Raw genomic sequence first — 231,880 nt, forward strand, 5'->3', positions numbered from 1 at the left:
ACTTTTTAAAACATTTTGACCATCATTCATAATCCTTATGTGAAACATGAACACATTTATTTCCCTTTTCTGTGCATTCTAGTGCAATAAAACAAGTTAATATGAGCTAGCTAACAACGGACGTCATGGGAAATACCTATTTTGATGCTAAAGCCCTCACAAAAAAACAAACAAAAAATGTCTTCATTTTCTACCTGCGGACTGGAGCACACGTCTTGTGCAACCATCCCAATGAAAGCGGGCATTGTAAGTGTTGTCGCTGTCTATCTATGCTGCTGTTGCTGACGGAACTAATATAAGTATGTAAGAATCTTTGGTAGTGTTTTGAATCATCAAAATAGTATTACAAGTATTATAACAAGTTTTACATGTCATCATCAGTGTACATATTAATGCACGTATATCAAATGATGGAACATTGTTAGAGGTTCTTTTTAAAAGCGGGATTAATAGGGATTCATGTCCCAATGATGTGCATTGTGACCTAGCTCATATTATCTTTATTACACCTCTATATTATCTGTTTTTCTCGTGTTATAATGCACAGAAAAGGGAAATAAATATGTGTGCATGTTTCACATGATTTTCAAAATCTTTCCAAAAAAAAAAAATCCGAAAAAAGTGCAGTTCCCCTTTTTATATGCATTTTATGGACAAATAATAAGGTGTAGTCAACCACGATACAATATATTTAATTGTAATTTTACTTACATTTTTATATGTGACTCATTGAAGGAGTGATGTTGTTTGCGGGTATGTTTCACGGTCGAACGCGGCCTATTGGTAAAAAATGTATGCATATTTAAGCAGGTATTAGATATGTTTTGCCTTTTGTTGACCAAAAATTAGCAGGTTTGCGAATGTGCCCTCATACTGTACTGTAAAACATACAAGATCAGTGGTTTTATCCAGATCTGCACAATAATCTAGTGGGTTAGTTCTTGGACTATGCTAAATTTTGTTGATCTGTTATGACCTTTTCTTGTCTCAGGTGTGTTTTGCAAGAAGAAATATTGCCCTCAGACCTGCTTTCCCCCCACTCCTCCTTGAAACGCTTCAAATTCATAAGAGGCTGCCCGCTGCGACGACCGCTGACAGACAGCCGAATTCTTTTGTGCTTTGAATAAATTTCACATCTGGTCATGTTCAAATCCACTCATATGAGCGGGTCCTCTCATTAAGACTCAGCAGGTTATATGATGGTATTGCTGGAATCCCTGGAGCAAAATGAACAGGGACAGCTACACTGCTTAATGCAAGGTAGCCTAGCAACAGATAGCAGGACGACGGTGGAAACATACCCTCATATTTATGTTTACATGAGAGAATGATTTGTCTGTCAGGCTGATGGATCCTAATGTTCCCCTCTCCCTGGTGCTTTTCTTGTGCCGCACGCGGGCCTGACACTTACCCTGAAGGACAGGCACCACCTTCCCTGACGCGCATGAATACTTAATACTGTTAGACTGCATTTATGCAAAGAATGAAAATGGCACCAGACAAGATGAAGGAGGGTTGGGGGGGGCTAAAATGCATCAAAAGCGCGACACACTTTGCACACACCAAACAACTCAGTAAATTGTCAGTTGACAACACGGAAAGGCCCAGTGAGCGTCCTGTTCCTTTTTTCACCCGTTGATGCTTCCGTGCTGCAAGTGAACCTGTCAAAGCCCTACTCACTTCTCATCTCTTTATCTCATTCTTTTACTTTATTGTTAATGAACAATTAGAGATGGGGAGTGTTTTTGAGTCACTTTTACAGTCACCGTTATTCAATGTGCAAATGATGATCAAAAATTGGAGAACAGTGGGCTGTATGCCCTCTGAATAAAATAGAGCAGACCAGTCACAGCATTTCCAGCAGGGGTCTCAAACACGCGGCCCGCGGGCCAAATGTGGCCCGCAGGACACTAGTTTGAGGCCCCCGCCTTGATATGAAAGTTTAATGTTAGCGCGGCCCGCGCTAGTTTGATATGGTATCATGTAGTCAGAAAAAATTACTACGTTTTGATTAACGTTCATGTTAAAGGTTAAATAACTGTTAATAGTTATCCTGTGGTGGTAAGTTTTTGGCTATTTAAGTTTAAAGGAAATAACTTGAAGGCTACCGTTTAGGTCGCTAGCTCTCTAGTTTGCGAGTTAGCATGTGTCTCAAGACCCTGCAGTTGCGCAATATATTTTAAATAAAAAGAGTATAAATGTGACTATAGTCGTGTTTTGTCATGTCTACAGGGCTCTATAAATGCTTTATTAATTTTAATCTGGAAAAAATAATTTGTCTTCCCACCAACTATATGTGGTTTCTTAAGTTTTTATTATTTGCCCTTTTATTATTATTATATTTATTTATTTATTACTGATTGATTGATTTTCTTTATTCTTGATTTGTTTTTAATTTTTCATCTTACTTTGTGTAGAAAAATAAAAAGTAAGATATATTTGAGAACAGTGGAATGTTTTATCAGAACTTTTCTTGTAGAAAATTGGAACCAAAGCAAAGTTTTCAAAAAAATTTTTGTTTTTAATAAATGCGTTTTTTTTTTTTTGAAAACCTGATGTTTTTCAATCCAGTCTCACCCAGACCTGAGCGCCAGTGGCCCCCAAGTAAATTGAGTTTGAGACCCCTGATTTACAGTCTGCATCGCCAAGCTTTAAGGTTCGGATTTTTTGGAGGTGATCATCACACTAAACTGGAGGGATTGGTTAGGAAGGAGAGACCAGTCATTTTGACGCTGGAGCTTAGACCAGCCCTTTGCCAGGGGTGTTTTTAATGGAAAATGAAAATGATTCATTAAAAGGTTATTATTACTTATTAGACAAATAGACAGCAGCACATCGGAAGGCAGTGGGACGACTTCCCACTTCCGATGTGCTGCACCATTGCTCAGGTTGCCGAGCTAGTACGTCACAACCAAGGAAGTTAGAAATCAACACTGCATTTTAGCATGGATACCATCACCACTGTCACCTGCAGTACTGGAGAGGATTTATTTTATTTTTTGAAAGCTAAATTATGAGAAAGTCATGAGAAACTATTCACCCCGGGGAAAACAGGAGGGCTCCCAGGTACAGTATGCCCCAGCTTTAGGCCATAATCGCGTTGCATTGCATTGCAGATGAAACCACCACTTCATCTGCATGGGCGTGCAAAATAAACACAAGTCACTTCCAGTAAGTACAGTACATGAGCTATATGACTTGATTGAGTCTGTTTTTACAGTATGTCCAGCTCCTCCGGGGACATCAACTCAATTAGCCTGGCAGAGCCTGAGAATCAGCACCATAGATTCAATTTCTCCCTGCCTTGTTTACCAGAGACCGAGCCGCAGAATAATATATATACAATTTGTCCTTTCAGACAAATGATGATGGTATCACAGTGGGAAGCTGCAGATAGAAAACCTCTGTCATGTTGTGCTATAGGCTAACCCAGCTGGACAAGATATAAAAAGGCCTTTTGTCAGGAGATGGGCATATCTCCGTTCATCTTGGGAACTTGTTTCCATAGTTACATCAATGTTGTTGAAGTGAGAAGATCAGGTATTCCAGTGAGTGATCCTATACATGCGCTTTGCTCTGCTCCTATTGATTTTCATCCCACGTTAGGGGGAACCCGCTCGCTGCTGACTGTCTTTTAGAGATTGTGGAAATAATGAAAGGGCAAAACGTGTTGGACTATGAAAGAGAAAAGCAGCAATATTGGGCAACAACAATCATACAATACAAAGGAATACTGGACAAGATGATTGGGAATTAGTGTCTTTTTCCCCACACAGGTCTGGACACTCATTTCTTTTCCTTGTTTTTACTCAATGGCGGGTGGTGCCAAGCCCCTCAGCGGGGTTTTCACAAGGCAGAATATTCCCTATTATAATATATATTGCCATATGTTGCCATTTACCCTGGATTCAAACCACAAGCTCATCTGCCACATGCCTACACTGTTGGCCAAGGGAGGAGTGTGTCCAAGTTCTGTCTTCTTGTCTCTGTAGTGCACACGTCAAAATCCAATCTGGGGGCCAAACCCAGCTTGGAGATGAATACAATACCTACAGTATCTATTACACTCTGTCTGTACAAAACAAACAGCTGTCGTGTGAAAAGCACAGCGTACATTATGATGCAAGTTATGTATGTATTGAGAGGGGTGTAATATTCTGCCATGCTTATGTATATAATGTAGTATGATAGTCATACAGGCAGAATATTTGATGCAGCTTTGTATCTACTACTGTGCAGGTGTACCTAATGTTGTGGCCAGTCAAAGCGGCAGTCAATTCAGGTTACTGTTACCACTGTCTGTGTTCTGCCAACGGCGATGCCGGTTGCAGTTTGGTAATGTAGTTAAGTAGTCCTTGACTTAAGTAGGCTTTGAGTTTTGTCATGCTGGCCGATTGAGTTTGGGTCGAGTTTTTACAGCTTTTACCGCCATTGCATGGCGCCATCAGCAGATACCTTTATCGATGGCTTGTATTTCATTACTGAATAAATGCATGATGCAAGTCTTTTACTTTGACTGTGCAACCCTCTTCTCTAAACATAGTGACTAATTGTCAACGCGGATCTCCTCTCTGTATGAGGTATGTTATGAAGCAGGGTTATGGTTGCTGCAATACCATTAATAATGAAGCAAGACCTATATTTTCCTAGACCTATATTTTTTAACCTATATTTTCCAATACATTGCCACCGATACCGGAGATATTCATACCAGCAACTTCAAGCTTGTCCCTCCAATGTCATCCTATGATCCAAGTCCACACAATAGCCCACAATAGAAAATAGTAAATAAAAATGCGTTCAAAACTGCAGTACATTTGCATCACAAAACCAAAAATACAAAAAACTCAGAGCTCACAGTTATTTCCTCTTCCACTATACACAACTGTGTTTTACAGTGTTTACGTGCCCGGATGAGGACCGCTGTGACGCTAGAGAGCTAAAGTGAGAGCACCGTGAAACACATACACAACACTGCTGATGGGGATGTGATACAATTTCATATAAAATAATTTTAATAACATATTTTCACTGGTAATTGTTGATGTTTTTAGAGTTGGTGCTCAACTAGTGGAAATAGAAACCGCTTGGTGATAAATTTAAGACAATGCCAGTCCTCTAAACTACATTGCAGTTTTTATTATTACTGTATCTACTAAATATTACTGTATCTAATAATATGACAAAAATCCAAAACTTTAAACTAAAATACATCTACTCATCATATATGAATTTCACCTCATCAGTGGCCCAAACCTACAGTATCTTCTTGAAGAGTTTTAATCTGATCAGCCAATTAGGACTTGGGTCCTGCCATTTGCTTCAATAAGACGATGTAGCCTGCTAACTGGCCCTGAGAGGCAAATCAGAAGTTCAATTGGCTAAAATAAACAACCACATTGCTCATAGTGTGTCTGTGACAGGGACCAGCACTCCTGATTCTGAATACCCGACTGGAAGCAGTGCAGCCAAGAAACACACGACGAAACCATTACAATGGGCTGTTAGGCATAAATAATAATTATACAATAAATAATTAAATATAATATAAAATGTAATATATATGTATATATATACGTATATATATAATATAATAAGATATAATTAAATAATAATAATTTAATTGAGCCAGTTTTAGAAGTTCTAAATTTTAGTTGTAAATAGCTAGTGGTGAGGCCAGCAGAGAAGGCTTTGCTGGCCCAGAATGCACACTACTGCTTTTACTACGTGGAGGAAAGTATGCCGTTTTTGCCAATATCAAGCAATACATTTAATTTGTTACAAATATTATAGTCTTAAATCAGTATCCTGTATTTATTTATTTATTTTAAAAACATAATTTTATTATTCATATCTTATATAAAATATTTTTGTATTTTTTCTATTTTAAAAAAATATTTAACTAATGACAACTTAGCATTGAGAAGGTGCAGGATTAAATAAGCTCTGCTTCATCCTACTCCTTTTCTGACATGCTTAGCTGTGCAAGTGTAGACTTCATGTGACTTTGTTAAGCATGTCTGAAACAAATAAAACCAATACCATGACCAAAAGCTTTTTGAAAAGAAAAGAGGCCATCTTAAGCGTAAACCACAAAGACTGACAGCAACCGGGTCTAAAATGAATCACTGTCGCTAACAGTCAATCATCGGCATGTTGTTAGTCACATGGTTTAGGCGTTCATGAGAAATCTCCTCCATGGTGCGCCGCTTGCAGTATGCTAATGGATTTGAAACAGGAGCTAATCACTGCTGCGCGGTTAGCCACATGATCGTATTTTGCAGCCTAGCTGGTGTGTTGTGTGTTGCAGGGTTGGGGTGGTGGTTGTGGGGGGGGGTTACGAAAACACTGGCGCAACACATGATGGCTCTTTATGAGGCTGGGGCCTGCACAGAGAGAGGGGGGCCCGCAGACGATGCTAAAAAGACGGTAATGACAGCCATTCACCGCAATCCAATTATGCAAAAGGGAGTCTAAACAATTCCATCATCCCCTAAATTAGATTGTCCTAACGAGATAAAGGCACCAATTAATCCTGAATTAATTTCTACAGCTCATTTTCCCCCAGAAAACACTCTAATATGCAAATGCAAATGAGCCGCAGACAGGCATCCTTCTGCAAGCATTTACACCTACACATGTACACTTTTTTTTATATAGAATCACTGATATGAAGATATTAGGATGAGTGCACATTTATTTGTGTTCCAATGAATTCACCTCAGTTTAAGTTGCTGATGTAGCTGCAAGGTGCCGTGGGCGGACTTCCTTGGCTTGCTCGGGAAAACAAAGCATTTTAAAAGTGTCATCATCATTATCATTTTCACACTCTTAATTGTCTCGCTGCCAGCTGTCTTCCATCGCTATAATCGAGAAATCGGATACATTTTTTCCACTTCTGGAGCAAATAAATGCATGTTGCGTGTGCACAAATGTCTGTTCAAAGTTCATGTAAAACAACACTGCCGCCGATTGATACTGCAATATCGATAATTGAGATAACAACTCTTAAAATAGATTGTCAAATCACAATATTGATACTTGTGATACTTCAGTCATTTGAGGTAACAGAGGTGTGAATCTACAGTAGTTTTCATTCATTTCATCAATATATTCTTGCAAGGGTCGCAGAGGTATGCTGGAGCCAATCCCAGCTGACTTTAAATTATAATTTAATAAATTAGCATACATATTTTTGGAACGGGGCGGCACGGCGGTCGAGTGGTTAGCGCGCATATCTCACAGCTAGGAGACCAGGGTTCAATTCCACCCTCGGCCATCTCCGTGTGGAGTTTGCATGTTCTCCCCGTGCATGCGTGGGTTTTCTCCGGGTACTCCGGTTTCCTCCCACATTCCAAAAACATGCTAGGTTAATTGGCGACTCCAAATTGTCCATAGGTATGAATGTGAGTGTGAATGGTTGTTTGTCTATATGTGCCCTGTGATTGGCTGGCGATCAGTCCAGGGTGTACCCCGCCTCTTGCCCAAAGACAGCTGGGATAGGCTCCAGCACCCCCGCAACTCTTGTGAGGAAAAAGCGGTAGAAAATGAATGAATGAATGATTTTTGGAACGTGGTGGAAACCGGAGTACCCGGAGAAAACCCAGTTGAAAACCACTTAAAAAATTGTTCAACTGGTCTTAAAATGTTCATAAAATCAGGAGTGTAAATAAATATACCAATAAACATTATCCTGTATGAAAAAGTATTGGTTCTACAATTTATGCAGATCTGCACCATTATATATATTATATATTATTATATAATGGCTTATTGGCCCATGCTAAATTTCAAGGACGCAATCTAATCCCAACATCTTAAAAGACTTGTTCAGTATCTAATAATAGACGATGTCTTTATAAACGTGGTTTGGGCCTTGAAGCATTGTATTTCATTGATCGGCACTCAGTCAGCCGCTACCACCTGGGTACCCCCCACTCCCACCCCACCAACACCATACTGTTGACAGACACAAGCAGGCTGTCAGTTGCCAGGCAATATTCACAACCACTGGCCCACATCAGCTAATTACCAGCAGAAATCACGTATTGACAGATGGGCCCATGCATATTGATCGGCCACAACTGCCACGTTCTAAATCACCTAACTCTAATGAATCATTTCCCATTTGGGAGAGAGGAGCGAGGGATTAAAAGAAAAGGAAAACAAATGTGCTTGTGCTTGATATCATCACCTGTATTGCACATAGCATCAGATGAGCACATGTACAAATCACAGCCACTTTTTACTCTTTTTTTTTTTTCCTCTCGTCGTGGTGTTATTTTTCATCACAGTGAGCCGGCCCCGGGTAGTAAATACCCTACTCCTCAGACTGCGGACTCAGAGTGACCCCTGCAACCTCCCGTGTCTCTGATGCCTCTCTCAAGGTCCCTCATTCCAAGGCCCCCATGATGCAGCATGCCGGTCGCAGCGCACACCCTGTAATTCACCGGCCTGCTAGATCGCCTGCCAGCAGCTATTGATTTTTGTTTCCCCAATCTCCAGGAGAGAGGGAAAGAAAAGATTAAAAACACTTTGTCAGTTTGGTAGGGAATAAGAATTCTGCGCAGGGGGATACCTAGGAGGGCGCAGGGTCATGGTCTGCGCTACTGTATGTCTTTATGGCTTTAACTATTTCCACACCGTCAACATCTCTGTCCGTGCTTCTTTTTTTCTACTTTTTCTACACACTGAAGTCAACATTGAAGCAGAAGAAGCATAGGTGTTGCCTCAGGAAGGAAAGATCATTTCTGGGACACATCACTTTGCTCATTTCAGCGTGAGTCATATAGCACATTCAATAGGCTAGGTAAGTTTATTTCTATAGCACAGTTCGTACCCAAGGTCATTCAAAGTGCAGAAAGGACAGTTGACTTTCTTGATGTTGTAGGCTGTTTTGTTTTACAATGGAGAGGTTGTTGATGGATCACCTCCTCGTCATCCTCACAACATCTAGGTAGACCAGTGTTTTTCAACCTTTTTTGAGCCTGTTGGATAACAGACCAAACAATCCATCCAAATGTAGGCCCGCCCAGGGATCACACATAATTGTGGGTCCAGCCAAAATGGCTTCTTATTGGAGGGCAGCGGGGTGTGCGGGGACTGCTGGGGTGCTGGGTACCCGGTGGATGCACTCAGGGGCTAGGGGGGTCGGGGCCAGGTGGGTTGACTGGCGGGGTTGGTGGTGTGCTTCAGCAATGTCCTGGGGTTTTGCTGGGGTGTCCGATGTTCCCACTCTTCTTTTGTTGTTTTGTATTATGTAAGATTCTGTGATTATATGTGTGGAAAAAATCACTTATTGAATTGGTAACTGCTATGGCGTGGAGAAGGGGTAGGATTTAATAAGCTTTGCTTCTTCCTGCTCCTTTTCAGACATGTGTAGTAATGAGGTGTTGTGTGTATGTATGTGTATATATATATGTAGATACGTATGTGTGTATGTATATGTGTATATATATATTTATATATATACGTATATAAATAGATATTGTAAGTCTATTGTATTGTAAGTGTATATGTGAGAAAGAATAATGTAACATAGTATGCATGTCTGAAATAAATTAATTAAGAAGAAGAATTCATTAAGAAGAAGCCACGGCACATTTTTTACGTTGGAAAAATTTTGCGATACACCAATAACCAACATTATTTGCTTCTTTCAGTTTTTTCCTGATTACGGACTCGCCACAGCAGATCCTTTCGATCCGCATACTAATTTAACCAACAATGTTACAACATTATCACCACTATTGTTATCACCACTACTTCTCACGTGCATCACTAAGTCTATTAGAGGAACGAGGCAATCAGCTAGTGTTCCCACACGGACGAATATTACATTGCTCTGCCAGTTTTTACACCAATGACACGCGACAATGACATAATATTTGCAGAAAATTATTAATACATGTTAATTAAAAAAAGTGATATTGAATAATTCTCATGGCACATTTGTGTGCCGCGGCACAATTGTTGAAAATCACTGAGGTAGACGATACAATCCAGTCTTTATCCTTAATAGTGGTTGTGACAGTCAGCGGATTGTGTGTTCTTCCACTCTAACTAGTCTAATGAGTCTTGTGTTTCTTCTTCTTTCTCTTTGGGCTTTTCCCTTCAGGGGTCGCCACGGCAAATCAATTTCCTCCATCCAACCCTGTCTTCTGCATCTGTCTCTCTAACACCAACTACCCTCATGTCCTCCTTCACTACATCCATAAACCTCCTCTTTGGTCTTCCTCTACGCCTCCTACCTGGCAGCATCCTTCTACCAATATATTCACGATCTCTACTCTGGACATGTCCCAACCATCTCATTCTGGCCTCTTTCACTCTTTAAATTCATGCGAGCAAAAAGAGTGCCGTAAACCGAGGACCATGTGCTTGTTAATTATGTTAATATTGTTGTTTTTGTCAGCTCAGTAGCAAGGTAATGCTGCATTTCCATAAACTGACAAACTTAAAAAACATTGCATTGTTGATTTTTACATGGAAATCAGGATTTACGCTCATGTCTAATTCATCCACCTTGATATTGATGTGTGCATTAGTCTGTACCGATTCAGCAAAAATGATCTTTTATTGTCATTTATCAGTTTAAAACATCAGATTCATAGTATTGGTTGTAGAAGGAGAACATGTTATGTAAAAAAATGGTGATGAATTGAAAACCTATGTGCTCCAAATCCCTTGATTCTCCAGTTTGTCCTTTGGGGAAGGAAAAAAAAACCCCAACACATTTACGCCTCCATCCAGTCCGATCTAGTAATGCTAATGTGATGCCAATACATTACCCCATTAGACTGTGTTCCGCATGGGCAGCTCTTACATGGTCTCACCCCAACTTTCAGCTAAATATGGAGAATGTTTCCCCCCACCAGACATTAGGCTTTGGTAATGGTGCCTTTCAGGGCCACTCCATGTTCTGAAATGAAATATTCATACATTGGCGAGGACAGTCTTAGAGGGAGTCTGTTTGAAATGTGAATTCATGGTTCCAGCAGACATTTCTTCAATATTTGATGGACCATCAGAGCTCCGTGTCTAATACTCCCTCCAAATATTCTTTCTCTCACTGCTCCGCTTCTATATCTACGTTTTGATGTCAGCCATGAAAACATGCACCAAAGCACCCTCCAGGATGTTTGTTGCTTTGAAAAATGTTTACCTTTTTGAAGACGGAAGGCAATGTTAAATGGAGTGTCAGCAATTGGAGTTGACTATTTTTGTCGTAGTCGGAGCTGCCCATCCACCACTATTGTCTGTTTGTAACAATTAATGTCATTCTGCTTGAACCTCGAAGTAGTCTGTTTACTAACAAATACAGGACAGTGGAATCGCAAAAATAGTGTTCCATTTTAGAACTGGAGTGTCCAAACTTTTTCCATTGAGGGCTTGCATCCTGCAAATCAAAGGATGCGGGGGGGCCACTTTGATGTTTTCATGTACGCATACTTTTGTTAAACCCAATATACACATATAAAGATAAAGATTTGTTGTATTCTTAGTTACTAGTAGGAACATTTAAGCTTCTCCTCTTCTTATTATTTTGCCTTATTGCTCTATTTATTAAATGTTTACATTTTTATGCTTCAATTTTATTTGTACTTTGGACACCCCTGTGTTAGAAAGTGACACAAATATTTGGCAAAATAAGCAATATTTGGCAAAATAAGACTAGAGGCAGAGTACACACTGGACTGGTCGCCAGCCAATCACAGGGCACATATAGACAAACAACCATTCACACTCACATTCATACCTATGGACAATTTGGAGTGGCCAATTAACCTAGCATGTTTTTGAAATGTGGGAGGAAACCGGAGTACCTGGACAAAACCCACACATGCACAGGGAAAAACATGCAATTTTAAATACACATGAGAAAATATAACATTTCTAACATTAATATACGTAAGTGCCACACGTCACAATGTTCAACTTGTTTTCTGTCCGTTTTTTACATTTTGTGTGTCTTCTCTTTCATTGCCTTGCTGCAAACATTTGCTTCCTTCTTCATCCTCTGTATTGGTGACGTAAGCATGTTGGTGATATAAACGATTCCTTGAGGCAGAAAAAAAGGCGCAAATTATTAATAACAAAATAACACAGTGAAACCAGCAGCAATACAGGACATGGGAATGTATTAATTGAACAAAATTAAGTTATTTACAAGATGTTACTTGCACAATATCACCTTCAAGCACTTGTTGGACCTTTTGAAGTGAAGTACAGCTAATCTTTGACTTTGACTCTTAAAAATAGACAACCCCCTTCAGCCCACCACCACAAATAGATACCAGCACTGCGGTAAACACTGTAAGACAACCTGCAACTGCATGTTGTGTGTGTGTGTGTGAGTGACAGGAAAAAAAGCTTTGCTGTGACTCACTTGGTGAGAAGTTGTTTGTCACCACCTGTTGGTCATGGCTTGCATGTATATCCTTGCGTTTGGTTCAGTGCCATAGTGATGTGATGAGTCATGTGAGACGACAGCTCAGTGGGCAAAGGGATTGACACGACGACACTGTTTTGTTTTTTTCATTAGCTTATACCGCCAGTAAGTCACCAGTCATGGCAAGGAGGAAAAGTGATGATGACCATAGAACTAGAAATTAAAAGTAACTTGAACATTGTCATCTCCCTCTGTTGGGCCTTGGCAGCGGTCTTTGCTCTTCTATCGTTTTTTACTTTACCATTGAAGTCAATAATGTTAACGTTTTGGCATGTTTGGCATAAGAATGTATTTGACTGGTGAACAAAAGGGAGGAGACGTATTTTGTTTGTCTTTCCGAGGACTGCTAACGACACCTTTAATGTCTCTTATGTCCAACCTCTTGTGCGTGAAAGCCGGAGCACTGCGTACTAAATCAGCTTGATTGCATGCCAGCGTTAAGATGAAAGGCTCGGAGGTGGGTACAGTAATCCAGAGAGAGCGGGTGGTCTGCTCGGAGGCATATCGTTTTATTCTCTCATGCATATTCACTTCTAAGCCTTCGAGTATGCAGATTAGTCATGTCTGAACAGTGGACCCTCCAATCACATCCTCTTTTTGCCTCCCCTACTTCTCTTCGAACGGAATCCTGCTGGGCATATTGCACGTGTGTGTGTGTGGGGGGGGGGGGGGGGGGGTTGTTTTGTAAGTTTGGAGGCACGCAGGTTTGAATGTGCATGCATGAATAAATGTTTAGCGGCATGTTTGTGTGTCTGTTCGATAAGTGTGTAGGTATGTGTATGCCAGACACATGGCTTTGTCTTGTCCTGGCAGCACGCTCCACTCACCAGATGTTCTCCTTTTTATCATCCTCCACTTGCTCTGCCGTTCTTTGAGGTTTAGGGAATTTGTGTCACTCACATTCTTACTTGCTCTATTGTCTTCCCGCTGTTTTGTGGGGAGAAAAAAAAATGGCACGCTTTCTGCAGCCTTGTGTATCTTGGAAATGATGGTTTTGTGACCTCCATAATCACTAGGAGGAAAACAAATGAAACGTATTTCATTTATTCAGAGAATTAGTTATTATAGTATAGGTGCTGTAAGTGGTTGAAAGCAGTGACTTGTTTGTTTAGTTGTTAGTATACTCCCATAAGTTTGTGTCTCTTGTTTGAAACTTGTATGTAATGCATCAGACAGTGAAACCAGGTATAAGAGCCTTAGTAAATTTCTACAAAATGGAACTTGTATGATTTTAGCACAACATTCATTCATTCATTCATTCATTTTCTACCGCTTTTTCCTCACGAGGGTCGTGGCGATGCTGGAGCCTATCCCAGCTGTCTTCGGGCGTGAGGCGGGGTACACCCTGGACTGGTCGCCAGCCAATCACAGGGCACATATAGACAAACAACCATTCACACTCACATTCATACCTATGGACAATTTGGAGTCACCAATTAACCTAGCATGTTTTTGGAATGTGGGAGGAAACCGGAGTACCCGGAGAAAACCCACGCATGCACGGGGAGAACATGCACTTATCACAACAATATATGATAAACAATTATCTTGTATGAAAAAAATGCAAAATTAGCCACTTATTCTGAACTGAAAGTTTACATTTTTTAAATAGTTTTTTCATCCATCCATCCAATTTCTCCTCACTAGGGTTGCAGGTATGCTGGAGCCAATCCCAGCTGTATTTGGGCGATACGCGGGGTACACCCTGGAACGGTATCGTTTTCTTCCGTTGGACTGAAAGTGCACTCATTCAAAATATCAAAGATATACTTCTCACAAAAAGTTAGGGATATGCACAACTGCTATGTTAGAAAGCAGCAATTTGTGCTTTAGTATTGAACATGCTGGACATCCATCCATTTTCTATGCTGCTTATCCTTATGAGGGTCACGGGATATGCTGGAGCCGATCCCAGCTGACAGCCAGAGTACACCCTGGACTGGTCGCCAGCCAATCACAGGGCACATAAAGACACACACATTCATACCTTTTCGAATTTGGAGTCGCCAATTAACCTAGCATGTTTTTGGAATGTGCGAGGAACACTTGCACAACATAATCCACATCAGATCCCTAGGGGGAAGTAAACAAAGAAAAAGTACCCAGCTTATATAAGAATATTGTAAATATGTACATACATATAAAGTAATTATCTATTTGGATTGTATACACAATGACCTACATAATTTTTTTATATTGTATTTAGGGTATGGGTAAGCTGGAGCCTACCCCAGCAGACGGAGGTCGAACTCCCAAATCACCTTGTGATGTTAGGGATTCTGCCCAAGGACACCTCAGCAGACTAGCTGAGTGAAGGGGCGGTATAGGTGGCACATAAATAATTGCATTTAACGACAACTTACCATCATGGCCTGCAGTTTGTTGTGCACATCAGTCTGTGATCAGCAGGCTGGATGCAACGGCTGCAGCATTCTGCAGTCACGCCCCTGGGAGATTAAATCAAGCTGTCACCTGGTCAGCGCCTCAGCGCTGTCAAATAAAGGAACATTTATAATTACGAGAGGGGATGAAATTCAGATTTATTCCTTCTAAAATGAAGGCTGCCGATCGACAGGAGGGACAGCTCTCCTCCATCTGTCGTCGTTGAAGCCACACACGCCTGACACAGGGATTCATTTGTCTTGTCGTCTTTGACAGTCGGATTTTCCCGGCGCACTCCCACAAGGAGCCGCGCGGGATTTTCGGAGGCAGACTAAAAAAGAAAAACACTCTGTGACAAGGAGTAGGCTCCTTATGAATGCAAATGAGTCTGGGAAAATTCACAGAGCAGCTAGCGGGCTCCGAGGCTCCGGCATCCGTCACATCTCCCCCCACCAGGCGCAACCCACGCCTTGCCAAGAGGGCTGAGGGCTTACAGGGGCCCTGCAGCAAGAAGAGACACACTCATGGAAATTTGGTGGCTGGCACGCACTGCCAGTGCCACCGGTGACTTTCATTTTCTGAAAAAAAGATAAGCGTACCACGTTTACATGCCATCCACAGAATAGCTGGTGGGTTTTAAGTTTTATTATAAAACATTCATCTCCTCAACCTTCCGTGTGTGTGTGTGTATGTGTGTCTGAGAGAGGATGCGTCACTTGTATCACTTGACATTTGGCTCCCCTTTTATCCGGTTTCAAGGATAGTAAGTCAAATGCAATGTGACAGGTCAACCCCTTCATATCAGTCATCCTTCACCCTGACCCAGCCTCAGCTGCACAAAGACACATGCAGCTCCTCCGCACTAAAAATAATCATTAGCCACAAGATACGGGACCATGCGGCCCGCTTGTACACACACGGGGATCCGGTTTCCCAAACAAACAAGGCAACGCTGCATAAAATTTCCATGCTAACCAGTCTTTTCCTACTTGCGCACTAGCTTGTTTTTCAACTGTTTGTTTATGGAATTGAGTTGATGGGCCAGTCCGCACACGAGTCCATACATAAATTCATCATCCACGGCAGTAGTTGTTCGCAGGTGCAGGATGAAAAGTAGACAACATTAATAAGTATCACGTGATTGGAATATGGAATATAAGGGACCTTGGAATTGTCCAGACTTTTCCCCTTTTATATGACACTCCTGGCCAATAGTGCTGATATACTGGTACAGCTAAATTATAAAATGTATAATTAATCCATGTGATTGGTATCGACCAATTTCCCTCCTGGATGATCGGTTTCAAAAGTCACAGAACAAAACTCTGACCGGAGCATCCCTAGAATAGCATCATGTTGTTGCCATGGTGCCACATTACTTTGACGATTTGTAATGTTGGTAGACCAACTCAATTGTTGCATAAGCATTGATGCTAATGTAACATAATGTCATCTTAAATACAGGAATGCAGACATTTTGGAATAATCTTTAACATTATAAATAGTTTGTTTTCATCTTTTTTTATTCTCTGCAGAACATAAACATGGAAGAACACACTGTTGTGGAACAACCACGTCATAAGCTGCTAGACTGCCGCAAAAGTTCCCATGCATCCGGTGATGCTCTGTAATTGATATCAGAGATGTTTAAAGTATACATCTACCGTATAGGTTTTGCTGTTTTGATTAACAACACGGTTCACAAATGGAAAGGGTTAAATCTTTAATTTAACATGCTCGCTAGCACCCAGGTCATCAAATCTTACCTTTATGAAGTCCCACTAAGTATCAGCATTTTGGAGCAAAGTATAGTAGTCCATCTGTACAACTTGGGACAATGGTAGAAGGTGTGTTCAATGACCGTTAAAAAAGTGACACAAAACACAGCTCGCTTTAAAATTGCAAAAACTGTGTGATTTTTAAATGTATATTATTTTTTAAACAAAATAATGACCCATGTGTCCAAAATCTATATCCCTTTACATAATATTTGATGTAGTTATCATAGTTGCATGTCAAATTAAAGTTAAAAAAAGTTATGTCTGTCTGCGATTAAGTGCGATTAACTTACCTAGAGACAAAATTATGCAAATTATGATATATGTTTTGCTTATAGACGACAGTCTGTGCACACATGCGTCATTGCATGAGTTTTCTTTGAATACTTTATCAAGAAAGCCAGGGCAGTGTTTTCGGTGTCCATGTCTCTTGTCTGTTGCCGTTTTTGGCCCAGTTATGCAATCAGCTGTGGAGAGCTACATAGATGCTCTTCTATTAATCCAGTTATGCTAATATAAGGCTAAAAGCACCTTGATAAAAAGTGTTCTACCGTATTAGTTAGCTCTTTGCCGGCACACTGAGGTGGAAAGATAAGGTATTTCACTGAGCAGAAGCTCAAAAGAGAATGGTCAACCAAGGCAGAGCAAGGCCTTGGAAGTGCTGACTGTGCTTCTGCCGCTTAATCTATTTGAGGCGTGATTAAAGTTTAATTCGTAGCCATCTCTAATGCTGGCCTCTGTGTGTGTGTGTGTGTGTGTGTGTGTGTGTGTGTGTCTGCTTGCGTGCGTGTATGCTTGTGTGCGTGTGTCTTCTGCAGTGGGCCGGTGAGTACTTCCAAGCCGAGACCAAGCCTTTCCTTTCCTCTTGAAGCGGGTCTCCTCTCTGCTTTTCATGCCTGAGGGATGCCGAGAGCTGCAAACAACTGAATTTTTCATCAAGGTTACTTCCTGGAGAGATGCGTGGCATGGTTGCTGCATTCCCCTTCTGTGTGCTTGTGGCTCAGACCTAACTTACCTCGCTGTGACCCACACAGCTCTCAGTGAGTAGTAGTTTGACCCTACTCCGGAAAGGAGGATGTGTACTGTGCAGTCAGCAAGCAGGGTTTATTACTGAATGTGCTGGCAAAACCCACTCAAAGATCCTCTATGTGACAAGAGCACTGTGCTGTTTTTAGGACATACTGCAAAATATGTTAATCACAGATCCTCTATACTGTCTATGACAGGAGCACTCTGCTCGTTTTAGGATTATACTGCAGAATTGCTATTTTATTGCTTTTTATTTTTTTGCTACAATAGCTTTCTGATTTTTCTAAGAATGCATTTCAAAAACGTTAGTCAAAGTTCCTCTTTATGTCAAGAGTGCTCTACTGACAAAAACCCACTCTTTATTTTAAAGGGGTCCTATTATGCAAATTTTTCAACCCCTTATATTGAGTTGTGGACTCCTATAGTGCAGCTACACACAGTAACACACACACACACACAAGAAAACTTTCTAGATCTTCCAGAATCTGCACATATTCATCTGTATTTCCTTTGATTTGTGCTTCCCGCCAAAATGGTCTGTTTTAATTTATCCCACCCACGGCTTGCCTCTGGGCACGCCCACTCCCCTGTGATTAGTCACACGCCCAATGGGCTTCCTAACTAGGAACAAACCCCACTTTCTTAAATAGTTTGTATAGGAGCTGATAATAAATGAATAAGGTCTGAGGGCGCCTCTGTGACATCACAAAGGAACACCCATCTGAAACCGAGCGTTTTGAACCATCCCATACTTATTTCAGGACTCGCTTCCAAATGCGCAAACCTCATTATTTGAAACATTACGCTAATTCTGTCGACAACAGCAGCACAGATTCAATGACACTTACGATGCCCGCTTTCTTTGGGATGGCTGTGTCTTCCAGCACAAGACGTGTGCTCCAGTCCTCGGGTAGAAGATGCTGACAGCAATTGAGCGAGTATCCACAATGAGTGATGCTGAGACAGGTGACTAGCGAGGCGTCGTGTTAGTTAGTTATATTAACTGCTATAATAACAACATTATTGTAACTGGGTTAATATAGAAGTCTGTTATGTAAATGGTAAACTGTTTTTTTGTGATGTTCCTCATGACGTTAATTGTTAGCTAGCTCATATTAACTTATTTTCTCTCGCTAGAATGCACAGAAAAGGGAAAGAAATATGAGTTCATGTTTCACGTAACGATTGTGAATGATGGGCAATATTCTAAAAAAGGTGCAGTTCCCCTTTAAGGCAAAGTTAGTCATTTCCAAGTCTTGCATGCATTATAATCTAAAGTGCCTCACTATTTTATAAACAAACTCAGCAGATTCAACTAGTCTCATTTGGGAATACCGACATGGGAATACCAGCATACTTAGCATTACTCTTTTCCATCTGACAAAAACAACAGCATCTCTGGGAGAAAAACATCTGTGAATATTTTTACATCAACATTCATTTGCAATTCTAATAAAAACCTATTTCTTCTTCTTTTTTTTGAGTGGTATTATTAATGCTGCAACAACACATTTGGTTTTAATGGAGGGGGAATATTCAGTGTCAGAATTTATTCCTTTTTCATTAAAGCTACACTGGTGCTTCAGTGAATACACAAGCAATCAGAGCCACAAACAAGGTTATTTTTTTCTCTTCAAAGTTGACTTTAACCCAAAGCCTCCCTGCAATCCTGCGTGTTCTGTGCAGCACATTTGACTTCAGCGCCATTGAAGCACCATTCCCCTTGTAAGACTTAGATAAGCCTCCATCACTTTATGACCCTATTAAATAGGCAATGGAATAAAGCCCCGATGGCTTCTGGACTGCACACGTTCATTTCAGGGCTGCGCTGTGCAGTCTTGCAGCACCCGAGTGTCAGACATTATCACCGCCACTACCCTCAACCTCCCCCTGCCCCTTGTGACAATTACTGCCCTACCTCCCTATTCAGCACGTAATGAGAAAACGGACTGATCGATTTCTGTCCAGCCAGTAAAAGAACGATAGCCGGCATTTGGATATAGCACAGACACCACTAAGGAGCAGAGCCACAGTGCTGCAGCATGATGGGATTTAGAACTTGAATATGACTTTACTGGGGGGGGGGGGATGATTAAAGAATTGTAATGTCAAGTAATTAGAATTAGGGTGTAAGCTGCATATTAATATTATTGTGGTTTTGTTTCCAAAAAGGTGGGGTGGGGGGAATCTCAAATGTGAAGATATATATTCACGCTTACTTGACATTTGGTGGATGGGTGTGCTAGTTGTTTTGTGTAAGCTAACTCTGTTCTCCTAAAGCTACACACAAAAGCCAGAAAAATATTACAAAAATGATTATATTTCTGACAAATACACCACAAAGTGGAGGCATGACTAAACCTCAAAATTTGGACTGACTTGTAATTACTCAAACATTCCACTGTTTTTAGTTGTCACGACCGAATTTGGTACATACCATAAGGCGACTGACAACCACATTCCTGTAAAATTTGAGAAAGACTGAATGAACGCCATAAGGCTAAACAACAACTATTTGTCCAGAAGTCACTCCACATTATTAAACAGCAAATGTATTATTAGATATTACACAAATTTAGGTTGTCACCTGTTCAGATTGCTTAGTACAGTAAATATTGAACTATAATGTTCCCTTGTCGGGGGACAGGTCCCCAAATGACCCGCAATAAGTGAAATCTGCAACTTTTTTTTACATTATTAAATATGTTTTCAGGCTACAAAACCACTCGCCATACACTTTTCTCAGACAGGCATGACATGTCCTCCTCACATATCTTTGTTGTTTAAACACTCCCAAAAAAAAGTTAATACCTTTGATTGAATTTTAATGATCAACCTATGAGGTTGGACACAAGAAATGAAGTGACTCACATGTATTTTACTCATCTGACTGTGCCTTTTCATCCTGGTGACGTTCCACTGTACTGTAGTGTTTTTGTATCCTTGGTAAAACATATTGCTGCAGCACTCCTCTTGTTGCAGTTCTGCTCGAACCAAAGACTCATTTATTCTGGAATGACGTCCAACAGTTGCGAAAATTCTCCATTCCTTCAGCACATCCAGAAGTCCAACCTTTTGTGTAATGGTTAACTTTTTGAACATTTCGCCGACCTGGTGGGTTTTGTCTGGGAGAAATTTGGAAACATACAAAGACTGCAAGCCAGTAATGACACGGGAGGGAAAGAGATTGATTGACAATGGTCTACAGCCAATCGGGACGTACAAGACAATGGAAACGGACGGAGGAGAGAGAGAGAGAGAGAACCACTAAAAGGCTTGACCTGTTACAGCGTTCATACCCGCCCAAAAAAACCCATAAAAATTGTCTTGAAAAAGTGAAATGCGATAGGGAACACTGTACATGGGATTAGGTTTAGCATCTTTAATGTCCCAAAGTGGCCCATATATCCTTCAGTTTTTGTGTATGCAGACTTTGCTGGAAAAAGTTTGGACACCCCTGCCTTACCAACTACTGACCTGGCCTGCTTATTACAGCATCGTTTCTGCACTTGCATGTCAGCTAAGAGTGTTTGATAGCATTATGAAAATTGAGACTTTCCTTGGTCGTAAAGTGACCTTAATAAGACATGGAGCAATTAAAAACACAGCAGAGTGTCATGGAGGGCCGTTCATCATGGTTACCTTTGTGTGTGTGGCCACACTTGTAAAGCTCCCTCAACCTGCTACACTGAATTCTTTTTGATTTATCCTGCCTTTGACTGATTACACGGATGTAAATATTCAAGGGGGGGGGGTTAAAATATGGTGCAGGGTGACAGAGTGTCTTTTTCCAAAGCACCTCCGTGCTGTCCTGTTGGGTCACTGCCACTCAGCGTTATTTATTAGGCTCCATATTCACTCTCTATCCATCACGGCATGGTCACATCTCTTTATGTTTATTACAGTGTCCCACCTTCCCCGGGATGGGTGATTGACGTCTCCAGAGAGGAGCGAGGTGGGACTTGAGCGCTCCTTATCCAATGAATGCTCTCCATGTACTCTCATTAGGAGCTAGTTAACACAAGAGGTAAATGATACTACCGTTTTTGGTATTAATCCAGTTAATACGGGATTGGTTTTGCCAATACCGATACTGATAACAATACGTTTTAGTTGAAAATTTTCAAGATCATTGAATAATTTCGACCCCATGGTGCCCGCGTAGGTAGCATGTAAGCCACACAGTCAGGAAATCGGGAAGACATGGGTTTGAATCTCGATTTGGGCATCTCTGTGTGGAGTTTGCACGTTCTCCCCGTGCATGCGTGGGTTTTCTCCGGGGACTCCGATTTCCTCCCACATTCCAAAAACATGCTAAGTTAATCGGTGACTCTAAATTGGCCATCGGCGTTAATGTGAGGGTGAAGGGTTGTATGTGCCCTGTGATTGGCTGGTGACCAGTCCAATGGTGTACCCCACCTCTCACCCTAAGACACTTGGGATAGGCTCCATCATACCCACGACCCTATTAAGGACACGTCGTATAGAAAATAAATACATAGATATAAATATCAGTATCAACAATGTGACAATTTGAAGAGCACAACAAAAAATACAGATATTTCCGAAAATATACGTAGAACACAACGTAAAAATATCGATCCCATGTTTGTATTGATAAGATACTAATACTCCTTGTTATCTGTACTATCAATATTTGAATCAATCCGCCCAGCTCTACAGTTAGAGGTGCTGTGTGCATTGTCAGCAAGCATTGTGAAATCACCCATGTAACCCACACGTATGTTTGCTAATGATAGCGATTTGGCAAAGTTTAGCGACTAACTTTTGCTCACATTGAATGCATGGTCCATCATAACCACACACTGACTCCAAATTGACAGTGGCTTCTCTGAGACTGCTTTTCTTCATGTGCACTATGCACGCGTTCGTGCCATGATGTAAGGGAAGTCTGCATCAACAGTAAGTTCCACCCATTCGTCTTTTACCTCTAATTGTTTTGCATTGTTAGCTGTAATTAATCTCTACAAATTGCATTTTTTGTTCATATTTTTGGGTGTCTGGAACAGATTAACTGGGTTATTTCCTATGGGAAAATTACCTCAGTTTGTGTACGTTGTGCTTTTCATCAAAACTTTTAATTAATGTCAAATACCAAGGTACCACTGTCAGATGAAGTAAGAAGAAAAGCAAAAACTACTATTGTATCGGGTTCAAGTCTTTTGGATTTTTGCCCCCAAAGCCTGCTTGTCTCCAAGGGCGTACTCCTTGAGTTTGTAAATAATATAACAATATATAGTATATTTGAACAACACAACAAAATATTTGAAAATATCCATAAAAATCACTGACATAGTTCATCACACTAATATCGATACCGATACAATCGATATTTGTACCGATCCACCGATACAGTTAACCCACATGAAGAAACAATAACACACTTTATGCTCAAAATCCTTCCCAGGAAAAACACGTGTTGTGTGTTTTGGGATGCGCGACACTTTTAATGCCTTTAGGATCATCTAATGTTGTCTCTCAGTAGCTCTGCAGCAGTGGCCAAATCCAAAAGCAGAGATTCAGATCGGATTTCAGCTAAAGCAGCGAGAGGAAGAGAAAGAAAGAGAAAACGAAAGAGAGAGACAGAGAGAGAGACAGAGAGAGAGAAAGAGAGAGCGAGAGAGAGAGAGAGAGGGTGAGAGAGAGAGGCTTAGTCAGTCTTAGTCAGTCTCCCTCCTCCCAAATCTAGAAAAGCTCACCGAGGAGGCGCGGCGAAAGGAATCCAGAGGAATTTCTGCAAGGAATATTTCCTTTCTTTTCCACCACCATCTCCCATCTCTCTTGCATTGCCTTTTTATTCCACACACACAAAAAAGAAAAAAGTTGGAGGTGAGGCAGAAAGATAGCCGGATCGATGATGGACGAGCAGCCTCGCTTGATGCACTCTCACGGGGTAGGCATGGCCGGACACCCCGGCCTGGCGCAGCATTTGCCGGATGGCACGGCGGGGACGGACGGCGAGGGAAGGAAGCAGGACATCGGAGACATATTACAGCAAATCATGACCATCACCGACCAAAGCTTGGACGAAGCACAGGCGAGGTGAGGATGCACTCACAGCACGTGTTTTTTTTTTTTTTTTAACGTAACAACAATAATAAAACATCCCAACACACCGCATTCATGATGGACGCTTGCACTGAAGAATATGCTCCTCGGATAAAGACAATTACGCCCACTCCATATTGCTGGAACGTTTCACAATTAATCGTTTAATTAATTAAAACTCCCCCCCCCTCCAATATGCCTAATTTGATATTTTTCCAGCTCCGTTCTACTTTCACTCAAACAGGCTTATCGTCATAATGACATGTTGCAGATCATCTCCTGCATAGTTTCCAGTAATGTCATTTCAGATTTCAAACAATATAAATGCAAAACGCATTAGAGATATTGTGTTGTGTGCTGACTGTGGTGGGGGAAAAACTTGCAAAAACAGTAAATAGAAATTGGAATTGCTATTTAATGTGTTTTTGATAGCTGGACATGTTGCATATCCTCATGCTTAGGTTGTCTTGCATTGTGTCTTAACTATATAGAATACTTTATACTAGTCTTTTTAACCAAGGTTTTTGTTTTTTAAGGTTTTGTTACAAATCAGTCCCCCTTGACGATAAATTGACATGTTGCACATCACTTGTATTAAAAAAATATATGCCACCGAGGAGTGTTGTAGTGATGCATTTTGTATTTACCGTATACGGCAAAACACCCAATAATTTGATTACGCGGATGTAAATATACTGTAGTTCTTTTTATTTTCAAAAATTGAAGATGTTGCACATCCTTGCATACTTTCCGGCCAGTATTGGTACTTAAAAAAATGTATTTTAAGTAGTGTTGTGTTACATAGTGTATTTAGTGTATGGTAACTATGGATATAAATATATTGTTATGCTTCATTGTTTTCCACATTTAGCATTGCTGTATGTGTTGCACATCATCCTGGATAGTTCCCAGGCGTGGTACATGCAAAAATGTACACGCAAAGTGCATGTCTGAGGCATTGTGCAACTGTCTGTGTACTAGGAAATACGTCACTATGGATTAAATAGAAAAATAGCACATAGTTGCTCTTTAATGTTTACCACATTGATGATGTTGCACATGCTCCTGCATAGTTTCCAGTAGTGGTTTGAGTCATATTTATTTGAAATTTGAAGTGGTGTGCATTTACTGTATGATGTATATGGATTAAATGTAATAAATATTACATTGTCGTCCTTTAATGTGTTCCAGTTTTAGGCGTTATGTGCTATTTTTTTTCTTCTTTAATGTTATGATCTAGTCTTGTCTTAATATTTCATGGAGATAAGGGGCTTGTATTTTATTCCAAAGTAATATTTACTTTACTTTACTATGTGTGCGTATTAATCAGAAAAGTGTCTCTCTTTTTAGGAAACATGCATTGAACTGCCACAGAATGAAACCTGCTCTCTTCAATGTCTTGTGTGAAATAAAGGAGAAGACAGGTCAGTTTTGTTTGCTTTCTATCTATCTATATATCTATCTATCTGTCTATCTATCCATCTGTCTGTCTAGCCTGATCAGATGTGTCAGTTGATCTGTTGATCATGTTGTATCTATCATATTGCATAATGATAAGTCACGCAACCTGTAGAATGAAGTGCATTGTGTCTGTACGTGCTGTGTCTTGGCGTCCCCTGACAAACATCACACGCCATGCATGTGAGTCGTAGTGCGTCTCCAGCGGAGTGGCACACAATACACAGGAGTGTTTTCATGGCGACCGCTTGCCTCTTTCTGGGCTGGGCTTTCTCACCCTCTGTCAGCTCCCCTCGGCCGAGTTTGACTGTGTTTGCTAAGTGAGCTGTTTTACATGCAGAGGCTAGTCGGGGAGAGGAGGGTGGGGTGGGGGGACTGGGGGATTTTCTGTTTATGTTTGCAACAAGGGTCAAAGTCATGAAAAGGAATGTGTGAATTATTACTCACTTAGCAGCAAATTAAACCGGAGCGACTCACATGATGAAAGCCTGTGATTAATCTCGGGAGGGATATGGCCGAGCAGCGGCTCGTTTGAGAAATGGCTTTCCGAGGCTGGAAAATAAAACAAAGTCTGCAGTTTGACCTCGTCTTTGAGCTCGCGCCGCGAAAAAGCTGTCAGAGGTTTTTAAGACACCCTCGTCTTTGTGCGCGCCTTCTGTTGTTGAGTTCGCCGCCGCGCAGACAGCTGAAAATAAACACTTAATTCAACATGGACGTTTTATTCCTATGAGTCAGAGTTTGGCAGCAAGGGGAGAAGGGAACCAAAAGACACTGGAGGATTTTCTTCAGATTTATAAAGGTTAAAGAGTGCTCTCTCTCTCTCTCTCTTGCAAGGAGGAATCCATAGTAGGTTGGGGCCCTCTTTCTAATTTGAAAGGCTCGGAAAAGTGAGACAGTAATGCCTGGCTCTTTGTAAACTGTCTGGCGTCTCCCTGGGTTCAACTGGAGTTCGCTTTCCAAAAAGAAGAACAAAGTGACTTGGACCTTTTCCTGGCTGCTCCCTGTGCCTCCCCTTCTCTTCCCTTCTCTTCCCTTCCCTTCCCTTCCCTTCCCACCACTCTGGGCAACAAAGGAGAGGTTCCCCATTTTCTGCACATTACACCACCAAGTATGGAAATGAACCACTTGGCTGTTTTTTTTTTCCTCCAAAGTTACAAAATTCTTTCGTAGGACTTAATGGTGACCCTCCTCTTCAAAATCCGATCCAGCATGGCATTTGCAGCCAAATGTGCTGAGTGCAGTATATGGCAGTAGCTTGTAATTTGTCAGGTCTGTATCCTTTTTATGTTGGCATCCGCCATGCTGTTTCTCTATGGGAGGAACTCTATTGACAGAACTGTCCAGCAAAATTGGCATTATCTTTATATGGAATGTGTTTTATATCATATAGACGATTTAGTCAGGATGGGGAGTTTCCAAAACTAAAATTTCAGATTGGGGCAACAAAGTTTTGTCTCATTTCCATGTTTGATGTCATACGAATTAAGAACTGCAATTACCACATTTAATTTCAAGGGAAAGTACAGGAAATTATTGTCTGCTGATCGTCCTGTTAAAAGTATGAAGATAAACAGCCAATGAAAAAATATTGTATAATGTCATGTTTAAAACATTTGATACGTATATCAGGACATCACAATATGCCCATCATGTATGCCCATCATCCAGTCTACTCTTCCTCATTTTTTAGTTCCATGTTTGTTTGTGGGGCTGCACAGTGTACGAGTGGTTAGCATGTTGGCCACATAATCAGGAGATCGGGAAGATCTGTGTTCGAATCTCTGCTTGGGTATCGCTGTGTGGAGTTTGCGTGTTCTCCCGGTGCATGCGTGGGTTTTCTCCGGATACTCCGGCTTCCTCCCACATTCCAAAAACATGTTCCGTTAATAGGTGACTCCAAATTGTCCATAGGTATGAATGTGAGTATGAGAATGTGTCTCTATGTGCCCTGCAACCAGTCCAAGGTGTACCTCGCCTCTTGCCTGGAGTCGGTTGGGACGGGCTGCAGCATACCCGCGATCCTAATGAGGATAAGCGGCATAGAAAATCTAATTTGGGGAATTTATTTACACCAAGCTACCCTCAGTAATCACATTACTGCCATATGATAATTATATGGGTAGTCTTATGGGATGATGTTTGTAGGTTCATTAGTTAGCAGGATTCAAAAATATTTTGACAGAGGGGGGGGCACATGGGCAAAGGAAGACGTTTTGATGCTGCTCTTGTTAAACGTGCTGATGCAGGAGTTTTTCTACTTTCTAGCTCCAGTCAAAAATAATTCATGTAGCTTTAAAAAGATGCAACACAAACAAATGATTTGATTTGACTGTATGATAGATAACCTTAGCGTAAATATCACAGTTTCATGGGTCGGTATTTTAATATAAGCTGAAAAATGCATTGTTTTGAAATGTGAATTTGAAAAGAAGAAAAAAAAAACATTTGTTGAACATAAAATTAACCAGGATGGAAGTGGAACATCTGTACTTAAAATCCATCCCATCCATTTTCTATGCCGCTTATCCTCACTAGGCTGTACTCGGAATACATTTAAGAATAACTGAATTAAACAATAATCAATAGGGATGGCCCAATCCACATTTTTAGGCTTTTGATCTGATCCGATTTTGGGGGACTCGCCTCCTTCAGCCTTCATACAGCCTGCAAAACTGGGAGGGGTCGCGATACTGCACACGACCTGACCTCAACGTTCTCTCATACAGTAGGAATGGCATGATGGAACATTTTAGTTTTTTTCAAACCCATGACTTTTATCATACGCCGGTGTACCTTGAAACCGGTCACCAGCCCATGGCTAGTGGCGGGGTAACCATGACTGCGGTTTAAGCCCTATAATATTCCTCACACACTTATTAAATATATTTACAATTTATAATGATATAGGTACTCACCACTATCTAATGATAATGAAAGTCAATAGAACAGATGGAATCTGAGCCATGGTCCAGCCTTTAGCCTGGTCATCAGGCGAGAACTACATCCGCACTTCCTGTCTACTGTGGCTTCTGGTGGTATGTGACTTCACTGCACCACAGTTCCAAGCTGTGACTACATAATCCACTCCACTTGCTTGTTGTAATTCCACTAATGACTTACGATCATGTATTAACTTGTGTTAACCTCGCTGCACGTTTTGAGGCCAGATTGTATGAAATCTTGTAGAGGCTCATGGTTCTGTTGTACAATATGATGTACATTTCATGCTTAATATGTTTGTAAATTCTCATCCACTACCAATTACGAATCCGCAAATCACAAATATGTGGGGGTCCACAATATATCCTTTTTATAAAATCGTTGCCTGTCGTGTTGCACATTTCCAAATGCGTCTTCTTTCAGACTGTGTGAGTGTTGACAGCAGCAATATGAGACATTGCATCGTTGAGGTGTCCACTGGCGAGCAGCTGACAAACAAGGCGGGAGCACATGCCTATGGTGGGGCAAAGCAGGCCTTAACTGATGACCCCGCCCCTCCCCATCCGGTGTATGTTTGTGCCAGGGTCGGGGCTGGTGTCATGTCGGGAGTATTTAGCAAGCTGTAACAAGCTCTGCTTCATGCAAAAAAAAAAGGGAGGAAAACAGCCACGTGAGCCTTGTGTCACCACTTGAAGGCTACCCCCCGCCCCCCCCGCAACCTCCTCTCTTTTTCAAAAGATCATCATTGTTTTAACAGTTTCTGAGAGCACTGAAGTCTTTGCTTTCCTGTTCTTGCCTCACATCCTGTGAAGCGGCTTGCTGGTGTAGATCCAAGCAGGGGAAGCTGCCACGTACAGGTTAAAGGAAGACAAGCTAGACACCAAGTTGGTGTTTCTGGGTGTCAGATTTCAAACCGACTGTCTCCCTCTCGCTTTGTTTCTTTGTCTTTCTATCGAAGGACTGTTTCATCGGGCCGCTTTGGTGTCAGCAGCCTCACATTACCCCCATGCAGGTCAGAAGGGGAGCTCCTGCACGACTAATGTGATCAGACGGATAATGCATTACGCTGCTTGAACCTATCAAATCCGGGAGACCTGCTGAATCAGTCCATCTCGCTAACTGCGCCCCCTCGCCGCTAATTAGACACGAACACGCCTTTCAGTTGATATGGTCACTTTCACGCTTGGTGCTGGACGAAGCAGTTTTTAAAATTTGGGTGCAAAGCAAAGGCAAGCAAAATGTGCTGAGTTGTGCCCTCAGTGTAGTTTGATGATGTCCTTCTCCATTAAAATGCAGCAGAAATTGCCCTGGTGATGTCGTCCAATAGGCTTATTGGGTGTTGTTGTGATGACCTAGACACAATAACAAGAATGAGAAAGGCAAGATTTATGGGTACAGATTAATTGAGAATCAAGACCATAGCTGATTCCCAGCTGTAGTTGGCATAGAGCCATGACTACACTGTGGTGACTGAGAAGTACACAGAAAACCCATTTAAAAACTATATTTGGAGAAATAAAATGTATAACCTGTATCTCAGTTGGTCAAAACAAGTATTTTTCATATTGAATTTTGTCTTTTAAACCACTGTTATCATTTAGTAACGCCACCTCTGCATATCCATTTTCCCTTTTTACGCAGTGTAAATTACTGTTTGTGGGTTGATTAGTTTGTATAAGTAGAGTTAGACAGAAATACATTTCAAGGGTTTGTAGAGGTGTGGAACGTGAGTAAAGGAAAAAGCTACTACATCTTGATGCAGATTTGGTTTTGGAAAAATGTTTCCACTTTTAGCTGGAATTTTTCAATCAGTTGTGCCTTTTCTGGAAACAGCTTTCTTCAGATGTCTCATTGTTTAGAATGGTTATATATCAGGGGTCTCAAACACGCTGCCCGCGGGCCAAATGTGGCCCGCAGGACACTAGTTTGAGGCCCCCGCCTTGATATGAAAGTTCAATGTTAGTGCGGCCCGCGCAAGTTTGATATGGATGCTGTATGGTATCATGTACCCAGAAAAAATTATTACGTTCGATTAATGTTCATGTTAAAGGTTAAATAACTGTTAATAGTTATCCTCCCTATCCGTGTGGAAGTGGTAAGTTTTTGGCTATTTAAGTTTAAAGGAAATAACTTGGAGGCTACCGTTTAGGTCGCTAGCTCTCTAGTTTGCGAGTTAGCATGTGTCTCAAGACCCTGCAGTTGCGCAATATGTTGTAAATAAAAAAGTATAAATGTGACTATAGTCGTGTTTTGTCATGTCTACAGGGCTCTAATAATGCTTTGTTAATTTTAATATGAAAAAAATTATTTGTCTACCCACCAACTATATGTGGTTTCTCAGGTTTTTATTATTTGCCATTTCATTATTATTATTATATTTATTTTTTACTGATTGATTGATTTTCTTTATTCTTGATTTGTTTATTTATTTTTCATCTTATTTTGTGCCGAAAAATAAAAATTAAGATATTTGAGAACAGTGGAATGTTTTATCAGAGCTTTTATTGTAGAAAATCGGAACCAAAGCACTGAAAAAGTTTGTATATTTTTCTGTTTTTAATAAATGCGTTTTTTTTTTTTTGGAAAACCTGATGCGGCCCAGCCTTGCCCAGACCCTAGCTCCAGTGGCCCCCAGGTAAATTGAGTTTGAGACCCATGTTATATATGGTTATATATCTACCTGTTGCTTTGGCATGCACATAACACCCTGCCAATGCATTCCATTGGACTGAAATGTTCTTAAAACACTGATAATTTGGAAGAATGGAGAAAAACGTTCATCTGCTCCCAAAAAAAACACCATCATTTGTAACGGTGATGGAGTTACTAGGTTACTAGTTGAGGCGGGGGACCGAGCGGTCACTATGGGTGCCTCCGCTACTGTTTTTCAGTATTTAATTGACACGGCTGTCCATGATGAGTTCAGAGGTTAGTGTTGCCTCTCTTTGTTACCCTCTGCTCATCTCCACTGACAGATGGAGGCATTAGTCTCCAATGTGGCGCTTTCCTGAAACTAATGGCTATGTCCTTGGTGTCCCCGTGCGATCTGCTGTATATCTGTCCCCGGCTTGGAAGTGCAGAAGCAGCAGTTTATTCCCTCCCCCCCCCATCTCCTTCCCAACTCCTCATCCGTCCATGTTTTAGTTTCCACGGAAATAAGGCCGAACAGGACCCTGTCTGTTCTCTCATAAATAACTTCATATAAATAACTTCAAACGTGGCAGTGAAGTTTTCCTGAGAAAATGCTGCTGTGCTTTGATTTGCGAGTTTATAGGGAGCGTTCACCAGAAATATGAATCTAAGTGAATAAGAATAAACCTGTGACGGTCCCAAGCGGGGACGCGCTGACTGTCAGTTTGCTTTTCAAGTGACTTATATCATATGGGTTCCCGTTTACCCTTTCTTGTTTATGTTCTTGTACATGCAGCACCGCTTAGCACACGTGTCTTTTCTCCCCTCTGACATGTATCCACTCTCAATTAGGCCGGCTAATATATTATGCAAATGTTGACTGGCTTAATTGAGACATGTTAATCATGTTTTAAGAGGCTAATTATGGCCATGTATATGTGAGGTGGGAGTAGTAATTAGCCATGATAACAGATCTGGCTGAGGGATGGTCATCTTCTGGCTGTCAACATATGGCAAGGTGTTTGTTTGTCGCTCTGTTTTTTTTGTTTTTGTTTGAGGATGTAATTTTTTTCAGTGCATCACTTCTCCATCTATCGTTTCCTGTACTTCTTCTCTCCGTTGTTATCTGATGCAGCAGTCCTGGCCGCTCTGCATGCTGGTGCTGTGTTCTTCGTTGCAGTCGTCTGACAGAGATCATATTCTGATCCATTACGCTAAGAATGCCTCTCCACTTATCGAATATAAAATTGCTTTAGAGAGGAAATTTGCTGGATGGCGGAGTGGAGTTTCTCTATTTTTATCAGATGCTTGTCTCTGGAGCTGCTTTTAGTGTCTTCCAGAAAGCATGGCTGACATTACTGTATTTGCAGTCGTTTTTTTTGTTATTGGCGTCGTTTGGATTTGATTGGATTTTCAAGGGCTCCTGTGGAATTTGCACATAGCATTGGACCGTTGGGCCATCAAACGTTGAGACACTTATCACTGATGTGCTCCTCGGAATTATACTGTTTAGTCAAATTAGCCCTTTTTTGCGAATTTGAAAGAGAATACTGCATGTATAACTCCAGTCTTGTAGGAGGCTCCAATGCATGTTACAAAGTGGTCGCTAAACCAGATAAATGGTAACTAAAAATACACCTCAATATGCTACATGAATATGAATTGTTGTTTGTCTATATTTGCCCTGTGATTGGCTGGCGACCAGTCCAGGGTGGGGACAGCTGGGATAGGCTCCAGCATGAGGATAAGCAGTACATTTTTTTTTTCCTTGTAATTGTGGTAATTGTTTTAATTCTGTAAAGCACTTTGTGTTGCATGTCTTTGCAGGAAAAGTGCTATACAAATAAAGTTGATTTGATTTAAGTTGATTTGAAAATGAATGAATGAAAATGAATGAATGAATGAATGAATTTTGTGACCGAGACCATACAATATTATATTGTGTTGAAATGCACTGCACGTGGTTGCACAACTCTTATTATATGTCCATTATGTGGCGTGCAGCCTGATATGATAGCAAGACTTTGGGGGTATACGGCAAAAGTGACTCCACAGGGCCACGCTTTTTGCTCAAGATGTAACTCAAAAAAACCTAACATCCACAGTCTGTCGACGGTGGTTATCAGCTAACTTTGCAAAGTCCGGTTTTGGGTTTCATGCTACGTGCACGTTCAAAAAATTAGTACGTAATTATTATGTAATTATGTTAATGTTATGGGGATTTCCCAAAAGTGTAGTGGTTAGCACGCAGGCCACACAGCTAGGATGTAGCAATGTAATAAGTTTTCCAAAACTTGCTGACAGTTCAAGCAAAAGCATAAACTTCTTGCTGTAGGTAACGATCCAAGTACAATTATTCAAACAATATTCAGTGATTCATTCTGTGACCTGTTTACATCCAGATAGCTGTGTTCATGTTACAGTAGACAGCAACCAGTGTGACTCCTGTCAGCATACCTCTCATGGTATAATTTTACCACAGTACTGCACATACACACCAGGTCTGTCAATGCTGTAAATCACAACATGTCCAACGATTTGCTTCCATTTCCCCTCTCCCATGATGCCTTGCAGGTACCTCATTTACTGTATGGCTTTATAGATATAAGGCGTTTTTAAATGACTTGACTTATAACGGCATATTAAAACGACACTTCATAGCATGCAGGTATACCTAATGTTGTGTCATACATTTTTATTCAATTGTTTTTGATGGAGGTGATTGCCCTGCCATTTATTAACCTTTAATTCAAGGTGTGGGGTCTCATTCCTCTGGCACCCTGCCACAGAGATGTAAGTGGCGTGTGGACAACATGCTGGGTTTGTGCAAAGCACCCCCCCACCCCCTCAAAACATACACACACACACATACACACATACACAACAACACTACTTCTCTGGCTTTAGATGAGGAGTCAAACATAAGATGGCAAGCACTCTTCTCCTGGCTGGTTTAGTAAAAATGACATAAATTAATACATGCTGCTTAAACAGGACTAAGATTAATGGTTGCCTTCCGCATGGGCTCACATCCACTGTCAGTCGCCGCTTGCCGCCCAGATGGAATCAACACCAATCAATGAGGCTGCGCCACTCTGCCTCCATATCCACCTCACACACACACACATTTAAACACAGTGTATATACATTGCACATGCCATCAGACACTTGCACATGAAGACAAATATACTGCATGTCTCTCCCGTATCCATATCCCATATTACTTCCCATGCAAACGCTCGCTCAGGTGCCACAAAGTGAGATGGGGGGGGGGGGTGCTGGGTAGGAAAGCAGTGGGGGCTGATGGCTCCGTCGTGATTGGATGTTTCAATTACTGCTAGTAATGCCACAGTGTAGTGAGTCACGCAGTGCAGATAGCGCCATTTATTTTAATCAGGGGAAGGGAGAGATGGGTGTGGATGTGTTTCCATCGTTTCAGAGTACTTGCACATTTAGATGCAGGGGGAGTGTGCTCCCTCACTTGCTCGCTCGCTCGCTCTCTCTTTTCCACACACACACATTTACACACACACACACACACACACACATTCAGGTGGATTGAGAGTAGAGAGGTTGCCGTGGGTAACGCATAGCGACAAGCTACTCTCTCTGCGAGCTATTCTAATTTATGTTAATAAACCTTTCCGTTGCCGTGAGAGACAAAGGAGGCCACAGATGAGACCGGGTAACCTCGGTGCCGTTGCTCAAAGAATGAGAGAGAAAAAAAAGGAGGGAAGAATTGGTGAACTGTAGAGAAAGACACAAATACTTTAGCACAGAGGGATGTTAAATTTAGACACACTTGTTTTGTGGCTGCAAAATCAAACAGCCTCATGCTGGCAATCTGCAGCATGGCACCTGCTGTTTCCGCCTGTAAGGGAGGCTGGCGCTCTCTTGGGATTGGAACCTGCGTTTTTGGATGGCTTCCCACAGAGGCAGGTGTGACACCACAGGTAGCATTTAGCACCGCGGGGGCAGGAGCATGAGGTGCAGAGGTCAGAGCTCAGGCCACAAAGGTCATTTCAGGCAGGCATGGAAGGGGCTTTAAGGGTGCATTCACACTTGTTATGTTTGCTTCGGTTCTAAGGAACACTGGTGCATATGCTCTGCTTGTACAGTTTGTTTTTGTCAGGTCAACTCTTGTATGCTCCATATAAGTGAACCCAGACCACTTGAAAGATGGATCTCGGTCCATTTAGAAGCTCAAATGCGAACACTGCATGGAATGTTAGAATGACAGCAAATGCATACAGAAATTACAGTGATATACTAAGGGATAATACCTTTGAAGGACTGTTTCTCTGCTTTTTGTGAAATCTAAGATGGTAAATATCACAGAATATAAAAATAACCAATGTATTCAACCCACTCAACGGCATTTTAGTGGGGAATATTTGAATAATGCCATGTAATATGTCACAAAAGCCCAATCAAGCTAAATCTAGTCTCTACTTTTATGCATATGCTCTTTACAGCGCAGCTTTTGGTCCCATACCAGTGTGAAACGCTTTATTTATATTATAAGGAAACTCAAGTGTAAGCCTAAGTCATTTTATGAACACTAACACTTAAGGCATACATGATAAGGTTTGACGGGCTTTGAACAAAGAAATTGTGACTAAGGATAGTTTTCACTGATCAATTCACTTACTGTTCCTTCAAAAAGTCCAATTTGGGAACTTTCTTTGTATTAGTGTTTCTTAGGGATTGTCAGTCTTCATAATGTTTTGTTTGCCGTTCAGAAATAAAAGGACAAGATGTTTATTTTGTTGACAATTGCAGTTGTTCTTTGAGGGTAGGTTTGCTTGCAGCTGTTTCTGCTCCAGTTAATTTACAGTGGAACCTTCCGACCCAAATCTCTGATATGTTTGGTTTTACAACCATTTGGACAATCCATTTTTTTCATAGAAAATAATGGAAATAGTCTCTACCAGAGTTGAACTGTACTACTGTATCATTAATACATCGAGCAATATATATAGGTATACATTTTGCAATAATTGCCACACATGTGTTAGAGTTAGAGTTCAAATACCTCTTTACCTCATAGCAACTAACAATATGAGCAAGCCAGTTAATGGCTAGTGCTTATGACTAAATTTAGCTGAATGAACGTATTATTGACATGTGCAACAATTTTGTACGTCAGAATAAGTGGCCTTTCATGTTGTATGGTAATAATCACGTTTTGTCTTTGGTATCACTGTTAAGCTTCTGCGGAAACCTCACCAAAAAGAAAAAGAACAAGGAAATCACATGCATGGAGTTAATCTTTTAGATGCTTACCAGATGATTTTTTTTACTTTGGTGGCTTATTTGGTCCAACTTCCAACTATCAAAGACTGTGGTGTCTTTCACGTTTTCTGGGTTTAAATCATCCTGAATCGTATTCACTTTTTGTCTTTTTCATGTCATCATTTTACATAACAGAATATCTCTAGCTTGCCTGTCATACTGCAGATGCCTCATTACTTGATTTGTTTGCAGCACTTTGCTACAAAAACGTTCAACATCTCCTTTTGGAAACAATCTCTCAATAATAATAATGTGTTTCTCTCAGTACATAATTCCTAATAATGCATTGATGCTCTTCTCACTCTCAAAAAAAAGAGTGACTTTGTCCTCCTGTGTTCTCCGTCTTGCCCTGAGCTGTGTTAGTTCTGGACAGTTAACTTCTTCTGAAAAGATCTTAATTGCACTCATTTTCTTACTTGGGAATCATCAGCAGCTCATAGACATTCAAGCAGACTCCCCCATTAGCACACAAAGAGCAAACCCTCCAGGGATGCAGACTTTTGAGAGGTAGTTTACAATACACCATATCATGTAATTACAAAGAAATTACAATAATTCTTAGTAAAAGTCTGAAACATGAGCGAAGAAAACCGATGTTGTTTTTAAACTGTGTGCATTTTTGTGGTGCGGATCTTTGTCATGCGGTATACATATTTTATGCATGTTAGCAAATCTTCCTGCTCAGTCAACCATCCTAAAAGTGAAGCAGAAAGCCTCCTTCTCAAAGCAACATGAAGTTGTTGTTTTTTTTCCCTTTCACTTACGGTTGTTGTTACTTTTTATGGAGTATGATGACTATACACCCAAAATAAAAGGGCATGTCTTGAAGGACACGTTGGGGGTGGCGGCATTACATCCTGGTGTATGTGCTGGCTGGGTGCAAAGATTGTAAAAAAAACCACACACCTGGCCCACATGGATATTTTTAAACCTGCAGGCAGCATGTAAAATTAAAAAATTGGGATGAAAATGATTTTTTGCATGCACACACAGGCTGCAAGGGCAAGCCAGAGGAGGTGTGTGTGTGACCATTTTAAAATAATGGTTATACCGACCGCTGTGGACACACAGCGACTGCTCATATTGTGTATCTTACCCAGCCATGGCGGATGGCTCTTCCAGCTGTATACTCTGGTTCTCCCGGTCATGATAGCCACAAATGCTGTAGGAAGGCAGTATAGCTTGCCATATTGCAGTCAAAGTGAGTGGACTACTCAAGCCTCTATCTGGAGTATGCATGTTCTCCCTGTGCGTGGGTTTTCTCCAGGTACTCCGGTTTCCTCCCACATTCCAAAAACATGCTAGGTTAATTGGCGACTCCAAATTGTCCATAGGTATGAATGTGAGTGTGAATGGTTGTTTGTCTATATGTGCCCTGTGATTGGCTGGCGACCAGTGCAGGGTGTACCCCGCCTCTCACCCGAATTCAACAGCTCCAGAATGCCCGCGGTAGAAAATGAATGAATGAATGAATGTTTTGAAGCTAATGTCAATATCCACATACTGTATTTTTAAGTTCATCATGAAAATGGAGGCTAGCGGCACTTGTTGCTATTTTTCCCTTCTGATCCCAATCAGAAATGCAACCCCATGACTCTCTTTTTATGCCTCGGCCAAGTCTCGTCTCCTATTACGTTTTATTCATCTTCCAAACGGCGCCACCTTGTAGCCCATTTTATTGGACACGGTCCTTCAGCACCGTGTTTAGCAGTCCGACCCCCCCCTCCCTTAAAGGCATAAAAATCCTTTATGCTGCCATTACTTGAGTTTATAAAGAGGCTCACCAGCCCTCCCCTCTGCTCGGCTACGCCATCCCCACCAATAATATCATATTGATAGATTGATATTGGTGCGAGCTGTCACATGATAAAGGCGCTGAGGTTAAGAGCTTCTTGGATAGTTTAACCTTGATAAAACAGTTGTTTCACTCAGGCTGATTTAGGCCCATCCGTCTTCATCCGTCAGGGCCCTGCCGAAGTATGCAAATGAGGGCGGCGGAGGGAAGCGCCGTGTGCAGTTAAATGGGGCGTTGCGAATGTGCGGTGTACCGCGCCGATGGGGTGATACTACTTACTGTCCAAATTTAGTGTGTCTCTCCTGAAACGTCCTACACGCCTGGGCCCCCCCACCGTCTGCATTTCAAGAATATATACGAGCGAGCGTAAAGTGATTACATCTGTGGCAGCGCTTTATGTGTGCACATGGCTTCTATTTTTGATGGATGAGCTGGGATTTACTCACTGCTCTTTTTTTGTACATATGCTGTATCTGTATTTACATGTCGTGTATGTGTGTGTGTGTGTGTGTACATTTAGGAATATGGTTGTTTATTGCGCTAATTAGTAAGTCTGGAGGTGCGGGGGTAATAATCTTTATGATAATATCTGTTTATGCCTCAACACAGCTCTTCATTTACGCTTTATGTTGCTCTCGGGTAGCTTCGTTTGCCTGATTAGTTTTGGACCTACTCAGCAGCATTAGGGTTTTGTTTTTTTGGATTCTTTCATGTTCAGGCATATTGATTGATTCCTCATTATTTTTTTTTCTCCTCCTCACAACTCATTTCCAGCACCAAGGCTAGAAACAGATCCCACGTCTGCACTCGGCTGTCTGACTTGCCACCGCACACATAAAGCTGTCAATCACCCGCGTTCCTGCTTGCCCTTTGTTATGGAACGCCAACTCCGTGGGTGGGTCCTTTGGGTGATAGATGGCACCGGGAGCCTATCAGACTAGCAGGAGCATCCGTCTCTGTCTGGAGCCTGTTAAACAAGCTTGGGAAAGCAGCCATGTAGCCCTAACCACTACTGGCCTCCACTAAAAAACCCCATTAACATTAATGAAGGATAGCTTTAAAAGTTCTCCTCTAATAGGCTTCAATTGGATTTATGACTCAGGTAGTTTGCCAGGGAGTACGTCATGAAAAATGTCACAGGTAGATATATGGAAATAAGCATGAAAACGGTCCCTGAATGCTGTTTTCCGGGAAACTTTGGAAAACTTCATCATTTGTCTTCAAGCTTTAAAGTCGAGATCAGACTGTGAGTTGTTAAACGACAGCAATGCTAAAACAGCTCATCTTACTCTCAACACTGTTGCTCCTGCTGCAAAAGGGTAGGAGGGGAAGTTCTTGAAAGGCTTTTCATTGCAGGTGCCGCTGGCCATTTCAATAACTTTCAACCAGCACTTTATCTGTCTGAAAGGTCCCCGGAGATGGCTGCGTTTGAGACCGCCATTAGCCTGATTCCTCAGCTGAAGATTATGGTGCAATCACAATGTTGAAAATAGGTCTGATTGCGCTCCATCCAACCTGCAAAGTGTAGCATAAATGTTTTTTGCTCCTTGCAATCGCTTGTTGGTATGTCATCATAGTGCATTAAGGCTGTCAAAGGCAAAAAAGGGCCCATTTTTTTTTGCAGCCTCTTATTCGATGTGAATGTTAAAAGGCTGCTCGGAAATACACTAACAACTTGGCAACATTGTCCCTCCGAGCAGCTGATGTGTGAGCAGCATCCTTTTTAATTGCCATTGAAAATACACTCTGTGATTATAATTCCGTGCATCCACTCCCCTCTCCTTCTCCAATCTCTAGCCTGCTCCCCGCTAACCTCTGATGTCATTAGCGCTGAGGGGAGAGAAGGCTCGCCATCCTTAATGAATTCCGCTGTGTCTCTGTGCTCCCCCACCTAGTTAACCCTACCCCCTCCAATGCTCAAGGTGTCAAATTAAAGCAGCTGGAAACGGGCAGAACAAGGAGACTGGAAAGGTGCACCTCACCCTGACTCTCCTCTTCCTCCCCTTCTTCATACAACATGATATTCATGTTATATGCAAAACGTAATCTGGGTCCGCTTCACGTGTTCATATTAACTGACAGTTAATGTTACAGTTAATGCACTAAAAATGCATGTGGTAAACAAATCCATGGTCCAATTGCGGTTTTAATGTAGTCATGTGTTACAGTAATATTATTGCATTAGAAGCTTTGATATACTACTGTTGTGAATCCATTTGTCATCACTTATGACTTTATTAATTGTTGTAGGCCAATTTGTCAAAGAAAACCTTTTAATATGTTAAAAAATTGATGCGATGTGCTCTTTTGGAGAGCCTGTCCAAACACCTTCCTTTATGGAGATAATAATACTCAGTTGTATGAAATACAGCATAGATACTAGGCTCCAAACTACCCTTTTTTAATTAGGAGCGCAGTGGCCCCTAACTTAACATTTTAGAAGCGCAACCAGAAAATTTAAAGACGCACACCGAAGTAAAGTAAACATTCAAATTTCCTTTCATTTTCACTGTATTACTGATGAATTCTATGAACTCCAATACCTCCCTCTTTTCACACACATTCTTCACTTTTGGTTCTTGTCTCGTTTCTTGCTCTTTTGGCAAATAATAATTTGATGCCTGTTTTAGAGTAACACTAATGTATGGGAAATTATTCATTCATTCATTTTCTACCGCTTTTCCTCACGGTCGCAGGGGTGCTGGAGCCTATCCCAGCTGTCTTCGGGCAAAGAATCAGGGTATACCCTGGACTGGTCGCCAGCCAATCACAGGGCACATATAGACAAACAACCATTCACACTCACATTCATACCTATGGACAATTTGGAGTCGCCAATTAACCTAGCATGTTTTTGGAATGTGGGAGGAAATCGGAGTACCCAGAGAAAACCCACGCATGCACGGGGAGAACATGCAAAGTCCACACAGAGATTGCCAAGGATGGAATTGAACCCTGGTCTCCTAGCTGTGAGGTCTGCACGCTAACCACTTGATCTCCGTGCAGCCTGTATGGGAAATTAATTGTTCAATAATCATTTTTTTTGGTAAACATAACACAATTAACAGAATAAAATAACAATTTAAATATCGTTTTCATACAAATCTGTCCTGCTTCATATAAAACAGTATAGATTGAAATTTATAGCATGTACTCTATAAACATGACAGCCACTTGGAGCTCAAAACAAGCTCCCAAAGAACCACATTGAGTTGGAGTACTAGAGACTAGGCAGACTCTAGCTAGCTAGAGACAAAGAAAGTAAGAGCCAGGCAAAATGTGTAAACAAAGATGGTAGAAAAGTCTGTTGAATGTGATCGAAACGTGAGTGATCACACATGCTGTCATCGATAGGCTTCGATGGGTCACGCTATCGTCAATTGACTCCACATTTTGCAGACTATTTTTCATTCTCACAGTAATAAGGGACAAAGTGCATCCCTGTTAGGTGTACTTTTATCTGGTCGCACATGCACAAGTAGACGAAAAATGTAGTTGCAATGCCTCATATTTTAGTGGCAAAAAAACCAACAGACGACTATCAACCCTGATGCCTACCCCACTCACGGTGCAACCAAAAATAACACAAAAGTAAGGATTAAGGATTAAAAATCCCTTGGAAGCGGAACATAATTGTCGGACAGTATGTGACTTTGTGTGTTTCTTAAATATAGTATTTTGTTGTTTTTCATGTTTTCATCATTGTGTTTATTTGCTATTTTGCCTCTCTCGAGTAGCTAAACACAATATTAGAAATCTGGACATGATGTGGTGCAGTAATATCAGATTTTTTTGTATTTAAACCCATGTAATTGTGCGGGTGCACCAAATGAAGTGTCTGAGAGTGTGGTGTAACCCATAAATACGTGTTAGTTGGACTTTGTTGTAAAACATGCACTACACTGCAGTTGCACTACAGCCAAGCATTGTTCAACACGCAGACTTTTTGTGTCATTGTTGAACTGAGGACATAGTATGGAAGATCAATTTATTTTTTCGTCTGTCATTATGCCATATTCAGAAAATTTTCAGGGGTCATTTACTGAATGACTGACATTCAGTACAATGTATTCAGTTTTAGCTTTGTTTTCCTATAATACATCATGTGAAATGTGTATACATACTCATAAAATCTAACAAAAATGCTGAAAAAAAAATCAACCTTGAGGATGAGTCTTTTAATAAAATTTTGGTTGCGTTTTGGATTCTGACTCCACTCTTTCAACCTTAATTTAGTTAGAATTTTAGGTTGAATTCAACATTTTTGGTTGGAAATTGCATTTTCCATCCAAAACATTGAAATGATTGAGTCTGCTGTCTATTGGGCAATAATAACTGTTGCCTGTCCAGTTCAAAGCATGAATCTCCAGAATGTCATGATACACTAAAAATGTGAAGAACATACTTAATTCATTCTCTCTCTGCTATTAAACAAAGTGTCCATAATGACTTTTATGATGCGATGTGGTGACTGTAAGTATGTATACAGTCATTAGGCTCCAGCCTCCATGTGACCCTGGAACAGGATGAGTGATAAAGAAAATGGCTGTGAAAGAGTGCTTGAATTTGACCTTGTAAAAGACTTTATGAGGCGTGTTTGCTCAAATAAAAACAATATCAACGTCTTTTACAGGCTGAGCAGCAGCTTTCCCCTCGCATCAGCCCCCACGATAGTCAACAGAGGATCGTCTTGTTGCACGGTGGCGGCGTCGGCCATATTAATAGCGACGGTGACAGTGATAACATATCCTCCCTCGCCCCGCTGTCACTTCCTCTCCTTGTGGCCGCGCATCTCTCTGCAACCGGAGCGATGCTGGTTGCCTAAATGAGCACCGGCAGCGCCTCTTAACCACGTTAAAGTGTTCCAGGGTGGATTTTTTCCCTTCTGTCCCCCTTTGAGAATGCTTTTGATAGTCCTGACTCAACACAGTAACACCCAGCCCCCCTGTGGCTGTGCTTACTCACTCTCGTTTAGTTTTCCTTGGCAGAACCCAGCCACAGCTCATTAGGCTAAGAGAATGCGCCCGCCTCAATTAATGATATGTAAATATCCTCCAATCGGCCACATTTGCATACTAAGAGAGATTTGCAGAATCTGTGGAGTAATATATTTTAATTAGGGATTAATTAAAAATAATGGCAATTTCATTTGGCCTGGCAGGTTGCGTTTGGTGTCGAGGCCAGGCTTTAGTCTTTGAACGCTGAGGCTGCAAAGCATGCCGTGCACTCCAAGGAAGCTCTTGCACTCGCTGCTCTTTCACTTGCTATCTGTGCTGCATACAAACACGGCTCACACACATGCACACGCACTCACACACACACAAACACACACACGCTGGTGTCAAATTCCTTGAGATGCCAGAGACCTTCCCAGGGGGTCTTCGCGAGGCATCGTGGTTTTGCAAAGAAGAAGAGGAAAGGTGGGGGGGAATCCAGCTGCTTGCACACACACAATATGTTTTTTTGTTTTAGGGCAAGGACACAGTCTGTTCTGTTAAAAAAATATCATTACTCATACAGTGAGTTAAAATTTTAAATCTATAGATAATCGTTTTCACAGGCAGTTTGACCCTCACGTCAAGTTTCCTCTGGTGACAGTGTGTGTTTTTCCTCGCTCCACGGCAGGCGTGAAAATGAAATAAATCTGAAGAGACAAAGAAACCATTTGTCAACAGCTTGGCTAATAACAGATTATAGCGCGGTGCCTCTATCACAGAATCTTCTAGGTGGAAATCGTCCCCATTAGCAAACGTCAAAGCTGCTTCCTGCTTCCTGATGCTCTTTGCTGCACAAACACACATACACACACAGTATTACATATTCATAGTAACTGTACATAGGCTTTTGATAGGGCTGGGCAATATGTATACAATATAAATCCCAATATTTTTTCCACAAAGTGAATTTAGACAAAGTTGTTTCATTAAAATGTAAAAAATTGTATAGGAAAATAGCAGCTAAAATAAAAGTCAGTGTTCTTTCTAACAAACTTATAGCTATGCACAAAAGAACTAAATATGGTGCCCCGTTTAAGAGGACATTTTAAAATGTCGACAACAACTCAAAAATGCTTTGAACAGTATTACTTATTTTAGAGAAAGCAGAATCTCATAGGAGAGACAAATATATCCATACTTTCCTCCAGAATCTACCTTTGACCTTGTAGTAGGACTAGTCTATTTATCACACATCGTTCTTGCGTCACCTTGTGACACTTGATGAGTAGTAAGTGAATGAAGATTAAGGAACATTTACGCTTGCGATCCACCCCAGTGGCATCTGGCTTAAAGAGGACCTATTATGCTTTTCCATTTTTCTGACCTATAAATGTAGTTAGAATGTTGTATTCTCTTATAGACGATGCCTAAGTTTCATATAATAAGGTTTTTGCATTTCAATGTGAGCCCTGAAAGAAGTTTGGGTTGGGTCAAAATGGTCGGTTTCAAAAGGCGTTGTAAAGCCGTTTCTTTGTGATGTCACAAAGGAGCAGACATCCTTATATGGTTCATAATTAGGAAGCACTTTGGGTGTGTGACCAATCACAGAGGAGTGAGCATTCCCGTAGGCGGGCTGATGGTGGAATCAATTAAAACTGTTTTGGCAGGAAGCACAAATCAAAGGAAATACAGCTGGAATAGGTGCAGATTCTGGAAAATCTAAAATGTTTTCTGTGCAGGTTATTGTGTGTAGCTGCTCTATAGGAGTCTACAACTCAATACAAAGGGTAGAAAAATTAGCATAATAGGTACCCTTTATAGGATGCGTGGATCTCCACTATGCAGTATGTACTTTTATGTTCCCGAATACCAGAAAACTCTCCAATGATGCCAGAAAAAGTAGCAAGACTTTAACAAGAGAGTTTGAAATGTCGCCAGATTTAGCACAGAGCAAGGAGGGGGCCGGGGCGGCAGCCTCACTCAGGAGCGCTGACACACACAGCAGAGCGAGACAGACCTCTGTGTCAAGAGAACAGCGCACATCCAGTCTATACCAATATGAACAATGTTTGTTTTTTATATTGTGCTTAAAATGAATATAGCTATTTTAAGAATATCAATATATCGCTCAGCCCGAGCTTTTGACTACATTTTCTTTGAAAACTGTGGGGAAAATTAATGTTCAATTAATTGCTATTTTTAATCGGATGTGTATTTTTTCCCTCATCGCTTTCAATGCTAGACATGTGTATATATATATATATATATATATATATATATATGAATACAGATTAGAGGTCCGTTGCTGTATTATTTTCCAACAATTCTGTATACAGTAAGTCTTAGAGGTCTCACAATAGTGTATTGGAAGTATGTTGACCTAAATCGAGTTTAAAAGTGCTTTGAGTAAGCCCTACTGGGAACAAGTTTTGTGTTTTCTGTACCTTTAATGATAACAAGCTGTTTGTCCGTGCCTGTCACAGGCACTGTGTGTGTGGCTCCAAGAAGCCTTAGTTTGTACTTTATGCACTTTTTACATATACACTGTAACTCTGCACTTACGTAACGTAATAGAGGAACAAGTCATGATTGAGGGGTGGGACAGGACACAAACGTCAGCTACAGTATGTGAGCTACAGTGCTAACATCACCACTCAAACCTACAGCTGTTGTGTGTGTATCAAATAGTTCATTTTAAGTTGTGTAGTGAAGCCTGATTTTTTTTGTGTGTGTATGACGTACAAAGCTGTCGTTTATGACTAGATAAGGGTGGATCATGATGTGGATGATAGATTTTTCTCATGTTTGGTGCATATTAACAGGCTCTCTTGACACATTATTAAAAAGTCACTTAACTTCCCATAGATCAGGGGTCTCAAACTCCATTTACCTGGAGGCCACTGGAGCTAGGGTCTGGGCAAGGCTAGGCCGCATCTGGTTTTCAAAAAAAAAAAAAAAAGCATTTATTAAAAACAGAAAAATAAAAAACTTTTTTAGTGCTTTGGTTCCGATTTTCTACAATAAAAGCTCTGATAAAACATTCCACTGTTCTCAAATATCTAATTTTTATTTTTCTGCACAAAATAAGATGAAAAATAAATAAACAAATCAAGAATAAAGACAATCAATCAATCAGTAATAAATAAATATAATAATAATAAAACGGCAAATAATAAAAACTTAAGAAACCACATATAGTTGGTGGGTAGACAAATTATTATTATTATTTTAATTATTATTTTTCTGGGTACATGATACCATACAGCATCCATACCAAACTTGCGTGGGCCGCACTAACATTAAACTTTCATATCAAGGCGGGGGCGTCAAACTAGTGTCCTGCGGGCCACAATTGGCCCGCGGGCCGCGTGTTTGAGACCCCTGCCATAGATCATGTTAGTCTTAAATGAGTTGAGCATGAATCCACAGCGCCCCTGCTGGTTGCAGCCAATTAGTGCATTAACTATACAATTGATTATTTTTTAACTATCATTGTTGCTATTATATTAATCAGAAACATGCAGTAAATGTATTTTTGTTCTTCTTTTTCCTTCCTTGAGCTAAACTTCAACCCGAGCGCTGCGTTGGCATTTGCGAAGTGTCGTCAGCGCGCTGATGTTATTGATCCAGGACCTTCCGAATTCATTAGAAGATCCAGCCCAAGTGTGCAGCATCTTTATTTATGGCATTGGCCTGCCTCTTTTTCTTTGCGTTCGCTTCCCGTCTGCCTTCCTCTTTCATCCTCTGTGCATTATTCTTTTATTATTCTTTTACAGCTGCCTTATCGCCCGCATTTTGGTGAGGATAAGACCTGTCATCTTTGGGTCTTGTCTGAGGGAGATGATGGGAGACTTCAAGGGGAGGTGGAGGAGGAGGAGGGAGCGGGTGGGTTGTAGAGATTGCCTGCCCCCCCCCCCCCCCCCCCCCCCCAACCACCCACTCTTTCCCTCCACCATCAGAAATGGACCTCACTCTCTCTCTCATCCCTCTCATCTCTCTTTCTCGTTCTCCTCCACCTTGCTCTCTCTCACTCCGGCTGTCTCTCTCTGTAATGAGACTCTGGCTCTAATTGAGGGAGCTGCAGCGAGCTGGCCGAGGGCGGCAGGGTTAGATTGTGATAGCGGCTACGTGACCGTTATGCTGATAGAGGTGGCCGATCAATAATTTAGGCCCTGACCTTAATGGGGGATGGTGGCTGTGGTGTTGAAGCGCTCATTCCCGGAGTCTGAGTCTGGGGGCCTTAAAGGTGCAGCATGGAGCTGGTTGGATGTGGAGGTGAGGCGTGGGGGATGGTGGGCGAAGCAGATAAGACACAGACAAAAAACCCACACACACATACACACTGGGTGTATTTGCAGCCAGGGTGATGTTTCTCACATTGTCACCAGCATTCATCCTCTGAATATCTACGTATATGATTTTTTTTGTGTGTGTTAAGGGTGGGGGGTGTCTGGTTGTAATCCGTGTGCCCATCCTCGCCGATGCACGCATCAGCAGGCGCCCCCAATTGAACAAAGACGGCAGTAACGAGTGGGCTTAATCCGGTGCCGGGTTAGCTCGTCTCGCGCTCCTAGCTTAAGGCCATGCACGTCGAGAATTCGGACAGCCATCGATTTGATTCTGAGAGACATTAACGTCACGGCCTCATGCTTCTCCAGTCCCCCTCACTCCTCCCCATCCACCTCCCTTGTCCTCGAATCTCTTAAGACGGCGCTCATTCCCTGCTGGCAGGATGCGACCATCCCTCCCACCCCCTTCTCACCCCCACCCTTAGGGGATGATATATTAGATATAACCAATTCAATTTTATGCAGCCAGGACAGACGCCCCGGGGACATAAACACACACATTTTTAATACACTCCTCACCAGGAAGCCCAATGCGCCGAAGCCTGCGGCTGCCCCGGGTCTCAACTCACACTCAATTATTAATGTGCGGCTGTAGTGGCTTAATTAAATAATAAAGACAATCTAGCTGCAAAGGAATGGGCCAAGGACAAGCCAGAAGGGAAGGCGGCCTTTATATTAAACCAAAAAAAAGTCATTTTGACAGGTATTAAAATGAAGGGGTGCACATATGTGGTCTTGTAATAACATTTGTGTCAGTAATATTCACAAAGTTTGGGTGCACAAACTAATGAGATACGGGCCAAAAACCAAGACAATGAAGCTGAGCTTTGTCACAATTTAACAATATGCTTTCATATTATTGTGGGTTGCAAAAACTTAAAGGGGACCTGTTATGTTCTTTTTGGGCCCTTTGTATTGAGTTGTAGACTCCTATAGAGCAGCTACACACAATAACCTGCACAGAAAACTTTGTAAATCTTCTAGACCAGAGGACTTCTGGACTACTGCCGAACCCCACTTTCTAATTTCGGCGGTATTGGAATTTATAATAATTCCTGAGTTACTGTGTATAAACTCAAAGAGGGTTAAAGTATTTCCTCACTTACTGAGTGAAAACGATCTTGGCACAACATTGGTAGTCATTTCATGTTTTTTTTGCTGTACTACTCGTGTTTAAAAAAACTCTGGTAGACACACCGATTGTGGTGGGAAAGGCTATTAGCAAATCCAGACATTGGTGTGCTTGTAATTTGCATGCATGAAGATAAAACACTCCCTGCACACTCAAAAAATAAACAAAAACAAAAGTACACTTTTACAGTACACTGATAAATGAAATTGTTACTTATAGCGTGCGCATCTGACTCTTCAACATGATCAAGTAACATTGGAGAGGCATTGGGTTTCAACAACAGTTTGGCAGATAGTCCAGCTTCGCCCATGTTCACAAAACAGCCCAATATTTTTCTCTTCCCCTGGAATCTGAATCTCCAACCGCTATTGCATAATGCTTGCCTAAAGAGGCAAGCTGGCTTTCCCTCAAACAGAGGCATGCCCATTCAGCCGGTGACTTCTCACAAGGCTACTACCTATCAAAAATATCTACTTATTTACATTATTTGAAAATTATGAGAAAGTTTGTTTTTCATGTTTTTCAATGGAAATTTACAGGTAATTTTCCACCACTAGTGGTGTAGAACTGCACTGCAACCTGTTTTTAACATTCTTTTATAACGTTGGTAAAGTAAAATAAGTATGGCATTTAATGTGACAAGAATGCCAGGAGAATATGAAAATTTACAGGAATTAAATACAAATAAACTAAATCGGAGGTTAATTTATAACATTTATATGGGTTTATAAATGAAATTATAAGCATGAATGCTTATTTGATTGCATATAGTCCTAGTAGATTACCATAAACTGACAGTTTTTTCAAAACTCCAGCTTACAAAACAGAAATTTACTAGTAATGTGCAGCCTGTTTTGATAATTTTATTAGTTACACAAAGGAACTACAGTGGAACCTCAGTTAGCGTCATTAATTTGCTCCAGAAGATCCGACTCATTGTTTTCTGCTATCAATACTTTTTCCCATAATAATTAAAAATGAATGAAGCAGTTCCAGAAAGCCAACACAAAACACGTTTTTATAGCTCTACAATTACAGTTTGACATGCAGAAAATAATTTGAAATGCATATAAAACTATTAATTTGTCATAAATGATTCGTAAAAGTGATAAATTTTTTACCATCATTTTCACCAGACCCAACTCTTGATGACTATCCCCAAAGACACCACCACCACCTTCTCATTTTGACATGAGAAGTTAGTGTTTGTGTGGTCCCTCACCACAACAGCTTGTCTTTGGGAACAGTAGTCTTCTATTAAGGTAACCGTAACCTTATATGTTTATATGCATTTTTAATTGTTTTATGCATGTAAAACAATAAAAACTTGTTTTGTGTTAGCATTTTCAGCGTCAACCGCTAATGACATCATAGACTTATCTTACGCTTCCGGTTGAGCGTTGGCACTTTCAGGACATATTCGTTTAGGTTTTAGGAACAGCTAAATTTGCGTGAAGAGTCAGGTATCAGGCAGAATTGGTTGGAGTTGATGATTTTGGGCCCGCAAAACAAAAATATGGGATTGTTTTGTGAACATGGATGAAGCTGGACTACCCGCCAAACTGTTGCGGAAGTCTGATGAGTTTTTTGAGAATGCATGCAAAATTGTTGCATATTTTTTTCCATATTAACCAAAAAAAATGGGAAATCTGCTAACTTTCACCCTATACATTTAAATAACAATCGAAAGTGAGCATTACTACCTTTTTGAGTCGGTTCTTGTGTTGGGTTTCATACATAGGTTTAATTATCTTGTCAATGTAAGAGTCAATTACCGGAAAAAAGGAGGCCATTTTCCATCTAAATTGTAGTGACCAGTCTGTTAATATGTCTGCAGACATATAGAGTGTCAAGTGGACTATCTGCTGGTAAATCAATGGTGCTGAGAGTCAGGTCAAACCTTCACGATAGCTCAGCTACATAAAGAGAATAATTTCCTCCTATTATGGATTGTTGCCACCTCAAGGGCAAAGCAGGAGGAGTTGCTCTGTCTGTCTATCCAGTCTGCCTGCGACGTGATGAAATGTGGCGTTATCTTTTACTTTGTTTCGTTAGATTGGTTGAAGATTACACACTCTGTCCTCAACGTTGGAGAGATCTTCTAGCCTGGGGGCAAAAAAATGCTCAGCTCCTGAGCCAAGCTCGAGCTTCACGTCGGGATAGCTTAACGCGCAATTAATTATTCAACTTGAAATGTGTGTTACATTTTGAGTGGCGCGCACCAGAAACTGGAGCAGTTTGTTATATATTTTTTCTTTTGCTTCCCAAATGGTCGAGCGTATTCGCTCATTACATTGAAAAATAAGCCCACTGTTGCATGTTGACATGATTATATGAAAGATTGCGACAAAGTGAAGTGTTGAAATGAATGAATTGAAATGAATGCCCTCTCAGAGACCAACATGCTGACGGTACATTCATGCTAATACTGTAAAGCATGTGTTTGTTTGGATGGAAAATGAAATCAGTCACAATTATTTCATGCATTGGCCAATTGTTCACAGTTCAACGTACCTCACTTGTAAGGTCTTGGTTTGGTCCACTTTTGCTACAGTGTGGGTTTTCTGAAAATCCATTCATTCACCCATTTTCAATATTTTTTTAATGCATGGTTAGCATGGTTAGCATGTAGGCCACACAGTCAGGAGATCAGGAGGACCTGGTCAGCTCTGAGTTTGCATGTTCTCTCCATGAGTGCAGTGGTTTTCTACGGGTACTCCGGTTTCTTCCCACATTCCAAAAACGTATGAATGTGAGTGTGAATGGTTGTTTGTCTATATATGATTGGCTGGCGACCAGTCCAGGGTGTACTCCACCTCTTTCCCAAAGGCAGCTGGGATAGGCCCCATCATGAGGATATAAAACGGATGGATAGATTGTCCATAGGTATGGTGTGAATAGTTGTGTGTCTATAGGGGCCAAAGTCAACTGGGTTAGGCTCCAGCAACCCCCGTGCATGGAAAATGGATGCATGGAAATCATACACAGTGATCCATCAGGTCCGATTCTAACTGAAACAGACGTTAACCAAATCAAATTTTTCCATTTCTAGAAAGCCAAAGATGTTAGCACAACATGTTTGTTTGTTTTACAATCTTAGTTTTACATGTAGAAAACAATTTAAAATGCATTTAAATACAATACAAAAGATAAATGAAAGGTATAAATGAACATTTAAGGTTACTTTTAGCACTTTGTTACTTCTGCCACATTGTGTCTTTGGGAACAGTCACGTCTTCAATGAAGGTTAAAGTGCCCTTAAATGTTCGTTTATTTCTTTCATTTGTCATTTATGTGTATTTACAATTGTTTTATGCATGTGAAACTATAACTTTGGGAGACAGACAGGCGACAACAATTCCGTTTCTTGTTGCCATTTTGTTTAGCTAGCTAACAAGGATGTAAAAAATCAAAATAAGAACACAGTTGGACTCACACAGTATATTCATTATACAACAAGACTAGTGCCATATTGTACGCTAACCGCAGAATGTGCACAAGTTGAGGCAAAAATGATTTTTGATGTTAACTGAAAATTATGCTAATCGGGAAGGACGCTAACCTTGGTTACACAAAGTGCAATAACGCAGCTTCAACTGTCTGGATTATTATTTTATATTCATAAATGAAAGTTCCTTCTTGGTTGAAGTAGTTCCAGCTTGTATCCCCATTTTCGATCTCTACTGGACGATGGCAGCACACTCTTTTTGTCTTAATCCGTTCATCTTTATTTTATCGGGAAGACCAAGTGTTCCCATACAGGAGACTGTAACAACTGACGAGGGTTTTCAAGCTGTTGCTTCTCCTTGGCACTATCGCCAACCAAAGGCTGGGCTTCACTGTATTTATTTACAGAGTAGATGATATATGGCTATATAAAAAGGCCGTTCCTGTCCCTCATTGAATGTGTGCTGGGTGCAGAGGCATACCCACACAGGACACACTAAGTACAGTACAGTACATATCATTAAGGGTGGTGCAGCAGCTTGAGAAAAAAGTAGAAAAACATATTTTTGGACCTGCTAACTAATTAAATGATTTATGCGGGTGAGTAAACAGTCTAGGGTGTTCAGAAAACATCACAAAATATGTTTGTATGTCTTCTATTCTCACTATGCCACACTTTGATAACCCCTTGATTTAGAACATTGGAATCAACTTAAATAAAAATATGACTGTCAAAATGTCCAAAATAATTAAAATAGCAACAACTGTATTTTTCCAAATATCTCATAAGGCAACACTTCTGTTTTGAGTCATTTCCAGCTAAAAGATACCCATTCTCACATCACTTTACACCATTCCATGTAATCAACAGTGTCTTCTTTTTTTGTGCGTCCCTCTTTTTGTCTGCAGAGGCACTCTCAAAAAGGTCACGCCTCAAATCTGTCTTCTGGCATCACTTATTCAGGCTGCTTTTTATTTATTCATGCCACTTTTTGATTTTAATAATTTAAGGTGGTGAAATGTTTCTTTTATACTGCCATAAAGTGCTCGGTGAGGGGTGTCCGAGTCGCTCTGAAAATATGCTTTTAACGGCTTCTTTTTTGAGGCGTGAACGCGTGGAACTGTTGCTGTCACTCTATAGATTTGTTAAAGCCCCGCCTACAAGACCGGCCGTGCATAAGAGTGTATTTTTTTGTCACTTTCTCCTTTCTTTTCAGAATTTACTGCCAGCGGCTCTGAGTGATATTTATTTCCCTCACACTCTGCTCTGCTATCCCAGAGTTGGCAGAGTGATTTTGTAGAATAGAAACATTATAGACTGTTAGTGTCAAAGTGTTAAATGTGATGTATGGAGCAGGGGATCTCCAAGGTGTGTGGGGGTGGGGGTAAGGGTTTGAGGAGGAGGTGGTAAAGAGGCGAGCACTAGCCGCCGTGACTGGAGCAAGGTGCTCATGGGAGAGAGGAGCCATCCACCATGTGAGAAATGGCAGGGTAATGTGGCGGGAGCTAATGGCTTTTCTCAGCCCGCTGAAACAGAGGGTGAATTGGGAGAAAGGGAGGTGCTGGTCGTTAGGGCCCGCCGAGCGCCGTCCGTTTACCTCCACCGTGTGCCTGTGTCTGCTGTCAGAGCGATGGGGTGGGGGGGTGGATGTGTCTGTCGGTTTTTCGCGGCGCTGGCAGCTTTGCTCCGCAGAGGCGAGAGTGTTTGATTATTATTTTTGGGCCTTTCTCAACGCGATGGATCAACGCCGACATGCTGGCTCGCCAATGCACTCAAATATTTCCTCGGCGAATGCCTCGAGAAGCAGCTGTGGGAGCCAATCAAAGAGGCACGGCGGGGTCTGATGTCACAAACAACAAAACCTCCTTGACTCGTTCCTCGTTGAGTTTCCGAAAAAAAGGCGACAGTTGCCTCTGTTGATCAATGGTACGTTAATTACAAAGATCACAGTCATACATTTTGCACCACAACGCTCATTGCTTTTCTGCTTGAAAATTCATCAAAAGACAATTTGACTTCAGATAGTTTAAAAGCGAGTTGAAAAATCAAAGTCTATGGCAAAATAAGAAACCTCCAATCAGCAATTTGTTTGTTTTGCAAGGTGTGTGCAGCGTCATGTGTGTTGTGGGTTTTAAGATTGAACTACAACATTAATGTTTGTTAAGACCTAAAATGTGACAGACATCTAGTCGTAGATCTTATTTTATTATTACATATTACATATGACAACTGAAATTAATGTAAAAACAGCACAAAAAAGACTCTTTACTAGCTCTCCATGGCACACCCAAAACGCATCCACAACCCATTTAGGGGTCGTAACCAACCAGTACAGATTCAACATTTGGGTTGTTTGTTTTGAGACTGAGAAAGGAAACAACACACCTGTGTCAAATGAGTTGAATGTTCTGTTGCTTCCACTCATCACAAAGGTGAGCGGTATTGAGTTGATCAACATTTTTGTTCATTTTCGGCCGTAGGCCAAAATACACAGCAGATTTCTATGAAGAACACATACATTTTGGCCACGATCTGCACAAAAGTGCACATTTTATTTGTACTTTTTGCTGTTTCAGTTCACTTCCACCAGGGATAAGTGGAGCAGTAGATGAATTGGTTTCAAAGGCAAACATAATAGGACAATTCTGTGGATTAGAATAGTGGATCGTTTATGTTGAAATCCTCTCCTTCAAAATAAAATCATGTCTATATGTTTGGAAATCTACATTTCTGTGTACATTAATAGAGGGTGGGAAATTACACAATGGCTTTTATATGGCAGCACTTAGAGTCGTCGGTCCATCACGCTGACGCTCCACTGCGGCGTGACAGAGAGGATTGGACTTCATTGAGTCGTGCGAGCTCTCTCTGTCTGTCTGTGGGTGTGTGAATTGTTCTGTGTATCTTCATCATCCTCCTCTTGCCAAAATCTCAAACCCGCATTTGCTCTCCAGATGTTTCACTTAGCGACCTCACGTGAGGACTCTCCTCCCTGTCAACACGTGAAAAAAAACAAAACATCAGAGATATACGATCGCTCCTGTAAAACAAACCAATTACTCCCCATTGACAAGCCTCAAAGCCAGCTTTTATTGGCCGATTCAGCCAAATAAAACTTTATTGCACGGGTGGAAGGGGGATGTTGTCATTTTTTTTGCATAGCTTTTTTCAAGCCAGCGTTTATATGATTACCCATTATCATGCCGCGGTGACATTTAAACTTTATTGAATGGGACTTCAGATGGAAATCAGTAGAAGTATATAAAATATAGAGGTGTCTTCTTTCTTTACAGCATATATTTTAAACGTACTTATTCACATGGAAAATATTACACAATATTGTCGAGTCAATTTTAGTTATACAGCACCAATTCACAATAGAAATGATCTGAAGGCACATTACACATGGAGTGTGACGAGTTAATACACCTATATGAACTGTTTTTATTACTTTGTACAATATGTCTTCTAAAGAAATTAAACTTGGATATACTTTAGAGTAGTCAGTGTACAGCTTATACAGCAGTAGCCTATAAATTTACTATCCACTGAAAATTACAGCCATTACAGTGGATCCTCGCTTTTTATGGTGGTTATGTTTCTGGACCACCATTACATTTGTTCACAAGCCACAAGTCATCATGCTAACGCTAGAAGCTGGAGAAGTCGCGTCTTTAAGATACATCTACATTGTAATTCCATTAACGACCATTGAAAAATGTATTACGTTTTGAGGCCTAAATGACTGTCGAAGCTGGTGTTTCCATACAACTGTGGTGCGTTCGAGGACCGACGAACAATGTGCAAAATCTCAACGCTTGATGAAAACTATTATAAGTGAAACATAAAGACATAAACATAGAAAAATGTTGTGTTTTTTTTAAACAGTGGTATTGTAACCAATAATACACTGATACAGTGGTATCAGTGTATGCGCTACATATTACCTGTATTAAATAATCCCCAACATATAGTAGTGAATGAGGGCAATGAATGCTGAATCAAGAATGTTTCGGGATCCAATGTGTCGTCTAAATCGTAAATCTATACAGCTTTCCTAGCCGTTCACTCACTATTTGAACTTATAGGCGTTACTGTAGAAATGTGAGGGCTGTACTTACTTTTATACATAAAAGAAAACCAACAAGAACAAGCAACAGATGCAAGGAAAAACTCCCTTAAGAAATTAAGCTTGAGACAACAATGTCCAAAACATTAAAAACAATCCTTTAACATTTAGCATTACAAATAATGGCCATTTCATGTGGAATAATAAAATAAATCATTTTGATTGCTAATTTAAGATCTTCAAATCAATCCATTGGATTATTTCAGCTCATTACAAGTCTAACTATCATATGTAACACTTAGGATTGGCTTTATTTTTGAAGCGACACATTAGCTTCCGTCTAAAGAGAACATATTTGCCAGACAGCAAGACAAAATGAAGCTGTGCTCTAAAAAGAGGGATGGGGAGAAAAGGTCCTGCCCCCCTCCTCTGTAATTAAAAGGGGGTTTCTGTCAGGGGGCTGCTGGTGCTTTGTGCGGCCCCATATGTTTGGGCGCTGATACAGGGAGGATTATTCTGTTTGGAAGCCTGATAACAGCCTGTTTATAACCTTGGCACAGGCTGGAGTCTAATCTGGCAGCAGCACATCTCTGCTCAACTCCACCCCCTAAAATGTTCACACACGACCAGATTGGCTATTTTCTCCTCAGCTGGGAGAAAAAGTCGTTAAAAAAGCCTCAAGTGTTGAGGGCTGTTGACATGGATGTGGAGTGTAAAATTAGAAGTTTGGTTTGGCTGTTTTCGGCCACGTTTGCTTTCACATGTAAGTGTGGGTTGTGTCTGTGGTTGCACTGACTCACTCCTCAGGACATTTTATTAGGTACACAGGGTGCAATCCAATACATGAGCTGAATCCCTTTTAATTATAATAAGTGAGACTGCCAGAGAGGTATTAGTAATGGTTAGGTTTCAGCAGCTTCAACTTGGAAAATAATATTTTTTATGTGAATACATGGTATGAATATATATACGTGTACAGTATAGCAGTATGCTATAGCGGGGGTTCCCATTATGGCGGTTGCAAAGGTAGTGTTGGTCGCTACCTACTGGATGTGACGGTGCTATTTTCACTGACATATTACTCACTTTATGTACACAAATATTGAAGGATTAGGTGAACATACAAATGATCCCAAAGATCTATCTCCTATAACAGGGGTGGTCAAACAGTGGTCCGGGGGCCACATCCAGCCCACCAATTGCTTCCAAAGTTCATTCATCCATCCATGTTCTACTGATGATCCTCACAAGGGTCACAGGGTATGCTGGAGCCTATCCTAGCCGTCTTCTGGCGAAAGGCGGGGTACACCCTGGACTGGTCGCCAGCCAATCACAGGGCCCATATAGACAAACAACCATTCACACTCACATTCATACCTATGGACAATTTGGAGTCACCAATTAACCTAGCATGTTTTTGGAATGCTGCCGACACGTCAAAAGGTTTGCCCACCCCTGTCCTATAATAATCCCACAGAAGGTTTACATTTAGTATTTTTATCAGTATATGAGTATTAATGGGCGGCACGGCGGTCGAGTGGTTAGCGCACAGACCTCACAGCTAGGAGACCAGGGTTCAATTCCACCCTCAGCCATCTCTCTGTGTGGAGTTTGCATGTTCTCCCCGTGCATGCGTGGGTTTTCTCCGGGTACTCCGGTTTCCTCCCACATTCCAAAAACATGCTAGGTTAATTGGTGACTCCAAATTGTCCATAGGTATGAATGTGAGTATGAATGGTTGTTTGTCTATATGTGCCCTGTGATTGGCTGGGGACCAGTCCAGGGTGTACCCCGCCTCTCGCCCAAAGACAGCTGGGATAGGCTCCAGCACCCCCTGCGACCCTCGTGAGGAAAAGTGGTAGAAAATTAATGAATGAGTATTAATGTTTATTGTACACTTTTATTGGCATGCAAGTTACAAGTCAAAATTATCTAGCCATAATACAGGAAAGATTGGATAGGAGTATAGGAATATATATAGATCTATATAGAATATATATAGGCATCTTGGTACTGAGTTATTTTTTCTGCAACTGGAATAATAATGATGAAACTTGCATTTCCGTGAAACTTCTGTTCACCACTTAATCTTTGCCGCAGAGGAGCAACAGCAAATCATAGTGGGGACTTTTTGTCAGCTGACTGATGCTATATGACATCTACAGAGTTGCGTTTATGACTTGGGTGACACATGCAATCGAACCACTCTACCTTCATCGGGATCGACGTAATAGGCACCCTTCATATAGACTAAAGAATAATGTATTAAATGACCAATATGTTTTTATTGTGGTGCAGTGGTGCAGTGGCGTAGAACAGGACTAGTGCTTTTGGGTCTCAACATGCTCACAGGGGTAAACTATTGGAAACGGGTCTCGGTGCAGTCATAAGCCACTGCTAATTGGCCATTATTACCTTTGGTGTTCCCAATGAATTATCTGCCATCTTTTTTGCTCCTTTTTTTTGAGGGGAGGGGGGCAAATTCTTGATCATGTTGCAAGCTCAGCTGTGTGTTCTTGTGTTCTCAGCATGTCGCTTCATCACGCCGCCTTCTACACGGCTGAGCGGGTGATGATTTCAATTCGGCTACGACTATTAGTCCTTTGTTCTTTGCAGAATACCCACTCCAAATAGTTTCTTTTCAGTGCCCAAATTAGCTGTCTTTTTCTTGTTTATTGTTCGCTAAAAATCAACACATTCAACTTTGTTTGATGTTGAATAGCAGATACAAAATATGAATGTTTGTATCACCTTTGCATTGTTTGTTGAATTTGCACAATTTGAGGTATTTAACCCTAATAACGAGTGAACTCCGTTTCCTTTGCCCATCTCCTGAGACTTGGCACGCTTCCCCATGAACGCAGACGCTAATAAGAGGCCTCCAACCTTGCCGATGAGTTTGCAGAGCGGCAGATAAAAGTCACTGGCGGTAATGCACTGTTCTCCGGCGAGGACCCTTAACTGGCACGCCGCAGAGAGAGGCAGTGCTGCTGCGAGTGGCAGGCAAAGAGAACTGTCAACCTGTCACATTTCTCCCTCCTCTTCCCCCTGATAAATTAAAGTTACACAGTGTGCGTGTTGTAGCAGCGGAAGGCTGTGCAGAAAAAGCCTGGCTCCTCAGGTCTCAGGAGATAGCTGGCAACTAGGTCAGACTGATAATGTAATCCGCTGACTGGATCCTCAGCCCACTACATCCTGAGAGAAAAGGATGACAGGAAAAAATAACACCACAGTTAAAAAAACCCTACTTTTTAGGTGTTGTTGTGCTTGCTTAGCATTACCTTGATTGTTCTTGCTAATCAGATTCATACAGGAAGGAGTGTATTGTGAGAGCGAGCAAGAATGTAATCTATGCACTCCCGAATCTTATTTGCACTGATTCCTTCCTTTTATTTGCGTGTTATCTGTGCCCCGCATACTGCATTGCAAATCCACAACAACACGATATCAGACGCGTCCGCGGGGAGAGAGTGACAACTCCCTGCATCAGCAAGGTGCATTTTCCATGCAGTAATTCCACAGAGGCTCTGTGGGCCCAACTGTGACAAGTGTGCCTCCCTGCAGGTGTGGAAATGAAACAGGAAACTATAAATAGCACGGTGCGGCCGAAAGCAGGAGGAGGCGGGGGTAGGGTGGGGTGTCCAGCTGGGGGCGGTGCAGGTGTGGAGGAAGCTGACCCACACAATGGGGGCTGGAAGAAAAACTGCATCCTTCTCCATTATCTTCGCTCTGCATGTTCTTGTGGCTATCATCTCATTTTATTCTTATATGAATGGAAATAATTTAAGAAATGATGTAGAAGTATGCCACAGAATAAACCTTAAAATGCATGCTAGGTATTCTCCATCCATTTAGGATCATCTTCTTCTTTCTCTTTGGGCTTTTCCCTTCAGGAGTCGCCACAGCAAATCAATCTCCTCCATCCAACCCTGTCTTCTGTATCTGTCTCTCTCACACCAACTACCCTCATGTCCTCCTTCACTACATCCATAAACCTCCTCTTTGGTCTTCCTCTACGCCTCCTACCTGGCAGCATCCTTCTACCAATATATTCGCTATTTCTCCCAACCATGTCCCAACCATCTCAGTCTGGCCTCTCTGACTTTATCTCCAAAACCTCTAACATGTAATGTCCTTCTGATGTACTCCTTCCTGATCCTATCCATCCTGGTCACTCCCAATGTGAACCTCAGCATCCGAATCTCTGCTACCTCCAGTTCTGCTTCCTGTCTTTCTCGATCCATTTAGGATAGTGTATATTTAGGATACTGTTATTTTGAGTGGATTTATTATATGCCCTCAGTCAAATTTTGGAGAGACTTCATTTGATAGCATGAGCTTCCAAATTACTGTTACAAGCACACAGAATTTGAACATGATCCAAATAACACAGTGACCTGTGTTGTATGCTCAAAACAGAAATCGGATTAATGACAATGAATGCCAGACATACGTGAAGGCAGTCCGTCCTACAGTTCCTTCAGCATATTCCCCGTTTTTGTCAGTATGATTCATGTGTTATTCTCTGAGAAGTGAAAGAAAATGGTACAAAAAAGTCAATCAATTTAACCTTGGCTTCTTGGAGACATGTACTTTTTGCGTAATCTTACTAACAGACGAACAATGAAACATCGATGAATACAACCTCTGAAATTGCAGTAACCTTGACATTAGATTTTAATCGGTAAATTGATGCACAATGAATCAAATAATAGATTTTTTTAGTACTCTTGACATCATTGGGACAGACGGCTCGTGGGGAAAATTAAAAAGATTCCATATAATATATTCCCTTTTCTATAAACTGGTCCAGATGAATTGTTAAAAAAAACAACTTGATGCTGCTTTCCGTATTGTTTCCATGGTAACAGCCTTAGTGAGTGTTAGATGATGTTGAATGAGACTTCCCACCACACCAACCCTTTTCATATGCTGTAGTCACCACCTGAAGGCACCTGTTATGCATGTAAACAATAATTTTATATCTGATTAATAATTATGGTACCTGTTGGAGTGAATGTATGAATGTATGTGGTTAAAACATAGCACCTCTCAAAAGGGCGAGCTGTCTCGGTGTCGGAGACCTCGCCACATTCACTCTATCACGTTTTTGTAAAAATACATTAATATATCATGCTATCTTGTGGCCTGCTAAATATGGCATTCATCCTTCAAACAAGGATATTGAAGCAAATTTGACATATTTCTTGCCTAAGTTACGCATTTTCAAGCATGTATTGTAATACATATATAAAGCATTCTATACTGGTCACTGTAATAATCGGTGAGGCACAAAAGCATCAGACTTGATGGCCAGAACAACTGGCTTTTATTTCAAGTTTGAATTATCACACAAGAGGTATACTAATAACATCATAATAATAACACAGTCTACTGTAAGAGAAAACTCAAATTTGAACCCCTTACGTCTCCTCTTCCTGTCTTTCACACGTCCGGGCTGCAACACATGCGAGAATGCTCGAAATATGAAAATATTTCATTTCTAAATAAGGAACCCTACGTCCTGAAAATTAACTAATCACGGTCTGGAACCAGGTTCTAATCGACGGTCTGGAGTCCGGAACCAGTTAAAAGGGTTAAAAGAGGGATTATTGGATAAGTTTCACTTCTGGGTCTCACAGCACACAATTATGGTGCTTTCAAGGACTGTTGAACAAAGTGAGAAATATCACAATTTGACAAAAACGTTATCAGTAAAGCATACGGTCATAAATTGTGGACTTTCCAACAGTGGCATATGAATGCTGTACGTTTTATTTGTAAACGTGACCTTAAAATCAAGCTACTGTCCGTACTGAAGCGTGATGACGGCAAACCGTTACACCCTAATGGCCCCTAGTAGCTTAACGAGGTGACTTGTGGGATCTTTGTTTTCCTCATTGGGACTGGTCAGGTTGTTATTGTTATTAAATCAATATATTGGTAGACACTTAGAGATTTTACACACATTAACCTGCTGTATCTGTCTGACAAAATGGGTCCAACGCGGTTTGAATGTGCATTGAGCAGACACACATTTGTCATATTAGAAAAGGATATTCTGTCATGTGCGACGGATGCCACAGGGCTGTCTGATTAGTCAAGCGGTTTGCTGCCTTCCCATAAAGCAGCGTTGTCTTTATTTTTTTAAATCAAGCCTCCTCTTTTTAGGGCAAAAAAAAGGCCGCTTTCATCCCCGACGGATGAGCGGATATGCTTTTCATGGAAATGTCGTCTAGCACTTGCACGCTGGTGTTTGCATTAATGCATTAATTCCTCTGTGCTATATGCTCTTGGTAGCTGCAGGCTAAATGACACATTCCCACCCCCCCCAAAAAAAATGCACTCCCCCGCTCTAGTCCCACTCCACTCCGACTCACACACACATTTCACTGCTAACTGACAGCAGGAGCTCCCTGTGACCCAGTATTCTGCTACAGTGGGACGATCCCACAGGCCCATGATTAATGACTAGGCTTTTTCCGCGGGTGGAGTGGTCACTTAGACTGCTCGGACCACTACTTCTGCTGTAAACACACTCAGGCACTCCCGGCTTGCATGCATTGGCATTGGCATTGTTAAGAGCCTGGAATCTTTGTCCTAGCTTAACCTCTCCCACTCCCATTGGTGTGTAAACACTAATTATCAAAATGATTAAATGAGTTAATCTAATTAATTAGCACCATTGTTGTTGATTAATCACGATTAATCACATTTTCATTGAATAACAATATCTGGCATAATGTTTATCAGCACTAATAGATGTGTGGTGGACGACTGAATGAATGAATAGACAAATACGTATGTGTGTTTGGATAGTGAGGGAACATCCATTGAAAATAGCACCCATCTTGGTATTTTACTATCTCAAAGTCACTAGATCGTAGCTTGGCGTCTCACTAATGGAATGTGATCCCTCATATTGTTTTGCTCCGCTGACAGCGAGGGGCACTTAGCATCACTCCTGCTCGCCAGCGCCAGGCCTGGCAGGGCAGCAGACCTCGGTGGGATTTGTGTAGTTGTGACAGCGTCCAAACAAAGTGCACACGCAGCAGAGCAAAGCAGCTCAGACCCTCTTCTGCCTTGATTGGACGCTCTGTGACAAATGTAGCCACTGACAGTTTGTGTGTGTGTGTGTGTGTGTGTGTGTGCGTCCGCATATGTGCATGCATGTGTTTTACTGCAGGAGAAAATCCTTCATGTGTTGAAATATTTATACAAACATTTGGTATCATTTCACATGTTGGATTCTATCTCTGGACTTTGGGCTTAACTTAGATGACTTTTTATTCTGATGGCTGCTGTAAGACTACAGTAGTAACTATGAAAGTCATGCAACGTATTAGTCGCTTCTGTAATTAATACTTTATTTTTTATGAATGAATGAATGAATGACAATAGGAAATGCATTTCTTTTGACTCAGGTAAAATTTCATGACCTTTTTTTATTACAGTCAAAGCATTAATTTTTGTATTGTGTTGTATTGTATAGTATTATATTCAGACTGCCTGCCTTGTATTTCTTGTACATATGTATTTACATATGTATTTTTATGATACACGTCCTAAATGTTCTGCATACTGTATATAGACATGTAATGGTAATACAAATAAATAAAAAAATGAAACTAAATAAAATAAAAAATCTGGTAATAATATCAAACTATATATATATATATGTTGGGATTTATTTTTTATTATAAATACATTTAAAGCTACCATAGGCCATTCACACACCAACACTAGCATTAGCATTGTGGGCACAGTTACTGGCAAACTCTGTACACTGTTTTGAGCCACCACAATCACTAAAATAAAAAAATATTGTCATATGCTCTGACAGTAAATTACAAACATTTTGGGATTTTTTGTGGACAGGGAATTTCCACTTTTTTTTTAAAAGTCACGCAAGTTTATTGAACAACGCAAGCAGCTGTTCCTGCACAGCCACATTGACAAAGTACTTACAGTAGCTTTGTGGCATGTCATGGGACAGCACAAATGTCCCTTGTTGCTTTGTGGTTGTGTGATGTGAACTTGTGTGAAGCTCCGGGGCCTCTTCTTTGTCTTTTATGACAACTTAGATATGAGACAAGCAGAACTGTTTTGCCATTAAAGTGAGGCTTTTATAATGGAAGTGAATTGATCCTATCGGGTGTTATCTGGAGGAACACTTGCTTGGAATAACAGATGTACACATAAAGGCTCAGTTAGCACCGTGTCTATATTTAGAAGGAGGCAATGGGATCATATCTGTTTACCAAGGAGGACCGGGCATGAGGCTAACATCATTATGGTGCCATTCAAAGCACTCAGCGACCACTTGTGCCTCATAGAAAGGAGCATTGTCATCATGGAATTTATTGCTCCTGGTGGAAATGAAATGCATCACGGGGTCATGTAAATAATGACTCAATCTTTTTTAAATAGTGGAACATGGCGCCCCATGAACAATGTGACCTGACCTCTGGATGTTTTGTATTGGGATGTTTGACCATTACTTGTACAGGAAAATGGGTGACAACATTGTTGTTGTCCAATTAAAAAAAAAATAAAATCATAACTTTAGAATTTGTGTGAGCAACTGGAAAAAAAGCTCTGACTCACTTTGGCGCCGCTTTCTGGTTTGTGTGTAGAAATCTTGATAGCAATGACTTTTGGACAGAAGACTTAACGGATCTGCACGGTAGTGAGTGATTACAGCTAGGAGACCCGGTGTCGATTCCCCACTCGTTCATCTCTGTGTGGAGTTTGCATGTTCTCCCCGTGCATGCGTGGGTTTTCTCCGGGTACTCCGGTTTCCTCCCACAATCCAAAAACATGCTAGGTTAATTGGCGACTCTAAATTGTCCATAGTTGTGAATGTGAGTGTATGTGAGTGAATGGTTGATTGTCTGATTGGCTGGCAACCAGTCTAAGGTGTACCTCACCTCTTACTCAAGCATGCCTGAGACCTTCATGAGGATAAGCGGTATAGAAATTGGACTAAAAGTATTATTTGCAGATTATAAAAAAGTCTCAGATGAACTGGTTATATTAAAAAAAATGGTTTGATCGAAATACATTATAATTATTACCTAAGTAAAATTAAAATAATGCCATTTGGTAATAGCAGAAAGGGCACATGCAAACGAGCAATTACAAATAGAGTTGACATTGAAAGGGTAAACAAAATTACATTTCTGGGGATCATAATAAATCTCACATTACAAATAGACAATATAAGGTGGTGAAAAACACTTCATTTCTTTCAAAATACACACATTTAGTTTTATTCCCTGTTAAAAAATATATGACTGTCACAGAAAAATATGTGGCTTTTAGGGTTCTCTTAACCAAAGAGGTTCCAGACGTCAGCTGTAGCCTCTTGGATCTTCTTTTAATAAGTGATCATAATGCCCAAAACAATGACTTCTAGTCAGCAATTCTGGCTCCCACACCGTCCTTGACTCTCTTTTTTCTAGTTTATTGCCTCCTTGCTGCTCTTTGCACACTCAGCAGGGGTGACATAATATAGACACAATAGACACAATATATATTATAGGAGCTTTCTTTATGGCATGAGCTTCTTCTCTGGAATTCAGTATCTTGTAGGTCTCTTGCAAATAGAGGAATTAATGACGCTGGGGCGATGCCTTCTGTTGTGTGGCATCACACGGGACGCAGCAGGACACACCGGGACCAAATAATGCCATGACAGTTTCACAGATGCGAGAAGTGGCGGTGATAATGCCTACCCATGCAGGAGCAATGTCGTCATGTATACTGTAGTCATCAACTAAACGTAAACAATACATTTCGTGCCAATGTGCACCATTTTCGATCATAAATTGTGTGCCAAGTGTGTAATCTATGTATTAACAGAATGCAGTGTCATGTCATGAATAAATAACAAGCATTGCCATGGTAAATTGCAGGACAATATGTGCAAGTGTACACGCCGCTTTAGCTTACCCAAACAAAGTCATGTTGCAATTAATTTGCCTGAAACAACACTGAAGCAGGGCGGCACGGCGGTCGAGTGGTTAGCGCGCAGACCTCACAGCTAGGAGACTAGGGTTCAATTCCACCCTCGGTCATCTCTGTGTGAAGTTTGCATGTTGTCCCCGTGCATGCGTGGGTTTCATCCCACATTCCAAAAACATGCTAGGTTAATGTTAGGCGACTCCAAATTGTCCATAGGTATGAATGTGAGTGTGAATGGTTGTTTGTCTATAGGGTGTACCCCGCCTCTCGCCCAAAGACAGCTGGGATAGGCTCCAGCACCCCTGCGACCCTCGTGAGGAAAAAGCGGTAGAAAATGAATGAATGAATGACTGAATGAATGAACACTGAAGTACGCAGACCTCACAGCTAGGAGACCAGGGTTCAATTCCACCCTCGGCCATCTCTGTAAGCAATGTTCTCCTTCGCATGCGTGGGTTTTCTCCGGGTACTTCAGTTTCCTCCCATATTCCAAAAACATGCTAGGTTAATGCTAGGTGACTCCAAATTGTCCATAGGTATGTGAGTGTGAATGGTTGTTTGTCTATATGTGCCCTGTGATTGGCTGGCGACCAGTCCAGGGTGTACCCCGTCTCTCGCCTGAAGACAGCTGGGATAGGCTCCAGCACCCCCCGTGACCCTCGTGAGGAAAAAAGCGGTAGAAAATGAATGAATGAATGAACACTGAAGCAATAGCGCCTCTTATGGTTGCAGACCAGTAGTGCACTCCATGTCCCCATTCACCCAGAAGAATATTTGTGTGGTGAAAGTTCACTGATGTTGGACCTGAGAGTCATTAGGGTTCCCAATCACTGTGCCATTGGTTTTTTCCACCAAACTCATCAAAGCATGCCTTAATGGGCCTAAATTTGTGGGCTGGAAACATAAAAGTGGGTTCCCCAAACTTGGAAACATACAGATACAGACAATTGTGTCTCTCGTCTTTGGCTGAGACATTTCCTGGATCTGACATCAGTTTCTGTTCTCTGTCCTTTCCCCCAGTGAGTGATGTTTACAATGTGCTGCTTCCAGCAAGGCAAACTGAAAGCCAGCCAGGTTTTTTCTTTCTAGCATCGTTGGCTAACGTGTGTTCGCACGTTGTCGAGTGTAGCTGAGCAAAGCCAAGCAGAACCAGTAGCCATGTCGTCTAGCGGCGGCCATATGGCGGGCATCCTTGCATGGTCGCTTTAGGAAGCCCTTCTGCCTCAGATGTTCAGAAACCAACCTTCAGGCTCCGTCACGTCCCCCGTGGCCGAGGAGGCCCTCGGTGTCACACAGGTGGTGACCCGGACCCACGAGGCAGACCAGAACATCAGCCTCTCTCTCGCTCTCTTTCTCTCTCTCTCTCTCTCTCTCTCTCTGTCTCTGCCCCCCTCCCATTGTCAGAAAGCGCCCACCCCTGCTCAGTGCCATGCCTCCAGATGTGGCTTAATTTACTGCGACTCTGCTAATTGCTGTAATTAAGGATTAATTACTGTTAATTACCTTCGCATAAACTCATCACCAGTCAAAGAGCGGAGCCTTATGAAATGTGCCATGCGCAGGAACACACACGTGGCACAGGCGCAACGAGGTTTGTGTTACCGGGCGTCATGTTCCGCATCTTGTCCTGGTGTGCAGGGACGCCTTGTAGGGCAGAGCCGCTGCTGTCACTGACTTCCAACTCCTCACGCGTCACATCTTTGCCATCTGTCAACAATCGCATGGTTGCCGTTTGATTAGGCGTTATTTATGGGCAAATACAAAACTCATCCTGTTGGCTTAAATGAATTGTTTTAGGTAGGGCGGCTAGGCAAAAGTTTGAGACAGAAGGATGAACTTTTAAAAGAGTTTTAGTCCTCCGTGTCCTCAGATTGCTATGAACACTTTAGTTCCATTTTTTTTATGATTGTTTTCCGTGTCAAGCTGACATCATTCCGTCATATTTCTTTATATGATCATCAGCTCTTGGCGCAGCACCATGATGTATGGAGACAATTCCCTTTGGCAGGCTTTCTGGTAGATGGCCAATGAGACGCAAGTGGGAATTTAGGAGGGCAGGGCTTGTCGCAGATTGACGTTAAAAACAGGATGAGTACAAATGCAATGCAATGCAAAAAAACCCGCCAAGGAGCGGCACGGCGGTCAAGTGGTTAGCGCACAGCCCTCACAGCTAGGAAATCAGGGTTCAATCCCACCCTCGGGCATCTCTGTGTGGAGTTTGCATGTTTTTACTCCGGTTTCCTCCCACATTCCAGAAACATGCTAGGTTAATTGGTGACTCCAAATTGTCCATAGGTATGAATGTGAGTGTGAATGGTTGTTTGTCTATATGTGCCCTGTAATTGGCTGGCCACCAGTCCAGGGTGTACCCCGCCTCTCGCCCGAAGACAGCTGGGATAGGCTCCAGCACCCCCTGCGACACTCGTGAGGAAAAAGCGGTAGAAAATGAATGAATGAATTAATGAATATAAATGAGGCGGCACGGCGGTCGAGTGGTTAGCGCACAGACCTCACAGCTAGGTGTTTGCATGTTCTCCCCGTGCATGCGTGGGTTTTCTCCGGGTACTCCGGTTTCCTCCCACATTCCAAAAACATGCTAGGTTAATTGGCGACTCCAAATTGTCCATAGGTATGAATGTGAGTGTGAATGGTTGTTTGTCTATATGTGCCCTGTGATTGGCTGGCGACCAGTCCAGGGTGTACTCCGCCTCTCGGCCAAAGACAGCTGAGATAGGCTCCAGCACCCCCCGCGACCCTCGTGAGGAAAAGCGGTAGAAAATGAATGAATGAAAACCCAGCAAGGTGTATAATTAGCTATAAGGTACTTCTGCTCGATGTAATCCTCTATTATTTAATTTAATTAGTTAACATTAGTTATGTTATGCAAGCACAGTTAGCTCAGTCATTCTGATCCACTGCTTTATTGGAAAGTTAGTGAAATTGGTGTCCATGCCTGGTCTTTGACTCCATGAGTGGCCGGGAGGAGTTCCTATATAGCACAAGCAGATTTGGATGCCACCACTAAAGATATATATTTCAGGACACCATCAGAAAGACTGGCACCCAAGGGGCTAATGTATTTCCTACTGTAATAATGAATTAGTTTAATGAAGGTTTTCTGTGCTATGGTGGCAACGGTCTTCTCCTCTGGCGCTGGCTTCCTCATTATCAGGCCAGCCCCTCGGGCCTCAAACTGGCCTGCTTAGGCCCGGGATGATGACGATAATTACAGTTATTAGGAGTAGCTGCAGGGGGAACTTGTTCTGAAAAACACCAAGCTGAGTTCTTGCCTCGCTCGCAGCCGCCGCCGCCGCCGCCGCCGCCACTGCCGCATGAGAAAGTACCCATCATCAGTGGAGAAAGCCAGGGAGAGGCAGTGGAGGTGGGGTGAGGAGTGGGGGGGAGTGGCGGGGAGGGGGATAAAAAAGGAGGGGATGAGGGGAGCGGCCACCAAATCCGCCTAATGTGACGCCTGTCAGCTCGTCTCCCACCAGCTGTCACCTCCCAAATGCACTGGGGTTCATTTTTTTAATTGACACCTCGCTTTCCTATTCCATTTCTATTTTTCGCCTTTCATTCTCCCTCCATCGCTCTCTCTCCTTCCTTGCCTGAACCATCTCCTCATCCCCCCCACGCCGCCCCTCCTTGTCCCTAAAGCATTTCGTTGGCGTTTTTCCTCGTCCTTGGTATCCCCCACACCCCCCGCACCACCCAGTGTCAGATACAACGCTCCCTTTCTGCACATGATACTTGAGATGGCTGATAAAACATAAAGCTGTTTTAGAGCGACTTTATGACTGTGCCCTTGTGTACTGAGCCTGTACAGTTTTCCATTACCTGGTGATGGAGGGAACATTTTGGTTCCACAGAGACTTTCCCAAGAGTCCATTGACACGCCACAAATCTACATCTCCGTCTTTACTCCCCTTCCATTTCCCCAATATTGAGTGTAGTTTTCATGCCATGAGCTTTTATTGTGACTTATGGTGGCTACTTTCATAATGGCTCTTTATTAAAGCTTCAATTAAAGGCAGTATAAACGCATAAACCGCAAATTGGGTGTAATGTTGCACATATTCATTTAGTGTTCTTCTTAACTGTGTTGCTATGCACTGGGGTTTACCTCCAGTATGTGGGTCAGTCGGGAGGAGGGGGGGCAAGGCTGCTTCTTATGATGAGAAAGTATTGAATCTCAACACATTGTGAAACGGCTCTTTTCCATGCATTGTTCAAACTGAATGAATTATACAAAATACGGTGGTTTTGTTTGGACTGCAGTCATTTCGGGAAATCTGATACGTTTACATTTACGCCTGTTATGTGGACAGCATAGGCAACTGATTCCAAATGGAGTGCGCTACCAGTAACATACAGAATTAATCTGCTCAGTACAAAACGTGCATGGAAAAAGGAGTTGAGAACATCCCAATAATAATAATGTCAAAAAATTATGAATTGATTAAATATTTACATTTAACTCTTAAATTGTTGAGAAAAACTGTTTAAATAAAACTAAATAAAACTATTTAGACAAAATCACGTTAATGTTGTTCTTTGTAGAGTACAAAGAAAAAAATGTATAATATGTGTTCAGTCGTAAATACTCAATTAAAGTCAATCATTTTAACATTTTAAATGACTGCAGTCATTTCGGGAAATCTGATACGTTTACGCCTGTTATGTGGACGGCATAGGCAACTGATTCCAAATAGAGTGCGCTACCACTAACATACAGAATTAATCTGCGCAGTACAAAACGTGCATGGAAAAAGGAGTTGAGAACATCCCGATAATAATAATGTCAAAAAATTGTGAATTGATTAAATATTTAGATTTAACTCTTAAATTGTTTAAATTATTTCGACAAAATCACGTTAATGTTGTTCTTTGTATAATACAAAGGAAAAAAATGTATATGTGTTCAGTCGTAAATACTCATATATATAACATTATATATGGTATAACATTATCAAAGATGATTTTTTAATACATATCAGCATGCAAAAAATGTAAGTTATCAACACAATTTTGCATTTTTGAGTAAATGTTTGACTCACATATACTTCTTTAGGTATACACACACAATCTAATTGGATTCTATTTGTAACTGATTGGCATTATGGATATGTAATGATGAAAACAATGCATTTTAATGAATATAACTAGATTTTTTTATAGTTCACTCATGTTTTGCGGGAAAAGTATTTGAAACACCTCCCCTTATTCAAACTACAACCCCAATAATAAACATATTGACATATTATTATCCTCATAATGTACAGGTGTACCAAATAAAAATTGTGTCGACTTCAGTGTCTTGTGCACACATCACAGCATCATTTGACTGTGGAAGTATTGACAATAGCACGCCTTATCTGTGTGTAGCTGGGTCCCAACGTGGGTCACTTTGAGGCATGACGCGGGCTCGTATCAAATGCAGATGAGCGGATGCTGAACTCCCCGGTGGAGCATGCAGGCGAGGACTTGTATTAGTGATACTTGTCATGTCTGCTGTAAATCACGCTACGTCTTTTTTTTTTCTTCTCCTTCTTCCTTCTCCAGGTTGCTAGGTTGTTGTTTTGTCTCAGAATGCTGCGTGGCAGGGATGAATGGTGGTGATGTTACATTATCATGTGGCTGTCGCTTTCACTCCTGCTGACTGGTCTGTGACAGGCCCACACACTCACACACACACACACACACACTCTCACAAACGCAGGCTGTGTCAGGAGCAGGCCTGATTTATTAACTGCTGAAACCCTAGATGACGTGTGCCCACACAATCAATAGAAAGCACAGCCACTGCCTGTGCCTCTGCCAGGTCATGTGACCACAACAGGAGCTCGGCAAGGAAGGATGCTAACGTGCACACACACTCTTGCTTGCTGGCTGCAGAGTATATTGCATTACTGTATTGATGGGAAATGGATCCAGTCCAGCGTTGCTGGCGTTGCTGCCAGTCAAGAGGCGCCTTGGGTTCATCATGGCCGCTGCCTTGTTTGACTCTACATCTTCCTAAATGTGGCACAATGCTTCAATATCATTAATTAAACATGTTTTCATTTAAAAGCACTCGCAGGAGGGGGTGTGGAGGCGAACGCTCAAGGGCTGGCGGCCAGTGTTTTGTGTGTTTCTCCGTGCCTGTATTTCTAGTGTGTGTGTGTGTGTGTGTGTGCATGTGTGCACCTTGATTCTTCCCTGTATGAGTGGGTGGCTTAATCGCCCTGTTTATTTACGCTCCTGTTGTCTGCACACAGCAGGCAGTGCGGCGGTGGATGCCAGCCAGCTCTTAAGGGAGCAAAGCAGCAGAAATTAGTTGTGTCAATAAGCAAAACAAAGGCTTATTCTTAGAATTCCATTCATTATTCCGGATACGGCTGGAGAATTGTTTATGGCGCTTATTCATTTTTAATGTTTTCTTTTTTTTTGGGAGGGGGGGTGTACTGCTCCACATTGCATAGAGGAGGAGAGGAGGCGAGGAGGAGGAGGAGGGAGAAATTGTGTCCTCTCATTGTTCAATTAAGTCTGTCGGTAATGATCAAGATGAGATGATGGCCATCTTCCTTTTATAGATACTAATCTGTGACTGCCGATGAAATAAAGGGACGGCGCAGCAGCATGGACCCCACAATAAAAGCCTCTCTGCGCTATTATGCAAGCGCGTGCATGTGATGTATTGTAATAGGGGCCACTTGTGCTTCTGTCAGGTGATTATGTTAATGTATAGTCGCGGGCTGCAGAGTTCACAAGGCGCACTCTGACTGGCATTAAGGCCGCATCGATTCCGTTGCTATTAGCCAAGAGAAATAAATAAAGCTGATGGCTGTGGCGAGGGTAATTATACCACGGCACAGTGCATTGTTTGATTCCCCTTATTAATTGTATTTATTTAATCCATTTCATGCTTTTAGCCGTGCACTCTGGGAGTTGGAGGAAGGGAATTAATAAATCACTCTTAGGCTCATTAGATTTCCCCCCTCTGGTTGGGATGTGCCACTATTTTTTCAGCATCCAATTGGCGAGCGTTTCCTGCTGGTGTGATTCACATGGAAAAATATCTGCCAAGGCACACACACACGCACACACGCACGCCCTCACACACCCGGCCTTTTTACGCATGCGTGTGTCTCCCCCCCGTGTGAACTCGTGACCTTTTCCAGCCGTCTGATGGCCATTGACATTTGCTTCTTGAGCCGAGCTTGCTCACGTGTTGGAGCTGATGGGAATGGATGATGATATTGCTCCAGGAGAAAAAAGAGAAGGAAGGACAAAAAAGAAGGAAAAGAGGGTGTAGACAAGCAGACCCGGCATCCATCTGGACCCCCTGCTTGCCACAAAGGTCACAGGGCGACTCCAGCTTACATCCTCATTACAAAAGAGCCGCCGCTGTGAGTGTCCACTGTGGGGGGAACAATGCGCTGTCATTTACACTCGCCGTCTTCTTCAGTCATCATGGAGGAGACATACAGGATGTGCTTGCTATTATTACATTGTCCTGCTCACACACTCTGGGACGAAGGCACAGAAGCGGCACAAGCTTTGTCTTTGTCCTTGAAGACAGCGGATGTAATGGAGGGCTGCACCTGTCCGCCTTTTTTCTTCTCGCCACCTTCACAGGGAAGGAAGCTTTACTGAGGGAGCCTTCTGGTGGCGGGAAGAGGCAGGACAGTGTCAGTCACAAAGATAAACACCACACAGACAAAAGAAGACATTCAGTACTAAAATTAAAGATAGACAATAATGCTCAATTTTGATTTCAGTACTGCACTATATCAACTGTTTACATCTTGCCTCGTTATTATTTATAGTTATGCGTACTCATTTGTGTTTTCCTGTTTAGTTAGTAGGATTAGGCAATCACTACTTGGGTCAACAATCAATTGAATTACATTTTAGTGCAAATCAGGATAAAGGTGCGAATGCATTTTGTTTTACTTTGCTTTAATTTGACAGTTTCCTAAATATCTCAGATAATATATGAATTTTATTGACAAAATTCAGATATACAGTATGCAAAGCCAACTTTAGTTTGCAGCCTATAGACACAAAACAGTATTTTATATCAACACAAAAACATCACAGTCCGCAAGATGTGTAACCCAGAAGACTTTGCAGCTGTGGAATGGGCAGATTATACGTTTCCCAGCATGCTTTGCTGTAGTTAAAATTATCACTTTTGACTGCCTTATGACCCTTTAAGGTGTTATTTTGTACAGACAGGGTGTATAGTTAAACTGGTGTGCAATTGTTGTGCAATTTGTGCTATATACGTATAATAATGTGGCCACTATTACTTATGTAATGTCAGCGTGTCGAGTAGTTGATACCGGAAGAGTTTCTTTATTACACAGATTCCTACAAGCATTTGTTAGTTGGGGTTCTTGATGCGGACCGACTTATTTTACAACCACTTACGCAGCCTGGCCCTAATAGGTCAGGGCAACATACAAAAAAAATTGAGGAATATTATTCATATTCATATTTTCTTTAGATGTTAACATCAATCAAATGTAGATATGCTACGTGGTTAAAAATAAATTTGATGGAAAATCTTCCTGCTTTTTAGCTTGGCATTATTGCTGACAAAGCATATAGATTATTGTATTATCTATTTATTAGTATAACACTCCAACTTTTTTTCTTCCATCTTTATATGTATATATATTTTTTCCAGCGCGGCCCTTTGTCATCTCATGATGCCGTTTTTAATTTTTTTATTTAAAACCACCTGTGCCACCCTTTGGACACCCTTTGTCTTCATATTGCTGCTGATCCCTAATTAGCCTTATGGGATAACTCTAAATGTGTATTCAACTGCACTACATATAAGAATATATTTGTATTGTGCTGATGTACCTGAAGTATGGTACATACTGAAGTATAGTTATAATACGGTAAAATTGCATATTTTAGCTACAAGCTCTGGGAAGTTATTTCTTGTGTCTTTTTTCTGCTTGTGTACACGGATGCCTGGCAGTGTTCATTGTTTGACACACGGCATGCATGTCCATCTCAGCGGGCTCTTTCTTCTTTGTCACGTTCCTACTTGGCTCTCCTCATCACGCCAGCTGAGTGTTAGCTGAAGGCTGTAGGCGCGTGACGACAGGTTCAAACACGCTCTCACCTCGGCCAGAGTGTGAGCAGACGTCAGACCGAGGGCCTGAATTTGGATGACAACACGGTGTTATGTTGCAGTGCGTGTGGAGGCTTGGAAATGAAGTAAAGGGAGCTTCCTTGACAACATCATCGGGGTCATGTTTTTTTTTTTTAGTATGAAGCTTGAGCAGTGTGTCTTTGCATTAATATAAAAATAAAATATGTTTGATTAGTGTTGTGCCTTTTAAATATCCCCACTGGCAAGATAATAAAGCCGTCAGCCAGAGACTAAACATAGTCTGAGCATAAGGAGAGCAATGAAAGATGAACTCTTTGTTCATTTTTTTCAACATAAAATGATCATCAGAATCGATGAAATTATCATTTTATGGTTTTTCCGAGCTGCTGGCTTGTCTGAAGCTCCGTTTTTTTATGGCTCTGACTTGATCCATTTAAATGACGGCCATTTTTTAAGGAGGCTCGCTCAGTAGACTGACGCAGGAGATGGTTAAGACTCTCCCTAAGTCGCTGTAAAATGTCCTCTCTTTAAATCAAGTGAGAATTTGTCATGTCCTTGTCATCATTTTCTTCTCTTTTCAACGCAGTGCTGAGTATCCGTGGCGCCCAGGAGGAGGAACCTCCCGATCCCCAGCTGATGCGCCTGGACAACATGCTGCTTGCCGAGGGGGTCGCCGGGCCGGAGAAAGGGGGCGGGTCGGCAGCTGCAGCCGCGGCCGCTGCGGCCACCGGCGGCATCGGCGCCGACAACTCGGCGGAACACTCTGACTACCGGGCCAAGCTTTCACAGATCCGACAGATTTACCACACAGAGCTGGAGAAGTATGAGCAGGTAAGACGCAAATGCCTGCAACCAAAGATAACACAGCATCACTGTGCCTTTTGCACAGAACCTTGCATAGTGCAATATTGCTGCAGCAATTCGACATCATCCTATCAGATAATTAGATACACACCAATTGCTTCTAATACAACAGGACGGGAGAAGTGAGCCTACAGCACGACTTCAGACGGTAGAAGATTTCCAAGTTGACTATAACCTCCCATTCTGTGCTGTTGCCGTTTAAACAGAACAGCACTGAAGACACAAAAATGCCAGCTCTGACAGGCAGTGGAAAAGAGACACCAGGCAACATCACAGCTGCATAAAATGATCACACCAGCTCATTTTATTATTTCATTACCTTAATTGTTTTGGTAAAATTCCAGCTGGACTGTTCTTCTGGCCACACTTGAAGGATGGCAATGAGATTGAATGTGAATAAGCCTAATCATCATCTGGACATTTTATACCTCAAATTTTAAATATATGTCAATGATTGTTGGCAGTTTGGGATGAACCACTTGGCTGCAACCGGGACAGGAACTCTCGTTTGCGATGAAGGGGCCTGCACAGTAGCCTAGTGGGTACCATGTCGGCCCTACAGACAGGAGATGCGTTGGAACATCTCTGTGTGGTGTTTGAGTCTGTGTGGAAACCACATGTTTTCCTGTGTGTGCGTGTGTTAAGCCTCGTTTATACTCGCTTTGTCCCTGCAGCAGCGTGCACTTTTCCATGCCAATGAGTACATTGGTTGTTAACAGTCGGGAAGTTTGTGTAAACTGTGTGGATAGGTTAACTTTCCAAGGGGAATTTTCAATTTCTCTAGCATCTCGTGTCTTCCTTGTGATTTTCTGTTAATATCTAATCGTAATGCCCAAAGCGACGTCTTCTAGTCAGCAATTCCATCTCCTTATTGTTTCGTTCCTGCTCTTTGTACATACCTGCAGCCGCACAAAACTATGGACTTACCTTTCTTTATTGCATGAGCTTCTTCTCTGTACTTCAGCATCTTATAGCTCCCTAGCAAATTGCAAATAGAGGAATTAATGAAGCTGGGGGTGATGCTTCTATTGCGTTGTGGCGTCACATGGGACACAGTGGGACCAAATAATGTCATGACTGCCTCACGGATGTGAGAAGTGGTGGTGACAATGCATACATATTCGGGAACAATGTGTTTGGCGCATACTATTTTTGTGTGTAAGACATACACAATAGTTGACAGTCGAGCGGGTGCATGGTCATTTCGTGCCAATGCACACCGTTTTTGGTCACAAATTGCATGTTAAGTACGTAATTTATTTTTGTGGGACACCCGCACAGTTGCCTGGTGGTTAGCATGTTGACCATACAGTTAGGATATCTAGAAGATCTAGTTTGTTTGCTCTGTGTGTGGGCTTTGCATGTTCTCAACACGTGTGGGTTTTCTCCCAGTACTCTGGCTTCCTACCATATTCCAAAAATATGCATGTTAGGATCATTGGCAGCTTCAAAGTGGGAATTCTGTGTATATCCTCGCTGCAATTGGTTGGTGACCAGTTCAGTACCTCGCCAATCGTCATTGATAGTATCTAATGATTAGAACATTTTGAGGATATCCTTAGCATGTATGCTAGTATGGCTTATAAAGCATTTTGACCACAGCTGACAAGGGACTCCACCAATGTCATTTACAGCCACGTGCAAAAATTTCTGCACATTTTTTCTCTATATTGTTGCAATTATTCTGCACAATACAACACTTGCATGGAAACAGGAGTGCAGGACAATTTATTTTTAGTCGTAGACTAGCAGTTGTGTTCAAGTATAATGGACAGCACAAAAGCTCCCAATAATTATTATTATTATTTAATCATATTCTCCTGGTCCTCATCCTCTTTAAAATGAAACCAATTGTGTAGCTTTGATTTTCAATACAATGGGTCAAAGCAGCTGCCTAGGTTTGATTGTGTCGAGGTGGAGGTCAAAGGTTAGCCACCCCCTCGACCTCTTCTATCAGAGAGGAGAGTCAGCGAACTGAATCTCTTTGTGTACACACCTCTACAATCTAATGAGATTCAACGGAAGAGGCGTTATTGCAATAACCTAACGCTATTGCAAGTAGCTGTCCACACGTATGGGTTGTGGTAAAAAAAAAAAAGGATATATATATATTCTATTCTCTTTATTCCCCCATGGTCCAATGAATAACTTCCACTGGTGTTTTAAAGGCCACTTTGCAACAAGCCAACATTTTCAGGGACGTTTTTGTTGGGGGTTTTTTCGCAAGCAGCCATTACATCAGTCACACGGCCGTTCTTCTCCAAAGGCTTCCAATGTCTCGTCATTTCCCAGAGAAAGTCAAAGCGCTGTTGCGGCTTTGTCATCTTCTCTGGAGGACGGCAAGTCATCGTCGACTGTCACACTCAATATACACCTGAGCCTTTGTGTATGTCACCACGCTACCTACTTCCACCGCGCCCACTCACACATATGACTGAGCCGTGTCTGACGCGTACGTGCGTGCGTGCATGTGTGTGTGCGCGCGTGCTAGCAAAACGGCTGCTTCGGTGCGTCACTTTGACTGACGTAACCCCGGTGTTGACAAGCAGCAGACACCTTGCAGTCTTAAGCAGTGACTGATTCAGACAGGAAGGGAAGGCGAAGGAGCTCGACGGAGAATGGAGAGACTCACTTTAAAACCTCTTGAACGTGAACGGCGCTGAAAGCCTGCTGTCGCTTTACATTCCTCCTCACTTGTCACAAAGACGTTGTTTTCATATTCACAAGCTCTATTCACAACGTATGACTCCCAACGCCACGTTTGTGTGTCGTTATGCATCATGTTTTGGATGCTGATTGAATAGAATGGCATGGATTAATAAACTCTGATTCTCTCTACTCCTTTTTGGACATTGAACTGTGCGAGTGATCACATGTTGATGTAACATTACCATACTCATTCATTCATTCATTTTCTACCGCTTTTTCCTCGGGGGGGTGCTGTCTTCGGGCGAGAGGCGGGGTACACCCTGGACTGGTCGCCAGCCAATCACAGGACACATATAGACAAACAACCATTCACACTCACATTCATACCTATGGACAATTTGGAGTCGCCAATTAACCTAGCATGTTTTTGGAATGTGGGAGGAAACCGGAGTACCCGGAGAAAACCCACGCATGCACGGGGAGAACATGCAAACTCCACACAGAGATGGCCGAGGGTGGAATTGAACCCTGGTCTCCTAGCTGTGACGTCTGCGCGCTAACCACTTGACCGCCGTGCCGCCCATTACCATACTATATGATGATAATATCTCCATTAAAGATCTTTTGGATTTAATTGCTGTATATTTAGTAAGAACATGTAAAAGCTACTATCATTTTTAGAAGTGGAAGAACATTTTACATTTACATACGACCTGGACAAAGGCCACTTTTGTTGTGAGCCTTTTCCGTCATTTTCCAGACTTTCTAATTGAATAATGCATTTATCTTTCAGTAATGATGGATTTATGGTTATGCTCCGCAGGACAGGAATTGTCACTTCCTGTTCTGTGTACTTACGTCTTATGTCTTCGTACTGTATTTTACGCCTTGCCTGACTTCTGTGCAGCTGAGTGTAGCACCTGTTTTCAATTTCAGGTTGATAAGGTTCATAATGTTCATTGTTTTTAATTCCTGGGATCCCCAACCACCAGGCTATGGTATCCATGGGCCGGGCAATGATGAAAAAGAGACTTTAAAAATAATAATTATGCAAATAACTTCAGCAAATGTTTTGTAAATATGTATGAATTTTTGAAATAAGGGTTGTTTTTGTATGTTTATTTAGTATTGGTCACCTGTTGTTTGAGGCAAGACCTGGTTGATGACCCTTCAGAATCCAATTTCCTGCTTTTGTTCTGAAGTTTTTTCCTATCTCGTTCCTCCAGGCGTGCAATGAGTTCACCACCCATGTGATGAACCTGCTGAGGGAGCAGTCTCGAACACGACCCATCTCTCCCAAAGAGATTGAGCGCATGGTCAGCATCATCCACCGCAAGTTCAGCTCCATCCAGATGCAGCTGAAGCAGAGCACCTGTGAGGCTGTCATGATCCTGCGCTCGCGTTTCCTCGACGCCAGGTCTGCTTTGGCCGTGTGCCCTTTCTGTTTGGTTTCATGTAGTTTGCTGCTGAGGGGTCTGTTTTTACTAAAATCTCATTTTACAATGTAATTTGTTCAGTCAGACAATGAATAGTGTGTTTAGCTCTCATCTGGAACACTAAAAGTAATTGGATCTTAGCCCTTAGGAGGACATGGAAGTACATTGTATAACATTTTTCTTATCAATAATGAATTCATTATAGTAAATCATAGTTTACTCATATATTTTAGGTAAAATACATGTATTTGGTTTTATCTTATTTGTTTTATTTCTATTCATTTACAGTGGTGCCTTGGTTAACATTATTAATCCGTTGCAGAAGGTCCGACTCAAACCAAAACGGACTCTAACCAAAGAAAAATTTTCCATAGAAAATCCAACGAATCCATTCCAAAAATGTTAACACAGACCATACTTTAGTTCTCATGCTGAAAATGATGTTAAAATAATTACAAATGACAACGGCACGTGTGTAAGTCGGCATGCCTGACAATGCATATGCCTGTTTTTGTTTAAAATTTTCTAAGCAGCCTCTGCTTGCTTTAAATTCATCAACAGACTCACTCGTTGCAGGCGATTTCTGTGTTAGATCCAGCAGTCTCGCGCAGACAACATGTTAGCTCTGGCTAGCTCCCGTGAGCCGTTGATCCCCAACAGCAACTTCCGAACGCCTTCTTCCATGGTTTGTGGTCTCTCTTTTGTTAACACTGTTAGCTCACTTCATTACGTTGTTATTCTTCAGGATGGTACTTGTTGCTCATAAGGGCTTCTAGTACATCCTGCCGAGAGCTGCAATATGGACGCCACCCTCAAAGTTATTCTTCTCTCTTGAATTCAGTAGTGGTATCCACTCTCTTTAGAATGTTGCTGTCACTCGCAAGCTTCTTTGGATTCATAGCGGCTTATTTAGTTTGTCGCACTCACTGAAAAAATGTACGACAGTGGTCATCAATGCAAGGGCCCATTATTTTGGTCACTTCATTGCATTACATGTATCCCAAGATTCGGTTTTGGATCACAATCTCAGATGGCTGCTTAAACAAACCAAGCACAATTAGCAACAGTTGTGCATGTTTCGTGCCCAAATTGCATGCTAACCAAGCGAGTATATATGCAAGCCAAGGCAAAAATATCAGCAAATGTTTTGGATGTTAACTGAAAAATGCGCTAACCAGGGCGGATGTTAACCGAGGTACCACTGTATAGTGGTTTTTATTTTCAAATTCTTATATAATGAAATAACTAATGAATAGCTAAAGTCATGTACATAGCATACTGGCTTTCAGAAGAGCGTCTCTGATGTTACTATGGCAACCCCTCATCTTTTATTTTAATAATTGAAATGTAATTTGTCCATGGTATCCACCTTGTATGCTAAAAGGTGTTTTTTTTCTTCATAACTGAAGGGGAAGCCCTCGGACAAATCCACAAATATTTATTTCCACTATTATAAATAATTGACCAAATAAAGAATATTAATTCATTTGTTTTCCCTGCTCCAGGCGAAAGAGGAGGAACTTCAACAAACAGGCGACAGAGATTCTAAACGAGTACTTTTACTCCCATCTCAGTAACCCTTATCCGAGCGAGGAGGCCAAAGAAGAGCTGGCCAAGAAATGTAGCATCACAGTGTCACAGGTAACCACTGACGGCAAACTATTATATCATATCATTACGCTATTAGATAACATTATACATACAGTGCATCCGGAAAGTATTCACAGCGCTTCACTTTTTCTACATTTTGTCATGTTACAGCCTCATTCCAAATTGTATTAAATTAATCTCTTACCTCAAAATTCTACACAAAATACTAAAATTGAGGAAAGCCACTCCTTAGTAAAAGGAACATGGCAGCCCGTCTGGAATTTGCCAAAAAGCACCTGAATGACTGAGACCATGAGAAACAAAATTCTCTGGTCTGATGGCTTTCGTCTGGCCACTCTACCATACAGGCCTGATTGGTGGATTGCTGCAGAGATGGTTGTCCTTCTGGAAGGCTCTCCTCTCTCCACAGAGGAACGCTGGAGCTCTGACAGAGTGACCATCGGGGCCTTGGTCACCTCCCTGACTAAGGCCCTTCTTCCCCGATCGCTCAGTTTAGAAGGCCGGCCAGCTCTAGGAAGAGTCCTGGTGGTTCCAAACGTCTTCCATTTACGAATAATGGAGGCCACTGTGCTCATTGGGACCTTCAAAGCAGCAGAAATGTTTCTGTATCCTTCCCCAGATTTGTGCCTCAAGACAATCCTGTCTCGCAGGTCTACAGACAGTTCTTTTGACTTCACGCTTGGTGTTTGTGCTCTGACATGCACAGTCAACTGTGGGACCTTATATAGACAGTTATTATATTTCCAAATCATGTCCAATCAACTGAATTTACTGCAGGTGGACTCCAATTAAGCTGTAGAAAGATCTCAAGGATGATCAGTGGAAAAAAGATGCACCTGTGCTCAATTTTGAGCTTCATGGCAAAGGCTGTGAATACTTATGTAAATGTGATTTTTTTGTTTTCTATTTTTAATAAATTCAAAAAAAGTCTAAAAAAAAACTTTTTCACATTGTCATAATGGAGTATTTTGTGTAGAATTGTGAGGTAAGAGATTAATTTAAATACAATTTGGAATGAGGCTGTAACATGACAAAATGTAGAAAAAGTGAAGCGCTGTGAATACTTTCCGGATGCACTGTATACTCGTTTGTCACATAATGCATGTAAAAAAATTGTTAATAAATCATATTTATTATGTTGATCAATCCCATTTCTTAGCTCTTCAAACAATACTTTAAGTGAGTGTCACTACCTGTCACTAAGTGAGTGACAGGAAGAAAATGTCTTATTGCTTGGGGAGAAGAGGTCATTTGACCCCACCTGTTGGCTTGCATGTGAAAATCTCACAGCACCCCAAATATAAGACCACCTGTTTTTTCAGACTGTTTATTTTTTTGTGGGAACTGGTATTGCTTCTCCAAATCTCCATTGTAACCTGACCTCTGTGTTTTTTTGTTAAGGTCTCAAACTGGTTTGGCAACAAGAGAATCCGCTACAAGAAAAACATTGGCAAGTTCCAGGAAGAGGCCAACATGTACGCGGCAAGGACGGCTGTCAATGCCACCAGTGTGTCTGCACACGGCAGTCAGGCCAACTCCCCGTCCACTCCCAATTCGGCAGGTGAACAATCACTGTGGCTACTTTGAGGAGTCAGTAAAGATGTGTGTTTTTTGGTGGCGTTCACATTTGTGGTTCAGTAGTCTGGTCATGGGACCAAACTATGAGCAGTAAAGAACATGCCAACATGCACACCCACTTGCTATATTATATATACAGTATATATACATATATGTATTATTGTTATATTCTGCTATATTTACCAGCTTACATTTTCTGAAGTAAACAAGTGTGAACTCACATCCCAACAGTACAAATGTTTGCTTCAGCTCTTAAAGCAATGCTTGTGTTTTTCTTGTTTGGGACGTATGGCCTCCCTGCCTTTCCTTGTTTTTACCGCCTGCCATCTGACACTCATTTTCTCTCTCTCTCTCTTATTGACCCTTTTGCTCTTAATTTTTCCTGCCTCTTGTCCGGTTGACCTTGTGCATGCCATTAAGCTGCTGAAAGGGCAAGCGGAGTCTTTTGTCATTTAGAGACTTTGGCAACTGTATTGGATTAGGACCGGGTGTTGAAATCAAGTTATGCCATGATGGTCTCTTTACATCTGGGGAGCTGTGGTCCATTAAAGGCCCGACGTGATTCTTTGGGTCTTCCTGCAGATCAATTATTGCTCGCTTAATGAAATAGTAGCCGCGTGGATGACAAACAGTGATAGAATCCATGAGGCTACTTTTAACAGGACTTAAACCATTTTAAGATGATTATCTGTCTCTTGACTTATGCTGTAGAGATATTGTAATGTGGACCTGCCCTCTGAAACTAACCCATTTAACACACTTTTGCTCATGCATGATCTCTTTTTTTTAACTCTTTTTCTCTGTCCCTCTTCTTCTTCTGCCTTTTGTCCTCCTCTGCCTCTTCTGTGTACTCTCAGGTTCTGCTGGCTCCTTTAACATGTCAAACTCCGGAGACTTGTTCATGAGTGTTCAGTCCCTCAATGGGGACTCGTACCAAGGGGGGCAGGTTGGGGCCAACATACAATCCCAGGTAGGCACCTCTCTGTGGGATAAGTTTACAAGACCACATGCAAAATGTCATGTAAAAAGCGTAGAACTCCACAAAGACCAAACAAATCATGCATTAGAGTTGTCTATCATGTTTTTTTCAAAATAAATGAATTTATAAATATATATATATATATATCAAGAAAATCCACAACAACTTAATCTGTTATTTTCCTTTCACAAACTTTCATGGAGAACAACACAATATCTTGACCTCCACTACGACCCGGAGGTCACATTAAGCCTTAAGCTTTTGTTAATGTAGCAGCCATTGTCAAGGCACAGTTGAGAAAACGACAGAGGACAGTTTTTGGAAGTGTCGCAACGCTCGTCAGCACCCCATGACACGGCTTCACATAGCCACTGGTGCACGGCGCCTCTCCGACCTTGCCCCAGTGGATGGAGATGACCACCGTTCTTGGAGTGTTACAGGTCGTCACCGCCAGTTGAGGAAACACCACCCGTGGTGATTCTCTCAGCGCTTTTGGCATCATTCCTCAACTCATCCAACACACGCACCCCTTCTCTATTTAGAACAGCTACTAGAAACGCTTGAGGTCATTCATGAATATGCAAATGAGACAACTCTTAAAGGAGGTAAAGTGGTCTTCGGGGTTGGAACCTCACATTTCTCCTAATGGATTATTTTTACGACCATGTCAGAACTGCTCCATGCCATTCTGCGAAAGGTAGGAAGATTAAAAAAAAAAGTGTGACTAAATGAGCCTTGAGTAGAGTAATTTGTAGTGAAACCCAAATGGCAGGTGTGCTTTTTCAAGCATAACCTGGCTGACAGCTCTGCCAAAAGCTGCAAAGTACCTTGCAGAACACGAAAATGGCAGTTTTCCAGTGCAACTTTCACAACTACAGAGAGATGTAGAGATGCTTGATATTGGATTTCTTACCGAGTTCCAATATATTGATAATATACCGATACCCATATCCTATATCAACTGATACCGATATAGGCATCAGCTATTCCCTCGACGTAATGTCTTTTCACGTACTGAATGAACACATTATGCTTTTGTTTACAGTAATGCCACTGGATCGATAAAGTATCATTCATTCATTCATTCATTTTCTACCGCTTTTCCTCACGAGGGTCGTGGGGGTGCTGGAGCCTATCCCAGCTGTCTTTGGGCGAGAGGCGGGGTACACCCTGGACTGGTCGCCAGCCAATCACAGGGCACATATAGACAAACAACCATTCACACTCACATTCATACCTATGGACAATCTGGAGTCGCCAATTAACCTAGCATGTTTTTGGAATGTGGGAGGAAACCGGAGTACCCGGAGAAAACCCACGCATGCACGGGGAGAACATGCAAACTCCACACAGAGATGGCCGAGGGTGGAATTGAACCCTGGTCTCCTAGCTGTGATGTCTGCGCACTAACCACTTAATCGCCGTGCCGCCTGATAAAGTATCATATGTATGTATTTTAAACATTTTGTCTCAACAAAAAATGAAACTTGGAAATAATTTCACACCGAGGACATCCTGAGCTACCAAGCTTGTTGCTGAATGGGGGTGTCATCACTCATTATCGATACTCAGTATCATTACTCGATATTAAGTGAGCAAATCGGAGGATTTCTTCCTGTCATCCACACAAAGAGTGACCTGGCAACAAAGAGGCTGAAACAAAGGGCCTGCACTTTTTGGGGAATTTTGCCCATCATTCCCAATCCTTATGTGAAACATGAACACATATTTATTTCCATTTTATGTGCATTATAACACATAATTTGAGCTAGCTAACAATGCTGTCATTGGGATGCACCTATTTTGACTATGAATCCCTTAAAAAAAAACCTCTAACAATGTTGCGTTGTTTCATATAGATGTTGTGATCATCCATTAACACTTACACTAATAATAATGTGTAATAGTTTTTTGATGATTTCCGAAAAGCTATTTTTCCGAAAAGTATGACTGAATATTAATAACAGAAATAGTTTTGTCGCTAGAAGATAGAAAACCTCTTTATGACCTTCTAAAAATTGTTTGTGATTAGTCACCTTTATAGGGCTGCACTGTGGGGAGTGGTTAGTGCACAGCCCACACAGCTAGGAGACCCATATTCGATTCCCTCCTCGGGCATCTCTCTGGGTTTTGTCCAGGTACTCAGGTTTCCTCCCACATTCCAAATACATGCCCCGCCTTTCGCCCGAAGACAACTGGGATAGGCTCCAGCACGCCCTCGACCCTCATGAGGATAAGCGGTAGAAAATGAATAAATGAATAGTCACCTTTATACTCGTATTACCTAATAAAGTAGACAAGCAATCATAACACACTGTTAGCATTTGGAAATTCCTTTGTTGTAGTATCTTGAACATAAAATAGGTGGATGGATGCCATTAAAAAAGATTGGCATAAACCTATTACTCATCGTCTCTATGATGCAGGACAGCCAGTCTAATGTTAATCTGCCATATATAGACGTACTGCTACCTTTGTTTACATCACACTGCACCGCTTATGTGCAGGCTACGGGATCTCCTAAGTGACACAATGGATGGCTAACTCTTTAACAAAACTGCAGCATTGTATTTATTCTAAACTTGGGTTTAGAAATTGAGTTGGGAAGGAAGGACAAAGTAAGAAGCCAAAAAGATACCACAGCAACATGGAATGGGGGGGCCTTTTTTTCCACTATGTCATCCAGGACTATTCATCCATAGCTGACTTAATGCAGTTAAACGGGACCAATTGTGCTTTTTTTCCACTTTTCTGACCTATATACGTATGTTGTTACTATGTTGTATTATCGTGTGAAATTTGCGCATTTAGAAGTGAGCCCTGGAAGAAATTTTGGGTGCTAGTTTTTACCATCTTAACACCAACTTTTTGTAACGTCACTTGGAGCCACTCGGCTACACTCTTTTGTCAAACATTTTTCACCGTGTTAGCATAGCTTCCAGGACATGTTTGTTTGGGTGAGGGAAAGCTAAAGAGGCAAGCATCAGGCAGAAATGGTTGGAGTTCCTAATTCCCAGCCAGCAAGAGAAAAATATGGGAAACATATTAAAAGCGAAAAAGCAGTGTCATCTTATATTAATGCTGTGTTATATTTAGGTGGATACACTCGTGTGTTATTTAAAGGTAGACGATGAATTCATCCAAATATTTTATTATCATGTCCTTTTACTTGTTATCAAGCTTGTACACACGGCCAAATCACTGATTATGTTTGTAGCATTTTCCTGTTTACTGTACCCTTTTCCTATCACACTGACCTTTTCTCATGCACGGACTGTCTTTGTTATCCAGACCTTTTGTCTGACCTGAGCTTTTTCTCCCCCCCCACTCCCACCCCACTACACACACACTTCCATTGTTCCAGGTGGATACCCTTCGCCATGTTATCAGCCAGACCGGCGGATACAGTGACAGCCTCGCCGCCAGCCAGATGTACAGTCCACAGGGCATCAACGTAAGTATGCCTGCATTGTGACGATTGCGTGCCACCGTATTTTGTCTCAGTTGAGCTGTTGTCCAGCCAGTCGACCCCCAACCGACTCCCCCTCCCCACTTTCTCTCTACGGCCGTGCCCTGGCTGGCAGGCAATGAGGCACCTACCGGCCTGAGTTGGCTGGACACGCTCCGAGTCTGTCGGGGGATATTAGCGTTAGCACGGCACCTGCAGTGGACAGGAACAAGGACACAGGTGTCATCCTATGACAACAATGCTCTTCTGCCTTGTGCGGCATAGTCACCACCTCCAAACATAACCTTCACCTCCAAAAGTGGCTTCACATTTGGTGATTATCTCTATTGTGTTTGTTTGTGGAGAGTATGGAGGGTTGAAAAGAGTACCCTGTGTTCTCAAATGCAGAAATATAACCATGCAATGATGATTAGTTAACTAGTGGTTAGCGCGCAGACCTCACAGCGAGGAGACCAGGGTTCAATTACACCCTCGGCCATCTCTGTGTGGAGTTTGCATGTTCTCCTCGTGCATGCGTGGGTTTTCTCCGGATACTCCGGTTTCCTCCCACATTCCGCAAACAAAGCATTATTAGAGCCCTGTAGACATGACAAAACACGACTATAGTCACATTTATACTCTTTTTATTTACAACATATTACCAGCGCAACTGCAGGGTCTTGAGATATGCTAACTCGCAAACTAGAGAGCTAGCGACCTAAACGGTAGCCTTCAAGTTATTTCCTTTAAACTTAAAAAAGCCAAAAACTTACCACTTCCACACGGATAGGGAGGATAACTGTTAAGAGTTATTTAACCTTTAACATGAACATTAATCAAACGTAATAATTGTTTCTGGGTACATGATACCATACAGCATCCATATCAAACTTGCGCAGGCCGCACTAACATTAAACTTTCACATTTGGCCCGCGGGCTGCGTGTTTGAGACCCCTGTTCTACAGTATAAAACTGGAGCGCTCTGCTTTTTTTAAGTTGCAAAAAATCTGGTCAAAGATTCTCCATCAGTCAAGGCAAGGAAGACTGAACTGTTGTTGAGCACCTACTGCAAAAGTCCTTGCCAAAGATCATCTATATTGCTACAAATGATTCACTGAAGTCTTATTTTTGACTACTTTACACAACTTCTGACGCAATCTGGGCATACGTATGTAGGATTGTATTTGTGTTTATTGTAGTTGTTACTGTAAGTACCAAATAAGTCACGGTGCCTGTTTCTAGGTCTCGTTTTACTGGGCCGGGCTGGGCTGGGTATGGCGGTGCAGGCGACACTGGAGGCGGTGTGTTAACATGTATATCCATAGCGACAGGCTGCGCGGGCTTGAACAGAATCAATACGACAGTCGCAGGGACAGAGGGAGCGGGGCTTTGGGCTAACAGTCCAAGCACATTGGCCCGATCATTCATCTACACAAACAGCCACACTGACAAGGCTGCAACAAGCCCTCGCGCGCTATAATAACAACATGCATGCATGGAGATCAGTGCCATGTGCAACAGGAGTCCCTCTGCTTTTACCCCCCCACCCAAACACATATACACACACACACACGCACATTATTATTTACAAATCATACCAATAAAAGTAGACATTTTTAGATCAAAATATGTTCAACCTCAAACTAAGGGGCTGTGGCTTCGGCAGTGTGTTGAAATGTGGATGAAAAGCTACAGTTCATACAGAACAAAGTGTGTTATTTGTCTGAAAGAGCTATACAGCGTAGTATACAACCTTTTGGGGAAAAAAAAAAGCCTGAAGGTAGTTTTAAAAATCCAAACAAGGATGATAGTTGGAGATGACATATCATGTCCTTGCTCATTTGATGCTCTGTGAGCCCAAAGAAAACATGCATCTGCTGGAGAGCTTTTATTTATTTACAGATAATAATCAAATATATACAGTCGTAAACAAGCTGCATTTGAATCCTTTGCATGTGAATGATCATTTCCTATATTTATGTTTCATTTTACTTCATGTTAATGATCATGACTCCCTCAACATTATTTTTTTTAAATCACCTATTTTTTTAATGTAAAAAAATACAAATAATCTTAGAAAAAAAAGTAAATAAATAATGTGCATTTTATTTCAATTTGACGTTGATGATGTTTTGCTCCCTCGTCAGTTCTTCACCTCTTCTCCTTCATACATGACAATCGTTCCCCCGCAAATTGCTGGTGGGCGTCGCCACTCCCAAGAAAGCTTGAAATGTTTTGTCCCCCCCCACCTACTCCCCTCCTCCTCCACTGGCTTAGGAATGACATGACAGACGCTCTTTGCTGTAAATAACAGGCTTTGGCAAATAAGCGGCTGCCGAAAAGCACGTTCTGGCTTAATAGCGTTGAAATTGCAATTTATGTCCCTAATGGAACTTGGCCAACCTTTGAGACAATAATGTATTCTTTTATTTGGAAGTATATGAATGCTAAGCATTTTGCTGCTTTTTACTTTCATTCTCAAATGATGTCCGGTGACAGTGATATTTTAATGAAGGAGCACTCTTGATGCATACTATATTCTATTTTTGTCATCATATTTTACATTGTCTTAATGCCAGATTGTCCTTGTGTTCATTCCTGAGACACTTATGATGTTATGTGTTGGTTTTTATTATATTTATTTTATATTTTATATTTACTGATATATATTTCTGCTGAATTCACACAATTTTCTGTGTGACTGAATCATTCGATCTTTCAATTCTACAGACATGTACGTGGTTCCCAACCCAATGGTTGCAGGTCCAATTCCTGTATGTGCATACATGCTGTATAAAATGCAGTGCTGTCTTGTGAAATGTAATCAAGTTAATCATATGTCTACTTTGTGATTAATCATGATTAATCGCACATTTACCCTGGGCTTAATGAAGTAGATTTTATCTACGGAATTACTATGATTGGCTTGAATTTAGTTTGGAGTATGCTGTTTGAATGAAGAAATGTTTAACAAAGCAGCATTTCTAAACTATACAGCTATACCGTGTCTGTATTTGCTGGGCAATGTGATAAAGCAAGGTGGTACTTCTGACTCCTGCTTTGATGAAAAGATAGTTCATCACTGCAATATGTGCACACAACTTTGGTTTAATCCAGACTTCCATTAGGTCGTCTTTGAAACTGAAATTTCCCGTAAATCATTCACCTTTCAACACAAGGAACGTAAACATCCTCACAGGAGGACTACAGGGTCACTTTGTGGTCATGTGTTACGATTTTTAGATTAATCACCGCCACATGTAGACTAATCGGGTTGATGGTTCTGATGATATCATTACAGTATAACAAAATTGCAACCTTTTTCATACTGTGATTGTAGTCTTGTTAAAAAAATGCAATATTATGAAATACTGTATATCCAATGCTAATAAAACAAATTAATTTTTGTGAAATTATAAAATAATCTTTTTATATATTTTTTTATCATTCCAGTTTCTTTTCTCATATTATGACTTTACTCATAAATTCAAAACTTTTTTGTAATATTGCTTAATACTTCCAAAAGTACAACTTTTTTCTTGTAACATTACAGCTTTTTTCCTGACTTGTTTCTTTTTATATTATGGCTTTTTTTTCCCATAAATGTACTTCTTTTTATATTTGTAATTTTTTATTAGTTTTTTTTCTCATCAATATTATGACTTTCTCTTATTTTTCCTCTTTTCTCTAAAATTATGACTCTTCTTTGTTTTATTACAATTTATGGTTTGTAAATTTTTTTTTTTTGTATTGTGACACTTAAATTCCGAGATTTTAAGACATTTATTTAATTACAACTACTTGCTCTTGTTTTGTCACATTTTGTTTTACAAAATACAATAACATATTTTCTCTTTTTTTATATTTAAATTACTTTGTAACTTGTTTCTTCATGATTCCAACTTTTTTCTTATGATATTGTGACTTTGCTAATAAATCTATGAGCAAAGCCTGTCACTTAATTCTTGTAAAATTACAAATTGTTTTTATTTTATCATTATTAATTCAAATTTTTCTCATGATTTTCCACTCATTTTTCTTCAAATAGTACTTCTACTAATACTGTAATATTTTTTTAAATAATAACTCTATCTTTATGACATTACTTTTTTATTAATTTCTTATGATACTAAAACTTGCCGGAATGAACAAGTTTAAAAAAAAAAAATCGACCACATTTCGAGGAGGATTTGAAATTTGTAAGCTTGGCTCTTTTTTTTCCCTGGCTTATGAAATGACGTCAACAAGGCGGTAAACCACACAACATTCTACCATGGACGAAGTAGTGCAAAGCTGACAATATCTTCCTGTGTGTTTTGTTTTCCAGACAAATGGCGGCTGGCAAGATGCTCCGACCCCTTCATCAGTGACATCACCCACAGAAGGACCCGGAAGCGTTCATTCGGATACCTCCAACTGAATACATCCACCTGTGCGCCGTCAACCTGTATGGAAAACCAGAACTGACCTTTACAGTATTAAACAAAGGAGTTCACAATGCCGCTGTGCGCAGAGGTACTGTTGAAAAAGCCGAATTGACAAAAAGCAAATAGTATTTCCTCTGCTTGTAACCTTTGGACATTTGGGATACAAACAATGAAATTGTAAAGAATCAGTGGAGAGGTTTGTACAGAGTTCTATTCCGAGGGCTGGGCTTACTTATTATTATTATTATTATTATTATTATTATTATTATTATTATTATTATTATTATTATTATTATTATTATTATTATTATTATTATGGTCACATGTTTCCACTTCCAGTGACAAATGTTCCAATAAATAAATCAAAGTTTTAATGGTCGTTCTACCTCTCAGCCACTCAAAAGTAGAACAACATCAGTGACCGGGATTTGTTTTGTAAAAAATGAAAGTCGTCTTTGGAGCAAGAGGCACATCTTCTTACTTATTCTACATTTTGTTGTCTCTCACCTATTCTATCCTATGGTACGCCATTTTAGACTAATATTGCTCAGTTGTTTACAATGTGTGCTTGATAAAAAAAAATGTCCATCCTTCCCTGTGTCTCCGGCGTCTTTTAACCCAGTTGTGTCGGGACATTTTGACCTCTAAGGTAACCCCTGTGAAGTATGCTATCTGTAAAACAATAAAGAAATACTTGTCATCACATTATGGGACAAGCCTGACGTCATTCATGAAGGTGGAGGACACCCTCCATCCAGGTAGGAGCTACAGTTCTTGTCTTTGCTTTTATGGTCGGGATGAAGAAATCCATGAGATAATCCACTCAACATACTTTTCATAGGAAATAGTCTCCATGTATACAAAACCACTGGGAAGCTGTATCCCTTCTGTATGTCTCCATATTGTAGTGACCAAGTACAACATTTTGGAAAAGTCCAATTGAAATGGCATGCTCCTCTACAATCCTCTTTGTACAGTATGAAGGCGTACGACGTCGGCACTGGAAGAGATAAAATAACTGTACGATTAGTAGTTACCCCACGAGTCTGGATTTTTCTCATAATATTATGACTTTCCTCATACCTTTATTTCATATTTACTCATACGTTTATTCACCTAAAATTAGTTTTTTTTCTTGTCATGGTAGAATTTTTTTCATATAACATTTTTGACATAAAAGTACATTTTTTAAATTACTATTAAAACATTAAAACTTTTTCATCATACGATTCAGACTTCTTTCTCATAATGTCATGACTTTACTTTGATAAAATGACCTCTGTTTTTTTTTGTAAAATTACTTGTTAAAGCAACTTTATTTTTGTAAAATTGCAACTTTACCTGCATAAAATGACCACTTTTGGGGTAAAATTACGATTTTAAGATAAAATTATGATGTTTCACATTTTTAAAAAAGTCCTAAAAATGAATAAAAAATTGTAATAATATAGTATACTTTATAATATTAGAACTAAATGACTACTTTTTTTTGTAAATTATGACTTTACTGTCATAATGGTGTTTTTTTCTCATAATATTACCGTTTTTTTGTGAAATTGTGACTTTATGCTTCATAAAATTATGACTTTTTTGTTTGTTTTCATCTAAAAATTAATTTCCCTCTAAATATTGCAACTTAAGTCTATAATATTAATACTTTTGTCCTGTAATGTAACTTTATTCTCATGAAATTACCTTTTTTTTGTGTTACTATCACTATTTTTTATGTGACTTTCTCTCTGAGAAATGTCTATACTAACATATTGATAAATTGGTCGCATTATTATATTTTTATAATTGAAATTGATTCCAGGAGCATGATTAAACAGGTTTCTGATGATAATGTAACCAAAAGAGTAACATATGGTACCCTCATCACAGTAAATCCATCCTGTCTGTGAAATATTTCTAACCTTTTTAACCCCTTCAAGGCCTTGACGTTTCAGTCCAAACGACAGAAAAGAAAGTTCGTCAAGGACATCTCTAACTGGGTTTGCGTTTGACGACACGAGCCACAATCTATTTAAACAGGGAAGTCATTATGCTAATGGATTTGTACACATCCACAACACAGCTCCATGCAGACATGCTCGCCGTGAAAGAACCAATTTGCCCAAAGCGCTTTGTTGTGAAAAAGACAAAAACATACATATAGTACATATACATACGGTAAACAGTACAGTTCTTCTTTTCCACTTCTTCTTTTAGTAAGCCTCGCACCAAAATACATCTCTACATTTGATGGCCTGCTTCTATCAGACTGATTTCTTGACGTTGGAACAGCACTGAAAAAGGCATTACGTATGTCCGATTCTGTGTTATGTGTTTTCTAATTTTGTAACCTTCTTTCTAGGCCGTTTTTTTATGTTGTGTGACCCGTTTTGTGCTATTTATTATTGTTTATTATTATTACTATATGCTTTTTCTAGGATTTTTTTTTTTTTTGCTTCACCCACACTCATAATTAGCTCTTAACCGTTGTTCAAAACTTGCTTTGTCCTCCACACATTAAAAAAATAACATGTGATACAACAGCTCACTGTCATACACGGCATGTCATTTTATTGTGCTGCCTCAGAAGGATAACTCTAAAATAAGTCAAGGTCATATTTGGGAAGTTTCATTACAATTACTCCTGTCTGGCTCCACGCCATTGCTTTTTGCATTTCAGTTAGCATATATAGTAGTCGCTTTCTATGTTTTACTTTTACTTTACTTTCTATGTTTAACCAAGGGGACCTATTATGCTCATTTTCTGATCCTTTGTATTGAGTTATGGACTCTTATAGAGCAGCTACACACAATAACCCACACTGAAAACCTTTTAGATTTTTGCAGGATCTGTACCTATTCCAACTGTATTTCCTTCCTCACACGCCCAAAGTGCTTCCTAACTATGAAGCATATGAGGAATTCCACCCCTCTGTGACATCACAAAAGAACGGTTTTACCATATCTACCGAACCGAGCGTTTTGAGCCAATCTATATTTAATTGTATTGTTCCATTTTTTAACAGTTTTATTGACAACACTTAGATATTTTAAAAACTACAATAGCACTTAGTTGACTCGAGAACTTGTTCATCATTATTTTAATAACTAGAGCAGTACTTAGTGGAGTGCAGACCTCCACCAAGGTACAATAATCCTAATTTGAAAGAAGAACCTGCATAGATAGCTATTAATTTCATCTTTGCTTAAGATCAAAGATGGATTTTTGTCTTGGGAAACACCAAATGAAGACATACGATAAACTCCTCTGTGAACCCAATAAAAGTAAAGCATAGTAACAATTATCAGATTGTCTCCTAAATGACTTCATACTTGAGTGCAGGACCTCCATTGAGGCCAAACAATCATCGATACGGAAGTCGGGTTGTTGGGTAGTTTTAGCATATAACCCTGCTGACAAACACAATGAAATGAAAGCATCGTAACATGAGCACACCACAATAATGTCCACGTCCTTGCCAGATTGTCCCCTAAAATACTCCCACCCAACAAGAGCTCTGACATTATCCGGCAGGACAGTCGCTGGCGTGTCGGACAGAATTACTTTCAGCGCAAGTGAATATTCATAATTGGGCCGGCGAAAGCGGTGAGGGGAGAAGGTAGCAGTCGCCGCTGAAGTCTGCAGACGCTCACAGGCCTTGACTGCTGAGTGAGTGTGAAATGCCAGAGCCAGACTGCTGGACTGCGCCCTCGGGGGGGATAGGAGGAGGTCTGCTCACACCGCCGCGGCATGGCCATCAAAAACAATGTGACAAGGCCTCGTCCCAAAACGACTTCTGACCTGCGTGCGCCATCGCTCACCACAAACACACACTTTGGCGTTTGTGTCACAGTAACATCCATCACTAACTAAACACCTTCATATACTTTTACACTGCGAAATAACATCATACACCGCATATATTATACTACTGTACTACTACTAATATTGTGGTTCAATTGTCGCTCCCTCAGTCTGAATTATTAATAATTCTGAATTCATTATTTCATGAATGATCACTATTACGTGGTTGACTATGGAGTATTATTAGGGAAAAAATACAGAAAGACAAAAGTATATGTATATTATGTAGTATTCTACATTACATTACTTTCACATTGCATGTTGTCAGCCATGGCATGTCCGGCATGATAGAGTGTAAGAAGTTCTCCTCCCGTTCAGTGTGGAAGTGGTAGGATATGTTTTTTTTTTCTTTCCAATGCATCTTAAACGCTTTAATAAGTTTAGAATACAGTAAATATAAATTGGAGGCTAACTAGTTAGCTCACTCGCTTGGTAATGTTAAAAGCCATGGCCATCTCTTGTGTCCTTGTATGAGTATAAAGGTGACTATAGGAGTGTTATTTCATGTCCACATGGCTCTAATAATGTTGAAACGTGTATTTAAAAAGTCACAAACACATTTTTTAATGTTCTTATTAAAAAATATTTATAATAATAATTACTAAGGGCTGCATGGTGTTCTAGTGGTTAGCATGCAGGCCTCATAGCTAGGAGATCCGAGTTCAATTGCGTGGAGTTTGCATGTTCTCTCCATGCGTGGGTTTTCTCCGGGTACTCCGGTTTCCTCCCACATTCCAAAAACATGCTAGGTTAATTGGCCACTCCAAATTGTCCATAGGTATGAATGTGAGTGTGAATGGTTGTGTGTCTATATGTGCCCTGTGATTGGCTGGCAACCAGTCTGGGGTGTACTCCACCTCTTGCCTGAAGCTGGGATAGGCTCCAGCACCCCCGCAACCCTTGGGAGGATAAGCGGTAGAAAATGAATGAATGAATTCATACTGATGCATGGTAGCCGAGTGGTTAGCACGCAGTTGTTCCCGTGTGTTTTCTCCGGGTACTCCGGTTTCCTCCCACATTCCAAAAACATGCTAGGTTAATTGGCGACTCCAAATTCTCCATAGGTATGAATGTGAGTGTGAAACACTACTTTAGCACAAGTTTTATTTGCTGTTATTTTGTGTATTTTGGGTAATATGAGCGTAAAGTCATTTAAAACCGCCATTACATTGCATTGATGAGACAATAGTCACCACAGGAAAAAACAACTGCTAATGTGAGTCTGTTATCGTCTAATTATGTCTTATTTTTTGCGATGATATTATTTCCTATAAAATGATAGGCCATATTGTTTCATTCCAGTCCTGTAGCTCCATCTCCTGAATATGACTCATCACTGCACTAACTGGCCTGCTGATACCAGTGGACTGTCATGGCAAAAATAACCTACATTTAATGAATTATTGTTTGGTTCCCAATCTGTTGATATACAAAATGACAGGTGAATCGGTTGTGCCGTTGTTATGTCGTTTCGATGCGGGGATGAACGCTTAAGTTTGTATTGTAGTTAAAGGTTAAAATTGTGATCAAACTTGGCACACCGGATAAAAATTCTACCTCCTTGATGGATTTTGTCACTTTAGCTTTAACACCTCCTCATCCCTCCGGGAGATGGCACTATAAACACATCAGATTGAAATCTAATGTTGACACCTGCCATCCTTGCATGTCATATAATTACAGCTGCCGCCATGGATGAGGAGGAGGAGGAGGAGGAGGAGGAGGAGGAGGAGGAGGAAGAGCAGACACCTTGTCTCTACATCTTAACAGCATCCAGCAGATTCCAGCATGGTGATGTTGATGGTGATGATGGCGAAATGAGTGCCACTGATGATCCCCTGGGTGGTACTCATTCACATCATCTCTCTCTCTCTCTCTCTCTTTCTCTCTCTCTCCCTCTCTCTCTCGTTGGCTGTCAGTAAATCCAAATGAGGTACAAAACAGGCACAGCATAAGCCGAGTATTCCTTTTCTGTCCACAAGGTGGCAATGTTACAACAGCGTGATGTATAGGATTTACTAAGCCAAAACACATGAATAGGTTATATATAAGTCAGTAACTCTTTAGGTTTATCACTGTTACCTGATATTTATATGATTAAAATTTTAAAAAGTCTAACTAGGATGAATTTATTAGCTATATTATGCATTTATTGGTCATTTAAATATTAAATATTTGCTTATCTCATAAGTGCATGATACAAAAGTGGGTGTACAAGCTTTGTTACAAATTCTGCTTTTTAAATGTTTTGTCCTTCTCATAAAAACAAATTTTAAAAAAGAATATACAATATACTATCTTTTTTATTATTTTCACAACAAAAAAATGTAATGAAATTTTTCTTTAGACTGTGCGGGTGTACTCAATGTTTTGAGTATAGTAGTTTTCACAACAGTTATACTAAATCAAATATTTCTTATTACTGTAATATTAAATAGTAATTTTATAATTTTTAAAAACAATCAATATAAACAAGCAATAATATACAAATAAAATATTAAATTAATACAATAGAAGAATAAATATGGAAAGTATACATATACATATATATAAAATATACAGATGAGCAAAAATATATACAGCAAACACAAAAACTATGTGGATTATCCTCTTGAATCAACAGAAAGATGGAGGTGACATTTTGATGAATATATTGTCATATGGCCTGCCCGGAGGGCAGCTGGAATAGGTGCAGATTCTGGAAGCTCTGGAAGGCTCTGTGCTGGTTATCATGTGTAGCTACGCTATAGGAGTCCACAACTGAATACAAAGGGCCCAAAATTAGCATAATAGGTCCCTATTAATGTAACGTCAAAGCCGAGGTTTCATTACATGTGGCCAGCGAAATCCTGTAAATAATGTGTCAATCATACACTTCACCCTTTCCCCTGTAAAGTGTTCTCTCCTTTTCACAGACAGATTGTAATTCCTGCAGCTCTTCTCGACCTTAATATTATCTGAAATATTATCTTTTTTCTTATGAAAAATAAAGAATTGAGTGTCTGCTTGTTACCTTGACATTCTCACTTCATCAGTAATGTGTCAGTAAGTCATAATATTACGAGGTTATATTCATACATTTATAGTTACAAACGGGCCTATGAGGGCAGCCGTAACTGCGATGTGGCCCTCAATGAAGCCAACCCCGCCTTCGATTGTTTAAATATGTCACGAATAACCTCACATTAGTTGTTTATTTGCAGTCGAAGGCTAAGTGTCCCTCTCGCGGCCATTAGGCAGTATTACACTTCTGTACATGGTAGCTGCTGTGAGTGTTATGGGAGTCAATCAAACGAGCCAGCATTCCTTCAATCCCTTTTACGCTCCTCCTCTCTCCTCAGTGTGCTATGCTACATTCTCCACTAAAGCTTGCATGACCACTTTGTGGAGTGTTGGCATCGTAGGGGGGAAGACAACATGGCAGACACCGTGCTCCAAACCGAGGGAGGAAGCGGCGGGATTGTGGTAATAAGTAAAAGTAGAATGGAAGTCGTTTCGACTGTATTTCCCCCTCATGTAATTGCTTGGCGGTTTGTGTCTCAGGCTGCAAGCTTTATGGCTCGGCAAGCACGCTAAGAAGTTTTACAACTTGCAACAATGGCTATATAAGTGTTTGTTTTGCTTTTAGATCGACGATGACTGGCCAGGTTACAGTTTAGAACTCTTCAGCTATCCCGCTCACTACGCAGGGGATTTAGAATGTGTCGTCGTTCCACATGGAGTCATCATGGACAGGTACATGAACACTTTTCATCAACTTACCAAAAGAAACAAAAAAATAACTTTATCAAAAGCAACTGCTTTATTACATTAATGTAAAATACTTACCGCTTAGCATTGTACTGGTGGAAATGTAGCATTATATCAGTATGTTCACTGAGTGTACAGTCACATGCATTGTACACTGTATAGTGGGTCCATGCATGCTGACAAATGTACATGGTAAATGCAATCGGGGACATTCAACTGGCTGCCCTCAAGCTAAATCTGACCCGGGAATAACACCAACCTGGCCCATAAATACAGTTCAAATCTTGGTCCTGAACTCATTCAGTCATTTCAAAAGACATTGACAGAACATTGTGTTCTACGGCTAGATAAACATGGAAGTTATCGAAAGAAAGATTAGACTCTCCTCTTTCGATTCCATTTTTGGGAAAATATCAGTTCCAAACAAGAAAAGCAGCTTTTTATGAATAGATAACTTTTACTTTGAGATAAATTTAGCCGTATGTCCATCTATTTTCTGTATACTGCTTAAAACCCATGCACGCACGGCACGGGGAGAACATGCAAACCTGGGAATCAAACCCAGGTCTCCTAACTGTGTGGCCTTCACGCTCTAAACAACTATACCACAACATAAACAAACAAAAAAGTGTTGTTTTACAAATACAACGCCACAAACTAAACTCCCTGTGTGCACACATTAAAATTCTGCCCCTTGTGGCTGTTTTTATGGCTTCAAACTGATCTAACAGTGACCTCTTTTAGTGTGCAGTTGTGTCATCACCTCTTTTTTTCCTATTGTACAAAAAGACGTCTAAAATACATCTTTGGGATTGGGTGTTCTGGTTTATAAAAATGTATTAATACTGTACATATTTGGTGTTGAATGAGTCAAAAACAACAAAACACAAATAGACGACCAGCGTTTTTGCAATATTCAAAGAGTCCAAAATGCTGGTCAGTTATCTTCTTGAGGAAATACTTAAAGGGATAGTTTGTATTTTTTGACATGAAGTTGTATGACAATCCCCATCAGCAGTGTAGTGAATCTCTCGTTCCTTGAGCCGAGTTCTGGCAGGTTTTCATTAAGGAGGAAAGTAGCCCTGGATAGTTGCTCTTAACTTAAGCATTTCACAAAACCGTCTATGTTATTTTCTCTGTGTTCATATCACAGCATGCTTCGCTTGTCCATTATTGTGTGTGTGTCCCCGTGTTTACATGCACGGAGAACACCGCTGCAACATGAGAAAGTTAAAATCTTTGCCAAAAAATGCAAATTTAATGCCATTTTCTGTCAGATATTCAACAATGCGCTATGGGTTGTTTTCTTGCTACGCAGTCAGATTGTTGAGCACCATTGCTGCTGAGGATAGATGCAGTGAAACCTCATTCTTAAAGATTCTTAAAGGATCTTAAAGAGTTGTATAACAAAAAAGTCAAGTGGCAGACCCAAGAAAACACAGGATGTTCCCACAGAGTGATTCCTCTGGAAAAGGAACTGTAGAGTTGTCCTGTTGGAAAAGCCAGTCATTACCACATAGACGAGGGCCTTCGGTCATGAGGGATGCCCCCTGCATCATCTTCACATAGCCATCCGCCGTTTGACGCCCCCGCACAACTGGAAGCTGTATTGTTCTATTGAAAGAAAAATGCTGCACCCTCCACTATGCTGTGTGGAAATATCTCAGGTGGGATTTCCTTGGAAGCTATCAGGACCACGTCAGGTCAACGTCCCATGTTTGGTGTTTGTTCTTCTCGCAGAGGCTGTTTGATGGTTATTCTTTGTGGACTGAACTTGGCACCAGTCACAACATTCAATAGGGTCGAAGATCTTTCCATGTCTTGATGGACAGCCAATTGGATCCTCCGGCTCAGGGGCAGTGACATTTTATTGGGTTTAACACTTGACTTTTTGTTCCATAACTCTCAAGATGTTTGAAGAAGTTTGAAATGATAAAATGTCTTACTGAGTCCAACCTCAGCAGCAATGGCGCGCTTCCAGAGGTCTTTCTCATGCAGCTCAACAATTCCACTGCATTCCAAGAGAGAACACATTTTTTTGCTTTTGCTATCATGACGGTGTGAATCCACATTTTTGCTAATATTTTGTCTTCTAAAGGCTGTGGTCCCAAGTCCCAAAGATCTACAGTAAATATAGAGAATATATCTATTTTGTATAGTTATAAATATAGGTATTTGTGTACATTGTACATGTATGTCAGTGATGCACACGCTTTTTCAGCATGCAAGTTCCAAATCAAAATAGTACTGGTTTAATTGATGTTGAACATGCATACATTTAACATTGGAAGACATCACATAGTACAATTCACAATTCCACATCTCCAAAAAGGAGTAAGAAGAAGTAAATCTCATTTGCATTAATAAAACATGTTTTCACTTCAGCATGTTCCCTTTACAGATTCTGAAATAACATGAGAAAGTAAGGCTGTATAACAATAGTTTTTATATTTATATGAATTAATTATCTAACTCCTATAAGAAATATATAATAAGTGATGAAGAAAGTTAATATTTGACGGCCTGTGATTGGCTGGTGACCAGTCCAGGGTGTACCCCGCCTCTTGCTCCAGGTCAGCTGGGATAGGCTCCAGCATACCCCCTGCGACCCTATTCAGGAGAAGCGGCATAGATAATTGATGGATGGACGTTTTTAATCACTTTTTCCGAACATAATTTTTTAAATAATATTTTTTGATTGCAACATTTTTCTGTTTTTCATACTATGACTCTTATTTTAATATATTGATCTTACTGTCTTTAATATTTCATCTTTCGTCTTGTAAAATGATTGCCCTTTCCCCCCCATTTTTGCTGTTTTTTTTTTTTTACATTTTCTTGTTAATCGCTGAGGGCCAATAAAACAGCCCCAAGACCACACTTTGGACACCCTGACATAGAAGATTTTGCATAATAAACAATACAAAGAATAGATTGATGCCTTGTTTTTTACATTGTTTGACAATTGCTCCAGCGTGTAAACCCTGTGCTTTTTGTTGTCCTAGAACGGAACGTCTAGCTCGAGACATCATGGATGACCTTGGGGACCATGACATTGTGGTCCTGTGCGTGCTAAAAGGGGGCTACCAGTTCTGTGCAGACCTGGTAGACAAGATCAAGGTATTGAGCTGCAGCTCAGACCGCACTATCCCTATGAGGGTCCACTTTATTCGTCTCAAAAGCTACCTGGTGAGCCTTTTTTTAAAAAAATAGCATATAATATAGCATTTCATGTTGTCCCGTGATGGGCATTTCATGGCCGAGTGCAACAGTAGTGTCTTTGTGTACTTCTCTTTGTGTAGTGTTGTTAAATGAGCGATGACAACATCTGAATATTTCCCGGCTTTTTCTTCAGAATGACCAGTCCACTGAAGATCTTCACATACTTGGAGCCGAGGATCTGTCATTTTTACAAGGAAAGGTAATGCATGAATATTCTTAAAATACAAAATATCATGTATTAACAGCTACCTGCCTCAAGAGGGCATCATTTCCTCTCTGCAGGAACCATTTATTGTTGATAACAGACTTGTCTTGATAATAAAAGTGACATAATACTATAGCTGTTTTTCCTCTCTCCTTGGGTAAATTACATAAATTATTCTATGCTTTTCATTGGAGGCAAAACAGTAAAAGGGAGGGTATCACAGTGTTTTGTTTTGCTAGAAGCTTGTCAGAATGCATACCATATTGAATTGTGTGTGTGTGTGTGTGTGTGTGTGTGTGTGTGACTTCTGGCTGTTTTGTGCAAGGGCGACTTAGGTAAGGAAAATATGCATGTCTGGGCTCCCTCATGTGGTGTCGAAAAGTATTGAAAGTATCTAGTAGCATTGAAATATTTATTTATTGGGCGAATTGATAAAAAAATGTGAAAATGTTAGTCATGGTCTTTGAAGCAGTTTTTAATAATACAATTATGCTATTTTTCATGATAATTATCACATATAGTGTAGTGGAACCCCAGTGAGCCTGCCTGGGCGGTTGCCGTGTTTTTTGGTTAACATAAAAAAAGGATTCCAAAATGTGATTGTTCCCAAAGACAGGGTGTGGCAGTGAGATGAACACAGACACCGCCTTTGTGTTTTGTCATGACTTATTTCTTGAATTCAATTGTGTTTTTCTTCATTAAATGTTGGCACTTGTGCGGCACGGTGGTCTACTGGTTAGCGCAGACCTCACAGCTAGGAGACAAGGGTTCAATTCCCACCCTCGGCCATCTCTGTGTGGAGTTTGCATGTTCTCCCTGTGCATGCGTGGGTTTTTCTCCGGTTACTCCGGTTTCCTCCCACATTCCAAAAACATGCTAGGTTAATTGGCCACTCCAAATTGTCCATAGGTATGAATGTGAGTGTGAATGGTTGTTTGTCTATATGTGCCCTGTGATTGGCTGGCGACCAGTCCAGGGTGTACCCCGCCTCTCGCCCGAAGACAGCTGGGATAGGCTCCTGCACCCCCCGCGACCCTCGTGAGGAAAAAGTGGTAGAAAATGAATGAATGAATGAATGTTGGCACTTGCAATTTTCCTTACTATTGACTTGAAGAAATACCTGTGTGTGGTGTCTGTGTTGATCTCGCTGCCATATTGTGTCATATTGTCCATGTAGGTAAAAGTAACCTTAAATGTTCATTTATCCCTTTCATATGTACAGTATTGATATGCATTTTAAATAGTTCTATGCATGTAAAACTTTAATTGTAGAAATGTAAAAACATGATTTGCGTTAACATATTTGGCTTTCTGGAATAGATTGATTGGATTTACAAATTTTGATTCGCTTATTATACATTTTGGGTAGAGTCATGATGCAACTTGCGGTCTGGTCTGCAAGCCAAATCTGACCCATGAATACCATCACACTGACCCGCAAGTTCAGTACAAAACTTGGGCTTTAAAAACATCGGAGCGCCAATATAGAGGATCTTTGATTAGTATTATTGAAGGAGTTACAGACCACTTCTGTTTTCTAGAGAATCTTTGGTCAGTGAAAAAAAAAAGACTGTATGCAGGAAGTACAGTATTTATTTGTAATGTTGAGCAATGACCGTCAAAGACAAATCACAGACATATTGTGCCAGATATATACACATATATAAACCTATTAGAACCTTCACAACTGTTGTGCAAAAAACATATGCTGATAATTTGCTAGCAGGATTACTCCAAAATCAAAAGGAATAAGTAACAGTAAGTAAGGGGTGGAGAAATGTAGAAGAAGATTAAATATAGATTTTTATTTTTATAGGTGAGGCGTAGACTCTGGACATTAATTCATTCATATGTTTTCATGAGCAATTCAGTTTAATTCTCATGTGGCATGTAAGAACACAACACCGAGACACATTTAATTTTATCTGCTTCTTTTATGTGCTTGCATGCATGTGTGTCTGTGTGTGTGTGTGAGTGTGTGTGTGTGGCTGCCGACAGCAGGAGTCAAAGGTTAAAGAGAGTATTCCAAGGTAATTCACATCAGCTGATCCAAACACGCAGTACGCCCTATAGACAACCGGGCGTGACTTAAATGCCTGGAACATGAATTGGTGATGAGGTTGCAAGTTTGAGTCATAACCTGCATTGCTCACTTTTGAATGTTTTGTATTTTAAGCGTGCTTCTGAAATTCCCCCCCACCTCCAGCTCCTTTTTGTGATGTACTGTAAGGCCTATGTTTAGTTTTCCTTTTTAAAATGCAACAGTATTGACCTGGAAGAAGTGAGACAAAACATGTGGGAAGAAGACGGAAGATGACATAATGTTGATAAAATGACTGCTGAAGGGTGTGGGATTTGATCTTAATCCAGGTCCAGACAGTTGTCCTCTTTATAATTTGCTGTAAATGTGGCTGACATAAATAATGACTGCATGCTTGGGTGAATCTTTTGTTTAAAAAGTAGCGTAAACTCAAAACAGTTGGACTTTTACAGTATGAGCTCTTACATTGTCCTAACTATCTGAACCATATCAATAGTATTACTGGTATGTACTGGGTTTAGTATTTGTTGAGACCATCTTTTCCGAAAGGAAATAATGGAAATAATCTGTCCCAGTGTCACCATAATAAACTTTATTACTGCCAGCCAATGTTTTTGCCAGCTATCTTTTTGTGTTCCAAATAACATAACTGGATAAAACTTGGGATATGGAAGAACTGATGACATTTTAGGGGTGACCAGATACCTGTCTATTTTGGGAAAAGCTTGTTGCTGGTAAGAGTTTGTTACAACTAAACAACCTCTGCCCCACCCAAACGTTAAAGGACAGGGAAGTTAGCATTAACACATCCAAAATTACACACAGTAAGGACATTATTCCAAAACATTCACTTAAGTCCAAAAATAATGTTATATAGAATAATGTTTCCCTTTGTTTTCCCATACTGCTTGGCTCATTGTATAATTAGTTCATGTTAACTATTCAATATGTGCATGATTGAGTACAATATTTGCAGTTAGTGATCTGTCTCTAATTGTTTTCTTTCCCTGCTTGTCTCCACCCGCCCCCATTAGAACGTACTGATTGTGGAGGTGAGTCAACCATGTTTTTCCTTCTCTATTTTTCCTACTGTGACTAAGTTCCAGGTCAAGACAAACTAGCTCAAGGGTTCCTCTTTTTAATTACGGTTGGTGCAGTGCATTTAGAGGAAAATGAGAATCATAGATGTTCATTCATACTGGAACTACTACATTTTTTTCTGGTCTTTCAGTCTGTATTGGGATTAGATTTTACATACATCTTTCGCCTCACCGCCAATGGGACAAACTGTGGTGGACAGCTCTTATTTTTAGTAAAACTACAGTAACAGAGTGTTCTTTGTCCACCCAGAGCACAACTGTCAATGGACAAAGAGCCAAAACAGAACCAGGCTCACTTTGCTTGTAAAATTCCTACTCAAAAATACAAAATAAAAACATAAATACCCACCAAGAATAGTCAAGTAGTCAGTAGGATCCATTTCCCCTCTGAATATGTAGCATAACTGGTAGGGCTGTGGCAAACAGGTTAGCCAGAAGCCAATCAGTCTGTGAACTATGTCATTACATACATTCTATGAATGCTAGTACAGTGTAATATGGAAGTGGACGTGTGCAAGGAATTATTGTAAGTGTACATTCAGTGCTTTAGGCACACCCTTGCAATTCAAACTACCTCGGTCTTCCCAGCGTCATCATCAGTGACATGTGGCTCTTTTCTTAGATTACATATTAAAGGAAATATTGCATTACAGTAATATTTAATTATTATTATTATATATACATAATATAACAATAATAATATATATAATAACTGAGGGTTATTTGATTGCAAAAATGTGGACAATAATATTGTTTAGTGTCAATTTGTGGGGCAATAATGCACCTGCATTGTTTGGTAAATCATTTAAATAAAGTTTTTTGTATAGGCTGTCTTTTGTAAATTGAATTAAATTGCACATTGAATTTCTCAATATTCCTCATTGAGAAAGGGTATATATCATTTTAGGCATTTTGTCAAAATGTAAAAAAAAAAAAAAATTGTGAAAATGTATCCTTTTTCCTGTTCACTTCCCTACATTATTTCCTGCTAAAAGATACTAATCAACAAGTAAAACAACTTTAACCCACAATTTGGCTTAATAAATATTAATTTGGGGGCTTACTGGATATTTATTTGTAAAGTTTACATACATTTAGAAATATATATTTTTTGTTTTAAAAAATGTGTTTTATCAAGAGCATTTTATGGACACTATTCGAAGAAGAAATAAAGGTGAAGGATACAGTATAAGGTGTACAGTTTGCTGCTGTCATTCCATTTGTTTCTGTGTAATTTACTTAAGTTACCACTACTTTCTAGTACAAGAAGTCAGTTGTGTTTTTCTTCAGAAGCTAGATTTAATTTTAAAGGCTCTTCCAGTTCTAATAGGTCACGTAATAGAAACACAGCTGACTAATTTCTCCCACTTCTTACACTGTGAAATTAATCAGCTCTTTGTCTGGAAATTCCATGTGGGTAATCTTGTGCTTTCTCAATCCTGTTTTCCTGTCTTGCCTGCCTGGGCGACTCAGGGCATTATTGGCACCGGTAAGACCCTGAAGGCTCTCCTGAAGCACGTTGAGGCCTTCAAGCCCAAAATGATCAAAGTTGCCGGGTGAGTTATGACTTTGTGGAAAGCCTAAACAAAAACTTTGTGAATCACTCAGTGGTTACGTTCACACTTTTTATGTCGTCGTTGACATTGCCAAGAAAATGTGACTTGTTAATATGGACGCAAATCATCCGGGAAGTAACATGTATGCCAAGAAGCACATTATCAAACGCATTTCCGGAAATCAAGATTACTGCAGTGTATGCACACTGTATTCTCCTTAAGGCATTTGTGGAAATTTCAAAGATTTTGTGTAACGGTAGTCAATATTATCTTAACTAAATGATTCTGCTTAGGGGATTAAGAAGGTAAAAAAAAATCTAAATTGACGTGCAGTGTGACTGTAGCCAAAATCCGCTGCCATAGTACGTTCACACTTGACATGATTGGTTTGGTTAGAGGGAACTGTGGTGCATTTGTTCTGCAAGTAGGGTTCGTTTGGTCAAGTGGGAACACAATCAACCAAAACCTGATGAACAGGTGGACAGACTGCTTGAGATATGGGTGTCCAAAGTGCTTGCGACATATTGTAAAAATACAATTCAATCATTAAGAATACTAAGAAACAAAAGAAAATCACAACAGTGTAATGTAATGACAAAAACTTTAACTGTTTATAGTAATAACACGAGTACTACTACTAATACGCCTATTTTTTTCTTTAAGTTTAGATAACTTCTTACCATATGTACATAGAATTAGGTGTCGCTTGTTGAAAAAACAAACAAACATTAAAGTGGCTCTGCATACAGTTATACCTCATTTATCATGCTTACTTGGTTCCAGACCAGACTGTGATAAGTGTATTTCCACAGAGTAGGATTTAATATTAATACACTGAATATTTTCATAGAGCATAGAAAACTTGTTTAGGACTTTCTAAATAGTGCCCTGCGATTGGCCTCTCGCCCAAAGACAGCTGGGATAGGCTCCAGCATACCAGCGACCTTTGTGAGGATAAGCGGCATAGCATATGGATGGATGGATCTAATCATTGTTAGAGTCAAATCCATAAATGTACCACTTCCACACAGAATGGGAGAACCTTTTTTCACTCACTGATATGCCATGGCTGACTCCATGCAGTGTAAAGGTAATGTAGTATAACGTCATGTCTCATCAATGTAACATTACTGACACCTAGTGACCGCGCTTTGACACCCCTGGCATATGTTCTTTATTGCGCAGCCTGAGGGCCCATGATATAAATACCAGTGTGAACACTAAGTAAACCGCACCAAAGTCTTTATTTTGGTTGTTTGTTTGTATGTTCCTCAGATTGCTGGTGAAGAGGGTGCCTCACAACACCGCACAGCTCCCTCACTGTATGTATATGACCACTTGTATGTTAATGTGCCTCATTAACTTTTACTAAAGCATTTTGTTCCACCATTTTTATACTTGATTCAGTATACTCATGATTTATGGTCATCTTTTATTGCAGACATTGGCTTTGAGATACCCAATCGCTTTGTGGTTGGATACGCATTGGACTATAATGAGTATTTTAGGGACCTTAACGTAAGTGAGAGGCTTTGTTTTGTTTTTCAACTCCCTCATTATCTTTTCTTTGACCCCTGATTTGTCGTTTCCCTCCAGCATATCTGTGTGATCAGCGAAAGCGGCAAGATGAAATATAAGATATGACGGAAGGAGTCGTCATCTCACACATTTTAGCCCACTTACCGCTGCTGTGGAGACAGTTGTTCTCTGACGTCACTGTTCAACATTCCATATGTGAAGCGCCACTGCCCTTTAATGTGTTGTACAGCTGTGGTGGAATTCCTCATTCCTCATGGAACCTCTAAGGTCGAATATCAAGGTTGGAAATAATATATGCCATAGGAAATCATGTGAATATAAATAATCTTTTTCCAGGGTCCAAATCCTTTATTAACTGAACAGGGAATTTTCAATGTAACATTTTTATCACGCTTAACTATCAGGCTTTTAATGATGACTGACAGCAACAAAATGCCTCACACATCTCATTTTGAAACATTCTTACTTGTCACACAAGTGTAAAAAGAAGTTAACAACTGTATGAGATACTGTACCGTGACTTTGGGTTGTGGACAAATTGCTTTGGAAGAAATACATGGTAGTACACATATTCCCAAGCTGTTACAATCATTAGACACATACTCAACGATTTTTAGGCAATTAGCCATGAAGTCCCATGCAAAGACATTTCAATTGATGGTGGCCCGTTTTTCCACCCAAATTTCACAGACATTGGCTTGTCAGGCCCCTAAAACATTCCACTGCATATACTGTACAAAACCTGCATGGGAAATGCTGGAATTCTCTTCCTTTTTGCCTGATATTGTTTTACCTAATGCAATGCAAGTGACTGGTTGTCATAATCTGCATTGATGGAAATGAATCCTCCCTAAATATGAAACTGAATGACCTTTTCAAGTCGTAAAACGGTAATACTCTGTCATGAAATGAGTCATCTAACATTATTATTAGCATCTACTGTATTAAATGTTTCACTTAGTTCTTGGGAGGACAGTGCACCTTTTTCGATATACAGTATAGAGTATGCATTTTGCATTAAAGTCATTAATCGGATCAGCAGTAAACTTACTTGAGCAACTTGTGTTCTGATTGTGCCTCACAACACTCCCGATGTTGCTGTTAGAAGTGGATTTTATCTCTTGATTATTTTCAGTTATATTGTAAAGGAAGTCAGGTCACCTCTCCTGACTAGGAAAACAAAAATAGGTGCCCCACAAATGATCTAAAAGGCACAAAAGAGTCATTTGTGTCGAACTGGTGTGGTCTTTGTATACACTTGACATATGACTCTCAAGCTGGGAACACTGAGTGCTATTTCAACAAAATTGTTTTTCACTCTACGTTTACAGGGATTACGCTGGATTGACACCATGACAATAACATCCACATAAAATACATTATAGAACATACAGTATAAATACATTATGTCATTTGTTTTTACTCATGAAAGTAGAATAGATTTTTTGTATTTAGAGTATCAAGGCATGACAACGATGCTTAATACCATATATTTAAATTTGGACAACATATTTGCTCCATGTGTTCCTAATGCTTCATGTTGTAAACTAACTATTCCTATTGTATGAAAAATAAAGTGCAAGAATAACTAACACATAAAAAAGGTACTTTGGTTAAGCTATTTAACATGTTCATAGGGTATTTATTTTGAATATGTTTTCTTATTGCCTGGATGTCATACCGTGTATTGTACTTGCGTAAACTGTACTGTAATAGTAGAATTTAACATTACTTATGCAAACTATGCCATACCAATGGATAGTGCATTTACAGCTGCCAGTCAAGATAGGTGGTTAACTATATAAATCATGTACTACTCAGTAATCTTAATGTGCTTTTTTGAGTCTGTTTTGCTATGTGGCGTGATGGTTATCTAGTTGTAACACAGTTGTCAAAGGTGGAAAGTAGCAAACGACATTTACTTGCATAATTGAGTAGTTTTATGTACAATTGTTAGGGCTGTCAATAGACACTCAGTTCAGAGATTTTAACATTACCTTTAAGGAATATACAATAAAAAAATATGACTATATCATAACTAACTATTACGTTACACTTCTGCATATTTGCCTCCACGCACTAAGACAAAGAGACTGTATGACAGACAAAAGGGCTCACTCTCTTCATACCCTTGTTCTATGGAACACACCTGCTAAGGTGTTGATGTCGATGCACAGAGTGAACTCTCTTCCTGTCTGGGAAGCGATGAGGGAAAACTATAGATGCATGCACATGGCAGTACACTGAGTCCAGCAAAATTATCCAGTTAATTTCCATTTATTGTGTGATGCATTAACTTAGTATCATCCTGGATCTAGTGCCTACGAGATATTACACAAGATCTTGAGAAACCCTTAGAAATTTACTTTTTAAAGACGTTCTAAGTTCTTCAGTATGTTTTCTCTTCTTGTACATCAGTAGTTTGTACATAATAGAAGCAAGATTTTAACTACATAAAAATTTGAGGCACATACTTTTACTTGAATTATGTTAGAACTGTACTTTTGACAATAATTGAGTACTGTGAGAGTTTTATATACATATAGACAGTGCCAAGCCAGTTTTGTGAAAGTACCCTGCCTGAGCTGACCTCTGCTGCTGCTGCTGCAACAAAAGCCAACCATGGCCAAAAGAAACAGGTGGCCCCTTCTGTTCGACTGAGGATAAAGGGGGACATTTGTCGGTGGGGGCCCTCGAGGACTGGAGCACAGCAAGCCCCTCAGAGTCAGCCAGCTTCACAGAGAAGCGTGCATTTAAATGGCCTGCACAGATTATTGCATTCCTCATTCACTGACATCAACATCCCAACTGGTACTTGGTCACTTTGTCCAGCTTCCTTCTTCAAATGCAACTGTAAATAGAGTTATATGCACATGACAAAAACTGATCATGTTCGATTAACACGCTCTGAAATTAACTCGCAACACAAGCTTTTGGAAGTACCATGGTGACTCTGTGTAAAGTCGGCCCTGATTGGTCAGATCAAATGCAAGACCGTCTGTGATTGGCTGAGCGTGTCCTGTTGACCGAAGGTGGACTCCCAGGGAGTTGGGAACGCTCGAAGCCAAAAAAACTCCGGCAGCCACAGAACTACACCATGCGCCTCCCTTGTGCGGACTGCCGTTTGTACTCAAATTAAATTACATTATGTCAACCCACATCCGAGCCCTTTTGCTCCAGTTTTATTCGCTTTTATCGACGACCGCTGTTGTTGTTGCTCGTCTGGAACGACGCCCCACCAGAGCTACTCAGGTAACTTTGTTTCAACTCCAGCCGTTAGCATGGCTGCTAACTAGCCTACGAGTTAATTTTGTTGGTACCTTTGTTTACGACTTTAACCAGTCTTGCTCACAAGATACCATCTTATCGCTCACTTGTTGAGTAGTCTGTGTGGTTATTCACGCTTAGACAAACGAAGTAAGTGATATTTTAAATGACTTGTTCTGTGACAACAACAGTCGGAGAGTCGGAGAACAAAACAATAGCCATCCTTAGATCATGAATTCTGTGTCATTATTCTTTCAGTAGAACTTGTAAAAGCATATGTATTACATCTAAGACGTGAATAACCTCAATGTATTTCGCCCTTGGCTCACTTGTTGCTGGTCATGGATGATGCAGCGTCGACTAGTGTCCACGTTGCTGCGGACAACAAGTCCCGGTGGTTTGTCCATGTGGTTTCTTGTCCCTTAACACGCCTCCACTTATTATACACAGATCCTAACTTGATAACATTTTCAAAATATTGTCAACCGTAGAAGCGTCTCATTGAACTGGAAGTCGAATTACAGCATTGAGAATATAAGACATCCCTGAATATCAGGAGACTCTGGACATAACACGACGACTATTTTTTTGGACAAATCTTTGTTTAGTTTTCAATATCAATTAAGTCCTATTCCATTCATCATATTTGCATTAATTATATTTCTTAGCTGAGGAGACCCGAGTTTGATTCCCTTTCGATCATCTCTGTGTGGAGTTTGCATGTTCTCTCCGTGCATGCGTGGGTTTCCTCCCACATTCCAAAAACATTAGGTTAATTGGTGACTCCAAAATGTCCATAGGTATGAATGTGAGTGTGAATGGTTGTTTGTCTATATGTGCCTTGTGATTGGCTGGCGACCAGTCCAGGGTGTACCCCGCCTCTTGCCCGAAGACAGCTGGGATAGGCTCCAGCACCCCCTTGTGAGGATAAGCGGTAGAAAATGAAAGACTGAATGACTGCTCAATTGTTCGATGACTCGGCTTCATTGATCATCATTATCTTAAAAACGATACCAAAACCCTACAGCATGTACAGTATATATTTTGTGTTTCTAAAAATGGCTCAAAAAGGTTTTATTATTTATAGATCTAGTGTTGTGTTATTAGCATTAGCAGTTCAGTGTTTTTCCCTTGACTTTTTTCTTTTCCCTGTATTTTTTTCTTTTTAAATTGTTTTTTAGGGCTGGTGTCCTGCGGGCCAATAAGGCCAATTTCACAATTGGTATCATAGCTCACCCTCTGTGGTGAATAAATAAATATGGCCGGCTGAGCAACATCTGTCATGTCGGTGCTCTCATCCATTGCAACAAAAAATGAAAGAAGTGACTAGACTACGTTTCGACTGCCTGTCTGAATCTGAGTCTGAATCCACTTCTTTTAATCAGAGCACAGTGGCTTCTAACTTAAAATTTTAGAAGAGCAAGCAGAACATTTAAGGGGGCACACACAGAAATCAACTACTTTCAAAGTAAACATTCACATTTTCTCATTTTCACTCATGATGAGTATGAGTAATTCAAATGCCGCCCTCTTTTCACACACATAGGCCCACCTTCATCTTTGATGTTTCTCCTTTCTTCCTCTTTAGGAGTTAATGTTGGTTGGCAAACTACATCATTTGCGTGTTACTGAAACTACTGGGTTGAAGTGTGGAGAAGAAGTTTGTCAGCAACAAAACATATTGAATAATAAAATCTACAAATTAAATGATTCGGTTGCCATCTTCTGCAAATATAAAGGACGGTGTGTGGTATTTTGTGGTCATTTGTCATTAAACACAGGCATAATGTCTGAATTGAAGAGTTGTATACTGGGGATGTAAATTTGGTTTGTGGACTAGAGCCTAGGCAGATAACTCTGGTTAGTTGCCACCAGAGAGACAGTAGAAAGTGAGAGCCAGGCAAAATGTGTAAACAAAGACGGTAGAAATGTCGATTGAATGCGATTGAAACGATCAGTTAGTCCATCGATTAGTTTAGGCTTGGACTGTGACTAGCGATTGTCAGTTGAATCCACATTTTACAAGCTATTTTTCATTCCCACGGTAATAAGGGATTAGTGCGTGCCTTGTCAACGGGCATACATGACCACACATGCGTGGGTAGATGAAGCTTCTAAAGCAGTGCGCCCTGCTTCTCTAAAACAGTGCAGTCCCAGTGGGACGATTCAGGAATATTAAGAACTTGACTCGTCATGTTGGCGCGTGACTAGTTTGTTGGGCCATAAGATAACTGAAAAGGGGTACATAAATACATATTTTTTGATATTGTTGAATATGGAGGTTCTACTGTATTTAAATTGCGGCACAGTATCTACAGCACATGGCCTACCATAATGTGCACAAATGTAGTGTGTTATTTTGCTTTACAGAACATTATACAGTTTGATTCTGACAGTGCCATTTATTAGAATGCACATATACTACAGTTTGTTTGTCCTTTTTTTTTCAGATGGATTAGAAAATCCAGCCAAGATGAAGGTGTAATGCGTGGACCACAAATTGCAGGTGTTTGCTGAGAGGATTTTAAGTCAAATTGAACAATGGCATCACATTGGACTCACTCTTGTGAAGATGAGGACCGACAACAAGCGAGGTTGTCCTACTGTGAGGTATGTGGCTACATTTATGAAAGTTTTTTGTCTGCGATGTAAGTTAAGTGTAAGTCGGAACTTGTATCTAAATAGACACGTCAGTCACCCACACTGTACACAGAACACATGCAAGCCATATTAAATACAGTAATAAAATGTATAAAGGGGACCAATTATACTCATTTATGGGTCTCCTATACGTGATACCCCACACAGAAAGCTTTCAAGATCTTCCATGGTCTGCACCTCTGACTGCAATGTTTCTTTGGGTTTCCTGCCTCCCGCCCAAATGGTCTGTGAGCCCACTCCGCTGTGATTGGTCACACTCCTGCCGCTTGCTCCGCTTTAGTCTGAGTGCTTACACAAAATAAACACTGATAAATTGTTATTTACAGCTTGCTCTTTTGACTCTTCAACACGACCAAGTAATGTAGGAAAGGTATCGGACTTCAGTTTGGTGGATAGTCCAGCTTCACATTTGGTCAAATGAACTGAATGTTAATCAAGCAAGTCTAAAAATCAATTTGTCTAAAACTAGTCTCTTTTGTAGTAGCAGAACATTTGAATCACTCTTTAAACCGTGTTATTATGAGCAATGGGGGGTTGCGTTCAAAGACAGCAGGTATCCTATTATAAAATTGATGATGAACTTTAGAATGGTGAATAGCTGGTAGTAGCTGAGTAGTGGAAACTTTATATGATCCTAGGATCCATGTGGGATAGAAAGACCCCAGTAATCAATTAGCTATTAAAGCAATTTGTTGATGATATGCTTGCCCCTTATTAGATTTTCTTTTAATATTGTTACGATCACGTTTTGTCATGGCACTGAAAAAGTATATCAGGATCACATACTGGATGTACCGACAAACATGATGGCGCTCATGCAGAATTTCTATGGTCGCAGCAAAACCAAGAAAAAGACCCAGGTTATCCGCTTATCTTTATTATCAACAACCAGCTACTGTATATTCCCTGAACTGCCTACATGAGTTAAGTGAATGGTGTTACTAGCTTGTAGTAATTCTGATACTGACCATGTAAACACTGTAAATATTAGTTTGCTACTATGTTGCTACTATGTGTTGTTTCTTTGTTGCTTTGAATAAACAATCTGGCTTGAGCATAAAAAAGCCTTAGCTTATTTTAGATGTGATGTGAGTGTAAAGCTTCAGTTGTGGAAATCCCTCTTAATGAGACTGCACCAGCAACCAATTCATGTGCTAATGTTGAGGCGGAAGCACACAACAAATGAAAAGACTTCAGAAATAGCCCAGAAAGTACCTGCAGCCTCTGGGCCTTGGAGTATATAGAAACATAGAGTGAAAAATTGGTTATACAGTAATCCCTTTTTAATCTTGACTATTTGGTTCCAGACCCAACCGCAATCAGTGAATTTCCGCCAAGTAAGAATGTTCAATGTTAGTAAATTGAATATTTTTGTAGTTATAGCATAGAAAACCTGTTTCTGACATTCAAAACATGATTTTTACCATTATTGGAATCCTCTATATCATTTACTAATTCATTTTTCATTACTGTGTAATGCATTTATTTGTTTAGTTTGTCTAGCACAGTAGACTTCAGTAGTCTCCCATTCATAACATTCATAACTGGCTTGCCTCTACTTTGTGAATTGTAAACAATACATCTGTCAACACTAGACAATATGGAACTAAACAATAGTAGTATAAAAAAGTAATAGTTGCATACAAAAATTGGGATTGTGCGATGTAGTGTAAATTCAGCCTTGGATCCCTCATCCTCTTGTCATACTGTATATACTGTACTGTTGAGCATGCCAAAGATCAATATGCTTTTATCAGGATTTTTTTTTCATTAGTTGCGGGTCCAGTCTGTTAAATGATTAATTCTGGTTTGTTGTTTCGCAAGGAGCCTTATTTCATGATGTACGTTACATGCACATTGGCTTACCATGAGAGAGGGAAATGAGAGTGGAGTGAAACAGATGATTGCTTTCGATGATGAAGCGTGATCCATATTTAGTGCTGCAGGGAGCTATGAACAAACCGCTCTTCCCCCAGTCTCCTCAGTCTTGGCCTCATAAAAGGTCAGTGTTCATCTCATTTGGGCCGCCTGCCTTATACAGAAACCTCTGCATGCGAATCTCATGGCAAAGTGATGGCAATCGGAAGGGAAAATTGAGCCACAATTGGATAGAAGAAGCCTGTTGCTTCCTGTTGCTTTATGGTCGTGTCTGCGATGTCTCAGGGGGAAAAGACAAAGATAGGGTATGTATGATTCAGCTGTCCATCATGTTGTATCTATTTCTATTGGAAAATGAGTATTCATTTAATGAATTTACTGTTGCACATATTTGTACATATTAGTTAACAACCTATTTGCACAAAAAATGCTTAAGCATGTTTCAAAGTTTTACTGTACATACTGTTGTTTGAAGCGGCTTATTATGGTTAATGTTGTTGTTGTGACTGAATAGCACCCCAAAGGATTCTACCATCCCATATGTACTAATGTCCGTAAGGTGTGTGGCATGCACAATGTCAGCCAGTAAAGATACTCCTAAACAGACCCAGACCAATTTATCGGCGGGCAGATTAATCAATATTGGTGAATATGTGACCAATATATGAACATTTTTTTGCTGTACTGAGATTCTGTCCCTTGCACACACAGAGACAGAACAACAAGGTGTCGCTCTTTCTGCCTCACTCACTCGGCTGCAGGCCATAGTAAGCTGTGGCTTTGAAAAACAATATAACACTACACTTTAGTGCCACACTATAAGGGCCCCTCTAGGAGAATATTCTGTGAGCTTGCAATAGAGCTTATTACAGCATTTTAAGGTTGTGTAAGTTGCATCTCTGTCACATAAACAAAGATAGATGCAACTGTTAATTGACATTATCCAAGTATCTAAGACTATTATACAGCATTTTAAAGTGAAATAAAGTTATAAGCAGATATACACAATGTCCCCACTTGACTGGAGCTCATACATTCACAACTTAATGTCTTCATAAAAGTCATTTTTAAAATATTCCACATAATGTACTTGTTGTAATGTTATATATTGCATGATTTGAAATAAGCGACATTGTTACATAACATGTAGTTTAGTCCCTTATATTAAGTCTAGTCTAGTGCTGCATTTTTTCATTATTTATTTTGTTTTTTTCTTACCGGCAGCCCCTGTGTCATTACCTGGGTGTTTTCATAGCAAAGTGTTCGCTTTGCATGAGAGGTGGTGTAGAATTTAGCAGTCCACAGAGAACCTGGTTCCCAAATATTTTAGGATAGTGTACTTGGCTCCTTTTCAGCATTTATGGTGGAATGTCATTTGGTGACATCAGATATAGCTTTTAAACACACAAGCCAGGGGATGGGATGTTTTTAGAATACTTGGTAACATTTCATAACATTTCAGTTCCTTTTTTTTGACTATTTTTCATTATTTATGTTAGATAGTATTTGTGTTAGACAAAGGCAAATATGGACACCATTTTAGCTTTGTTATAAATGCAGTGTACCATTCCTCATTGGATTGCATTTTAAAAATTATTAATTGACTCCAGTTTGTCTCATAGGTTTACAGCAGAGCGGTAGAGCAGGGATAAGGGCGGACAATTTTGACTGACAAACAAATGCTCGTACAGTTTAGCCGAATCGCAGAAGTGCTCTCATAATTTACAAAGGAAATCAATGGCAAAAATTTAAAATAATCTAGAAAGCAAAGACCCGCAATATGTTTGCTGAAATAAAGACATGTCGTGTAATTATTGTGATTGCTCTTTTCACTGTACAGAGTACATAGGGCAGAGGAGAATTTGGCTATAGCTTTTGGAGTGTGTACAACAGCTTGACAATGTACGTGGCCCCAAATAGAAACAGTGCAACCATTGTAAATGTAGGAGCGTGTCAGCCAGTGTAAACAACGGGTTTTATGGCACAGGCAAGACTAGGTTGTTTGTGACGTCTGGGTCAGGGCACTGATTAGGTTAAACAAGGATTTTGTTTCTGAAATGCTCTGTGAGACAGACCTGATGACGCTTTGATTCCAAGAGTTGATTCCAGGCTGCCTCACCCAGTGCAAATACCAGCATTCTTATGATTCATAAACGAGTAGAGAGATACGCAGGTTGTGGTGGATGTGTGCTATAATGTGACCCGTTTCCTCTTTGTGGCCCTGATCCCTTGTGATGAAATTGAGCTGTGAAGGGTGGGGAAGAGTGGCTCCCAGGGAACTAGAGAAATTTAGGTCTGGAATTCATTGAGCTGGGATTTCACAACAGTATTAACTATACATGTGGCAATGATAACACCGCTTGGCATGGAGGCCTCCCGTCCACATCTGAAGATTAGAAGGGCTGGGAATGGCCACATGCGCTTCCTGCAGAATCAGATCCTGTTTGCCGGCATCTCAACCATGCAGTTGATCCATTGTCATATTACCAGAAATGGTTCTCTGTCTGCCTGGATTACAGTATGTTGCTGTGGAACAAAACATTCCAGTGCTCAAACGGTGCAGACTTTAACTTTAACTCTATGCATAAAACAAGCTGTGTAAACTGCAAACAAAACGGCAAAACCGGTTGTTCAAGTTACATCAAAAACACCCAGGCGTCAGCTGCTTCTGTATCGGTGCTTCCCAGCCAGCTATAGTAGTGGAGAAGTAAGGCCCTAGCATCGTGTTTGAACCCATTTCACACTCATCAGATAAGTTGGTCCCTGTTTTGTCTAGTGATGTGTGCTGCTTTTAGGAATGGGCATTTACTAAATTTCAACAATGGGGAAATCAATTCCTTGATTGTTGTTTTTAAATACTAACTTAAATCATTTGAAAAAGAAAACGCAGGGGAAGGGGAATCTAGGCATAACAAAATATTTTAACAAACGTTAACAGTTGGAACAGAAAGTAGCAAAACAAACATCAAATTGAATGTTCTGAACTCTCGTTCTTATGCCAATATGGTACTTTCCATAGTCAGTCATGAGGAAGTTCAATAAACTACTGAAAGGGGACACATTATGCTCATTTTCGATAAAGCCCTGTTCCCAACCTGCATTACTTGCAAGTGTGGGCCAAAATTCGGGGATGAGTACCACCTCAGTACGGATTTGGGAGCTTGCAGACACTAAGCAGCACTCTTAGTGCAGGAGGAGCCTTCGTTGTGTGCGGGACTGCGTCAGGCTATGGATGAAGAGACGTGTGTGCCTTCTGCAACCACTCTGTGGTGGGTGCAAGTTAGTCTCTGCACTTCCCTAATTCGGCTGTTCAATGAGTGCGAACAGCTTGCGTGGACCGTGACGAGTGAGTGTTCGTGCCATGCTTCAAACGCCTGTGCACAACATGCGTTGCAGATGGGGGCCAAGCTGATAGACGAGTGCCGGCATTTTGCCTCCTCCAATGGGCACAAAAGAGGCAGTCAGCTGCATCTACGGTTCAGAAGGCAGTGGATGCGGCTGGAGGTGCCCAACAGAGTCGGGCAAGCCTGTTTTTCATTCAGGTTTTCAGTTAATAATGTAATAACACTAGAAATAAATGCATTGTGAAATACAAAACGTATGTTGTGGGTACCAGAATTTTGCTAATTGCTAGTTTACCTTGAAAAAAAGCTATGACAATAAATGTTACAAAAATGACTACCCCTAATATAGCCAGTAGTACATTGAAACATTTACACTGCATGTATGTGATTGGTATTGATATCTGTACCATCCGATTTCACGGTTTTATTGATAGCGGCAACATAAAACCCCGATCAGATCATCCCTCGTCTCGGTCCTTATCCAATGACACTTGCAACAATTACTCGGCTCTTTTTCACGGTGCTGTGAACAAACATTTTGTTATGTTTGTTTTTCAGAACTTGGCTCCACACATTTACTTCTCCCCTGTAACAGCTGTGTCAAGTAAGAGAGGGCTGCTCCAAACAGTCGGATCCATTTGCAGACTTAAAGTGTTTCTGTGGCATCAATCCATAACACTCAAACCTCACAACAATTCTTTGGTGATCATCAGACTGTTTGTGTTAACCTTTGAGGTGATTCAGTTCACTTTTAAGCCCTTCATATCTGCTCGGGCAGAGAGGCCATAAACGCAAGCTCATCAAATTCTTTACACAACAGAGAGAGTCTACATTTGAAGGGGGAGGGGATATGGCTGCTTTGAGGTACAATGGGCAAAAACCTCTTTTAGGGTCTGTCTCCACAGGAACATTTTCAAGAGTCAAGTATTTTGTCATTTCAGCCTTCCATCCACACGGTAACGCTGTTCTGGATGCCTTGAAACAGTATATTTTGAAAGATCTGATGACGACGCCTTGTTGCGAAATACTACTTTCTTAAAACGATGATGCCGCTGTCACATGACCAGAAGTGACCGCTTGTGTACTGCTGACGAAAATCTGTCAATATTTTGACTGGCTTGACTTTCAGGACTCTCACTCAATATTCTCCTGATATTTTTTGTTTTAAAATCCAAAGTGACTCACAGAAGTAAGTTCACTTCCACGAGCCAGACAAGTGGAATACGATCGACCTCATGCGCGTGCGTTCTTCTTTTTTTTTTTACTAAAAAAATGTGGTTCTGTCCGTTTACAGAGCCACATTTAGATGTGCCTTCATATTTCATTGTTTTCACCCTGTGAGCTGTTCCCATGTGGACATGACTATTTACTGATCATTGTGTGGATGCATTTTTTCAGCTCATGTTCCCTTGTGGTCAGGGCTTTAGTGTGGAAATGAAGAAACAGGTGTTCCCTGAAGGTAGTATTGCACCATGGAATATGATACAGGGGTGGAAGTGCGCAAAGAGGGAGTGTTACTGCACACACGATACCACTAAGGTGTGAGGTTATAAACATAGTCAGTAAACACAGTCCAAAGCCCTGAAAGCTGGCATGCTCTCCAGCTGTGAATATAGGACACCGACAGTCGTTAACTGTAAACAATAGAGAAGACAGAAGCGACAGTGGTTTATATAGACTAACGTTTTCTCAAGGTACCTTCTTACATTTACCTTCTCACTTTTTAAAACAAATATTTGATAATCTTTACTGTGAAAGGATTTCTTTTGGTGTGATTAAAACTGTGTAAGGAATGAGAGCCTGTCCATGCTCCAGAGTGACAAATATACAGACAATTTTGCCTGGTCAGGCTAACAGTTCGACACCGTGCAGGGCTTTTTGTCTGCCAAACAAGTTGCCAGTGTTATTGCATATTGCATTACATGCGATGGACAAAGAAAAAATATAAAAAATTAGTTCTGCTTCTGTTCTTAGGTTTTCATTGCAGGCTACTTTTTGACTATTAGTAATGGTAATGGTGTATTGCAGGATGCCATTGTTTACATTTGCACAATAGAAGATGTACTTGAGAAGAAGCAGAGCTTATTTAATCCTACCTCTTCTCCATGTCTCAGCTATCACTGTTCATCTACTGTCTTTAACATGATCTATGATGATGTTTGGAACTGTAAATAGGTAAGGAAGTACCACCTGATTTACATTATTTTCTTTTCTGTCTTGATAGAATGACTCTCCTGAGTGGAGAGGTTTTGACGCCAGAGAAGAGGAGTCATTCTCATGGCCAAGGCCTAAAACTGTGCTTTTGCGCCGCACTTCTCATGGGTTCGGCTTCACCCTCCGGCACTTTATAGTGTACCCACCGGAGTCATCTATGCACTACTTCTTGGTAAATATCTCACTGTAAAGATGACAGAATTTAATTAAATTTACATATAAACATAATCTATGATGCCTGAGTGATTTCTGTTTTTTTTTGTTTCTTTTAGGAGGAAGATGTCTGCTGCAGAGGTAAGCAAAAAAATAAATCCATGTGCACCTCCGCAACACCTTTTAATGACGCTGAATCCATCCACTCGCTGGTTCTTTTAGCTTCCTTGTGTCCCGAGAACAATGTTGCTTCCCATGTCACTGACCTTTGAGCTGGCACGAACGGTTTGGTCAGCACCACCTGCTACTGTCCTGCATTGACCCACCTCGTCATATTGTTTCACTTTGTTGTTTCTCTTTCTTCTTTCGGGCCATTTGTGTTTGAAGCTGCCACTGAATAGCAACTGCTCTGTTTTGAAGCAACAAAGCCCCACGTCAAAATCCTAATACTGAGTTAAATTTGATTTATAATGAGCTTTCCTCATATTCAGAGAAACCTTAGTGTTCCTCAAAAGGGAGCTGTATTTGAAAGCACTTCCTACTAGAATTTATCATCCACATGTTGAGGAAATGAAATCTGATACAATTAATTTTAGTTGTCACACCCATCATAACTCAATCTGTGATCTACTCTCTCAACATTCCTCAAGACCTGCTACTGTACGTGTTTTGTTTTTAACCTTTCCCCAGTTGTGACATTTTGTCGTTATTGGACTTTTAGTCCTTAGAGCACAATTTAGAGAAGAGACATGTAACATGGTGACATACAGTACCAGCACATTTTGCCATCACTACAACTACACTTGGGAATAACATGACCTTCAAGTATAATAATCCAGAGTCATGGTAATTTTAGGGTTATATAATGCGATCACAACTATCATAACATACAGTGATTTATAGCCGCAGAATATTCAACTCATATCACTGTAAGGCCACTTTATGTACACAAACATTGCACAATTGTGTGAATGGCAATGCTCCTCTTTACACTGCACACTTCAACACCACCATCAATGACCTTATTATATTAGAGTCTGCAGCTTTTCTAGACAAAGCTCCTCTGTTGCAGCTCCGGGTTCAAGTTTGGGTTCAGTTGTCATCTAATGTTCCCTTGTCTCGTCTCACTTTTGCACCGACTGAGGCTGTGGTGAAATACAATCATTGCATTTGTTTATGTCAAGGTGAATATTTTTATTGTTTGTTATTGTCTTCTGTGGTTTTGCGGCCCGATGTTGGCAGTGGTATTGTTCATGTGCATTTTGGGTGGATGCACATGCAGGCTGTTTCCACAGTTGGCTAACAGAATGAAGGTAATTATAGTGCACTGCTTACAGAAACCCTAATTAACCTGTTGTCCTGACACTGTTAAATGATGAATGTTCCTCTAAATGAAAGGGCTGTCTTTATGATACTGTAGTCCTATAATATTCCACTAGAGGGAGCATGTCTGGTTGCACTATTACATAATGTGGTTCCCAAAGATGAGCCTGTGCATGAGTGAGCTTAATTGGAAGAGAGGGTATCTGTTGGCACACATTTCTCTTCCACATTTTAGGAAATGCACACGGTTGCTTGAATATTTATTTTCTAAATGAATGTAAGTTGTTTTTATTATTATTAACTAGCATTCCTTTTCTCATACTGCCTCCCATTTCAGTTCGTTAGTGTTCCATGGTCTGCTGACTCACTACCAGAATGTTAACTACGGACAACTCTTTGACTGTGGAGACCCTTAGAGTGAAAGGAAAGAGTGGGAGTATTGCAGCTGAGCCCACTATCACTCCCCCTTCTCCTGCTCCCTTTCTCTCATACTCATCCTTCTTTCTTTTCTTCCTCCTGTCTGTTTTGTGTAGCTGCTAGGAAACAGAGACAGCACAAGAAAACGAGTTTTCCTTACTTTTAGCTGTTTTTTTATCCACCTTGCTAAGCCCACTCAATATCCTTGTTTTTAATTTTATTTCTCCTCCTATGATTCCGTATTCAAACCTGCCACGTGTTCAGTGTGGCCAAGCACTGGCCTTGGCGCTGCCTGCTCTGCTGTCCCCAGTGATTCACATGCCTCAGAATCTTGTGATTAAACCCACTTTTTATTCTCACACACAGCCATTGTGTTTGCTGCTCACTGCCAGATTTTCAAGTTGCTGTTTCAGGTTCAGCCTCAGCGGTTATAGAAAACCCACTAGATGAGTGTATTAGATAAAACTATGACGGCATACTTTCACTCTCTTGTTAGGGAGACAGCGGAATAGGCTGGAGCCGATGGACACTATTTTTGTGAAGCAAGTCAAGGAAGGTGGCCCTGCACACGGAGCTGGCCTCTGTACAGGTAGGACTTCAGATATTATTTTATGGTGCAGGGCAGTAAGGGAAGGTTTCTGTAGTACATTTGCTTTTAATGTCTTTTAGGTGATCGCATTGTGAAGGTGAATGGAGAGAGCATCATTGGGAAAGCCTACTGTGAGGTTATAACATTGATCCAAAACAGGTGAGACAATTCGTTAAGCCATTATGAGTAATGTTGTTTATTGTCTTGCTGTTTCATATTTCCTATTTCTATTCCTTTCCTATTATTCACAGTGGTGAATTTCTTGAACTCTGTGTAATGCCAAAAGATGAGGATATACTACAGCTGGTAAGTGTCTTTTTTATACCATTTGTGTCACAGGTTTCATTTGTTCCATTTTTGAAACGCAAATGACCCTCTCTCACATCTTGTCCCAGAGAGATGCTCTAGATTTAGGAAAGCATTAGGAATCCTAAAATGCAGGCATCCCAATCCCACCAGAGCTCCATATCTAGGGCTTCTAATCAGGCCAGAACAGCTTTTGAAGTTGACAATGCTGCATGCAGTTTGTCAAATAGATAGTCTGAATGTACTCATGAAACTACCTGATCTTGACCGATAATTGGTAATTTTACATTAACCGGGGTGCACTGATCCACATTTTTCCACTTCCGATCTGATCCTGATACCTGTATTTGGATGAACGAATACACCACTATCTGTATCTGTTCACCCATCTAAATAACTAACAATGGATAGGGCTTAAATCGGTATGTTAATTATGTCTGATGTTGACATAGATTGATCAGAAGTTGCAAAATTTGTGTTCATTATTCTGCTATACGTGTACTCTGTGTGTGAGTAAGTGATCTAGAAGTCTTTATTATTTAATTATTTTTAATGATCTGTGTGAAGTTGGTGATCCCAGCCTTGTTCAAAAGCACCACGTTCAGTACTACGAGCAAAGTTTTCCAACTGACTTTGTCACCAGCCAAATTACAGGCAAGCAAGATGAAGAAACGGCAACAAGAGTGAGAGGCACCCTAAGTGGGCACATGTGCGTAGGGAGCCGTTGTGAGCATGCGTGTACACAGACCAGTAAATTCAGACGTTGTGAGCGTGAGGAGAGTGGTGTGACACCATAGGCATGGCTCCTCTGGCTGGCTGTAGCGAGTCTGTCTACGGAGGGGCAGTCGCTGTGTGTGACTGGCCAATCGCAGAGCGTGAAGAGTCATCACAATCACAAAAGTACTTGGCAAAAATAAGTATCCGGTTTATCCCTAAACTCTGCCAATACGATCCAACTCCAATACCAGAGCTCTGATTACTTTAATATCCGACCACGTGAAAAGAATGTGGAGCAAACGTAGTCAGAAGAATATCAGGAAAAGTAACTGTCTTCGCACATGCAGGGCCCCACCTGCACAACACAGCTGTGCTGGACAACACAGAACTCATTAACAGCTCTCAAAACTTCCGGTTTGCTAAATTAGCAATGTTGTTGATTTATTATGACGCTGTAATAAACTTCTCTTCATGGGCAATAAATACAGTGTAGTGACCCAGAAGTTTTGTGTTATGTACTCGGTGCCCAACTGTTTTGTTCGGCCGTGAACGTGTCAAGTGTGTGCCTATGAGCACAAGTTTTGTGCTGAAAGATACAGCCATCCCATCAGTTGGCATCGCAATGAGATTGGACATCGTGACTGTTGTCATTACACTGTTATCCATGCACTCGCGCCAAGGGGGGGGAAGTCGGCGTTTTAACCTGATAGCTCATCCCCATATATTCAGGCTAAAAAGATAAGGTTCTGGTTCTTAATTTGTCCAAAAATACTCATCTGTGGCGGTGGCTTTCACAAAGTCTCCCATGATTAGTATTAGCAAATAGACTCACTGCTTTTATGCTGCTGCTGACAGAAGTAGTGTTAGTTCCTATGGACTATGTGAAATCAATGCACCCAGGAAAGAAGCTCTGGTAATGTTTAAAATGATCAAAATAAGGCAAAGTACTGTAAGTATTATGTGTTACTATGATTGTACCTGTTAATGCATGATCACAGTATGTATATAAAATGATAAAACATTGTTAGGGTTTTTTTAGAAGGCTTTATCGTCGAAATAGGTTGTCCCATGACGTGCATTGTTGGCTCCCTCGTGCTAACTAATTTTGTCTCTTTAGAACACACAGAAAAGGGAAATAAATATATATGTGTTTATGTTTCACATAAGAATTGTGGATGATGGGCAAATTTCCCAAAAAGTGCATTTTCTCACAGTCATGGCTCTTGGATCAGAAATCTTTGACATTTGTTAATGTCATTGGAAATGGAAATTGGGCTGGAGACAGATACTGGATTGGATCATCCCTCTACTTTACATACAATAGACTCTATTCTACAGTTCAATTTCAGGGCAAACAAATATCAGGACTAGCTTCACTGTAACCTTGTGTGTAGGTCATAGAATACTGGAGATTTCTATTGCAATCTCTGTGGGGACATTACATAGTGACACAAGGCTGGAGGGAGCAACAGTGTGTGTGCGCGTGTGTGTTCGTGTGTGTGTGCATCCAATGCGGCCATTTGTTTCGGTTCCTTTTTGTGTTTTTGTAATATTTTCTTACATTCAAACTTAACTATTTTATTTTCACTTTTGCATTTCCCCCCAAAATTACATGAGGTGAGTAAATTTAGGAAAAACATTTTGTGCCACAATTGATCACATGGATGGCCACAATATGCACTCGGCACATTAAAAGCAAAGTGAAACTGCACTCAACTCTAAGTGCTGTGTGCGCACGTTAAAGAATCGTTTCCCAAGCATATCTGACAGCCTGTTTATGTAATGAAACCCAATACCTGTTAACCTGAAATCTCCCCAGTGTACTGTCTGTAGCTGTGTCATATCTTTTTTCACAATTTAATATATCATTGTGTCCAGAGCTGTTAACAGACCAAAAAATCTGTCATAACTGCCTGAAATAACATCAGATGTAGCCTTGTTCACATTCATTATATCAACCTTTGAACTATTTGAATATTACTCCTCCCCCTACTGTATTTTCTCTGTTGCCATTATAGTCGTGCCTCTGTTATGCTGCTGGTCTCACTATTACACATCAGGACACCTGCAGCCACATGATAAATGTGGAAAAAAAACTGTGAAAGCAGAAAGACTAAGATTTTAAGATTGTTGTTTTAAGATTAATTAAAGCAACATTTGCACAGATGCAAGCTAGCAGGCTGACATTACACCGTCGGAGGCGGTACACACAAACTGCTTGGAGACAGGCAGCAGTTGCTTAGCAGGGAGACAGGGAGAGGCTACATTCTGGGAGACGAAAACAGAGGGAGTTGTATTCCAGAGAAGAGGAGGAAATGCCAAGAGAGGTGGAAACAAAAGGACAGAATGGATGATAAGCGGAGACGAGTGGATAAAATCAGCTGACTGCCCAATGTTATGAACAGGTTGATGCTCGAGGAAACGCAGAGAGGAGGAGGGGAGAGGGGGGCTCTACCATCCGAGCGGAATGTATAATCAGCAGCTGCAGCTTCTGTCATGTGAGCAGTAGAAGAGGGAGGGAGAGGGAGACTGGCGGCACCTCATTCAGTTAGCGTAATATTGTGGCTGAGGATGGATACAACCATGGAAGCTTAGCAGCAGCATGACAGGAACGCTTTTGCTCCTGCTGCCTCACCCAGGACGATCTGTCACAGGCAGGTCGTAACGTGGCAATGCTCCGCATCATGTACGTTGCTTCTTCCCGGTGTATTGCTGCGACTCAGGAATATTTTTAGCATGACGAAGTTCATGCATTGCTCGAGCTTTTTGATGTTCTCTTCTCTTTTAACTTGATTGTTTCCTGACAGCCTGTTTATTTCACTCTGCTTGTGTCTTTTTCTCTTCCACCCTCTCTGTCTTCATTTCTTAATGCTCTCATTTTCACACGCTCAAACGGCAGCCTTTTTGTCCGGAAACAACTAATGTGGTAAGCACACTGCTGACTAGTTAGCCATTTAAAATTAACATATTGTGCATCCCATCTCATTTTGCATATGGTGAGCGTGTTGGCGTTACAGGCTGTGCTCTTCAGCCACACGTTATTGCAATTGATTCTCCACTGGACAGCTGGCGATTCAGATGTACCACAGAAATGGCCGCTTGACTGTGCCTTTGTACCTGTTAGAGTGACAACTCCAGGTTGCATCTTCGTGATACCGCGCCTCGTCTTCATACTCTTTGTCAGATGTAATTAGTGTGATAAATGCCTGTGACCTCTGAACTCACTTGCACGCTCATGCATACTTGTGAAGGGGAGGGAGAGAGCCCAAGCACTGTGGCCCACACAGTATTATGTAAGTTTTTGTTGTGAACTGGATCAAAGTCCTCATACCGAAACACATCTGTTTGCTTCTTTCTTGAACAGTGTGTCAAGAATGTCGCATAAACGGGTTAATCTTGGTTTAAAAGTGGACTGATCTTTAGCTGTAGTTATTTAATATGCAAACATTTTATTAATTGACTCAAAACAAACGATTACTCTCCACAGTCGTGTAGGCCTTGGGGCATAATCAGGCAGGCTAAATATAGCTCTTACATTGAGGGAGGGAACCTCCTGTCTGACTGAGGCATCTGTCAGTCTATGGGTAAAGAGACACACCGGTCTATTTAGGTCCACATGTTTGGTCACTGTGAAGATGTTACAATTCTGAAGTAAAAACAATGAGTTCAGTATAGTTTATCAGTATAGTTTAGACTAGAATTGTTTCCTAAAATATTACAAACTCAATAGAAGGAGCAGATGAAGACTACTGACACTTGTGAACTGCCAACACCTCCACGCGCTCGCACTGCAACATGTCCTGCCCACACACACAGACACACTCGAAGTAGCATTTATAATGTTGCACTGGACTGCTGCAAGCATCTATGGGTTTGCCATTGATTTGTTACACACCTTCAACTCTTGTCTATTTTAAAACAGGTTTATTGCTCTGTCTCTAGGCCTACTCCCAGGATGCCTACCTCCGTGGCCACAGCAGCTACAGTGGAAATGCCTCTCACATTCCTGAGCCGCCCCCTGTATGCTATCCCAGAGTAGACTGTAAGCCTATGGACATGGCCCGGGCGACAGACTCTGTTTGCATCAGGGGGTCTGCAGCACCTTCTGACCATGTGTACCGCAAGGAGATCACTGTGCCCCCTTCACCCCCTCCTAAGTCATATCCAAAAAGTCAGATGGCAGTGTGTATGCGCAACGACAGTGTAAGGACTGTGGTGGTTCCACCTGACCATATGGGACGTATGGGTCCAGCACATAGAATAGATTACATGGATCCTGCCTTTGTTAGAGGGAGGCCTGCATCATTAGCCCAGTATCCTCACTCTCGAAAGTCTGATGTCTATCCCAGTGGTCCAGGACTAGTTCCATATAGAGGGCCCACACCTCACTTCCCTGGCAACCATCAAAATATTGATTGGCGCACTTACCAAACGTACAGGGAATACATTGACAACAAAGGAATCCATTCTCATGGTAGTCGCACTATCCAGGAGAGGCTAGACAGCCTGCGATCTGCCAATCAAAATAACTTTGAAACTCATCACATTCCCCGGGTCGACTGGGGCTCGAAGGGGATGCGTAGGAGGAGTACTTCCCATGAACGCTCTTACCATGGACCTCCACCTCACTTTCAAATTGCTCCACGCAGTGCCTCGCAGGACCGCATGATCAGTTCCGAGAGGATGAGCCATGCCAGGAACTGGCCGCCAAGGAGTGTGTCTCAAGATGGCCTTATCCACAAACTACGGTCGCACTCCATAGACTATGTTGACCCAACAGAGCTTGCTCAGCCCTTTGAGAGGAGAGGAGGATATCGAAGAGAAGATCCTAGTACGAGGCCGAGCAGACAGTCTATGCCCAGACGTGCCATGCCGCCCAGGCCTTCTGTTGGATACAAGAGTGGCCCGAGGGGCCCACACAATCCTATGTATACAGGACCAGATTCTCTCCAGAGGCACTCCTCACCTGTTCTCTCTGACAGACAGACACATTTTGTAAAAAGAACAATTGCTGAACATAGTCTTGGTGACCAAAGAGCTTTAGTCAAAGCCAACCATGCTGGCAACACGCAAAGTCAGAACAGGGTGCGAGCTGAAAGCATACAACCCGTCGAGGCCGACAGGGATGTAGATTTGGTAGGAAAAAGGTCTTCTTCATGCTCTGCCCCGAAACAGATGCCTCAAAAGTCGAGCATCCTCAAACCAGCCCATCAAGAATCTCAAAGCCAGCTGAATGGACGGAGCCTCTCAGAGTCTGGGGTCGTTTTAAGACCTAAGCCTCCCTCTGGAAAGAACCCCAGCCCGTTGCGCCACCCCTCCTACATTCTGGCTGTAAATGATGACGATGGAGCAGATTCCACAGCTGATGTGGTGGCATGCTGGCTTCCCAACGACACGCGTCGAGAGATGCATATACGTCGTCTTGGGGAACGTCATACCTCCTGCTCCAGCAACCTGGATGAGTCGTTGGACTCCATTCCATTCATCGGTAAGCCTACATGAAATGAGTTGCAATCTCTTTGTTGGCATGGCAACAGCAGTAGTAAGATGAGGCAGAGCAGCAAGGCTTGTAGGAATCGGTTCAAAATAGATGAATCCTTGTGGACTTCCAAACCACATAGTTGCATAATTGCTCATCTTATTTCAGCGTGTACATTTCATCCTGCTCAGATGTTTGCAAATATTATTATCATTCTAGAATGTTTAAATTCAGGTTTGGTGCTATTTAGAGTGCCTTAGTGGTAGGGCTATACAGGAAAATGTATTATTAATTGGAATGGATCGCAATTGCCCGGCTGTGTTTCATATACTATATTCTGTAGGTGCATTTTAAAAGAAAATCTCAGTCTGGATGTCTTTTTGTGATACCATAGACCAGGGGTGTCCAAACCTCTTTCATTGAGGGCTGCATACTGAAACCTCAAACCTTATTAGCATCAATGTTTTTTTTTTTTTTATTGTCTGTTGGCCATTAAAAATGCCATGGCAAATATGGCCCCTGTGCTGCACTTTGGACACCCCCAGCTTACACCCGAAGGCTGGTTATTTTTAGAGGTTCCTTTTTTTGATATCTGGTTGCTTAGTTTTAAAATTGCACCTTTGTGTCTTGAATGTTTGCACCAAGCGACAATATTAAATTGAAAGTGATGTGACAGTGAGGTGTCCTGTATAATAAACACACTGCATTGTTGTTTTGTGGAGTTGGCATGACAGGCCAGTTGCACACAAACAATCTGTGACAGTGCTAATTCACCAAGACCACCTGGGACTGCTGCTACGGCTCAGGAGAACAGTGTCTTGATTGAGTTGACTGCAGCGCCACCATCAATGGTCTGTTTGAAAGGCCAGCGGTAACATGGATCAGCTCACATCATTTTGTGTAACAAAGACACACAAACACTACATGTTTTTAATGGATAGAAGTATTTTTTTTTTTAAATGTTAAGCCCCTCAGTTATTGTATGCCGTATTATTATTAATATTACTTGCCGCTACAAAAGATTTGAATAAATTGATCCGTCAGAGACCTTGTTTTGATGCTGACATTCTTTGTAGCTTTTGGCCTGTTTTAAAGTTTTGTACACGCTAGAACTGGGACAGCGGCTTTAAATTTAGCTCAAAATGCCCCTGTAGAGAAGCTTTATAATGTGAGCTGTTTCAGACCTCGTGAGCTAGAGAAGGAGGTGGACATTAGTGAGTAAAGAACTATTCATGTGTATGGGTATTCATTTAATTGCACTGGCACTTTATGCTGAGTACTTTTTTTGATCAAACACAAACCTTTGGATTTTAATCTTATGCTCATTATATTTTCTGTGTTTTAAAGATGAGCCAGTCAGCCCCAGTGTTGACCAGAATGCTGTTCCGATCCCACCCTCCGCCGTGATATCTGTTCCACCATCCATAGCTACAGGTCCTTCCAGTCCTGACTCGCCCTGTCCTCCCATTCGCCGACAGCTGTCACATGATCAAGGTAAAAAGGTTTTAGGGTTTCAGTAAAGCCTTCACGAGGCATAATGCCCTTAGCCCAGTGCTTTTCAGATAGTGGTAGTTGGGGGGTGTTGAGCATATGCATGGTACGTGTACATGTACTTTTTGTTATTAAGGGAAGAAAAAAATTAATTCCAGTTTCTTGTTTGAACCATGTGGGTGCCAGCAACTTATACAGTGGTATGTACGGATAAATAAATAAATACTACTGGATAAAAAATATATATTCCATGCGGGGAGGGCAGCATGATAGAAAATAATTGAGAACTACTTCCTTAACCTGATAACACTGTTGTTGGCTTGGTTGTTGACTAAGACGATTCCTCACATGTCATGTTCTTTCCTTTTCCAGAGTCCCTGAGAAGTGCATTACTGGAATCTGAAACAGCGAGCCAAAAAGAGCGCTCCAAATCATACGATGAAGGTCTAGACAATTACCAGGAAGAGAGCAGAGGGTAAATACAAAGCATTAGTCCTTTTTTGTTTTGCTGCTTTACAAAATGCTTTTTAATAGAGGTGCTCGATATTGGCTTTTTTGTTTGTTATTTTGTTTGTTTGTTATTGTCCTGCACTTCATCCCTGATACTGATATCTACAATACGTACCTATATATAAGCTATTTCCTCAAACTAATGTCATGTCATGAACCATATTATGCTTCCTTTACTGTAATGGCACCGGACGTGTTTCACAAATGAACACTGCAAAATAAGACCAATACTGCAATATGCTATACAAGTTATAGAAAATGTGCCAAAACATTTTACCGAATGATTCTTCCAAAGGTATTACATTAAATTACAAGTATTGAAGGAAGATGCCTTACTGCTCCCTAGCATTTTATCAGTGCTTTGTCCTGTCCCGCATGACTTTAGTTTTGAGTTTTAGTTGTCTCATTACAAGGTCCCTTAACTGCCAAGGGGCTTAAAGAAACGGGCAGTTACTAATACAATTAGCAATTTTATAAAGTGGGAATATACTTTTTTTCCACGGGCCCCAGAAACTCTGGCTGCACCCCTGCTATTTGCTGATATAAAAAGGAACCATAAAATCACCTTAATTTAGACAAATATATTTGACATACTTTTTCAACACAATATACATATACTGTATCACTTCAGGATGAGACGTCTCCTATACAGAGGAGATATTATGCTCATTTTTGGCCCTTTGTATTGCGTTGTGTACTCCTGTAGAGCAGCTATACACAATAACCTGTACAGAAAGCTTTCTAGATCTTTTATAATCTGCACCTATTCAAGTTGGATTTCCTTCTTTCTGCCAAAACAATCCATGGCCGGCCTCCAGGCATGTCCACTCCGCTGTGATTTATCACACTCCTAAGGGCTCGTGCGGACTTCCGGGCATCTGCCGAACATCGCTTTATGATTTTGTTGGTATCAGAATTGCATTTTTTGCGGACTCCTGCTAAAGAATGAGCTACACTCATGTTGCATTAAATGCAAAGAGTACACTTTAAAGTCATTGTAATTTACATATTCATAATGTGAAGGCCAAACTTGTAAATCATTCTGTGCACATACTGAGCCTGTTGCTATGTGGAGCCCAGAGTAGTTTTAGTCTCGGATACCAATATCAGACATCCCTACTTTTTAATCATTCAATTGTTCTTCCTTGTGGTCCTATTTTAGACGATCCTCGAGTAGACATATGCCCAGTCTCAGAGGTTTGAGGAAGGTGAGTTAGTTATAGAACAAATTAATCAGAATCAACAAATGTCATGTTTTTAAGCACTTATACTACATGTTTTCATGACAGGCACTAGATGGACATAAATCTTCCGGGGACTCTGGATCTGGAAGGGATTCCTCCTCTGATATCTTTGCTGATTCTTCCAAGGAAGGGTTACTGAGCTTTAGGCAACTTTGTATGGATAAAAATAAGGTATGTCGATAGTTACAGTAAAAAAGTTTTCCATTTTGATGGACTATTAGAGCAGCATGATTCGGCAAAAATGTGAATTACAATTGGGAATGTATTTTTTTTCTGGCGGTTTTGTGCAGCCCTAGTAGTTAACATGTGTGTGTTGTCTCCTGCTCTGTAGCGTGTAGGTGGAGGAATGAGATCATGGAAGCAGATGTATGCCGTGCTACAAGGTCACACGCTGACCCTCTTCAAAGACAGGAAGGACGCACTGTATCACGTCACCACGCAGCCTGACGAGGAGCCGCTACGAATAAGCGTCAAGGCCTGCCTGATTGACATCTCCTATAGTGACACACGGCGCAAGAATGTGCTGCGTCTGACCACGTCGGATTGCGAGTACTTGTTCCAGGCCGAAGGGAGGGAAGACATGTTGACCTGGATTAGGGTCATTCAGGAAAACAGTAATCCAGATGAAGAAGTGAGTGTGTGGAATGCAGACCGCTTTCCCTCAATAAGACGTCCATAAAAGTGTATGTGTGCTGTCTGTATGTCTTTTCAGAATGCTGCCGTCACAAGCCAGGATTTGATCAGTCGAAAGATTAAAGAATACAACATGATGAGGTCTGCCAGTGCATAGAGGACATCCATTTTACCCCACCAAGCTCCACCAGTCTCATATTTTGCATTTCCTCCCCCTACATCAGTGCACCCAGCAGCAGGTCTGAGCCATCGCCCAAAACTTCCCGTCAGTCCCTTAGCATCAAACAAGCCTTTTTAGGAGGGAAGACAGATAGCAAGAGCCACAGCCCTCATTCGCCGAAATCAGAAGAGCGCAGGGCGCTGAGAGGTAAAAGCTGCACTTCCACTTGCAGCCCCATCCCATTAGCAGATGTGATAACTTAAGTAATGTGTGTCAGATGAGGCCAGTCCACCAAGGGACAGAGGTGCGTGGAAAATTGGCATTCCGGGTATCATGAGGAAGCCGTTTGAAAAGAAGACACCAGCTGGCGTCACCTTTGGGGTGCGGCTGGATGACTGTCCACCCGCACAGAGCAACAGGGTGAGTCTGTGCTTTTTCACCATCTGGGATTTTTAGCTTGACTTTCATTGACGTTACAATAATGTCCTGTTGTGTCGCCATAGTTTGTTCCTCTGATCGTGGAGGTGTTTTGTAAAGTGGTAGAGGACAGAGGCCTGGAGTACACAGGGATCTACAGAGTTCCTGGGAACAATGCTGCCATCTCCAACATGCAAGAGGAACTTAACACCAAAGGCATGGTTGACATTGACGTCCAAGAAGATGTGAGTGGCTGCAACATTAATCCCATGAGTTACTTCAAGTCTGAGTTTCAATACTTTTCACTTGTCCACAGAAATGGCGGGACCTCAATGTCATCAGTAGTTTACTAAAGTCTTTTTTCAGAAAACTTCCAGACCCGCTGTTTACAAATGGTGAGACTCTTTTAAATACGGTGACAGACACTTGAAAATGTTGTTCTGTTGTTGCATGAGTTCTAAGACTTTTTTTGGCTCCCTCCAACAGAAAAGTATGCTGACTTTATCGAAGCCAACAGAACAGAGGACTCTGTGGAGAGACTAAAGGAGCTAAAGAGGCTGGTAAGAAATCTTGGCACCTACGTATTTGCATGCCGCTTTTGTTAAATGAAGAGCACATGGAACACTGAAACACTGAACCCTCTTTCTCACAGATCCACGAATTGCCCGATCACCACTATGAAACTCTAAAATTCCTTTGCGCTCACCTCAAGAAGGTTTCCGACAACTGTGAGAAAAACAAGGTGTGGCATGAAGTTTTGATGTTTGCTGTTGTCGTCCTGTTACCCTGTGGAAGCCATCTCATTTGTTTCAACTTAATCTCCTGAGATGGAACCCCGAAACCTGGCCATTGTTTTTGGCCCAACGCTGGTCCGAACCTCTGAGGACAACATGACAAACATGGTCAATCACATGCCGGACCAGTGCAAGATAGTGGAGAACCTAATCCAGCAATATGACTGGTTCTTTACAGAAGATGCCGATGAAGATCCTGTTGTATGTGGATTTGTACTTCTTCATACTTATACTGATATGCCTGTGGCCTCATATTGTTTCCATATTCCTCACTGCAGACGACGGCTGAGGAGGAGAGCACGGTACAATCTCAGCCTGTGCCCAACATTGACCACCTGCTGTCCAACATTGGACGGACGGCGGCATCGCCGGGTGAAGTCTCAGGTAAGTCACCTGGATGTCGGCGTCTTGTACTCTCATCACTACAGCAAAGTTCATTGCCACACTACTATTTAAGCACATACCTTATGTATAAACTAACTTTCTGCCTGTTGTTGTTGAGATAAGTATTATCAATGCTTCTGGTTGATTTGTGGTTTGACCATTGGGAAAATTGAAGCTTATATTTTATTCCGTTTTCGTTTTGAAGTCTGTTTTGGTTTGAGTGGTTATAGCTCAAATTGTCTAACTTTTGTTTTAGTTCACTTCTTTTCTTTCAAATCAGCCATTTTTTCCCTTTCCCTGTGCTTTACCTGTGTTGAACCGACGACTCCTTTTCTTTCAGTTCTTTTCTTCCCTTCCTCCTGGTTCACGTAGCTAGCATGTTCTTTCCCAAAGAAAATTAAACAAAACAATCATTCAAAAAAAGAATCAGTGGATGAAAGTTTTTAACCCTGCTGTGTGTAGTGTGTTGTTTCTCTCCCTTATCCCTTTTGTCCAGCACTCACACATTACCCAATCTTGACACAGGCCAAGTGGGCGGCGTCTATCACTCGATGATGTCACTGATGGACTCTGTTTTGTCAGTGGTGGACAGCTGGGACTGTAGGAAGAAGGACGAGTGTTGTGCCCAGTGTAGCTGCCTAGTCTGCAGAAACCCGCAGCTCTTTTAAATTCGGGCGAAAAGGAGGAAAAGAGATAAAAAAGAAAGAAAGAGAAGTCGATGTTTGTCATTTTTCCTTGTGGTGTGCACGTCTCACATTTTAAGCAATACCCTGCATTGAGGGGATACACAGCAGTGTCAGTGTACTTTCTCTCAAAGCCCTTTTGCTGTCTCTTGTTGTCTCTAAAGCTGATCGCAAGGACAAGTAGCATGGTATGGTCAACCTCAGGTTCTCTCCGGTCATGTGGCATAAATCTGTCATGATGTCTTGAGGGCGGGGACCTCGTGGTGGGACTGAGCTGGGACTGAATTACAAACAAACAATACCTACACATGCACCCACATTCAGTTGACTTGTTGATATCAGTGTAGTTGCGGATTGGACTGGTAGTTGTTTTTTTATTGGTATTTTCTTTTGTTGAGGTGATCTTTAGTTGGCAGCATTAGGCTCACTGATGCTCACTCTGTAATCAGACTCCATCGCTCTACCTTCGCTTGCTTTGTCTGAACTGTAAATAGACCATCAATAGTCCATATTTCACCTCAGGAACATTTTCTGGAGCATGGGAAGCATTTGAGGAACTCAGGACAGGACAAGAATGTGACTCGGGTTTCAACTGGAGACTGACGTCTATACTTGGCTGCTCTCCCATACTTCCCTTTTCACTTCTCTGGTGACCCTGAAACTAGTGAAGCAGACAAAGGAGAATTTAATGAAGGCTAATGCATGACATAGACATAATGTTGCCATTATTAGTTATTGATGATTGTGTTCTCCCCCCTTCCCTCTGATTGATAGCATTTTCAAACCTCCATTTGCTCAACCATACCACATGTCCATCTGCAGTGGTACGGTGGTTAAGTTCTATTTAAGTTCTATTATATTTTTGATTCTGAAATTTCCCCTTGCGGAACAAACAAAGGTATATCTTATCTTATCCACATTGTCCCATAGGAACTAATGTAAAGTGATTTTAATTTGTCACCATCAGCGTGGCTCAGCTGGTAGAGTGGTTGTCTCCCAACCTGAAGGTTGTGGGTTTGATCCTTGTCCTTTGGAAGATGCTGGACAGATGCACAATGGAGATGGAACAGGGAAGTGTGATATTTTAGCAGCTACATGTGTTCCAATGTCGCAACATGTTCCGTTTTATGGTCTGTGCCAGTGGAGTTTCTGCCGGCCATTCATAGCCTGTGGCTCATTCTTTTCATTGGCGGTGTATTGACAGTGTAAAAATAAAGAGGAAAAAAAAACCTGCAAGAATAGCAGAATATAGAGCAAAAAGGCACAAAGTAAAGGTACAAAGGTGAAATGTTGATACTAATATATAATAGTAACAACACAAAGCTTTGTCTTTCAATATGTAAATGTATGGTTATATCACAATTTTCCTTATTGTCATCACTTGGACCCTTCTGTGGTAGCATAAAAAAGCTAAAACAGTTTTGGAGTCAGTGCTATCGATCGGGTGTGTCCAAAGTGCAGCCCACAGGCCATTTTCAAGGGTCATTTTTTATTGACCCGTGTAATATTGTAAAAAAAAAAGTATATACTATTAATTTATTAATAAGATACATTTATTTCATATTCCAATAATTCCAGTAACTTATTATCAACTATGACAAAGCTAAAATGTGTATTTTTTGTTCAAATATCTTATTTGACCCATATTAGACACAATGTATCAAAGCGGCTCAGCAGATCCTTCATGTTTGGACACCTCTGCTTTACATGCTCACACAAAAGGTACTGATGTCACACACAATGATAGTTTGAACTTTTGAGTCAGAACATTTTGGTTGCGCTCCAAATTGTATGACTTTTGTGGTGTTTGACTTTGGAGGTTGCAAAGTACCTGAAGCGTTGGTGGCTTTTGGAGTACTGTGATTTTGGCTTGTGTAGTTCCTTTACTTGTTTTACTCTTCTTGGCAGAGTCATGAGTGTTAGCCTATTATTGTTGTCTGGAAGTAACAGGTTAGAGTTCCAGTTAGGAGCTAGTGTAACTTTGACTGCTAGCGACACACACTCACTGATGTGTTCAGCTCAGGCCCCTCTACAAAGTGTCTTCTAAGTCAGCGTGAGCTCATCACGGCCTCCCCTCTGAGTTGGGAAAGAGAGCCTACAGCGGGTCGGTGGCAACACGTGATGCTCCGCGACTGACGTTTGTGTCCGTGATGTGCCGTCGTTGCCTCCACTATCGTTACCCGAGCATGAGCCGCTTGTCTTTGTTGTTGAAACCACCTCTCTCTCTCTCTCTCTCGCCGCTCATGCGCCATTTCAGGCTGCTTCTTCTGCAGCCTCTTCCCCATGTACACATGCTGCTTAGCTAATGTGCTTCCTTGTCCCGTCGTGTGTCGCGTGCTTTCATCCAGATGCTCTCCTTGCAGCTCATATGCCAGTATCAGCAAACCATCAGTCTTCTCCTCTTTGTATGTGGTTGAATGCTTTCACAACGCCACAGTTGGCAGACTACTAACGATTCTCTTCTTGTTGATACAGATCCAGCATGTATTGACTCCTCCAAATCAAAGGTGATGTCCTCTTTGTTTTGTGCTTCACAAGTCGTCCATTCCCATCCTTGTTCGGTCACATGACACGCGCTGTTTGTCTTTTCGCACAGAGCCTGTGGGGGTCAGGGAAGGACCAATGTAGCAAAGAGATGCTGCGCTCCTCCTTCTTTGTCAGCCGCAAGCGCAAGAAGCCAAAAGACAAAACTCAGCCCAGCAGTTCGGATGACGACCTGGACGCCGGCTTCCCCAAGAAGGACATCACAGGGGAGGGTCAGCAACAGGAGCCCCCGTGGTCTCCAGAGAGTCGCACTGAGGAGGAAGAGGAAGATGGTGCAAATGAGAGAGTGCAGCAGAGGAACAGCTCAGAAGAACAGCTTGACAAAACGGACGGGAATGATCTGTCTCACTCCTTGTGTCACACCACGTCCCCGTACGCCTCGCCCTCCCGGTCTCCTCATCTCAACTACCACACGGTGGCAGTCCATCAGTCGTTACTGTTAGACCCTCCCTCCAACTTTGACGACACCGTGTCTGACCTCGGCACCATGAACAGCACGAGCTCTCAAGCCTCGGTGCCCAAGGCGAGGCGCTACAGAACGGCTGGGCCGGGGCAGGAAGCAGGCGCCAGTGGGCCAGGAGCGGAGGTGTGCTCCATCACCTCTGACTACTCCACCACGTCCTCCATGACCTTCATGACTGGCGGTGAGATCAACACGCTCAGCCCGGAAGTACAGTCTGTGGCGGAGAGCAGGGGAGGGGAGGACGCAGATGACGAGAGGAGTGAGCTAATCAGCGAGGGCAGGCCAATGGAGACGGACAGCGAGAGCGACATGTCTGTCTTTGCTGTAGGCAAAGACGCCACAGTGTCCGAGCGGCGAGACTCACAGGAGACCCCACGACCTTTGGCATCCCACAGACTCATCGACTGCGACACACTGTCAAGAAAGAAAGCTGCTCGACAGAAGACCGACAGCGAGTCCTCACTGGACGGATCTCGCAGCGACAAAGAGTCCAACAGATTATCCCAGGTTTTGGGATCGGGCAAAGGTCGCTCTACCGGCAGCAGCCTCAGCTCGTCGGACAAGTCGGAGCCAGCGTGGAAACTGAAGATCACAGACCGGCTGAAGGTGCGTCTGCGCATGTCTGTGGACGACATGTTCGGTGTGGGCAGCCAGCGCATCCCAGAGGCTCGCAGTAAGAAGAAGAACATCAGACGCAGGCACACCATGGGGGGACAGCGGGACTTTGCCGAGCTGTCCGTTTTGGGTGACTGGCCACAGCAAGTCGGCCTCTGCTCGGGCTCTCGCTCTGAGCTGTCGGCCGTGGACCGGCTGAAGCCCAAATGCAGTTCGCAAGACTTCTCCATCGGCGACTGGATTGCGCGTGAGCGCCACCGCACTAGCAATCCCGAGGTGAGCCTGGACCTCGGTGAGCAGCAGGAGGGGCTGTGCAGCGGCAACCTTCTCGGAGCCTCGTCCTCCTCGGAACTGTCGCACCGTGCTGCTGAGGCCATGAACGGCGACCTGCCGCAGGGTAAAAGTCTGAGCCTGTCAGCCACGGCGCATCCGCACAAACTGGCAAGTTCCCAGGTGGTCCACTCGCGCTTCTATCAGTACCTGTGAGTGTGTATGTGTATGTGTGTGTTTTGAACTAAGTGTGATGTTCGTGAATGAGCATGTTTTGTAGAAATATTGTGGCGTGTGTGCGTCCATGTGAAAAGAGAATAACTCCCCATGAAAGATGTGCTTGTGTTTAAGGCGTGGAACAATACATTCTATTTTTTAATGCTAACAGACACGGCCCTTGTGACTATAGATTCTCATCACACTGAAGGACCTTACGAGGCAGTAAAGCACAGTGATGCTGAATGAAGACTTAGCCAGGTGGATTTTAAGGAGTAGCTTTTTAGAACGAATAGAAGAGATTTCTAGTTTTTGAAGAGATATTTTTGTGTTGATAAAAGTTAGAATGTTTGTGAATGAGTAACCAAATGAAGAATGTACAGATGCATTCGCAGTAACACGACTAAAAGCTTTAGACGCTTGTGTTCACGCTGAAGTGTATATACAGTATCTGCTCTGTCTGTGTACTTGAATCACATTTTATGGTACAACACGTACAAGGACTGCCGACAAAGGTACGAAGCTGACGTGAAGATGCTTAAATACGCCTGTTATCCACGCTAACTTTATGGTTCGCAAAGAGCAGTGAACAATATTAAAAAGATGTATTAAAAATAGAAGAAAATGGGTAATGAAATCACACATAAAATGCAGTTTTTCCTCTTCACAATAGGAAGTGCCTGACAATGAAATGTTTAGGGTGCCATATTGTCTACTGTGAATGGCCTTTTTTATTGTTGTCGCTCAGTCATTCTACAGGTTCTCTAAGGAAAATGCAGAGCTTCCATTCCTGAGGCATTCTACTCTGGTCTTAACACATTTTCTACTATCGTTTCCATTGTTTTGTGCTTTTCTTTCTTTTTTTTAACATTTTAACAGAACTTGAATTTAAAATGTTCATTGTATAAGAAAGAAAATAACTTAAATGTATATACGAACACCATGTTTTCGCTGCTTTCGTGTTCATTTCCATCACACATTGCAGGATTCAGTACAGTATTGTGAGATGATGATGTGATTTGTGTGTGTGTGTGTGTGTGTGTGTGTGTGTATGGACAGTTTGGTACGAGGAGGGTGGATTGTTTGTACAAACACTGTGTTCCTCTTGGTTTAAGAGAGGAATGCATGGACTCCGGAAACACTGGAAATAAATTTTGACAATGGAAACAGCTTTTTTTATTGAACCCCTCCCCACACACACTGAAATTATGGAGGACAATCTGTAATATGTTTTTGCGTTTGCAGTTAACTACATCGCAACATTGTAATTTGTTTTTTCCAGCTATGTTGAGTGGTAAATATAGTAATTATTGCTCTAGAAACGGAATATATACCAAACTTGGATTGGCGATTGCTTTACATTACCAGTGTGTATTGTTTGCAGTACCATTGCTCGCCACTGGAGTGCGCGAGCGTCCATCCATCCGTCCATTTTCCTCCGCTTATCGGGTCGCGGGAGCGTTCATTCACAAATTTGAGTTCACCGACGGAAGACAACGACCAAACGTACGTTTCAAAATGCTTTATGTACAAGTTACACATACAACATAAAGACTCAAACAGTGTCATATTTTATACACTTTGTACATCCTTTTGACTACAAACCACTGACGGTAGCTATGCAAATTGTTCGGGGAGGAAAGCCATTTAGCAAACAGGGAAATGCATGAGAAACACTCAATGGTGTTGATGTAAAACTACATTTATGAGTCAATAACACACATAGCCACGCACAAATTTGATTTATGTCGACACGTATGTCGTTTTATCCCTCTAACAAAACGGTTTTGCTCACAAATGTATGGAGGCTCATATTTCTTCACTTCCGGTCTCACGTGGGCTCCTAACATTGAACCCCCACCCACTTTTTAAGGCACGGTGACTAAAAATAAAAACACTAAAAGTGATTGTTTGATTACAACCTTCCATTTTTCAAAGCAGCCGCTCAAAAGACACAACAATATTAAGGGGAATGGGGGGGGACACCAAAACGAACACAACGACCAAGTTATCATTGGCAAGTGTCAGCAGAAACTGGCACTTCAGTCTCTCCACGTCACCAATGGACGATACTTTGTGCTGGAAATTCCTTGCCTCATATCAGTCTGGTTTATTCGTCCAAAATACGTCAGTTGGTGGAAAAACAGACCCCGTCTCTGGTGCTTTTAAGGTAATATTACAGGATAACTAGTACATGTTAGACTCACTGGCCACAATTTTAGGTACACTTACAAATAGTCTAATCCGTACTAAAATATTGTGCCTTTTACAAAGACAATAATGCACAGTTTTGATTGACACTGTCATCATGATATTTTTTATGCTTGAATCACATGATTAAAAGTTAAGGAAATAAAGTGGAAAATATTACATATAAAATCTAAACATCTCCGGTTGCCTTATTCCGCTCCACGAGAGGACCAAAACACGAGAAGCATGGCAGCAACCACAATAATCAATCAAAACTGAGCATTGTTATCTTTTTTTGTGTTGGACCTGATGAAATTGTACCTAATCAAATGCCAAGTTGAGTGTATTTAATGGCCGCCCATGGATGTCCTAGGTGTCCACCAGAGGGCGCCCTGTAGGGGGATGCCATCAACAACATGTCCAGTGATCCAGTCACTTCCCCTCTGGAGCAAGGTAGGACATGGGAGAAAGTGAGTTACATAAGCTGACGTCCATCATGACATGCAAGTTCGGCACTTCAGAGTACGCTGAAATGGGTCACTTCGTTTGTTTGTGTGTTGCATATTGTGCTGTGTGTATTAGTAGTAGCCACCCATCGCAGGTCTAGCTGTCGTCCTCATCCGACTCTTGCTGATCCTCCTTCAACACTTCTGGTAGCCGGAAGCACTCCGCGAAGAAATTGACCAGTGAACGGCTCAGGTGCTGTTGGGTGTCGTCACTGTGCAGGAAGTGGCCCTCATCTGGGTAGATCTGATCATGGACGCAAAGTAGGAAGGATTCGATATAACTTCTGATCTTGTACACGCAGAGCATGTCATGTAATCAAAATCAAATATCAGTGAGTGTACTAATTGGCTGAGAAGGTCCATTTTATGCCTCATCAAAAAGCACGCTGGTGCAGACATCTCACCTACCTGCAGAGTGTAATTGGCCTTCTCGCTGATTAAATGGTTTATAAACTTGGCTGTGTGCTGAAAGTGAACTTTTTCTACAGGGAAAGAGGCGTAGAGAGCGGTTAAATGAAGCTATACGTCTTTGCAGAGGTGAGTAAAAAGACTCATTAGATACCATCTGCCGTCGGGTGGATGATCAAGTACTGCTTCTGCACCAGCTGACCTGCTCTCAGGGCCAAATTGGCCATCTGAGGGTCACAAAGAAGAGGCCAGGTCGTCATGTACATGTACATTATAGTTTGTCTGTTTGACCTAATAATATACATAAGAATGATACCGTATATGCTCTGGAATCTGTCTTTGAGCCCAGGTATCGTTCTGAGAAGGCCGATACTGTGGTTTGGAAAAGACAAAAACAAATTTAAAGAAATCCAGAATTATCTTAATCAAGCACTTCCTGGATTTTTTTTGTTAAGTTATTATTTGTTTAAAGCAATTTGTTTATTCAGTGATGTATTTTTTAAATGACCCTAACATTAACACAAACATTCACCGTACTTCTTACCCTTAATCTTAAACCCAACCCCATCACTTTAGTGCAGTGGTCCCCAAACTTTTTACAGTCATGTACCCCTTCAGACATCTGACCTGAAGCCATGTACCCCCTATTAATACACACTTAAAAAACATACACCTTAATATGTCAATTAACTTGATATATATTGAGGCCCCGGGTCATTAATTTTATTGTAATTCTGGGTTTTCAAAAAAAAAAAAGTGTATTTTGCATGATGACATTAGGATAAAGTTTGACATTAGCACTGATAAATAGATAAATTATCATCTTACATATGTTTTATTCCACTCTGATGTTGTCAATCCCTTTCAATTGATTTAATTTGAATGGATTTAATTCAAGCTTCACTTTTTTGTCCACTCAGGATGGCTATGGTTTAAGTTTGCATATTCATTTCATAGCAAATTGAAGGGGAAAACAGTATCTGTCCAAAGTTTTGATAAACATTAATGTCTGTTATAAGTCGAACATTTAGTAACACTGTTTTATTGTTGTATGAGCAACACGCGCTGGTTTTGTAAATATCACGTACTTTGGGTGTGTTTGCGGTGATTTAGAAGTGCAGAACTGACAGCAGTCCTGCTTATTGAGTATGAAGTGTCCATTATCTGACTGGAATCTTTCCATGGTGTCCCAACTCTAAAAGAACCACTACCGCCTTCTTAATACTAAAGACAAAAATATATACAAGCATACAGCCTCATTTTGGGGTCAATCTCCACTCCCAGGGACAGGTATTCACCGTTGGGGCCGTGTGGGGATCAAGTGGAATGCCAATATAAATGAAATCTTTACTCTTAATAAACAAAGTGATTATTAAGACGTACTTATTTGTTGATATGATGCACACAGAGCAAGAAACAACCATGCTGTCTTCTTCCTGCTGGTGTCTCCTCACACGTTAAGGCATTCAGGCACACTCGTAATTTTAAGTGTTCGGCACTGAATGTTTTTCTTTTTTTTTTTTTTTTACATACCCCCTATGGCACTTTGTGGTACCCCAGTTTGGGAACAACTGCTTTACCGTAACCTCAAACCCCACACGAGAACCAGTAAACATCCATCTTAGCGCTTACCCTTAATCCTAAATGTATCTTTAACTCTGATCCCTAATCCCCAAGCTTAAAATTAGATGACTTTTTAACAAAGAAATTCAGTTCTTGTAAAAGAATAAAATATAAAATGAAAGTCATACCATAAAGTTCAAAATCTGTGATTGGTGAGACAGCAGTTCCGCATTTAAGTTGATTAAACTCCATTGAGCTGAGCAGCAGCGTGGCTAAATAGCCTCCATAGGCCTGCACACATAAATGAAATAAAGCTTTATGTATTTATATGTAAGCAACAAATCATAGCATCCCTCTGAGCATTACCTTCCCGTAGACCCCCATTCGAGTCTTATCAATGTACGGCTGTTTGGCTATGAACCTGAGCGCCTCCAGCTGGTCCCGCTCCTCCAGCTTACCCAGCCTCCTTCTCACTTTGTGGAGGAGGTTAGTACCCTGGAAGCCACTGCCGTGGCCATCGAAGCGGATGACGATGGTGTTGAAGCTGCTGACCAGGACGCTGGCCCAGTCCACCTGGAACTGCTCCGTCACCATCTGGCCTCCGGGCGTCCCATCACTGTTTCATAAGAGCGGGAAGTTGCTTTGATGCATTAGACCACTACCTAGAACTCATGTTGGTACATGAGTGGACAAACAGTGGTCCGGTCATACTCACACCAGCAGGAGTAATGGGTAATGGGCCGTGTCCACAAAAACCGCCGGCTTCAGAATCTGCATTGTGAGTGCTATAGCACACACACAAAGAGTTAATTTTGATACCTAATTAGCATCCAACACATTCATTCATTCACAACATACTGGAGTCGTCTATGGTGATGGTTTCGTACTCCACTTTGGGCATCTGCATGTTGTAGTACGTGTTGTTGACTCTCTCGTTTGTCTCCAGGTCAAACAACTCTGCACAGAAGTACACAACAGAGGCTGTGCATGGCAGTTTTTCCTGTAAGAAGACATTGCAAAGGTAAAATGGCTCACTCTGTTTGTCCTCAGTTCTGTAGATGGCCACACTGGGAATGTCAGGCCCTGTTAAGAAGAGTTCCGTGATTTAGCGCAGCATTAATTGTAACATGGAGCCGTGAAGCTTATCAGACGCTGACCTTTACAGCTGAGTAGGAAGTAGTGCATGCTGTGGCTGAAGGACACATCCACGTAGCCGCACTTGAACTGGCAGGACAGGCAGCAGCGGTTGAATGGAGGGATGGTGTCTGTGCTGGAGGACGCAATCGCATGGGTGTTACTAGCAAAAACACAGCAGTGAGAAGCTCTATGTGTGAGAGCCTAACCTGTACAAGTGTCTCCGCTTGGGGTCATCTTCTGTGCTTAAGAAGTATCTGGAAATTAAAAAAAAACATTTCAGTCCCCTGAATATTGACACATGGTTAAATCTGCAAACTGACATTAGGTTCCTCTGATGATTGTAGGCCAAGATCTTGGTGACATCCCAGTCTCCTGAGGTCAGGGACTGAAGTATGTCGATGCTTGTGTTAGGCTGGGGACATAACACCGCAAAAGTCAGCACCAAACCTCCTTAATGAGTCTTTAAATATGAAAAGAATTAATAAGACCGTACCATAGAGGTGGACATAGAAATGTGGAAAAACTTTCCTCTGCCACCCTGAGGAATTGCTCTGGTAAAGAAGAACTTGTGTCCGTCGTGGGAAAAGAGCGGCGCTTCATTCTATATGTACAGTATTAAGACACATATACGTTATACTCTTATTTATAAGTCATATATAGCCAAAACACAATTTTTAGGGGCCTTAACTACCTGTCTATGCAACCAACCGGTGCTCTCATCTTCATGTTTCTATAAGGCAAAATTTGGAAAAAAATACATTAGAAATGGGGCGGCACGGCGGACAAGTGGTTAGCACGCAGACCTCACAGCTAGGAGACCAGGGTTCAATTCCACCCCCGGCCATCTCTGTGTGGAGTTTGCATGTTCTCCCCGTGCATGCGTGGGTTTTCTCCGGGTACTCCGGTTTCCTCCCACATTCCAAAAACATGCTAGGTTAATTGGCGACTCCAAATTGTCCATAGGTATGAATGTGAGTGTGAATGGTTGTTTGTCTATATGTGCCCTGTGATTGGCTGGCCACCAGTCCAGGGTGTACCCCGCCTCTCGCCCGAAGACAGCTGGGATAGGCTCCAGCACCCCCGCGACCCTCGTGAGGAAAAAGCGGTAGAAAATGAATGAATGAATGAACATTAGAAATGAAAAGGCTCTAGAACAGAGGTAGGGAACCTATGGCTCGGGAGCCAGGTAGGGCTCTTTTGATGACTGTATCTGGCTCTCAAGCGTTTCTTACCACAATAAAAATGTATTTTTGCTAACATTTTAAAGTAAACATCACGGAAATGACTTAAAAATAATATCAAAAATCAACAACTTTCTTATACATTTTAATCCGTCCATTTATTTTCTACTGCAATACGGCCGACCATATCTATCTTTCCTGATGATATTTTTCCAGGTCAAACACCAAAACTCGATTATTACTGGGTAATGCGGTAGTCTACCTCGGTCATTGAGATGTCAACATGTAAATATAAACTTTTCTCCTTTAGTCAAACAGTCACCTAGCTAAAGCTGCACCTAGCTAAAGCCTTCTGACGAAGATGGCCAAAAGAATGAAATACGTCTACGGAGTACGGTGCAAAACCATGCAGCAGCAGAAGTTGTATTAATGGCAACAAGTATTTGATTTATTATTAGACACTGTGCTGCTCACGAAAGTGTGCTGGCCACACCCCATTGGCGTGGGGTAGTGTGCCTGGTCTATGTAATTAGAGCCCATTATATCTAAAACTGTTGGTCTTACATAAACATGCACACATTTTATTGTATTCAATGTTTAAAAAAATGTATATGGCTCTCACAGATACACATTTTAAAATATCTAGCCTTCATGGCTCTCGTAGCCAAAAAGGTTCCCGACCCCTGCTCTAGAACATAACATACAATGTGACATTGCAATTAAATAGTTCATTCATTCATTTTCTACCGCTTTTTCCTCACAAGGGTCGCGGGGGGTGCTGGAGCCTATCCCAGCTGTCTTTGAGACAGTCTATGGACAATAGATGGGGAGAAAATGCCAACTCCACACAGAGATGGACGAGGGTGGAATTGAACCCTTGTCTCCTAGCTGTGAGGTCTGCGCACTACCCACTCGACCGCCATGCCGCCCAATTAAATAGTTATAAAATGCAATGAAAACGCAGCATTAGCAATACCACAGTACCATGCATGTAAGCAGTGGAGTGGTACCTCGGTTAACGTTCACCCCGGTTAATGCATTTTTTGCAACACCCAAATTTTTTTGCTAAATTTTTTGCATCCAAAATAAAGTGATGGTAAATGTTTAGTTGTCCATTCATTTGTCAGTTTAAATAATTTTTGCATCATTTTCTGCATGTAAAACTATAATTATTGTGTATAAAATGTGTATGTGTTAACATTTTTGGGTGTCTGGACCAGATGAATTGGATTTATATTATTTTCTATGGGAAAATATGCTTTGGTTAGAGTCCGTTTGGTTTGAGTCAGACCTTCTGGAATGGATTAATGGCGACCCCCCCCCCCCACACCAAAAATTAGCTTGACATGTCAAACACGCTATTACACTTTTGACCACATGGTGGCAGCAACACATTTCTACTCTTCATGGTCATTGCAAGTTAGCAGGAATAGGCTAGAACTACTTTTGACTGGTTATGTGAAGAGACACCATTATATTTTGGTGCAGATGTTAATTTATTATGATATTTTTAACTTTTTTGGGGGGGGGTTCTCAATTTCACAGTGAATATCTCACAGGCATTGGCAATTTTTAGGTTTATTTATTTAGTTATATTAATTATTAAATTTTTGTCAGTATAAAATATGTATCATTAGATTTATTTGACATCCATCCATTTTCAATGCCGCTTATCCTGGGTGGCGGGGGTATGCTGGAGCCTATCCCAGCTGTCTTTGAGCGAGAGGCGAGGTAACCGTTGTAGTTATATTTGAACAACTAATAATACTAATATACTAATATAATAATGATAGGCAAGGTAGAATGTTCAACCTTGATGCAGACTCCTGTGGTTGCCTCACACAGCGTCAGTATGGAGTTGTTCTGGGCTCTGTTCAGCCAGTTGACGGCCAATTTGGTGCTGGTGGCCCACTTCACCATAGTGATGTAATATTCCCTCCTGGAAAAACAGCACCAAAAACAAATCACCATCAGGGACAAGCTGGACCACCCGTGTTGAGATGAATTACCCTTGTAGACAGGCTCTCACCCAATGCGGGGGTCATCAGGTTTCTTCATGACCACAGTGTGCAGAGGACCATTAAGGCTCACCACAGACAGGTGTACTACAGGGTTTTCCTCCCCAGCCTGCAGAGGCAAATAGGGAACCAAATATGTCAGTTTAGGTTTCAGTTCTGACGTCAAATGCTGTTGTGCTCCAAAAAAACAGGGATGCCTATTATCTTACCTTTGGGTAATGGTATTCCAACGTGTTGGGGTACGGCGTTCCTGTGAAAAAGGGGACTTCCATCTTTGGTACCAGCGTGTCGTTGATGGTCATGTAGGCCAGACGCAGCCCATCGGGAGACCACCAGTGGGCCTCGTAGCTCTGCAGGATTTCCTCTGTCAAAACAGCAACAACATTAGAGTGACACCAGTTATGTGCGCTCAGAGGAGGCAGGTGAGGCTGAGGCTTTTCAATACCCAAATATTTTTGAAGCCATAATTATTTCAATATATGTGAGATTTTTGAGTGGCACCTCTGTGGACCACTGGTGTATGCGAGTGACAGGAAGAAAAGCTTTGATTTGCTTGGTGAAAAGTTGGTTCAGTTGGAACCAAGTTGGAATCAAAGCCAGTCTTTTTCAGACTTTTTTTTATATGAGGACAAAATATAGTCGGTGTTTATTCGGCTCAATATAATAATTAATTAAATGTGTAATTATTTAAGTGGACACAATTACAACAGTCAATAGAATAGTATAGTAAAGGCATATTTACACTTGCACTTTTATATATAATGGCATTATAGGCGGTTGTAAACAAAGGTGTGAGAAATACATTTAGATTTAGAAATAAATTATGTATTTGTATATATGATATATTATTTAAAACATGAAAAAGGGAAATATACATTTTGTATAAATAAAACATAAAATAAAGTGAATCGTAAAAATATGTGTAAAAATACTTATATAATAATATATATATTTATATTTATATTCAATATATTTATTATTAATAAATACTTAAATCAATAAAATACTATAAAAATAAAAAAATAAAATACTAATACTTAAATAAAATAAAATAAATACTTAAACAAATGTATAAAATTAAATGCTGATAGTAAAAATACAACTGTTTAAAATTGCACTAATAATTTTAATTCTACATTACTCTACTGACTTATTATTAATGTTTTTTTTTGTAAAATACGTCTAAATGTCAATGAAAAATTGTTCATCCAGCAGGGGGCAGAACAGCTTTATGGAAAGCAGTTTTCCACCTAACTCTACTCCATACACATGTTGATATTCACAACATTTTAAAGGACAAAAGTAAGTGGTATGTATTTATTCCTATTGTATAAAATGTTTTATATACTGTAAATGACTACTTGAGGTGCGAGTTGCAGTGCAACAGTCTGTTGTATCCTCTTTGAGGCCCACAGCATCTAGCAAAGCTCTTGTATGGCCTTGGTTGACATCTAAACTTGTCATTGAAAATAAAGTGCACATAAATTACATTTAATTCCAACCATCCTGCATGAGAAGGCCACAGAGGCACAATGCAAGCTAACCTTCGCTCTCTGTGTGAAAGAACGCGTGCGTGATTTGTGTTTTCGGGTGATAAATCCTTACAAGACAGCCGGCAGAATGCGACAAAACAAATCTTTGCATGGTAATGAAAATGGATTACGTCTTTCTGCGGGCCGCCACAAAGAAATAATCCCATTAATAAGGACAACGATTACAGCCAAACCCTGAGCAGTTCACAAATTCTCCCCCGTCATAACTGGCATTTTGTAATTACATTATACATTCGCTACAGACAGTTATTATTATTATTAAAAGCGCTCTGGGGATAAATCCTGAATTAATAACAGCATTTCTGACACCAGAAATCCCAATTAACTTTTGAAATAAACCTACAAGCTTTATGATAAATGACAGCGCGAGGCTAAAAGACAGAAAATCCATCAGCAAACAAAGACACACTGAAGTGTTTTTTATAATTGGAATGTCTTTTTCACATCAAAAAAGAAAGTCTTATAATGATTGGCCTTAATGGATTCAAATGGCCTATTCAGCTCGACTCTATTAAATTCAACATTGATGTTGAGTTCTGTTTAAGTGGCAAAAACTAGTATTTGTTATTGGAAATTTGGTTATTGCAGCACAAGTGAAAACACTTTAACGTCCCAATAAAAACTACCACAGCAAAGCTAAAAGACAGCAAATATTAGTATAACTTTAAGATGTTCCATGCAGCCTGATGTAATAAAACATAAAGAGGATCCAAAATGTCCGATATAATGCACCATTTACACCCCATTAGGGACACATACCTGTATAATCTTAATGAGAGCCAATGCAAGAACTGTTAAATATGTTTATTATAGTGGTTGTAATTTGCAGCGATATTGCGGTATCTTATCTAGTTCAATGAGAGGTATAAAATATTTGAAACGGCTCTCAGGGTGATGCAGTGGAGAACATACAGTGTATAAACATGGTTAAACAGCATTTGTACCATATTCTTTTTTCTTTTTGGTGTTTCCTGTCCTTTTTGATGTATTAATTTCTATATATTGTTGTGATGGGTAGGTGTAATAAAAGAATACATTTTCTTCCTACTGTGATAAAAATTATGTGAAAATGTTTAAAAACACAAGAAAAATACAAGTAATAAAATAATAATCAAATTGAAAAATAGATATAATTTTTGGGGGGGTTGTCAAAAATAAGGGGTTAACGGCAGTAACTCATTTATTTAATTAATTATGTTAATTTTTTTAGCGTTATTAACGCATGCGCATCACGACAAGCCACCGCTCTGTTATGACGATAGATGGCGGCACAGTGTAGCTCTCCGCAGAGTCTGTCTCCTCTTTGTAACTTTATTCTAAATATCTCAACTCTAAAACAAACGCGTATCTAGTCTGTTCGTCACTGGGGGTATGCTGGAGCCTATCCCAGCTTACTTCAGGGAGAATTAAATAAAGCATTGTGAGGTAAATAGATTTTCACACATGTGTGCCATCTCTTAATTTGATTTAAATTTAAAAAATACGGTTGTATACGGTAAGAATGGGTATATTTCAGACATAGTGAGACATTGCGATTAATCATGATTAATTAATTTGAAAACAGTGATTAATCTGATTACAAATTTTAATAATTTGACTAACTAGTTCTCTCGTATTCATGAACCAAATTTCTCAGGTTGAAATTCATTCATTCATTCAATTTCATTCAAATCACGGGGGACTTCAGGTGAGAGGCGGGGTACACCCTGGACTGGTCGCCAGGGCACATATAGACAAACAACCATTCACACTCACATTCATACCTATGGACAATTTGGAGTCGCCAATTAACCTAGCATGTTTTTGGAATGTGGGAGGAAACCGGAGTACCCGGAGAAAACCCACGCATGCACGGGCGGGAACATGCAAACGCTACACAGAGATGGCTGAGGTTAGAATTGAACTCAGGTCTCCCACCTGTGAGGCCTGCATGCTAACCACTTGCCCGCCGTGCAGCCCGTTGAAATTGATATTTTAAGTAATTGATGGGAATGCCTCTTGCAACAGGATACGGTAAACTAAGGACTTCCTGTCCATCTTTTAATTGTATTGTACCCAATGAAGTGGCCAGTGTATGGATACAGGCGTCATCTTTCAACTAGTCGGCTATTAAAGTAAGCAAAAGGAGATGTTGAAGAAGTCGTCCTCATGAAATCCCGTGAGAATGCGCGGTGAGTGGTACCTTCATAGAGCCAATCAGGTAGACCGTTAAAGACCACGCCCTCTTTGCCGGTGGAAACCAGGCGGATGGTGCGACTCTCCACTGTTGCTCTATAGTAGATGTTGTTCTCAAAGATGAAGATCTGAGCAAAAAGGAAGCAATACAATGGTGGTCTATGTCATCACAATAGGAAGTACGTTTTCTGTGTACCTAATGGTCTGGACATTTAAAGGAGAGCTTGATCTTTATGTCTTGATGAGATTTTATCAGTGAAAATGAAGACTGGAGAAGTAAAAGACACAAAAGAAGACGTTTTCGGCCAATTTTGTTCAAAAAATTATTTAATTTGGGACCTCAATATGAGCTTTCTTTCATGTGTGTGTCCCCGATTGACTTGTCTGTCACAGCGGACTAATAGCTTGTTCTTTAATGAGGGCGGCTTCATCTCTGAACACCTGATGCATGACTTCACACACGATCACATTTACATGCTGGTGGAACGCGCAATGATTAATGGCTCCAGTTCTCATCAATTCAATGTGAAATCACTTTTTACTTGGAAAGGAAGGACCAGTTAAGATTGAGTTCATCCTCATGAGCGACGCGTCCGTTCTACAGTTGGCAAGTTCTACTAGAGCCTTGATTAAAGCAACACAACAAATGAAGTCGGCCATGAGTGCTTTTATGGAAGACTAAATGGGACCAAATGGAATAAATGAAGAAATCTATAACAGCTTTAAAGTGATGATAGACTAGCTTGTAATGAGGGGACTAGCAGTGCTGTAGTTAGCTCAGGACATCTCTCTTTTTCTGTTAGCACTAACGTCTGAGCTAATATTTCTATCTGTGATGCCTCTGTATAAACATATTGCCGTACAAGATGTTGTTACGAAGCAAAGGACTTGAGCATCCATGAGCCTGTTGAAGCAACAGATGAATAACTGCATGGAAGTGCAAAACTATGCATGCAAAGTAAAAAAAAAAAAATTGAAAGGCATGATTTGTCCAATTGCACCAAACTCAGCATTCTGTGTCCACAGTGTATGATGACTCACACATTCACACTCACACACGCACACACACACACTTCAAACAGTGCCATGTGTCTTGGTTCCCGTGGCAACAGTCCAAATCACTGCATCTGCCACCAGTCCATGTGCGCCCTCCTCAGTCCAAATTGTGGAAAGCAACCTGTCTGTCCAACTACAGTGTCTGTATGTGTGTATGTGTGTGTGTGTGTGTCCTTACCAGCTGCTGGCCTTTAGGTCCCCATCCAGCAAACTGTAGGACGGCTTCATGCACTTCAGGAGGACTGAGTGGCCATGTTTCCCTGTGTGGAGGGTAAACATCACAATAAATACTTTCTATAGCTGGATGAGTCAAGGACACACCATTGACAGGTCAAGAAACTGCAAGAATTGTGGCTAGTACAGACTTTTTGACATGAAGTTGTATGACGTCCCCATCAGCAGTGTAGAGCAACAACACAGGCTTCATCCCGTGAGCTGAATGCTAGTTTACTGAATTAAAACAACAGAAATGTGACCGAGGGGGGTCTACACCAAAAGTGGCTCCACAAAGCCAGACTTTGTGCCGGTCCTGTTGTTTCGCACGGTTTTTGACTTTGTGCCAATGAAAGGGGGCATTTTATTTTTGTCATATTATTCTACTTCCGCTGAAAAGTGAAGACTATAAAATGAGTATGTAATTATTATTGAGTGTAATAAGGAGTTCCCACAACATTATGAGTAACACTGACGCCACCAATTGAGCATGGAAGGGTCGCTGCAAGTACAACGCTGTCAATGTATTGCGTAAGTTAACACTGATTTATGATACTAACTATACCATCCATTTATTCATTCATTTTCTACCGCTTTTTCCTCAGGAGGGTCGCAGGGGGTGCTGGAGCCTATCCCAGCTGTCTTCTGGCGAGAGGCAGGGTACACCCTGGACTGGTGGCCAGCCAATCACAGGGCACATACAGACAAACAACCATTCACACTCACATTCATACCTATGGACAATTTGGAGTCACCAATTAACCTAGCAAAAAAAAAACCCATGCATGCACGGGGTGAACATGCAAACTCCACACAGAGATGGCCGAGGGTGGAATCGAACCCTGGTCTCCTAGCTGTGACGTCTGCGCGCTAACACTCAACCGCCGTGCCGCCCAACCATCCATTTATCCATTTAAAAAATAAGGAGCTTTTGCTATATCTCATTGTGACACTAGATGTCATTGTTGTCGTGAGTACTCACGCAAGGACACTCGTGATGTTTACCAGGCCTAAATATTAACATTTCATATTCAAATTTATTCCAGGTGCTCGTGTGAGCATATCTAGCGTATTCAGTCATCTGAAAATAGATAAATAATATCGTCAGGGAATTTTTTGCAGCTGCTTTAAAAGAGAGCGTTGAACTCGCCAACACAACACAGCTTGCTAACCCACTAAACTGGCTTTGCCGTATATCTCCTGAGCAGACAAAGTTAGAGAGAGAACAACATTGTCAGGTCAAATGTCTGTACTGGCGACCGTTAAAAAAAGTCTTACTGTGTAACGAGGCTGTAAATAATGTACTTGGCCACAAAGGAGTGCTGGTACATCTGCAGAGATGAACAACATCATCATTAAAGCCCAGAAAAAGTGCAGCATCCGGATGCTAATTGAGTCTCTTCTCACCAGTTTCACGTCAAAGGCAAAGAGCACAAGTTGCAGGTCAGGTGACACTTTGTACCTCGTGGCTTTGGATCTTTCCTGGATGGCATCAAAAAAAACACACTTTGGAAAAAAGAAGCAAGACCTTGACGACAGTAAAGACGTTTATAGGGTGGACTCACAAACATCTGGTTTGGCACAACAACAGTTGTCTCCCCTGTGTCCATATTAATCTTCACAACATCGCCCTCCCTCGTACGATACAGAAGCTCATGACCTGCATGGGAGACATAGAGGAAGGAAAAAAAAACACATTTTTATAGTGTACATTCAATTTGTATTCCTCTACAGTTGTGCTAAAAATACTTGACTTCAGTGCCGCATAAATCGTAAATCATACGTACATGCTGTCAATGAAGTGTTTATTAGAGGTACGGTGTTTATAATAGAGAGGAGGCCGTTATTTGCACGGATGCATTTTGAACATAAAATATATTAATAAGTACATTTCAGTTGTACAAATACAGGATGTAAGTGTAAGGATTATAAGTGTGGGGAAAAAAAAAAAACAAAAAAAAAAACAAAAACTTATTGAATTGGTAACTGCTATGGCGTGGAGAAGGGGTAGGATTTAATAAGCTTTGCTTCTTCCTGCTCCTTTTCAGACATGTGTAGTAATGAGGTGTTGTGTGTATGCATGTATGTGTATGTGTATATATGTATATATGTATGTATGTAGATTTTTTTGTATGTATATGTATGTATATATTTGTGTATGTATATATATGTATATATATATATATATATATAAATAGATATTGTAAGTGCATATGTGAGAAAGAATAATGTAACATAGTATTCATGTCTGAAATAAATTAAGAAGAAAGAAAGAAATGTACTGTATTTGTTCAAGTTGCAAGTAACAAAGCACTCTACATCTTCTATTAGAGTAAAGGCTGTTACATGAGGAAATTTGATGCACACAAGGCAGCACGGTGGAAGAGTGGTTTGCATATTGGCCACAAAGTCAGAAGTTTTGGGTTCCAATCTCTGCTTTGGCATCTCTGTTTTGCTTAAAATAAGCATTTTCAAGCATTCAAATGGTGAAATTGGCTGCACGGTGAACGAGTGGTTATCACGCAGGAGACCCGAGTTCGATTCCACCCTCGGCCATCTCTGTGTGAAGTTTGCATGTTCTCCCCGTGCAGGCGTGGGTTTTCTCCGGGTACTCCGGTTTCCTCCTACATTCCAAAAACATGCTAGGTTAATTGGCGACTCCAAATTGTCCATAGATATGAATGTGAGTGTGAATGGTTGTTTGTCTATATGTGCCCTGTGATTGGCTGATAGGCTTCAGTGTGCCTGCGGTAGAAAATGAATGAATGAAAAATGGTGAAATAAATTAAAATACAAATATAAGGCATTAATATACATTCAAACTGTGATATGTAGAATTTGAAATAGTAGAGAAACTGATAATATGTATTATTCATTCATTTATCTGTACTGTAATATATACATTTTTATATTAATTAATATATATATAATTATATAATAAAAGAGACACTCAGGGGTTAAATGCAGCAAATTGTACGTCCGCTCTAAGAGTCACGTTAGTTAGAGATGAGAATTTTCACTTATTGTTTTTCATTGTCTTTCTCTTTATGTAGACAACACATACATGCATAATAAAAAGATGCTTTTGTGATTTTCAGCGTGTCAGTGAATGCAACTGTCTTCTAGTTACAATAAGGAAGTGTCATTCCAAGGACAAGGGAATAGAGTTAGTGAGTTGAAGATAGTACATACGGTATATGGTGTTGAGTTCAGGTCAGAACACATTTACTTAGAATTATGTTTATTAAGGATGCCTGATATCAGCATAAAAATGCAATATCGGTTGATATATGTATCAGATTTTTTTCCGATCATGAAAACTGTTCCTGAAAAATGCCTTATACGACACATATACTGTATGTGTTCATTCCACCACAGGAGTTATGTCATGTTACACATATGGGTATCAGTATCGGCTGATATTTTCTACACCGCTTATCCTCATGAGTTATTTTATTTATTTATGTATGACAACAGTGTGAAAAAAATGTTTTACTAAGTCGGTAATTTCACTTTGTTATTTTGTCCAAGTTTTATTGGTGTCATGAGCACTTGAAATGCCCTACTTAGTGTTTTTAAAGTAATTAATCCTATACACATGGAGGATGCGTGCTGGAAGTCAAACAGAGTAGTGCTGATTGTTCCACTTGCCAACCTCCTGATTTCATTAGTAGATTTGCATACATTAAATATGATTAAGTCGCAGATGTTGCCTATTGATAGAGTCATACTTGGACTGACATCATATTGTTCTCTTGTTTCAAAAGCAACGGCCAGCACCGTCTTTGTTGTGAAGGTTAAACACTTTTGTCTTTGCACAGGAGCGAACCAGTCAGAGGTGAGTCCAAAGACTAGTGAGGCAAGAGGCGGCTCACTGGGGGATCAATGACGTGCCCACGAAATATTGATGAGGACTACAGAGGTATGTGGACGTCCCTGCGGGGTGCTTATGAGAAGGTCATTAGGCCCAATTGGGACTTGATTATATTCACTTAAAGAGGCCAGATGCTGATTTCGTCAGGTGCTCAGAACATTTTCATCACCTTGGTGAATGACGGGCGAGCTTAGCTTATTACAGCTTAATACGTCACTAATTGGTGGAAGAAGGCAACTAGAGAGGACACGTGTGAGGTCGCAGTGGTCACACGTGGAGGGACTACATTTACGCTTCAGGAGCGTTGTTGCTGGGGGAGATAATGCACCAGTTTGAATTTAAACCACCCGATGTTAAAACTATTATCTTTATCTGCCGTAACATTTGTGTAGATTTACAACCGTGTCCAAAGTCTGGCTCGGGGGTTACATGAAAGTACACATGTTTGCACTTGCATTCAAAATGTTTGTTCACTTCTTGTGATTAACATGTAGCGGATGCTGATTCCCTTATATAAGATGTGATCATAGTAAAGCTATGTAATATGCAATAGTACGGTATTAGATTTTGTAGATAGCTTATTCAGTCATAAAGTATTGCCCACATAAAATAACTGAAGTATTGGTATTTTCTAAATATTATGGAAGCAATTTACATATTTCAGTTATATAATAACAGTTGTACCTTAGCATCTAAAAAAATAAAATGTTTTCAAGCACGAGAGTTTTTATTGGTCATTAAGAGAGAACAAGTGCTTCAACCCTAATTAACTTTAAAGACTGGGTACATTTTTGTGTTGGCCTATGGGGTTTATGAAGGAACTCTTTTTACAACTGATGCAATTATAGCTACTAGAATACATATAATAATGTATGAAATTAAATTAAAATTAATCATACTTGAATATTTGTTATTATGGGGCTGTAAGGATGGACGAGTGGTTAGGCCACACCAATAGGAGACCGATTCCCTGTCCGTTCGATTCCCCCTTGGCCATCTCGGTGTGGGATGTTCTCCCCGTGCATGTATGGGTTTTCTCCGGGTACTCCGGTTTCCTCCCACATTCCAAAAACATGCTAGGTTAATTAGTGACTCCAAATTGTCCATAGGTATGAATGTGAGTGTGAATGGTTGTTTGTCTATATGTGCCCTGTGATTGGCTGTCCAGGCGTGTACCCCGCCTCTGGCCCGAAGACAGCTGGGATAGGCTCCAGCATCCCTGTGACCCTCGTGAGGATAAGCGATACAGAAAATGGACGGATTAATTGATTATTATGTATTTTAATGCACTTGAGCTTTGTGTCATGCTAAGTTATGCTAACTGTTGTCGAAATATCTGGATTTGGGTGGTGACACAATTCAAAGGACAGTAAAGATATACATTTTGCATCATTTGGATTCATTTGGAACCCTTCCCAGACTTGTTGAGCAATTGTCTAATAGAGAACATCTACCTTTAAAAACCATAAAAGCAGTTTTAACTGTCGTAATGTTTCTGGATATCTTTCCTTCTGACACGAAAAGCTGAACTCACCGCTGAGCCACACAGCACCAGGGTCGTGCACGTGAAGGTCGGGACCAAAAACGTCATCCAAAGTGACTTTTTTCTTGAGGGCCAGACTGTCATCTTCACCTGTCAAGCACACATCGCACTAAGATGAAAAGACAAATCTAATTCGACATGCTGCAGATCATCTATAAAGCGTGGATGGTGTGCTGCCATGCACGTCAATCTGGGGGGAAAAAAGCTTCAAGGCGCTCTTGTGAAATTTTATTAGCATTTCAAGAGACTTAACAAGTTGGAGAATAAAGTCAGGGTAACTTTTGATGTTGACTTTTTCATCATTGTGTCACTCAGAGGGGCTCCATCCCACCACGACACGCTCTTCTTCTATGCAGATTACATCTCCAACAATTGCTCCCCGTTATAAGAGCGCAATTTGGAACAAGGACGCCAACAAGAGAGAGAACTCTCCTATTGTTCTATTCATCTTCTTGCAACGTACTTCCTCAATGTGGCCGCCACACAAAGACAAGTGGAGCAGAGGAACACAAACAGGCTGGTGTTTGCATCTGAGAGTGAACACGGCGGGAATACTTCTATTCGGGAAAACCAGCTGCGACAGCTCACATATTTTAAAAAATGGCTATAAAAAACGTTCACACGTACGTGCACAGCGGTGTGACAATGGCCAGATCAACAGTAAACGTGTTGAACAAAACCACAAAAAAAAAAGCTGTGGATAAAAGCTGCATCCATATGACAAAAAAATGTAACAAAAAAACACAAATACTAGTCATCCTGGTCTTGTATATTTTTAATACTTGCAGTATACAGTGGAATCTTGGTTTTCACTCACTCTGGTTTTCGATGAAAATGACAAAAATGGCCTTGTTTTTTTTTACTGAAAATCCAAACAGTGTCCAAAGGAAGCATCCACATGTTAGGGTATGTTGGGGAACCGTACACCTCCTTCAGTCCTTCCACCTCTGTTGGTCTTTGGTGGTGTCCAGAAGGTGCTAGAATGGCAGGTTTGTCCATGTCTAGATGTTAGCTCTCCAATTCCTTCCTTGAATGATGGTTTGTGCGAGGCTTGGGGTTGATCATGTGACATGGCCAAACCAGGAAAGTTTGTTACGATCACAATTTGAAGATGTCTGTGGGTTCCAATGGCTGCGGTTGTCTAATTTTTGATGGATTCGTTGGTTCTATGTTGTGTATATGGAACCCTCAATACATGATGACAGCATTTCATCTTGTTTCTAGGATTGCAGAGAGAGTCCAACTTTCACAAAGGTGGAAAAGACTACAGAACAAAGGATAATCCCGGTTCGTTGTCTCAGAACTGTTGCCATCTCTATGTCAGACTTCCGCTGTAATGGTGGCAACCAAGATACTTAAATTGTTCAACTTCATCAAGTTCCATTCGCCATCTTGATGGACGGTTTCAGTTTTTATGAAGCGAAGACACCAGAGATATTACTCTTAGCCTAAATGAAAATACAGCCTCTGTCAGCCTCTACATCTGTCAGTTGTTATCATCCTCCAATAGATATGAGGAAGAAGAAGAAGTGGAGGTGATGGAGAAGTATTCAAAGCTCTTTAATGCTGATGCGGTCACAGACGACCGTATTTTTAAACCACTTAAGCAAGGACTTATACAAAGACTATCATTGGCATAGAGAGCGACAATTCCTCCACAATATTCCATCCCTATCCCAGTGCTAGTTGTCTCCGCTGGCATGGCTCCTCCCCCTTATGACCGACCCCACGAGCAAGCATTGTCAGCTTCTATCATTCATCAGCACAGCTTTTTTCTTTAAGAATTTAAATACACATTAAAATCCTTAAATCCTTAAAATCCAGACTGTACCCAATCTTCTGGTCACAAAATCAGTCAAGAGGATTGTGTTGCCTCGTGTGTGTGTGTGTGTGCGTGCGTGTACATACGAGGGGTGAGCAGGATGACAGAGGTGACAATCAGGGAGCAGATGACGAGGATGACCAGCAGGGCGATGGCAATTCCTTTCCAGTTCCTCTGTGGCGGAGCGCTGCCCACAAGGTCCTGATGAGGGACACCAAATAAAAAAATAATCATATTATGGACCTACAAACGGCTGAAAGCAGCTTCTGTACCATATAGATTCTAAGAAACTAAGCAGAATGATCTCTTGGATGCGGGCATGGATGTTTCCTCCAGATGACCCCCACTGTGCACATATGAGGAGAGGAGCGGCGTAGCCTCGAGAGGCAGAATGTCGAGCTGTTCCTCTTCACGCAGGCCAGGAGACAGTGGGTGGCTAATTGGCCATACATACGAAACTGTATATGGAACTTAAGTGAGGAGGTGCAGCAGGCTGGCCACCTCTCCTGCACACTCATTTCAAAGTCTTCTTATCTACACTCAAGGCATACAATGTCATTAAATGGCTCTGCAAATACACACACACACACACACACACACATGCAGCAGAAGTTTTGCTGGAATAACTTCAAACGGCGGCTAACTTTATATAATACGGGCAGTCCTTTGCTCTCTACTTGTGGTTATACATGACTACACACACATATATATAATAAAAGGATATGTTAATAAAAATATATACAATACTATGCTATATAATACAATACTATACCATTCATTTTCTACCGCTGCTGGAGCCTATCCCAGCTGTCTTTAGGCAAGAGGCGGGGTACACCCTGGACTGGTCGCCAGCCAATCACAGGGCACATATAGACAAACAACCATTCACACTCACATTCATACCTATGGACAATTTGGAGTCACCAATTAACCTAGCATGTTTTTGGAATGTGGGAGGAAACCGGAATACCCGGAGAAAACCCACGCGGGGAGAACATGCAAACTCCACACAGAGATGGCCGAGGGTGGAATTGAACCTGGGTCTCCTAGCTGTGCGCTAACCACACGACCGCCGTGCAGCCCAATACTATACCAGTATTTTATATTTAATACAGAGCAGTGATTTGGGTAAAATAATCAGAATGATAACCAAAATGTATATTAAGAAATAACACATAATCCAGTTTAAAAACAATAATGATGATATATTTGAACACTTGGATCATGGTGTGTGTGTGTGTATGTGTGTGTGTTCCGTCTGCCCTGTGCTGCAAATCAATAGACGAAAGCAGCGAGCACACACAGAAAACAACAGGCCCATCAATAAGATGACTTATTGTAGAGAAGGTAATGATTTTCTAGTTGCACATTTGCACACTGCACTTAATATCATATTCACCTTTGCAGTTAGCTTAAAGACACCAATAGGAGACGTTGGGACAGTCGTGAGGCCGTTTAAACGCATGGTTTCCCAGCTGAGATGTGGAGGTGAGCTTGTACGTAGAACACTGTGACAGCTGGATGTGTGCACCATCACTGTGTTATTAAAGTGTCTCTCTGGAGCCTGTGAGGCGTGTGAGTAAATATTCCGTTCCGGTCGCATCTCCCCCCCCCCCGTGACTAAATCGTACTGCTCGCCTGATCAGAAGGAAGGAGGTGGAATTTTTCAAGACAGCCCCTGTTTTAAAAAGATTTACACGCATCATCACGGGCCCTGCAGGCTGATACAGAACGTGTACAAATGGTAGAGCGCTAACACGCTAGCTAGAAGTAACAAAAACAATTCGAAACAATAGTCAATCCTTTTATTTACATAACACCAAATCACAACAATAGTTATCTCAGGGCACTTTACACATGGAGGTCACGTTCATGAATGAAAAACCAGCAGGAACCCCACATGAGCAAGCACTGGATGGCGATGGAGGCAAGGAAAAACCTTGGCAAGGCTCTGTGGGGAGGCCATCTGTCTCGACCGGTTGTGTTAAAATAGATATAAAATAGGATAGATGGGACTAGGAACTGAGTGTTAAAAAGCGAACCACAGTATGAATAGCAATAACAAACAGATGAAACGGTAGCACCAGTTGTTAGTCTAACCCAGCTAAGAGTCGTGCAACTCTTAAGGTGTCAAGGAATCACCAATGTTAACAATGGTAACAAGCTAACCTGAATAGGGAACTACCTTTCAGTGCTTTTTTACCAACAGTTTTAGTTAGTAATGCTCTCAATGACATGTATTTATTGATCATATTTTGAACCTCCTACTCCACAAAAGGGAACTCCAAAAATCAGCATAATAAAGAAACATCTGCAAAAACAACAACTAAGAACGACCAATGGAGTTCTCTCAGCATGCTGACCTCACTGACGACTGGAAAGAATCTCGACCTTTTCGGGTTATTTATAATAACAAACAGATGAAACGGTAGTACCAATTGTTAGTCTAACCCAGCTAAGAGTCGTGCAACTCTTAAGGTGTCAAGGAATCACCAATGTTAACAATGGTAACAAGCTAAGCTAAATAGGGAACTACATTTCAGTTAGTAATACACTCAATGACATGTATTTATTGATCATATTTTGAACCTCCTACTCCAAAAATCAACATAATAAAGAAACATCTGCAAAACAACAACAACTAAGAACGACCAATGGAGTTCTCTCAGCATGCTGACCTCACTGACGACTAGAAAGAATCTCGACCTTTTTGGGTTATTTGACAAGCATCCATACTCCATACCTAAGAGCAATTATTTATGTGATGTCTTCACCAACACACAAAGAGTGCAGTGTTAGCCATTTTAAAATCCATTTGCTACAATTTTCCATTCCTTTTTTTAGACACGTTATGAGAGTGAAGCCCCTTTTTTACGGTCAAGCTTCGTTCCACTCTCCCTAATCCGCTCTGCCTCCCACTTTCGCTTTGTCTAACCATCTCTCTGCCTCTGCTCGCTGCTCAAGTGTGAAATGGATCTTTCCTGATCTAGTCAGCAGCACCTGGTTACCAAGGGAACCCAGATAGGCACATCCGCAGCATTTACAGTACCGTACAGTAAGGATTATTCTTCATGATAATATTTAAGACTCCAAGGGGTAATTATGCACGTTAGCAAACCAATGTGACACGTGTCTCCGCTTGTGGCCTTAAACTTTAATCCCGTAAAAGACACTGGACACTGGAAACAGGATATGCACCTCCAGCACAACACGAGGTGAAGCAATGGCCTTCGGACACAAGGGTAAACTTTTCCTCTGGCGCAGCATCAATAAATCATGGCCATTCATGAGAGGGATTAACTATTCATGCCAACTGGCTTCAGCCGAGCCGTCCTCTCGTCTATCCAGCTGGCCCACCTCGGCAAACGCCGTCGCTAAAGATGCCCCAGGCGAGCCAAGGAAAACAACATGCTGCACACTTAATTGTTGATCCCACGTTGAAAAGTCTGCAAAATTACAGGAAAAACAATGTTCTACTTTATATATGCCCTGCAACATTAACTCATTCGCTGCCAGAGACGTATTTATAAGTCTTTTTTTACGTGTTTACATGTTACGTAGGTGATGATGCAACTCCACAATAGAAGTGAGCATGTTTGGTGTAGATTTAAGTTGAAAAAACAGCCACAATGTGGCATGTACTGTATTTCCCATGGACATACATGCTCTGTAGCAACCAGGAAGTGAAAAGGCGAAAAATTTTAACGCATACATGTGCTTGTGCTCGTGCACACACACAGTTGCAAATGCAAAAAATGTAAATAGTTCATGGTGTTATAGTTGTGTTGTTTATGTTGGGAGACAGGGAACTGGCATAAATCGGTGCTGGCACCACCTGGTGCATCCCGGCATGGTGCATCATGTACTGTAGTGCACCATGTAGCTAACTGCTACTGGTTTAAGGCGACTGGTCAAATAAGTAACAGCTTTCTTACGTGCTACAAGCTAATAGGTACTGTTGCCAACCAGCCATCCTTTTCCAATGCCACTTATTTTCAATAGGGTCGCGGAGGTATGCTGGAACCTATCCCAGCTGACTTCAGGCGAGAGGTGGAGTACACCCTGAACTGGTTGCTAAATTATATCATAGTTTAATTTGCATATCATTTGCATATGATGCTGTAGGAAACCATAACCTTGTAGGAGAGACACTTAATTCAGTTTAAAGTACAAATAAACTTGATTTTTGGTTTGCTAATTTAAAATTGTCCATCATTTCATCAAAAATAATATAACTAATATTTCATCTCAGCCAGCTCCTCTCAAAAAAATTGTTTGTGAGTAGAACAGTAGAAGTAGTAGTACTTTTCGCTTATTGAGGATCTTTGCCTAAAAATGAGAGCTATTGTCAAAAGTGACTATTTCTGCCTTCAGAAGAAGCACAAATTGTGCTATATTCCCGATACCAGACGTCACTACATTTCTCATTGAACCAGAATAAAGCACTAACTCCAATTTCTACATCCGTTGTTGATATGCTTTGTGACGGAACAGCCTGTAGCCTGCTCACCACAGCGACGGCAGCTGAAATCAATGTGGAGCAAAAAGACTCCAAGCTGAAACATTGATTTGGCAGTTATGCTGCCAGTCAAGTGAAGGTAGAGATACTGCTACAGTATATGCGACCTGGCACGTACTTCCACAGGACGTCAGTGGAGGTGTTGTTGGTGCAAACATCTACTTCCATGCTTGTTTTGTTTGTTTGGCTGCAGCGATGACAGTAGCGCTGGTGAAGGAAGGGAGAATCAGACGAGTCAAAATAGCGGTGAATGATTCATACCACTACAATTTATCGCATTATCTGATTTCACTTGGGAATTAATTATTTAACGTCAGGTCCCATCCATCATTTGGACACTTAAACTCTATCTGTCAGCTACACTTTTCTGTCACAGCACACTGTACTCCTGGTACCCGGTTCATTATATACGGAGAAGTCGGCATGCTAGAGTGTCATTTCTACATGCTTTATGTACGTATAAGTGGGGAGGCATGAATAAAAACGGGAACATGAATAAAAACTCACATACACTGACCAACCTCGGCTCTGTATGAAATATAAAATACATATTGCTGTACTGCAGGGGTGTCAAACTCGTTTTCAATGAGGGCCATATCGCAGTTATGGATCCCCTCACAGGGCCCCACAATATATTCATTCATTCATTTTCTACCGCTTATCCTCACGAGGGTCGCGGGGGTGCTGGAGCCTATCCCAGCTGTTTTCGGGCAAGAGGCGAGGCACACCCTGGACTGGTCGCCAGCCAATCACAGGGTACATATAGACAAACAACCATTCACACTCACATTCATTCATTCATTCATTCATTTTGCTCCCGCTTTTCCTCACGAGGGTCGCGTGGGTGCGAGGGTGCTGGAGCCTATCCCAGCTGTTTTCGCGCGAGAGGCGAGGTACACCCTGGACTGGACTGGTCGCCAGCCAATCACAGGACACATATAGACAAACAACCATTCACACTCACATTCATTCATTCATTCATTTTCTACCGCTTTTCCTCACGAGGGTTGCGGGGTGCTGGAGCCTATCCCAGCTATTTTCGGGCAAGAGGCGGGATGCACCGTGGACTGGTCGCCAGCCAATCACAGGGCACATATAGACAAACAACCATTCACACTCACATTCATTCATTCATTTTCTACCGCTTTTCCTCACGAGGGTCGCGTGGGTGCTGGAGCCTATCCCAGCTGTCTTCGGACAAGAGGCGAGGTACACCCTGGACTGGTCGCCAGCCAATCACAGGGCACATATAGACAAACAACCATTCACACTCACATTCATTCATTCATTCATTCATTTTCTACCGCTTTTCCTCACGAGGGTTGCGGGGTGCTGGAGCCTATCCCAGCTATTTTCGGGCAAGAGGCGGGATGCACCGTGGACTGGTCGCCAGCCAATCACAGGGCACATATAGACAAACAACCATTCACACTCACATTCATTCATTCATTTTCTACCGCTTTTCCTCACGAGGGTCGCGTGGGTGCTGGAGCCTATCCCAGCTGTCTTCGGACAAGAGGCGAGGTACACCCTGGACTGGTCGCCAGCCAATCACAGGGCACATATAGACAAACAACCATTCACACTCACATTCATTCATTCATTCATTCATTTTCTACCGCTTTTCCTCACAAGGGTCGCGGGGGTGCTGGAGCCTATCCCAGCTGTTTTCGGGCGAGAGGCGATGTACACCTTGGACTGGTCGCCAGGAAATCACAGGGCACATATAGACAAACAACCATTCACACTCACATTCATACTTATGGATAATTTGGAAGTACCACACACGGGAGTACCCGGAGTACCACACACAAGGAGAACATGCAAACTCGTGTGTATAAGCTACCCTGGGAATAAGCTACCCACTCGTCCACCGTGTAGCCCATTATTAATATTTAGTAGTTTAGTAATTACATTTTTCTTGCATATTCTCTCTGTTTGTAATCAGTAGGTCATTTTGAAATGTAAAAAGAGTACGGGTAATCATCTTTGCTTGGCTATGAAAGCAGACAGAGAGTGTATTAGCCATTATGAAAATGAACAATAGGCTCAGAGACCATAAAAGCGCAGTGATATCCAGCTGTGTGTATATAAAAAAGGCAACCCTATTGCGAAAATCCATGTTGTATTAAAAAAAAAACAAAGAAAAACACATTTTTTTTTCATATGACCCCAACAAAAAAAAAAACTACAGTAAAGTGGCTTTGTGGTAAACGAAAAGAAGAAAAGGTACAAAACACTAACACTAAATTTCACAGCTTTGCGTGGCCATATTTTTTTTCATTGACAAAAAATGAATAACATGATGTCATCCCCAGTGTGACATGAAACAGCATTTGATATCTCAAAAAAACTGATCCAAACAAAATGCTTTTCTTCATGGGAGCAAAGTTGAGCTGCATCTTTTAATCATGAGGAGAAGAGTAACAAAAGCCTCTGGTTTAAGTGAGATTGGTTCAGCAGGAAGTAACCCAGCTTTTTGCTGTTTTACTCAAAATGCTCTCTTTGTTTTTGGGAAACTTGAAAAATTAGAAACCTGTTCTTTTTTTACTGTCTGTTCAAGCCATTAATCACTGAGCAGTGTGCCCGGTGTATTCTATCATGTTCCTGTTCCTATGGTGTACTACGGAGGTAGTAGAGTCATCAGTCTTGGGCATCGTACTATTTCTGTACTGTGTACAGCAAAATGATAAGTCATGCAAGACAGTGTCCAATTTCACTTTTCATACTTTCTTACACCTTCATACTTTGTACTTTACTTCATTCTTATACTGATGTTTGTGCCACATACAAATGTGCAACTTTCCAAATTGTATCACTGCCAGCATTATTTCATTGGATTCTTATGTATGACTTTATTCTTATTGGATGATAGTATCAGAACAAGTTTTTTTTTTTTACTTTTTTATGTAACTTCTATAACTTATATTGCTAACTGCAGTATTTGTCTTATTTTGCACAGCGTTTAATTGTGTCATGCATCCAGTGGCACCACATCAAAAGAAGCATAATGTCATGAACTGTGACCTGACATGGGCAAGAGATGCTGCCTATATGATATCGGCATCTGTTGGCATCCGTATCGGTGCTGGACAATATGGCTATATCGGTGACTCAGCTGTAGTAAGCTGAGAACAAAGGATGGATTCAGTGATCGGCAGATGTTCCTGCTCTTATCGAGTGGTCACATGTCACTTACATAAGCGCTCAGCCAAGAGGTCAAAGGTTACAAGTGTACATGCTCACTATTAATCTGTGATTGCCCTAAAGTGGACTACTTTGAAGAAACACACAGTGCATGTTGAGCAGAGGAGCATCAGCATACTTGAATCTTGCTCCCGGTTGCCTTCAAAGTGTCACAATCAGCATGAGCGCACTTTGCAGCTCAAAAACAAGAGAGCTAGTGATCAAGTATCGGAGGAAAAAAAGCACAGATGCGTCCTCTCTGCTCCCGCTAATGAAGACATCTGCCTTCTTCACGCTTAGCTTGAATCGTCTAGTTATTGGCTTGTATGTCAAATATTTCAGAGAGTGGTGTGCCTCTTAGCTGCACTTCATGCGCTATGATATCTCTGCATCGCTTAAGTGCACATGCGCCTGTGTCTGTATTAGTGACAGAGAGCAAGGTCAGTGTTGAAGCAGCAAGGATGCTGGAAATCATTTCACTGCCAATGGCAGGGCTGCAAACTGTTGATGGTGAAAAGAAGTGAAGGCAGGCTGAAGGATGTTACACCAATGCCAATCAATGCTTTTTTCACCCCCTGAGAGCTTCCATTTGCAAGTCTCACACTGTATAGCTCATTTTTAGGAGGATTATGTATAGTGACAGATTCAAGGTGCTGCTATTGACTTATGGGACGCATTAAAAACCAATAAAAAAAACACATTATGGCAAATATTCAAGTATGATGCAAGTGTGATGTAAGTTAAAACTACTCCTGAAGCCCTGTACACTAAAGGGTGAGTATTTGTGTAATTATTGACAAATGGATTGGCTCACACTCACTGTAACTTATAGGTATTTTGCACAATCACCACAAAATTTGGGTACACCTTTTGGCGACTGATAAGTCTCTGTTTCTAAAATCTGGCTATGGTTATGGTTTCATTTGTTTTGAACATGTATATTGTTACACCTGAGTACATCGCTTAGTACACATGTCCAACAAGAAGGAAGAAGCAACATTTTTTAGAAATTTGAGCAAGATGGTTTGAAAAATAGGGGCTGCATGGTGGATGAGCAGCTAGGAGACCTGGGTTCGATTCCCCCCACGAGCATCAATAGGAACTAGGAAGTAGGAAGAAGTAGGAAGAAGCAACATTTTTTAGAAATTTGAGCAAGATGGTTTGAAAAATAGGGGCTGCACGGTGGACAAGCAGCTAGGAGACCTGGGTCCGATTCCCCCCACGGGCATCTCTGTGTGGAGTTTGCAAGTTTGAATCTCCCCTTGTGTGGGTTTTCTCCGGGTACTCCGGTTTCCTCCCACATTCCAAAAACATACTCGGTTAATTGGCGACTCCAAATTGTCCATAGGTATGAATGTGAGTGTGAATGGTTGTTTGTCTATATGTGCCCTGTGATTGGCTGGCGACCAATCCAGGGTGTACCCCGCCTCTCGCTCAAGATAGGTGATGGATGGTTTGAAAAATATGGCCACCACCAATCAAAACGACTTTACAGGGGGGACAGACCAAGCAACTATTTGCCCATAAGTCATTAACCATTTGTCTAATATAGCATAATTGCAGTATCTTCATAACAAATATTATCGAACCACAAGTTATAGAGTACTGATCTGAGACCCGACTCGATGATACTCAGCCAGTGTAAGACGCACATGTGTAATTTGGTAACGCAACTCGACTCCCACAAAACGCTCCACCATCAGCCCTGAAACATCAGTTGCTGCATTGATGTATAACATAAGTACACGCAGTTACAAGGTGCTTGTTATCTACTTTTATTCCCTAACAGCTGGCAGCTGACAATGAAACATATCAGTAGTAGCATTAAAACCTACGCAGTGTAGCAACATAGGTACCGAGATTCATTCCAGAAGGTTTATTTGACAATCACAACAGGTAAATGTTGAAGTTATCTCACAGCAGCAACAAACACACGCCCACAACCAGAGCTTGTACGCGTCTTAACAATGATGACGCTGTTTAGAAAACATACCCAGAACTATATTGCAGTGAAAGTATATGTGTGTGTGTGTGTGTGTCTACACATCATTACACAGAGTCCCAAAGTTCCCTCTTGACCTCTTTCACAGTAACATTTACACATCATTTAACACACCTCCATCATTTATTTCCAAAATGTTACCTCAATGTCACCTTTTTATCCAAAATCTGATTAGCTCCATGAAATCTCATGTTCCATTTGTCCAGGAAAACACGACCCCAGCTCAGGCTGAGGTTACAATAAGTTCATCAAATATTTACACACAAGTTCAGAAGTTGTTCTTTGACATTTTGCCTTACAAGTATCAAATATTTACTGATGTGCTAAGAAACATCTGCCGTTGATGTTATTAAAAGAGAGTGATGACAGTGCACGCAGGACAGTCCTACCTGGTCTGGCTGCTGTGCCCCTTTCCCCGGCCCATTGCCGTCTTTTGCAGAAGTCATGAGGGTAAGTAAAAAAAAAGGAAAGGATGGATGGATGAGCGTGCGGCGTCCGCTGCTGACAGGTGCAGAATAATGACGGCTAGTGAGAGAGAAAGAGAGAGAGAGGAGAGCAAGAGGCAGGAGGAAGAGAAGAGCGAGAGAGAGCGAGCAGCTGTGTTCAAGGATATCTGGTGATTTGCTAAAATAATGACGACCGTGGGTGCAGACAGCGGCTGACGCACTGCTATGTGGGAGGTTCACTTTACTTCTGCAGCTCAGTGAGTGGGCTCCTCTCGTCTGAGCCAACACACACCTGATGTCTTTCATGTGTTTCAATGAACACAACCTGAAGCACTAATGGATGAGGGAGCAAATGTTACAGGAGGCTACATAAATACAGACTAAATAGGCCGCACAGGAGTGTCGATTTGCTCCACAGTTTTTACAGGTGGGAAAAAAAGAGCATTTAGTGAAGGATAATTAGTGGTCACCTGTACAACCCTTCACCTGTAAGCATAAGAAGAACAGCGGAACCACAGAAACTATCCTAGTCCAAGCTGAAAATGCTGTCATTAAAACACCCTAATTAAAGGGGAGCTGTTATGCTGATTTTTCTGCCCTTTGTATTGAGTTGTGGACTCCTATTGAGCAGCTCACTTCCAAATGCACAAACCTCATTATCTGAAACTTTGGTTTTGTTTAACACGAGAATATAACATTCTAACTACATTTATAGGTCAGAAAAGTGGAAAAAAGCAGAATAGGTCCTTTATCAGTACAAAATAATGTAACAATTTACAATATAAAAATAAGTTATGTTTATCAAAACGCAAAAACAATAAACAACTCTGCAACAACAACAAAAAACAACTCTGACAAATAATGAAGGCGGCACGGCGGACGAGTGGTTACGAGTGGAGTTTGCATGTTCTCCCCATGCATGCGTGGGTTTTCTCCGGGTACTCCGGTTTCCTCCCACATTCCAAAAAACATGCTGGGTTAATTAGCGACTCCAAATTGTCCATAGATATGAATGTGAGTGTGAATGGTTGTTTGTCTATATGTGCCCTGCGATTGGCTGGCGACCAGTCCAGGGTGTACCCCGCCTCTCGCCCGAAGACAGCTGGGATAAGCTACAGCACTCCCCGCAACCCTCGTGAGGAAAAAGCGGTAGAAAATGAACAAATGAACGAACAAATAATGAAGGCGTAATGCATGGGTTTTCTGAGTCCGGCTCAGGATTGAAAATTAGGGTGAAAAAAAACATGAAAAAAGCTATCACATTATCACTACTTTATTTTGTCATCAACAACCAAAAGCTAAGATACCGTATTTTGTCTTTAAATATATTAAGTTGATTAGCATATTTTACCTATACTGGATTATTTCTTGTATGTTTAATCAAATTTTCTGTCCTTCAGTTCATTCATTTATTATCACCTCCTATACCAACAAAATTAGAAAGAGGGGTTCGGCAGTAGCCCAGAAGTACTGCGAAGTGTTTGGGAGTGTGACCAATTGTGAGTGTGGGTGGAATACATTAAAACAGACCGTTTTAGAAATCTGGAGGTGCAGATTCTGGAAGATCTAGAAAGCTTTCTGTGTGTGTTATTGTGTGTAGCTGCACTATAGTAGTCCACATCTCAATACAAAGGGCCAAAAGTGAGCATAATAGGGCCTCTTTAAGGGGATAGTTTGGATTTTTTGACATGAAGTCATATGGCATCCCCATTAGCAGTGTAGTCAACAGTTGCCCCCATTGGGGGCCATGGGCAATTTAAATATGAAAATAAACAATATGCGTTTACATTTTTAATGCGTTTGTAATGTAATGCGTGTAATGCGTTTACAATACATTTGGATCACAAAAATGCTAAGTAAAGCTGACCCCACAAAACACTTGCCGTTAGGTTTTTCTCCTTCGCCTGCACACTGTCGCCTGTCCATTCATGTGTAGGTCATGAAGATGCTTGCGGTAATGCGGTAATGCCACTCTTCTGTGACGGAGTGCTGTGGCCATCTTGTTTATGTTTGTATTTTCATTTTTATTTGGCTATAGCGTCAAATCACTGAAGGCTGTGCAACATGCCCTTCGAAGTGAGGTGTCCGAACATTTTGGTCAAATCCTTATGTGTTCGACTTTAGAGGTTTCACTGTACACAACCCTGGACTCAACAATAAAAGACTCGACTTGGACTTTACATCAATGACTTGGCACTTGACTCATACTTTAGTCTGATTACTTAAAAATACTTGTGATTTTCAGTGAGTGTGTTGAGTAAAATGTGTCCCAATTCAAAGTATTCAACTGGCGTGATCGTAATTATGTCATTTCCAGCAAGACAACAAATTTCCCATTTTGACTCTACCTCCTGAAGAACCTCTTGCTTCAGAATGCAGATTGTCAACGTTTTACATTCAAAGAAGGTGGATGTAATTATTGCAGAAACAGAAACACAAACCATCATCACCATTAAGTGAAATTCCAAACCGCACTGCTGAAACAGGGAAAGAAACTAAAAGGCACCAAACGTGACCAAAAGCAACACTGACATCTCTAATAGATTCTACACAGTTGAAGTGTCGACTACAAAAATGCCAGAGTGCTTGTTGTCAAAGACATGAAGGACCTTGAAAAATACTAAAGATCATATCACTAAGGCAGCATATAAAAGAGACACAACTCACAAACAAAGAATGATGCAGAGGGAAGGATTACAGAAATCATCCACAAAGGGACTGCAAAACGCCTGTAAGAGGAAACAAACATTACATAAAGAAGATCCTAAACTTCTTGAAATGATAGACAGGAACCCCAAGTCTAGGCCGCACAATGGAGAAGTCATTAACGTGTTATGTATTCATTTATTTACAGTGATTATAAACCTTGATTCCTATCGTACCATATTGTTATACCGCCTTGTTATTTTCCTATGTATTTTAATATTGGCAAATCAGTGATCAGCTGTATGGCAATTGACGTGAACCAAAGAGGGGGTAGGATTAAATAACATTTGCTTCTCCCAACCCAATCAGGTGCAATCAGGTTTAAGAACAAACAGAAAATGTGTGGATGACGTTTCTGTGCAGTGACTAAATCCTGCATGCCGTATCAGCACACTTTTGTGTGACTAAGTCTTGTCACACTCTGTCTTATTTCATTTAAAAACTAAAGCCATAAAACTAAAACTATCACAATTCCAGTCTTAATACTTAATGGGAAAACATCTCATTTCAGCTAACGACATGTTGTAGTTCTTTTTTTTCACACAGCAAGTTAATTGAGATTGAATCAACAGCACCCCTGCTGGTTGCAGCCAAGTAGTGCACTCCCACATCAATTCCACACTATAGATTAATAAGGTACACAAAATAATAATAATAATAATAATAATAATAATAATACATTTTATTTGTATAGCGCTTTTCAAAATACTTAAAGACACTTTACAGAAGAATGGAGTTGAATAAAAGCAAGTAAACAGAGTAGAAGACACACCAAAATACAACATTCATTCGTTAATACACAGTTAAAACAAGAGAAAAAGCGGGGCGGGGCACAGCAGTCAGATATAAAAAGTTTGATATTAAAAACAGATTTAGAAGAAGAGAAGAGGTGGGTTTTTAGTTGTTTTATAGTTGTAATTATAGTACAGTAAATGGTGCTCTGACACTGTTAGCACATTTCACAGTCATCAGGACCAAGTGGGGGTTCTGTATCTTGCCTAAGAACACATTAGCAGGACGGACGGTTCAAACCCACAACCTTCAGGTTGGAAGAAGACCACTTTACCAACTGAGCCAATCTAACCCTAACCTACCCACTACTCATTAGTTTCGAATGTGGAGGATACTTTGATACATTTTGTATGTCAGTGTGTGTCAACATATGCCATCTGAACAAAATATCAACATCTTAGCTTTGTGTTATAGGTGACGAAGCCAATTAGTGTGATATCTAATAATATACTGTATCTCGTTAATAATGAATGTGTGTTATTTTTAAAATATCCCATGGTCCAATAAAAAAAAACAAGTTACGGGTCAAAGTTATGGCCCCTGGGTTACACTGTTCTGAAGCATAACTGAAAAAAACCCCTACAGTGCCAATCCCACCTCTTACTCTCAATACCATCTATTTATTGTGATCTATTAATTTGTCACGTCTGTTTAGGTCTACAGGCTCCATGTGATGGTGATATAAATGAGCTGTCAGCATGGATCAAATCACCACAGGCTCCCAGCCCATTACGACGCAAATGGAGATGAGAATCAATGCAACCAAAACAAAACACTTCCAGGTATCAGCACTGTTCTATTCACTAGAGAACTCGCTCTTTCTTGCCAAATTTAAACCTCATTCCCGAATGGCGGTAAAAGGCAGCACAGGGAGTTGGCTAGGGAACATTTGCATATTATCAGTAGAGTAAAAAAAAAATGATAGTGGATGCATTATGTGCTTGTAAAACAAAGAGGGCTACCGCTGCTGCTGCTGCTGCTGCTGCTGCTGCTGCTGCTGCTGCTGCTGGCCTGGCTCTTGAGAGGCTGCAGTGATAGCGTCCTCCCACATAGAGCAGAAATAGTTGCTGCTCCTAACAAAACATTGTTAGCCGTGTGTGAGTGTGTCACATCTCTGTGCACATACACTCTTGTTAGCACAGCTTGTCGGCCTATTTGCACTGCACACACACACACACACAGAGGAATATGAGCCAGAGACAGCGTATTTTTCTCAGAAGTCATGCACAGGCTCTGCACAGCCTCTGGCCTTTTGAACCAATCATCTGCAGAGAAATGAGCTGAACAATACCGTGTTCCATACAAGAGACAGCAGGCAGGATGGAAAAGATTTCCTTGTTACAAGAACGCCTATTAGTGTCATTAGTGATCTCTTTAACACAGAAAGGAAAGTATTCATTCCATCCCTGCTATTTGTGCAGCCCTAAGTGCAGAAGAAATGCTAACTTACTCCATACAGGTCATGAATATTCATTCATTAAAAAGAGGCCTGCTGCTAGATGATAACACTGTATTTGCTCAAATGCAGCAGATGATGATTTCCAGTGAATGTGCTAATTACATGAAAACATCCATCGCTCATGCAAATACTTAGTCGGGTAATCAACTAATTGATCTGTGCAGAAATAAACTGATCATCAAGGGCACTTGGAGGAAAAATCTGAAATAAAGCAGCCATGATGCACTTAAGCAAAGGGAAAGCAATTACACCAAAATAAGAGTGCAGAACAGTAAGTAATGATTCCTATCCATTAAACAGGGTGGACATGTGGTTAGCATGTAGGCCACAAAGTCAGGAGATCAGGGTTCGATTCCCCGCAGTTTTGATTGACACGTCATAAATGTATAACTGAAAGCTGCTTCTCTCCCTCTTGGTAATCAAATAAGGAAAACTAAATATTTGTATTTATATTTAAATCTTTAAGTATGATGTGGTGCAGTGCAAACTACTACCACAATAATAAACATAGTCATCAAGAGTTAGTAGTGTATGTGGAGACACACTGCATGCTAGCTCCTCCTAGTGTTCACCTCAGGGCTGACATCTCTCTATTGCTTCATCCCATGCAGCTGCAGACTTTTGTCAGGAAAGAGTGATGGGCAAAGGAGAGAGAGAGAGAGAGAGAGAGAGAGAGAGAGAGAGAGAGACAAGGGAGGCCAAGAAAGAATAGAACAGTTTGTTTAGAGCTCTCCCACTCAATCACGACCAATCAGGAAAACAACACAAAGAAGCCATAATCTGTCATGTTTGATTATGAATGCACATATTGGTACTTTTATGGGGTTGAACACAAGCAACCACTGAAATCTTTGGACATCTTAGAAAGAGATATTTGTCTAAAGCAATGTCAAATGTTTTTAGCATTGAAAATAAATGCATTGTGGAAAAATATATTGACATATTGGCAATGAAAATGATTCAACTCAATTATTAAATTCTCCTTTTTATCTATCATTTTTCAGTGACAATAGTAAAATATTTTGTCACTGGTTTTCACAATCAATTTTTCATTGATTTCCCAGAGTGCACAGCGAATATCATTACTTACGTCAACAACAACAGAATAGAGAGTGTGTTACGTGTTTGCTGCCACTAATCAATCAGTCATTGTTATGTTTTGTTACTTTATTAACTAGGAACCCTTACTTGCTCCTAGTTTCAACATCATATAGACACATAATATACTTCAGGTTTCCCGCTGGAGTACTAAGCCTTCTGGGTAATGTTGTACACATTCACATTCACCAACATGGACTTTGTGAGGACTGCCACTAACAACTACTTTGAGACAACTGGGGCTCCGGAAGAAGCGCTGCACACAGTTTTACCATGGATGGAAAGGTTTAGTGCGGGGGTCTCAAACTCAATTTACTTGGGGGCCACTGGAGCTCGGGTCTGGGCGAGACTGGGCCGCATCAGGTTTTCCAAAAAAAAAACGCATTTATTAAAAACAAAATAATTTTTTAAACTTTGCTTTGGTTCCAATTTTCTACAATAAAAGCTCTGATAAAACATTCCACTGTTCTCAAATTTCTTACTTTTTATTTTTCTACACAAAATAAGATGAAAAATAAATAAACAAATCAAGAATAAAGAAAATCAATCAATCAGTAATAAATAATAATAAATATAATAATAATAAAACGGCAAATAATAAAAACTTAAGAAACCACATATAGTTGGTGGGTAGACAAATTATTTTTTTCTGATAAAAATTAACAAAGCCCTGTAGACATGACAAAACACGACTATAGGCACATTTATACTCTTTTTTTGCGCAACTGCAGGGTCTTGAGACACATGCTAACTCGCAAACTAGAGAGCGAGCGACCTAAACGGTAGCCTTCAAGTTATTTCCTTTAAACTTAAATAGCCAAAAACTTACCACTTCCACACGGATAGGGAGGATAACTATTAACAGTTATTTAACCTTTAACATGAACATTAATCAAACAATTTTTTCTGGGTACACGATACCATACAGCATGCATATCAAACTTGCGCGGGCCGCACTAACATTAAACTTTCATATGAAGGCAGGGGCCTCAAACTAGTGTCCCCGCAGGCCACGTGTTTGAGACCCCTGGTTTAGTGTATGTGGCGAGGATGACACCGCTCCATAACACTACATCACAACGAATGAAGGATTGTTAGTACTCACAAACCATGTAGTGGTATCAACTTTTTTGCAGTTACCCCAAATCAACTGGAAAAGACGCCCGAGGCCAACTGGACCAGGCGGACCACTTTCCAATATAAATTATGATATTTGGAGCACATAGTGCTCAATATCACATTTATACACACAGTTGAGAAATGTAGTTCTGAGTTCTTTCCATAACATGAAGTGTGGTTAATATACAAGTCACAGGACATTGATGGTGATTTTGGACTTCAAATCGTGCTTCGTCTGCAAAATTCCGACTCTGACCTTAGTCACAGTTCTAAGAAAATATCCGCCATAAGTTCATTCCATTAGAGTTAATTTGCAAAGGCACCATTAAAGCCAAGTTAGAGTGCAGTATTGGCTGGACACGAATCAGACAATGAAGTACAACAGAAGGAAAATAAAGTCAATGAGGAGGCAATAAAGTTGTTCATTATGAGTAGCACTCTGACATCTGGTGCACGTATTAAAAGATAGACAAGCCAAGAGTTAGGATGCATTTACTGCACATCAACCCAGCTGCTCGAGAGGGCCCTAAAACGCACCCCAAATATATTTAAATACCGTATTTTGGCAGCACTATTGAACACGGAATTAATAGCAAGAAGCAAAGTGTACCGGAGTGAGCTGAAAGGATGTGAACATTAATTATATTCTATGATGAGTATAATTAATAATTCAGTACTATTCTATTCTTCTTAAAGCACGAGGGACCAAGGAGACAATGCAAGGGGGAGTGATTAAAAGCAAATGAGAAAGGAAGTGAATGAATGCGTTTCATTCACAAGGGATCGAAAAGGTTTTCATCGTCAAAGCTACTCCATGTCTCCAAGGACACCCACGGCGAACAGAAAGCCTCCAATCTAGCGCGGCTTTAATTGCTCCTGCTAGCTCTCATTATAAGCGTTTAGCACACATATATACACACACATACATACACACACATATATACACACACGCCAGTCAAAGCCCTGCAGTCTGAAGGATTTTTTTTTTTTGATGTGGGATTCCTAGATATCTAAATCTAGTTAAAGTTATGGTACCAAACGATATTTTCCTCATTCAAGCTACAGTAAGAATTATCTTTTTTTGCACCTGTGCTCTCCCTAAGGAGTGGATTTTAATGAGTTGATTTTAATGGCCATGCTGCAAAATACTGCCACTGGACAGTACACATTTTGTGAGGGGAGAGATAAAGAGAAAACAGAACAGTGTAACAATGTCAGCAACACCGAATAGTATAAAAATATAGGAGGGAAAAAAAACAGAACAAAGCAAGAACCAACACCAGCTACAATGGTAGGGAAAAAAGACTATAAACAACAACAACTGCATAAATGTAAGGTATTTCTTACAGGGAACAAACTGAGGGAAAAGAAACAGCATGGAAAAAGACACAAAACATAACAACACTTGGGTTAGGAGGTGACGGACAAGAAAACAACAATTATAAACAGCGACAATAAGTTGCTGTAGTTCTTGTTTTTTAAAGAAGAAAGACAGAGAGGACATGGGGGTATTCTGCGAAACGAGTTTAGTGTAAAAGAAAGGCTTGCTCGTTCAGCCAAAATAGCTGCATCGCCATGGTAACTTAGGCTAAACTCATAACCTGGCCGCAACTGTCATGTTCTGTGTTGTTGCTCTGCTGCCACCTGTCTACCATGTGTTGCAGTGCATCCTCTCCTGCAGAGCCGAAGCTGCCCGCGCACACTTGCAGCCAATTATCTCCTGGCTATCTTAAGCTGGTCGATGGCACCTGTGCCAGATTGTTCCCAGTTCATTGCTAGCAAACTGTGCCTGACTGCCTTGTGTATTGCTTTGTCTGTTAGCTTTCTGGTCTTTTTACATGGCTTCTGTTCATGTTACTCAATTTCTTGGACCCAGCAGAGTTGGAGTACTTCCAGTTGACTCTGTCGCACCAGGGTCAATTATTTGCGACCTTGCGGGAGATTATATAAGCCATTGCCACACTGTCGGCCAGTTTGGGGGTTATGGATCAGATATTTGAGCAGGTTTTTGTTCAGAGGAGCCAACTTCTGCGCTCAGCGTTGTTGCTACCAGCCTGCCATAAGTTTCGTCGACCCCACCTCATCCTGGTCAGAACATCCATGTTTCCACATTGATATGCTCAAGTGTGGACGATAGTTTTTTGGACTCTTGTCAATAAGAATGAGTTAGTTAGTGTAGGGCTTAAATACCACAAGGAGGTTCATTCCCTGGCGGTCATTAATTGGAGTAGATCTTGTCATTCCAATTGTTTATGGTCGGCTGCGCCCGAAACTACTAAAGTAGAAAGATTGAGTTGTCGGAGTACCTGTTGATTACCATGACTTGTGCCAAGTGTTTAGCAAGAATCAGTACAATTGCAGTATTAATTTGCTTGCAGATGCTCCTCTGCATAATTCATTCATTCATTCATTTTCTACCGCTTATCCTCAAGAGGGTCGCGGGGGTGCTGGAGCCTATCCCAGCTGTCTTCGAGCAAGAGGCGGGGTACACCCTGGACTGGTGGCCAGCCAATCACAGGGCACATATAGACAAACAACCATTCACACTCACATTCATACCTATGGACAATTTGGAGTCACCAATTAACCTAGCATGTTTTTGGAATGTGGGAGGACATGCAAACTCCACACAGAGATGGCCGAGGGTGGAATTGAGGTCTGCGCGCTAACCACTCGACCACCGTGTAGCCCGCTCTCAAAGATGAAAAGATTATATTCCGTCCTCGTTAGCTACGGGACTTATCTGTTACTCTTTATGGATTTGTCATTTTCCTCCTTACAGTCAGTTCATATATTCACCAAGTTAGACTTACAGTATGTAACACTTACCACTTGGTGTGGATAAGGTAGGGGGATGAGTGGAAGACCCACTTTAACACTTTAGGCTACTTGGAATATCTCGTCATGCTGTTTGCCTTACCAACACAAGGTCCAGGCGGTGGTCAATTGGCCTTCTCCCACATGAAGAAAGCACTTGTAGAGGTTTCTGGGGTTTGCGGAATTCTACACAGGGTTCATTTGCAATTTTAGTAGCAAAGCGGAACCTCTAACAACACTTAGATCTTCTAAGGTTCCTTTTGCATGGACCCCAGAAGCCCAGGCCGCCTTCTCTAGATTCAAGGTTTTATTTACCACCCTGACCTGTATTTGCAATTTTTTTTAAGGTCGATGCATCGGATACAGGAGTGGGAGCATTTTTGACAAATATTAGGCCATATTCAACCACAAAACAGCATGACTTATTAATCAATATATTTTTGAAGAAAAACTTGCTGCAAAATTCAGACCACAAATTGGTAAGATATTATTGTACTCTATTGCCATCTTGGAAAGCGATCTTGTGTCCAAATCTGAGAACATACTCCTCCACATAAATATAAACATTCTTATCAGCAGGGTGGGGGGAAGGGAGGGTTGACATAGTGGAAGTGGCAGTAATACAGATAGCCACCGCACTATCTGGCTTGTGCACTGTCAGCGCTCCATCAGAGCCTCACAGGAGATGCGGATGCAGTTTTGGAAGCGGTGTGTCAAAGTTGGATGTCAAAGCTAATGCATATTTCATGCTTCAAGGACCAGCTACTAGATCCAGTAAAGCTTCACTACTTCTTCTTACAGTCCAACTCAAAATCTGATATGGACGTCATATGGACGTTCAAATTTCAAACCGAATGTAAAGTTTATTAAAATGTGTCTTTTCACAAAAAGCTGTTTTTCTCCCTATTTTAGTCGGCGACTGATATTTTGCTGAAACTTGCCTACGTGTTACTTGTGATTACTAAAGAACGGAAGTTCTGATGAACGACGGTGGTGAGTGTGAATGCTTGTTTGTCTATATGTGTGCCGTGTGATTGGCTGGCAACCAGTCCAGAGTGTACCCCGCCTTTTGCCCCAAAACAGCTGGGATAGGCTCCAGCACCCCCCACGACCCTCGTGAGGATAAGCAGTAAAAAATGAATGAATGAATGTCTATTATATCGGGTAATTGATTGTAAAGTTGACTATAGGGGTGTTAGTTCATGTCTGAGGGCTCTATATAGGTGGTAAATAGGTTTTCTATGCTCTAACGGCAAAAAATATTCCAATTATAAATAAGGAATACTACTTCACAGAAATGTATTTAGCACAGGCCGCGATAAATGAGGGATGACTACAATTTCCTATGTTTCGGAGCACCCGCATCCATCATGTACATATGTGTGATGCTCACAGCAGTGAAGGATATGTTTTCCATGAAAATAATGAGTGCAGAGAATCAGGAAATGAGCAAATGTTCCACAATCTGAGACCTTGTGTAGCTTCCAGGAAAATGATGGGAGAGAAATTGAGGATTTAAATGTGCACAGAAGCTTGGCTGGAGGATGTTGTGCTTGCAAAAACTAAAAAAAGAATACTAATTAAAAACAAATCAAGCTTTTGCAGCATGAAAAATTCAAGTAAACTGTCAGATTAAATGTTAGTATCAATTTAAACATAAAACATGGGCATAAAAATGGGTTCATTGTATATGTTGGCACCATTCAGCTGCATCACTGTGTGGTGGGGTGACTCATTAAATATGCATCTTGCTAAAAAAGCTAACAAAGCATGATGGGACTGCTGAGGCACTCTGTGCATTATGATGCAGGCACTGCTTAACCACAGTCTTAAAGGAAAATGCATTAAGGTGTTTCTCCTCTGAACCCAGTGTATCTTTTGTTTTTTTGTGCTTAAACTGCATAAGTCAAATAAGGTAAAAGAACAAAATATTTTTGTTCATGCACAATGCAGACAAATTGAGTGGAAAATGGCTGCCATAAACGCATAAACGGTAATGATATATATTTATCACACACAGTTGCTTCTCAATATGTTTGACTGATGCTTAAGTTCACAAATGGACAAAAAAGTGTGAGCTACAATAACTGATTCCAAGACTCAATTTTGCATTGTTGGCTGCCAATTGAAGTGCTAATTATGCCATCACTATTTGAAAGCTAAATGATAGTAATAATAAAAAAACAGAGTGACATTTTCTGAAAAGCGTCCATCTAAGGCTCCAATTAGAAAGAGAAAACAAGTTAGAAGAGACTTAACCACTCACCCTCCAGATTTTCTCCACTCGGGACAACTTTCGTGTGTTCATTTTGACGATGTGGACACAGAGTGATGCTGAATAACGACTTGGTCGTAAAGTAGACACACCTTAGCCCTGAGTGGGAATAATCCCTGTCGCAGTGTGGCTATAAATCCAAAACATGAAGTTAAATAGAGGAGATCACCTGGAATCTCAACACCTAAACTGCCACACAAGAAGAATACAGACTCATCTCTGACACACTAACCCTCCGAAGGGGAGGAGGGTAAAGGCAAAGAGCTCTGCCCCCAAACAACAATCAGCAATGAAGCACTTACCTTCACCATTAGCTGACATCTAGTCGTTCCGCAAACATCAGCACACAGCAAACATTACACACCACTGCTTTTCACTTGTTACTTTCCTCTCAGGAGCAGTTGGCTAAATGGGTGGGGTTTAAAAGTGCTGTCCCTACACCTTGCAGGCTCCTGGGCCCCCCATGCAGGCCACCATCAGTTAAAACTGCTTAGTGAATGTAATACCCAGGAAAGGGTCCAGTTCTATCAGGCTCAAATGTGACATTGTTGATGGATGAGTCTCTAATGACAATTTTCTGTCACTTGTCAATTATTAAAATGAATGGCCCTAAATTTTTTTTTTGCCCATTATTCACAACCCTTATTTCTTTCCCTTTTCTGTGCATTCTAACAATAGAAAATGAGTTAGTATTAGCTAGCTAACAATGGATGTCATTGCGATGTACCTATTTTAACGCTAAAGCCCTAACAAAAACGAAATAAAATCCAAAAGTGTTCCATTTACATAAACATAGACGCTAAAACAAAGTACTATATTTCTAATGGAGTAACACAACGCTACCTAATGGTGCTGGTACTGTGTTGTTTTTTAAAAGCAAACGCTAGGTTATGAATCGTGCCTAGAATGTGTATTGTTGAAGGTTGTGGCAATATGCTGAAAAAAATGGTCAATATTTGAGATTCCACCAGCTACCAACAAACAAAAGAGTGGATGCCTGGTGACATTGCTACAAAGACTCAGCAAGATGCTCGTTTGTTCTGAGCATTTAGACTATTTAGAACCTAACCAGCTCAACAGAGACCACAAGTGTTGTGCTGAAAGGTACAGCTATCAGTAACTAAAACCTGTAACTGGTCTTCTGTAAAGTCAGGCTCAAAAAGATAAGGTTCCTGTTCCTCATTTGTCCAAAGGTAGTTGGCGGCGGTGGCGGCTATAATTATGATTATGAGTCTGCCATGATTACTGATAGCAATTACACACACTCTACCCTGTTGGAAAAAAACAGAATAGACCAGCATACATTTTGTCATACCAGTAAGACCAGCACGAAAACACAACATATGCTGGTCTATGCTGGTCATGCTGGTAGCTGGTCGATGCTGCTTTTAGCGTTAGTTCCAATCAATGGGCTCTTTAAGCATTCAATCATTTTCTGCCGCTCTTCCTCACGAGGGTCGCGGGGGTGATGGAGCCTATCCCAGCTGTCTTCGGGCGAGAGCTCTTTAATCAATGTGCCTAAAAATAAATGTCATTATCTACTTGTGGCCTCCCCGTGCATGCGTGGGTTTTCTCCGGGTACTCCGGTTTCCTCCCACATTCCAAAAACATGCTAGGTTAATTGGCCACAGGTATGAATGTGAGTGTGAATGGTTGTTTGTCTATATGTGCCCTGTGATTGGCTGGCAACCAGTCCAGGATGTACCCCGCCTCTCGCCCGAAGACTGCTGGGATAGGCTCCAGCACCCCCGCGACCCTCGTGAAGAAAAAGCGGTACGGATTTGGGAGCATGCAGACACTATGTAGCACTGTTAGACCGAGAGGAACTTTTGTTGTGTGCGGGGGTGCATCGGGCTACGTGTGACGTGTGACACGCGTGCCCTCTGCAACCACTTCTGACTCGGTGGTGGGGGCACATTAGTCTCAGCACTTGGCCAATTCGGCTGTCCAATGAGCATGCACAGTTCACGTGGACCGTGACGAGTGAGTGTATGCAACGCGCTTGAAACGTGCGTTATGCACACTGATTTCAGTAGTGGTGTCAAGCTGACGGACGAGTGCCGGCATTTCGTCCATCCATTCATCTTCTTACGCTTATCTGAGGACCGGACGCAGGGGCAGCAGCCTAAGGAGACTTTACTCTCCCCGGCTACTTCATCCAGCTCCTCCTGGCGTATCCCAAGGCGTTCCCAGGCCAGTGTCCTGGGTCTTCCCTGAAGCCTTCTACTGTCGGATGTGCCCTGAGGACCTCCCCAAGGAGGCATCCTGACCAGACGGCCAAATCACCGCATCTGGCTCCTTTCAATGCGAAGGAGCAACAGTTTTATGACGAGTTTCTACCGGATGACAGTTCTCCCTTTATCTGTAAGGGAGAGCCGGGTTACCCGATGGAGAAAGTGATAAATTGAGAGCAATAGCCCGATGTAAAGCCCGCACGTGTGCAGACGCTGTACCAATTTCCTTGAATCATTTTAGTCAATTGATATTATATTATAAATTGAGCAGTTTCACAAATGCCAGCAGCTAATAGGGTTAGCATAGAGCAGAACAAGAGAGAATAGTCAAGGGTCAGCATAAAACAAATCTAATCTAGCATGCTTCCTCCAGAGCACGTGTGAGACATCCGGTTCAAAGATGTAAAAACTAAAGTGTGTGTTTTGTCTCGAGCCACAAAGCCAGCAGCACAAGAAATACATCAAGCCAGCACAGCCACAAAAAGTCTCAGTATATTCCCATGATGCACCAATCAATGTAGGGAGCGCAGGAACATCAATCATCACACTTGAGCTTTCCCGTCTTTGGCTGGGGGAATAATTTGACAGGCTGCCAGCTCAATCATTCGATACTGCATGCCCTCACCCTTCCCCTACACTTCTCCACCAAACAACCAAATCAAATCAACTCCTCCCATACATATCTGTTCTGCTCCATGTGGCCTCAACACTGAACTTCATCACAAGCCAACCATTGACTCGCGGCTCAGGGAAAAAAAAGCAATCTTCCACCCCCCCTTTTCAAAATCTCTGGAGCTCTGAATCTCATCCAGGCACTCCTCATTCAGCCATGAGGACTGTCTGGAGATGATGATGGTGAGCATGATGAGGTGCATGCAGAGTGGAAACTGAGACGGAACAAAAAAGACAAACAATAGTCTTATCTTGTTGGTTTTGACTGGCTGCTTTTCAGAAGAGGCGCAAACTTACCTTCATGGCTGCAGGAAGGCAAACTACACAATGCTCAGCAAAGGCCTGGCTGAGGATGCAACATGAAAACCTCATGGGTTATTTAGCAGATGACGGAAGCAAGCCCGGAGCAATAAGGTGGAATCATGTGAACCTGTATACCTTCTTCGTGATGGTCTCTTCGGTGGTGTGCGGTCAGGGGAGGCAGGTGAGACAGAGCCTCACCTGTCACGATGATAATGAATATTGAATAAATGGATAAATATCCATTGAACTGTATTACACATAGGGTAGAACTAATCTTTTAACTTGGTTATAGATCTGTGTGGTGTGATTTACAATATACCGCATAATTTTTTTTAAACAAACTAGTCCCTTCAACACATTGAAGTAATTGTAACCAGTGGTTTCAGCTCCCCTGCAACATGACACAATCATCCGGCCACAATGAGGTGGGAAAAACCACTCCAACGGAGCCTAATATCCAACGTCCAAAGGGAAAACTTCACCATGGTACACAGCGGACATATCTGCATGGTAATGTTGCGTTTTCTTCTTCATGTGGGTGGCGAGAATTGAGTGGCAACCAAGGTTTAGCTAGCATGTTGGTGTGTAGCCCTTTGCCACGAACGTGATATGGCAACCGGATCGGCTTGATATCATCCGATCTTCCAAAAATAGCCGCCTCGGGTCAGGACATCCCCGACTGTTGTGTTCTCAGACATATCACTGCACTTTGTCACTCACTCGCAACCTCCGCACGCTTATCGCTGAACCCGTGTTGCTGCGGAGATAGACGAGCTGATGCGCGTGCACTGGTACTCCAGCCGGATTTTAGGGACTGGGCCCCCGGCTGGAGCTTACAGGTCTTACATGTCTGGAGAGCTGCAAGGTGTACAGGCATGTTCAGTGGTCAGAATACACTGACTACTCTAACCAAAACTATTGTCCTTTGAGATTGAATAAAATGTAATATAAAAACTGTATAAACTTGTAGATACCTGAGGACAAAAAATGAGAATCTCCACACATGCATAATTAAATGGTCCCTGACATGATTCATCAGCTTTGCTTAAATATATTACATATATTGTTTGTAGGGCGGCACGGCGGTCTAGTGGTTAGCGCAGCTAGGTTCACAGCTTGGAGACCAGGGTTCAATTCCACCCTCGGCCATCTCTGTGTGGAGTTTGCATTTTCTCTCCGTGCATGCGTGGGTTTTCTCCGGGTACTCCGGTTTCCTCCCACATTCCAAAAACATGCTAGGTTAAGGTATAGGTATGAATGTGAGTGTGAATGGTTGTTTGTCTATATGTGCCCTGTGATTGGCTGGCGACCAGTCCAGGGTGTACCCCGCCTCTCGCCCGAAGACGGCTGGGATAGGCTCCAGCACCCCCGCAACCCTCGTGAGGAAAAGCGGTAGAAAATGAATGAATATTGTTTGTAATTATGTTCTACATTGTTCGATTTTTGAAATATATATATAGTTAACCCTAATTTCTGGAAGTGACGTCATCAAGGTAATATCCGTCAGGTAAACAAACATGGCAGTGTGCAAGACAAAGGATCTTTATAGCCAATATTTGAGCAATGTGCCAACAGTTTTATCGTTCAAGTATTGTTTTAAATTGGCTTCTTAATGACTGTGAAGGGGTTTGGCCGAGGCGGAGTCAAGGATGAATGTCCCCACAGCAAACATATTGCTGTCAGAAATTTTTTTTATATATATGTTTTTATATGTATAATGCCTTGCAGCCTTGTCGCTATCATGGAATAGTGTTTAGAAGACATGACTTACTCTCTTACTCTCTCTTACTTACTACTTAGACGTAGTGGTTTGTCTACCTGCAAAATAGCTTTTCCAAAAAGCATTAATACCATACTTTCCAGCCAAACGCTTCTTGTAACGGCGTGCCTTTGAAGCAGTTGAAGAGAAGAGCCTGTCTCTTGTTCTCTGCACTTGATTCATCCATTGTTGTCTTAAACCTTTCTCTTATCTACTCAGATACTGTGACCACAACATTTTGGCATGACTACATTCATTCATTCATTTTCTACTGCTTTTTCCTCACGAGGGTCGCGGGGGTGCTGGAGCCTATCCCAGCTGTCTTCGGGCGAGAGGCGGGGTACACCCTGGACTGGTCGCCAGCCAATCACATATAGACAAACAACCATTCACAGTCACATTCATACCTATGGACAATTTGGAGTCACCAATTAACCTAGCATATTTTTGGAGTACCCGGAGAAAACCCACGCATGCACGGGGAGAACATGCAAACTCCACACAGAGATGGCCGAGGGTGGAATTGAACCCCGGTCTCCTAGCTGTGAGGTCTGCGAGCTAACCACTAGACCGCCGTGCCGCCCGGCATGACTACAATTAAGCTAAAAAATATACCAAATGAAGTCGATGATCTTACCCTGATGATGTCACATCCGGAAATGAGGCTGAGCTGCCAGCTAGTTATCATGGCTGGCAACATGAACTATAAATGTCATTTTTGGGAAGGTACGCTTTGGTTTCAAAGATCAAACAGTGTAGAACAGAATTCCAAACAATAAATAACATATATAAGGTTAAGCGGCATAGAAAATGGACGGATGTGAAAGGATGGATATGACATATTTCAGAAAAGTTGATGAATCATGTCAGGGACCATCAAAGGTGTGTGTGAAATGACCGAGCCAATGTTTGTGTGTCTGGCAGGCGGCTACATGGCTGCTGTATCATGTCGGGCTTGATAAGAGAATGTGCCTGTGTGACACCATAGATTACTCCTGCCTGGTCTCAGCCAAAAAAAAAAAAGACAGCGAGAAGACTCAGGAGGAATGGCTTCTCTCTTCTGCTACTCTAATTCTGACTGACAAAAATATTGTATAGAAAATTCCTTCACTGGCTTTGAAGCTGTACTTTTATTATTAATAATTATTCTCTGGATAGCTCTCTTTGATAAGAAATGTTCTTTCAAACACAGTGTTTACGCCTTCAAGCGAACAAGATAGACGAGAAGTCAATTTTAAGCAGAGCCAGCAAAGGGAATGCATTTTCTCACAAAAACAAAACTCACTCAAGTACATTTGGCATCTACTTACTGAAAATGCTTTGCACCCCCAAGAGCCACATGTGAATCCTAACAAAGCAAGCAAGCACCAATACAGCTGATTAGGGACTTTACTGGCATAAACATTTCATATCAGTATTGTTTTTTCTGCCGATAATGATATCGGCCCACAAATGATGACGCGCTCCACACAGGAACAAGCTTGCGAGTTCAGTATTTCCCCGGACTGGAAATAGACATAGACATAGACATAGACATAGACATAGACATAGACATAGACATAGACTTTCTTGCCTGGCTCCCCTGTAATAATAAATTCATTCATTCATTCATTTTCTACCGCTTTTTCCTCACGAGGGTCGCGGGGGTGCTGGAGCCTATCCCAGCTGTCTTCGGGCGAGAGGCAGGGTACACCCTGGACTGGTCGCCAGCCAATCACAGGGCACATATAGACAAACAACCATTCACACTCACATTCATACCTATGGACAATTTTGAGTGGCCAATTAACCTAGCATGTTTTTGGAATGTGGGAGGAAACCGGAGTACCCGGAGAAAGCCCACGCATGCACGGGGAGAACATGCAAACTACACACAGAGATGGCCAAGGGTGGAATTGAACCCCGGTCTCCTAGCTGTGAGGTCTGCGAGCTAACCACTATACCGCCGTGCTGCCCCGTAATAATAAATAATAAATAATAATGTGGAGAATAAATAGATTACATCAAATATGAACAACAATGTACAGCGTAAACAGTAATTTGTACAAATAATTTAAATAATTTAGAATAAATAACAATAATTTAAAGTTTTGGTTGTGCGTGTGGGCAGGTAGAAGGGGCTTATTTGGCATTGAGCAGTCTGATGGCCAGGGGGAAGTAGATGTCTCTAAACCTGTCACCTCTAAAATAGTGGAAATATGCAATTTGCAAAAACTAAAGTGTTGCAAGGAATGAGCAAGGCGTCTTTACTTGTAATATTTCTATCTGCTGTATCTGACTGCTGCTGGATAGATGTGCTCGGAGATTAAAGATATAGGTTGATATCAGCCTGATATCTGATATCAATATCAAATCGGGACACCTCGATCTCAATCTTTTAAAGAGATTTTTTGGGAAAAAAAAGTTGATTTGCACCTACATAGACAACTACAAACTAACTATATTGGGGATTATATTCTATTGGGACGCAATAGAAATGACGGAAAATTCAAATTTTGCTCAATTTCACAAATTTCGCTCAATTTCACTAATTGTGCGTATGTTCCATTTAAAATTGTGAGCTATCCTGTTCTGCATGCACACACAAAAATATCTACCGACTATAAATCCAATGCGTCCGAAAGGCAGACCTTCAAAAGATGAGCGTGAAATTAGCAGCAGAGACATGAACACAAGGTGTCAAGGAAGTAGTAGAAAGACCAACTACAAAAGAAAAAGAAAACCCTAAGATCCAGTCAATTTACATCTGGGAAGGGATTTAATCTCCTGTGATAAGCAGCGAGGGGATGATTTTTTTTTTTTGGCAAACCCCATGAATATTTCATCAGCAACACTACAGATTTGATCTATGTGAAGTTGATAAAATAGTGCATTGATGGCAGCTAAGACTTGGCTCCACAGAGGCGGTGAAAGCTCCTTATTTTGAGCCCTGATTAACATTCACTGTCGTGCTGGGTAATAATACAGTAAACAATGAGGAGACTGTTGACGAGTGACAGGAACTCTAATAAATGGTGTTTTCCATAGTTGTAAAAAGGTGCTGGCCAGGGTAAATGGAGGGCCTGTTGCTACGCCCCCTGTGGGACAGAGAAGGAGAATACTGACAATGCATGACACACGCAAGTGCTGTCATGAGGATCATAAGAATGTTGGAAAAATGGAAAAATTCTATTCCACGCATCTCAGCGAGACAGGCAGAGGATGGTCAGCCCGCAAGGAGAGCTGCATCATCTCCAGATGGCTGTCAGAACCACCCATGTAAGTGTGTGTTCCCGGTTTCCAGCCTCGCCCTCTCCACCTTTGCAGCCATGGCAACAGTGAGTATGAGGTCCTGCTGAGGATGCTGCACTACTGTCCTGAGGTGGGGGCGGGGCTCTGTGCTGGGTGCCTTGTGTGCCCTTTACCTTGTTTTATTATTTTCATGCTGTGCTATATGGGTGTGTGTAATTTGGTTTTATGTGTATTTTTATAGTCTTAGTACAGTTTTTACATTTATTTTCTTTTTAGGTAGCTTCTTTAGATTTTTTTCATTCTATTATGCGCATGAATCTTGAATTATTTGCTTTTAAATGTAATTAAAGGAGTGATGATAGCTTCACTGTCCACTGTTGTGTCTCGGTTCACGTACTTCTGTACTCACACTTTGTCTTTTGAGTGCATGAGTGTGTTCACACTGAGAAGTATGACAAAATGCGGTACAGTCATACCTTGTTTATCGAGGTTAATTGGTTCTAGACCTGACCATGATAAGTGAATTTCAAGTAGGATTCTATTTTTCGTTCATTTTCTACCACTTTTTCCTCACGAGGGTTGCGGGGGTGCTGGAGCCTATCCCAGCTGTCTTCGGGCGAGAGGCGGGGTACACCCTGGACTGGTCACCAGCCAATCACAGGGCACATTTAGACAAACAACCATTCACACTCACATTCATACCTATGGACAATTTGGAGTCGCTAATTAACCTAGCATGTTTTTGGAGGAATGTGGGAGGAAACCGGAGTACCCGGAGAAAACCCACGCATGCGCGGGGAGAACATGCAAACTCCACACAAAGATGGCAGAGGGTGGAATTGAACTCGGGTCTCCTAGCTGTGTGGCCTGTGCGCTAACCACTTGCCTCTTTAGTGTTTAATGTTATGTTGTAAAAATATATAAGTATATTGGAGCCTTGCCTCTTTAAATGGATGTGTATGGCAATAACCTTTAAGATATAATGAGTAAAGTCACCTGATGTCTGCAGTCTTTCAGACTGCACAGCTCAAGTCCAAAGACCTGCTGGAAAGCACCAAAATAAGCTCCTCCGAAGTGACGTATCTATAAGTAAGACCCACTTAACATTCATGTGAGTAAACAGAGCAAGTGTTTGTGAAAGTCGTCAAACATTATACAACACGCTAATGCACAATTTGTCCTTTTGCAACTCCAAAATCATCCCAGGGTGGACGACACATTGCGTGGGCAGAATATCTGACAATTAAAAAAGTGCAGCAGCATGAAAGCATTTAAACACCTTCATTACAAGATGACAGCTGATGACTAGCCTCCAGCTATAAGATGACACCCCTGAAAGATGATGAGAGGGATTCAAACTGTTGTCTTTAGAGCTTGTGTTTATCCTCCTAGATGAAGGCTGTGAAATCTCCTTCTGGGAAAATAACGCACTTCCTCATTCATCATTAAAAGTCAAATGGGTTTTTCAGAACACTTTTAATCACAATGAAGCAGCATTGAAACGTGTAGGAAGCCCTGTCAGATTTTGGCTGTTTCCTAACACATCACACCCTGCAATGAACGCCTGTTTGTCACTTCACTGATAAATACAAGTCCATATTTGGTCAAAGAAATAGGTAAACATAATCAGCAAAAGAAAATAATGCCAAGCATACGAGCTGCATAAAACAGCTTTTACACAGATTAGTAGAAATACATGGTCCTAGATGACCACAACATAGCCCACCAACATCTTCTGATCGTCATTATCTTGTGCATTTTAGTCAAGATGAATGAATGAATGTATTAAAGCAGGGGATCTCAACTGGTCTCATTCTGTTATATAAAAGGTCAGATGAAAATATATATAATGTAATGTAATGTAATATAATGTAATATAATATAATATAATATAACTCCGGTTTCCTCCCACATTCCAAAAAACATGCTAGGTTAATCGGTGACTCCAAATTGTCCATAGGTATGAATGTGAGTGTGAATGGTTGTTTGTCTATATGTGCCCTGTGATTGGCTGATGACCAGTCCAGGATGTACCCTGCCTCTCGCCCAAAGACAGCTGGGATAGGCTCCAGCACCCCCTGCGACCCTCGTGAGAAAAAAGCGGTAGAAGAATGAATGAATGAATAATATAATATGATATAATATGATAAAATATAATATAATAAACATTTTATAAACATAAATACACAATTAGATGTGGCTATACAGTATATTCATGCCTATATGTGGTTCTATATCCGCTAATAATATGGTTTTTTATAGACATTTAAATATAAAGCGCTCGGATGGCGCAATTTGCAGGGGAAAAAAAAAGTGCTGCAACTATGACTCAATCTCACAAGTCAATTCACTCCATATTTTACAGCAAGGAGCTGTGATGTTGTGTAACTGCAAGTTTTGTAAGTACAATACTGTAGACTGTATGCATTTAATTGTTTCATGTGTAAAACTGACTTTAATATGTGAGAAGCATAAGGTTTAGAACACATCTGTATTTTGTGTTTTTTTGTGTCTTGAAACGCCCCAAAATAGTGTTGATCTACTCTCAATACATCAAGTTAATTATGATAAAAAAGTATATGTGTTTTAGGTGTGCATGAGTAAGGGGTATATGGCTTTAGGTCAAGCGTCTGAAGGCGTATGCCACTGTAAAAGGTTTGGTAACCTGATTGAACATGATTGACATCACATCACATGCACTAATGGCCATTTATGACACTGCACATTTTCTATTTATGATAATAATAATAATACTTTGCATTTACAAAGACAGTGAATTTGTAAACCCAAACAATGTAATGTTATTCTGGTACAGCATGTGTATAAGTTGGCAATGTTCATGTTGAACTTGAGCAGCCACCTTATCTCCACCTCAGGAATCATCACCTGCCTATCCAGGGCTGCGGTCACCGTGGAGGCTGCCTTGTGTTGTCGCATCATGCATCTAGTTACATGACAGAGACAGCTGTCCCTCCAGGTGATGTGCCGCTTGGAGGGGTTGTGATTTCTTTTTTTACCGGCCTGCTTCTACCTTTTGCAATATTTACACAACATGATGATGTTCTCAAAGTCTAGCCAAGAGAAGATTTTATCCATCCATCCACTTTCTATACTGCTTGTCCAAAGATTGCAGGTAATGCGGAAGCCTATCCCAGCTGTCTTTTGGGTGAGAGATGGGTTACACCCTACACCAGGGGTCTCAAACTCAATTTACCTGGGGGCCACTGGAGTTAGGGTCTGGGCGAGGCTGGGCCGCATCAGGTTTTCCAAAAAAAAAACAAAACGCATTTACTAAAAACAGAAAAATATACAAACTTTTTCAGTGCTTTGGTTCAGATTTTCTACAATAAAAGCTCTGATAAAACGTTCCACTGTTCTCAAATATCTTATTTTTTATTTTTCTGCACAAAATAAGATGAAAAATAAATAAACAAATCAAGACTAAAGAAAATCAATCAATCAGTAATAAATAAATATAATAATAATAATAATAATAAAACGGCAAATAATAAAAACTTAAGAAACCACATATAGTTGGTGGGTAGACAAATTATTTTTTTCAGATTAAAATGAACAAAGCATTATTAGAGCCCTGTAGACATGACAAAACACGACTATAGTCACATTTATACTCTTTTTATTTACAACATATTGCGCAACTGCAGGGTCTTGGGACACATGCTAACTCGCAAACTAGAGAGCTAGCGACCTAAACGGTAGCCTTCAAGTTATTTCCTTTAAACTTAAATAGCCAAAAACGTACCACTTCCACGCGGATAGGGAGGATAACTATTAACAGTTATTTAACCTTTAACATGAACATTAATCAAACGTAATAATTTTTTCTGGGTACATGATACCATACAGCATCTATATCAAACTTGCGCGGGCCGCACTAACAAACTTTCATATCAAGGCAGGGGCCTCAAACTAGTGTCCTGCGGGCCACATGTTTGAGACCCCTGTTCTAGGGGATACATGTTGGTCTGTACTGAGTACTATCCAGGGCCGCATGTTTGAGACCCCTGCCTTACACTGTCCATCCATTCATTTCTATACCGCTTATCCTCACGAGGGACGCGGGCATGCTGGAGCCTATCCCAGCTGTCTTTGAGCGAGAGGCGGGGTACACCCTGGACTGGTCGCCAGCCAATCACAGGGCACATATAGACAAACAACCATTCACACTCACATTCATACCTATGGACAATTTGGAATCACCGATTAACCTAGCATGTTTTTTGGAATGTGGGAGGAAACCGGAGTTATATTATATTATATTACATTACATTACATTATATATATTTTCATCTGACCTTTTATATAACAGAATGAGACCAGTTGAGATCCCCTGCTTTAATACATTCATTCATTCATCTTGACTAAAATGCACAAGATAATGAAGATCAGAAGATGTTGGTGGGCTATGTTGTGGTCATCTAGGACCATGTATTTCTACTAATCTGTGATTACATTCATAGTACACATTCATAGTACCTATGGACAATTTGGAGTCGCCAATTAACCTATTTTTTTGGAATGTGGGAGGAAACCAAAGTTCCCGGAGTAAACCCACGCAGGACATGCAAACTCCACACAGAGACATTCCAAAGGAGACACAAAGGAAATTTTGATTTAAAAAATAAAAATAAAAAAAGCCATGTCCACACGAGTCAATCCTTATTAAATGTCACCAGGTTTCACCTTTTCACACACAATAATCGATCACTTGTGGGCTTCTATTTGCTGTACAAGGAAGTGAAAAGTAGAAAGAACTACTGCTGATAGCTCCAGTGGTGACTGGACTCAGTCAATCACCACCACACGCATACACAAACACACACACACACACACACCCAGAGCACAGCTACAGTTAATCAATCAACACAGGAGAACTTGTACATGAGGCAGAGTGAGGCTTAAACATGTGCAGATGGAAATCAATTGGTATAACCTTTTCATGCTCAACTCCAACTCGCAATATGGAGAACACCACCAAAAAGATCAAACTTTGACCACCGGATGTTGACGGATGTGATTCAAGCAATTTCATGCTCCAGCACTGCTCAATTTAGGGGGACAAAGGTGACCTCAAGGTTTACAACGCATAACAAAAAACAAAAAAAAAAGAAACAACAAACAGCGTCAGATCAGAGGCTCAAATGCAACACTGAAATCAATTGTTCGAGGAAGAAGAAATCGGATTTCTTAGCAATGATGTGCCTCATTAAACACAGTGAGAGCTGCAGAAAGCTAAAGAGGGGAGCTTTTGTTGACAGCCCCTCTTCAGCCTGTGTCTCAATGTGCCAGACGTCAATGCAGACAAAATATCTCCGCGTCGGAAGTCATTTTTGGTGGGAATCAGGCATTTAGGAGATATCTGACTACTAACCTTGATGCAAACTCTTAATGCATCCTCAAGTACACTAATGGTTTTGTTTAGATTCTGCATGGAAGTGAGGGAAAAAATCAGTAAGAGTCAGGCTCCACTTCCTTGCTTACACAAAGGAAGACACAGAATTACCCTTTTATGCAGTCAAGCATGATGCTAGTATGACACACCAAGCAGGATGTGCATATAAAACCCTGCATCACTCATTTCTCCTTAGCGTATAGACAAATTAACATATAGACAAACAACCATTCACACTCACATTCATACCTATGGACAATTTGGAGTTGCCAATTAACCTAGCATGTTTTTGGAATGTGGGAGGAAACCGGAGTTCTCGGGGAAAAAAACACACATGTACGAGGAGCACATGCAAACTCCACACAGAGATGCCCACAGAGATGGAGAATCGAACCATGCAGCCACTACCAAAATATTCATTTCACAAGGAAGGAATTCTTCTTTGCGAAAATTCACTTAGCACGATCAGGTCTGAAACCAATTAAATGCAATTAACAAGGAATTACAGTATTTCTAGTTCCAATATTTCGCATGGGGACAAATGATTTGTAATATGAACAAATCAGACATCGACTAACCAAAAGTACTACATTATCACAGTGCAGTCTTTTTTTTAATCATTAAAATGCCCGCAAAATTTCCTGACACACGACTTCACACTGACACCTTCCCAAGGTACAATAAATGAAACTTGGACATGCTTTACAGTAGCCTGTGTGTATAGCAGTATAGGTTTACTATCCACTGACAATGACTCAACCTAAGGGAGTAGTATTTGTGCCTTATAGTCAAGCATGGTGTCTGGTAGTGTCTAGGGCTACATGAGTGTTGCTGGCACCGAGGAGCAAAGGTTCATTGAGAAGAAATTCCAACATGTACTGTAACATTACCAAGCGGTCCAGGATCGCCACTGCAAATGCATGATTTGGCGACCATGGTGTGGTCGGTCGGTATACAGGTTATTTATCTGGTGTCAGAAGTGGGATGGTCTGCCCAGTTAGAAGATCCTTTGATACATGTGAAGGAGTTCGCAGATTGGTAAATAACTGAGATAATTAGAATATACACCCTGCTACAGAAGGGATGTGATACAGTATGGCATCATTACATCGTTACACAGTCTGGTATAGGGACAGGTTAGCCATATGGCTATGGAGGATGGAAGTGCCTACATATGTAGGCACTTCCATCCTCCATACTTTTTTTTCCAAGTTGAGAAAACTGTCCATGTCGGCCATTTGTGTTAATGCGCTCAATGTGTTTATTCTGTTTAAAACCAAAATATTCCCACATTGTGCCTGCGGCATTCACCTTAAAATCGCTTTTGCATTGCCATTGATGTTATGCTGTCTCTTTGAGCTCACGGATCTGGCTAACTGCTGCTACGCCAGTAGCGACAGTAGCTAGTAGCCACGCCTCCACAAAGAGGCTGAATGAGATGAGAGCCCTCTCTCTCCGTTCATTCCACTTATAGAACCAATGCGCATTGACAGATATAGAGTGAACCCTCTTGTCATCCAGCCTGTGTGTCACAGACACCTCATAATTATCGACTTGTTTTTTTGTATAGTTTGTTAAGTCAATGTGTCCATTATCGTGATAGGCCTAGCCATATGGTTGACTGTCAATAAAAAGAAAAAAAGGTTACTACTCCAATACACTTGGGTTCAACTGTGGGTTGAGGGTACTATTCCCACTTTTGCCATAATTTGTCCAATAACTCTATCTGCCTCCAAACAGCCATAAATTCCAAACCAATGCTTGAATGTAAAAAACAAATAATTACCATAAGTTGCTGAAATGCTGCTGTATTTAGTATTTCATTCCAAATACTACACATCCAGGTTGTGACTTTCAGTGTATTAAAGCTCACCAGAACACAATCTGGTACTCTTCAGCATACATCCATGCAGGCAAATGTTACTTTGCCGTCAGCTTCATTATTATCTTACAGCTCAAGCACTGTCACTTAAAACGCTATGAATATAACAACTTTCACGATAAAAGCAACAATAGTGGCCTCCACTTGTGGAGCATTGCATTCAGCTAATAAAGGATCATTTGAAAGAAGAAGAAGAAGAAGAAGTCTTACATCTTCATCTTCTCGCATGCTCTTCTTGCGGCACTGGACGTGCAGCCTTGAATCCACCAGCTGGGGGTTCTTGCTCTCCTCGTCCGCAACCTGCGTGCCGAGCAGGCGGCTGGCCTCAGGTGGCTGCGGGAACGAATTGGTGGTGTTGATCTTGCCGGTGAATCTCTGATACAATGAAGCCATGGTAGGGGTCAGTCAGCACACGGAACAGCTTCAAGAAAGAGACACCTGCTTGTGGTTTTTTTGGGGTGCGCTCTGGGGAGACTCGGCGTACAATGATTCCGGCAGCCTGGAGTGATCGATGTGTGTAATATTGGCACAGATGTCCTCTTCAGCTTTGTCCGTGTGCTGCGCGTCCTCCTCTGCATGCACACCACGTTGTCTCTCCTCCTCTCTCTCACTGCCGCTAACCTCAGCGGCAGACAAGAGGCGGAGGCGCCCGCTTTGCCATCACACGAACGATCTCCTTCTTTCACAATGGCCGGTGATTTGTGACGAGGCAACGCCTAAAAAAAGGTGTGAGGAGGGCTGTTAACGTGGACTGACCCTCCGCATGGAGGCAAAGAAGGACGCGAAGGCTATACGCGCACACGCACTCTGCATTAGAAGTGGTCGGCAACCATGCAGCAGTGCTTCTCTTTACGCACAAACCTTAACACCGGTTTACTGTCATTTACATGGAATTGTCGCAGAACTATTTGGTAGATTATGATCCCGGAGTCCGAGTGCCTCTCTGTGGCGACAAGTTGGCTCACACTGTACACCAGATGTCGCCAGAAAAGTCATCAAACTATGCATTTGCAGATTTAACAGTATGTCTGGCTCATACCAGCAGCTATTTCTAATATTTTAGGAATCTTGTTGCTTATGTGAGGTGTGCAACACGTTATAAAACACCTCTCAGTATGATGCAAGCTACACCCCCCAAAAAAACATGTTACCAAAATAATGCATCACTTGTTTATGATATTGTATAATGTACAGTATCTCACAAAAGTGAGCGCATTTCGCCAACCAGTGTTACCTTATGTATTAGCTGAAGATAATAATAATAATAATAATAATGGATTACATTTTTTAGATGATTGTTTTTCAAGGCACCAAAAGTGCTTCACAATGAAGTGAACCCATTAAAAAATGATAATAAAAAATAAAAAAATAATAAAAATTTACGGCTACAGCCTCTCCAACCACCGCCAAACATTCATTCGCATTCACCGGTGAGGGCAGCACTGGAGGTAGGGTGGCTAAAGTGTCTTGCCCAGGGACACATCGACAGTGACTGGATGGAGGGAGCCAGGATCAAACCGACTGGCAACACAAGTGAGTAATATGCCTTCAGTCAAGCATACTAGTGGTATATATCTGTGGTTACATGAGTGCTGTAAACACTGGGGAGCCGAGTTCACAAAAGAGAAACATGGATTCCAATACCGTGACATTCTGAAGCAGAGTATGATCCCCTCCCTCAGGAAGTTATGCCGCATGACAGTTTGCCAACATGACAGGAGCACAAACACACCTCTAAAAGGACAAGAGTCTTGCTAAGAAAGCTCAAGGTGAAGGTGATGAAGTGGTCAAGTATGTCTCCTGCAGACCTGGCATCCTCAAGTGGAATGGAGGAAAGTGGAAAAGTACAGTGATGTCATCGTGGAGGAGTGGAAGAGGATCCCATTTCTTCCATGCTCAAAAGGATTAAAACAAAAACAATGGTGTTCATGCTAAATATTGACAATTTGGAAATGTTCACTGTGAGATATTTAGACAGTAACGGCTGCGTATTGACTTATTTTCAAGCTGTACGCTGACTACTCAAAACTATAAAGACATTTCAATACTCGCGTTTAGTAAAATGATCTCTGCCTCCCTGAACATCTGCACTTTTCCATGCTTTGTCTTGGAGCTTCAGTCATCAGGAGTCCAAAAGTGTATTTACTTCATACACTCCATTGGAGATTATTTTATGGCTCACAGAGCAGCTCTGTGCTGAAGGAAGAATATGACTTTAAATTTCTCCCATTTTCCCCAACAACCCTTCAGAATCTATCACATCACCAGGGACAGGATATATTTGTTGGGACTTGGGTCATTGTCACAGCGGGACAATATTGTAATGTGCATGCTACGGGCCTTCTGTTGCTGTTGAATCCCACTGTTAGATTTCCAATTTACGATTGAGCAGTCAAAATGGCTGGCTGCATCAGCAGGAATTAGCAACATCCGTTTGTTCTTCTACCAATTTGTACCATTTTTTTACCACAGGAAATACGCGGTATAGAAATAATCCATTCTCAAGTCAAACTGTTGCCATTATAGGTAACATTGTACACAATACAATACACAACACAATACAATTATCCCTTGTTTATTGCAGTTAATTGCCCAACATACCCAACATAGTAGACCTAAAAAGAGTAAATAAGCCAATTTACTTGTGCTCGTGCATGTTGCTAGAAATGTGTTGCTTAGAGTAGCTGAGTGACGGGCCGACATCCGTTTGTTCTTCTACCAATTTGTAGAATTTGTACCATTTTTTTACCACAGGAAATACGCGGTATAGAAATAATCCATTCTCAAGTCAAACTGTTGCCATTATAGGTAACATTGTACACAATACAATACACAACACAATACAATTATCCCTCGTTTATTGCAGTTAATTGCCCAAAATACCCAACATAGTAGACCTAGAAAGAGTAAATAAGCCAATTTACTTGTGCTCGTGCATGTTGCTAGAAATGTGTTGCTTAGAGTAGCTGAGTGACGGGCCGACAGGAAGTGATGGTGGAGGTTTAGAGTTGAGTTTTAGCTTGCCGTGGGGAACAGCCGCAACCGAGTAGAGAGTTTTATTACAGATTATTGTGCCTGTTGGGAGATAACAACCTGCCATTAAGTCTGGTGTGAGTGTATTTCTCACTGAACATTACAGTAGCATTAGTGACACCTAGTAACTACTGTAGAATATTACATATCATTCACAGCGTATTTGAATGCATCTTCTGAATGCCTTGTATACTATGTCTTTGATTTAATTTTGCCATTTATACTAGAAAATGCTTAATTTATGCAAAAGATACATACAATTGACTTCACTATGCATATGATTTGACTAATAATAGGCACAGTCAAACACAAAACATAATTATTTATTCCTGAATATATATTTTAAAAACATGATAGAGTAAGGCCGCAAAATTTGAAACCGCAAAATAACGAGGGACGGTTATATAGTACGTTATGTTCTTACAATGACAAGTGAAAAACATGCACAGGATAATGTTTGTGCTTGGAAGGACAATTTCTTCTTCTTTAGTTCTTCCTGGTTTATTATTATAAACCAACAGTCAACAAATCAGGTTTTGTGGTTATCCTCATGGTTTTTGTCTTTTCCATAGCTGATACCTTTCTGGTGTGACAGCAGAAAAAACACAAAAAGCCAAAGAAAATGCAAACTAGGATGTTTAACTGCAGCCGCACGGTGAACAAGTGGTTAGCATGTTGGCCGCACAGTCTGGAGATCGTGGGTACAAATCACTAAATTATCCATAAGTGTGAATATGAGTGTGAATGCTTGTTTGTTTATATGTGCCCTACAATTGACCACCAGTCCAGGGTGTACCTCACCGCTCGCCTGAAGTCAGCTGATTCAGGCTTCAGCCTACGTCTTCCCCAAATGAGGACAAGCGGTAGAGAAAATGAATGGATGGATTCTCAATAGTACAACCTCATCAGAATTTAACTTTAGAGATTCCACTGTAAACAATGACAGCTCAGTTATTCATAGCAGGGCTTATGAATCATTTGTATTTATGCCAAATAAGTGACATTGATTGCAAAAGTTTGAACATTCAATCAAATGTAGAACATCTCATGTCCATGTTAATAGATTTCACCATATGACTTGGTTACACCGAATGTCACCTTTCTCACATCGGTTCACATTGGTTCTCGTCATCATTTGTTTCTCAACTTCATAAATGTCTTTCCTGATGTTTGCACGCCCCTTCGGGAAATAGATCTGAGTCTCCTGACATCCATCCAAGCTGCCCAGATAGATGTTTTCCAATCTCTCACAGTCTGCTGGGTAGCTATTGTCAATAACCTGGCTGCTTTAACACCCCTCACTGGACACTGCATATATCACCTTACATCACACACCAAGGTCGGACAAATATATATTTATATTTATTAGACAACAGTCCAGCCATCGCTACAACTGATAATTAATCTCTATAACTTAAAATTAATCAAAAACAGAGACATGCAACACACTCAGGTTCAATGACGGTACTACACATCAGTGTTTCATTTGTCACAAATTATTCATCTCAAGCGTAGTCAAGAGGCAAATTGCATTCTGAGTACTATAAATTTGTACATGTTGGTAGGTCTGCATTAAAATGAAAGCCTCTCATGCCCACTGAGAGGCTTTCATTTTAATGCAGACCTTGACAGTTACACCCTGCCCTGCTATTTGAGAAACACTGTTCTCCAACAAAAGGTGTCAGAAGTGGGATAATTCATGTATAAAAATATGTTTTCTCACTTTTAGATTTTTATGAAACACTTGGTAATGAAAACTGTGAAAATTCAATGATGACATGGAATAATGCCAAAGTGCCCTTTTGCTTATTGCAATACAGAACCAAAGTCAAATTCATCAAAAAGGTAAAATGGTCTTGTTACATTCAATTTTAGTTTCTGTCACATCATGCATGCTGATCATTCATTTGCAGATTTATGATATGTAGGAAAATGTGGTCAAGTTATGAAAGGCAGTATTAATCCCATCAAACGTTTATAACGGTTGCATAAACGTGTTTGTAAACGCATCAACTTGTTTCCATCAGTCTGCACCACACAAGCCAAATGGCACAAATTAATTGGATGGGAGAAAAACACAACAAGATCAGTCAATCAAACGTTTGGAGAGCAGAGTAATATCTAATTTCCTCCGAACATCACTCTGCAGAATAAGGAAATTGATATTGGGATTTAGTTAGAGCCGTAATTGCATTTTTGAGCCATTTTCCATGTGGTATTGGACATCTCCTTCCATATGATGCTAAGCCAACCGTAAAAACATGTTTCTTTATTTTGAGCTATCATCCTGCTGACTGCCTCTGTGTGCATGTGTGTGTGATTACATTTGCTATTGCCTGGATTGGGAGCATTATAAATCATTTTTGAGGTGTCATCAGATGGACAGTTATATAATGGACTGGAGATCGTTTACTCTGATCCCCGATGAGACATGAATAATTCTCTTAGGTTGCACGTGTAATTTGTTGGACTTCAAGAATAGGCAGCTAGTTCGGTATATAGATAAACACATACATAGTACACATACTAAACATAGAAGATCATGCATTCCTGTGCCTTTTACACAGAACCAAGGAAAATAAGATGCAGCTGCCGCACTCCATAAAGGACATTACTTTCAACACAATAGGGCAGAAAAAGTGAAAATACAAACTCCTGTCATACTCCGTCCTAAATCTGTTGGTGGAAAATTCGGGTTGACTGCCATCTATTTACAATTACTGTATATAGGAGACATCTTTTTTGTCTTGGATTAACCTAAATTATGTGATTTTTTTTTTTTACTGTTGGAAGTAGCAGGTGTTCCTGGAGTTCCGGGAATTTAGTAGGAAATCATACAATACATACTGCTTTGCGTCTTTCGCAAAACATCTGGAAAATATTTATTATATTCTTGTTCGCATGGCCGCATGGTGGTTAGCATGTTGGCCACACAGTCAGGAGAATCTCCGCATCTCCGCATCTCCGGGTACTCCGGCCATCTTTGGGTATAGTTTGCTATAGTTTGTTCTCCCCGTGCGTGTGTGGGTTTTCTCCGGGTACTTAGGTTTCCTCCCACATTCCAAAAACATGCTAGGTTAATTGGTGACTCCAAATTGTCCATAGGTATGAATGTGAGTGTGAATGGTTGTTTTGTCTATATGTGCCCTGTGATTGGCTGGCGACCAGTCCCTCCAATCCAAAGACAGCTGGGGTAGGCTCTAGCATAGCCCCGCGACCCTCGTGAGGATGGATGGATTCTTGTTCCCTCTACATACTTTCAAGAATATACGTACCATTTGAAAATGAAGGCATTATGTCTTTTTGTTCTTTTTAAAGAATGTACGTTTTCTCCTTGAATAGTATTTTTAGAATGATACTAAAAAAAAGCCAGGGGGCCACAATGGCCCCTGGGATGCACATTGGACACCACTGGCTTATGGTGTCAAGGCATATCCTTAAAGCTAAATAAAAAATTATAAAATCATGCACATTTCTTAAGAGAGAAGCTGTAGTTAGAAAAACATGATCTGCCTTTATAATCCCAATATTTGCAAAGAAAAACAAACAGATGTGGCTAATGCCTGACCTTGCAGCCATTATCAATCTTGCCTGCAGTCCATTTGCATTCAAACACGGCTCATCAATCTCACCTCAACACTGAAGAAAAAATATAAATATTCAAAAGCTAAGCGTGCCAACAAGCAGTCAAAATCTTTAAAATAAACTCAAAAAGTGTAATTTGAAATCCCAGTGAAATTGAAGACTTTAAAAGCAACGGCTGTGCAGCGTATGTGACGAGTCATTGGAGGTGCCATAAAGGGAACTAAAGGGGAAAATGTTGGTCTGAGAATTGCAGCTTCCATCTGGCTCCATGCCTGTCCAGTTTGCTATCCATCACAGCCAGCAGACATACCCTAACCCCCCAAGACCCACACCCCTCCCTAAATCTGTGTAATGCAAGCTTAACGGGGGGCCCTTACCTGTCTGGACGCAGCGCTGGTGTCTATCATCAGCTGGGTGGCAATGAGAACGGACATGGCGCCCCTGCTTGTCTTTCCCCTTTCACTGTGCTCAACACTTTAGCGTAGTTGCAGGAGGAGTCAGAGAAGCTACTTTCACCTACAGCAAGGGAGGGGATGACCTCAGGGCCCCAATTCAGGGCGCCTCCCCCCTCTTTCCTCACTAGGTGAATCAATCACAGCAAGACTGGGAACATACCTCCACAGGGGCGTGATATAGAACGTGGGGTGGAAGTGTAAGGGAGGGGTTCTCGTCTCACTTTGGATGCTTCAGACGCCAATTCTCTCTACTGTGTTGTGCACCTCCCTCACGCTCAAACTCTCTCAACAAGACTTTTCTCAGCCCGGACTGTTCAATATCTTAAGTAAATTAAAGACTTGGAGTAGAACACACACAGACGTTTACAGGCCAAAAGTGGATATATGAGCTTTGAACAGCCATTGATCTCGGACCCAATATTGCTCGCAAGGCATTTTGGTTTTGCAGTGTGTATGTAAGTCTTGGGCGCTTGTGCTGTGTGTGCACAAATGACCAAGAACTTGATCAATTTGTGAGTGAAATTTATACCGCCGTGATGCCAACGTCATAAAACACACACACACATTAAGATGGTAACAGTTTGACATGAACTTATCACATTGAGTGAAATAAAGTGGGAATCGGCAGCCCTGTTTACACAGAGATCACACCTCAGAGACACAAAAGAAGATGCAGCATTCTGTTGCCTTTTCTTTTTACCCATGAATGTGTGGCATCATAGCAAGGGGTGTAAAAAAGGATGGGGCGTTAACTGGAAACAAGCAAGATATTTGAAATCTCGTTATAAGTTAGTGTTAAGTGTAAATTTGAATCATTATTTCGGGTACAAGACAGCTTTCCGTGACCACATGGTCATTCATTAAAAAGGGACCTATTAGGCTCATATTCAGCACTTTGTATTGAGTTGTGGACTCCTATAAAGCAGCTATACAAGCAATAACCCACACAGAAAGCCTGCTAGATCTTCCAGAATCTGCACCTATTCCATCTGTATTTTTTAACGGTCTGTTTTAATTCATTCCACCCACGGCCCGCCAGTGGGCATGCACACTCCGCTGTGATTGGTCACAATTCCAAGCGGACTTCCAGATTAATGCCGAACCCCACTTTCAAATTTTGTCGGCATTGGAGTTGATAATTAATGAAAAAAAAACCTTTGGGGAGCTACTTGAAAAGTGGTTAGCAGCCACTGGTAGCTAATGAGCTACTGGTTAGAGCTACTGGTTTGAACTCAGAAAGTGGTAACATAGGCTTTCTATAACATCGGTAGAAGAAATGTGGTCATTGCACATTTTTTTGCGGGACCATATGTGTTTAAAAAAACTCGGGTAGACCCCTGACAGTGGTGGAAAAAGGCTATTAGCAACTCCAGACATCAGTGAGCTTGTGATTTGCACCCCTCTTCCTGTATGCACATTCTATAATGCTACTCAGACAACCACTTACTTACAAAAGAAACACGGTTTGGACGCTGATAAAATGGTTACAAATGGTAACCATTTGGTTACTTACTTACAAGCACCAAACAGTCTCATATTTTTCTCTTCATTTGGAATCTGCAATTCCAAACACGTCTGCCTGATGTTTGCCACTTTAAAAAAGTTAGGTTTGGGTTTACCTCAAATATTTGCTGAAAGACATTGTTCTGTGCTACCACAGTGAAATCTTTGACAAAACAGAGACACACAGCTTATACCCAGGCATGCCCATATAAGGAAGCCTGGCTGACTGTGAAAACATCTCTGAAACCGAGCGTTCATAGCCATCCCAAACGTTTTTCAGGACTCACTTCCAAATGTGCAAACCTCATTCTGAAACATTCTGAAACTTGGGCATCAATTAACATGAGAATAACGATCAGTTTCCTTTGTAGTCAATGAGTAGTCGTCACTAATGTAAACATGTAAAATTGTTCCTGGCTACATCATGGCTAGCCCTCCATAAATAATCATATTAATAATTATATTTAAATGATACTGAGCGAGTGTGATTCAAGAACCTATTCCATTCCTCCACCTGTAGACGCTGTAGTTCATCCTTAATGGCTTCTGGGCTTGAGCTCATATTTTCCACGTTGATTTGTGTAAAGCCCTACCACGACAGCTGTACTTTTAAAATATACGCCTTGCCGATAAAACAAGACTATTAAAGTTGCTGTAAAATTTAAGAGCAACTGTCTTTATTGCATATAAGCGGTGCTTGTCAAGGCATGTCATCGTATATCATGGATAAAGAGGTGACAAAGTTCATATTTGTATGTGCAACACTGGAGATGAGGTTCTAGCACAAAGAGTAATGGCTTTTAGCGACTGAAGGCTTGAATAATAAAGCCATTTGCGCTAAACGAGATGTGGCGCTTGTAGCTGCAGTCTGCTGTTAACAAGCTGATTTTGTGCTGTGACATTTCCCCACGGGACTTTAAACAAACCTCGGAATGCTGGACTCCCGCATACATTTTTGTCACAATTTACCACTGTGACATACTGTGTACTTCCATGATGATGAGCTTTGTTCACCGATAGTGAATGTATTTTGTGCAAAAAGGTCACTGTGGCCATGTAGCACATGCAAAGCAGATGTCGTGGTGTTTTATCACACTGATGGGAAATTAATGATGCACAATGAGGCTTGAATTGCGCTACTTATTTACTTTCCTGTACAACACCGCTCTGCTCCTTCATGTTTTAATTTCCTCCATTTGTCAATTGCTGCTGATTGTGCAGAATGTGAGTAAATGTTTGCTTTGTAGACTGATATCGAGATAATAATCTATATTATCATCAAAATAGACTCATTGCAGATATTGTTTTGTATCAAAGCTTAAAGTGGAACTGCACTTCTTTCAATTTTGCCCATCATTCACAATCCTTATGTGAAGCATGAACTTTGCAGCACCCTGGACAGTTTGAAAGAAAGCCACACAACAGACTTCTGCAGCTTAAGTGTCCAAAGCAAGTCCTTTCTGGCTATCAGATTGTATACAATGTTAGTCAAAAGGAATGATGTAATAAGTTAGTAAGGGAAAAAAATTGAAAATTCCAGCCAAGTCACAATTATTATACTCACAATCAAGCTTCATGTCCTGTTACACAAGTGTTCAATGTGGCCACCACCCGCAGCACAGGAAACATCAATGCGATTCACGCATATCACCATATTACGATCTATTGAGCTGGTCCCTGTTATGACAGGTATTCAATGTTTAAGGTCATTGAGGTTAGTGGGTATATACATACATATATATATATATATATATATATATATATATATATATATATATTAAAAATCATGTTTACACTCCAGCACTACCCACCCACTAACAATCAACAATCAATGACCTTAAACACACACACATATGTGTGTGTGTATATATATATATATATATATATATATATATATATACACACACACACACACATATATACATATATATACACATATACATACATATATACGTATATATATTTAAAATACAGTGCAGCTTTAAGCCATGCCCATTAAACCACACCCAGGTTTGGTTTATGCCCCGCCCACTCCAAGCACAGATTGTTTTGAAACAAGCAATGGAATGAGCAAAAAAATAAAATTAAATTAATGGCGATGCTTATTTTTGTCCTTTAAAATGAAAGCAAATCATTGAGCATTATTGAGCAGATACACCTCAAGAGTAAAATACATAAATAAATCTATACAATACAGTTACAGAGGTATGAATAGGAGTGCGAATGATTATTCATCTCTACATGTCCTGGGGTTGACATAACATGGGATAGCCTTCAGCCCACCTGTGACCCTGAACAGCAAACTCTTTACAAAAAGGCTTGTACAGACGTGTGTACAACTTTCTGGGCCCCACTCCGACCCGAATGCTGTTTAAAACCTTTGCGTGTCCTTCTTGCAGCTGTGAACTTGCCATTCGGACCACACTGCACATCCTGGGCTAAATGGCACGAGCAGTCTCCACCAGCACATCTCCCTGAGGAGGCCAAAGTTCCACTGTTGCACTTGTGATGCACCTCAGACATCTAACAGGCTCCTATTTGAGCTCGAGATGGCTCACCAAAGCATGCATGAGGAACCAAGACACTGTTTGTCATAATAATAAGAATAAGCAGGGAGTGCCAGAATAAATGCAGTAATGACATATGATGTGTCTTTATCTTTAATATCCACAGGCAGTAATGTGTCACAGGTGGCAGCGATGTTCGAAGCCCCCATCCCAGGAGGGAACTCGGCTACGGCGCCTGCATCCCCAATGAGGAGCTTGAGGTGCTCGGGGGTGGCCAGCAGACACAAGAAACATGCTTCTCATCTACAGCAAAGCCTCCTTGGAGAGCCCGGCCCTCAGCGTGGCAGTTAGCAGTGACAAATGACTGCTATTGAATGGCGATGTGGTCCCTCGCTAGTGGGCACACCTCGCTTTGTCTCTATATCGCTGCAAATTTCATTTCATTGAACAATGTGCTATTGTGGGCAACTGTATTATCACTCTAAGTATAGGCGTTGGAAAAAATAAACAGATGCTATCAACGTGAGATCGTATTGTGTGTGTGTGTGTGTGTGCCCATCAGGAAATTGAAAGCCATTTTGCAAACGCTAATGACGGCGGCGAGCAGCAATACAAACATTTGAGGCAGGCGTGATTCAATGGGTCGATGGTGAAAAACACATGGCTAGCCAGATGAATACAGAAAGCATTTGAAAGACTTTTCTTCCATTTCTCCCCTCGCCGCATACAAATTGTGTCAGTGAAAGTTCTTCTGTTCAGTTCTACTTCACCTTAATATTCAACCCCTGACACACACTTCCAAGCAGGCCAAACACAGGTTATGTGTATGATCACATCGCACGCGGGTTACTGCCTAAAACTCCCCAAAATTATGCAATGCAGGGTTGTTAACATTTGGTGTCTGTTGTAACGAGCGTGTGAACCGAGTGAGCGTTTTGGGTGGGAGGTTAGGGCCAAAGTGGCAGATTACCCTGGAGCTCTAGGTTAATCGATTATTTGACATCCATTTTGTGCACACATTTTCATTGAAAGTGAATGTATTAACAGCAAAACATTTCACAATAATAATAGTTAGGTCTGTGTTTGACTAGGGCGTTTCATCGTCGAATCTGATTTTGTCCAGATTCGACTGACATTTAAATGATTTGTTCATGCATTGCTCATGATTGTCCATGCATCACAGGAAATATTTCAGGTCCTGAAGCAACAAAACAGCCCCAGACCATTACACTACCACCACCATATTTTACTGTTGGTATGATGTTCTTTTTTTGAAATGCGGCGCTACTTTTGCGACATGCTCCTTCCAAAAAGTTATTTTTTTTTAAAGTAAAGAGTATTTTCCCAAAGGTCTTGGGGATCACCAAAACATTTTCTGGCAAAATTGAGACAAACCATAATGTTCAGTGGTTTTCATCTTGGAATTCTGCCATACAAACCATTTTTCCCAGTGTCTTTCTCATAGTGGAGTCGTTAACACTAACCTTAACTGAGGCCACCAGTTCTTTGTTGTGGATGTTGTTGTGGGGTCTTTTGTGACCTCTTGGATGAGTTGTCGCTGCACTCTTGGGGTCATTTTGTTTACCAACTTGGGAAGGTTCACTACTGTTGCATTTTGTCACCATTTTTGGATAATTGGTGTCACTGTGGTTCGCTGTAGTCACAAAGGTTTACAAATGGCTTTATTGCCTCTTCCAGACAGATAGATCCAGCTAGATCTCACTTAATTTATGTTTTATTTATGGAAGAAACAGTTTGTGTTCACTTGTATTTGTCATTGACTAATATTGACATTTGGTTGATCATCTGAAACATTCAAGTGTGACAAACATGCAAAAATAAGAAATCAGGACACTTTTTCCACACCACTATATACAGTATTGCCTGTATTGTGAATCAAAATTTCTATCAGTAAATTAAATGGCCTAGAATAACATTTGATTTCCAGATGCATTTACCTCGGTGGTGGTTCTGCTGATGTGCCTGAGTAGTGTAATAGCACAGAATATCAGTAAATGCATACACCCACAGCCTGGTTTCTACCAAGTGCACATTTAGATGATAGGAGGGATGTATCCACTGGCGTAACATTCAATATGAACAACATTTTTCCACAGCAACACATCAAGAAAGGTGCCATCACAGCAGAGGCAGCAGCAGCTTATAAATGCAACAAATCCTGTAAAACAGCGAACAGCCTTGCACACTTTCAGGCTCTCAAATGACAATATTTTTGTCCCCAGAGAAGGACGAGAGGCTGTGATAACCACAGCTCCAATTTTGTATTCGATTACTTAAAACTCAGTAATCCAGGTATGGTAAAAGAAACATTGCCGAATTAAGGACAAGTAGCAGAGGAACAGTTTACAGTTGACTAATCACTTTGTTTTTTAAGCCTCCAGCAGGGGGCAAACTAACACAATGCATGAGTGCATCTAAACAGGAATCCAATAAAAAGGTCCAAGTGTCACATCAAACATCTGACAAGTATGTACAGTAAGGACATGGTTGTGCTAATGTATAATAGTTACAAGTGGGATGCCTAAAAATTCCAAAACAACAACTATCCTACATTTTATACAGACCTCCAGGCTGACGGGCCCTCTGGAGGCAAGACAGACTTGTGATGATTTAACATTCACCATTTCTTAGTGCCACAAAGAAAAATGATTCACGCGCCAACATCATTTTTTCCCCTCCCTTTATTGAACCCAAGAATTGACGTGTCGGTCTATGTAATTCAAGTTAACTGTAGATCTTTCAAGTTAGTTCTTCTTAGAAATGGCATTGAGGGAGTGTTATTGCTGGGGCATGACTACATGAAAAGGATGAATAAATAGCAGATATTTTTACATGGGTGAGAAAGACATCCATTCAGTTAAACACTAAGGAGGTAGTGCGCAATGTTGGTGTGTGGAACTGAACTGCCAACATACGCCGTGAAAAATAATCTTACAGGGGTTGTACTTAAATAAGCTTATTTTAATATGGTATTTGAAGAATAAACACTCGACGGAGTATGGAGAGCTTGCAAGGTTTACAGTGTGATCATCAGTCAAACGACAGATAACAAAGCCGAAGCACTGAACACTTGCCCATATGTGCATGACAGTCAGGCTAAGCTAATGACCTGAAAAATAAAATAATTCATCAGACGAGATGACCAGCCTTTCTCAGCAGCGGGAAATGCTGAGACACGTTTCACCGAGTGCTCTCTCACTTCCCTGGAAGTCCTGTTAGAGCATCCTGTTTATGACTTTGTAAACACGTTAACACTATTAACACCCTGTGGAGATGAAATAATGTTTATTTTCATTCAATTTAATTGAATTTTTTAATTTTTAGATTGCAAAATTTCCATCTTTTTATTGTCTGATGTTGTATCTGCTCTTGTCCTGTTTTTTTCTGTGTGGTACTTTTTGTGTCTTTTAAATTGCTCCTTGGGGACAAAGAAAGTGTTCGAAATAAAATTAAATCACACTCATATAGTCACACTCTTATGCGTAGGTATAAAAGAGAGGCAGCCAATTTTGCAAATTTAAGAAAGGGTTTGACCGGAGTATGGAAAAAAAAACCTTACCACTTCCACACAGAAGGGGAGGAGAACTTTTGTCATTCGCACCTTCAAAAAACTCAAAACAACCTGACTGCTGCCCCCCCGCACTTTTAGCCTTGTTTTAGCTCTGAATTAATGTATGGATATTGTATTTTAATGCATCGTTTACTCTGTTTTTACTCAACTCTATTTTTATTTCTTTTTTTCTCTACTGTAAAGCGTCTTTGAGTACTCTGAAAAGCGCTATACAAATAAAATGTATTATTATTATTATTATTATTATTATGTCAGACATGCCATGACTCCATGCAGTGTACCACTTGGGTTATTTCACAAATGGCCCCTGTGCCACATTTTGGACACCACTGGCATAATGTATCAAAAAAGACTAACATCCAGTCATATTCCTCCAATGCCATCCCAAAGCACTGCTCGAAACCCCTCCAGAAGCGAATATTTGCTTCTGTCTGAGGATTGCTATGATATGCTGTAATGTATTAACCCTAAAGTCCTCGATGTTATTAAAACTATTCATATGAAACAGTAATCCGCAAAACCAGCTGCTATAGTGAAATCAATGTAAGTGTCCTAAACACATGGACACTGTCTGCTTTCATACATAAAGGCATGAGCAGCGATGCTCATGAATGTATCCTTGCACGTCAGTGAACATTGAAGAAGAACATGAATATCATTACCTTGTCCCCTGTGGTGGAAGCCCTACGGTAGTTCCCCGCACCTGCCGATGAGTTCATGTTGCCGTCTAGTCCGCAACAGAAGAACTGAAGCCAACTTCTCACCAACCTTCACTGTCTGAAACGCACAGTACGCATGCACTAACCTTTACAAACATCAATATGCGCGTTTTCCGATGCACGCAGCTATTGCGGCAATGGGATTACATGAAATGAAACTCACACGTGCCACTTGCTGCCTTGGAGAAATGGTTAAAAAATAAATAAAAGCCTTGCTGCAACCTCTTTTTTTTGCATAACCGGCTTCCTGCTCGAAGTTTCATCAAAATAAATGACAACCAGTCAGAATTGTGCTTCGGAGCTTTCAAGTTTTAAATAATGAGTATATATCTTATCCACACCAGTGGTGGTTTTGTGTTAGCACCAGAAATAGAATATGCTAAATTGCTAAACGAGCGGAGCTTTATCAGCAAATTGCACGTGAGCGCGTGCTCCCACGAGTCAGAAGGAACCACAGTAATCATCGCGCTACTGAGTTTGAATTCTTTAGCATATTGGTGGTGAGCTTTTCTCAAACTTTACGTTGATTAAACCGTGTAACGTTATTATTCATGCCCGTGGACGTAACGAGCAGGGGGTTGAATTGCACGGACTGTAAATGTCACGATTGGGTTTCACCCCCTCGTGACAGCTCTTAGTTTTCCTCTTTTCCTCGGTTCCTAGTTCATGCCCTTATTTTGTATTAACTTCCTGTGTGGCGCTGTTCTGTTTTCAGTTGCGTTCCATTATCTGCCGCACCTGTTTCCCATTATTTGTGTTGCCTATTTAGTTCAGGTCAAATCAAAATCAAATCAACTTTATTTGTACAGCACTTTTCCTGCAAAGACATGCAACACAAAGTGCTTTACAGAATTAAAACAATTTCCACAATTAAAAGGAAAAAACAAAGAAACAAAAGAAAGCCCCTCCTTCCCACCCTCCATACTAGACCCACACACACACACACACGCACGCACAATCACACACAGTAGGGAGACATGGCATGGCACTGAGGAACAAGGAAACGCCACCTTTGGGGCCGTCCACACTGGGAGGAGCTGCAGGCCCTGCCATCGGAGGACTAGCACCCGAGCCCCCCGACTCCGACAGACAGGCGGACCCCCACATTAAAGGGAGGAACCCCCAGCCGGCCGAGTCGAAGGGACTCAAGGATGGCACCCCCTCAGCAGACCCGACACAGCCCCCAGTGTGGAGGACCCCCCTGAGGAAACACTGGAGTTAAAAGCTGAAGCTGAAGAAAGCTGAAGCGCGCTCTTTGTTGGGTCATTGTCGTTTTTTTCTGTTGGACATGCTAGTGCGTCGTTCTGCTGCATAGCAACAATAAATACATTTTTACCTGCAATTTGGTCCTCATCTCTGCATCCTGGGGTCGAACCGTAAAGCTCTCAAGCCGGAACTCGACAGTAAATATGTGGACTTAGTGGAGCCACAGGTCGCAAAGAAATCAAGCACAGCAGATGCTAACAGTGAGCAGGGAGTATTTTGTGTAACTGCTGCTTCTGGTTAGAGAAAAGGAGGAGAGGCAGTCGTTTCTTCGTTTCTTCTGCTTTCTGTGTATTTCATGTACGTATACACAGAGGCGTAGTGAGCCAGCAGGCAAACCAGGCATTTGCCTGGGGCCCCGGCCTATAGGGGGGCCCCCGCTAGGGAGGCCTGAGAGACCATGTACATACATGTACTGCACAGAAACGACAACAATAGGCATTTACTATGCAATTATGTAACAACGACGTAGCAAACCCCCTTGAACAAGTATGTTGATGATAACATGTAATCATTTGTAATATCTTGCCGTATTTTGATGATTTAAAACATCACAACACTTACAATGTCTGCTCTCATTGGGATGGCTGTGTCTTCCAGCACAAGACATGTGCTCCAGTTCTTGTTGAGTCTTTGTAGCAAAATTGAGAGCTATAGGTATCCACGCTTCCATCTGCGAGTGATGCTGAGGCATCGTCTTAATCTGTCAGATAAATATAGTTTTTCATGTTGGCTGCTACAATAACAATATCACTGTACCTTGGTTAACATAGTCCGTTATGTAAATGGAACATTGTTGGCAATTTTTTAAAGAGTTTTTCGTGAGGGCTTTAGCGTCAAAATACATATTTCCCATGACGTCCATTGTTAGCTAGCACCTATTAACTAGTTTTCTCACACTAGAATGCACTGAAAAGGGAAATAAATATATGTTTATCTTTCACATAAGGATTGGGAATGATGGGCAAAAAGTGCAGTTCCCTTTAAAATTGCCAGGGGCCCTCAAAGGTCTCATAGAAACTGTTTTTATTTGACTTATAGTACATATTGCTGTTTCAGTCTTTATTCACATGCTTAAAACTACATCAAAATGCATAATATATCATTTTGACCGTGCCCATTTTCCTTCTCATGCAATGGACTACTACTAAACAAACTTGTTGGCACGGTTAGGAAAAAAAAGCAAAGTTACCCAAGTGAATCAGAGAAGAGGAGAAGCTGAGAGGAAAACAACATTTTTTTTTCAAATCCAAACTACCGAAGGCGTCAACCTTTTTCACAGTCATAACAGCCAGACACTCTTGACAACAACACCCCTGAGAGTGAAGTAGTTCCAAAGATGACGCTGAGAGTGACACTTCTCAACTCAAAGATGTGAGTATTGAAGCGGTACGTATTCCTTGCATATTTATTTATGTTTTTTTTTTTCAATTACAATAAATGTGTAATGTGATGATAAAGACCAATGCGACGCGGGACAGTTAGCATCTGTGTTTGTAAACATTGTGGAATACATACACAAAGATTGACAATGTATGACTCTTTTAAAGAGACGGCAGCAACTAGGGGAACTACTTTCTTCCACAACAAAAAACAACCATAAGTTGGCTCATGGGACGCACCACGCTGGTGATGGCGATGTCATAAAATTCATGTAGAAAAATCAAAATTTTCCATAAATTTGTGCGCTGCTTTAAGGGTGGCCACATTTTGACCCATTTACATTACGTCCATATAAGAAAATTGTTGTTTTATCATCAAAACAGAGTGTTACTGTGTTTGTAAAGGCATAATTCTGCATTCTATTGCCGGTAATGATTCTGTTCATAAAGGAGGCTGCTGTATGCAATATTGTTTTTTACGTTTTTTAGAGAAAGAACACAATATTTAGGTTTGATGCCTTCCTTTTGGACTTTGTTGGCAAAACATGACAATACAGCACAATTCACACTCCACCCACTCAATGCAGATGAAACAGCAAAACTATAGTACGGTTTCAGAAAAAGTCCACACTGGCATCCAAACAGTTCTTTACATTTGGCTACCGATGTACTGCTTGCTGTTTTTTTAGTGTGTTTGTGCATTCCAGGTTCCAAAACAATGCACGAGGGAAAATGAAAATACAAAAATGTGTGCATGACCCAAGAGTAAGCATTCTGAAAGCACTCTCGCTTTCCATTCGCCACCATCAGTACCATGGACAGCAGCCAAGCTCCATGCTGGTGTCCATTGAAGAGCAAGCAATGGGCTCTCAAGCCACGTGAGTCCAATTAGGCTTGTTATATTATGGTAGCAACTATTTCAGAGCACAGAAGTAAGTTATACTGTGAACCTGTACAGAGGAGGACAGCCAGATGAGACTCTGAGGGGGATGATAGAGAAATGGCTCTTGAGGGTGTTTTATAATGCTCATCTACCCTTGGTGTTCAGTCTGTATGCTTTCAGCTAAGTGTGAGACTATAACACTTTCACGACATCAAAATACCTCCCATTTATGAAGAAAACAGGCTGAGCACATCAAATGTATCAATGTTACAAAGTTATCAATATACTGTATATTATATGATAGCGAGCAGTAAATGCCAGGCCACAACACAGATTTTCTTTCAGTCCCTGTGGTCTAAGCATGCTGTCGATGATGCTGAATCAGCATGCAGCCCACATATAGCATGGGGGGGGTGATACTTTTCTATTTGTCAATGACATATTTAAAAATAATGTGAAGTCATTGGAGGACACATTTCATGCTATACCAATTTTGGGGGTGAGGCGCTAGACCGAAAGCAATATTATTAGATTTGCATAGGCCTTATTCATTCCACTGACATCAAATGCAACAAAATAGGTTAATAATTGCTGAAAATCCAATTTGTCACATGGATTTGCATTACAATAGAACATTGGTAGATAAAATCCTCTCCTAAACATGTCAGACTGACTTGTTTGGATTTCATTAAGTTATGATGTGCTAGACCCTACTGTTCCACTCCAGTCCTGTAGGTGTCAGTAATGTGTATTACAGAATAGGTGCCAAAAGCCTTCAATGTGCTGAATCTGGGCTGTCACTGCTGTCACTACCTGACTCAACTGCAACTGGACTGCAACTTCTGTATCCCCTCTACAAAGTTTCATGGAAATTGCTTATTCAGGTTTTGCATAATCAGCTATAAGACAATCAAAACATAATTTACCTCGCATGATTTCTGCAGGACTATGGTTGAAGAGAACAAAATTTTTGGAGAATATCATGCCTCCATGTGGTTGTTGATAATGACCTGCATGACAAAAGGGAAGAGCGCAATCATCTTTAAAAAGCTCTTCTCTTAAATATGGGTCCAACTGAAGGACAGGACAAGATGCAGGAAAAAAAACAACTCAATATGGACGCTGACCTTAACATTCTTTCCCACTCCTCAGTATAACTTTGCCTGGCATTACTTCACACAGCTGCTTGCAGGAACAGGGACCCACGCAATGGCTCACTCACATCCATTTGCACTGTCTTGATTTGGTGGGAGACATTTTAGAGTGCCAGCCACTTTCCCAAAAAACGGCAAGCAGAATGATGATGAAGCCAGATGTGAGAGCTTCATTTCAGCAAGTATGCACCATCTATAGTGCAATATGCCACATTTACAGAATGAGACAAAGAACCTTGACGCATGTGTGCAGTCCATGTGAGTTGCATTCAGGACGGACCTTTGAAAGAGTATGACTTCAATTACCATACAAGCATTTTAGCACGTTTTGTTTGATTGAACTATAGAACCTCCACCAATGTTGAACTACCCTAAACATGTCACCTTGACTGACAAATCATGACGTGATTAATTTTCATGATTAATCCATGCATTCAAAGCCTACCCTTACAAAAAACAAATACATTTTTCCATAAGAAATCGTGTAAGTCCAATGATTCCCAACAATATGAACAAAAAACAACACACTCAACATAAATATAAACGCAGCACTTTGGTTTTTGCTCCAATTTTTCATGAGACAGAATTAAAGATCATTAAAATTCATTCCAGATCAACAATATTACCATTTCTCTTTAACATTGCTTAAAAACCCACCTCTTTAAATCTGTTTTTAATATCTTTAACTTTTTATATCTGACTGCTGTGCCCCGCCCCGCTTTTTCTCATGTTTTAACTGTGTATTAACAAATGAATGTTGTATTTTTGTGTGTCTTCTACTCTGTTTACTTGCTTTTATTCAACTCCATTCAACTCCATCCTCAGTGGCACTGTCTCGAGACCAAACAACATGACTGGTCTCACCACAGTTTTGTATACCTTTCCTGGGTAGTTTTGTTTAAGGAGGAAATGACTTAAGTCTTTGAGATGCAGTCTGTGAACCTCGAGTTTAGTGGATTTGCAAAGATGCTCCATTTTGTGACAGGTTCTTTTTAGATTGAGAATGTTCATATTAATCCGGAGACAGGACAGTTTCCGAAAGACATTCCTACATTTTAAAAGTGTTACTTGATCTATAATCAATGTACAATGTGAATCAAAAGAATACATAAAACCATCTATCCATTCATTCATTCATTAAAAGCACAGGGATCAAATATGGCACAAATCTCTATAACTGTTGAGTGAGGACAAGCGGCATAGAAAGTGAATGGATGGAAATGACAAATTAATAGTTTTCTGTGAAGAGACCATTATTTCTGCATTTTTGAGTTCCAACAATGTTTTAAATTTATATTTAGCTTAAATGTTGCTTGTTGTTGCTCAATGTAAAGTGGAGCGTGTCCATACTCGGCTTCACTTGCCGAGAGTAACGGGTTAGTAAACACAAAGAAAGATGGATTTTCTCTCTGAGGTGGGACTGACAACAACCAGATGTGACGTCAAGTTTTACATGCAGTTCAAATACAAATAAATGACACATTAAGTGGATAAATGAACATTTAACATCACTTTTACCTTTATTGAAGGCGCCTTTTGGCAAAATATCAATGAGCAACGAGGTAGGAGAGGAAGAGAGATCCACCACTTTTGTGTTTTACTGCAACTTCTTTCTAGAATTCAATCGTGTTTCTCGCCTTCTTTATCAAAGTGTTGACACGTGCAACATTTTGGGGCCCTTTGGTGGGTTATTTTGCAGGCTTGGTCAATAAAAAATGGGGAGACATGGTGGTGTAACTGTGTTACTCAACTGGTGATGATGTTATAAGGGGCAAATCCTCTGGGGGAGAATGACTTCTGGATGGGAGATGACAGCAGGCTGACAGGCAAGTTTTGTAATAAAGACATGTTACAAACACAGTTGGGCTCATATTCTTCTTTCTCTTTGGGCTTATGGGTCCCCACAGCAAATCAATCTCCTCCATCCAACCCTGTCTTCTGCATCTGTCTCTCTAACACCAACTACCCTCATGTCCTCCTTCACTACATCCATAAACCTCCTCTTTGGTCTTCCTCTACGCCTCCTACCTGGCAGCATCCTTCTACCAATATATTCACTATCTCTCCTCTGGACATGTCCCAACAATCTCAGTCTGGCCTCTCTGACTTTATCTCCAAGGCCTCTAACATGTAATGTCCCTCCTTCCTGATCCTATCCATCCTGGCCACTCCCAATGAGAACCTCAGCATCCTCATCTCTGCTACTGGAGGTAGCAGATGAGTGCAAATTATCAGCAAGATGTATAGTGGCTTTTTTTCTTCAACACGTCTTCCGCAAAGTTTAATACAAATTAGACAATAATGTTTTCCTGTAATGCTACTAAATCAACAGTTGTGTTGGTTGTTAGTAGTAATTTGTTATTTAGAGAATAACACTTTGTTTACATGATACTGTCTTTCTCTTTCTCAGTAATTCTCCTCCAGTAGCTAATCCTACACAGTTTAAAAATTACACTCACATGCACCGCATCAGTTTTCAAGGTCGTCCTCATGTTGTGGTCAAGAACGTTACGTAGACTTCTTCTTATATTGTCTTTCAGCCATGTAAGCCCTTTAAGACGACACTGAAATCGATACTGCGACAATAACAACTCATACAGGAACAAATGTCGGTGCTGCTATTAATAACACTTGAAAAAAGCTAAAAGATGCCCTGCAACATACATTGTGGTCATCTCTCACCACACATGTCTATTTGTTTGTTTGTATTCAGACTATGAGCTTCCGGAGGTACCATTGTGTACCATTAAAATGAGCACCACAGTTGGTCCAAAGCAATAGCCAATAATGCAGACATGCAACTATGCCATTGGGTTACATTAGAGGCAGTGCAGAATGGTCATTTGTGGATGTTGATAATGTGTGTTTTTTTAACCTCCAAGCTCTCATAGGTACCCTCTGCGGTGTCTGACACTAGGAAAATCTTCCAAAAAATATATTCTACAGAATTATTCACAAAGCAGGGACAAAAATATTGACTTTATTTTCCTTTGCACCAAAGAGCTTAATGAGTGATTGACATTAATTTGAGGAACATATTGCACAGTTGAATTGCTCCATCTGCCAGCCTAAGTGGCATTTAAGGTAATTTTTTGCCATAGCAACTATAGCAACTGTCAACCCATTTAACCATAAGTGCTAAAACAAGAAGAAACAACCTCCACCTTCATGCATCGACTTCCGTTATGTGCTTCACATCGGTGGATAGTGGGGGGGGGGGGTTCAACAGCAGCTCATGATGACAGAAATACCCTTCACACACATGCGCAGGTCTGCATATCCAAGCTGAAAAAAGTAATTATTCATCATCAGCCTTTTGTCTCTGTGTGCTTTGTTATTTTGACAAAGACGCTAGAACTATTCATCATGCTAAATGGAGGGAGACGCGGCGTATTTTCAGTGTACTTTCCTCAACGCGCTCAGCTGCCCCAGACTGTGCTGCTGGATTCTACTTGGCTTGGAGACAGCAGAGTGATTTATGGCACATGATTTATGATGATTTCTTTAAGTTTGGAAAACAATCCCGTCTTCCTTGGATGAACTATGCCACATAAACTTCTATGGAACTAACTTTGTGGAAATGGATCATAATCTACAAGTATCACAGTTCTAGTATGCACAATCTAATGTGAAGTTCTGAGGTTTTTAATTATTAAAGGTCTTTACAAGTTGACTTTTGAAGTTTCGTGTTTTCATGACATCTTGAAGGAAAAACCTACTTCCTACAAGGGCGTTCCTTCTCCTCACAACTTTTGAGGATTTCATTCATTTCATTCACCATATAAGTATATCCACCACGGCGCCATGTCATCAACTTGGCTTGTTTACGTTTTATTATTTTATATCCGGTCATTTTCTTTCTTGTATCTATACCGATACATAAAACATATCGCCGAACATTAGTAGAAACTAATCTTCCTTGGGTGGCATGGCGGTCGAGTGGTTAGCGCGCAGACCAGGGTTCAATTCCACCCTCGGCCATCTCTGTGTGGAGTTTGCATGTTCTCTCGTGCATGCGTGGGTTTTCTCCGGGTACTCCGGTTTCCTCCCACATTCCAAAAACATGCTAGGTTAATTGGTGACTCCAAATTGTCCATAGGTATGAATGTGAGTGTGAATGGTTGTTTGTCTATATGTGCCCTGTGATTGGCTGGCGACCAGTCCAGGGTGTACCCCGCCTTTCGCCCGAAGACAGCTGGGATAGGCTCCAGCACCCCCCTGCGACCCTCGTGAGGAAAAAGCGGTAGAAAATGAATGAATGAAGGAATTTTCCTTGGATCCATCACACATAGCATCAACATAACAGGAACAACAAAAAAACACACAAAAGACACTCAAAACAAAAAATATCATATATGAAAAACAACAATTCATATACTGTAAAATGACCTATAAAACCGTACATCATACCGTACATCATATAGCAACACCGTAAATAAAGACAGCATATGAAGAAAAAAAAAACTGGACTCTTGTGTAGTATCTTCCTGATATTATTTTCAAAATATCTCACTGGATATTGTTTGAAATCGGAACAAGGAAAACCTATACAACATATACATACGTATACAACACCATCTCTGTGCAGAAATGATCTTGCCACAGTAAAAACTATGTCACCATTTGATTGCTGTCTGGCAGAGTTGCTGTGTCTGACATCAACATACATTTGAATTTTAGAATGAAAGATTTTCAACCTCATACTGGTACAAACAGTATAAACAACAAGGAGATTCTTGAATAATACATTTCCACTTGTAACCATGAGAGAGTCTGAGTGGGCAGTTCAGTGCCAGTCTCGCAGCTTTGTTCTGCATGAGTTGAAGCTTATGAGAGTCTTTCTTTGGAGCACGTGACATGAAATCTTCAGCAAATAGTCCAACCTGGCATTTAAATGTGACTGCAATGTAGCTAGCATGTCACTAGTTGCAGTGTATTGTATATGTCAAAATTGGACAACAGCACTTCTTAGAGACACACTCTTTCAAACACAGCTCATTGGCATTAAAGCTGCATACACAAAGTGATAGGCCTTACTAAGAGCACCTTTAAACTCTCAAAATTAAAGCATAAAGGCTATATTTTGGCCAACACACTTCCAATACGTATTGGAACCAACAACAGCCGCATGTGATTCTTTTGGCCAAGGCAGAATATTGAATACAGCTCGGATTGTGCAGGTGTACTAAATAAAGTGTCCACTGAGGTTTAGTACAGCCAAATACAAAATGACAGCTGCTTCAGTGGAGAGATTTCCTCTGACTCAGTAGCCTGGGGTGTTGCATATGCCTGGAGGTAAATGATGTTTTCTCCAGACACGCTTTGCATCTTAATAGCCACACTGCTGAAGATAATCTGCCACGCAGGAAGCACTTAGGTGGTAACTCTTTTAGCACATTTGTAGGTGATAGCTAAAATGTCCCATGAAAGGAACTTGACCATCGCCTTACCTCATCAAACTTTGAGGCGATCCCTCAAAAAAAACACTTTCCCCATGGAGAATGCACAGCATGGCATCAACGATTAAAGCAACATGATTACAGTTGCCCCTCGCCACTTTGCGGTTCTAATTCAGTTTTTGCAGGTTTCCCAAAAATATTCATTCATTCATTTTCTACCGCTTATCCTCACGAGGGTCGCAGGGGGTGCTGGAGCTTATCCCAGCTGTCTTCGGGCGAGAGGCGGGGTACACCCTGGACTGGTCACCAGTCAATCACAGGGCACATATAGACAAACAACCTTCCGAAAAATATTCATTCATTCATTCATTTTCTACCGCTTTTCCTCACGAGCGTCGCGGGGGTTGCTGGAGCCTATCCCAGCTACCTTCGGGCGAGAGGCGGGGTACACCCTGGAGTGGTCGCCAGCCAATCACAGGGCACATATAGACAAACAACCATTCACACTCACATTCATACCTATGGACAATTTGGAGTCACCAATTAACCTAGCATGTTTTTGGAATGTGGGAGGAAACCGGAGTACCCGGAGAAAACCCACGCATGCACCGGGAGAACATGCAAACTCCACACAGAGATGGCCGAGGGTGGAATTGAACCCTGGTCTTCTAGCTGTGAGGTCTGCGCACTAATACCAAAAATATTCATTAATAAAATTTATTAATTCCGCTGTTTCCGCTGTGGTTGAATGCATCCTATTATTAGTCAAAACATATGTATATTTAAGCTAGTGTTACGTATTTCTTTGCACCTCATGTCTCTGCCCTGCATGAGAATCATGGAAGTCTGAGGGTGGAGTGAAAGAAGAAAGTACTAACTGGCACATCAACAAAATGCAGGACGATACAGCCACGTATGCGGTGTGAAAGTGGTTTACCTGGTGGTATCAGTCATAGTAGATGTAATTACTCCCTCCAGTGACACCACTTGGGGTTTATTCCCTGAGGCAAAAAAAGAAGGTGTGGCATTTATTGGATCTACTATTTCAGGATATTTTCTTGTTTAATAATTCCAGTTACAGAGTTGTGTCAAAGTTGTATCATAGTAGATACAATGATCAAACCCGCCTCACTGGTCGAGATGGTGGACTCTCTTTTCAAGCTGAATGATAACAAATCAACCTCATACATCCATCCATGCATTTTCTATGCTACTCATCTTCATTAGGGTCTCACCTATGCTGGAGCCTATCCCAGCTGTCTTCGGGCAAGAGGCGGGGTACATCCTGGACTGGTCACCAGTCAATCACAGGGCACATACAGACAAACAACCATCCATAATCATGGGAAATTTGAATCGCCAATTAACCTAACATGTATTTGGAATGTGGGAGGAAACCGGAGTACCCGGAAAAAACCCCACAAACATACGGGGAGAACATGCAAACGCCACACAGCGATGCCCAAGCACAGAATTGAACCAAGGTCTTCCCAATCTCCCGACTGTGTGGCCAACATGCTAACCACTTGGCTACTGTGCAGCCTAAATCTCATTTAGCATTGACAAATGCGACTCCATGTTCTCTTTCAATCCAAAATTGACTCTGCAACTCACTATCCACACTATCCCTCTTCCCATGTCTCCTCCCTCCCTTCTGTTCCCTTTATCATCTCTCCTCTGTCCAAATTTGCCGATCTGTCTAAAATCATCAGTTCCATGAAATCCACCATTTGCATTTTAGACCCCGTCCCACCCTCCCTCGTTAAACACTGCCTACCCACCCCAGTTATCACGAGAATTGTAAACTCCTCTATTATGTCCTCTACTGTCCCTCCATTACCGAAACTGGATGCCATTACCCTCATCCTATAAAGAAACCGTCCTTCTCTTCATCCTCTATCTACCTCCTCCCTATTGGTCAGTTTATCCATCAGAATGGACTAATGGACTCATATTGTTTTTCTGATATTAGCTTCTCGAGGCAAGCAAATTCCCTGAAATCGAACTGCACAAAATCCAGGTCCCAACTCCCTCATCTCAACACCCTCATTCTCCCCTTTGCCAGAAGCTTCGAGTCATCTTTGACAGTAAACTCACCTTCTCTGAACAAATTAAAGTAGTCACTAAAACAGCTTTTCACCACCTCAAGTACATCATCACCCGCCTTCGCTCCTCTCTCTCTTATCCTGCGGCTGAAACCCTCATTCATCACATCACACATTGACTACTGTAACAGCATTCTTTATGGCACACCCACCAATCTCCTTAATAAACTCTAATGCATTTAAAACTCTGTCACCCTGCCTCCTCACCCGAAGACTCCTGGGATGGGCTCCAGCATGCCCACGACCCTTGTGAGGATAAACCGATGGATGGAAGTTCTGCCTTCATTATTGAATTATTTTTGCCCTAACAAGAATGAAAAGGAATGACACTTTAGAAGACAGTGCATGCCCTGTTGGATGCAACACCTGCAACACAGTTTTTAAATGAGCACAAGCTTAATTATTGAGAAATGCACTCTACATTACCTTGTCCTTCTGATGGATTTAGGACAGCCGCATGTCCCCCTTTCAAAAAAAAAGTGGCTTATTTCAAAACGAGGCTTTGTACCCTTTGGAGGAAATCCATTTGGAACTTTGAATCTGACAAAAGAAGAAAAAGAGTGATGAAAACCTTATTAAGCACTCATAACCTGAAAAGTTGGACTAATTAGTGTGCACCCCTCCAAAAAGAATACCAGCATACAACCAAAGACCACAGAGAAAGCTCCACTTTCTTAAACCAGAAACGTGTTTGACTGATTTATTTGCTTTCTGCAAAAAAAATAGAGCCTAATTAGCAGCAATAACCATAATGGTAGCAGTGTTGCATGAAATTAAATACTATGGTGCTTACAGTGTTTTTAAAATGAGCTCTTTTCTATAATTTAATGAACATATTTCCCTTGAAAAAAAACAAATTATTGTTATTGTGAATGAGAGACTATTAAAATGCATGTGCAGGAGGCAAGGAAAAAATAAGCAATGCATTCTTAGAAACAGCAATATTAAAAACACATTTGGTGCTCGGAAGGCTTCTTCATATAGAATTATTTTTGCTCTTGTTTTAATATTTAGGGGGCTTCGGGGTGGTGGCCTATAAAAAACAAGAATGAGTACAAACCTTCAGATTCTCATTCCTGATATACACTGTAAGCTAAACTGAGAATAGATTCATTCATTCATTTTCTACCGCTTATCCTCACGAGGGTCGCGGGGAGTGCTGGAGCCTATTCCAGCTGTCTTCGGGCGAGAGGCAGGGTACACCCTGGACTGGTCGCCAACCAATCACAGGGCACATATAGACAAACAGCCATTCACACTCACATTCATACCTATGGACAATTTGGAGTCGCCAATTAACCTAGCATCTTTTTGGAATGTGGGAGGAAACCGGAGTACCCGGAACTGAACCTCCTATATATATCTATATATATATTTAGATTTAGATTTTTCAGTTCCGGGTACTCCGGTTTCCTCCCACATTCCAAAAACATGCTAGGTTAATTGGTGACTCCAAATTGTCCATAGGTATGAATGTGAGTGTGAATGGTTGTTTGATCATCCCTAATAAAAACACAGGATACAGTTGGGGCTGTAACCCACGACAGGCTAAATTTCCTGTCCGCCTGCCGCTCTCCTCAAAACTAATTTATGGCAACACACACAAGAACTACAAAAATATTCACTTTATGATCATGAAGAATGCAATAAATACTGAGACGATGAACAGATGGTAGCTGACTACTGATATTGTATGCACCTCAAAAATATATTTAAGATAGGACAAAATATAGGCGTGTAGACGATGAATTATGTATGGTAGCAGTTTTTGATCTGTCCTATTTGATTCAGAAGTTGCCCATTTGTGATTATTTCTGACAATGTTTTAACTTTAGGAAGAAGGCTGCAAGAACACAAACATTTCGGAGTTTTGTCATAATCATTTCTTTTACAAACAGATGTAGCAGCGTGACAAGATAAAGCAGCAGTTACTTTTTTTTTTTTTTTACTGTTTTGTATTCTGAATCACAGAAGCAAAGCGTCATGCAGGACGGCACAGGGGAGCGTATATAGGACCAAATATCACTCCTGGAAAGAGGTGCACGCAGAAACAATACGAAATGTTATTTGCTAAAAAGAATAGGGAATAATATTTATCCTGAACCACATGATATGCTAACATTTTTGCAAAAATCACTCCAACAAATCCAATCCAGTTCAGTCCAGGCCTATCAAGCCATGAACACAGCCAACCACAAAAAGAGCATAGGAAAAATACATCAATTAAGAGACCACAATCAATAAAATTTGACACAATGGAAAAATAGGGAAGATAAAGTACCCGTAATGCTTTATCAATTTGACTCGCTCTGTCTGTCTAGTCATTCTGACAAATCCATTAGAAAGACAGGCTAGAAAAAAAAGAAAGAAAGACAGGCTAGTTTAGAAATTATTTTTGCAATGTCAAAATAAGCGGTGAAAAATTTACATCTGATGCTTTAAAAGAATAATAATAGCACTCAGTATTTTCCTCTGAGATCTAATAAACCGTCTATTTCTATAAAAACCGTCGTCCTAGAAACACACCAGGGACATTCTTCATGTGTTAAACAGCAGTATTTGTTATTTCAGTGGGAAGATTTGAAACAAAACTTTTGGAAGAAAAAAAATATGTTTGTGTTATTTGTGCGGAGAATATTCATCCACTTAAAGAACACCATTGAGATTCATGTCAAGGAACAATCCGTAGAATAGAAATAAAAGAAACAAACCCTGAATATTTAATTTCAAGTACTATAAGCTGGGCATGCTAGTTTGTTGTAGCCTCATACATAAGTGTGAAAACAATGTACTTTTCACCTTCAAAAAAATAACACAATATGAATAACATCCATCCATTTTCTATACCGCTTATCCTCACGAGGGTCACAGGCATGCTGGAGCCTATCCCAGCTTCAGGCAAGAGGTGGGGTACACCCTGGACTGGTCGCTAGCCAATCACAGGGCACAACAATATGAATACAATGGATTTAAAAAAAACTCACACTTGCATACATTTAATTTCACCAATAATTCATAAATGCATTTGTCGCTATATGCATTTTTAATAGTCATATAGTTATTTTATTTTCACTTTTTTGTTGTGTGAACTTTGACATCGTTGTGATGTCACTTCCGGCCATTCTGGCGCGCTTCTCTTCAGTCGCCTTCTAGACTTCCGGGGAGGAGGTGTGTTAGTTGGTGGCAACAATAGTTGACTGTATTGTAATAGTGCATACTGTGTAAGTATGACTACATTTGGCATTTCATCCAAGTATGTGCTTTTTGTATT

The 231,880-nt window shown here is 41.1% G+C and overlaps 4 protein-coding genes across 11 annotated transcripts; 3 read left to right on the forward strand and 1 right to left on the reverse strand.

The window, feature by feature from the left end:
- Positions 1-23,316: 23,316 nt before the first annotated feature.
- LOC131125285 (pre-B-cell leukemia transcription factor 1) lies at positions 23,317-92,541 on the forward strand. 2 transcript variants are annotated; one of them, XM_058066689.2, is made up of 9 exons: positions 23,320-23,703; positions 25,060-25,133; positions 75,431-75,675; positions 79,584-79,774; positions 81,299-81,434; positions 82,806-82,965; positions 83,840-83,952; positions 87,326-87,415; positions 91,737-92,541. In XM_058066689.2, exons 1-9 carry the CDS (start codon positions 23,516-23,518, stop codon positions 91,827-91,829), a joined length of 1,290 nt encoding a protein of 429 aa, XP_057922672.1. In that variant the 5' UTR covers positions 23,320-23,515; the 3' UTR covers positions 91,830-92,541. The 2 variants fall into 2 exon arrangements, with proteins under 2 accessions (XP_057922673.1, XP_057922672.1); XM_058066690.2 differs by lacking the exon at positions 83,840-83,952 and having other exon boundaries at positions 23,317-23,703.
- Positions 92,542-98,968: 6,427 nt separating this feature from the next.
- prtfdc1b (phosphoribosyl transferase domain containing 1b) lies at positions 98,969-111,152 on the forward strand. Its single transcript, XM_058068794.2, has 9 exons — positions 98,969-99,157; positions 99,321-99,427; positions 102,448-102,631; positions 102,798-102,863; positions 105,945-105,962; positions 107,484-107,566; positions 108,842-108,888; positions 109,008-109,084; positions 109,163-111,152. Exons 1-9 carry the CDS (start codon positions 99,110-99,112, stop codon positions 109,208-109,210), a joined length of 678 nt encoding a protein of 225 aa, XP_057924777.2. The 5' UTR covers positions 98,969-99,109; the 3' UTR covers positions 109,211-111,152.
- A 1,004-nt stretch (positions 111,153-112,156) lies between these two features.
- arhgap21b (Rho GTPase activating protein 21b) lies at positions 112,157-143,038 on the forward strand. 3 transcript variants are annotated; one of them, XM_058066452.2, is made up of 25 exons: positions 112,157-112,357; positions 114,823-114,982; positions 122,480-122,641; positions 122,742-122,763; positions 124,859-124,951; positions 125,032-125,110; positions 125,203-125,257; positions 128,874-128,900; positions 129,917-131,462; positions 132,801-132,947; positions 133,317-133,419; positions 134,617-134,662; positions 134,744-134,869; positions 135,030-135,329; positions 135,411-135,472; positions 135,556-135,698; positions 135,769-135,911; positions 135,995-136,153; positions 136,225-136,303; positions 136,395-136,468; positions 136,561-136,650; positions 136,736-136,903; positions 136,981-137,086; positions 140,245-140,276; positions 140,366-143,038. In XM_058066452.2, exons 2-25 carry the CDS (start codon positions 114,914-114,916, stop codon positions 141,875-141,877), a joined length of 5,343 nt encoding a protein of 1,780 aa, XP_057922435.2. In that variant the 5' UTR covers positions 112,157-112,357; positions 114,823-114,913; the 3' UTR covers positions 141,878-143,038. The 3 variants fall into 3 exon arrangements, with proteins under 3 accessions (XP_057922435.2, XP_057922436.2, XP_057922437.2); XM_058066453.2 differs by lacking the exon at positions 128,874-128,900; XM_058066454.2 differs by lacking the exons at positions 112,157-112,357; positions 114,823-114,982; positions 122,480-122,641; ... (2 more) ...; positions 125,032-125,110; positions 125,203-125,257 and adding an exon at positions 128,210-128,660.
- A 346-nt stretch (positions 143,039-143,384) lies between these two features.
- LOC131125180 (A-type potassium channel modulatory protein DPP6-like) lies at positions 143,385-217,103 on the reverse strand. 5 transcript variants are annotated; one of them, XM_058066455.2, is made up of 26 exons: positions 216,367-216,481; positions 201,240-201,745; positions 163,203-163,317; positions 161,286-161,384; positions 157,443-157,537; positions 157,285-157,359; positions 157,156-157,208; positions 155,843-155,924; positions 154,616-154,736; positions 151,090-151,244; positions 150,892-150,989; positions 150,675-150,801; positions 148,373-148,411; positions 148,175-148,282; positions 148,002-148,093; positions 147,888-147,935; positions 147,702-147,814; positions 147,580-147,627; positions 147,403-147,501; positions 147,260-147,329; positions 146,911-147,160; positions 146,733-146,835; positions 145,298-145,353; positions 145,136-145,208; positions 144,982-145,055; positions 143,385-144,817 (listed from the first exon to the last, which is right to left on the reverse strand). In XM_058066455.2, the coding sequence occupies exons 2-26, from the start codon at positions 201,420-201,422 to the stop codon at positions 144,671-144,673; spliced, it is 2,523 nt and encodes an 840-aa protein (XP_057922438.2). In that variant the 5' UTR covers positions 201,423-201,745; positions 216,367-216,481; the 3' UTR covers positions 143,385-144,670. The 5 variants fall into 5 exon arrangements, with proteins under 5 accessions (XP_057922438.2, XP_057922440.2, XP_057922439.2 ...); XM_058066457.2 differs by lacking the exon at positions 201,240-201,745 and adding an exon at positions 216,979-217,103 and having other exon boundaries at positions 147,403-147,627; XM_058066456.2 differs by lacking the exon at positions 201,240-201,745 and adding an exon at positions 216,587-216,931 and having other exon boundaries at positions 147,403-147,627.
- Between the last annotated feature and the right edge of the window lie 14,777 nt (positions 217,104-231,880).

The sequence above is a fragment of the Doryrhamphus excisus genome, linkage group LG6, assembly GCF_037039965.1.
Source record: "Doryrhamphus excisus strain RoL-2023G ecotype Guam linkage group LG6, RoL_Dexc_Guam_v1.1, whole genome shotgun sequence".
Taxonomy (NCBI): Eukaryota; Metazoa; Chordata; class Actinopteri; order Syngnathiformes; family Syngnathidae; genus Doryrhamphus; species Doryrhamphus excisus.

What these genes read in the sequence shown, in the direction of transcription:
- LOC131125285 (XM_058066689.2), top strand. Translation starts at nt 23,516, where the DNA reads ATGATGGACGAGCAGCCTCGCTTGATGCACTCTCACGGGGTAGGCATG. An exon ending in GTCCACTCCCAATTCGGCAG is followed by an intron (nt 82,966 to 83,839) that starts GTGAACAATCAC and finishes GTGTACTCTCAG; the next exon opens with GTTCTGCTGGCTCCTTTAAC. An exon ending in ACAGTCCACAGGGCATCAAC is followed by an intron (nt 87,416 to 91,736) that starts GTAAGTATGCCT and finishes TTTGTTTTCCAG; the next exon opens with ACAAATGGCGGCTGGCAAGA.
- prtfdc1b (XM_058068794.2), top strand. Translation starts at nt 99,110, where the DNA reads ATGGCAGACACCGTGCTCCAAACCGAGGGAGGAAGCGGCGGGATTGTG. An exon ending in CATGGAGTCATCATGGACAG is followed by an intron (nt 99,428 to 102,447) that starts GTACATGAACAC and finishes TTGTTGTCCTAG; the next exon opens with AACGGAACGTCTAGCTCGAG. An exon ending in TTCGTCTCAAAAGCTACCTG is followed by an intron (nt 102,632 to 102,797) that starts GTGAGCCTTTTT and finishes CTTTTTCTTCAG; the next exon opens with AATGACCAGTCCACTGAAGA.
- arhgap21b (XM_058066452.2), top strand. Translation starts at nt 114,914, where the DNA reads ATGGCATCACATTGGACTCACTCTTGTGAAGATGAGGACCGACAACAA. An exon ending in TAAAGGAGCTAAAGAGGCTG is followed by an intron (nt 136,469 to 136,560) that starts GTAAGAAATCTT and finishes TCTTTCTCACAG; the next exon opens with ATCCACGAATTGCCCGATCA. An exon ending in ATCGCCGGGTGAAGTCTCAG is followed by an intron (nt 137,087 to 140,244) that starts GTAAGTCACCTG and finishes TTGTTGATACAG; the next exon opens with ATCCAGCATGTATTGACTCC.
- LOC131125180 (XM_058066455.2), bottom strand. Translation starts at nt 201,422, where the DNA reads ATGGCTTCATTGTATCAGAGATTCACCGGCAAGATCAACACCACCAAT. An exon ending in TTGCCTTTGACGTGAAACTG is followed by an intron (nt 157,209 to 157,284) that starts GTGAGAAGAGAC and finishes TCATCTCTGCAG; the next exon opens with ATGTACCAGCACTCCTTTGT. An exon ending in CCTGATGACCCCCGCATTGG is followed by an intron (nt 150,802 to 150,891) that starts GTGAGAGCCTGT and finishes CTGTTTTTCCAG; the next exon opens with GAGGGAATATTACATCACTA.